Here is a 288,358-nt window from a genome sequence, read left to right as displayed (position 1 = left end):
ACTGGTAACTTTTAGGAAATTTCCATTTTGTGGCTGACACAAATGTCATTAACATCTTAGAAAATTTCCATTTTTCAGCTCATGATCAGAGGCACAGAGTGGTTAGGTAACCATGCCCATGTGACAGAGCTAATAAATGGAGTAACTGAATTGAAACCCAAGTGGTCTGGCTTATTATTATCCATAGTACTCCACTCATACATCTCCTTTTATCTGTAGTAGTCACTATTCACCCATTGACTAGCTGCTCTTGTCAAAATTTGGCCAAGTATTAGCAAATTCCACTGTGTTCTTTTCTCTCCCATGTGTTGTGGTTGGATGCTCGGGTGCTAAGGAGGGTGGGAGAAGGTTGGACAGGAGAGGTCCATGAGTAAAAGGTTCCTTCAGAGCCCTGTGCAGAAGCCTTGGTCTAGAGACCTGGTCTTCTGTTGGATGAGACACAGTAGTTTAAAAGGAGCATCATCATAAAGAATAAAAAGGGTACTGGAACTGGCTTATGCTAGTTGATTTCCCAAATTTATATTTAGTGATTTCAGGTTTGTTGTTGGACATTGACCGTGGTAGGGTGTTTATACCACAGTAGTTGGTACACTCTGCAGACTACTCAGCTTTCCTGTTCCTGGACACAGTACCTGACACACATGAATTAAAAGAAGAAAAGGCTTAATTGGCTCACATTTTCAGTCTATGATTGGCTGGCTCCAAAGCAGAAACATGAGGGAGGGAGAATGTGGAGAAGCAAAGTTACTTTGAGGTTGGCTGACAGCTTGAGCATTAACCAAGCCCCCTGTGACCATGGCTGCAGCAGCCTCTGAGTGCCTGGATGGCTGAGCACAATGAAATGAATCTTGGAAAACCAATTCCCTAGGAGACCCTTCTTGAACAGTCATCCCAGAATTCTCTTTTCAAATGAAAGCTTTATAGTTTTGCACTCTTGAGGATGTGATGGGTAGAGGGTTTCTGATTTCTGAGATTTCTTGAGACATCTTTCTTCTTGTCCCTGTACAAAGTACTTGGACTTTTTAAATGGCACTAATCTCTGCTGCAGCCACACCTCTTTTTCTCCAACTTTACATACTTCCTTCTGGGCCAAATTTTACATTTTTCAAATTTTTCTTCTCTGCCTTTTGCCCCCGAGTCTCACCATACATCTGGCTCAAAGCAATCAGCAGTGCCCATGCTGCAGCCTGAATGATTGGCTGCCTTAGAATTTGTTCCACCAAATTAATTAGTCCACCACCCTTAAAGTCTGCAAGGTTTCAGGATGTGGACAAAATGTAGACAAATTTTCTGTCAGAGTTGAATACAAATGCCCTTAGTCCAACTGCCAATGGAGTCCTTCTTCCCATCTGCGACCTCCTAATTCTGGTCTTTACAGTCTGCATTCCTATCAGTAGTTTGGCCCGTGTTCAACCAGACCCATCAAGCTCTGTTCACAGCATTTTAGGGCTTCTCAAGCCCACATCTCCAAATCTTTCCAAACTCATCCTGCAATCCTCAGTGCCCCCCCCCCCTAAAAAAGCTACCACATGGAACCATAACAATGGGGTACACATAAAAATAGGAGTGAGAAGAGCAGTTCTCCCAAAAGATGAAGTAGTAGTAAAGATGAAGGAGTATGTTTCCCACCCTTCCTCTCCATCATCATCACTGGCTACTCCCTCTGCCCACCTTGCATGTCAACCTCACTGAGCTCTGCTGCTGTGGGGGATCATGTTGAGTCCATATGGGTTGAACCACGGTCTCACATTAAGTTACATCCCCATCCCTTTTTAAATTTTTTTTAACAATTTGGGATAGGGTCTCACTGAGTTGATCAGGCTAGTCTTGAACTTGTAATTTTCCTGTCCCAGCCTCCTAAGTAGTTGAGATTACAGGCATATGCTACCAGACCCAGTATGGCAGCTGATATAGGATCTTGGATCAAGATGGACCAAAACGTATCTTCTTTGACAAATTGGAATTGCAAGAGATGGAAGGGAAATCAAGTTCCCTTTTTTATTGCCTGAAATGTAAGAATTAAGATGTAAGGCAGGCAAAAAATTCCTCTACCTAAGATATCCATATCCTAATCCCTGTTGTCTATGAACATGCTACAATTCATAGCAAAGGACAATTACGTCAGCAGATGGAATTAAGCTTGCTAATTAGTTGATTTTTTGTTGATTTTTTTTTGAGACAGGGTCTTACTATGTTCAAACTGACCTTGAACTCACTATGTAGCCCAGGCTGGCATTGAACTCACAGTGATCCTCCTACCTCAGCCTCCTAAATTCTGGGACTACAAGCATATGCCACCATGTCTGGTGCTAGTTGATTTTAAGACAGGAATATTACCCTGGAAAATCCAAGTATATCAGTGTAATCATAATCATCTCTCTTTTTTTTCTTCTTCCTTTTTTGGTACCGGGGATCAAACTCAGGATGTTGCATTTGCAAGGCAGGGGCAGTGCCACTCAGCCAAATCCCCTGCCCATAAACATCTCTTTTTAAAAATGGAAGAGGGAGGCAGCAAACAGGGTCAGAGTGATGTCACGTTGAGTAGGCCTTGACTCTTATAGGTGACTTGAGGATAAAGTAAAGATTACAAGGAATGCAGGCAGACTATGGAAGCTGGAAAAGGGAAGGAAACAGATTTTCCCCTGAAGCTTCCAGAAGGAACACAACTCTACTCCCTGACTTTAGTCCTGTAAGAACCATAGGTGATTTCTGATCTACAGAACTGTAAGAAAATAAATTTAAAAAATTAAAAATTAAAAAATTCCCTTCTCCAAACACATCTCTTCATTTCTGCTCTTTGGTCTTAACAAGTTGCTAAGTATTTATGTTCTTCAGTCTCTGCTTCCAAACACACATATTTCATTTCCTCCTCTTTATGAAACTCTTCTAGAAGAGATGCTGGTACATGAAAGGCATCCAATAGAATCAGAATAGCAGCAGTGGTTTTGATTATTGTTATCACACTGAAGGGATTTCTTACCTCCACAGAACTTAAAGTAATGCTTCTTTTAAAAATAATTTCTTATGAAACATTTGTGAAATTGAATTGAAAGCGAATTGACAAAAAGTGAGAAAGCAATGCCTTGTAATTAGGGAAACATTAAAATAGTAAGTAAAAGTAGTCAACTCCCTTTTTAAAACTGAAATTATATAACAGCATCAGCACTTAGGCCTTATATCACCTGTTTTTTTCTTCTGAGAACTCAAGGGTTTGATTTTTGTCCTTTTCTGAGTTTTTTGTCTTTCAATAGAAAAAATCTGATTTGAGATATACATTTTAATGCAAAGGGAGAAGCATCTATGTCTCTCATGAGATGAAATAAACCCATCAGTATATACAGATTAGTTAATCAAGAATTGCCCTTAATTGATATTCATTTGACCAAGTTGTATGTCTTAAGACCTTCATATTGATTCTAATTTTATTTTTCAACATTTTAAATTAGAAAGTGCTCTGTAACTGAAAATTTAATAACTATTTCATCTCTAGAGTTTTTATTACCTCCTGAAATTTATTTATAAGACCTTTGTCATTAATGTGAGAACTTCCATATTAAGAGATTTTTGAGAACACAGAATATAATTAAATATTGTGAATAGCAACTAAAGTTTCAAAGTAAAATGAGCATTTTGCTTAAATTTAGTTCAGAGGTCTCTTTGAACATACTGTGAGTGAGGTTAAGTTAATTTACCTGGAATTTAATCCACAGGCCCCTGACATAGGAGAATGTATGGTGAAATTTGTGGCCAGGCTTGGGAACTGGAGCTCAGATACAGTGGGATTTAACCTGTGATCTTGGGCAATTTACTTGACTCTTGTTTCCCTGTCTTTTTAAAAAATTGTGGATGCTTCAAATGTACAGAATAACAAATTTGCCATCGAGCTTTGACAGGTTTTAACATTTTGCTATATTTGCTATGTTTTTTTTTCTGCAGATCTTTGTAAATCCTACCTTTGCTGCCTCCTCACTTTTATCCTATTCCTTTCCTCTTTCTGAAATAACTTCTGTCATAAACTTGGTGTGTGTCATCCTTATACTCTAAATAATTAACTATATGTTTTTGAACTTTGTATAAATAGTATCCTACACTGCATATAATTTTGCACATTTTCGGTATTTGACCATGTTCCTGTAGTTCTTATTCATTTGAAATGCTTTGCCATTTTTCTGTTATACAAATATATGACAGTTAATTTTTTTCTATCAACAAATTTAAAAATTATATCCAATTGGAACAATACTATAGTGAATTTTTTGTGCATGGCTTTGAACTAGAGGTTTTCTAGTTTAGAAACATGAGGACTTGCTGGGATTTAGTCCATGTGTGTCTTTCTTTAACTTTACTGACTTAACTCTTACCACATTGCTCTCCAAAATGCTCAGCATAGCAGCCATGTGGGAAAGTGCTGTTTCTCAACATCCTTGCTGTTTGAGTGGTTCCCAAGACCTCTCCTCAGCCCAGCAATTTTCTGGAAGGACTCACAGGACTCAGAAACACCAGTGATTACTCACAAATACTGTTCATTATACTAAAAGAATTCAAAGCAGGCACAATAAAGGAAAAGGCACACCAGGCCATGTCTGGGGAAACTAGCTTCCAGAAATCTCTCCCAATGGACTATACAGGGCATGCTTACTCCTCTAACAACACACTGCAGCAACCACTACTTGCAGTTTTTTTGCTTAAACCCAAAATTATGGAGTTTTTAATGGAAGCTGGTATGCAAACACATGCTACCTCTGTGAGTAGCTGAAGGCACTGCAACCCTGGATTTTCAAAAGGAAAGCAGATGTTTACCAGAAATCACAAGGTTTGCACAAATTATCCAGACAAGCTGGTACAGCATAGGTAGAGGCCTCGGGTGCATAGGCCTTATCAGTTAGTAGCATAGGGAATATCCAATAGCTCAGTCTCCAGGACCAAGTCAGGGCTGCCACATGAACAGGCCCTCATGAGGATATACACAATCTGAGCAATCAGGTCTACTGAATTCATTTTTCTGCATTTTTATCAATTTGATATTTTCAACTTAAATTTAGCCGAGTTGATGAGTGTGAGATAATATCATTTGTTATTTGCATGTCCTTGATTTCAAATGAGACTGAGTGGATTTCCCCTTCTGTGAATTGCCTGTTCATACCTAAAGGCCATTTTTCCGTCAAAAATTTTGTCTTCTTGTTAGATTTGCAAATCTGTCCATATTGTGAATGTTAAATCCTTTGTTGGATCTATATATTACAAATATCTTCTTCCCATCTACAAATATCCTTTCCCTTCTATTCCTTGTTTATTAAAAATTATTTTCTATGAATAACTGCTCAATTTTTGAAGGCTTTTTCTTTTCTTTTCCTTTCTTTTTCGGTATGAGGGATTGAACTCACGATCTTGCACTAGTGAGGCAGGTATGGTGCCACTGAGCTAAGTCCCTGGCCCTGAAGTCTTTTTCTTTATGATGTGTTAATCTTTTGTAGCTTCTGTAATAAATTATCGCAAATTGGAAAGTGAAAAATAACAGAAATTTATTCTCTCTAGTTCAGAAAGCCAGAAGTCTGAAATCATGGTGTCAACCGGGTTGATTTCTTCTGGAGGCTCTGAGGAAAAGCAATTCCATGCTTTTCTCTCTCTTAGCTTCTGATGTTTTCTGGTATTCGTGGTATTCCTTGTCTTGTAGCTGCATCACTTCTGTCACTGAATCTACCTGTGCATTACATTCTCTTCTGCTTGGTCTTCTACCCATACCTTTTACAAGGTGTGTCATTAATTTTAGAATCCATTTGGATAATCCAGAGTGATTTCCTTATATTAAGAGCCTTAATTATAATATCTAAGAGCACTTTTTCCAAGTAAGGTAACATTCACAGATTGAGGGATCAGGATGAAGACATATCTTTTGGGGCCACCATGTAGCCCACTATAATTGCAATGATCTTACCATTTTCTCTTTAATTCTTTCAGTATTGTAGATTATATTTATAGATATTCTAATGTTGAACTATCCTTATACTCAGAATAAATCCCAGTTGTCCCTGATGTATATGTGATGGAGTCAAATGCAATTTCCTTATATTTAACATTTTTACATCTGAGTTCATAAATGAAATTAGATTATTGTTTATTTCTTGCCCACTTTTGATTTCAAAATCTCATAAAATGAGCAGCCTTCCCTATTTCCTGCTGCCTGGCAAGGTTTGTTTGTAGAAGGTATGGAAACTTACCTGTTAAATGCTTGACCTTGCTGGGGTCAGTTTACCTACAGTTTACCCACAGGTCCATGACAATAATGCTGGTGGTAGGTTTCTGAATGGTTGAGAAGGTAAAGGGCTTACCAGACAGTGCCAGACTGGTCCCTGTTACAGAAAATACCTGCTTTAAAATACTCCTGGTTTTGCAGTCCTTGTTGCCTCTTGAAATGTCTTTGAATAAGCCCAGAGCTCCTCAAAAAGAAGCATCTGAGGTGTTGAGGAGACGACATGGGCAAGGAGTCAGGAAATCTGGCATGGTTCTTTGTTGCTTGCATAATTTTGGTCAGAAAAGTTATCCTCACCTTTTTTCTTTTTGAAAAGTAAGACAGTCCCTTCTACTTCTTATGCAGGATCAGGATGAGTATTTTTTCAAAGTTTCAGATGATTATCCTTTGCATAAAAATGGTCCCAAGCCCCACAAAGCATTCTGGGAGGAGCTGCTGTTGCCTGTCTCACCCAGTCCCCTCCTTGCCTGCAGAATGAACAAGAAGCTCAGGAGTTGGTTTGTCCCATCCTCTCAGTTCCATCCACCCAAGCAAGAGGTATTACTTTATCCCAAGATGACAAAAAGATTTTGTTCATTAACAGGCTGAGCAGAATTCATTTATATTTCACAAGTGCTCGGGTTAAGAACAATATTTAATACAATAATAGGGGCCCAATTTGTTGATATCCTATTCCATTCCAAGCATCCTGCTGAAGGCTTTCCACACATCCCACCTGCCCTCTGAGTCTGGTACTTAGTTATCTCCATTTTATAGATCAAAGCACCCACATTTGGAGAGATAAAATAACTTGCCCAGGGCCACAGGAATGTAGATATCTATTTACTCCTTAAATGTATTCCCCACTGACTTGCCAGAGTGCAACCGATGGACACCCCAGAAAGTCTCATCCAGAGGAGAAGAGCCTGGGAGCTTGGGCATCTCTGAGCTGCCAGCATAGTGAGCTGGAATCTGACCAGGTGCTCACTGGAGCCTCATGGGGCCTGCTGGCTGAGTGACCACAATTTACTGATCACTATCTGCTCTGTGTGATTTGCCATACAAAGCCCTCTCCTACACGTTAACTTACTTGATCATCAGTGGTAACAAAATTTAGACAACTTAGCTTTTCCAGCAGGATCAAGTTCAGGCTATTTGTCCTCAGTTGTCATTGCCCTGCTCAAAAAAATGGGAAAAGAGACAATAAAACAGCATTAGAAAAAGGTAAGAGAAGACCCTAATCACAACATGCTTTGTTAGCGCTCTGAAATGCATCACATGACTCTGCTGCCCACTCCAAAGGTCAGCAAACCCTTCCCTGGCATTTCCCATGGTAGGAGGGCTGAGTGATAGGGCTCATTAGCCCACAGAATTGGGTGTCAAGACAGTTATGGCTTCTGCCTCAGGAGAATAACAGGATGCAAACTCAAATATGCTGCTCATCCCTGTTGTGAACGAGAGTCACAAGTTTTAAGGCACTTTTAAAAATTGCTACTTACTTCTTCTTTGGGCAGATTAAAGGAGAAATGAAACAAGTCCAGTTGTCAGTCTGGGTGACTTCTTATAACTGGTGTAAAGGATGCAAAAGGTATTTTCTCAGTCACAGGAGCCCTCTGCATTCAGTTTCTTAATGATGGTAATGAGGAAAATAAATGTGAAAGGGCTGCGTCAGTATGATACATCATCTTGAAGCCATTGTATCACAGAGTGCCAGGATGTCTGAGAGTCCGGCAGCATTGCTTTTGGAAGGTAATTCTTCAAGAAGCCAGTGACATTTTAATTGCCATTTGTTTAAAATAGCAACTTGCACTTAACTAACCTAATTTCTAGAGTCATCTCATTGGCCTTCTAAGTGATCCATACATAATTTCTTTGAGATCAATGGTATGATAGATATGCTCATCAGAATTGGCCTCATAAATGTTTGTTGAATGACTCAAAGCTTCTGGAAATTGTCGGCCATATCTGATTTGGTTCTGTACTAAAGTTCTGGAATGTGCAATGAATCTAGATTGCCTTCTGCTTCTGAGATGGAAGCTGGTACTTCATTTGATACAAAGATACAGAAGATGTGGTTCATGCTTTTTAAATAAGTGATCCTCCAGGAAAAGGACAAGAGGCAGGCTTCATGTTGCATGCCCCTGCTATTTCATTGACCAGTTGATTGTGGCTACCTGGAGTGTGATGTGGAGAAAATGTTAAAACTTCTTTGGGGATCAGTAGAACAAAACACTGTAATCAAATACAATATCTGTCATGGATGGATGGGGGAGAAAGGTGGTACAGTGCTACATATTTTCCATCTCTCTTCACAAAGCATAAATAAATATTATGCAATAGAGCAAGTGTCGAAGAAGACAGGAAAGATATAAATACTACCAGGTGGTTATTCACATACGGAAGAGAATACCTTCCTCTTTGTGCCAGTGGTTGTCTGGTCCATGATAAAGAGACTGGGTTTGTAACCTAGGGATGTAGGCTTGCATCCCTGCACAGTTTGCCATGTATGACAGTAGCTTGTCTAGCTAGACACTCCTAAGAAGCAGGCAGAGTTGCTTTTCAACTGACCACATACCTGCTTTCCAGAGCTGATGAGCCCTAAACACTCCTTGATCTTTGGAAACTTACAGAACTTCTGTGAAGGGAGCTCGCCCTTAGAATGACATGAAAAGGTTTTGTTTCTTGCATCCATCATACAGCTTTGAGCAGCCTCTTGGTTTGTAGTTGGGCCTAAATTAGAGACTTTTCATACACATAAACTTGCTATATCCTCTGGCATGTGGATTTCAGAATAAGGCCAATATGAAGCCATGCAATAGTTTATTTGTGAAAATGACACAAAAACTTATGGGCATGCTGAAATTAAAATGGCTTCCTGCTGGATTTTTAATATGAAAAATACAAAGAATAGCACTGACTAGTAGTACCCTGAATCTTAGAGCCATCTTTTACTCCTTGCTTTCTCTCATATTCATAATCTATCCTTTTGGTTTCTAAAGTTTTCTAAATCAGACTCCTCTGCTCAAAACTCTCTGTTGTCTCCCTATTTTGCCTATTGCAAAACTGTGACATCCTCAGAATGGCCAGTCAGGCTGCCCGCAGCAGGTCCCTGGGGTCTCTCTGCTCCTCCTATTCACTCTTTCTGCCCAAGTCAACCTGGCTCCTGCCTCCAGCCTTGTTACTATCTGTTTCTCAGTAAGAATATTCCTTTGCTACATGGGTAACTCTCTCTCCTCTTTTGATTTTGTGTTCCCATGGCACCTTCTCGGAGAGGTTTGCCTGACCCCTGTTTTAAATAAGAAGGCTCTTCCTCACCTTATGCTTCAGATCCACCTTTCCCTGCCCTGTTTTCTCTCACAGAATTGCTCACTGGTTAGAGGACTGTGTTCCATTTACATGTTAGCTTGCTGACTGATGTGCCCAGTTAAAATGTCACCTCTACATTGTGGAGGTTTTGTCTCTTGTCCACGGGTATGTCTCAGTGCCTAGAGTGGTGCCAGGCACATGGCAGTCCTCAGTGAACTTCTGAAGGATGAATGAAGAATGCAGGCATGAATGGATGCATGAAGGTACATGTTGCTGAGGGAGCAGGGAGTGGGCAGTAATTATCATAAGGGGCTCGAGTAGACTTGTGAAAGGTTTTGATTACGAGGACTTGACTTCTGGGTTAGGAGTTTTAGATGGAGGGTAAGGAGGGAAGGGAATTAGGCTGCTTTCTAGGTAGTGGTGAAAGTAATTATAAAGGCACAGGCCCCTGGAAGACAGCATGCTTGTTATGACAATTTTGTGGTATCTCAGTATGCCTGTTCTCGGACTTTATCGTAAATGTTTCATATTCTTATAAAGTCTGATGTTTGGTAAGCATTGGGAAATCTGAGTCAAAATTACTTTGGTTTCTTATGTTGCTCTGACAACCAAATTCCTATCAGAAGTTTGAAATTTGGGACCTAAAAATGTAAGGTATTCTCACCAATTCCCAACAGATTCCTAAGATAGTCAACAGCATAAATCTATAAAGCTAAAGCTATGAAGCTGGAAATCCAGAGACTCCGATATATCGCTACTAATTCTGTCTCACAGGGGAGGTGAATGAAAGTGTTTGTGCAGGTAGATGGGTGGCAGAGACTTCTGCAGCCTCAACTGTGATGTAGAGAATGGAGGCCAGGCCGAGCCTGGTGACTGCTGCTCTGCCTCTCAGTCGTGTGACAGGCTGCTGCATGAAATCATGCCTTGACCTTTCACTCCCTGGGGGCTCAAATATCATAGCTGAAGTAATACCATCCAAATTTCCTTGGGGTTATAAAAAAGGTTAAATAAAGACTCAAAAATTTCATGTCTGAAATTTAAACAATAGCAAAACTCTGCAGCACAGGCGTGATATGGCATAGTAGAGAAAGCACTGGCCTTTGACTTCTAAGTCCAAGGTTAAAATCCTAGCTTCATCTCTGTGACCTTTACCAATTTACTTCATTTTTCTGAGCCCAGGTTGTCTCCATGATAAACAATAGGTTTATTATGTGAACAAGGCCCAACAAAGGCACTAAAACTTTGTTAGTGAGAAAGAAATCTAGAAGTTATATTTCAGGCAGACGTACACATGCATCTTGTAAATAAAAAGGAAGCTAAATATGGAAAATACTAGTCAAAATGATGGAGCATAAAGATTAAGAATGAAATGATGTTGACTGGAGAACACCATTTTACATTTTCTAGTGCTTTGGATGAAGTTGGGATTCATTACACCTCCTATTCACTTGGGATTGCAAAGGGATGCCATATGCCTTGCTGCAGAATGGAATCATCATTCATTACCATGAAAATGAGATCATTAGGATGATATATTGCCAACATAAGGAGCACAGTCACAAAACTCGAGAAAAACAGTTAAGAGTGAGCCTCCACCGATAGGAATAGTAGAGTGATTATTATATTATGGCTCATTCTTTATCCCCAACTTATCAACAGACATTGGCTGGGTAAAATAAGAAAGGGAAAGGTTACATTTAGGGGAAAAAACAGAAGCACCGTACCCTTATCTGACCTGTTATTTATAATCTCTGTGCCGGATGCCTTGTCATTGTCTTTGGTAGACCAGCACTCAAGCTCCTTTCTATGTTTAGGAGTCCCCTACCTTTGGTGGCTGGGGTGGCTGTAGAGTCACCTAGGAAGGGATGACAGAGCGAACCCCTTCCTCTTAGCTCTCTAATGACAGAGCTAGAGAATGTTCTCTGGCTTCATACCTTTCCCTAGGATGTGGGATAAAGACCAGTTCATAAATAAACAAGATCAGGGAAATATTTTTCAGGGTGCTCAGAGTAGACAGAATACCTATACAGTGTTTACACACAAAGAAGCAATTGAATTTAGGAAAATGAACAATATTGGTTTTCAGCTGAGTGTGACTTGCAGGGAAATGAGTGACAGGATTTGAGCATCAAATGAGGTAGAGAATGCAAATGAAAGTGCTTTGCAAATTGTGAAATACTAGAAAAATGTTGGTTCTTTTTAATTTTCTACCTTCCAAGATTATTTACAGACCAATGCGACAGTACACTGTATACATAAATTTGTTTTGGGGATGATATCAAGTGCTGGCAAATGTGTGGCAGAATAAATGGGAAACTCGATCAGTTTCTAGGAGATAGTAAATTGGTGCATCTAGTTTGGAAAGCAATTTGTCTGTCTTCAGGAGAAACTGCATATACACATATTCAGACCCATCAATCCCATTTCAAAGGAAATTTCTCACATACTCAAAAAGACTGTACAAGGATTTTTACCATAGCATTGTTTGTAATAACAAAGGATTGGAAATAAGCTAAATGTCCAGAGCAGTATAAAGACTTGTTAAACAGAAGTGTATAAAACAGAATGCCATATAGCAGTTAAATATACTTATCTATTATTAATTAAGCAAAGGATAAAAAGCTCCAACAGACAAAAAGGACAAAGACTTGAATAGTTTCTTTGTCAAATGAAGAACAAACATACAGAAAGGTGACCAAGTTCATTGATTATCAAAGAAATCCAAATTAAAGCCATATTTTAGTTATAGTATGTTTATAGTAAGTTTAAGCCTGATAGAGAAGCTTGGGGAAAGTTGAGGCCACTGGAATACTTGTCCTCTGTTGATGGGACAACAAATTGCTATGGAAACTTTGGAAAACAATCTGGCATTATTTAGTGAAGTTGAACATGTATGAACTTCCAAATCCAGCAATTCCTCTTTGAGGCATAGAGACGCTCCTGTGTGCATGTTTAAGAATGTTAAACAACAACAGCAGCGTTGTGTGTGATAGAAAAAAACAAAACCAAACCCAGAAATAACCCAAATGTCTGAAGATGAGGAATGGATACACAATGAAATATAATTATGAAAATGAATACACAACAGCTACAAGCATCTATTGGAATGACTCGCATACATAATGTTGGATTTTTAAAAGTTGCATAAAAATACATATAACCTCATTCATGTAAAGTTTAAAAGTATGTAAAACTTAATGATATATTACTTGTGAACATATGAAATATATGATAAAATAAAGGAATAAGTAAAATGTGGAAAGGTAAGGATATAATGAGCAAAACATTGGGATGCTGGTTATCTACCCCCGGGGGAAGTAGGGAGGAAGGTTGGTGGGATCAAGTGAGGCTTCTGGGGATTCTGTGGTACTGAGAACCTGACAGCAGGTGGAGGGGCTACCATGTTATTGCTAACCTCAGAACTCTCTATATAAACCAACAAAGAGGAATCCTAAGCATGTAATATTGAACGAAAAAAATAAAAAGTCAAAGGAGACACCCAGAACAATCCGGTTTCTGGAAAAATCTTCACACTAATAAAGGATTGTTAAGGATGCCCCTATGTGTAAATAAAGCCATATAGGATACCAATATGTTAAACACAGGAGACTACATATATATAGTGGAATGGGAATGAGATTAAGGATTGAATGAGGGGACAATGAAGATAAAAATGGCCTGTTTGTGAACTCTTGACACTGGTATGCTGTGGACTGACTTGAGGTGCTTAGATTAACCATAGCACTCCAATTCTGAGATTTCAGAAGGAAAGAAAGTTTGCTCTGTGAGCTGGAATAATCAACATCCAGTGTTAATGATTAAAATGTGTTTTTCATATTGACATATGGAAGATCACATCATGGACGCACAGTAGAAACAAAGCTGTGCAGTAATTTGTTTTGATTTTGGCCAAAAGTCTGTCATGAACTAAGATGCATACTTAATTTCCTCCATCTCACCTCTCTTAAGATTTGTAAGTGGTGAAGGACTCAGAGATGACTCAAAATCTCTGGCCCTTAGTGCACCACAAACCACTGCATGGCATCTTTGCTGTTTACTCTGATTGTTGTTGCTGCATCCCCAAATCTATAATTTTCAGGCTTGTCAAAAATTCAATGTCAGTATCTTTATCCTACTAAACTTTAGGATAATTTAAAAATGGCCAAAGCAATAAGGCCTGAAACTGAGAACAAAAAGTAAAAATCATAACAACTGGAAAGGAAAAAATGAAAGTGACCTTATTTTCAGATTATGTATCTAGCAAGCCCCCATGAATTAACTTAAAGCTATTAGAAAGAACATATTTCATTTAATCAAGTGGTGAGGTGGCCAGATAGAAACCAAATATAAGCAATCCATTAATTAGAATGGATGATAGAGAAAATGTCATTGAGAGTTGCCATCCTGGCTGGGGATGACGGGTTTCCTCATCTGAATCATGAAAACAATCTGATTTGCTTTTGGCTGGGAGCTGCCCAGCCCTGTGCCAGAGCCTGAGGAAAGAACTCAGAATAACCAATGCTCTTAACATACTTTTTTCCTCCAACACTTAAGAGCCACAGCCCTGCTTCCAACGTGTAGACCATTAACATTCTCCCTCTCAGTGTGGCTTAAGCTCTCCTGAATCACATGGCCAGTTCACAAGGCTCTGTATCTCCATTGCCAAAATGCCTACTAGGCTACTTTTCCCAGAAAGATGGAACAGTCCCCTCAGATGGAATATTGAAATCTTTCCCTCTTGCCAAACAGAAATGATATTCTTTGAATTCTCAAATGACCGACTTACCTGTATAGCTTCGATGTTTCAAAAAGCAACAGTTCTGGGCAGAATTCTCTATAATGATAGAAACTCTAATAAAGTCATGACTTCTAAAGATGGAGGTTGATTAGAAAGAGGCAAAAAAGAATTTTCTAGGGTGATAGAAATATTGTACATCTTGGTTTGGGTGGTAGTTTCATAGGTGTATGCAATTGCCAAATACCATATATAAACCACAAAAGATCTGTACATTTTATTATATGGATATAATATCTCAATTTTAAAAATAACTATAGTTCTCAAAATAGGAGTGCATGAGAATTGTCCAGATGCTTCCTAATAATGCAGAGTTTTAACCCCAGAAATTCAGTTAGTGGGCTATAGATGGGTCGAGGAAGCTGTATTTTTGCCAGGTACTTCTAATTGGTTCTTTAATATTCCTACTGGAAACACTGACTCATGTTCTAAGTTCCAGCCTGAACATCCAGGTATGGTTCCTGCAGTTCACAGGCTTCAGAGAAATGTGTGAGCATGGAGGAGGAGGGGCAGATTAAATTTTCCCACTGGCTTTCTGGCCCCCATCTACCTGGAAGCTTCCATGAGCACATTCTAGACTCAGGTTGAGAGTCACCCGATGCCTCTACTGCAGGCAAAATGTAGAAGCACAGCCTTGGCTAAGTCAGGGGAATTGAGTAATCTGTAGGAAAGAAGGTGGCAATTTGCTTTAAGATTCCAGCAAATGCTGATGTCTCAGTAGGTATCCCCCTTTGACCTGGGATTTGAAGTTTACTAACAAGCTTGTGCCTTGTTAACAAGTCTACCTAAATTTTCCCTCACCCTTGAGGTGTGGCAGATATTTCTACAACTGGAGTCACTGCTGTAGGATGAGATGGAATGTCTTCTCTGTGGATCCCTATTAAAATGCAGAACAGCAAAGTAGCAGAGAACAAGTAGACCCACAGAAATCAGATGCTGGAAGACATGCTAGGATGTCTAAAAGAAAAGTAATCATTAAGGGAGGAAGTGGCTTATTGCACAATAGGCTGGAATCAGCAATGGACCTACATGTAGAAAGAAAATGGAAGGTAAGTTACATTCAGCACACCCCAGTTGGGGAATCATATATGTCTTAGGAATGAGAAAAGTTTATAAAGTAAAACTGAAATCTGTGTATCTCTGGGAGCCAAGTAATTCTACCTGGGGTCTCTATAGTTTTATTATAGAGAACCAATGCTATTTGATAATCACCTCCAAATTTATTGTCCTAATAATACAGCAAATATTGTTTCCGTATGTCAGGAATCCTTAAGCATGTTAGGTGGGTGGTTCTGGCTCAGGTTGTCTCTGAGTCAAAAGTTCAAGTCAAGCCTGGGCTGTATCATCTGAACCTTTGACTGAGGCTGGTGGATCTGCTTCCAAGATGGTGCACTGACATGGATGTAGGCAGGAAGCCTCAGTTCTGTCCAAATGCAATTCACCCAAAGGTTGCTTGAGTACTGACAACCAGGCAGCTGGCTTTCCCCAGAGAAAGGAGATGAGGGGGCGAGGGAGAGAGAGAGAGAGATGAGCAAACAGGAACTCACAGTGTGTTTAATGATGTAGTCCTAAAAGACACACACCGTCAATTTTGCTACATTCTGTTAGAAGCAAGTTACTAAGAACAGTCCATACTCAAGGACAGGGGAAGTGGCCTACATTCTTTGAGGGGAAGATGATTAAAGACTATGTGGACATATTTTAAAACCAGTAAATAACTTACATCTTCTTCAGCCCTTAGAAAGACAACACACACACACACACACACACACACACACACACACACACATTCAAAGAGAAAGGAAGAGAAACAGAGACATAAGAAATGTACTTAGAGTTTGAAGTGAGCGGTAAATACCAGAATTAATTAATCCTTGAACAATCTTCATACTTATAATGAGTCAATAAGTCTCTTTATTGTTAAAGACATTTTTGAATTAAGTTTCTGTTCCCATAGCTGAAAAAAGTTTAACTACTTGAGAATGCAGCCTGTTGGGGTGGACAGGTAGGCTGAGAGGCGTAGAGGCAAAAGCCTTATGCTCAGCGGAGGTGACCTCAGCTTAAGGGAAAGGATTGTGATTATTCTAAAGGTGACAATGGTATCCATTCCTCTTGTCAATTAGTTGGTTTAGGATAGTTAGTCTTGGATTTGAACACCAGAATAAGCCCCTGCCTCAGTGGTTTTGGATCAGCAGGTTCAGGGTGAGCCAGGAATTTGTTCTTCTAACATGCTAATATGTTCGCAGACTCTGCTATTGGTCCATGGAACAGATTTTGAAAACCATTGGTTTAGCCCAGTGAAATGGTAGAGGGGACCATTTTCATAGGGTCTTCTGGAAAAGACTTTCTTTTTTTTTTTTTTTTGAAAAGACTTTCTTTATCTTAAAGATATAAAAAAAAGAGCAAGGACTTATTTGTTTGTTTGCTTGCTTTTGGGGATTAATGTATGCAAATATGTTTCCAGGAGAAGAGTGAGCCAACAATCTAATGTTGGCAGAGCAGACTGAAGCCTTTGATAATGTCATTGAGTTTCAGAATTGACCAGCCTTGGAGTTTTTATAGCTGCATTTGTATTATGAGATAATAAGTTTCCTTATTGATCAAGTTATTAGGAAGTAGGTTTTCTGTTTTCTTAGCTGGAAACAAAGGCCAAGCTCTATTGTATAAAAAAATTTTATGGTTTATAATGTATGTTGACATATTGTTTTCCAAAATGCTGTACTAATGCATACACCTTCTGGCAGAGCATTAGGCTGCTGTTTTCCTACACCCTTGTCAACACCAGAGAATAGTATTTTAAAGATCTTTTCTGGTCGGATAGGTGGAAAACATCTCTTGGAGTGCATCTACATTTCCATGATCACAAGTGAGACTGAAGGTTTTTAAATACCCATTCTGGAAGCAGATGAAGTGTGGATGCCAAGTCTGGGCTATAAGCCTAATGCTTCCAGATAATCACTACTCATTGCTTTTGCTTGCTTGGGTGGGACTGAAATCATGTGGCTTAGGCTGTTTACTCCTATGGAAGCTTGGGGACACCGTGGCACATGGTGGAAGCTATTTTGGGGCCAAGGGCTTCAAATCTGTCTGATAACTGACACTTGTGGATTTTTAAAAATTTTTTGCTGGAGAAATGTGCTTCTGTGGCTGCCCAGGCTGTCTTTCCTAAGGTGGTCAAGAGTGCAAACTGTGCTGACTCAGGTTTCCTTTGTAGACATGCATTCCGAAAGCAATGGGGAATCATTAGACCTGTCATGGCTTCCTCAAGCCAAAGGCAGCATATGACTAAGGACCAGATGCATATCTAGGTTAAGAAAATTACTTGCATCAGTCTGTTTGCATTCAACTTTACCTAGCATCCTATATTGGAGTGATGGAGATTTAGGAAATATTTCAGATTAAGGTGAATTGGTCCTAGAGTCAGGTGCTATTTCTTCCAGCTCCCTAAATCTAAGAATTGTCAAGCTTCTTGCTCAAAGTTTGCTCATGTTGCTATTGTTATTGTTGATCTCCCCATTTATCTTTGTAACTGAGGCAGCTAAGTGAGTATACAATTGTCTACGGAGTATGGTTTTCCATTGGACAGGCCAACATGTCAGGCTGAAAAAGCTGCAATGTGGAATATAAATTTGGTGTCTTTATAAATCTGTCTCTCTCACACACTGCCTAGAACACATTCAGTGTTCAAAACTCTTCAGGGAAAAAAGTACATGCACTTTTATGTGGGTAATGCCATTCTCTTGCTGATTGTAGTATGATAAAGATCTGTTTGGGGCACAATTAAAGTAAAGCTCTTTGACCATTAAAGTAAGTAATAGAGAATTTTTTTCATGATGATAGTGGAGAATTGGGGCTCCATCTTGGTCAAAAGAATGCTCTTGGGTAGCTGGTTGCCCAAGGATGGAGGCTCATTGGCTGTCTGCTTCAAGGATGTTCACAGGATCTGCATCTACTGCTTTCACCATGGCAACCTTTGTGTGAACCAACTGCCCTAGTGGATTCATTTTCCTTCAGTGGCTCTGCCAGGGGACTCATGTTGACCAAGCACACAAAGGCTGATTCATAAGAGCACAGTTGATCTTAACTTACACTGAAGAATAGTACTGTCACGAAGGATCAGGCAATTACATGTGTTGACTAGAATGTTTTCTCCATAGGTGAAGGCCAATATGAGGCCAAATTGTCTTCAGAAGAACTTTTCCAGGTTAAGAAAGCTAAAGAAGAATATGTCAGGCTAGCAGAAAAGCATCTTTAAAGCACAAAAGTGACATAGTATCTCTGGTTTGAAAGCTTCAGTTATAGTAGGATTCTTGGTAGATTAAAGACCAGGGTGGGAGTAGCCGAAAATGGAATGAGGGAAGGTGGGCAGGTGGCAGATCATTAATGATGTTCATCATGTGCAAAAGGGTGGACTGCCTTCTCTATTCCACCTTCACTCTACAGAAATAAATCTGTTTCTTTTTTTTTTCATTAAATTTATTGATACATATTAGATATAAAATACAGTTACATTCGTCATTGGGATCTTTTACCTTTACATGAGTATCTTGGTTCTTATTTTTTCCCCTTCCCTTGCCCTCCCTTCACCCCCTCCACCCTTCTCTATTTGCAAAGACTTTGTTTCCATTTTTTCCCTTTTCTCACATTTTTTTCTTTTCCCTTCTTTCCTTTCCCCTACCCCTCCCACTTCCCCTACTCCTTTAGACCTTTTCTTCCTGTTACACAATATCAATTATACATTTTTTTGGTACTGGGGATCAAACTTGGGACCTTGAGCTTGCAAGGCAGGTACCAGAATCACTGAGCTAAATCCCCGACCCTTATTACCTAATTTTAAGACTTCCTCTAAAGCTACAGTGATGAAAGCAGTGTTGGCATAAGGAAAGGCTTATAAATCATTGGAATAAAACAGAAAATCTGGAAATAGAACCACACATATGTGGTCCACTGAGTTTTGAAAGATTATTTAACATTAACATTTTATAGACTATAAACTCAACTGAAGAGCAGGGGAAAGATAGTGTTTTGAGCAAATTGTTATCTGTATGTGAAAAATTAACCTCAACCCTTTATTTCCATACATAAAGATAACTTGAAAGGATCTATGAACCTAAATATGAAAGACTAAAAGTATAAAACTTTAAGAAGAAATTATAAGGAAAAATGTTCATGAATTTAGGGTAGGCAAGAATTTCCTAGGATACAAAACACATGATGTATAAAAGAAAAAAAATTGATAAATGAGATTCCATCAAAATTTAGAACTTTAAATGACATCATTAAGAAAATGAAAAGTAGTCCTTAAACAGACCGTATTTGTAATACATATAACCTATGGCCAGAATATGTAAGGAACTCTTACAGCTCATTAATAGACAACCCAATTAAAAAGTAGACACAAGAAGATGATAAATAACCAGGACAGCACAAGGAGAGGTGTGCAACACTAAATTGAGAAAAATACTAATCAGTACAATAACAAATTGTATTATACACTCATTGGGGAGATGAAGTTAAAAGTTTTAAAAGAACAGATGTCAGCTTAGGTGTGAACCAGTTAGAACTTTCAAATACTGCTAATGTGAATGTAAAATGATATTGGAAAACAATATAGAAATTACTTGTATTACTGTTATGAACTAACAGTTCTGTTCTTAAGTTTTTACTTAAGAGGAATGAAAACACATGCTCACAATAGATTTGTACATACAAGTTAACTATCCCTTATCTGAAATTCTTGGGACCAGAAGTATTTCAGATTTTGGTTTGAAATTCACTTGATCTGCAAAGAGGATAACTACTACTGCTTTTTTGGGGTTGGTGTCGCATGGAGTATTGTTTTCCACCCTTTAACTTTCAGTCTATGAGTTTCTTTTTGAATTAAGTGTGTTTCTTGTATGCAGCATATTGTTGGATCTTGCTTCTTGACCCATTCTGCCAGTCTATGTCTTTTGAATGGTGAATTGAGACCATTAACATTGATGGGTATAACTGATATTATTGACTTATCATTGTCGTGACTTTTTCTTTTTGTTGAATTCTCCCCCTTTGCTTTTAATTTCTTGTCACGCCCAATGGATTCATTCTGCTGGGTTTCCTGGGGTTGTGATCCTCGTTGTGTTTTCCTAGGATATTGCCTAAAATTTTTTGGAGTGCTGGTTTGGTATCCATGAAGTTCCTAAGGTGCTCTTTGTCATGAAAATATCTTATTTCTCCATCAATTTTGAAAGATAGTTTTGCAGGGTACATCAATCTGGGTTGGAGGCTGTTTTCTTTTAGGGCTTGAAATACATCACTCCAAACTCTTCTTGCCTTGAGGGTTTGCATGGAGAAGTCTGCTGTGACTGATGGGCTTTCTTTTGTATGTGATTTGTTCCTTTTTTCTAACTGCTTGCAGAATTTTGTCCTCCTGATGGGTTTCTGGAATCCTAACTATTATATGCCTATGTGTAGATTTTTTTTTTTTTTGATCAAGGCTAGTTGGAGTCCTATATGCCTCACTTACCTGCTTGGGAAGTTTTCTGCCATTACTTCTGTGAACCTTTTTTTTTAATGTCACCTGCACTCTCTCCTGTTTCTTCATTGACTTCAGTCAGTCTTATGTTATTCTTCTTTGCATCATCTAGCAGCTGCTGGCTTGATTTCTCATGGTTCCTTACAATTTTAAAGAAATTTTTCTTTTCCCTGTCACTATTTGCAATCTTATCTTCTATATCTGAAATTCTGTTCCTCACATTGGCTCATTCTACTGTGTAAACTTTCAATGAAGTTTTTAATCTCCTGGAAATCTGTTTGTATCTGTTTTATGGATTCCATTTGTTTTCTATGTTGGTATTCCATCATGTTCCTCAGCTCCTCTATTTTTCATCTGTGTCTTCTCTAGATATATTAATCATGTCTTGCACTATGGGCACAATCTCTGCTGTTATCTGAGAAATTATTTCTGATTTCATTTTTTCCAGATCCTCTTTTGTTGCCAGTTCAGGGAGTCCAGGTGGTTGAGTATCAGATTGATCCATCTCATTTCCCTTTGGAGTTGCTGTAGGTGATCTGGAAGTCTAGTTTTCAGGCTTGTTTATGTGTCTTTTCACTTCAGTGGGGGTCAGGGGGGACTGTTAGCACCCCCATGGCTCACCTCCTCTGCACTGGGAATGGTGCTCTGGTGGCCTGGGAGCCTCCTCCTGGCCACTGGGATTGGCTCACCTACTCTCTGCTGGGAGCAGTGCTCTCTTTGTTTCTATTATAAAAACCAAGCCTGTTCATTTTAGCAACCATCAACAAAAAAAATAACAAAAATTTCCAGCAATCCCTTCTATCCAACTGCAATCATTTTTTTTTTTTTTGGTAGTACTGGAGATTGAACCTAAGGCCATTGCCAGCTCTTTTCTTATTTTTTATTTTGAGACAAGGTATTGCAAAGTTGCTAAATTGTGCAAGCTGTGTTTGAACTTGTGATCCTTCTGCCTTTACCTCTTAAAGTGCAAGATTATAGTTGTGGGCTACCATTCCTGGCTGTACAATCAATCTTATACCTTTATCTTTGTTTTCAGAGTTTGAATAATACATTTTTTTCTGTCTATCTATCTATCTATCTATCTATCTATCTATCTATCTTGCTAAGGATTGAACAGAGGGCCTTTAGACTGAGCTACATCCCTAGCCCCACCTCCTCTTTAAAATTTTGAGACAGGGTCTCACTAAGTCCCTGTAAGTCTCAGCTAAAACTTGCAACCTTCCTATCTTAAGGTACTCCTTGCAATTAGCCTTTGCCCTTAAAATATCCCAAACATATTTCATGCCAATAATATATTTCTGGTCCACTTTATAAAATGACACAAAGTATTCATTATTTGTATGGTCCAAAATGGGCAATGGTCACTCAAATTATTACAACCTTTTCCCCATTATACATAGTGCTGTGATGAATCATCTTCTGCATATCTCTTTGTGACAAGATGGTTCATAATGGTTCATTTCTATAGGATAGATTTCTAAAAGCGAGTTAGTATCTTTCAGGGCAAAAACAAAGAATCCAGATGTTTTGTCATATCCAAACTTTCCCCCATATCCTCATAGTATAGAATAATTAATAGATTCTGAGACCTGAGTCCAAAGTTGCCATCCATGCACAACATTATTTTAAAGTCTTGGGTTTAAACTCAAAGATTTTTAATAACCTTTGAAAAAGACTTCATGTCACATTACACATCAAATAAAATATTTTCCCATGAAAATCTTTGAGTACAACTGTAGCTTCAGGAAAACATTCTATGTTTATTCTGCAGAAGGCAGGAAACTCAGTAAGTACAATAATGATGGAGAAAAATGGGTTGTGCTGGTACAAAGCTGAAGTGAGGGGATACCGGGGAGGTGTGCTGGACAGAGGGAGATGGAATTGACTGGCATCACTTAAGTAATTTGTCATGAACAAAGGACAAGGAATAATCTTGGATAATGATGATGAACCTTTTAGAGGTGAGTACCCACACTGCTACCCAAAACCCACTTATTTATCACAAAGTGCCAACATTGCAATTAAACCTCAATACCAAGGCTTTAGTTTAGAAAAAAAATGACTCATATAGTCACATCTTTTGTCTTAAAAGAAAAACAACACCCATGCCATAGGTTTGCCACCACTAATCTAGAATGATGTGTGAGCTTTCTTTTTGAATTTGATGAATGATCAGATGAAAATTGTGTCCTCATCCTATTTCCTGTTTTGCTTTGGTCAACAAAAAGTACACAGCTCAGCTAGTGATCAGCCATTCCTCATGGGGGAAGTTGACTTATGTGATTCTAATTTTCTATATCTGGAAGACATCCATAATGTGTGATTGGAACTAGGCAGTGCATAGTATGTCAGTAAAAATTTCAAAATCCAGCCTGATTCTTATTGTAGGAACTGTTTTCTTTTCTTTTTTTTTTTTCCTTTTTTTCTTTTTTTTTGGTACCAGGGATCAAACTTGGATCCTTGCGCTTGTGCAGCAGGCAGCGAAACCACTGAGCTAAATCCCCGGCCTGTAGGAGCTCTTTTCTGTTGGTAGCATGAATCTATGAACTCAAGAGAAGAGGCAAAACAAAGGATTTGCATTACAGCCAGATGTAACAAGGAAAATGGTTAGGGTAGTGAATGGAATGAATGGACTCCTAAACCCATTAAAAATTTCAAAATATAATTCAGCCAAGCAAATCTTTCCTTTTCTCTTCCTTTTGTTATTACTAAATACCCATTTTACTACTTTTTAATATGCTATCAAGTATATCAGATAAACTCAATGGAAATCAGCACTTAGTCCTAATCTTAGTTTATTTTAGGTAGAAACTTTAAACTGGCATCTTGAAACTTTCAGATTTTCTTTGATTTGATTTGATTCTTGTGGAGCAGACCTGTCATTTCCTGGATCCATTAAATTTTCATCTTCTTACTTTTGCCTCTATTTTCCTAACTTGGAGACAGCAGGGTTCTAGCTGAAAGCTTAAGATTAGAAGGAACAATTGTTTAAGCTGAGGTGGGCAAAGGATTTTTATTTTTATTTTCTTTTATTAAAAAGTGTTTTTACTTTCTTAACGTTATCTTTGATTTTGCTTTCAAAATTGTGAAATGTAAATTGGATTTTCTCCTGTGAGAATGCAAAATATAAGTCCGCTCTTCTCTTTCCCTGCTATCCTGTCTCCCTGGCTTCGTTTCTGAGGCTGTTTATTCAGCTTTCTCTCTGATCTTTTATTTTTCTGTCTGAGGAGGTGATGGACTGATTTTAAGGAATTCTATGTGTCCCTGTAAAGGGAAGACCTGTCGAAAATACTCAACATTGTATGAGTGCCTTCCTTCCTTCCCAGCCATGTTTTATGGCCAGTCCTTTAGGTAAATCATTGTGTTGATACTCAATATTCATGTTTAGTCATATTTTTTTAATCCAAAGGTTGAAATCCAGCAGTTTATGTCCAAATGGTGTTAAAAACAGAATCTCTATGCCTTATTCCCAAGTACTAAAGATAAGATGATTCTAGAAAGCGTAGATGTTATAGGTTATATCTGGATATTTCCCCGGTGCCTCAATTGCTCATAGGTGAGGTTTTTGGGAGGTGACTGGATCATGGATGTGTGATACTGGGTTATTCCACTGATGGGTTTATAGCTGGGTGTGATGTTGGGAGGTGAAGCCTGGTTGGCCACTGTGAGTATGACATGGGAGAGTGTATAAATATATCCTCCCTCCTCCCATGATAGTTTTGCTTCTTGCTTGTCACACCATGAACTGTTTCTCCTCTGCCATGCCGCCTGCCTTGGAGCCAGCTGACTATGGACTGAAACCTCTATAAGGTCCTCGTATTTTAGGAGGAGCTAAAATAACTCCTCCTTTAACTTGTGGGTGTCAGATATTTTGTCCCAGTAGTGAGAAGTCTAAGAGAGTCGGTCATTGCTCATATGAACTATATTCTGATGTACTGATACTTACATATGAAGAACTTACTTTGCCTTTTGATGGTTTCCAGGAGTGTGGATAATTCCTTAGCTACTAAAGTGACATAAAGAGCAGAGTTTGAGTGCAAGCTCTGACCAGCTTGAGAAAAATTTAAAGGTTTGTGAAACTATATGTAGAAATTATGTTATCTTTGAGTCTCTCATGAGACTTAGTTACTGAATATTTTATTTCTATTGATTGTTATATATCACTCGAGGATTATTTAAAAATAAGGGAAGCAGCTCTTCAGAGTTAAGATTGTATTATAAGCATCTCTGGAATTATTCTAAACTTATTTTCCAATCATTTAATTTCTTAAAACTGTAGACAAATCAATAAATCTTTCAAAATATTGTTTTGTTGTGCTCGCTTCGGCAGCACATATACAAAATATTGCTTTGTTATAGAAGCTTTCATTATTTGTTTTTTCAGATTAAGTAGAAATAATTAAGTAAAAATGACTTCAAATTATTTAAAACCAAACAACAATAACAAAACTCCAATTATCTGAAAATGTTCCTGACAAAGCAGAAAACATTCCAAGTTAATTGGAGCTGAGGTAAGCCAACTTAAGTTTCCTTCGGGGCAAATCACAGGCTGGCATAGATTTATATGGGTTCTGTACCAGCCAATTTTCTGTACTGATGAAAAGGGCCCACATAAATACCAATTCAAAAGAGAGAAACATGTTGGGGGAAAGGAGAAAAGTAGTTTGTTTCTGAAACAATGTCAGAATATTGAGTATCAGCTGGACCCAAATGGACTGTCATTCATCACCTGGTGGGAGGTTGAGGGAGATTAATCCATTGGAAATTGAAGACAGAGGAGAGTGCTGCTGTTACTTTGACTTTTATGAGAGTCCAGAAGTGAGAGTTATAACAGGCATTCCCTATTGTTGCCATTGCCAATTTATGCCCTCGTGTTGCAATGAATCTTCAGTGGGATGAAACAGGGTAAGTGTTATTATTAAAGCTAATTAAATCACTCTGAATTATAGCCTGTCCAGGCTGTTTTCTAACAAAATGATCATCACAAAGTCTGGAGAACACAAAAAGATGAGGATTGGTTAAGCAAAGAAATCCACTGGTTCTTTTTTTTTTTTAGTTTTACAAACAACTTTCAGAAAATACTAGAAGTTCTTGCATCCTCCTGTGCTTATCTCCTAGTAGTGCTGTATAATAGCAGTTTCACCCATGATCATTGTGAAAGAGCAGGAACTGATTTCCTTGTCTGCTTTTCAAAAATCACATTTGCAAGTAATTAAACAAGAGGTTATTGTTACATGCTAGTCCCAGCATAGAGGTGAAATAGCACATTTTCTCTCTCCTTTTGCATTTTAATATGGCAAAACCATGGATATCTGAGGGGTAGGCAGAGAGCAGATTACTTTCCAGGCTCTAAACAGTAACAACATAATGGGTTACAATGAAGATACAAGTTAAATATCATTATGACAAGACGAGGGAGATGTAACGAACCCATAATCCTCATCTATAGAAAGAGTAATTTAAAGTGTTCTCTTAGAGTATAGCCAGTTTGGTGGGAAATGAACAGGAACAATGTTTTGGAATATCTACTTGAGCTCATTTGGAAAACATTTGAAAGTAATGTTGTATCAGACTCTGTAGTATATGTTTATAATTGTGTGCCTATATCATATGCATATGCATATATGTATATATACATACTTATGTGTGTATACAGACACACACATATACATGTTAAATTCCAAGTATACTGGTAAAATAAATGAAATGGAAGATGTGGTTAATCCAATTTTTATGATCTATGAAGCTTGCCAAGTAATTCCTTTGGCTAGATTAAGGCATGAAGAAAAGTTTGAGATGGATCCTGGGTTCTGTGACATCTCCACGGCAACCTGTTCAGGCCATATTCCCAGTTATATGCCCAAACTGTAATCTGGGTGTTGCTGGGAAGCTACTTTGTAGATGTATGTAACATCCACACCTGAGGTCAGAAGGTCACCTTGAGAGTGTGCAATGGGGTGGCTTCATCCAATCAGTAGAAGGTGTGAAGAGCAAAATCAGATTTCCCAGAGGGAAAGGAATTCTGCTTCAAGACTGCAATGCCTACTCCTGCCTGGGTTTCCTGTCTACTGCTCTTCCTACTTACGCTCTTGCCAGGCACACACTCACCCGAGCCGATTCCTTAAAAGAAATCTCTTTGAATGATATACATATTTGTAACCATCCTGCTGAGTTTTACTTTTCTAGAAAATCCTGACTGTTAGGAAGTAAATATGAAATATCTCTCAAAGACTCATGCATCGAGGGCTTGATCCCAAGGGAGCAGTGTCCAGAGGTGGGGCCTGGAGAGGTGACTGGTAAAGAGGTCACTAAAGCATTTATAGCTGAATGGTCTGTTAGGGGGAGGAGGAAACAGGGCCCTGTGAGCATGCCTTTGAAGTCCTGTCCTGTCCCCAGCCCTTAGTTCTCTGACTCTTTCTCTTTCTGTCTGACTCCTAGATGCCACAGGTGAGCCGCTTTCCTCCATCATACCTTTCCACCATCATGTTTCTGCCTTGCAGCCAGTCAGTCATGGTCTGAAACTGTGAGTCCAAATAGATCTTTCTTCCCTTAAGTTGTTTTGCTCAGTATTTGGCCACAGCAGTGAGAAGCTAGCACATTGATACAGATTTATTGGGTACCTTCAATCTTCCTTGTACATTTTCTGATTTGAATATGATATTTCCATAACCTCATCTGATTAATATTTAAATTATTTCAAATGAATATTAATTAAAATGAACATGTGCCCAAAATTCTGATGAAAGGCTTTATCAGGGAGAAAGCAGCTGAGGTGACAAAGTGACATTCCATGTTGTGCTTTTTTCTTCAGAAGTCCAAAGCCAGGCCATCTTCCCTGGAGTTATGCTTTCTGACACGGAAATGCAGAGCAGCCCCCGTGGTTTTGAGGTCTGAGCAGTTCTTGGGCTCTCTGCACATGACATTCAAGAGAAATATGGGGCAATCATATTGCTTGAGCAAGTGGAGTGCCTCATGGCACCACATCTACTTCCAGAATTTGGTTCAGATTTGGACCTCAGCCAAGGACGGTGGGGCATGCCTGTTATCCCTGCACTCTGGGATGCTGAGGCAGGAAGTTCACAAGTTTGAGCCCAGCCAGGGGGACTTAGTAACTCAGGGAGACCCTATTTAAAAAAAATTTAAATAGGCTATAGCATTCAGCGCAAAGCTACTAGGTTTAACCCCTTATGCCACCAAAAAAAGTTTTTTCCTTTTTGGACCTCAAACACGTTCCAAGTTAGCACTTAACTCGGGCCTCTAGAGCTACTCCAAAAGTCAAAAAACCTTGACACAAAAGCTCAACATAGTGTGGTCTACCACACGCCTATGCTCTGAGCTGTGTGACCATGGGACTAGAAGTGAGCCTGTGGTTCAAGGAACGATGGGTCATTGCTACAGCAGGTGGTGGCAGTTCCTGGAGGGCTGGGCTTTGGGGAGCCATGTGTGACAGGTTGGCAGCTGGTCCAAGAGGACTGAGAAGCAACTGAGATACATAGAGTTGTCACCTAGGAATAGCCATTGGAGGCTAAATGTGGAGCTACCCCTTCCTCTGCCCAACTTCTGCTGCTTTTGAATGAAGGAATGGCACTGAATCCTGCATCTCTCTGGGCTGATCCCTTCAAGGGACTTATTTACATTTTTATTTTTTGCTTCCTGAATCTTGGAGATTTTTGTTACTATACCTTTGGTTTGGGAAAGAATAAAATGCCTATATCAATCAGTTCTCCAGGGAGCAGAGCAAATAGTGTGTGTGCGTGTGTGTGTGTGCGTGTGTGTGTGTGTGTGTGTGTGTGTATGCACGCGCAGGTTTATGCATGGTTTGAATGTGTTTGAAACTTAATCCCCAGTGCAACAGTAATGAGAGGTGAGACCTCTGAGAGATGGTTAAGTGACGAGGGCTTCTGTCCTCAAGAATGGATTAAGGCTGTGATCATGATCATGAGAGATAGCAGGAGCCATCCTACTGTGGGATGACACAGCACCAAAGCCTTTTTCATAGATGGGTCCTTTTGTCTTTGACATCCAGCTCATGAACTGTAAGAAATAAATCTCTGTTAAATTATCCAGTCTCAAGTATTCTCTTATAGCAGCACAAAACAGATTTACACACACACACACACACACACACACACACACACACACACTCTTCAAAGCATGCCTATGGATTTGGCAACCCACAGGGCAGGCTGGCACCTCTCAAGCAGGAGCTGGTGCTGCAGTTTTAAAGTAGATTTTCTCTTCATTGTAATCTCTGTGTTTCCTGCTTAAGGCCTTTCAACTGATTGAATGAACCCATTCTCATTATCCAGGATAATCTTTACTTAATTCAATGGAGATGGATGCTAAACACCCCTACAAAATACCTCACATGGAGCATTGTTTGAATAACTTGGGGGTATCTCCTAGTCACACTGACACATAAAATTTGTTGCAGTGTTGCCGGGCACAGTCCTGATTTGGCCTAGTATTCCACCCTCCTCACCTTTGTTGGAGGTGAATGGCATAGCAGGTACATTTCTGCCTGATCAGGTGTTCACAGGCTTCCTACGGAAGATGAGCGTCTTTTTTGCCTACTTTGGTGTGGTTCAGACCACAGTGCAGCAGTGACTGGTGGAGAGTTGTGCTATTGCTGACGGGAACCCTACAGAGATATGGTATTGACCTGCAGCTATGCTTCCAGCAACCTGCATCAGAACCACAGGGAGCCTATTACAATTCATGTCCCTGGGCCCTCATAGTCCAAATAAAAATAGCTGTATTCTGGGCAAACTCTGAGATGCTGCAGAGATCCAGGAGGGTGAGAATTACTTTCCCTCCTGAATCAGTAAAGGGCTTGAGGTTGTACCATCTAGCAGATCTCTCTCTGGCTGGCCTGAAATATATTATTTTAGGGTAATTTTCCTAGGATATCTATGCTTAATAATTTGCTTTAAGCTTTCCCCCTTCTAAATCCACTTTTGTAGAGCCAAGTGAATGATCTGAGTTCATGTAATTATCTAAAAGTCAGCCTCCTATTCTCTCTGCCGAGATGGATGTGAGTGAGAGCGAGAGACAGTGAGGGAAACTCCCTCCTCCCTCTGCACTCAGCTCTCTTTGCAGTCCTTAGATCTGCTGGAAACAGATGCCTTTGAGTGAGAGAGTGAATGCTTCCTTTCCTCGCCTTGTGGGCTGATATGAGGGCTTTTCTTTATGGAAGCTCCTTTTCCTACTTACACAGAGCTCCCTAGTTTGTGCCTGCTCAACATAAAAATGCCTGCAACCTGCAGATTGTGATTCCCAAGTTCATTTATTTCCATGATTTGAATGAAATGGGCACATAGGTGTCGTCCCTACTATGTGTAAGCACTGTGCTAGACTCTGGGAGAAGGAGGAGGAACAGATGTGATGGTAACATAAATGAGGACTCTGCTGTCTAGGAGCTGTCAGCTGATCAGGAGAGACAACATTGAACAGCTATTTATGGTGCAACCAAATACTGTGTGAAGTCAATGCAAATGGAGAAATGATTCACTCACAGAGGAGTAGGGAGCCTGCTTGGGGCCAGTGTCATTGCTGCAGACCCAGAGGGAACCAGTTGTTCATAAAGCAAATGGACAGAAAGAAGGATCTGTATGGAAAGCACTGTATGCAGGAAAGATGCCAGTCTGTCTTTTCTGTTATGGATTTTAGTTTTTATGTCTGAAGACAGCGGAGACTATGTCTTAGTGCCTAGAGCCTGTGGTTGGAAAGAGCACCATTAAGTGTGTTAAGAAACCCTGAGCCAGCTGGTCTCAGCCTTCTTTCTCATTGCCATCAGCAGCTAGTACACTGCCCACCAACTCTAAGTGCTGGGAAAGGGGGCAGGAAAAGCAATGCCCTAGACTCACTTTAATCACACTCCAGTTAGACCTTCTCAATGCCCCAAACCAGACTAATTATCTAAAATTCATGGGGTTCAAATACTCCATGAATTGTGCTGAAGCCAGCAGGGCAGAAAGTGCCCAGGTGCTGCAGAAGTAAAGTCCTTTTCTTCTATAGCTAGGGGCATAAAGAGTTTCATGTGCTCACAATGTATATCTCCATTTAGTTATAAATGGTGATGATACCCATAGCTTCTATAAGTAGTTGCTGGATTCTGGAAGGTCACCTGTTGGTCAGAGTACCTTTCTCTTTCTGGAAGCTATGTGCTTATTCTTTTGTGATCAAGTGTCCCTGCCCATACCCTACTTCCTTTGAGGGTATGAGGAGCATTAACACAAAGACATGCAAACCACACAACCCAGGGGTGGTCTCTGGTTGCAACAGAACCAAACAATAGCAAACTACATAAAAATCCATGTCTGCAACCCAGAAATCACAGTGGCATGCACTCACTGGGACTGGCTTGATGTCTTTGTGATTTTCTTGAACTGTGCCGTGTACATTTCAGGTGTTTGCCTTTGCCAGGACCAGGTGTGCTCAAACATGTCAACAATGTGGTCCTTGTAGTTAAAAATCTATGGGTTGCAAGAAACCCACTAGGAGCCCAATTAAAACTTATTTGACTTAGAAATGCATACATTGGCTTGTGTAACATATAGAGCTGGGCTCCCAGCTCTACCTTTTCTGTGTTTTTTTATTCTTTGGTGGGCTCTTTCTATGTGGCAGCTAAAGTGGGCAATGCCAATGCTGAACTTACATTGTCCTCACTGCTCTCAATTCCAAGCATCCAGTATAAAATATCACAGGAAGACTCTGACTGGTTCTGCTGGGGCCACATGACCATCCTGCAGATGGGTAGATATAGGTCCCACCCACTAACATCGGAAGAAAGTGAGGCAGTATAACCATGTGACAGGAGAGAAATGACATTCTCCCAGAAAAAAAGTATGTTAGGTAGATGACCCATGACTTCTGAACTATCTGGTTTCTATCTTTCCAAATAACAGATCCCTCAGATATCTGAGATAAGATGTGAGCACTTTGGCTAAACTGTAGGCATGGACATCCTTCTGATTCCACAACTGTCCTTTCCTAAGCAATTTCAGCTCTCACCAGGGGCTCCAATTCCACAGTATACCTGCCCCACACAGGAGGTGGTTTCCCACCTTGAGTCCTGGCACTGGCTCTGAAATTAGCTATGGCTTTAATATGGCAGGACAGGCAACACTCTCCTGGTTGTCCAGTTGATTTTCAGCTTCAATCCTGTTAACCTAATGCTGTCTCTTGGGATGTTGAGTAATGCCCAGTGGATTGTAACATCTACCTGCTTAATTTCCATTTGAAAGATTTATGTGTGAGGTTGGGCACATTATTACCTTTGTGTGGGCACTCAGCAGTGTTTGTGAATTAAGGTTGATTACGTGGGCAGCCACCTACACAAATTGCTTAAAAGTCATTAATGGATGGTTGACGTTAACTTGTTTGATGGATATCATGAAACACAAATCAGAAAGAGCTCTCCTTCCTTTCAGGGAGGATGGGGACATGTTGCTTGAGCATTTCCACATGATGGATCATCTAATGATGAGTTTCTCCAAACGTGGCATCCCATACCACCTGCTCCCCAGGTCCCTGAAGGATTGGCTTAAAGTGTAGATAGCCAGATTCCTGGGACTCACTCAGACAGGCTGAAGCACACTGTTTGAGGATGGGGTGGAGGAATCTACATTTTAAAACAAACTTCTTCATCCTTATGTCCACTGATGTTTGTCCTAAAGTTTCCATAATTCTGCTCCTGTGGCTCTTTCACAGTGTGGCACAAAGCAAGAAGGGGTTTTCTGGTCGCTGAGAGTTGTGTGCCTCATCAAGGAGTTGCTTTGCTGGATGAACAACCAGGCAATTGCAAAATCAAGAATGAGGATGATCAGAGAAGAGTTTGTATGAATTTGATGGCAAGTAGGAGTGGGTAAGTTCTGTTCAGTGTTGATTTTGTATTTGGTGAGAGCCCAAAGATTAGAACTTTGCTCTATCACAGGATTCACCCCATTGAATCAAGGGGAAGCAGTCAAAAAGCTGGCATTGATTAGAGTGGCACGTCTCAGATCTGTGGGTGGATCAGAACCCCCTGGGGAGCCTGTTTAACCACAGATAATAAACCTCGTCCCCAGAGTCTGATTCAGCAATTTTGGGAGGGGCCCAAGTTTTTGTAGTTCTGAAAAGCTCCCGAGTGCCACCCAGGCTACCTTCAGTAGGTCACCTTTGGAGTATCAAGGTAGCAGAGGCCCAGTCAAACTCTAGGGATGGCTCCACCTCTTTCCCTATTGCCCCAGCCCAGTGTGTGTTTACACATCTTTCTGGAGTTCTGCTGGAGGTCATCAAGAGGATGTATCATGTTCTCACATGTACAGCACTTTACTGTGTTTCATTTAAACCTAGGTTGCCTTGAATTCAGGGTAGTTTCAGCCCCATGTGCTCAGTTGCCTGAAGGATAAAAAGCTGGCTCCAGGTGTCAGGTGGATATGCAACTTTTGTTGAAGAGAACAGAGTACTTGTTCCTGGATAGGATAGCTCTTTATTGAGGGATTTAGAGAAGGAGAAAATGTTTTTTCTCCACCCCCTTAGGTTCTCTCATTTGGAACTCTGGAAATTAAACTGGCAAAAGACAAATTAACAAGAGAAAAACAAACAGAGCCTATTACCACATGCACTGTGCATGTACTCAGGAGAAATTCAGTGATTAAGTGACTCCAAGGGGTGGTTAGAACTTGAGGTTTATATGACATCCAACAACGAATAATAAGTTTACATCAAAGTAGCAAAGGAAAAGAGGTATAGGCTTCCAAGTGTGGCAAACTGGGAAGGTAAACATGAGGGACACTAATGGAAAGTGAAGGTTATTTAAATGAGATTTGTTATGTAGACTCCTCTTGGTGCCATCCCTGGGCTGATAAGAATCCAGAGTTTTGATGTCTTCTGTTTCTTCTATGTCTTCAGCTAAAAATAATCTGTACATCAAAATGATGTTTGGAGTGATATGTTTGTAGGTGATCTCCTACTGGAGCCTTTAATCTACCTCCCTTCCTTTTTGCAATTTCTGGATTTTCTCTCCCAGACCTTTCTATGACTAGTTATAACATCGTCTCTTCTCTGGGATGAGTATCCCCTACCCCATCTCCTTGCCCATGAGGAGTTGTACTTAGATTGGGTTTCTGAGGCAGCTGAAGTGAGGTGGCTAATCTTGACTCTCAACTTGATTGGCTTGAGAGATGCAGAGAAGATCAGTAAAGCACATTTCTGGGTGTCTTGGTGGGCCAAGAGGGCCTGACCTTGGGAGTCCCTGGCCTTTTCTAAGTTGTCTATGAGTATGTCATGTATTTTGTCCCCTCAATGGGAAGGTGACTAACAGCTTAGGTAAAGATGCTTAGTTCAGAGACACTGAGTACCTTCCAGAGCTCATATGGCACACAAACTTCAGACCTTGGGAAGATTTTAGCCATCATTGCCGGGAAAGTGCTTTTGCACATTTAAGCTTTGTCATTGATTTTACAGCTTGCTAATTGAACTTCACATTTTTTCCATCAAGCTTAAATGTAGCCTCAGAATCCTTTTCAATATAATGCCAAAGGTGCTGAATTTTGTTTCATTTAGAGTGAAGGCTCTTTATACTCTAGATCTAACTAACCGGATTTCACTTAGGGAGACATGGATGCTGAAGGAAGAGAGTCACTTTCTCAAGCATAGGGCTAAGATGTGGAAATCCAAGCACCTAGCTCTAAGCCTGTGAAGTTTGCTTAGGATAGTAAATGATCAGGTTTTAAGAATATGATCTAGAATGCTTGGGATTGGACCATAAATTTTAATAGCTAAAACATAAATTTTGTGGGCTAGTTTTTTTTTCTTCTATACCTGAGAATTTCTTAAGTGTTATAGAAACTGTGAAGAGCTGAGTATGTAAATAGTTATTGCTACAGTTTGAAAGTGGTTTGAATCAGGTTCTCACAGGTTCACATGTTGGAAGCTTGGTCCTCAGTGTGGTGAGGTTGGGGGATGGTTGGATCTTTAAGAGAAGGGGCCTAGTGGGAGGTTTTTAGGACACTGATGACATTGCTTTCAGAGGGGAGTCACACTGGTCTCTTGGAGTGAGTTAATTGTTTTTCAAAGAGCAGATTGCTAGAAAAGAGCAAGACTAGCCCCTCCCTACTCTCTAGCTTCCTGTCTTATTATGTAACCTCTTTTTCTCACTTGGTTTCTGCCTCAATCCCATTACCATGATGTGATGTAGTGAGGGGTCCAAATCAATGGGGATGCTCAATCTTGACTTTGAATCTCCAAAATGTGAGCTAAATAAACCTTTTACTTTCTCTATAAAATACTCAGCCTCGGATATTTTGTTATACCAATAGAAAACCAACTAGTACACCCATGGTTAAATAGTACAAAAGTTGATGACCTATTAATTAACTTCTAAGAATTATTAACAGCTGAGTAGAGTCTGCACTGTCCACAATTTGTGGTTGTGAATTTATGGGTATTTAACTGAAAAAAAGGAGAACAAGATAGTGTAATTTTCAAATATACAAGTATCTGGCATTTGCAAATAAAAATATATAAAGTATTACTTTGTTGAGCCCTCATCCTTTACGCCAGTTTGATGTTTTAACAGGCTCCAATGAGTACACTTATTCCCAGTGCACCTACAATTCTCACATTGGGAGTTGCATTTATTAACACCATTCACCAAAAAGGATGCTGTGCTATGTCCAAATGGCACAATGGACAAGTACAACATAGGAATCAAGAGATCCGTAGATGAACTTTTCATTCTTAATGCAGTCCCCTGGTCTTTCAGTTCTTACACTGAATGCTGCTTTGTTTACTCCTGATCATGAGCAGATATCAGGAGCAAGGATTAGAATAAATGCAGTAGAGTTATCTCTACTGGAGGTGGCAGGAAGCTGTAGCTGAGGCCATGCCAGATGCCTGATATGAGCACCTCTGCTAACAGCACAGTTCTTCTCATTTAATTTTCTAATCTCTCCTTCTTTCTCTGTAGTTGTTATTTCTTTGTCAACCCCTCAAGGTGGATTAATTTATAACTTTAATAATGTGGTAAAGAACCTGAAGTTATTTTGCCTGGAGAAGGTATATAATTTTCCTTCATGTTTACCCATAAGCAGCCCATCTCCTTACTCCTAGTTGCTTTTGGAATTTTAGCCTTTGCATTGGAAATGTGCTTGGATTAATTTTAACTTCAGGGATAATTAAGTCTATACAATGCATGTTTGTTGTTTTTTGTTCGAAACGACTAAGGAGAGGAAAAAACAGGAAAATGAAGTGCAAGTGTCCTAGAAAATTAACTCAAAGTAGATGTGTTAAAAATTCTGTAGGGATATTAAGGTAGAGTTCCCCCAAGCAACCTCTAAATAAGATAATGGAAAACACTGCATCAGTATGAAAAAAGAATCTTGTTGAAGAAAATGTAATTTCTGATTTTCTTCTCATTTATTGAATAAGATGCTATATTTAATGATATTATATATAGTCATATAACACATATTTTTATATATAATTTTACATATACACACTGAGGTACTAACTGGGAAAATTTATATGCTAAGACAGGAGCTTACAGATAATCTATTAAGATTTTAAATTTACATATGAAATGTATTTATAAATTAAAGTGGATCTTTATTTGGGATGAAATAAATTGGAACGAATTTAGAATTAAGATCGAGAAATCATGGTTTTTCTCTCTTTTAAATTGAGTTCAGACTTGCTCTGAACTGAGCATTGAATAGACCCATAATATATGAATAGTTTATGCCTTTCAGATTGCTTTTCCATCCATTGTGCCCTTGGATTGTTCTATAGTTATAACTCAGGATTGTTTTTCCTCTTCGTGTTACAGATGAGGAAACAATAGTTCAGAGAGGCTGATGAATTCTTCAGCACAAAGCAGCTGGTAGTGGCAAGGCTGGAAATTGAATTTAGGACATCATTCTATTCGTTAGTGTCAAGTACTGAATGCATGCACTGAGTTGAGTGCTAAGAACAAGGGCAGTAGAAGCTCTCAATAATAGGGGAAGTTCATATAGACCAGTGATGGTGAACTTATGGTGTGCTTGCTGCAGACAGTTGTTCCCATTGAAAACTCTAAAAGGTTTGCTATCATTGGTACAAACTATATGAGACTGTTGGGATTGGGGAGCAAAATGTCCTTGTATTTGGCCACCTTTCTATTGCTGGGACAAAATAAATGACATGCACAATTTAAGGAAGGAAGAGATTATTTTGGCTCACAGTTTCAGAGGTTTTAGTCCTTGGTGAGCTGGCTCCAAAGCACATCATGGTGCAAGGGCAGAGCAGAGGAAAACTGCTAGCCTTATGGCAGCCAAGAAGCAGAGCAAGGAAGCCAGCACCCAAGAGCAAAAGGCCAGGGGCCAGATATAGTCCCCAAAGTCCTGCCCCCATGACCCAGACACACCAGCAGTGTACTTTACTAAGCCTTTACATGTCTTTCAAGCCAATCAACTGGACAGGATTAACCATCACAGTCCTATACCGCTCCTCAGAGTGCTAATGTTCCCCAGAGCTGAGTGGTATTAATGAGGAGAGACTGGGAGAGATTGGAGAGTTGGAAGACAGAGGGCAAAGGATGGGAGGAGCAAATGACCAGTGTGTTGGATAATACCAACAGCATACTGTGACTGTTTTTATGCCTTTTTTTCACAGTTCAAAGCTTTATTATTAAAATTTTAACCTGATACATGAAAACATAAATATTATAACCCTTTCCCATCCTTCCCCTCTGGTAACCACAGTTCTGTTTCTAAATTCTGTGAGATCAACTTTTTTGTATCCTACATGTGAATGAGATAATGTGGCAGTTGTCTTTCTGTGCCTGTTTTTTTTTCACTTAACATAATAACCCTTGGATCCATCTATGCAAAGGACTGCATTTTATTATCTTTATGATAGAATAGTATTCTGTTGTACACATGTACCACATTCTCTGTATTCACTCATCAGTTGATAGACATTTAAATTGTTTCTTTTTTTCCATTAAGTTTATATTTAAATTGTTTCTTATTCTTGGCTATTGTGAGTAGGGCTGCAATAAACATGGAAGTACAGATGGCTCTTGAATATATTGATTTCATCTCCTTTGGATGTATACATAATAATGGGATTCTTTGATCATGTGGTATTTCTATTTTGTTGTTGTTATTCTTTTTTGGTACCGGGGATTGAACTCAGGACCACACACTTGTAAGGCAGGTGCCAGAATCATTGAGCTAAATCCCCAGCCCCTTATTTCTATTTTTAATTTTTAAGGAAACTTCATACTTTTCTCACAATGGCTATAAAAACATACATTTCCATCATTGTTCTTAATCCACAATTTTTGTGTCTTTTGAATATTTTAATTTTCCAAGAGATGAAGTTATTAGTGAAATCTATATTTATTGTTTTGTCATTCCAAACTATATAATGGAATTGGAAATTCCTAAAAACTGGAATTCCTGTTGACCTAAAAAATATTCTCATGGGACCAACCTGGGTAGTTAGACTCCTGGTTCTTATAGATGGTGCCAATGAGGAAAACTTTTCTGTTGTAAAGTTTCAGCTCAGTTTTGCATTATTTTCTTTGACATAAAAAGATAATACCACAGCAATATATGCACACCCATGTTTTTAGCAGCACAGTTTGTAATAGCTAAAACTTGGCAACAGCCCAATTGCCCATTAACTGATGACTGGATAAAGAAAATGTGGGGCTGGAAGTGGGTGTGGAGGGAAGCGCTGCCTTTCCTGCTGTCTCTGAGAGAGGGAGATCTTCAAGAATACATGCCTGAGCAGAGGACCAGATTCCCCCAGCACTGAGTAGCTAAGCCTTTTAGGCCGCTGTACTACCCCCGCCAGCTCAGAGGAGAAGAGCCCCCCACCCCCAGAGGCAAGGAGGTGAGCCTTTCAGGCCACCATACCACCACCCCAAGCTCCAAGGAGCAGAGCTGCCCCCTGTGCTGAGAAGGTGAGCCTTCCAGGCCATTGTACCACCACCTCCAGTGCAGAGGAGCAGAGACCGCCCCCCCCCCCCCAGTGCCAAAGAGGTGAGCCATGCGGGTGCCAACAGCATGGCCCCCCACCCCCATTGAAATGAGAAGACACGTAAACAAGTCTCAAAACTGGACTTACACATCACCTAAAGCAACACCAAAGGGAAATGAGATGGAAGAATCTGATACTCAACCACCTGGACTCTGTGAACTGGCAACAAAAGAGGATCTTGAAAAAGTGAAATCAGAAATAATTTCTCAGATAACAGCAGAGATTGTGCCCATAGTGAAAGATATGATTATAGTAAATCTAGAGAGGACACATAAAATAATAGAGGAGCTGAGGAACATGATGGAATCCCAACATAAGAAACAAATGGAATCCATAAAACAGATGTGAACAGATTTCCAGGAGATTAAAAACTCCATTGAAAGTTTACACAGCAGAGAAGGCACACGATATGGACTCTGGCGTGGCTTGGAGCCTACGCTCCGCACAGCATGACCAGCTTAGCCGTGTGGGGCCCTGCAGAGCCTGGTCCTCCCACGCCCCACCTCCTGCCTCTGGCCTCGTGGCTGTGACAGAAAGAGGGCCTCTCTCAGGCTCCTGGATGAAAACTGAAGCCCAGTGGAAAAGTGAAGAGAATCTCTGCAATAAAGGCACACAAGACCACCGTACATGATAAGTTGGAGGGATCATCACCTCCCATCAGAACCTGGACTATCTTCAGGGGAAGGGCAGCTGGAACCTGCATTAGAACTTTGCAGAGTTCATCCCTGCAGGAGGACAGGGAGCTCAACTTGGGACTAGCAGCCAGAAATCTGCCTGAATCTCATAGGTCTGCTACTGGCTTGCTGAGACTCATTGACTTATATCTGCACACTGCTGCCCACGTTGTCTATTGTGACAGCAAAGACACACCCTGAAGGAGGCCTTTCATTTTTATTTTTTGTTATTTGCAAAAAAATATTTTCTCTTAGTTTTAATTCTTAATTTTTATTTTTCTACTCTTTTCAAATTTTTATTTTTTTCTTTCTTTTCTCTCTCTCTCTCTCTCTCTCTCTCTCTCATTCTCTCACTGTGCCACATTGTTCATCTCCTTTTTTGTTCCTTTATTGACCTAATTCAGATTTCTTCTTTATTTTTCTTTTTCCTTCTCTCAGTTATCATTAGTTTTAAAGGAAAGTAAATACAGTATCTAGCCTCCCTATTGCTGTTAGGTGGTTCTGTTTTTGTCTTTGTTCTTTCATTCTGCCTTTTCCTCTTGTCTTCACCAGTTTGTTAGAAACGGTTTGCCTTATCTTCCTGTGTCTTCTGGCCTCACTGCTAACCTTTCCTGATCCTTCTACCTATCTGTCCCTCCCTTCCCACCTCCTTCTAACTCCCCATCCCAAAGGATAAAGTTGCTATATTGAAGAGTTTATCCACTGTAAACGTATGTTGGGCTAGTCCTCAATTTTGATATAATTCACACAGTTAAAGGTGATAGATTAGTAACTACCACAAATTGTCATTTTCTAAGCTGTGCTTGATGGTATGGTGTTGCTGATTGTATCCTTTGGGCTAAGATGTTGTGATTGCCTTCCTGGTATAATGAAAATGAGATAGCCTCAGAGTCATTAGAGACTCAAAACCTAAAGACCAGATATATCTGGAAGACACCTCTGAAAACAGTCATTCCACAAGGGTTCTAAACATAAGCAACAAAGACACTTACAATGAATAATTTCAAAGTATCAACCCAGGAATTAAACCGAGGACAGTAAGAAAAAAGTGAGAAGACATTTAAGCAAGGCACAAACTAAGGCTTCCACCCCACCAAAGGCAAATCAGGGGAACTGAGGTGGAAAAATATGATAATCAACCACCTGGACACCCTGAACTGATAGCACAGGATGTAACAAAACAGATGAATGAGGCTCTAGAAAAATCCAAAACAGAAATAATTTCCCAGATAACTACAGAGATGGTGAGGAGAGTGAAAGACATGATTAGAGGCTCTAGAACAGAAACAGATAAAAAAAATAGATGAGCTCAGAACCATGCTGGAAGCCATGAAAACCCAGCATAAGAAAGAAATGGAAATCATGTTCACCCAACATTAGAAAGAAATGGGATCTATGAAACAGATTCAAATAGATATCCAGGAGATTAAAAACTCCATTGAAAGCATTCAGAGTAGATTAAGGGAATGTGAAGATAGAGTATCAGATGTAGAAGACAGCATTGTGGTTAGTGACCATGAAATCAGAGATTTCTTAAAAATAGTAAGAGACCACAAGAAATCAATCCAGCAGCTGCTAGACAATGCAAAGTAGAATAACATAAGACTGATAGGAGTACACAAAAAAACAGGAGAAAGTACAATTGACATAAAAAATACTGTTCACAAAAATAATAGTAGAAAACTTCCCAGACAGAGGTAGAGAATTGTACATACAGATAAGTGAGGCATACAGGACTCCAACTATCCACAATCAAAAAAAATCTACACTTAGGAAAATAATAGTCAAGATCCCAGAAACCCAACAGAAGAACAAAATCCTACAAGCAATTAGAGAAAAGAAACAAATCACCTACAAAGGAAAGCCCATCAGAATCACATCAGACTTCTCAACACAAACCCTCAAGTCAAGGAGAGCTTGGAGTGAAGTATTTCAAGCCCTAACAGAAAATAACTTCCAACCTAGACTATTGTATCCTGCAAAATTATCTTTCATAATCCATGGGGAAATTAGATACTTCCACAAAAAAGAACACCTGAGAAATTTCATGAACACTAAACCAACACTCCAGACATTTCTAAACAATATCCTAGAAAAAGACAATGAAGGTCACAACTTCATGAGGCACAACGGAAGGAAGCCACCAAGCAAGTCTAGAAACTAAAGGGAAAGGGTTGGGGGGGAAAGCCAACAACAGTAAAGCATCATGACAAGGATGAGTCAATATCTATCAATTATAACTGTCAACGTTAATGGCCTCAATTCAATTAAAAGAAATGGACTTGCAGAGTGGATTAAGAAGCAAAATCGAACAATATGCTGTATACAAAAAACACACCTGGGCCAGGGATTTAGCTCAGTGGTTCTGGCACCTGCCTCACAAGCACAAGGTCCCAAGTTCAATCCCCGGTACAAACAAAAAACCAAACCAAAACAAAAAAAACACACACCTGACTCAGAAAGAAAAACTGAAAGTAAAAGGATGGAAAACAGCTCTCCATGCAACAGGAACCTGGAAAAAAGCAGGGGTAGCAATCTTATTGGCAGACGAAGTAGATTTCAAACCAAAACTAATTAAGAGAGACAAAGATGGTCACTACATCCTTGTGAAGGAAACATTCCAAGAGGAAGAGATGACAATCCTAAATATATATGCACCAAATACGAATGCCTCCAACTATACAAAACAAATATTAGTGGACATGAAAAACCAAATAAACAGTAATACAATTGTTGTAGGGGACCTCAATACCCCACTATCACAAATAGACAGATCATCTAGACAAAAAAATCAACGAATTTCTAGAACTGAACCAAGCTATTGAACAAATGGACCTAATAGATGTTTACAGAGTGTTCCACTCCACAAAATCAAAATGCACATTCTTTTCAGCTGCACATGGGTCATTCTCCAAAATAGAACACATGCTAGCTCATAGGACATGTCTAAGTCAATGTAAAAGAATTGAAGTTACCTCCAGTATATTATCAAACCATAGTACAATAATATTGGAGATCAATAGCATAAGAAACCACAAAACCCCCACAAACACATGGAAATTGAATAACACTCTCCTAAACAACAAATGGGTCACAGAAGAAATTAAAGAATAGATTAGACAGTTTCTACAAGTAAATAATGCCAGTACAACATAGACGGACATAATGAAAGCAGTTCTACATGGGAAATTCATAATAGTAAATGTCCATATTAAGAAAACAGAGAGAGCTCAAATAAACAACCTAATGCTGAACCTCAAGCTCCTAGAAAAAGAGGAGCATGATAAACCCAAAGCTCATACAAGAGAGGAAATTATAAAGATCAGAGCAGAAATCAAAGCAATGGAGACTAAGAGAATGATACAAAAAAATCAATGATCAAAGAGTTGGTTTTTCAAAAGAATAAGTAAAATTGATAAAGCTTTAGCCAACCTTACCAAGAAAAGGAAAGAAAAGGCTTAACTCCATGCAATTAAGAATGAAAAACGTGAAGTCACAACAGATCCAGCAGAAATCCAGAGGATCATCAACATCTACTTTAAGGACTTGTACTGTAATAAAATGGAAAACACAAAAGAAATGGACAATTCCTAGACACATATGAATTTCCTAAGTTAAATGAAGAAGATACAGAAATTTTAAACATCCCAATTACAATGAGTGAAATTGAAAACATAATTAAAAATTTACCAACAAAGAGAAGCCCAGGTCCTGATGGCTTCACTGCTGAATTCTATAAGACATTTAAAGAAGAACTATTGCCATTACTCTTTAAAACCATCAAGGAAATTGAACGGGAAGCAATACTTCCAAATTCATTCATGGAAGCAAGTGTTACTTTGATTCTGAAACCAGGGAAAGACTCGAACCAAAAAGAGAACTACAGGTCAATCTCCCTAATATATATAAATGCAAAAATCCTCAACAAGATACTGATAAACAGAATACAGAGGGTCATCAAGAAGATCATACACCCTGACCAAGTCAGATTTATCCCAGGGATGCAAGGTTGGTTCAACATAATTAAATGAATAAATGTAATACACTATATTAACAGAGCCAAGGACAGACAAAAACCATATGATCATCTCAATAGATGCAGAAAAAGCATTTGACAAAATCCAGCACGCATTCATGACAAAAACCCTACAGATAATTGGCATAGAAGGTCTTTATCTAAACCTGATTAAGGCTATTTATGGAAAACCAACAGCCAATATCATGCTAAGTGGTCAAAAATTGAAATCCTTCACACTAAAATCAGGAACAAGACAAGGATGCCCAAAATCACCACTCCTGTTCAATATAGTTTTGGAAACATTAGCCACAGCAATTAGACAAGAGAAAGAAATAAAAGGAATAAAGATAGGAAATGAAGTCAAATTGTCATTGTTTGCAGATGACATGTTACTCTATATAGAAGAACTCAAGAACTCCACCAAAAGTCTTCTAGACTTAATAACCAAATTCAGTAAAGTAGCTGGATACAAGGTCAACATGCAAAAATCAATAGCTTTTCTGTATATTAAAAACAGACTCACTGAGAGAGAAATGGGGCAATGAATTCCTTTCACAATAGCATCCAAAACATTGTAATACCTAGCAATCAACCTAACAAAAGAAATCAGACCTCTAGTCTGAAAACTATAGCACTCTGAAAAGAGAGATTGAAGATGATATCAGAAAATGGAAAGACATCCCTTTCTCCTGGGAAGGAAGAATCAACATAGTGAAAATGGCCATACTTCCAAAACTCCTATATAGATCCAATTCAATCCCAATTGAAATCCCAACAGCAGACTTTGCAGACCTGGAGAAAACAATTTAAAAATTCATTTGGAACAAGAAGAGACCTAGAATAGCAAAAGCAATTCTGGACAATAGAGACATGGCAGGGAGTATCACAATCCCCAACTTGAAACTATGCTACAAAGCTACTGTGATAAAAACAGCATGGTACTGGCAAAGAAACAGACCTGAGGACCACTGGAACAGATTAGATTTTGCTGAAACAACTCCACACACACTCAGCTGCCTCATCTTTGACAAAGGAGACAAATACCTTCATTGGAGGAAAGATAGCCTCTTTAACAAATGGTGCTGGAAAAATTGGGTTTCAACTTGCCAAAGATTAAAAGTAGACTTTTATCTCTCACCATACAGTAAACTAAAATCGATATAGATTAAAGATCTAAACATTAAAAGAGAAATGCTGAACCAGCTGGAAGAGTGGTTCAGTAGAACTCTTGAAGACATTCGTGTAGGAAATTATTTTATGAACAAAACCTGCAAAACCTCAGTTGCCTATGAACTAGCACAAACAATCAACAAATCAGATCTCTTCTTATTAAAAAGTTTCTGCACAGCAAGAGAAAGTACAATGTGGAAAAAAATTTTCATATGATGTTCCTCAGAGAAATGTCTACTATCTAGAATCTATAAAAACTTAAAAAAATCCGACTTCCCAAATTTAAAGACCCAATCCAAAAATGGGCATCTGAAATGAACAGACATTTTTCAGACAAAGAAGTAGAAATAGTAAATAAGCACATGAAAAAATGTTCAACATCACTGGTTGTTTGAGAGGTGCAATTGAAAACAACACTTAGATTCCTCCTCAGCCCAGAAAGAATAGCTGCTATCATGAAACCAACCAATAACAAATGCTGGCAGGGCTGTGGGGAAAGAGGAACCCTGCTCCACTGCTGGTGGGAGTGTAGACTGGTGCAACCACTGTAGAAATCGGTATGGAGATGCCTCAAAGAACTAGGACTGGAAGTCCCATTTGACCCAGCTATTCCCCTGGTGGGTATCTTCCCCAAAGAATTAAAAGAATCATACCACAGTGATATATGTGCACCCATGTTCATAGCAGCACAGTTTTGTAATAGCTAAAACTTGGAAGGAGCCCAATTGTCCATCAAATGCAGACTTGATAAAGAAAATGTGGTTTTTGTATACAATGGAGTACTACTACTCCGCTATAAAAAATGAGAAATTAGAGACATTTACAGCTAAATGGATGCACATTGAGGTGACACTCTTAAGTGAAATAAATAGGACACCCGTGTAAATACCAAATAGTTTCTCCAGTGTGAGAAACTGAAATTGTACATAAGCACTAAAAGGTATAATAGATAATGTGACACAGGAAGAAAAGGGGCAAAGGGGAAGGGGAAGTGGAAGGGGTAGGGAAAAGGAAAGAAGGGAATGGAATTAATATGAGAAAATGAAAAAATGGAAACAAAATCTTTGTAAATAGGGAGGCATGGAGAGGTTGAAGGGAGGGCAGGGGAATGGGGAAAAAATAAGAACCAAGAGAGATTATGTAAATTTGCAAATTTCCAATGATGAATATAACTGTATTGTATACCTAACATATAATAATAAAATTAATAAAAAGAAAGAAAGAAAATGTGTTTTTTATATAAAATGGAATACTACTCAGCCATAAAGAATGAGAAACTAGAGACATTTGTAGCTAAATGGATGCACATTGAGGCCATACTCTTAAGTGAAAGAAATAGGACATACATGTGTAAATACCGAATAGTTTCTCTGGTGTGAGAAACTGAAAGTAGAAATGAGGATCAAAGTGTATAATAGTCAGTGTAAAATAGGGATAAAAAGTCCAAAGGGGAAGGGAAGTTGCAAGGGTTGGGGAAAGGAAAGAAGGAAAAGGATTAAATATGAGAAATGGAAAAATAAAGGTAAAATCAATCCTAGAAGAATATTGACAAACTTGTCTGTCCTTTTTTTATTAGTACCACAGTTTGAGGAATGCATATTTATTGATCGTTTTCTGACAGGACCACAAAAAGTTATAAATGATATTTTAAAATTATAATAAAATCAGTCAAGTGTTTTGGTTTAGTATTTCCTGAGTAGCAGGTGATAACATTCAAAATATTGGTGTGTGCAATTTTTCTTGGTCCTGCTAGCATGATTAATGGTCTGGCTTTGATTTGAATTGGGAAAAAGTTATAAGGCGAGATCAATTACAGGTGAACTTGGACTTCATTACCTTACCGTGGAGCCATCACTAAATTCAGTGTTGTTCTCCAATTCATATTAAGGTACAGGAAGGGGGCAGAGTGGCAGGAAGGAGAGGTCTGAACAAGCCAGCTACCTGTGCACAAAAGATGCTTGTTGTGAGCATGTTTTCTAATTGAATCAATACCACAACATAAGCTCTCATCCTTATTAACAGCTTCATTTGCTTTTCTGCTTGCAAAAACATATATCCACACTCTTTAAAATTCACAAACTATAAAATGTCTGACTTGGAAAATGAGAATTCTTTAGAATCACCATCATTCTTTGACATTTCAGATAAATCCACCATGAAGATGTGAGTATTCTTGGACATGATTTTCTGGCCTCATACTACTACTATTTATTTATTAACAGAAAAAAGATCGAGCAATATCGTGTCAGTTTGACTGATGACTCAATTTCTCTATGCATTAAAACAAAACAAAACCAATCCACATGGGCTTGGCCTGCCTGCCTGTTCAGCTGTGTTTGTGGCCAGCAGCTGGCCTATATCTACTGTCCTTCAGTCAGGCCTTTCTCAGATGACACACAAATATCATTCAGGGTTAGTGTTATTCTCCGGTGGAGTAATTTAAAGATTCTGGTCATGAAACAAAGGAGCTCACTCCAGAGCCAGCTGGTTCTTGCTATCTGTGTTCTGGGCCAGGGTTTTGTCTTTCTGCTCAGGGAGACCTAATAGTGGAAAAGATCAATATTTGCATTCTAGAGTTGTTGATGTCAAACTTTCTTATCCTTGTTTCCTTATCTGTGTTTAAGAAAAACCTAAAATGTACCAGTTAATATATAAATTTAAAAAAAGAAGAAAAGAAAAGAAAAATCTGAGATTAGTTAAATTACCACAGTTTACTTGAGCAAAAAAAATGTTCCAGAACTGGTCTGTATTCTAGATCAGAGTTAGTTCAGAATGCCCTACCTCACTATTTGTACAGGTTATATTTATAACCAGAGAAAAGGAAATGACATGCAGAAGCCATCAGGTGAGCTATAGTCAACATTTGCCTTACGTGGGCACGGTGTGGTCATTTCCCAGCTAGTGATTGGCTGAAGCTCCACTGTTGTGATTGGCTGAGATCCAGGTATTTGCTACTGTAGCAGGATTCTCACAGAGAGAGGCTGGACACAGAGGATTTTTCCAGGAAGTAGCATGTATTTGTGCCTGCCGGGGGCTCAGTGGGTTAATACTCAAAAGGCTGAGCCATGGTGGGATTTTGCCTTTTCTACAATTTTTGTCTTTATCTCCCTCTGTAAAAGGTAACAACACACTAACATACTATAGCTTGATTAGGTACAGTCTATGTTACAGAGTTGTGCTAGAACTACACATGCATATCTAGGAAATAACTGTCTTTCTTGATTCTGAGAAGGCTCCACCCTCCACCTCATTCCTTTGGGAGGGGCCTGGCCACACTCCTTGATAAAGGATCCTGCCATACTACAGAAATATGCTCCTGAATTAGACTGAAGTTTGTTTACATACTAAGGTAGGTTGCAGTTTGCTGTATATACATATAAAGACAATTTGGGTTAAATTTTATCACTAAATATGAAAACATACTTAGGCCAAACTTACCAGTTTCACATCTGCAAATGGAGGTTATAATAGTACCAACATCACAAAATTGTGCTTCTGAGGATTAAATGAATTGTTTCTGTAAAGCACTCAATGCAGCAACCACTATGCTATGAGGTGCAGTAAATGACAATTTATATCTCTGTACTAGGTGTGCAGGCTCAGTGTGACAGGATACTGGTTGTCCTTTCTCTCTGCTATGTTCCAAAGTCAGAGCTTGCCTCCTGAAAATTCTCAGTAAATATTTGGTGAAGAGGGAAGGTTCCTGCTGCTTCCACTGTTCCCACTGACCAGGAATCCATCAAGATCACATAAGCTTTTCAAACTGGAAAGACAAGTTGGAGAATCAGAGAAAAGCCATTAAGTAGTCTCTGAATCACCAACCTAGGTGGAAAGGCAGACAATGCAGACAAATCTGGGAAGCCACTGCCTAATTCCTAGAGAGGGACCAGTCGGGGCTGGAGGACAGAGTCTGGAAAAGGCTGTTCCTCTCTCTCTCTCTTTCTAAGGTGGGTCTGGCTGTGCTGTTGGCCAGCAGGCTGGCATTTGGGAAGAAGAGCTAGACAGATGTTGAGGGAGAACCAGAGCAAATTGGAATCTGCCCATGCTTCAGCATCCATTTCTCCCCTGCTATCCATGGAGACTTCCTGAAAACAATAGCTGCCACTGTATTTCTGCCTTCCAGATCCAGGCATATTTCTCCTCTAGCCAACTCTATTATGGATCCATCCACAGAAAAGGCATTCTAGGAAATGTAGTCTTGCTCAGCCAAGTTGACTCAGTCAGTGAACCACTATCTGAAACCTATGCCTTAGGCCTGTTGAAATGAAATCGGGCATGTTAGCCATTGAGCTGCTAATGAATCCCATGGCATTTGGTAAGGGAATTCAGAATGGTTTTTAACAGCCAGCTATCCCAAGCTAGATCTCTTTACCCAGGTGAACAGGGGCCCACTCCCTGCATAGATGTGCACAGTCGTCCATTGTGTGGAGCCAACATCTCTGAGGATAATAATGATGAGGCTTATTACTGTTGTAGCAAGTAAAGTCTCCTGGGATTTCTCTAGTCTATAATTGGCTTTTACTGTTGTAGGTTCTGTGAGTGTCAGAAATAATGAGGTGACATTTGGATCTGACATGCCACCATTAGAGGACTGGTAATGCAGATTATGAACATGCATTCATGTGAGGGAGAATAATAAATCAAGTGGAAAAATGCTTGAGAAGTAATGAGGGTCATGTCCAAATATATGCTTTTTTGGTGTGAATTAATACCAGCAATTAATAATTCATGGCCCTGTCCTCCAGAGAATCATGGGTCCCCTGCAAAAATTACATTTCTCAGGCCTTTGGAAAAACCTATGGTGAGCCTCAGTGAAGAAGTCTAATTGTGCCACACATAGGGTTTCTCAGGCCTTTGGAAAAACCTATGGTGAGCCTCAGTGAAGAAGTCTAATTGTGCCACACATAGGGTTCACTGGGATGCTGATTAGTTCATCAGGAGTAGGAGGGAGGATGCATAATAACCTGGCTTTCCAAAATGGAATTCTCCTGAAAACAGTTTTATATGCCCCTACATGATTCCAGCAGTATTACGGTTTTTGGAAAAAACTGTATAGCAATTTATAATGGTCATTAAATTGCTATGACTTATGAGTGAGCAGCATTTTCCCTAAGAAACATTGCAAATTATATATTTTACCACTCAGGAACAAACCAATGCAAATGTGTATCTCTGGCTATGGAAATTCTTTTCTCATATTCTAGGTATTTATGAGAGTTTGTGCAGCTGTGCTCATTATAACGCTCAGAACTTCAGCACAGTTGTTCATAGTCAACAGGTGAGGGGAAAAGGAAGGCTGAGAGCAACATTTGTGGATTGGCTGCTAACTGTCAAACTTTTCCACCAAGTACTTTCAAACATCATCTTTTACTCCCATTGCTCAGCTCAAGCCATTGTATTTATTACCTCCAAGATAGCCATACTATCAAATGTTTTTAGAGACATGGGGGTGTCTGTTAAAATTGGGCCCTTGGGGTTTCAGGGTATAGCTTAGTGTTAGTTGCACTTGCTTAGCATGCACCAGACCCTGGGTTTAATTCTCAGTTTTGCCGACAAACCCTACCTGACCAACAAACAGAAACAAAAACAAAAGCAAAAATCCAACCAAACAAACAAAAAACCAAATTCAAAGCTAGGCCTTGTTTTTCCTGTCTGCCTCCATCTGTTCCCATATGTCTAGTTCACTATCTCTAAAACTCTGTCCTTACCTCTAAACTTTTTATATTGAAAGATAATATGCATATGGAAAAGTGCAAAATTAAAGGGTAATTCTCATGAATTCTGATCAGCATCCTCCATGCCTTTTTCATTTCCTTCTAATCACTGTCTCTCCCCACGACAGCCACTTTCCTAACTTCTGACAGCACAGATTCATTTGCCTATTTTTGCAGTTTATCTGCATGGGATCCTGTGGCTTTGTTTGCTCAACATGTTGTTTTGTGATTTATCCAAATTGTGGATAGTTGTCAATTTCTCATTCTCGATCTTGGACACTATGTCATTATATATCTGTGCCACAGTTTATTTATCCGTTCTATTGATAATGGGCATTGGGAAGTTTTCAGTCTTGAGCCAATATGAGGAGTGCTCCTAGGAACCTTCAGGAGCATACCTTCTATTGAACATATGCCCACATTTCTATCAATTGTACATTTAGAAGAAGAAATTCTGGCTTCTTATTACCTTATTTGTACATTTTACCCATTCTTCAGCCATTTCAGTTCTTATCAAAATGAAAAGGGAGAGTGAGTGAAGCACAGGGCATAAACTCAGGTATGTAAGAAATACCACTTTATTTCTTAATATGAACCTAAGTTTTAACTCTAGGTTGGGAAAAAAACCCTTTTAGTCCTTTTTGAGTTCTGCTGTGTGGAGGGTCATTACTGATCAGCAACGGGAGAGAAATCGCTACCTTCATCTGTTTCTGTCCCGGAGTCCAGGCCCAGAGGTTTTTTTGTGCTATGCTTGGGGAAGTAGGGGTCCTTGATGCCTCTAACTGTTCTGGTCCTTCCTGGGTCCAAGTGGATCTAGCTACAAGGGCCCAATTTTAACAGATATCCCATGTCTCTAAAAACATTTGATATTATGGCTATCTTTTGGGGGTAATAAATACAATGGTTTGCTCTGAGTAAAAGATGGGAGTAAAAGATGATGTTTGAAACTACTTGGTGGAAAAGCTTGACAGAGAGCAGCCAACCTGCAAATGATGCTCTTACCCTAATCCGGCACGATCCCATCTTATTACTAATCACACCTGCAAAGATCTTGTTTTCAAATGAGGTCACACTTTGAGCTTCTGGGGAGACATATATTTGGGGAGATTCAACCCAGTTGGATAGAACTGATGTGACTGGTGGTCAGTGGTCAGTTATCTTCTACCAAAATGCCCATAGTTTTTATTATTTCCTTTTATTGCCTTGATGGGGAAATTTTTGAGATTTTCAAATAACATTTTCTTACTGCTACTCTGTTCATCTATTTTCTGTTGCTATAACTGCATATCAGGGATTGGATAATTTATGAAAAATAGAGGTTGATGCAGTTCATGGCTCTGGGGGTGGGGAAGTCTAAAAGCCACATCTACTTGGCATCTCGTGATGGCCTTCTTGCTGTAGTTTAACACAGTAGAGGGTATCACATTGGGAGACAGAGCAGGCATGCCAGCTCAGGTCTCTCTCCTATAAATCCACTAATGCCATCATGGACTCACCTCTGATGACTGCCTCTAATCTTAATTGCCCCACTTGCAAATACCATTAACATATGGCTTTAGGATTAGGTTTCTAGCACATGAAATTTTGGAGGACATATTTAAGCCATAGCGGATATCAAGACTTATTTGTGTAATTCATAATTCACTCCAGAATTCATAGAATTTCCAAGGGTTAGTGCATTTCTTCCCCTTCACTGAGCTATTCTCTCACCCCCGATTGCCCTCCCCTCCCTAGACCCCTAGCTTGATTTCTGTCTTTATCACCTCAGGCCTTGATTACTGTTTGTTTAGGGCACCTGTGTATCTCCCAACATCTGCACTGCATTTCCCCTCCCCTTTGTCAAAAAGGAAACAATACTATCTGGAGAGATTTGGTGGTGGCCACATAGGTGTGTTTGCAAAGGAAATAGTTCATGGAATGCAATGGCTGGCAGCCAGCTGGAACTCAAAAAGTGCACTTAAAGAGAACAATTGAGGAGCATAACTAAATAAGCTATTTATAAAGGTATGGGCTTGGTTAAGAGAAAATACCAAGAATAGTACCAGACCCTAGGGTTGTTTCCACCAGCCCTTGTCTTGAGGGGTCAAGGGGAGGGAGTAGTTATTGGAACCACGAGGGAAGAGCTAAAGCTGGAGGAGAGGACTTCCCCTTGGAATGCGGCCTCGGTGAAAAGAGCCCAGCCAAACTGCAGAGACCAAGAATAAGCCAAGGGACCTAGTTACCCCAGCTTCACCTCCTCGTTCCCTCTGTTTCCCAGCTGATCTCTGGTGGATGTCCAGTGGTGCTGTTCATTTCAGATTCTCCTAGGAGCAGCACAGAGTAGAACAGGGCACAGTGCAGATCTGGAGGGTCCACAGAAAGTACTCAAACTAGAAGCTAAAGGTCTTCTGGTGTGAATGTGGAGTGAAGAGGGCTTGCCTTGCTATGGTCCTGGCTGTCTCTGGACCAGCCGGAGTGGACAGTTGAGTCCAGGCCACTGAAAAGTCTTCGTGTGCCACTAATAAATGGAAATTCATTACAGAACAATTTTTGGTTTCCAATCAGCATAATTAGGTTTGCTCTTTTTATAGGAAAAAAAGCAATCAGGATCTTTTTGGACAGAGTGTTAAGAGAACACCCAAATCTGTGGCCATAATCGGTTGTGCTGAGAGTTGCCTGAGTGCTTGAGCAGAGACTAACAAGACACTACAAAGACAACTGATGTAACTGTACTGTGTTACCTCAGCCTGGACCTAATAATCTCAAATGCATAAAGATTTAATTTACATTATCTTGATTTTTCTTGTCCTCAAAGCACTATCTCCTCTTTTTGTATAAAATAGCCCATTTTTGAGAAATGGAGTTAAATCAATCAACAGACTTTTCAGTAATATGACACATTATTTTTCCCTTTCTCCTTTTGACAAATGAATTCAAAGGTGACATACACAGATGTATTTTTTGGTTCCTTTTCCTTGGTTAGTCAAATGAATCACATATTAATTTGTGGAATCAGATTTGTTGGAGTTTCTCAAGCTATTAGGAGTTTTCCAATACGTACTTAAAACTTCTGGGTCATTTTTGTGATTTATTGTAAGGTAATATATAAATACAACTTTAGGTGCCCATCAAAAATAGATTTGAGTCTCATAATTTGAAAATTACTCAGTTCTTCAGCTTTATGATACATCGCTTTACCTGGCAGTATAGAGCCATTATGATATTAACAGAGATTTGAGCAATAATAAGAATGTAATTATAAGAAGATTAAAAGAACAAGATATCCTTCTAATAGCTCTCTGAGTCACTTGGAGTAGGGTAAAGCTTTATGGACATATTTTTAAAAATTTGAATAATGCCATCACATTTAAAAATACTGATTTCTGTGTGCTATTTTAAAATGCCACATCTCATCAAATATCATTTCAAAATGTAAAAATTCAAAGTAGCCAGATAAAACTTATTTTTCTCTCTTCCATTCTGAAGATGACAAGGAGTCTGTGAAGTATAAATGGTGAGGAATATCTGCTTGGGGTCCTGACAGATTATGTCAGGAAAACTGTCCTCTGCCCTTCTTGAGCTGGATGGATACTTTAAGTTGATTGGAAGCCATGTGCACAGAAGCTGTGTGGGTATGGCTGTGTGAATGTCCTGTGAAGATGGATGGGTCACTCGCTGGAATATGAATCATTTAGAGAGAAGATTTTGCCCTGTGGATACAATGTAGCTTCAATCTTCTGCTGGTTCTCAGTTTAATTCAGTCTTTATTGTGTGCCTGGTGTCAGTGCTATTCCCTGAGCTGAACTCGGTTGTGATGAATCTGCATTTTTGGTTTTTTCCTCCTGAATCTTTTTTGTTGTTGTTAAATTCTTTTATTGGTACATTGTAGGTATACAACACAATTACATTTCTCACTGGGAATTGTACCTTTACATAATGCATCTTGGTTCTTATTTTTTTCCCCATTCCTAGCCCTTCCTTCACCCCCTCCACCCTTCCCTATTTACAAAGACTTTATTTCCATTTTTTCCATTGCTCAGTATTTTTCCTTTCCCTTCTTTCCTTTCCTCTGCCCATCCCACTACCCCTACCCCTTTGGACCTTTTCTTCCTATTTTACATTATCGATTATTCATTCTAATCATTGGTACATTTTAGGTATACAACATAATGACATTCATCATTGGAAATTTGCACCTTTACATAGTCTCTCTTGGTTCTTATTTTGCACCCTTGCCCAGCCCTCCCTTCAACCCCTCCATTCTTCTCTATTTACAAAGATTTTGTTCCTATTTTTCCATTTTCTCATATTAATCCCATTCCCTTCTATCCTTTCCCCTAGCCCTCCCACTTCCTTCCCCTTTGCCCCTTTTCTTCCTATTTCACATGGCCTATTATACATTTAGTCCTTATTTACACTTTCAGTTTCTCACACCAGAGAAACTATTCGGTATTTACACATGTGTGTCCTATTTATTTCACTTAAGAGTATTGCCTCAATGTGCATCCACTTAGCTATAAATGTCTCTAATTTCTCATTTTTTATAGCTGAGTAGTACTCCATTGTATAAAAAAACCACATTTACTTTATCCAGTCTCCAGGTGATGGGCATTTGGGCTGTTTCTAAGTTTTAGCTATTACAAACTGTGCTGCTATGAACATGGACACACATATATCACTGTGGTATGATTCTTTTAATTCTTTGGGGAAGATCCACAGCAGTGGAATAGCGGGGTCAAATGGGATTTCCAGTCCTAGTTCTTTGATGTATCTTCATACTGATTTCCACAGTGGTTGTGCCAGTCTACACTCCCACCAGCAGTGGAGCAGGGTTCCTCTTTCCCCAGGGCCCTGCCAGCATTTATTATTGGTTGATTTCATGATAGGACCCATTCTTTCTGGAGTGAAGTGGAATCTCAGCATTGTTTTCATTTGCATCTCTCGAATGACCAGTGATGTTGAACATTTTTTCATGTATTTATTTGCTATTTCTACTTCTTTGTTTGAGAAATGTCTGTTCATTTCAGATGCCCATTTTTGGACTGGGTCTTTAAATTTGGGAGGTCTGATCTTTTTAAGTTCTTTATAGATTCGAGATAGTAGACCTTTATCTGAGGAAGAGCAGGTGAAGATTTTTTCCCAAATTGTGGATTGTCTCTTCACACTGCTGGTGGTTTTTCTTGCTGTGCAGAAGCCTTTTAATAAGAAGAGATCCCATTTGTTGACTGTTTGTGCTAGTTCACGGGCAACTGAGGCTTTGTTCATAAAATCTTTTCCTCCACCGATGTTTTCAAGGGTTCTACCTAACCTCTGTTCCAACTGGTTCAGAGTTTCTATTTTAATATTTCGATCTTTAATCCATTTTGATTTTAGTTTAGTGCATGGTGAGAGACACAGGTCAAGTTTTAATCTTTGGCAAGTTGAAGCCCAATTTTTCCAGCACCATTTATTAAAGAGGCTATCTTTCCTCCAGGGAGGGTGTTTGGCTCCTTTATCAAAGATGAGATGGCTGAGTGTGTCTGGCGTTGCTTTTGCATCTTCTAATCTGTTCCACTGGTCCTCAATCCTGTTTCTTTGCCAGTATCATGCTGTTTTTATCACAGTAGCTTTGTAGTAGGGTTGCAGGTTGGGGATTGAGAAACCCCCTGCCATGTCTCTGTTACCTAGAATTGCCTTTGGTATTCTGGGTCTCTTCTTCCAAATGAATTTTTGGATTGTTTTCTTGAGGTCTGTGAAGTATGCTGCTGGGATCTCAATTGGAATTGCATTAAATCTATATAGCAGTTTTGGAAGTATGGCCATTTTCACTATATTAATCCTTCCTACCCAGGAGCAGGGGATGTCTGTCCATTTTCTGATATCCTCTTCAATCTCTCTTTTCAGAGTGCCATAGTTTTCAGAGAAGAGGTCTTTGATTTCTTTTGTTAGGATGATTCCTAGGTATTTCAGTTTTTTGGATGCTATAGTGAAAGGAATTATTTGCCCTATTTCTCTCTCAGTGTGTCTGTCATTTGTGTAGAGGAAAGCTATTGATTTTTGTGTGTTGACCTTGTAACCAGCTATTTGACTGAATTTGGTTATTAAGTCTAGAAGACTTTTGGTGGAGTTCTTGGGTTCTTCTATATAGAGTATCATGTCATCTGCAAATAATGACAATTTGACTTCTTCATTTCCTATCTTTATTCCTTTTATTTCTTTCTCTTGTCTAATTGCCGTGGCTAATGTTTCCAGAACTATATTGAACAAGAGTGGTGATAGTGGACATCCTTGTCTTGTTCCTGAATTTATTGAGAAGGATTTCAGTTTTTGACCATTTAGTATGATATTGACTGTTGGTTTTTCATAGATGGCTTCTATCAGTTTGAGGTAGAGACCATCTATTCCAATTTTTTGTAGGGTTTTTATCATAAATGCATGTTGGATTTTGTCAAATGCTTTTTCTGCGTCTATGGAGATAATCATATGGTTTTTGTCCTTGGCTTTATTGATATAGTGTATTACATTAATTGATTTTTGTATATTGAACCATCCCTGCATCCCTGGGATGAATTCCACTTGATCAGGGTGTATGATCTTCTTGATGATCTTCTGCATTCTGTTTGCCAGTATCTTATTAAGGATTTTTGCATCTATGTTCATTAGTGAGATTGCCCTATAGTTCTCTTTTTCAGTTGGGTCTTTCTCTGCTTTGGGGATCAAGGTGATGCTTGCTTCCAGGAATGAATTTGGGAGTATTGCTTCCCTTTCCATTTCATTGAAGATTTTAAACAGTAGTGGCAGCCGTTCCTCTCTAAATGTCTTGTAGAATTCAGCAGTGAAGCCATCAGGGCCGAGGCTTTTCTTAGTTGGTAAGTTTTTAATTACATTTTCAATTTAATTGGTTGATATTGGGTTGTTCAGAATTTTTAGGTCTTCTTCGTTCAACTTTGGTAATTCATATGTATCTAGGAATCTGTTCATTTCTTCTGTGTTGTCCATCTTATTGGCATATAGGTTGTGGAAGTAGGTATTGATGATCCTCTGGATTTCTGCTGGGTCTGTTGTAACTTCACCCTTTTCATTCCTAATTGCATGGATTTGGGCCTTTCTTTCCTTTTTCTGATAAGGTTGGCTAAGGGTTTGTCAATTTTGTTAATTCTTTCAATGAACCAACTCTTGGCTTCATTGATTTTTTGTATCGTTCTCTTCGTCTCCATTGAATTGATTTCTCCTCTGATCTTTACAATTTCCTCCCTTGTATGAGCTCTGGGGTTGTCCTGCTCTGCTTTTTCTAGAAGCTTGAGGTTCAGCATCAGGTTGTTTAATTGGGCTTGTTCTGTTTTCCTAATATGTGTATTCACTGCTATGAATTTCCCTCGTAAGACAGCTTTCATTGTGTCCCATAGATTCCGATATGTCGTATTGTCATTGTCATTTAATTGAAGGAACTGTCTGATTTCTTCTTTAATTTCCTCTGTGACCCATTGGTTATTCAGAAGTGTGTTGTTCAATTTCCACATGTTTATGAAATTTTTCCGGTTTCTTTTGCTATAGATCTCCAATTTCATCACACTATGGTCTGATAATATACAGGGGATAACTTCAATTCCTTTGCACTTACTTAAACATGTTCTATGTGTGAGTATGTGGTCTATTTTGGAGAATGACCCATGTGCAGCTGAGAAGAATGTGTATTCTGATTTTGTGGGGTGGAACACTCTGTAAACATCTGTTGAGTTCATTTGTTCAAGAATTATATGCCTATGTGTAGATTTTTTTTGATCAAGGCTATTTGGAGTTCTATATGCCTCACTTATCTGTATGTCAAGCTCTTTTCCCCTGCTTGGGAAGTTTTCTGACATTATTTCTGTGAAGAGATTTTTTTTATGTCATCTGCACTCTCTCCTGTTTCTTCATTGACTCCAATCAGTCTTGTGTTATTCTTCTTTGCATCATCTAGCAGCTGCTGGATTGATTTCTCATGTTCCCTTATAATTTTGAAGCAATTTTTCTTTTCCTGGTCACTAATTGCAATCTTATCTTCTATATCTGAAATTCTGTCCTCACATTGGCTCATTCTGCTGTGTAGACTTTCAATGGAGTTTTTCATGTCCTGGAAATCTGTTTGCATCTGTTTTATGGATTCCATTTGTTTCCTATGTTGGGATTCCATCATGTTCCTCAGCTCCTCTCTAGATTTATTAATCATGTCTTGCACTAGGAGCACAATTTCTCCTGTTATCTGAGAAATTATTTCTGATTTCATTTTTTCCAGATCCCCTTTTGTTGCCAGTTCAGTGAGTCCAGGTGGTTGAGTATCAGAGTGTTCCATCTCATTTTCCTTTGGAGTTGCTGTAGGTGATCTGGAAGACAGGTTTTGAGACTTATTTATGTGTTTTCTCATTTCGACTGGGGGGGCAGCTGTTGGCACCTGCACGCATTATGTCCTCTGAGCTGGGAGAGGTGGGACAGGGGCCGGGAGCAGCGGTAGGGATGGTGGCCCAAGAGGCCTTTCCTCTGGGCTGGGAGTAGCGGGAGGGATGGTGGCCAGGAAGCCCCTTCCTCTGGACCAGGAGCAGTGGGACAGAAGCTCAGAAGCCCCTACCTCTGGGCCAGGAGTAGCGGGACTCAGTACCATGGTCTGGTGGTTGGGTGTCCTCTGCATCTTTGTAGTGTGGAACCAGGTGGCTGTACAGAGGAGCGGGGGTGGCGGGTGTCCAGTGGATTGTTGTCAGGGTGCGGGCTGATTGGGCATGTTCCATGTGACTCGTGACCTCGATAGGGAGTGCCTTTCTCCTGAATCTTATGTGGGTAAAGGCAATGCAGGTACCAAGGCCTGCACCCTGGGTTAATTGCAGATTCTTTAATTCCTCTGTTTGGTTCAGAAACATCTAAAGATTGGTGTTATCAGGACTCAAACTCTGCCAGGTCTTGAGCCTAAGCTTAATACTTTAACACAATGCCTGGTTATTTTTATTTTAAAGAAATCCTTAGTATTAGTGATATTTTCTCTTCTTCCAAGAGGACTTGAGATGGTTATACAGATTGACTTCCTCTTAGAAGTAGGGTGTGCCTAAATGGAGGTCCTTGGCCTCAGTTGCATCATCTAAAACCTTATTGATAGAAATCAGTGATTGGACACCTCCTCAAACTTATTAAAGGAGAATTTCTGGGGACCAAGTCATGATTGACCTGGACTGAGAAGGGGGAAGGGGTGTCTTGTACTCTTTTCTCTCAAATCTAGGGCCTCTCTGAATTGTTTCTCAGTAATTCACCTTCAAATGACCCACTTCCAGGAGGCCATATGCCTTAGTATTTAGCTGAGGGGTGGTGATATATGAAGAAAAAAGAATTGGGATGGGGTGAATTTCAGACATGGTGGTTGTGAGACAGGAGGTAGAGCAAAGACAAGTAAACAGTAAGAAGCACGAGGGCAGAATTGAGAAACCAGACAGAGCAAGGACAACTATGTCAAAACATCAAGAAACCAAGAGGTAAAGATCATTCTGTCCCTCCACGACCCCCAGCCATGTGCAAATCTAAAGTACATGACCCTAGCCTGCATCCATCCTCATCTGCATTGTGGTTTTGATTCCCTCTCTCCAAGGCTTTATACACCATGACACTTCCTCTGATAACAAAAACTCCCTCTCCCTGGGAGTTGGCCAAGTCAGGTAAACCCACTGTGCCATGATTCCTGTCATTTCCCAACTCTGGATCCTTCTAAAATCCTTCTATAACAGCAGGACCTTAAAAGACCCCTATCTGTGCCATGAGTTCTCACTGGCCTGTTCCTACCATGTGGAGTGTATTTTCACTCTTTAGTAAGTCTTACTTGTGTTACTCCTTCTGAATGTCCTGCTTGTTTTTTTTATTTGGGATGCAAAGAACCTGGAAACAACTCCCCCATGACTATTCATCTGACAGCAGTCCTAATTTGGAGAGAGGTTACTGAGCGAAGAGGGACAGTGATGGCCTGGTTTTGGTGAGAGCTGTAAAAATATGTCAGGAAGAAAGGATATCTGGTATCTGTATGAGAATGGCGCAGTTCGTAAGTGCAAAAACAGCCCTGCTGGTTGGCAAAGGATGGTAGCATTGGGAAATGGAGGGGCTGCCCCTTTGAACATTGACATCAACACTGTGGACAGTGGTCTGGAATTGCAGGACAGGAGAGTGAGCAAGTAATATTGCAAGCCAATGTAAGGGTTCTCTGGTGAGTCTTCAATAGGGATATGTGGAGGTGTGCCCATCTTGGTATACATACGCACACATTCTCTGAGGGCTGGAGGACACGTAGGTAAAGAACTAGGGACACCTGAGCTGATGTCCTTCCTGTGGTTGTCACTGTAGCCCATGGTGAGTCCATGGAGTTCTTGGTAACATGTTGATCTAGCCTTGATTCCCATATCACCTCTTGAGTGGACATGGCCCATAGTGACTAAGGAGAAAACCAAAGAAACTGTTAACATTTACACTGTCTTTTGGCTCCAATAAGCCCATGCTTTATAGAGTGCACATGGTTCTCAAATGTCATTGCCACAGTTTTTCTAAGATTTGATGCTTTTCTCCACCAGCAGCAATATGAAATATTCTTGTCTAACCACCACCAAACTGATCTCCAGTAGCTACTAATCTTCTGGTTCACCAAGACACAACATCCATACTTCAGTCATTGGGGTCTATCACTTTCTCATTTGAATAACTGCTAATTACATGCTTAGTTGGAGCAGACAATGGAAACTCTTCAGTTGTGTTCTTCACTTCCCACTAGATGGAAATCCTGGAGGACAGAACCTAACTCAGCAATCTTATTTCTACAGTGCAGTGTAGAAGCACCAGGGGAGGCACCATGTACATTTCCTGAACAAATGAACAACTAACCTCTGAATTCTTCCTGCTGAGCCACTGTGGACGTTTTGCTCAGAAAAATTGGCTTCACAAAGAGGTTTTTGTTACTGTTTTCCAAGCTGTTCCTGTTTAAAATTGGCTTGAGAGTCTATAGGAATCTTTTCTGATTATGTTTATTTTTTCTGTAACCCAGTAAGCATGGAACATGACTCTCCAGGCCTTTTCCAAACTGGTTCACTATGTCCAAATCTCTGTTTGCTGATTGATTTATGTAAGTTAGGTTTTGGAGTAAAGGTTCATTTCTGTGTACCTGCACATATACGCTTTGAGGGAATTGAAGAACACCTTACTTTAATGTCAAAAGAGCCAATAGAGCTTCACTCTGTGGTAGCTTCACTTTTGGTATCTGTTGAGAACAAATATAAATAACAAAACATCATAAGTAATAAGGAATACTTTTACAGTAGGTTTTTAGACAAAATATTAATCTTAACTCCTACAGGCATAAATTTAGGATCATTTTAATTTTTATGGGAACTAGATAAAGATAAAAACGGCAGTGCTTGTTGCGTTTGCTCATAGATGCTTTGAAATTACTCCTTTGTCCACTCAGGTCTCTGGTCCATAGATTGCCAGTCACTGGGCTACTACCCATCTAATTAGATGGCATGGTCAAGGTCAGCACTGTTGAGAAGCTCATCAGTAGTGGAATCCACCAATATCCTAGCTCTCTGCACTTGCTGTATTCTTCCCTTCATATATTTACTTTGTACATATGCATACAACTTAGAGCCAGCCTGTGTGCAAAAAGGAGAAAGGGGATAGTGGTTGTATTGTTTGAAGATAAATTTTACCTATTGTGTGATGCTGCTTGAAACCAAGCTGAAACAGGGCTTTGGTCCCCCCATATTACACTGGGAGACTCTGCTGTGCTGTGCTCCTCACTCCTTGACTTTTCCACCTGTCTAACCTCATGACCAATAAACCATTGAAGTTGTAAGAAGAGAAATATAATGTTGTTCCTCAAAATTACTATAATCGGGGAAATGCATACAGTCTTACATAAATATGTCTTTGAAAAAGAAGCTTCCCAAAGCCAATTTAATTTGCTTACTAAACCTGATAAGGTCAAAAAAGTCAAGATTAGACAAGCCAATGTGAATTCTGGGAGCTCCCTGGGGTAGTTTGTGGGCATCATTCTTTTCTTTCCAGTTGGACTTGACAATTTGGAGAAGGGAAAATGTGGAAACATAGGGAAGTTATGGAATCATAACTAGATTCTGAACCTTCAAATGCTTTTTGTCCAATTGTTTCTAAACAATTCCTCATCAACTCACTTTACAAATTGATCATGAATAGCAATTTTTATAGAATGAATGATTAACATGAGTCAAAAGCATTAAGGATTTTGTGTCCCCAGTATCAACAATTTGGTGGGATTTCTCCATTTTTGTAAATTAATTTGCTTCTGTATGTTCAGGTAGGACAATGCCATCTCATATATTCAGCTTTCTTTTTATTATGAAATCACATACAATTTATTTCACTATTTGAAACATACCCAATTTTTTTTTCCTTGCATACTCGGCTATTTTTAATTTAGAGTTCTCAGAGTGATGGATGTTTTCTTAATATAAATTTTCCTCAGCTATTTTATGAAGCTGAATATCTGAACTTCACATAGTCAATACATTCTTGGTATTGCTTTGGCAAGATTGAAGAAGGGTTCAATTACTTGAAAGGACGGTGTAATTTTAATGAAATATGTTGTCTCATACAAAGTTCCAACCTCCATAGGCTTCTTTATCACATTTCTGACACAGAATGCTTGTTTCAACTCTGACAGTATTACAAAGATATATTTAATTCTTCTATTAGCAATATGTAAGTTGCCCTTTTTTGAGGAAATAATTAGGGTTAGAACTCAGGTATTTGGGGTCCTAATCAGGGCCTTGTAGACATCTATGGGGAGGTGGGGAGTTTCCCTGCCTCTCCTTTACAAAATATTCCCTTTAATGGCTTACCCTAGGAATTCTAATTCTGTCCTTTACGCCTCTGGTTTATTAAACCAAGAGTGGATTCTGGATCCAAGCTAGAACAATTAAATTTGTTTTCTTGAGGAAACAAGTAGAGAGTGAGAAGTGGGACATGGCTTGTCCAGCAATAGGAATGTTTCTGTTATTCATAATGAGCTCCTGGAGTTCTCCTGAGTCTCTCCTAAGATGATTCAGAATGGGGACTAGATTTGGCAGCAAGGCCAGCCATGTGACTAGAGCAGGGCCAGCGTGGCTCACTGGGGCTTTGAACCAGGTGATATAAGCCTGACTTCTAGGGAAGGGATAGGGAATGGAGATTGAGTTCCATCACGTGGGCAATGGTTCAGTAATTTTAGCTATAAGATGGAAGTCCAATAAAAACTTGGGTTTGAGTGGCTTTTATGGTTAGGTGAGCACATTGATATGACGAAAGAGTGAGAAGTTTTGATTCCATGAGGACACAGAGCTCTGCATTTGAGACCTTCCAGGCCTTACCTTATAGAGTTCCTTATTTGACTGGGCCTAATTTGTCTGGTTTGTACTAGCACTTCAATTGTAAGTAGAGTGCTTTCCAAAGTTCTATGAATTATTCTAGTGGCTTACTGAACCTGAGGTCATCATGCACTACCAATTAGTAAATTGGTCAGAAGTACAGGTGGCCTGTAACACCTGATTTTGTGACTACCATTTGAAGTGAGGCAGTCTTGTCTAGGACTAAAGGACTTGTCTCATGGACCCTCTCCTGACTCTGAATGGTTAGCAACAGAATTGCACTGCAGTATTGCAGGAACCAAGTTATCTTTATGACAGACATTTAAAGGGCAGGTCTCCAGCTCCTCCAGCTCTACAACTGGCTGGATTCTTCTGTCCATGAGATACTCTAGGACCCTCTCAAGAATTTTCTTTCATCTTCTCTCATAGTGCTATTTCCTAGAATTTTTATATCCCTTGCAAATCAAAGAAATGTTAGCACTTTGGTGAGGAAAGAGGCCAACAAAAGCTTTCGGTTCCCCTTCCCAGCTGGGATTCTAAGTGTCCCTGGTTCCAAGAACCTCCTCCTAGGCAAGTGGCCATATGGGAAGATAGAGCCCATCTGCTTTTATATCCTTCGACTTGAGTCAGCAGCTCTCTGCTTTTCCTCCTGGCCAGCTCAACCTGTACTGCAGAAGATGCTTGTAGGGAGTGTGGACAGGAAGGGTTTTGGGGCAGCTCTCTACCTGTGACACCTAGAAGCCAGCCCAGGCTGTTTTTCCATTAGGTTCTTCTACCTGCTATCGCTAGCATTTTTTTCACTTGTCTGCCAATTGACCTGTTTGTTAATGTCTTTCATGTTCCAGTTTTATGTGAAGACAGAATAGAAGAATCTTACTGTCATTGTTATTTCTAAATATTAAAGACTGAATTATGAATTTCTAAGAAGCAGTTAATGATCTACCTCTCCAATATACACTAAGACTGTGAAATTAATATTTAATTGTAATATTTTCTGGAATCTTCTTTATAACATTTTAACTGAATTTTAGGCATACAAATATGACTTTTTTTCCCCATTGTGGCTTTCACTCATTTGCTGCTCTTTTTTGGTTCTTACGCTATTACCAGAACATGACTAATTAGTCTGTCAGTATTGTTCAGCTTTCCAGTTCAGTGAATTTAGGATATCTAGTGATCTCACTAATCTAAATCACGTGAAAAAAATGTAAATATACATGAAAAATTTTATCTAGGCATGTATCAACCATAGGAGTCTCTAGGGATGGGTTTTTCCAATGAGCATCAAAGTTGGAACCACTGCTTAATAGGTTTGTAAATCTTTCCAGTGCATAGATTTTATAATCACTTATTTGTCCCTTAAAATTGACAATAAACCTTTATTTAAATAAAAAAGGACACCTGTAGCACTTACGTTAAGGAGCTGAGAGGTAAGGAACTGCATGTTATTCAAGGGCCAAGCTTGGGATGGGAGGAAGTCTAAGAGACAGAATTGGAGCAGGGAATTGAAGAAAGTACACAGTAGGATCAGTCCTTGGGAACTGGGGGAAGGAAGAAAGCTTGTTAGGAGGTTTAGGAAATTAAAAAGAAGAGGAAGAGGGAGGTGTTAGATAGCCTGCAAAGCCACTAGTTACTGCCTCTGATGCCTTCATAGGTCCAGCCAGGGTCAGTTTGCTACCTCTGACCTCCCAAGTGAATAAACACTTAGATGTTTATTGGAATATTGGAACCCCCTACTCAGTGGGGATATATATATATCGTGGACTATTGGTGGTTTCCCCTACCCCAGGACTTTATCTCAAAGCTTGCCTAACAGGTAACCTATATTATGTTCTATTCTTTTAGGTAAATAACAGTAATACCTTGGTTCATGGATGCTTCTGTTTGAGAATAATTTGGTTGGCAAACAGAATTGTTAAGCAAAATTTTACTTCTGTTCTCAAACTCTGCATTAGGTGATGAACAAGGCTGTGGTCATCTTCCCCAGAATCATGGAAATATGATGTATCTATAGGCACACTCTTAACATCCTCAAGCCTCAGTTTTCCTACCTATAAACTTGGATGATAATTCTCTACTGCACAGGGCCATTGTAAGAGTATCTGAAATTCCTACCACGGATGGCATTCAGAAGTGGCTTGGGTTTTTATGTTTCACTGCAGCAAGACTAATGGGGCCACACAATAGGAAGCTGGGCAGTGAGAAGGAATTTACCTGGTTTATAACTACAAAGAAACACACTGCAGCAGTCACACAGACCCAGGTCTGAGGCTCTGGGATGCATAATTTCCTTGCTGTGGACTCTTGCTGGATCCTTTAACTTCTTTGAGGCACTTATTCTTTAGTCAGTCAAAATGAAATAGTAAGGTTACCCCATCTGGAAGGCATTTTGAGAGTTAACTGGGAGAATACCTGGGATGGAGGAAGTTTGCCCTGTGCCTGGCAATTAATGCCAGTTCAATAATTGGCAGGTGTTACCTGAGCATTGTTCATCTCACTACTGCCACATACCTCTTCCATTTACTTCTGTCTGAAGTACTTGATTGGGGTTAGTTGAATGGGTGCAGGCCCATTTGGCATAGTAAATGGGGGGAGAGGCCTCTTTTCTATTTTGTTGACATCATTTCTCTATTTTCAAACAGGTGCATAGAGAGGCAGCCAACCTAGTTGAGTAATTTTCTCAGAAGAGGAACTACCTGTACTGAAATGGAAATCATTATTCTTGCCAAATATCTCTCAGTGTTCCAGGACAAATCAACACAAACAACCTTACCAAACAGTTTTATGTTAATTATTTCAGAAGCATTTTCTTTTCTTTTTTTTACTGTATATCCTTTTATTGGTACATTTTAGGTATACAATATAATGACATTCATCACTGGAAATTTGCACCTTTATATAATCTCTCTTGATTCTTAATTTTCCCCCTTCCCCTGACCTCCCTTCAACCCCTCCATCCTTCCCTATTTACAGAAACTTTGTTTCCTTTTTTTAATTTTCTCATATTAATTCCATTCTCTTCTTTCCTTTCCCCTACCCCTCCCCCTCCCACTTCCCCTTCCCCTTTGACCCTTTTCTTCCTATTTCACATTATCTATTGTACCTTTTAGTCCTTATGTACAATTTCAGTTTCTCAAACTAGAGAAACTATTCGGTATTTACAGGTATGTCCTATTTATTTCACTTAAGAGTATTGCCTCAATGTGCATCCATTTAGTAATAAATGTCTCTAATTTCTCATTTTTTATGGCTGAGTAGTACTCCATTGTATAAAAACAACCACATTTTCTTTATCCAGTCTCCAGTTGATGGGCATTTGGGCTGTTACCAAGTTTTAGCTATTACAAACTGTGCTGCTATGAACATGGGTGTGCATATATCACTGTGGTATGATTCTTTTAAGTATTTGGGGAAGGTACCCAGCAGGAGAATAGCTGGGTCAAATGGGACTTCCAGTCCTAGTTCTTTGAGGTATTTCCATACTGATTTCCACTGGCTGTACCAGTCTACACTCCCACTAGTAGGAGAACAGTGTTCCTCTTTCTCCACAGCCCCGCCATCATTTGTTATTGGTTGATTTCTTGATAGCAGCCATTCTTTTTGGGGTGAGGTGGAATCTCAGCACTATTTTCATTTGCATCTCTCAAATGATCAGTGATGTTGAACATTTTTTCATATGTTTATTTGCCATTTCTACTTCTTTGTGTGAGAAATGTCTGTTCATTTCAGATGCCCATTTTTGGACTGGGTCTTTAAATTTGGGAGGTCTGATCTTTTTAAGTTCTTTATAAATTTGAGATAGTAGACCTTTGTCTGAGGGACAGGTGGTGAAAAATTTTTCCCACATTGCATGTTGTCTCTTCACACTGCTGGTGGTTTCTCTTGCTATGCTGAAGCTTTTTAGTATTAAGAGATCCCAGTTGTTGATTGTTTGTGCTAGTTCATGGACAACTGAGGTTTTGTTCATAAAATCTTTTCCTACACAAATGTCTTCAAGAGTTCTAACCTCTGTTCCAGCCAATTCAGTATTTCTGTTTTAATATTTAGGTCTTTAATCCATTTCAATTTTAGTTTAGTGCATGGTGAGAGATATAAGTCTAGTTTTAGTCTTTGGCAAGTTGAAACCTAATTTCTCCAGCACCATTTATTAAAGAGGCTATCTTTCCTCCAGTGCGAGTGTTTGGCTCCTTTGTCAAAGATGAGGTGGCTGAGTGTGTCTGGAGTTGTAGTATAGTTTCATGTTGGGGGTTGTAATACCCCCTGCCGTGTCTCTGATACGTAGAATTGCTTTTGCTATTTTGGGTCTCTTCTTGTTCCAAATGAATTTTTGGATTGTTTTCTCAAGGTCCATGAAGTATGTTGCTGGAATTTCAATTAAGATTGGATTGAATCTATGTAGCAGTTTTGGAAGTATGGCCATTTTCACTATGTTCATCCTTCCTACCTAGGAGCAAGTGATGTCTTTCCATTTTCTGATATTATCTACAATCTCTTTTATAAGAGTGCCATAGTTTTCAGAGAAGAGGTCTTTGATTTCTTTTGTTAGGTTGATTCCTAGGTATTTAGTTTTTTGCATCCTATCGTGAAAGGAATTGTTTGCCCTGTTTCTCTCTCAGTGAGTCCCTTGTTCATGTAGAGGAAAGCTATTGATTTTTGTGTGTTGACCTTGAATCCAGCTACTTTACTGAATTTGGTTATTAAGTCTAGAAGACTTTTTGTGGAGTTCTTGGGGTCTTCTATGTCATCGGCAAATAATGACATTTTGACTTCGTCATTTCCTATCTTTATTCCTTTTATTTCTTTCTCTTGTCTAATTGCCGTGGCTAGTGATTCCAAAACTGCATTGAAAAGGAGTGGTGATAGTGGACATCCTTGTCTTGTTCCTCCTTTTAGTGTGAAGGATTTCCATTTTTTACCATTTAGTATGATATTGGCTGTTGGTTTTTCATAGATAGCTTTTATCAGATTGAGGTAGAGACCATCTTTTCCAATTTTTGTAGGTTTTTTTTTTTATCATAAATACATGTTGGATTTTGTCAGATGCTTTTTCTGAATCTATTGAGATGATCATATGGTTTTTGTCCTTGGCTTTATTGATGTAGTGTATAACACTGATTGATTTGTGTATGTTAAACCATCCCTGCATCCCTGGGATGAATCCCACTTGGTCAGGGTGTATGATCTTCTTGATGATCTTCTGCATTCTATTTGCCAGTATCTTACTAAGGATTTTTGCATCTATGTTCATTAGTGAGATTGGCCTATAGTTCTCTTTTTCAGTTGGATCTTTCTCTGCTTTGGGGATCAAGGTGATGCTTGCTTCCAGGAATGAATTTGGGAGTATTGCTTCCCTTTCCATTTCATTGAAGAGTTTAAACAGTAGTGGCAGCTGTTCCTCTCTAAATGTCTTGTAGAATTCAGCAGTGAAGCCATCAGGACCTGGGCTTTTCTTAGTTGGTAAGTTTCTAATTATGTCTTCAATTTCATTGATTGATATTGGGTTGTTTAGAATTTTTAGGTCGTCTTCGTTCAACTTTGGTAATTCATACGTATTTAGGAATCTTTCCATTTCTTCAGTGTTTTCCATCTTACTGGAATATAGGTTTTTGAAGTAGGTATTGACGATCCTCTGGATTTCTGCTTGGTCCATTGTAATTTCATCCTTTTCATTTCTCATTGCATGGATTTAGGCCTTTTCTTTCCTTTTTCTGATAAGGTTGGCTAAGGGTTTGTCAATTTTGTTGATTCTTTCAAAGAATCAACTCTTGGCTACATTGATTTTTTTTGTATTATTCTCTTACTCTCAATTGGATTGATTTCTGCCTTGATCTTTATAATTTCCCCCTTTCTATGGGCTTTGGGTATGTCCTGCTCTTCTTTTTCTAGAAGCTTGAGGTTCAGCATCAGGTTGTTTAATTGGGCTCCCTCTGTTTTCCTAATATGTGTATTCACTGCTATGAATTTCCTTATAAGACTGCTTTCATTGTGTTCCATAGATTCCGATATGTTGTATTGTCATTGTTATTTAATTGAAGGAACTGTCTGATTTCTTCCTTAATTTCCTCTGTGACCCATTGGTTATTCAGAAGTGTGTTGTTCAATTTCCATGTGTTTATGAAATGTTTGCGATTTCTTTTACTAGTGATCTCCAATTTCATTGCACTATGGTCTGATAATATACAGGGGATAACTTCAATTCCTTTGCACTTTCCTAAATATGTTCTATGATTGAGTATGTGGTTTATTTTGGAAAACAACCCATGTGGAGCTGAAAAGAATGTGTATTCTGATTTTGTGGGGTGGAACACTCTGTAAACATCTGTTTAGCTCATTTGTTCAAGAGCTTGATTGAGTTCTAGTATTTCATTGCTTGTGTTTTGTCTAGTTGATCTATCTATTTGTGACAGTGCGGTATTGAGGTCCCCCATTACTATCGTATTAGTGCTTATTTGATTTTTCATGTCCGTTAGCATTTGTTTTATGTAGTTCGGTGCACTAATATTTGGTGCATATATGCTTATCATCATCATCTCTTCCTGTTGGATTGTTCCCTTTACAGAGATGTAGTGTCTTTCTTTGTCTCTCTTAATCAGTGTGGGTTTGAAATCCACTTGGTCTGCAAAGAGGATAGATACTCCTGCTTTTTTTTTTTTTGAGTTTCTGTCACATCGAGTATTGTTTTCCATTCTTTAACTTTCAGTCTATGAGTTTCTTTTAGAATTAAGTGTGTTTCTTGTATGCAGCATATTGTTGGCTCTTGCTTCTGGACCCATTCTGCCAGTCTATTTCTTTTGATTGGTGAGTTGAGACCATTAACATTGATGGTTATAACTGATATGTATTGAGTTATCATTGTCATGACTTTTTCTTTTTGTTGGATTCTCCCCCTTTGCTTTTAATTTCTTGTCATGCCTGGTGAATTCATTCTGCTGGGTTTCCTGGGATTGTGATCCTTGTTGTCTTTTCCTAGGATTTTGTCTAAAATTTTTTGGAGTGCTGGTTTGGTACTCATGAAGCTCTTAAGGTGCTCTTTGTCATGAAAGTATCTTATTTCACCATACATTTTGAAAGATAGTGTTGCAGGGTACATCAATCTGGGTTGGAAGTTGTTTTCCTTTAGGGCTTGAAATACATACCTCCAAGCTCTTCTTGCCTTGAGGGGTTGCATTGAGAAGTCTACTGTGATTCTGATGGGCTTTTCTTTGTATGTGACTTGTTTCTTTTCTCTAACAGCTTGTAGAACTTTGTTCTTCTGTTGGGTTTCTGGAATCTTAACAATTATATGCCTTTGTGTACATTTTTTTGATCAAGGCTATTTGGAGTCCTATATGCCTCACTTATCTGTACATCAAGTTCTTTTTCTCTGCTTGGGAAATTTTCTGGCATCACTTCTTTGAAAAGTTTTTTTTATGTCATCTGCACTCTCTCCTGTTTCTTCATTGACTCCAATCAGTCTTATGTTACTCTTCTTTGCATTGTCTAGCAACTGCTGGATTGATTTCTTGTGTTACCTTACAATTTTAAAGAACTTTTTCTTTTTCTGGTCACTAATTGCAATCTTATCTTCTATATCTGAAATTCTGTCCTCATATTGGTTCATTCTGCTGCATAGACTTTCAGTGGAGTTTTTAATCTCCTGGAAATCTGTTTGCATCTGTTTATGGATTCCATTTGTTTCCTATGTTGGGATTCCATCATGTTCCTCAGCTCCTCTATTTTTTTATCTGTGTCTTCTCTAGATTTATTAATCATGTCTTGCACTATGGGCACAATCTTTGCTGTTTTGTGAGAAATTATTTCTGATTTCATTTTTTCCAGATCCTCCTTCATTGCTAGTCCAGGGAGTCCAGGTGGTTTAAGTATAAGAGTGTTCCATCTCATTTCCCTTTGGGGTTGCTCTAGGTGATCTGGAAGTCTGGTTCTGAGATTTATTTACATGTCTTCTCATTTAGACGAGGGGATGGGGTGCTGCTGGCGCCCCTGCGGCTCACCTCCTCTGTCCTGGGAGTGGTGGAAGGTTGCCTGGAAGCCTCCTCCTCTGCACTGGGAGCTGTTGTATGCTGACCTGGAAGCCTCCTGTGGGCTGGGAGCTTTGGCACATTGGCCCAGAAGCCTCCTCTGTGCTCTGGAGAGCATTTTCAATTAGTGTCAACTTTGTGGCAGCCCGTGTGGTTTCACTCACCATCCTGGTAGCTGAAATGGTTGTGCTACTGAGATTATTTAGTCAAGTGATCAGTAACATTTTTGTAAGTACCCTAAAACAAATCATCTATGCCTGTTCTGTGGTGCAAGATCCTGGAATCTCAATCAATGGGCACAGGGGCAACTACAAAGGGATGCCTTTATGATCCAAGATTCATCATGTGTTCATTCAAGAAATATGCATCTGTTACCTGCCTGGCACTGATCTAGGGTAGGACAGAACAATAATGAGGAAGACTCAAAGAGCCTTCTCAATAGGGCCTATATGTGGTAAGTTAAAAACGTTCATCAAATAATCATACAGTGCAACACTAAATGGAAAAGAAGAGAGGCATGTAGAGCTGGACAGTGTATAAGAGGAGGAATAAGAAAGAAATAAAAGCTTTCCTGGGGTGGTGTTTGAAAAGAGATCTGAAAGATGATGATGGTTTACCTGGTTCAAAATAAAAGAAGGACATTCCAGAAAGATGTAGTGATTCTTACAAAGAGCCTGAGGTGAGAAGGACTGTGCATGACTCAGGAACCTAGAGAAGGCTAATGTGGCAGGAAGTGAGGGGTAAACAGTCAAGGTGGGTCTGAAGACATTGGTACCGAGGCTAAGCAAGGTCTGTTAGACTGGCCAGGAATTTCGGTGTTGGATGCCAATACCAATGGCAAACTGTTGGAGGAATTTAAGAAGTATTTGATGTGTGTGTCAAACAAAACTGGTTTCCATTTTTAAAGGACCTCTCTGGCAGTGGTGCAGGAGGCAGTAGGAATGGTAATAGGGAAGCAGTTAGGAAACTGGAGAGATGGCGAAAAATTGGATGGAGATGGTGGTGGAGATAATTGGATCTTTGAAAGCAATCCAAGGGATAAAATTCCAAGACATAGTTTTGGATTCAGACATGGAAGTAGTGGAAGCTAAGTGTGTGTGTGTGTGTGTGTGTGTGTGTGTGTGTGTGTGTGTGGTGACATTTCAGTTCCTGAAATGTCCTGCATGGACCGTGGAGCCATTTGCTGAGAGGGCAGCACTGGGGAAGAGCCAAGCAGTCAGGGGAGCCTGGAGCCTGGTGGAGGTGGGGCCTGGAGAGCCCTGAACTGTTTCTTGCTGCCCTCTCTGGGCCTGCCATCCATGCCCTGTGACCATGCAAAGCTAAAGGGGAAGCTGCTTCTGATTCTGTGCCACCAGCATCCTCAGGAACAAACTTACTTTTTTTTCTCAACACCACCAAATTGGGACATTTTGACAACTCCTCAAGGAATGTAATTCAACTTCTGAACGAAATGCAGTTCCATATAGATCAAGTCTGAGTCAAGTTCACTCTCCTTTTAGTAATAAATAGAAGTATCAATAGCCACCATCCCTGAGGACCACTCTGCTGAGTGCTTAACGTTTGCATCTCTGTCTAGGCTTGGTTTCCAGTCCAGTTACCAACCAGCAAGTAGAAGCCCAAGTTCTGGCTCAGTGGTTAAGGGTTAACTGGTGAATCAGATACTCTGACCAGGGGTCTGCTGTGCTGTGCTAGGTCCTTGGGAAATAAGGACAAATAGAGCATGGATCTATTCTCTCAATGGGACAAATGGGCCAGTGTGTCTTTGGTCATTGTGCTATGAGTAGGAGCAAGGGGCCTTTGTTTCCTCCACAGGAAGGGGAGTTGGCTTGAAGTGGATCCCTACTGTTTTTGATGGTCATCTGACAGAGGGATGTGCTAAGTATACTCTGCTGCAACCAATCAGAGACTCACACCACTGTCCTTAAATGATCATCTATGTGTCTCATGTAGGTCACAGAAGGAAGTCATACAAGAAGAGGGTTATGGATCACAGAGGGAGAGGGAGTGTCACACAGAGACAATTGGAGCAGGCTTCATGGAAGAGGTGGCACTTGTTTGGGGGATGAAGGTGGTTGGAAAGGCAATGAGAGAAGAGGCAGAAATGAGACAGGGTCAGATGTGCTAAGGAGTTTGGATTGTTTCTGTAGATGGCTAGAGCTGTGACAATTTCCGAAGAAGACAGCAGCTAGTCAGTTTCCATAATTTAGGAAAGTAACTCAGGTCATTTGGTGACAAGGTGAAAAATACGTGGGAAAGATGAGATCTTAGAGGCACATTTCCAGATTCTGGCAACTCTTGTGGGTTAGCTTATTTCTCTAAAAGGCTCAACATCTAATATCTGAGTGTGACCTTGTCTGGTGATAAGATCTTTAAAAAATTATATATAATCTCCAGGACCTCATGCATTCTAGGCAAGCTCCAACACTGAGCTTCCACACACTCTTGCCTGGTTCTAAAATCTTTATAGGTGCAATCAGGTTAAGAGGGGGTCATTGGGGTGGGCCCTAATCCAGTCTGCCTGGTGTCCTTATAGAAGAGGGAATTTTGACATAGATACAGACAGGGATAATGCCATGTGATGATTACAGATGCAGAAGTTGAGGAGACGCAGTTGCCAGCCAATGTTCAGGATTGCCAATGACACTGAAGGTGGGAGAGAGGCATGGAACAGATTCTCCCCGAGGCCTTTGAGAGAATATAGTCCCATTGACACCTTGATTTTGGACTTTTGGCCTCCAGAAATGTGAGAGAATACATTTCTGATTTTTAAAGCCGTTGATTTCATAGCAATTTGTTACAGCTCCTGTATAGAACTAATATTACAAACTTTGTGGTTTCCTAAAAACCAGGAAACTGCACTCAAGAGTCTTCACAGAGCTGTGCTCTCCAGCCATAGGCAGAAGCCCAAAACTTAAATTTAAACTTTCTCAGTCAGAGGAAATTGTGAGAACCTTCAATAGCCTGACAGAACCTCACAAGCAACACTCCTGGTGCTGGAGCTGTGATCACCTACAGAAGCAAGCTGCTTTTAGAACAAAAACCAGGAAACAAGTAGCAGCCAACTGTGAGACAGCCATACTACTCAATGAAAACCCACCTGCACCTGGACCACTGAGAAGAATTATAATGGAAATAGCAAAGTCATGGAATACTGTGGATGTTTCTGGGAGCTTTGTAGCCTGACAATTAAACTGGAGACCAATTTCCCATTTGCCTTGCATGGAGAGGTTGCTGGTAAGGTGAGAAGGAAGCTTCTCTTTGTCCCTTTGGGTTAAACTGCTGCCTCCTCCTGTTACTGAAGAGTGACAGGTTAAAAATGAAAGTGAGAACCCCACTCCATAATTAAAGAGTGCAAATCAGAGCAACAAAGCAATGCCATTGTTCACCTATCAAATAGGAAAAAATTAAATTCAGTGTTGTTGGGGATGGAGGAGGGAGGCAGTGTTTGACAGGCAAGCTCATAATGTTAGTGGGAGTAGAAATGTTGTTACTGCTAGGAAGATAATTTGGTAGTATCTATCAAAATATTTAGTGCACATGCACATGAACAAAAGTTACCTTGCTAGGAATTTACCCTGTAGTTATGCTTGTAAAGCTGCTAATAATGTGCAATAATTTTAATTGAAGGGTTTTATTTTAATTTAGATTTTCTAATTTAGGATTTACTAAATAATGTGCAATATAATAAGCTTTGCTAATAATGTACAAGGATACTTATTGCAGCACTGTTTAAAATAGCAAAATATAAAAGCTGCAAGCAACCTAAGTGTTTTTCAGTAGAAGACTGTAGAGTTTAATTACATACATCTATACAATGGATTGTTAAAATGAACTATAATATTTATTCAAGACAATTATATTACCAGTTGAAGTGTAAATCTGCAAAACTACTTTGGAAAACTATTGACGTCTGCTCAAAGTGAACAAATGTCTACCATCTAACCCAGCAGGCCCACTCTTGTGTGTAAATCCCACTGATATGCACACAAATTACCCACAAAAGACATGATAAGGTTGTTCTAACTGCTCTATTTATATTATCCCAGGCTGGAAACAGCTCACATATTCAAAAATCATATTGGATCAATTCATTGTGGAATAAGTGCATGATTTAGAATATCATGCAACACTGAAAGTGAACAAACTACTGCTTTGTGCAAAAATGGAGATAAATCCTGTGAACATAAGGTTGAATAAAAGAGGTTTAAAAAAGAAAACATAAATTACATAGGATACTGTATCATTCCACGTGTCAAAAACCCCAAAACAGGCAAAACTAAATAAGAGTGATAGTAGTGAGGGGAGGAACAATCTTTGTTGGAGGTAATGACTGTGATGGAGCCTTTGGGCATGCTAAATAAAATTCTGTTCGTTGATATAGGCAGTGATTATTTGAATGTGTTCATTGTGAAATTTCTTCAAGTTCTCTACTGGTGATTTTAACACTTCATGAACTATTTCAATGAAAAAGTTTACCTAATAATAAATTGTTACAACTGAACTACATAAAGAACAAACAACCCAATCCAAAAATAGGCAAAAGACTTGAAGAAATATTTCTCTGAAGAAAGTAAACAAATGAACTGATAAGCTAATAAACACATAAAAAGGTGCCCCACATCATCGATCGTTAGAGAAATGCAAGTCAAAAGCAGAGTGATATAATACATCATACTTATTAAAGTATGATGGTATAAGTAGAGATGGCAGAAAGGAAGGTGAACATGAAGTAACTTTTGTGCTAATTTATGTTTATATTCATAATCCAACTTGAGAGATCCATCTGGTCTTAACTGCCATCCATCACTAAGACCTCCAATAACTTGTGCTCTGCACAATCATATATCTGTCTGCCTGTTTTTCTTCAGGCTCATGATATCTTGGGGTCAGTTATACAGTAGGAACAGATTGTTCTGGAACAGTGATATGGATGAACCTTGAAAACATCATGCCATAAATATAGATACACAGACCAATGGAACAGAATACAAGGCCCAGAAATAAATCCACACATTTTCAGCCAACTGATTCTCAACAAAGGTGATAGAAACACACATTGAAAAAAGGATAGCCTCTTTAACAATGGTGCAGGGGAAATTGGATACCCTTATGCAGAAGATTGAAACTAGACCTCTGTCTCTCACCTTGTCCTAAAATTAACTGGAAATGTGTCAAAAACCTAAAATGTAAGGCCTGAAACTGAAACTACTAGAAAGAAGCAGAAGGAAAATACTTTAAGATATTGGCACAAGTAATGATCCTGGATAAGACTCCAGTGACTCGGGAAATAAAAACAAGAATTAACAAATGGGATTACATCAAATTAAAGAGCTTTTGCACAGCTAAGGAAGCAATCAATAGAGCAAAGAGACAACCAACAGAATGGGAGAACATCTTTGCCAGCTATTCATCTGATAGGATTAATATCCAGAGCATATAAAGAATTCAAAAAATAACAAGAAAACAAGTAATCCAATAAAACATGAGCAAATGATGCAAACATACACTTCTCAAGAAAAGTACACATGGCCAATATGTGTATGAAAAAATGCTAGCATCTTTAGCTATTGGGAAAATGTAAATCAAACTACATTGAGATTCCATCTTGTTCCAGTCAGAACGGCAAAAACAAGAAACGAAATTACAAATGTTGGCAGGGTTATGGAGAAAAAAGGAATCCTCCTATGTTTTTCCAGGAGTATGAACTAGTACAGCCACTAGGAAAATCAGTGTATTAAGATTCCTCAAAAAACTAAAAATAGAACTACCATGTGACCCAGCTGTATCACTCTGGTGATATAGCTGAAAGAAATGAAGTTAGCACACAAAAGAACTATCTACACGCTCATGTTTATTGAGGCAGTATTCAATATAATAGCCAATGTATGGAAGTAGCCTAGCTCAATGATGGCTAATCTTTTAGAGCTTTCAGTGACAACAAACAGCCTACTGCAGCATGTATGGCATAGGTTCAGCACCACTGCCCTAGATGCCTGTCAGTACATGAATGAATAAAGAAAATATTGTATCTATCTATCTGTCTATCTGTCTGTCTGTCTGTCTATCTATCTATCTATCTATCTATCTATCATCTATCTATCTACCTATCTATTCAGTGGAGTACTGTTCAGCCAGAAGGAGTGAAATTCTGACATTTTCAGGAAATGGATGAAACTGAAATCATCATGTTGAGCAAAAAAAGTCAGACACACAAAGATAAGTATGGTACATTTTGTCTCATAGGCAGAAACCAAAATCAATCAATCAGTCAATCAATCAATCAATCCTGTAAGTGAAAGAGACTACTAAGGCCTGGGAAGGGGACTATGAAAGATATATAGAGGAGGGTGAGAATGGTGAGAAGGGAGGAGGGACATGACTAGAGCATGATATATACATGTATGGAAATCTCACAACAAAATCTATGAACTTCTACAATTAATGCATGTTAATAACAAAAACAGAAACATTATGCCAAGTGAAATAAGCCAGACACAAATAGGATGTATATTATATGGTTTCACTCATATCAGGTATCTGAGATAGGAAAATTCATGGAGACAGATAGTAGAAGGAGGTTGTCAGGGTTGTCAGGGTTTGTAGGGAGGGGAAAGGGGGAATTACTGTTCTGTAGAGGTATAGAGTATATGCTTGGGGTGGTGATAAGGTTCTGGAAGTGGATACTGCTGATGGTTATACCACAGTGAGAATGCACTTAATACCACTGAGTTATGTGCTTAAAAGTTAGATGTTAAATTTTATGTTATGTGTATTTTATTACAATAAAAATTAAATAAAATATAAATAAGAGATGTATATCATATGAAATGATTGCCATATATGAAGAGAAAATCAATAATGTGGATGTGTTTATATTGACAGATAGAACCTAATTGACTATTTTTAAAGCTTGTGTAATATATGCTGTCACAGTCTTTAATATTTCACTGGAAGGATGTGTAGGAAGTGTGGATTGTAGTTGTCTTTGCAAAGGACTGGAAGTAGGGAGAGAGCAAATGGTTCTTTTTTATTTCAAACATTTCCCTGTCGAGTATAAGGTTCTCTTTTTCCTCCCTTTGCATGCATTGCCTTTATTAAAACATTAAGATAGTGTCTGGAAGGCAGCTGGTGGATGTTCCCTTGTGCACACTTTCTTGCCCTTGCAGCCTGGTCCTCCGAGGAGCAGTCTGGAGCCCATGTGGGAACCAGTCCAGCTGGAGGAGCCCTTCACAGTAGCACATGACCTGGGCCGGCTGAAGGAGACAGTTACAACCCAGAATGAGCAAATCGTGTTAGCCCCAGGCTCTAGTTTAGGGACGATTCGGTCCATTTCATTTTTATAGGCCAAATTATACATTTATTCACCTTCTTTTATGTAGTCATTTTCATAGCAGATAGAAAGGGCACCATGCATACCGAACTATTTGCCAGAGAGAGGGGCTAAGTAGAGAGAACAGCTGCATCTTGGAGTAATTTTTTCCTATATGTTTAATGGCTGCACATCACTGAGGTTGAAGGAAAATGATTTCACTTCTCCTTGTGCTTTGGAGTTTGCAGAGATTCTATGGACCTGTCTGCATTAGCATTGCTTTGAAGTACAGTCTTCATTTTATCTAACCTGTGACAATTCTGACAATAGAGCTGGGTCCTGATGTCCTCTAACTACCTGCCTGGTAGAAATCAAGGAATTCCTTGGTTCTCAGCTATTTGGTTCAGGGTGTTGTGGGCTAAATGTATACCAAAACCCCCACATTTTTCCTGGAAATCTAAGGAACATGGTTAGAGTGAAAGGACTGTCTCCAGGAGATTTTTAAGCATTTCACACTATCAAGTTACACTGGGGGACATACAACAGATGATATTTCAAAACTGCAGAACTGGGCATTAACTACTTAACAGTTTACCCCGAGCATCACTCAGAAAGCCTCATTCAGGCAGGCGTCATTTCAACCAGTCTATTCTTGTACTGAATAAATTTGATAAAATTGTCATTTTTATATTTCCCATTATATTATCTTATAAAAATTAATGAAAAAAGCAATTTTTGATTATCCTGTATTTAAATAATTGGACTGGTAAGTGGTTAAAGGCCTGATTACTAAGAAGTTTCTAGTTGATTCAAAAGTTTAGCTTCCCTTTGGAGAAGTACTGATCATTTTAAATATTAAAGTGTTATTTGTGTGGAGTGATACCCAGTTCTGCAGATTTTAAATCTGAGTTTGATAAGGGGAACAAAAAATTTTATTGCTGTGAACTGATTATGTCTTCCTCCCCAGTCGTGTGTGGGAGCCCTAATCCTTAATATGATAGTATATGGATGTGGGGGCCTTTGGGAGGCAGTTAGACATAGATGAAGTCAGGAGTGCAGCCTTCATTACTGCCATTACAAGGAGAGAAAAAGAGATCAGAGCATCCTCTCTCTCTGCTATGTGAGGAATGTGTCCATCTGAATCAGACACGGACTCTGACACCTTGATCTTGGACTCCCAGGCTCCAGAACTGTAGGAAATAATTGCTTGTGGTTTTTCAAGCTATATATTTTGGCATAGCAGCCTGAACTAAGACATAATAGCAATGGCACATTGCATTCAATCAGTGGGTATTTCAAAGCATAATTTTGCCCGTGTTTTATAACTCAGGAAATCAATGCCATAGCTTTCTATCATAAAGTTATTCTAGTAAGATCAAGCCTTGGTTCCATGAAATACTTCCTTTAAGAGTAGTCCTGAGATCCACTGAAAATCCAGGGAGTGGCTAATGCTTAGATTGAAGACTCTTTTTATCAGGAAGGCTGTGCTCACTTGTATTGTTTGGGGAAGCATAAACTCTTAGTAATTACCACCTCTCCAATTCCATTCAACAAGGAAGTTCTTGGTGTGTGCACTGTGACACTAGAGCCATGGCGCACATGTTTAGAATTAATCTGAATGTAATGTGTGCCATTTAGCATTTTACAATTTCCTCTCTCAAAGCTAGACCCCGCAAAGTACACTTTCTGTGCAACTGCATAACATGGAGGGGCAGACTTGGCATTGGCTTTTGAACAGGTACTGGAAGATTCCACAAACCAAATTTCTATGATGTCCTGCAACTCAGAGGAACCCCTGCGTGCAGCCTCAGAACTGCATGTTTGCATCCTCTGGAACAAAGACAGGAAGATAGGAAGAACTCGACACTCGGGGCATGTGTAGGCAGATAGCAGTGCCTGCTAACCAGCCTCACCTGGCTTTTCCTACTAGCGCTGTACTCTGTGGTTGATCTCAGCTGGTGCAGAGAATGACACAGTGGGCCAATTAGCAAGTGTAAACTAAACTAATATGATAATGACTGTCTATAAGTCCTTTTAGGAAATCATACAGAGATAAACATTGAATATACTCTTTAGTAGAACAATCTGGAAACCATTTTCTTGTGAAATTTCATCAACAATGAGGTTTTTTCCCCCTTATGCATCCAATAAACCATTATCTGCATCATTTTCCTTGTTTTGTTATCCTTGTTTTTTTTTAGACTGAGCAGTTTCACTTGTTCCATGACCTATTTCCCAGAGTAGAAAGGTAGAGGGGCAGACACTTTGAAGGTTAGGCCCTTAAGCACTGAGAGGGGAACAAGTCCTTCCTCCACAGGCAGCTTCTTGGGATCACCCTTCTCAGTGTTACCCCAGTACCTTTGCACATGCTGGTTTCCTAGACAGCCCAGTCCTCACAGCGCATACCTGGGGAATCCTGCTTTTTTTCTAGATGTCTCCTCAGTGCAGGCTTCCCTGCCCTCCCCAGTAATCTATTAATTCAGAAAGTGTTTGAAATTATATACTGGTAATAGGTACTTTCTAGGCCAGTTAATAAAAACACTATGGTGAATATAGCAGAATTAATGTCTGTCCTCCTGGAACTTAGAGTTTAATGAAGGTGTACAACAAAAAGTAAATAAAACATGAACAATTTTATATAGTGGTTGCAGTATAAAGATACCAATACTAAGTTGGACAGTGATAGAATATCTCATGGTTCAGAGGGGTCTCTCTGAGGTGGAACATGCAGTCTGACCCTTGGAGAATTAGGAGCTGTCTATCCCTGTAAAAGTAAGGTCACTTTAGACTCTGGGAAAGCAGAAGGAAGGAGCTCAATAGGTTCAAGAAACCAGAGGAGGCCTACAGGACAGGAGAGTGCATGGATTAAGGGCGGGAATCCTAGTCTGCATCCTCAAAATACTTTGTACACACTTCTAATACAGGAAAATGTCTTTTTTCCCTATGTTGGGTGTTTGGATTTCTCTCTTTCCATCCTCATCTCCTGGCATCTCTAGCACTTGGTTCCTTTCTGGGCATGTGGTAGAAATAGCACGTTTGCTGAGTGGAGGAATCAATGACTCAAACATTTTGTTTGTCTTGATTACTCATTAAAGCTTCCTCATTAGTTGTTACTTATATAGGATGCACTGGGCTTTACAGGTCCTCCTGATTAGGGTGTCAAGGGGCTCTTATGTCACAGTTTCTGACTGCTGGGATGTTATTTAGTATGTTTACCAGGCACAGAATTGCCTAGGCTCTCATTGCGATGTCTTGCTATCTCCACCTGCCACCTTTGCTCTGACTTACTCTGCTTGGATGACTTTGCAGTCACTTTGGGTTAATATCTTAAAGAACCCCAGAGACAGCAATGTAGTTAAATGGCTATTCCATGTAGGAGGTCACTCTGTCCAGCCTTCTCATTATATGAGGACCACAGGGGTAAGGTGACTTACCCATGGCCACACATCAGGCAACAGCAGAGTTTAGCCTAGCAACTAGGTCCTGCATCTTCCAGGGCTTGCTATTTCTATGTTACACCTGGGCCCTAGTAAGCTTCAGTGATCAGTGTCTCCCCCATATACAAAGTGGTGGACAGTGGAGGATAGAGCTTGGACCCTGGAATCAGGCTGCCTACATCCCAGCTTCACCACCTATGTTTGGCTGCAACGTTGAAAATGCCTCCATTTCCATACCTTCAAAATGGAATAAATGCTACAGTTATCTTTTAGTGCAGTGATAATTAAATACAATAATTCATGCAAGGAACCCAGCACTTAGCAAGACCTTCCTAAATGTTAGTTATTACTATCCTTCAAAACACAATTCTGAAGATAGTCTACACAGACTCAGCACGTTTTTTTTTGACAATCCTTTCCTCAATTTATGCATTTGTGATGGTTTTTTCCCTACTAGCAACTGAACTGGATTTTGTGTACCCATCCTTCCCTCAGTAAAAATCTATACTGTTGATAAAGTTATAAACCCTGTTACTGTTTCCTTCTTACATTTTAGGAAATGGCATCACAATTCTTATAATGCATTCTTGCCTAACACTGATAGTGCTGAAAAGAGGTTTATTGTGATTAGAGAAGTTAATTAGTCATGCACAAGTAATGCAAATAGTGTGGAGGAGGAGGCCTCTATAAGGAGAAAAATGGCTTGACTTGCTGTCTGGAAGATGAAATTATAAATGAGACAAGGGATTTATTTGCATAAAATTCATCCTTTTAGAGAGAAATTGAGAAAATGTGATTGGAAATGAAAACGTTTGAAACAATAAACAATAAACATGAAAATGAAACAATAACCATGTTTTGTACTCATCAGATGTATCCTAATGATTTCATGGATGAATAGATGGATGAGTGGTAGTTGGAAAGATGGACCAGCAGGTGGACGGATGGACAGTTAGATGCATAGATGGGTGGATGGATTTGTATGTGAGTAGATGGAGGGATGGAGGGATAGTTGGGGAGTGGATAAATAGAGGGGTATATAGGTAGATGAAAGGATTGCTTGGTAAATCATTTTGGAATGTGGAAGTGTTTCAGAAGAGATTAGCATTTGGTCAGCAGAGTGAGTAAAGAAAATCTATTCTCCCCAATGAGTAGGCATCATCTGTTCCATCATTCTATTTAAGAAGCTAAACAGAACAAAAAGATGGAGGAAGGGCAATCACATAGCCTCCTCTATGAATGTCTCTCTCAGGTACTCTCTCTAGCAGAAATTCAGCTGTGCCCTGAGTGTTTTGCTTCCTTTATACTCTCTTATTTAATTTTTATTTATATATGTTTGTGATATACAGAATTCCCCCCCAAAAGTATACACACTTCAGGAAAAGAAAAATAGTATGATGATTTTTCAACAGATGGTGTTACCTGCATCTGGGGGGACCATAGAGAATGCTGTATACCATAGAAAACCCACTACATTGCCGGCCCTAAGAGAAGAAATTGAAAATTCATGCGCAGCAACTTCAGTGACCAAGGTTACCCAAGCAGTAGTTCACTGTACTAATAAAAGTCTGGAAGATAATGGCCACTACTTTGAGGACCTCTTATAATTGTACAGGCCAAAGGTAACTTGTATTAATCTCATGACATGTCAGTAAATTAAGTGTTAAAGTATTTATACAAGTTTTTCTTTTCCTGAAGTGTGTATACATTTTTTGGTGAATAATAATTATATTCATTTTGTTTTATAGAGAACACTCCTTTCTGCTCTTCCATCACCACCCCTCAGTCACATGGCACTGTGCCTGTTGCTCTTTGAGGTAGCCTTTCCACTTGGACACCTTCATGAAGATGCATAGATCTGAGATTAATAGATGGTGTGAGTTCCCTGTCCATTCCCCTTAGCCCACCCTGGATGCCAGGGACTAAGTTCTCTCATACACCAACTGCTTCCTGGTGTGTTGCCCAAGGGTGCTCTTTGGCCATGGTGGTTGGGATCATCTGGAAGGGCCTTGAAATTTACAGCCTAGAGCAACTCTCAGTCAGCTGGGCATGGTATTTAGTGCACTACTGTGCCCTGCCTGCTGAAGCGTGGTTCTGGCTCTAAGACTGTCCAGCTGGCCTGAGCCCCATTGTCCACAGATGTTACTGCACCCTCTATTGACTCACCCTTCCCTGTCTCACTTCCCATGTCCTTCCTGGCGGCTTAGGACCTACCTCCCAAGTAAACTACTTCTGCCAAATCTTTGTTTGAGGTCTTCTCAACCTTCAAATTGCATCCCAAACCCAGCAGGTTCTAGCACTCTCCCCACAATTGCTGCAGAGTAAACACCTTCACCTCACGCCTCAATTCTGTGAGAGCCTCTCACTTCCTCTTTGCCTCTGCTTTTGTCCTCAAGCAATCCAATCTATCCAGAGCCACCAGAGATCTTAATCTTTGAAGTGCAAATGTCAAATCATGTCACTCTTCTTTAAAATCCTTCAGTAACCTCTATAAAATGTAGAGTAAAATTCAGTTTACCTAGGCTCTTTTCACTCTCGCGCCATATCTCATGCCTGCTTTCCCTCATCTAAGCTCCATTCACAGGATTATTTGTTCCTTAAATATGCTGAGCCTTCTCCTGTCTCACACCCTCTGCTTTGAATCCCCTTCTTCTATGCTTTCCTATAATTATCGCTAGCCCTCTGTGGTAGGAGGCATATTTGTGCAGTTCTAACATCTAGAACCTATATTTATGGTTTTAGTTACTTTTCTTTTTGCTGAGACAAAATACCCAACACCAAACGTTAAAGGAGGAAAAGGTTTTTGGTTCCCAGTTTGTAGAGATTTCAGTCCATAGTTGGCTGGCTCCAAGTCAGGTTGGCATGGCAGAGGGCATCATAGAGGAAAAACAGTTCATGGCGTGGCAGGCAGGAAGCAACAAGCAGCAAGCAACAAGAGAAGCAGCCTACCACTCCTTTTTATCCCTTTCAGGGTACCTGCCTTTTGCATGATGCTACTCACACCCAAGGTGTCCCTTCTCATTTTCCATACCCAGAACTATGTTAAACCAATCAATGGACTACAATTTAGTAATCACTCACCCTTAATCCAAGCATCATACACCCTAGATCCAGGCACCTCCAAAAAGCCCCACCTATGACTGCATGAGGCTTTGATGAGGCATCTAGATACAAGCCATACTATTTACCTTACCTGGCAAAAAGGGACTTTGTATTTGCTATGACTTATTTCTGAAATTTCCCACCACAGTCATGTGTTCAGAAAATAAAAGTCACCATGGGCTGGCATGACCTGAAAGGGTGAATTCTTGTTCCTGACTCCTCCTTTCTTTCTCTATTTTCTTTGTGCCATGGCTTAAGCAGCTTTCCACTGCCTTGACCTTTCACCATGTTATTTCTACCATGGAGTCTGCTGGTTCTGGACCAAACCCACTGAAACTGTGAGCCAAAATAAATCTCTTTAAGTTGCAGGTATTAGGTATTTTGTCCCAACAAGAAAGCTAATTAATACAATATGATTCAATTATAGGGACATTTGTGATTAAATTAATGATTTAAGATGGGGAGATTATTTTAGATTATTTTGATGGTCCAAGGTAGTCACAATGGTCCTTATGTGAGGGAGGTGAAAGGGCCAGAATGAACAAAGGCAATGTGTCACTACAAAGAAGGAAAAGGAGATATTGGAAGATGGTATACTGCTGGCTTTGAAAATGAGAAAGGGATCATGAGCCAAGGAATAGAGTTTGCCTGTAAAAGTTAGAAAAGAAAAAAAAAAATGGATTCTTTCTAAAGCTTCTGAAAGGATAACAGCCCTGCCTTTATCTATATTTTGAGACATCTACTTTCCAAAAATGTAAGAGAATAAATTTATTTTAATTAAACCACTAAACTTGTGGCAATTTGTTACAGCAGCAATAGGAAACTAGTATACTCTCCATGAGCATTAATTTAAGCTATCTTCTCTCAAGTGCTGGTCACAGTCTGATGAGTAACATTTATGATTTATTTGTTTGCTTGCCTGTTAGAATTTAGCTCCATGAGGATAGGGCCACTGTTGGGATCACTAGTACTTCTACTAGTAGTATGCATGGTGAAGAATGTTCTCTATCGTGACTTCCCACATTTGCTTCACCTATAGAGACTCATCACAGTCCCTCCTCACTGCCCGTGAGTTTTTTTCCCCAATATTGGCATCCTTGCACTGAGCTGGCCATACCCACCCTGGACAAATGATATTGGCTGGGGTTTGGTTGCCAGGACCCATTCAGCTTACTCCAATAATGGGATGATTCTTACTTCCCAAATCAGGAAGACAGAGATCAGTGGCAAAGTGGGGCTTTGAGGGGGACCAGGAAGCCATTTGGGTTCTACTTCCATTCTTGAGATCACATTATTTTGTCTTCCACTCTGGTAGCCATTCGTTCTCCCTGTTCTACCCTCAGCCATCCAGGAAACCATGTATTCTGCGTGTTTTTGCTGTGCACTCCCATGAATTTCTTTCCTTCCTATTATTTCTACTCCTTCTTAGCTTCTGTGCCTGTGGAATTGTTCCAAATTTGTGGTTTCCACTACGTTGTGGTCACTGCTCTCTAACTTTTGGGATGAGTGAGTGCTGGGCTTACATAGATTAGACTGAATCCTTATGTTGCCATTAGTGAAGGTAAAAGAAGTTTTGCAGGCTTGCAATACAAACTACTTTTGATCAAATTAACACATAAATTTTCAAAGCTGTGAACTAAACACTCACTTTGGGAGTCAGAAGTTTACCAAGTTATTTCCTCAGTGAAGGAGAAATCACCTTGAACAGCCACCATAGGCTTGGTGAATTTAGCATTTTAAAACAATTAAATGCATTCTTTCATCCTTTATGCAGTTATAGACTTTAATGGAATAAATATAGGGAAAAAAGTAAAATATGAAAAGGAGAAATTAGGCTGACTGCTAATCCTTTAGCAGACTTAAGCACAGATCCCTCAAAGGTATTTCTCAGCAGCTTTACAGAAAATAGCTAAATAATTAATTCACTTTGTGTATCCTCATGTGGCAGCAAATACCAAATCTCTTAAAAATGTTGCAACATTTGTTTGTGAGTTTCTTGGGAAAGTTACATGAAGAAGGGCTTCTGAATGGCAAAGATCTAAAACATTTAGCTTCATCATGTAGAAGTGCAAATTGTCTTGGACTGTGTGGACAATCCTTAGCTACGGAGGAGGCTAGGTTGAAGAAGAAGGAGCTGATTGCCCTCATCTCTTTTTCCTGGGAGACATCTACCCCTTCCCAGACTGGCGAAGCATTTTTGATTCTATGAAACTGTAAGCTTGGTCTTAGAAGCCTGGGAGCTTTGGTAGAAAAAGGAAGAATCATCAAGGAATCCTGGAGAGGGCATGCAGTTTCTGAGCTACCTTCATCATCAACAACTGTTTCTGAGCACCAACTGTGTATTGGATGCTGTGCTGAATGCTGGTGATGTAGTTAGAATGTCAGGCTTGTTCTCAGCCCTATGGGACCTTCTAAAGGGATAATGGCTGAGAGTTGTATTTACTGAAATGTTCTGAGGGAACAAACGGTGCTACCACAGAGATCAGGAGATGGGTCCTCCTTGTGGTTAAGCAATAACCTAGAGATAAGATGGGCAGAGATGGGAATGGGTGGATATGCCTGGTGGATTAAAGAACTTATGCAGGAACCTGGAAGTGCTCAGTGCTTTGCAGGAGGTGGGGAAGCAAGCTGGTATGGCTAGATTAGAGCAGTAAGGAGGACAGAGTGTCGGGGGAAAAGCTTCCCCCTACCCATTTAGGTTCAGAGGCAGGGGACTGTGAACCTAATGGAAAACAAGACAGATTAATAGCAGAAAAGAAATCCACATCCAGTTAATATTTTATGCAGATGGACATTTATAGAAAAGAAGCAGTTAGACTTGGGAGCTTACCTACTATCTTAACAAAGAAAAGAAGGTTTGAGTCTCAAGGGACCATAGAATGTGGTAAAGTGAGTAGAAATTATGAGGGGAAACTATCAGAAGATAAAGGTTATTTTAGTAAGGTTGGTTTATGTAGACTTATCTAGGTGCGGACTCTCCATCTTTGGTGGTAACATTCACTCTCCTTTTCTGTGTGTGTGTATAAGGGCATCATCTCCACAAAGGAAAATGTGGGTCTTGCTTTTAGGCAAAAAGGGAAGATGAAAGAAATCTGGGGACTCCTTTGTGCTTTCAGCTTAAAATAATCCTTCTATATGAGAAGGCACATTGTGACACTCAGCAAGAGGCTCAGGCGATGGGGAGGCAGGTGGCAGAGGTTAAACCTTGGAGGCATTGAGCCACAGTAAGTCCTTTGAATTTTAGTCAACATGTGATAGGAGGTGCCACTTGAGGGCTCTAAGTGAGAGAGTGACATAGCTGGTGTACATTTTAAACTATTTGCTCTTGCATCTTTGTGGAGAATACTCATGTCTCTCCTTTATATGCAGGAAATGAGGTGAAGCCACAGGAGTCCCTCATCCCATAGATGGAAGCAGGTGTGATCAGTTGGTCAGCAGCACCATGGGGCACATGGAGGGATATCTGCCACCAGCTGCTAGAAGCAGAAGCTGGGGGGTTCACCCACATTGAAATAAGCTGAGGAGACTCAAGAGATCTAAACTGTAACGAAGCTTTAAAATGTATAATATCATGACAGTAACAATATGACAGGAAAATCAGGGCTGTATATATATGGGGAGATGAGAGGAATGATGAACGAATGTTTTCATTCAGAAAGTGAATTCAAGAGACAAATCAAATTTTGTTAGAGAGTTTCAAGCATGTTGATGAATATATCAATGGAAACACTCAAAGAACTAAAAGCAGGTAAAGGAAGCTTTAAAGATGTCAGAAAGAAAAGCAGTGTTCTCTAAATAAAATTGAGAAAATATTACCTAGATAGCACTGAAAACTTTAAAAGTATACACACACCAAATGCAATGACTGTCTTAGTTGCTTTCCTCATCACTGAGACAAATAGCCAATACCCAAAGTTAATGGAAGAAAAGTTTATTTCAGTTCACAGTTTGTAGAGGTTTCAGTCCATAGTCAGCTGATTCCAAAGCAGGGTGGCATGGCAGAGGGGTATCACAGAAAAGAAACAGTCTACAGCTTGGTGGAGCAGGCAGAAGGCAGCAAGCAGCAGCAGCAGCAGCAGCAGCCTGCCTTCTTTCTGCCCCTTTATATTTCATCCAGACTACAGTGTGATTGATTAGGGCCACCCATATCCAAGATGGGGCTTCCATTATCCTCATCCTTAATTCCAGTATTACACCCTTAATCCACATTCACACACTCTAATCCAGGCACCTTTAAAACTATCCACCTTTGCGTGCATGAGGGTTTGGGGGAGCATCTACATATAAGGGATAATAATGACAGAATGAGGCAAAAGATAAAGCTAAGAACTATGAACTGGTCAACTCTTTCACTAGCACAGGAAAACTTTAGGCCCATTTTCTTAAGAATCCAAGTTTTGAATGAAACCCTTTTAAAAGGTTTGAGTCACAAAGGTTAGTATCAAAGGGCTAGACAAAGATGTATTAAGCAAATATTAATGAATAATACTATCATCATACCAAGCTGAATTCCAGGCCAAGAATTAAAATAAGAGAAGAACAGCCTTTTACAATGATAAAGGATGATATCCTCAATGAGACCATAGTAATAAAGAACAGTGGCCCTTCCGATGCTGTCTTTGTACAATTCATAGAACCTGTGAACATATTGACCTTATATGGCAAAAGGGAGTTTGTAGATGCATTTGCATTAAGAATCTTGAGAAGAGAAGCTTATACTGGATTATCAAGGTGGGCCCAATGTAATCACAGGGTCCTCATCAGTGAAAGGAGACAGGGGAGTCAGAGAAGAAGACATGATGTTGAAAGCTGAGATCACAATGGTGCAATTTCTGGCTGTGGGGATGGGAGAGAGCTACAGGCCAAGGACTGTGGGCAACCTCTAGGAGCAAGAAATGCAAGGAAATAAATTCTCTGTGGAAGTCTCCAGAAAGAATATGTTCCTGTGAACACCTTGATTTTAGTCTAATGAAACTTCTGGCTTCCAGAACCACAAGATAATACATATGAATTCTTCAAGCAACTAAGTTTTTGATAATTTTTATAGCAACAGGAGGAAACTAATATACATACCAAATAACAAAGCATGAAATTATATAAATAAAGGGTAAAGGGTGGAGTATACTGTGAGAAAAACACAGGAACATAAAACAGACATTAACTCACTGACATTAGCAAAAGTGGAATCACTAGCTACCCATCAAAATCTGTGTTCTCTTCTTCCCAATCACATAACTTGACTACATTTCCTAACTTCCTCTGTAGCTGGATGTGGCCATGTGACTTGGTTCCAAAGTGATGTTAGACATCTCTGGGTCACAGCTTTAAGAATCTCACTCTTCCTTTTTACCCTAGATGTCAAGGCAGCATATAATACTGAACTTCAATTTTGGGCCTTGTGGAATGGGTGATGCTCAGGTGGAAAATGCTGAGTCCTTGAGTAATTGGTACCTTCTGTCCAGGGTATTTTATGAGTGCACGAAAATAAATTTCTATTGCATTTGAACCATTGGATATTTTGGGGTCTTTTTGATATAGTTATTTAGTTTATCCTAATGACGAGGTGAAATTGAAAAAAATACATGTAAGGATTTAAAGAACCTTAAACTATAATTAATGCATTCAATCTAGTAGATACAGCTGATGGGGGCTGTCTCTTATTTTTAAGTAGGAAAAATGCATCCCTGCCAACACCTTGCATTATAAAAATTGACCATAAAATAAATTATAATATATGATCACAATAAAATCCACAAAAATCACAATAAACTCCATGAGGCCAAAAGTGTACAAGTACATTTTCTAACCACTATATTGTACAACAAAGACAAAAGAACAAGAAAAAGATCAGTTTTTATTTCTCCCCTCATATATTTCTGTAATATTTGAAATTTCTTACTTGATTCTTGTATTAATTTTTAAGAATTAAGGCCAGACTATCAGGATAGAAGTCAAATGAGTGATTGCCAGGACAAAGGGTAGAAGAAGGAAAGGAAGAAGGAAAAGGTAAAGGGGAACTTTCTGAGTTAATGAGATGTTTTATATCTTACTTATTGTATTGGCTACATAACCATATCAAAACTCAGTGAACTGAATATCCCAAAAGTGTGAATTTTTACTGTATCCAAATAAAATCTCAAAAATCTGAACTCTTACAAAGTAAAGTAGATTAAGTTGGTGGTTTTTTGGCAACATGATACTGGGATATTTATCATGTTCTTCTTCGTATTATAAAGTTCACGAGTGAATGTTATTTAAAATGCCTTTGTGAATTCAGTGGTATGGTGAATCATCTGGTTTTCAAATGTTGTAGGTGGTGTAGCATTTGAAATTAACGTAAGTTGGAAGATCATCCATTATATCAGTTTTCATTAGAATGTTTCAATGCCAAAACTCAGACTGTACTGAAAAATCTTAACTCCAAGGCACAGTTGGCTTTTCTCTCATTTGGAAAGAAAGATATTTCACCTCCACACAAACACATTTCAAGTGTTTCAAGGAAGACACATCAGGGCACATCTTGGGACTTATGCCATCTGCCAATCTCTGTCACTACTTCCCTGAAAAAGATCCATTCTGGTGTTCACCATCTAGAATTTTCTAAAAATGGACAACCACTTTCCTTTAGTAAAGAATATCAACGAGGGTTGAGATAAATATTTAACAACATGACCTATCTCCCCAGCCCACATAAATACTTTAGGAGTATAATATGAGAATGTTAACATTTCTGTACAGTAAAGGTCAATACTATGGAGTCAGTACTGAAATCCCAAGTGTGTGTTCTGATACAATGGAGATGGTGTAAGTTGGCTTTTGAGGCTCCTGTTGCCCAGCCCTCGCTGTCTTCCTGTATCATCTGCGCTGCCCACATTGGTAGTGCTTCATGCTTGAGCAAGGCCAGTCTGCTTATGTTACATCTCCACCATTCACTCACACCTTCACCTTTGCTTGGAATGACTTCATCATTTTTCTTTTCCTAAATACCCTAGCTGTCATCTCTCTCCTCCACGAAGCTCTCCCAGAGTCTTCCAGCTAAGTTAAGGAACTCTAAATTTTGTTTTCAACTCCTTGTGTATATTGCTATCTTTATCACCCAGCAGATGACATTGCCATTATATGTAAACTAGAAGCTTTAAAAAGGCAAGGTCTTTCTCTCACTGGCCTTCAACTTCCAAGGCCTTCAGGTAATGTTTGATTGTCCTTAGGGGCTCAAAATGCTTATTGCACTGAAATGAGATATGTTTTCCCTTATCAATCCCATGTTCTGGGCTCTCTTCCTCTCTCTTTGCTGACCATATGAGCTGGCACCAGAAATTCACGGTGCTGCTGGGACAGGTGAGGGAAGCAGGAACAGTTCAGGGAGGAGGCCACCCAGAGGGAGATGAATCTGAGGAGTAGTCAGGGCTGTGCCCAAGCACCTGAGTTAATAAAGACATTGTTGTATTGATGCAACAAAAATTCAGTTGGCAAAAATGACTTAGCCTTCCCATATTTGGAGCTCATCTATTTAAAAATCTTGGAAAGTAACCAATACCACCTGAATGATTCAGTATCCATAGGAGAGAAAGAAAAAATTCCAATAGGAAGTTTACTCTTAATCTTGTCATCAGGCAATACCATGAAATTTGTCCTTAACTCAACAATAGAGATGCTGAGTTTGTTTTTTCTTGAGCTGTAAGACTAAAGAATGAGGAGCACATGTTGTCCTACTCTTGGGGAAGAAGTAAGCAGTCTGTGACAAGGAGTAGAAAACTACCTGGCTCTCCATATCATCCACAGGAGACTTTATTCTGAATCTGAGCTTTGACTGTTGGGTTCAGACTGTCTTAGGTTTCCAGCATTACCAACAGGTCATCTGGGAATGGCCTTCTTCTCCCACTAACTCCCATCCACACTGCATGCTGTCACTTACATAGATGTCACTCGCATCAGTTTTCTGATGCTTGTAATTAGGTTTGAGCTCTCCATCAGATGAATAATTATCTGCTTAATGTTTGTTTTTACCTGAAACTTTTAAGCTCCACACATTATTTCATTTTTTTCTAATCATTCCTTCATTCATTCACTCATTCATTCAAAGACTGACCAATTGAGTACTGGGTTAGGAGGCCACACACTGGAAAGATCCTTGGTTCTAAGCCCAGTTTCATTCGGTATTAATCATGTGAGCTTCTCATAGGCCACTGCCTTCTCTGAGAACGCCTGTCTCATTGGCTTGTAGGGATGGCTAAATGGTAGAGTACACACAAAATACATTAAATGGCAACTGGCATATACTAAGTGCTAAATAAATTGTGCATATTATGTCTTGTTATGTACCAGGCAGTGTGTGAGTCTTGGGAGTCCAGTAAGGAAGAAGATAAACAAAGAGCTGAAAAATAAAAATAAAAAGAATGATTTCACATCAGCCATAAGGAAAGAAATGCAGGGTGTAGTGAGGGGAACCTGCTCTTTAGATAATGTGGTCAGGGAAGGCTTCCCTGCTGAGTAGTCCTGTGAGCAAAAGCAGGTAGGTGGGAAAGGTACAGGCTCCATGAAACGTTGGGGGAAGAGGCTTTAGACAAAGAAATAAGCAAGAACATTAATATTCCAATTATAAATCAAAATGTGTTAGGAAAACGGCCTTCAGATCTTCTTTAGTTTTCTTGGCAGTGTTATGGAACAATTAAATGTATTTTTCTCTATATATATCCAGAAGAGAAGTCAATTTTATAAAAATAAATTTTTTATTATTTGTTCAAAATAATACTTTTGAAGCAACTGTGTATCAGGGAAAATGGGAAAAAAATCATTTCTGATTTTCACAAAGCCGGAGTTAGATGCAAATTAAGTAACACTTTGGTTTTCCAGCTCATATTTACTAGCCTTCAGACTTTTTATCTCATGGCTGACTTTATGTGTGAAGGCTTCCAAAGAAATTGCACTCTCCCTCACCCTTGGGTCTGAGTCGGCCTTTTTCTCATGAAATCTCTAATATCAGGGTGATGTTGTTCATGAGACTTTCTCAATTTGAAGGGTAAGATTGCCATGGCAGCTTATGTAAACAGGCAATTTCCTTGAGGGGGCGAGCAGCTTCCTGGAATGGTCCTCTCACCGGAGGGATGCCTCTGCACTCCAGCAGCTATTGCCATAGTGGGATTTTATAAGATCTCAGGTATATGTTCCAACTCCAGTACAGGTCAGATTGGAAGCCTCCGTCATTTTGCAACCTTAGGTCAAAGTCTGATTATAGCTTATAATAGAACTCGCCAGCAGCCCCGCCCACCAGGCCACACTGCGTGGGTAGTCCCCCGCCTGACCATGCCACACAGTATCTGAATCCGCACAGCAGAGGCACCATGGAGAAGGGGCCATAAAGGCCATGGTTATAAGCCCCAGAAGATAGAGCAGAAGTGAACAGAGAGGGCCTCTCTGAGGCTCCTCAATGAAAATAGGAGCCCACTGGGAAACTGAAGAAAATATCTTCAATAAAGGCATACTGCACCATCATGATTGGTAAGTTGGTGGGATCAGCACCACTCATAGAAACCCAGGCTTGCTTAGTAGAGAAGACAGCTGGAACCTACAGTAGAACCTTGCAGAGTTTAACCCTGCAGGAGGTCAGGGACCTCAACTTGGGCCTTGCAGCCGGATATCAGCCTGAATCTCAGTAGACAGCGGGCTTGCTGAGACTAATCTATTTAGACCTGCACACTGCTGCCCACATTGTCTACCAGGACAACAGAGACATATCCTGAGGGAGACCTTTTTTTATAGATATATACATATATATATTTTTTTCTTTTTCTCTCTCCTGTCTCCCTTCTGGCTCTGTATTTCTCTCCCCCTTCCTATTCCTGTCCCATTTTGAATTGTTTCTCTCTCTCTCTGTATTTTTGACTGTCACTATTATAGGAAGGTGAATACAATTTCTAACTTCCCTATTGTTGTCAGTTTGTTCTGTACTTGTCTCTGTTCTTTTGCTCGGTCTTTTTCTCCTGTCTTCAACAGATTCCCACAATTTGTGTGATCTTCCTGTGTCCTCTAACCTCACAACTAACCTCTCCCTCCTCTTCTATCTCTCTATCCCTCCCTCCTGAACCCCTTCTAAATCCTTATCCCAAAGGGTAAATTTGTCATATTGAAGGGTTTATTTACTACAAAAATATTTTGGACTTACCCTAGATTTTGATCTAACTCTCATGGTTAAAGGTGACAGATTAACTGCTACCACAAATTGTCATTTTCTGAGCTGTGTTTGATGCTATTGTTGATGCTGATTGTGTCAATTGGGCTAAGGTGTCATGATTGATCTAATCAGTTGAACTCCTGGGTATACTGAAAACAAGACTGTCTAAGAGTCATTAAAGACTCGAAGCCTAAAAAGTCCAGCTATACCTGCAAGATATCTCTAAGAAACAATCACTCCATAAGGGCTCTAAACACAAGTCATAAAGATACTCACAATAAGCAATATTGAAGCATCAGCCCAGGAATTAAAGCAAAAAACAGCACCAACAACAAAATTAAAAATGAGAAGACACATTAGGAAGACACAAACCCAGACTTCCAGCTCACTAAAGGCAAATTCTGGGGGAAATGAGGTGGAAAAATATGATAATCAACAACCTGGACACCCTGAATGATAGCACAGGAAGTAACAAAACAGATGAATAAGGCTCTAGAAAAATTCAAAACAGAAATAATTTCCCAGATAACTACAGAGATGTTAAGCAGAATGAAAGACATGATTAGAGACTCTAGAACAGAAACAGATAAATTAAATAGATGAGCCCAGGACCATGCTGGAAGCTATGAATGTCCACATAGGAAAGAAATGGAAACCATGAACTCCCAGTATAGGAAAGAAATGGAATCCATGAAACAGATTCAAACAGATATTCAGGAGATAAAAACCTCCATTGAAAGTATTCACAGCAGACTGAGGGGATGTGAAGATAGACTATCAGATATAGAAGACAGGATTGTGGTTACTGACCATGAAAACAAAGATTTCTCCAAAATAGTAAGGGACCACAAGAAGTCAATCCAGCAGCTGCTACATGATGCAATGAAGAACAACATAAGACTGATAGGAGTCCATGAAAAAGCAGGAGAAAGTACAAAGGACATAAAAAACTGTTCACAAAAATAATAGTAGAAAACTTCTCAAACAGAGGTAAAGAATTTGACATACAAATAAGTGAGGCATATAGAACTCCAACTAGCCACACACACACAAAAAATCTACACCTAGTTATATAATAGTGAAGTTCTAAAGAAGTAGAAATGACAAATAAACATATAAAAAAATGTTTAATGTCACTGGTCATTCAAGAGATCCAAATGAAAACAATGCTGACATTCCACCTCACCCCAGAAAGAATGGCTGCTATCATGAAATCAACCAATAATAAATGCTGGTCGGGTTGTAGGAAAAAAGGAACCTTTCTCCACTATTGGTGGGAGTGCGGACTGGTACAACCACTACAGAAATCTGTATGGAGATACCTCAAAGAACTAGGACTAGAGGTCCCAATTTACCCAGTTATTTCCCTGCTGGGTATCTTCCCAAAAGAATTAAAAGAATCATACCACAGTGATATATGTGCACCCATGTTCATAGTGGCACAATTTGTAATAGCTAAAACATGGAAACAACCGAATTGCCCATCAACTGGAGACTGGATAAAGAAAATATGGGATTTTTAAATAAAATGGAGTGCTACTCAGCCATAAAGAATGAGAAATTAGAGGCATTTAGAGCTTAATGGTTGCACGTTGAGGCGATATCTTAAGTGAAATAAATAGGACATACATGTGTAAATACTGAACAGTATCTCTAGTGTGAAATACTGAAAATGTAAAGAAGGATGAAAATGTATAATAGATAATGTGAAATAAGAATAAAAGGTGCAAAGGGGAAGGGGAACTAGGAGGGCTAGGGAAAAGAAAAGAGGGGAATGGGACTAATATGAGAAAATGAAAAAATGGAAATAAAGTCTTTGTAAATAGGGAGGGGTGGAGGGGGTGAAGGGAGGCCAGGGGAAGGGGGAAAAAAATAAGAATCAAGATAGATTATGTAAGGTACAAATCTCCAATGATGAATGTCATTATATTTTATACCTAAAATGTTCCAATAAAATTAATTTAAAAAAGAAAAAAAAGGTCTTAGAAACTTAACAGAAGAACAAAATACTACAAACAGTTAGAGAAAATAAACAAATCAGATAAAAAGGAAAGCTCATCCGAATTTCAGTAGAATTCTTAACACAAATCCTCAAGAAGAGACTGGAGTGAAGTATTTCAAGCCCTAAAAGAAAATAACTTCCAACCTAGACTGTTGTATCCTGAAAAATTATCTTTCAAAATCAGTGGGGAAATTAGATACTTCCACTACAAAAGAATACCTGAGAAATTTCATGAACACCAAATCAGCACTCCAAATGATTCTAAACAATATTCTAGAAAAAGACAATAAAGGTCACAACTCCATGAGGCCCAACAGAGAGAAGCCACTAGGCAAGGCAAGAAACTAAAGGCAAAGGGGGAAAAATAAAAAATAAAAGAGCCAACGACATCATGACAAGGATGAGTCAATATCTATCAATTATAACCATGAATGTTAATGGTCTCAATTCACCAGTCAAAAGAAATAGACTGGCAGAATGGATTTAGAAGCAAAATCCAACAATATGCTGTATACAAGAAACAAACTTAATTAAAAAAGAAACTCATAGACTGAAAGTAAAAGGATGGAAAATAGTTCTCCATGTCAAAGAAACCTGGAAAAAAGCAAGGGTAGCAATCTTATTTGCAGACAAAGTAGATTTCAAATCAAAACTAATTAAGAGAGACAAAGATGGTCACTACATCCTTGTGAACAATCCAAGAGGAAGAGATGACAATCATAAATATATATGCACCAAATATGCGTGCCCCCAACTATACAAAACAAATATTAATGGACATGAAAAACCAGACAAGCACTAATGCAATTGTACTGGGGGACCTCAATACCCCATTGTTACAAATAGACAGATAATCTAGACAAAAAATCAACAACAAAATTCTAGAACTGAACCAAGCTTTTGAACAAATGGACTTAATAGATGTTTACAGAGTGTTCCACCCCACAAAATCAGAATATACATTCTTTTCAGTTGCACATGGGTCGTTTTCCAAAATAGACCACATGCTAGCTCATAGGACATGTTTAAGTAAATGCGAAGGATTCAAAGTTACCTCCAGGATATTAACAGACCATAGTGCAATAAAATTGGAGATCAGTAGGATAGGAAACCTCAAAATCCACAAAAACACATCAAAATTGAATAACTCTCTCCTGAACAACTAATGGATCACAGAGGAAATTAAAGAAAAAATTAGATAGTTTCTATAATTAAATGATAATCCCAATACAATATACAGGAATCTGTGGGACACAATGAAAGCAGTACTATGAGGGAAATTCATAGCTGTGAATGCCCATATTAGGAAAACAAAGAGAGCTCAAATAAACAACCTAATGCTGAACCTCAAGATCCTAAAGAAAGAAGAGCATGATAAACCCAAAGCTCGTACAAGAGAGAAAATTATAAAGATCGGAGTGGAAATCAATGCAATGGAGACTAAGAGAATGATACTAAAAATAAATGAATCAAAGAGTTGTTTTTCAAAAGAAAAAATAAAATTGATAAACCTTTAGCCAACCTTATCAAAAGAAGGAAAGAAAAGGGTCAAATACATGCAATTAAGAATGAAAAAGGTGAAGTCACAACAGATACAGCAGAAATCCAGAGGTTCATCAATACATACTTTGAGAACCTGTACTCTAATAAAATGGAAAACACAGAAGAAATGGACAGATTTCTAGATACACATGAATTACCAAAGTTGAACGAAGAAGACGTAAAAATTCTAAACATCCCAATTACAATGAGTGAAATTGAAAACGTGATTAAAAATCTACCAACAAAGAAAAGCCCAGGTCCTGATGGCTTCACTGCTGATTTCTACAAGACACTTAGAGAAGAACTATTGCCATTACTCTTTAAACTCTTCAATGAAATAGAAAGGGAAGCAATACTTCCGAATTCATTCTTGGAAGCAAATGTTACTTTGATTGCAAAACCAGAGAAAGATCCAACCAAAAAAAAAAAAAAAAAAAACTACAGGCCAATCTCCCTAATGAACATAGATGCAAAAATCCTTAACAAGATACTGGCAAACAAAATACACAGGATCATAAAGAAGATTGTACACTCTGACCAAGTCAGATTTATCCCAGGGATGCAAGGATGGTTCAACATATGTAAATCAATAAATGTAATACACTATATTAACAGAGGCAAGGACAGACAAAAACCACATGACCATCTCAACAGATGTAGAAAAGGCATTTGACAAAATCCAACACCCATTCATGATAAAAACCCTATGTAGAATTGGAATAGAAGGTCTTTATTTCAACCTGATTAAGGCTATCTATGAAAAACCAACAGCCAACATCATACTAAATGGTCAAAAACTGAAAACTTTCACGTTAAAATCAGGAACAAGACAAGGATGCCCACTATCACCACTCCTGTTCAGTATAGCTCTGGAAACATTACCTTCAGAAATTAGAAAAGAGAAAGAAATAAAAGGAATAATGATAGGAAAGGAAGAAGTTAAATTGTCATTATTTGCTGACAATATGATACTGTACATAGAAGACCCAAAAAACACTCCCAAAAGATTTCTAGATTTAATTCACAGATTCAGTAGAGTAGCTAGATTCAAGGTCAATACTCAAAAATCAATAGCTTTCTTGTACACAAAAAACACACTCACTGAGAGAGAAATTAGGGAAACAATCCCTTTCTCAATAGCATCCAAAAAAATGAAATACCTAAGAATCAATCTAACAAAGGAACCAAAAGACCTCTACACTGAAAACTACAGCACTCTGAAAAAAGAGATCAAAGAGGATATAAGAAAATGGAAAGACATCCCCTGTTCCTGGGTAGGAAGAACCAAAATAGTGAAAATGGCCATACTTCCAAAACTACTATATAGATTTAATGCAATGCCAATTGAAATTTCAACAATATATTTCACAGAACTAGAGAAAACAATCCAAAAATTCATTTGGAAACAGAAGAGACCTAGAATAGCAAAAGCAATTCTAGGCAACAGAGACATGGCAGGGAGTATCACAATCCCCAACTTGAAACTATACTACAAAGCTGCTGTGATAAAAATAGCATGGTACTGTCAAAGAAACAGACCTGAGGATCAGTGGAATAGATTAGAAGATGCAGAAACAACTCCAGACGTACTCAGCCACCTCATCTTTGACAAAGGAGCCAACCATCCTCACTGGAAGAAAGATAGCCTCTTTAATCAATGGTATTGGAAAAACTGGATTTCAACCTGCCAAAGATTAAAAATAGACCCCTATCTATCACAATGCACTAAACTAAGATTGAAGTGGATTAAAGATCTAAATATTAAAACAGAAACACCTAAACTTGCTGGAAGATAAGTTAGGTAGAACTCTTGAAGACATTGGCATAGGAAAAGACTTTATGAACAAATCCTGAGTAGCACGTGAACTAACACAAAGAATCAACCACTGGGATCTCATCTTACTAAAAAGCTTGTGCACTGCAAGAGAAACCACCAACAGAGCTAAGAGACAACCTGCAATGTGGGAAAAAATATTTTAGCAGTTGTACCTCAGACAAAGGACTACTATCTTGAATCTATAAAGAACTTAAAAAAATCAGACCTCCCAAATTTAAAGACCCAATTCACAAATGGGCATCTGAAATGAACAGACTTTTCTCAGACAAAGAATAAAAGTAGCAAATAAACATAAGAAAAAACATTCAGCATCACTGGTCATTCGAGAGATGCAGATGAAAACAACACTGAGATTTCACCTCACTCCAGAAAGATATTTATATCTAAATGGATGCACATTGAGGCAAGACTCTTAAGTGAAATAAATAGGACACACATGTGTAAATACTGAATAGTTTTCAGTGAATAGTTTCTGAATAGTTTCTCACTCTAGTGTGAGAAACTGAAAGTGTACATAAGGACTAAAAGGTATAATGTGAAATAGGAAGAAAAAGGGGCAAAGGGGAAGAAGTGGGAGGGGTAGGGAAAAGGAAAGAAGGGAATGGAATTATGAGAAAATGAAAAAATGGAAACAAAGTCTTTGTAAATAGGGAGGGATGGAGGGGTTGAAGGGAGGGCAGAGGAATGGGGAAAAAAGAAGAACCAAGATGGATTATGTAAAGGTGCAAATTTCCAATGATAAATGTCATTATATTGTATACCTAAAATGTACCAATGAAATTATTTTTTTTAAAAAAACCCTCGAAGTGAACCAGAACAAGGAATGGCCTGTAGTGTATTATCTTTTTCTTCCTTACTCTCACCTTTGAGGAAGAACACTTATCTGTAGCCTTGCTAGTGCCGTCTATCTTGTGGAAGGTAAAGCATAAGAAACTGTTAGTCTGGTATCCTTTTATGGCTCTTCAGGCCTCTATGGGTCTAGAAACAATTTTTTTGTTCTAGATGCAGGGAACTTAGGCTCTGGGTTTGGGTGTTCTGTGGTTAGTACCTTGATAACTGATGTGTGAGTAAGAGTGTTTTATAGCTTTCCCAGTGGTATTCCTGATGGAAGAAGAGAGAAGCCTGGATCTATATTGCACAGTATTCTGCACACAGTGGGTGCTGAAAAAATTGTAAATGCTAATAATGAAAGTGGGGAGCAGCAAGATGAGGTAGAAGGAGCAGTAAGTTTTAAAGCAAAAGACTCTGGCACCCCAGGCTAATCACTTTTCCCTCTTGCTTCACTTTGGGAATGAGATTCCTAATATCTGCCTTGAAGATTTGTGGGACTTTAAAGAGGTAACATTCATGAAAGGGGTTCAGAGTGGCTGGTATGAAGGAGCTCCCTGCAAGGCGTGTAGGCTGCATTAAATCATGGATATAGGGGTGGACAGAACAGTATAAGGGGTCAGGCAGGCATCAGGGTTAAGTTCGCTACTTAGGACTTTCCCCTAAAAGCAATAGGGAGCCCAACAGGGAAGGGTCTAAATGACAGAGGAACAGTGGGAATCTGCATTTTTGGGGCAGCACAGTCAGGCTGCAGCCTGGAAGTAGGAAAGACAGCCAGCAAGTTTTGGCCATGACAGAAATGAATCATGAACATGACCTGTGCATGGAAACCGTGGGTGGGATGAAGAGCAGATGGCACACTCATGTGCTCCTCAGGAGGTGGAATTAGCAGGACTCGGTGCTCATTAGCTACAGAAAGACAGAGTTCTTTGAATACAGAGGAGTCAAGATACACCACAATTTCTGGCTTGTGCAACTGACTGGAGAATGATACCTCCATTCCAAGACCCTGACTAACAGAAGGAGGAAGGAATTTATGGGGCAATATGCAGAGTCCAGCTTTGAACACAGAGTGAAGGGCTGGGGGCTCTCTAAAGTGGATGTATAGGAGCTTGCAACCAGCTGAGCCCCAAAAGACAATGTGCTTCTGCAGTGAGTCTGGAGTCAGCCAGCATGAGCCTGAGCTTCAGTGACAGACCTTGCTTATTTCATCATCCCTGGCTCCTCAGATATTAGCTAAGCACCTTAGTGCAGGAGCTGGAGTTTCCATTCAGCATAGGAGGCATATGACTAACATGGTCTGTATGGAGTAGGTCAAAAGAGGTGGGAGAATATTCAGCAGGGCTTTGTGAAGGTGGCCAGGTGGTTGTGTAACTTTACATAGCGTGGCCAGGAAAGGACTCTCTGAGAAATCAGATCAGAAGGCTGAAAGACCTTGGGTCAGTTGCAGTATCTTGGAGCCTCCAGTTTAGCATATGCAGAAGGCACTTTTCTTACAGACCAGATGCCACTGTCTGTCAGGGTAACTAAGGTGTTGCTATGAGTACCACCACTTCCCTGGAGGCTTGGAAGGGCTCAGCTCTATTCTGGTGTCCCCCAGGCTGCCAGATGGAGAGAAAGCTTCTCTTTTCTTTTCTTATCTTTTCCTTTCTTTCCTTCCTTTTCTCCCCCTTCTCCTTCTCTTTCTGCTTCTCTTTCTCCTTCTTCTTTTTAGTTTTTTGAGACAGGGTCTCCTTATATAGTTTAGGCTGGCCTTGAACTCACCATGTAGTCCAGGCTGACCTTGAACTTGTGACGATCCTCCTGCCTCAGCCTCCCAAGTGCTAGAATTACAGGTGTGTTCCACAGGAATTGTCTTAATATATGACAGTTCTCTTGGAGCCAAGGGTACCGGCCTGTAGATAAAGTCAGGCCTCACCCACCCACTCTTGAGGCCTCCTCTGGGACTCAAGGGTAGCAGTGAGTTCTGGCTGCACTATGGACTGCGGCCACTAGAGGGCTCACAGCTCACAGACTTCAGGTCCAATAAATCTTCGATGTTTGAGCTTGACACGGTTGCATTGAATGGAGTCCCATCCTGTAATGTTTGAAATTGCTATTTAATTATGCACTATCGTCGGACAATTATAAGCACTTCTATAATAGTTAAACATTAATTTCAGCATCTTAATTTTATAAATGTTTAAGTGTGTTGCTCATGCAGAGCAATTCAAATGCAAATGATTAAATAAAATTATTGAGTTCATAATTTTCTGAAGGATTTTTGCCTTCAAAATTAAATTTCCCCATTAAAAGTTTCCCTTTGTTGCCACCCTCAATCAGCCGTTGGGTTCATATTCATGGTAATATGAACCTGTCCTCGAAGTATACCCATTTCTGTCTTGGTTTCATCTGCCAGATTTGTTCATTACCTAGTATGTGCATAATGTCCTGCTTACTGATTTACTGTCTGACCCTTCAGGGTCAAACTGGAAATAAGCAAAAAGATGAAGCTATAATCACAGGGGAGTGTTGGGAACTTGGCAATGTGGATTGTTGGGTGTGGGAATTACTCCACAACCTTCAGGTCAGCAGGGGATAGGCAAGGAGATTTGGATGCATAAACATGCATAACGAGCCTTTGCTCCAATGGAAAACACATCCCATGGTCACAGTGACTCCTTCTGCTGGTAAGAGGACAGAAAACAGGCAGGCACGTCCCCTCATCTGGAGCACACTTTTTTGCTACTGTCTTTCAGTGATCTATCACTCAAAACAGCAGTGTGCTCATGGTGGTCACTGGGCAGAGGTGGTTCTAGCCATTGAGCTGGCAGCGTTTGGTCATCCTCATGGGCCACTGCTCACCCATCATGCAGGAAGAGTCTTGTCATCTGATGGCATCAGGACTCAAGGGTTCTCCGGAGTGAGAGGGCCCTTTCACAAGGCTGGAGACACTAACCCCCTCCCCATGGAAATAGACTTTGAAAGCAGACGTCATTAAAGCTAGAATATCTAATGAAATGAGAAGTCTGTTTGTTCCTCTCTATCTTGAATACCTGGCCAGCTCTTTCTATTCTTCCACATACAAGCTTGTCAGTCCTTAGGCCCAAGGGTGTCTTGGTTCAAGTCACTCCTGGAGAGTGCTATCGACTGATAGGATTGGGAGAAGGGGAAGAGTCCTGTACTGTGAATCTTGGTAGCAGAGAGGACACTGTCAGAGGTACTAGAAGCTAAATGGGGCCTTGTCCTTCCCCTAAACTCAGCTGATCTGATACCCCTTGGTAACTCATAGCCATGGTAGCAGAATCTAGGACGAGGGGCAATTCAGCATCCAATCAGATTGTTCTCTGGATGTAACCACAGTGTATCTTCTGCATTTTGCACCTTGCTTATTCTTGCCTGCTTTTGTTTTTTTCTTTTCTATCAATTTTTTTTTTTTTTTTTTTTTTTTTTTTTTGGTACCAGTGATGGAACTCAGGTCCTTGCCCTTGCAAGGCAGGCGGCAGAACTACTGAGCTAAATCCCTGGCCCGCTTTTCTATCAATGGTATAAAATCTACCCAAAGAATTTTTTGTCTCTTTAAAAGAGCTAGATGTAGTTTCTGTTCTTTGCTACCATGACTCTGGATGTAGTTACTGACAGAGCAACTGACTTATGTTCTTCACTGCTTAGTTCTTTCTTCCCATAGTGATTACACTTTCTTTTTCTGCACCTGCTTGGGGTCCCAGGGCTAGCTCTACTCTGTTAATCTCATGAAAATTGTCTTCTGGACCTGCAAGCACAACATTTTCCCAGTATTTCCCAAATCTTCTAGCAACACCCCTACCTGGCTCTCCCTGGGCACCTGCTCATCCTCAGGGCTCCATCTTTCTGCCTTCTCTTCCTAGAAGCACATAATTAGGAGGGTGGATGTCTCACTTTCTTCACTGAAACACAGTACCAAGATGTAAAACCTGAAGGAATGAGAGGTTCATTGTGGCTCATGTTTCAGTCCATAGTTGACTGGCTCCAAGGCAGGAGAGCATGGCAGAGGTGCATGGTGGAGGAGAGCTGAGAGCTGCCTAAATCAGTATGGTGACAGGGAAGCAGAGACTATGAAGGAAGGAGTGGGGAAGGGAGATATATTCTTCCAGGCCACGTTCCTGTGACCCACCTCCTCCAAGTAGGCTTTACCTCCCAAATCACATTTACCGATAAACTCGTCTGTGGACTAATCTACTGAAAGTATCACATCCCCATGATCCAATCATCTCCCAAAAGCCACACCTATGTCTGTACGAGGCTTTAGGAGGACACCTAGATATAAACCATAACAATGGATTTTCAAGTCAGAGTCTTTGAGTTCAACTTGAGGTTCTGCTATTGACTTCTGTTTGACTTTGGATCAAGTCTTCATTTCTTTGTGTCTCAAATTTCTTATCTGAAAAAAAGGGTATTATAATAGTAAGTGGTTCATAAAGTTATAATAGGATTAAATTCTTTGAGTCCTATAAAGTGCCTGCCTAGATTAGCACTTGGCACACAGTGAGTACTCAGTAACAATAGCCATTTTTATTAGGGTCTGGCCAGTTTGTTATGCATATTAGATGAGATGATGGGTGTCCTGGCACATAGAAGGTACTTGATGGTAGTTAATTATAATCATCTCTACCAGATAGACTCTTTCATCCTTCATACCTGCTCAAGTTGCCTGTGTGCAAAGCGTCTTGACATTTTTTGCTGCCAAGCTCTCTTGGTCCACAGCAATAAGTAGGCCAAAGAATGCAGAAGTGTGTAAGCCTAAGTTAGAAATTCAGAGGAGAAAGATAAAGGACCCTGCCCATTCTCTGGGCTCCCTGGGATGATGGCATTTCTCCTTGGGTGGCCCTCTGATTCCAGGTGAATGGAGAAAATCAATGTGCAGATCCAAGCTGAGTTGCTGCAGTGGGATAAAAACCCAAATCTTCAGTGAGCACCACTGGTGTTCTGGGTTTTCTATTTGTTTCTTTGATTCCTTTATTTTCTTTCTCCTTTGGTTTTAGCATAGTTTGTGTTGGAAAATTCCGAGCTGTATGTGACAATGTGAAGGAAGGATGTGTGTCCAAGGATAAGAGAGCAGATGATATGAAGGAGGCCACAGTGGCTGCAGAGGATGTGGGGCCCATGAAAGAGGATGGGGAGAGAGGAGAGCAGAGCGGGCCTAGGAAGGGGCCCACCCTCCTCCCTCACCCTGTGCCTGTCCAGCGTGTTCTCTTTGTTACCCCATGGCCCTGGTCCACTTATACTCTGACAATCTTTCCTTGGTTGGAGAAGAATCTGGCTGGAAGCATTATCTTTACATTCCAGGGATCTTTAGAGTGAGGAATATGGAGGTTCTAGGATTCAACAGCAAGCTACTTGGAGGAAGAGTTGGGCAGGCAGCCACATTTTTTTTTTTTTGACACAGAGTCTCATTATGTAGTTCATGGTGGCCTTGAACTCACTATGTAGCCCAGGCTGGTCTCAAACTTGCAGTGGTCCTTCTGCCTCAGCCTCCTGAGTGCTGGGATTACAGGTCTGCACTACTACACCTGGCATATGGATTCAGGCTGCAACCCTGGCCTGGATACCTTCTAAGTGCTGAATTGGAATCCCTGTTTCTGCCTTAGAATTCCCACCTGTGACTCGCAGACAATCTTTTCCTTTTAAAAATATTTCTCCTCAAATGCTATTGCACAATAATGAGGATAGTAGTAATACCGATGACAAACATTTCCTTATCATTCATTGTATCCCATGTACTGTTAGCATTCTGCATCCATGGTCTTATTTAATTGAGGTGATACCCTATAGCTCAGGTATTGTTGTCCTCCTATTGCAGATAAAGAAGCAGACTTAGAGGTTAGATGACTTGTGTAAGATCATGTAGGCAATAAATTGTAGAGCCAAGTTTTGATCCAGATGTGCCCTTAAAAAGCTTGCTCATGGTAAGGAATCGATATAAAACTTTTTTACTATGGTGTTTACACTAGACTTGATAATTTTTTTTAGACCTGTTTTCCTATACTTGGAGGGTTTATAAAAATGCAGATTTCTGGGCCTGAATCCACAGTTTCTGGTTCAGTAGGTCCAGGGTGGCTCACTGAATTTTTATTTCTAACAAGTTCTCAGGTGACAGGATCCTGCTGATTAAGGCCACATGCTGAGAACTACTATGCATTATTAACTGATGATTGTGTATTGATTGGAAATGTTCAACCATACAGGCTAGATTAATTTAGACCTAACTTGTAGGGATTTTCTGGTCATATGACAAGGGCTAAGATGTCAGTTAACAGAAAATAAGGTATCTTTTCAGTGACTTAGCAGTACATAGGTTCAAGAGAAAACCAAACTGTGAGCGAGCAGAGGGCCCTCTGACACTCACAGGTGCAAAAGCATTGTTTCCCTAAGAGGTACCATGAATTGTGCTTTGTTGTGGCAGTAAATAACTCTGATCCACAAAGCAAGAAAGCTACTCATTTTACACTTCTCTTTCAGTTTCAGTAGAGTCAATAAGAAAGTTCTGATTTTGTGCCATTTCCTTCAAATACCACTAAAAACAGTTCCTTAGTCTCTCCTTTCAACAAAGAGAAAGAGCCTCAGGACAGGCAATGGAAACCAGAATGTAAAATACTGTTGGTTTTCATTGATGTGCTTTATTTTGTTGTTCACTTATATATACCCTATATAGACGCCTTGGCACAAGTGATGAAGGCAGACTGCCTCAGCTTGTCTCCGCAGTGCCATTTCCAGGTGTGCAACTGTGGGCAAAGTTCTGAACCTCTCTGTGCTTCTGTTGTCTCATTTTAAATGAGGATAAAAATAGTGTCTCTATCAATATTGTTATAAATACAAAATAAATTAGTATTGACAAATACCTTAGAAGATTATCTGGGACATACAAAGTGCTACATAACTACTTGTAAATAAATACATGAGTAAATAATTCAACGATGTATGGACGATACTATCTTAAAGCAATTAAAGGGTAGAGATGGTATCCTGGTCTCTGGAGGCTGTTCTTTCCTGTCCCAGCCCACGTCAGACCCTTTAATCCATGCAGGCATGGTCCTGGCTCAGCTTTCCTCTGGCCCACGTCACGATGTCCACGAGCAGTGGTGGAGTCAGCACTCTAGTCCAAGACTGACTTGCTATACTTGATCTAGCCTCCCCAGTGGAGCTGGCACAGGGCCTGTGCTTGAGTGAAGGCTGGGCTGGCAGCAGCTCTGGGCAGGCAGGAAAGCCGAAGGGGACAGGTGAGGTTCCAGCACCGGATTGGCCATGACCTGTGGTCCTCATTCTCTGGTCCCCTGTCATCCTCAAAGCTGGTCAGTGGGGTGCAGAGGGTTTAAGGATGCATTGGGGCCTGGAGGCAAGATGAGGGGGCACCAGGTGAGATGGGCCTTAGGCCAACGTTTCTGGTTCAAAGAGGCAGCCCTTTGACACAGACCCTACTACCCAGAAATGAACTTCATCTTATCCACTTTTTGTTTAGTGGGGTTTTTTTTGCTGTACTTGGGAATTAAACACAAGGAACACTGAGGTCTATCTTTACCCTTTCTTTTTTTAAATTTTATTTTGAGACAGGGCCAGCCAAGTTTCCCAGGCTGGCCTTGAACTTGGATCCTCCTATTTCACCCTCCCGAGTAGTTGGGATTACAGGAGTGTGCTACCATACCCAACTCTGGGACCTTACTTAATGAAAAGCAGATCCAGAGCCTGCATTCCCAGAAACTCTGATTAAGTGGGACATCTGCATTTTTAATAAGGACAGTAGCGATTTTGTGGCAGAATTGATGAAACACCCTTTCATAAATCCTGCTTTTGTCTCTTTTTAAAAGGGGATGTGCCATTGTCTGTACTGTTTCAGCCTCATGTGCCTCATTCCTCGTTGTCCCAAAAGTCCCACTTGAAAGGAGGAGAGTACAAAGTACTGGGTATGTGTGGTGTATTCCAACCAAGAATGACTTTATGTGTGGAAAGCTTCGGAGACATGAGGTTACTTTCCCCATTTGGCATTTTATTCTTTGCATATCATAAAAATTATATAAATTGCTCTTAGCAGAAAGTTGTGTGTGCCTAAAATCTTCAACTGAAAAAAATAAACAAAACAGAACTTTTATTTTTCTGCATTAAAAGAATTAAACCCAATGTGAGCCACTTTGCCAGATCTTTGAAACGAGAAGCCTGAAGTGTTCTGCTATTGTAACTCAGTCTTTGTCTTCATTTTCCCCCCCTACTTCTTCCATCCATGCAAAGTCTATTGCATGGGGCTTTCAACCATGCCTGTGTTGTAATAAAAAATACGAAAAGGAAAGTTTTGTTACTTATGTACATTAACCATATTAAATACTTCATCTGCACCCCAAGACAATTCCTCTTCACTCACTGTGGCCAGGCAAGCCAGGCACGTGCAGGCTGCAGGGTGGACCTGACTGACTAGTTGCCAATGAATAACACCCTGTCAGCCACTGGGAACAAGGCAACAAAAGTTCAAGAAGGCTGGAAATCATTAAATGGTCAACAATATGAACTTTGAAAGATGTTTGGATCACCGCTGTGCTTGATTTTGGCTTATACAAAGACATCAGGATGGAAATTCTTCCAACAAAGGATTTTTTTAAATTGTGGTAAAATGTACAACACACAAAGCCTACCATGAGAAACATTTTTAAGTGTACAGTTCTGTGGTAGTAACTACATTCACAGTGCTGTATAACTATCATTCACCATTCATCCCAGAATTTCATGTTCCCACTTTGAATTCCATACCCATTTAACACTAACTCTCCATACGCCAACCTCCAACCCCTGGCAATCACTATTCTACTCTCTCTACAAATTTGATAATTGTAGGTACATCATAGAAATGGAATCATAAGCATTTGTGTTATGATTTGACAGGCTAAATTAACTTAGCATAATGCCCTCAAGGTTCATCCGTGTCATTGCATGTATCAGAATTTCCTTCTTTTTAAAGGCTGAATTCTATTCCATCATATATCTATGTATCATTTTGTTTACCCATTCATCCATCAAATACTGAGTTGTGTCTACCTTTCAGTTACTGTGAGTAAAGTTGCTGTGAACATGACTGTACGTGTCCCCAGGAGGGGGTTTTGCTAGTACAAATCAATGGCCCCTTTCCCACATTCTCTGACAGTCTGGTCCAATGTTCCAGAGTAAGATAAGTGATTTTTGTCTCACTCCACAGGAGAAGTACTAAGTAATGGCCACACTCCTAGAATTACTGGCCAAGTTCTTAACAATTTCCCTAGAAGCAGAATTTTCTTATAAAGCTCATCAATTTAGAAGTCCTCACATTCCCTACCCCCTTCCTCCACCAAGATAGCACTTAACATGTCCTGTAGATTTTTAAAATATTATAAAACCTAAAAATTCCACTGGATGATTTGAAACCACAGAAAATAATGTTGACAGTGATGTGACAGAGACAGAGAGGATATTATTGTCAGCTTCAGGCTCTTGCATTTAATGCAGATCCCCGTCTGAGCTGCAGACACTGCTTTGTTTACCATGTGTAGTTGTAGGGTTAGTTAAACCACAGTGGAGTGGGGGTGACCTCCTGGTGAATTTTGCTTGATATTCAGAGAGGAGCCATATACTGCTTGATAATTGTTTGGCAAGTTAATAAGTTGGAGATATGAAAGTTGCTAGGCAGTGATGACCAGCACCATAGGGGCAGGGCTTCTTCTGTGTAATTTGTAGGAATCCTTCCACCAGTCCCCACCACCAATTGCCAATTCATCTGTAGAAAAAGAAAAAAACAACAGATGAGAGTGGGATTATCGGATGCCTCCTATTTTCCAGGCAGTGTCTGAAGGGAATCATTGTTAACTGATTCTTTTGAAGGATGGGTTTTCAAAATTGTAGAAGTCTCTGGATTGGTGGCAGGTGGTCTGACCAGAGCACATGCTTCAGAAGAAATGCTTTCTTTCTGGTTCCGGCTCCTGCAGGTGCCTAGGCCTCACTTCCATCTTTAACGGTGGCCAGCAGAAGCCCTCCCATGCAGCGCTTCCCAGGAGGCTGGGCTGGTTCAGAATTTAGCTTTTGAAAAGAGCTTTGAGGATAAAAGGAGGTATCTTCTCTTCACACTGTTTCCCTCCTTAATTTAATCTTATCTTGCTGCCTCTTCCTAAAGCCAACTGGCCCTTTCCCTAGGTGGTTCTAGGAGGTGCAGGGCTGAGAAGCTGAGGAGCTACCACCTCTGCCCACCTTCTTGTTCAGTGGGATTTGCTGATCCACCATGAGGCTGCACATCTTTCCTCCCCAGTCTGTCTCCTCCACCCTTGGCCATTTCTTTCATCTGGTTCTGAAACAAATCTTCCTGGCTTAGAGCATTTGTAATGAGGAACACACATCTCATTTATTCAGCTCAGCCAGGGAACAGATGATCCAGATCATGGCACTATTCCCTTCTGAAGCACACAACCCTGAATGCCTGTGTGAATTTTGTTGAGAGTCTTTCAGGAGCCACATTGCACTCTAAAAGTACTCTTCAAAGAGGAGATGCTGTGTATAATTTAACCTCTGCACCATCACTTGTATTGAGTGCCTGTCATTAGGCTGTTCAGGGGCTCAGTTAAGTTGCTTCTGTCACCCCTGCCTGCTGAGATGCATGTCTCTCTATGGTTTTTTGTTTCTAATATGCTGTGGGGTAGAAAAGGGAAGTAATTGATTAGTTAACATTATACATGAGAACTAATGAGACTGAATTTTGGTGGAGTCATAAAGGGCTAATGCTTTGAAGTCAGAGAACTATAGATCTAAGTGATAAATTTAGAGTTTATTGCATGAAATAATGGCTTAGCTATTTAGCTTCCCTAAGCCTCAATTTCCTCTTCTGTAAAATGAGGACTGGAGTGGTATTGTCTTGCACAATTGGTGTGAGGATTATCTAAGGTGTTGTAGGAAGGTGCTGCCACATGAAGTGGTCAGCATTTGGAGAGAGGACAGTATAGGAAATACTGCTCATGCCCTGCTCTGCGCCCCACTCCCCTCTCTCAGCACCCACCATCTTTGTGTCTGTCTCTCAGCTGCCAGCTGCAAGTGCCTGTAACTCTTTGCTGAGGGGCTTTCTCTGCCTGTTGTCATCTGCTTGGCCAGAGCTCATGCAAGGCCAGGTGTTCCCGGGGATTATCTCCTTGGTTTTCCAGGAGTGACTTTCTATGAGTAACAGATGTCTGTGGATAAAAATCTCTGAGTGCAAGAGGAGCCCGGAGGGCAGTTTTCTCAGAGACTCTGTGTGCTGCATGTTTCCAGGGGCATCGAGTCTCACCTGCCCACAAGGGTCACCGGCTTGATGGTACACCTTAGGCTGACTTTCCTCCTGTATCTGTCTCATCTCCTCACACTCCTACTGGGCTGCCTAGGATCACTTCCCAAATAAGCTACACACACTTGTACAGGAGCCCTTCTGGAAGAATCCAAAGGAAGACATTGTTGTGACTGTTGGACACTGCCTTATTTCATTCTCAGCATCCCTTTTACCTTTATATGCTGTTTGGATTATGTGTGCATGGTTTGGTTGTGGGTTAAATGTCCCCCAAGGACACAGTGTGACTGAAGGCTTGGTCCCCTCAGTGGTGCAGGAAAGTGACTGAGCCTTTGCTACGTGGGGCCAAGTGGAGGTCCTTAGGCCATTTGGGGCCATGCCCTCCAGGACCTAGTCTCTCTCTCCTCCAGTTCCAGATGTGACTGTTTGCTACTACATGTGCTCCTCCCATGATTTGCTGACATCCACCACTCTTACCAGAGGCCAAACCAATGAAGCCACGTGATAATGGACTTGGAATCTCCAAAACTGTGGTCCACACAAACCTTTTCTCTTTATAAAATTACTTGCCTCAGATATTTTGTTTAAGTAATACAAAGCTGACCCATAAAGTATGGAAGAGAAAAAAATCTGTTTTCACACAGGTGTGTAGTCGCAAATACTAACAATGAATTTTTAATATCTTGTTTTGCAATTATAATGTATATTCTTTAAACTATTCCAGAAACATGAGAGACATAGTAATTATTTTCTGAATTGAATCGTTAATAAAGCCATTAACCACTGCCATTCCACAAATTTTAGTCAAGCATGAAGAAGCAGAACCTTTTGAGAAACCTGCCTCTCATGTACAGTATTACTACGATAAGATAGCTATATATTTTACATGGCACAAATGTCCATACATTCACCCGTCATTGTACAGCTGACAACCTCAAAGTGACAAGGGCATGCACTGGGCAGACAGTGCTGTCCTCAGGTATGCATTTGATGCAAGGAATTTAAAAATGGTCAGCATAGAGTATAGTACTCCTAATCTTTGTCACCTTTATGCAACGTCCATTCTATTCAGAGATGAAAGGTTTTTTCCCAACGTTTGCATAAAAATGAGCTTATGTGGCCACAGCAATTCATGCGCTGGGGATCTCTGGTGTGTTAAGATTTTGTATACTACCCAGGAAGGTACATGCCCTTTCTAAGTATGGTTTTTGAAGTGGCTACAGTACATTTTCCAGCATTTGCTTGAGTTGAGAATCTAAAACTGGGTTTGAAACCATGACATTCTAAAAGGCTGCTTGCAGAAAGTCTGCTTCTTCCTTCAGTCTACCTGCTCCAGGGGATGCAGATAGACACAGAGCCAAAGTCAAACTGCAGAATAGCATCACCAAGGTGACTTACTGGAATGAACCTTCCAATCAGCTTACCCTGCTCCCAGAAATACAATTATTGCCACGCTAATACCTGCTGCTCTGTTTCCTGAGCCCTGGCCAGGTGCCATGTATCCTGGCCCAGTACCTACATACTTCATCTCACTGGGTACCCTAAATACTCTGCAAGGCAGGTACCATTACTGTCACCATTTGGTAGAAACTGAAGCTCAAATAGGTTAGGTCACTTGTCCAAGGTCACATGATAGAAAAGGGGCAGAGATGGAGTTTGAACCCATGTTTGTTGACCTCAAAGGCCACATCAAGACCACATCCCTGGTGGGCCTAATGATGAGCAAAGCATGAGTCATTCTCCCTTCTTCACCCCACTAATTCATCAGCTGTTTCCAATGGCACAGCCAAGGAGAGGCTGAGAACGCAAGATTTTCCCCTGTGGGAACAGAGCGTCTTTTTTTGTCTATATGATGCTCATAGAACTCAATGAAAATGGTGAAGAGGTGTATACCAGCGTGCTCCTTATTTTTTTAACAAGCCATTTGACATGCCAAATATTCAGCATCTATCTCTCATAGAAGTCCAACTTCTTCCAAATTTTCTCTTTACCAATAATTCTTTGGAACTGTGTTTACAGTATAAACCACAAAAATAAGCTGGTGGTGAAGGAATGGTGTTTAATGAGATCTGCAAGCTAGTTAGTTGGTGATTCTTTTTTCTGTACTTGCCCAGACCAATCTCTCTCTCTCTCTCTCTCTCTCTCTCTCTCTCGTCTGTCTCTCTCTCCCATAGTTGGTTTCCTAGAATAGAAAGACACCTCAATTTATGAATTTGAAACCAAGACCAAAATAACTATGAGATGCTAAGTAGAAAAATTGAAGGTCAGAAAGTTTGAGCCAGCTACCTGAGGTCCCCATGGTGGGAGAATGGGGATTGAACTCGGGTCAGCAGAATCTTGAGCTACAGGACCCTGGGTGATGCATATGGCTGTCATAGAGAGGGGAGGGGAACAAGTCAGTGGTAAGTGGGTGGCTCATGGGCCAAGAGAATCTCTTGGGCAAGAATCCTGGGCAATGCCAATTCTGACCAGCCCATGGATGACAAGGAGTTGGTGTTAGGGTTTAAGTATGTTTGCAAGTGGTGGCTGGGGCCTCACCCAGGAGCAGAGCTGATTCTACTATTAAGCATGGTAAGCAATCTACTCCCCCAGCCTTTGACCATATTTTCTATGTCCTGGTGATTGTTCCTTGCCTCTACCCCCAGTCCCTAGGAAGAGTGAGTGACAGGGGTTGGGCTTTCAGGTGCTGCTCCAGTATGTCAAGTCAAGGGAAGGGCACAGGTGATAGCAGGGAAGGTGGGGTGCTGTCCTGAAGCTAGAAGAGTGGATCAAGCACACACGGTGAAAGTTGGGCTCAAGACTCCAGTTTGGGTTGTACACAGGGGCTTGGAGCTCACACCAGCTTCCACTCCATTAGGCTTATGTCTGTAAAATTAATTCTTCCTGTCTCAGTTACTTTCTCATTGCTGAGACAGTACTGGACACCCACAGCTCTAAGGAAGAAAGGTCTATTTTGGCTCACAGTTTGTAAACATTTCAGTTCAAAGTTGGCTGGCTCCAAGGCAGGGCAACATGGCAGAGGGGGATGGCAGAGGAGAATCAGCTCATGACATGGCAGCAAGAAGCAGAGACAGTCAAGGGAGGCAGGGAGGAGATAGACCCTTCCAGGCCTTGGCCCCAGGGACCCACTTTTTCTAACCCAGCTTCTCCTCCCAAATCACATCTAGCTATAAACCCATCAGTAGACTAATCCACTGTTAAGTATCATGCTTCTCATGATCCAGTCACCTCACATAAATCCCACTTATGAGCACATGAGGCTTTAGGTGGACATCTAGATAAACTGCAACACCTCCCTATCTCATTTTTCCTTCATCATGGAAGCTGGGATTAAAGCTTCTGTGTGACTGATTGGCTTTATTAATACTGATTCATGGACATGGCTGAGTTTGTAGGCTGAAGGTCTTTGGCAGCTGAAACTGAGGAGTACCCAGATGACAGGCTGACAGGAAAAACAATGCTATCTATTCACTAACTACAAAAGAAAATATTGGAGGGATCTGGTGGTCACCACTTTAACCATGTAATCAAATCTGGCATTTTCAATAAAGGGACCGATGGGACAGATAGGCATTATGGACTCCTAAGAAGAGATAGTATGAAGTGCTCAGATCCCTTTGTGATGATTTCTGTCCATAATGCTTAAGCAAACACAAGTCCTGGTTTGTTGGAATAACCCAGCAGATGGTGGTAGAGGAATAAGTTCAATGACACCAGGAGGAAACAATCAGACAAACCCAGAATGCTTATTTGATGGTATTGGGTATTGGCATTTTCTAAGATAAATGGTCTATGTCCTTCAAGATTTCAATGTCATGGAAAAAGGGAGAGGGGATTAAAAGGGGCTAAGAGTAACTAAATGCAATGTGCGTCATAATACCCTATATAAATTATAAAATATATTCTGGAACTGTTTGAATGTGGACTGGATATTGGATAATGCTATAGAAATATTGTTAATGTTTTTAGGTGCCACAATGATATTGTGGCTACATTTGAAAAGATCCATGCTGAAGTGAAGTTTTTAGGGGTAAAGTGTTATAATGTTATCAACATATTTCCAAATGAAAGAAATCTATATCGACATAGACGTAGACTTACGTGTATGCTCATGTACAATGACTTTTCACTCTCTACCTACCTAACATCTTGGGGGAGTAATAAAAATATCAATACTTGATAAACTAGGTGAGGCTATATGGATTTTTATTGTGGTGTTCTGTAAATTTAAAATACTTTAAAATAAAAAGCCAGGAAAAGTCAGATTTAGATGTTTGGAACTTCCACAGGTTCCATCCCCATGTGCAGACCCATCCCCTGTGGGATGTGCTCCTCACCTGTGTTTCTTTTAGTGACCAAGAGCCAATGCACTCACCTGCCCCCACCCTAGGGGCACTTGCTTTGGAGTTGGCTGTTAGTGATTATAAGGAAACCTACCTTCCCAGTGAGCTAACTGGGACCCTGGCTTATTTACTAACCTTCTGCTGTAACTCAACAGGCCGTAACCAAAGAAAATCTTGGCATAGACAGAGTTTACCATATCTCTGTTTTGCTTTTCCCTGCATAGATTAAAGATGTTTTTGGTGTTTAGAGCTAATGGTAATATGGAAGGCGGGGAGGACTGTTATTTTCCTTTGACAAAGGTTGGTATGAGGGGAGACACGTACCCATTCTCATTAGCACCTTTCGCATGGAAAGGGGGAAAACATCTTGTGAATATCACTTATTACCCAAGTGTCAGAGCATCTCGTGTCCTGGAAAGTTATAAAACAGACCTGTGAATTAGATAAAGAGATAAACTTTAGGTAAGGTGGGAGGCAACCAGCTTTGTCCCCATGACACTATTCTCCTCCACTGTCCTCCACTGAAAAATCTTAACCACATGCACAGGTCACCAGAGGATGAGAAGGGTGAGTCATGTTGGAATGGATGGACAGAATAGCCACTCGAACTCTCCTCTTCAGCATCTGTGACATTAAGTAGTATTTAGTCAGTAGCTTCTTGCTTCCTAGGTGTTGATCTTACTGTCCTAACAAACCCTTGTAGCTTCTATGCTTTCTGTCTCTCCCAAGTACCCTTCAGCATAGTACCATGCTTGCCACTTGGTAGATATTTGGCAAATGTCCTGTGATTGATACTGTGAATTTTAAAGATTCACGCATATCTCAGTGACAGAAAAAAATTCAAATGAAACTGTCTTAAAACCAGGAAGTAGTGTCTTTTATAATTGCCAAGTTCAAATATTAGTGGCTTTAGGCATAGGTTGCCTCAGGGTCTCAAAAGGTGTCAGTAGGGCCTGATCTCACCAAATATTTTCTCTCTTCATATAAATTTTCAGGATTTATCTGGTGACTAGACAGATGCCTGCTCCAATCCTACATCTTTTAAGTCTAAGTTCAAATGAGAAGAAAGTGGGCCTTTCTTGGCAAAAGTTGCATTGCATCTCATTGGCTCTCCCCAGGTCATGTGTCTATTCCTGGACCTACCACTGTGGCTGAAATAATGTGTACTCTATTGGCCAGGCCTAAGTCAAATAGAGTATACATCCCTGTGGCCAGAAGGAGGTCAGCTTCTCTGAAAACACAATGTCTGACGACCGGGGAGGGGTAATTTTCTTAATCACCTCCTATCATCCCACTGGTGAGGGAGACTGCTGTCCTAGGGTTGCTGGGATGGCAGATCCATGACTTCTGACACTGGGCAGATGAGATCAACACTATTAGCCACATACACTCATAGCCTGGGGGCGAGACACTGCATGGTTTTCAGGGCCACATGGAGGCTGAACTTGGAAACAGAATGAACAGCCAGTGGCTGTTGGAGACCTGCTTTGTAGTACAAAGAGGTGGGGTGAAGCCTGGTTTTTGGTGGGAGAATAAGGTTAGCCTCTTTGAATAATTCTGTGGGCTGGCAGTGACCCTGAACCCACTAGTCAGGAAAAGCAGGAACTGTGTCTGATCTTTCTCAGGAGGGCCCTTTCCCAAAAGACCTTAGCCACAGGAACAGAAGGAAGATGAAGACCAACAGCCAGATTTTTTGAGGCCCTCCTGGTTTTACCTGCTCTCAAGGTAGCACCTAAAGTTGCACTTTAGTTTTAGGCCTCACATGGCCCCCAGAAGAAAGTAAGAGACTATTAACATAAAAGAGCAATTGATGCTGGACTGAAAAAGCCCACTGTCCCTGCCTCAAGAGACTTCAAGAAAGTGGTGACTGGTAGTTGGCCATCAAATGCTAATTCTGTTTATCTGGACTGGTCATCTTGATGCTGACCTGTTTTGGTAATCTCAAATAAATGTGACTATGGTCATAATGAAGGAGAGAAACAAGTAAATATGGATGGCACAAAATGAAGTCCTGTGGACCCATGATTTGGAGTGGAGGGTCACTTCTTTGGGGAAGAGACCTCAAAGTATAGGCAGTATTTTGAAGTATCAGCCTCAGGGCACCCTGGACAGGCTTGCTGCCTTTCTGTAGGTCACTCATTCATTTTTCATCAGGTGCAAGGATCCTCATCAAGTTGAGACCTTTGGTGGACTAGGCTGGATGCCCTACTAGGCCTGATTCTAGATCTAATCACGGCAGGATGTACCAAATGACACTTTTTAAATAGTTACAATTGAATAACCTTGCATACATCAGTTGGAACCATTAAAAAAAAGTGCCATTAATACATCTAGGATTCAATGCTAGAATTGTTGCTGATCAAAGCTTATTGAGATCATAAGTAATTTGATCTGATAATTACTAAAGCTGAGATTCTTTACTTTTTCTCTATAAAGCTTCCAGGGAATTGAGCTAAGCACTATATACTTATCAACAAAATAAACACACATCCCAAACTACAAACCACTTCTGGGATTTTCACATAGTTCCTAAAATCTCAGCATTAAACATACACCATGATTCCAGAACTCCACACCTTTGAGAGTCATATTTGGAGAAGCTGGTTAGTACAAGTCAGATAAGGCACACTTTCTTTTTTCCCAGGAGGGAGGCAGTGCTGTTTCTGGTCTGTAAAGACTGCATGTCTACAGCATAATAGTTTTGGAAATTCAGGAAGCCTGTGCTATTGGTCATTAGCAGTGCTATTTGAGCTCCTGGGTCAAGGTGTACATGTAACCCTCCTTGGCTTCTCTGAATACATTGTCTTCTGCAATTGACTCAGCTTAGTATCTTTGAGGGATTTAAGCATGGAAAAGACCTTTTTAGAAATTGTGCTCCAAGATACAGAATACCAGAAGTGATACTGAGTGGCATCACTAAAGACACGAGGGCTTCATGACATTTTTAAGCCCTGGATAAATCTCAGCATGAACAGAGTATCTCTCTGGACATTAGTGCCCAGGACAATTTGAGTTGAAAAATCATAGTTGATTCACTTGCTGGCCTGGAAGACTTGGTGACATAGTTTCAGACACAGCATGTTGTGAATGCTTGGTGTGTACAGGGTTATACCTGAGGACAGGTATGCCTGGCCAAATTGTGGAGCAAGGTGAAAAGGGCCAGTCCTTTCTTCCTATCACAAGCCCTTTTCTTCACCCTCAATACCCTGTCCTGTGCATTCTTCTCTTCCAGGCACTGTTCCATTTCTACTCTCCCAGCACTCAATCAATCTTCACTTGAAGAGTGAGGGCCAGATCCTTTGGCATAGCAGGAAAGCACTGAGCCTCTTATAGAAGGAAGTTCTTCTAGCTTGGCATTTCCCATCTTGGTGGTCTGGGAAAGCCATAGAATATTGCTTGGTATTTATCTTCCAGAAAGAAAGATGGAAGCAGATAGCAACAAAACAAAACAACACAAGCAACAATAAATTCTCTTTCACACGAGCTCCTAGAGAGGATCAAAGAAACAGATAAAAAATATGCTGTAAACAGCAAGTTTATATGTGAAAAATGAGATGTTGTTAATAAAAAAATGAAGGTGTGACTTTTCTTGGAAAGTTCGACACTTTAAGGGGGATCTTGGAAGCAGGAAGCCCCTTCATTTTCTACATGAGTGAAGCTACAGTGGAGAAACAATGATCTTGAATTAGGCTGGTATTTTGAGTTAGGAATTTCTCCCCAACCCTCCAGTCCTCTGGTGTAGGCACTTCCCTGCCAGGTTCTGCAGCTATTGCATTCCCAGAAGAGTAGCTAGGACCTTGAGGTTCCTGGGTCATAAAACAGAACACTTTCTATTCATGGTAGATATTTTCAGCACTTACAAGGCAAGAAGTGGTGTGGAGGCTAAAGGATCAAATGAACAGCTTGTCTTTCCCAGCCAACAGAAGGACGTAAGTAAGAAGCTGTCCTTTACTTCTTCTGAAGGAAAGAAAGTGACCAACACATGAAATATACCAGAAAGAATACTGATGGCATGAAAGCTAAGAATTTGAAAACAAATGAAAACCTACCTCAAAAGAACGGGCAGGTCCAAAAGTACTGAGCTCATTGGTTGGATCAGATCAGTGGCCAGATTCGTATCTGGCTAGAATGCTGGGACTCTAGTGGGAAGGAGATTTGATGGATTGTATCAGAGTTATGTCTAACTCAGAGATGCTAACTATATGGAAATGCTCAGAGATTCCAGATATCTTCAGTGTGTAGGTTGTGTGCAGTGAGAAGAGTAACTCAGATTCTATTGTAACTTTGGACACCTTGAACCAGTTGTGGCATGAAATAGAATACAACATTTTGATTATTCTTTTGGAGAAAGCTTATCTATCAGAGTATGTACATTTCAGGGGAAATGACTTATACTGCTATCAGATTGTCTCCTTGTAAGGAGCATTTCAACAGCTTCCGAATATTTCTTGAAAACAACCTTTAATTTGGTCTTTGGAGACAACCAGAGCACTTTTTTGCTGAGTACATCTAACCCCTGCTGGTAGAATACATGGACAAATTAACGAACTGACTAGGGGGAATCATGTTTAAAATTTCCTCTAGTGACCTATGTTTTCTTTTATCGTCCTGTTTTTAAAAAATTGAGACAAAATGTGCACACAATAAAATCACAGATTTTAAGTATAGAGTTGGATAAATGTTAACAAATACCTGCATGAATGTAATGAACATCTCAATTAAGTACCGTAGAGTATTTTTAGTACTTCATTTTTCCCTCATTCAGCTTTGTTGTCTGTACCCAGGGGTAACAGTCATTTTGCTTGCTATCATACTCATAGAATGTCATCTAAATGGAGCAAATGGCATATTCTCTTTTGTGTGATTACTTTGTTTAACATAATGCTTTTGAGATTTACTTATGTTTTTGCATGTATCCATACATCTTCTCTTTATTATTGACCTGTGTACAATTGTTTGAATGTGCCACTATTTATTCATTGCTAATGAGCATTTCAGTTGTTTCCAGTTTTTGGTTATAAAGATGTTATAAAGATATTATGTGGATTTTGTACAAGTTCCATGGTGTTGGCTATCACAGAGCAGACCCTAAAAGAGTTGGGTAGAAAAACTAAAAGAATCAAGTGGACCCACATAAATCGTTAGTTTTCACCAAGATGTCAAGGAAATTCAATGTGAAAAGATAGTCTTAAACCAGAGATACTGGAATAACTGGATATCCATATGAAAAATAGAACCTCAGTCACTATTCCATGCCACAGGCAAAATTCAATCGAGATATAATATAGACTTAAATATGAAATGCTTCTAGAAGAAAATAGAAAAATCTTTACAAATGTAGAGAAGGCAATGATTGCTTAGGAGACAAAAGGAACAACCATAAAGCAGGAAAATTTTAAATCAGACTTCATCAGAACTAAAAATGTGCTCTTTGAAAGGTGATGTTAAGAAAATGAAAAGTTAAGTATCAGATGGAAAGAAAATATAAGTAATTTGTGTAACTAACAAAGGATTAGTATTCAGAATATATTATGACATTTTTCAATAATAAAAAAGCAATAATCCTATTTTAAAAGCAGGTGAAAGACATGAATACGTACTTCATGAAACAAAGATGGAAGAATGATGAAAATGCACATGAAAAAATGCTCAACATCATTAGCCACCAGGGAAGCACAAATCACAATCACAGTGAGACATCTCTCAAGACGCAGTGGCACCATGAAAGAGGCCATGGATGGGACTGAGGGGCCCAAGTGCTGGTCCTGCTCTGGCTCCTTGTGCACTAAATACAAAAATTTGTTTCTTATTTTTTTCTTGTACTACACAACAGGATTCTCATTTGTGTCATAGCATCTATTGCAATGAGAGTCTTTTTTTGTGGCTCCCATACAAACATTTATGAACTAAGGGAAGTAATACCATGACATTTCACCTGACTAATTTGAAAATAATAGAAAAACTCTTAGGAGGAAAGAAGGTCCATAATTTCAACTTTTCTAAGAAATAAAGTTTTCCTTGAATACTTTCTTAATTTATGGATTTTCTCCTTTGGTAGCATAACATCTACTGTAACTATATGAAAGGGTTAATTCAACTTCATTTTGTCTTACCTCATTCCCAGAAGGAGAAAAATTACTTTCTATCATGTGCAATTTGGTCTTATGCACTTCAGTGTCGACTCTAATAAGTTCTTCTAAATATTACATCTGGAAAGTAGGTGAAAGAACTGAAAATACTCAATGCCTCGGTTCACAATGCTTCTGATTGCAAACAATTCAGTTCCCAACAAAAGCACTGGGCAAAATTTTGCTTCTGTTCGCAAGCTCTGCATGGGGTGACAAACATGACCATCTTCCTCACACAAACGAGAACACACCATCTTCCCCAAAATTGTAAAATAAATTAAGTTCATAAACCGAAGCACCACTGTATTTAGTTTGGAAAAAAGAAATCTTTTTCTTTCTAGTTCTCTCTCTTTCTCCCTCACCCTGCCCCCACCCATATTTATCTATCTCTATCCATCTTTGTAACTGTAATCAAAGGGATATACTGTAGAAAAAGTAGATATTTGATATCAGGCATCTATAATAGAAAGGTGGGATGTAAGGGTTCCCATAGGTAAGGGTCACTGTGCTGGTTCTTACTTATGGCATGAGTAAGAAAGAAAACACGAGGGCATACTCTTAGAGCGGCTGGGTAGCTGCCACTTATATACAAACTGTAATGTTAGGAAATGAGATCATAAGAAGTTGTATGTTTGGCTTATCTGAAGGTGACTTTGGTTTTGGAAATAGTTCAAAGTGGTCCATCTGGAATCATCGTGCTGGACAATGCTGCTAGGCAAGTTAAAAAATAAACATAGTACAGGCATCACCATAGAGGACTGAAGCTGATTTTCTTGGCATGTCCATAAACTCAAAATGAAATAGGAAAGAGTTCTTCAAAGTGTCACTTTGAAAATGTGTCCAGTTATGAAGACATTGGAGGGAGCTGCACTCAATGAGTTTCTAATTCTGGAATGATTTTCAAAGATTAGTCTCATACAGCCATGTCTAGGTGAGAGATTGTTTATTTCTTTTGATAGAGCATTTCTAAGGCTGCTAGAAGATCCAGTCCAGGCTTCCCCCACTAGAGAACGGATCACATTCCATGGAAATCTTAAAAAGACCCAGTAAGGCTGTCAGGCCTGGCCTCTGTGTACTCCAGCTGCACTACCCTGCCTTTGGCTCTTCACTCTCTGGTGGATTTATTTATCTGCTGGCTCAGCAGCATGGTCTTTCTGGAGGTCACTACCTGCATAGCACATGCTCACAGCTGGACAGCTGCTGGAGCCAGCCACGTCCAAACACCTGGGGTGGCTGCCTGCTTTGTGTAATCTGGAGCACTGAGGGCCATCTGCAATCCTTTTTTAGAAGGGGCAGAGCCTGTCTCCTCTCAAGAGGGACCTGCTTAAATAATACATTCTGTCAGAGAAAGTGCACGTGAGAAATCGTGATTCAGGTTTATATAATGAATGAGACCAGAGGCTTCTCTGGACAGCAGACTTTGGTAAGTGGAAAAAGAGATCATTAGGGCAGATGACATGGTGCCAAAGGGACTGGGGAGGAGACTGAGCAGCTGAAGACAGGCGCTGGGAATGACATCACAGCTTTGTTTCAAGTCAGTCTTACAAGTCTATATTGATGAAGGAAGAAATGGGCAGCCATTATCACAGAGCATTCTCTTTTATTAGTTAAAGATCTCCAGATTCAATCTGCAGGGCTACACCACTGATGGTTATCTTCCCATCAAACATTTCCATACCCCAAAGTATCAGCCCTCTGTTTGTGGGTTCACCTTCTTCCACTCTTGGCCAGGGACTTTGGATGGGGATAAAGCATCTGACTTAAGCTTGGACAGTCAATCCATCATGATTTTCTATGCTCAGTGATTGGTTTAGGGTTAGCAGCAACAGTGACATTCAATGATATTTTTGCTAGGACTAAGGCAGAGGTCTTTGTTGTAAGATTGAACCTCAGAGGACATAAAGCTGGATTTCTCCCAGTCATATGGAAACTACCAGGAACCTGAGACTGAAGCCAATACAGGGCAGACAGAGCAGAGAGCTAGAAAGAACTGTCTCAATGACATTGCTTGTACTCTGAATTCAGCAGGTCCCGAAACCTGGTTTTCCATTGGACTTTTTAATTCTTCTTCTTCTTTCTCTTTTGGTTTTAGTTTAGTTTGAAGCATCTGTTTGTCATCACAGAAGCTATGACTATGTTATGATTCCAGTTTCATGTAGCTGGCAGACAAGGGCAGGGGCAGGTAGGGCAGGACTATTGACAGAAGTTGCAGGGTGATGAGCTGCAGTACTCCACAAGGAAGAGATTTCAAGAGTATGAGGAGAGTACTAGCTCCCTCAAGGGTGAATGTCTTTTCTTTGGCAGGATTTGCAATCTGCACAGAATGGTCTCTTGGAGAGGCCGCTATAGAATAAATACATTCAAGCATCAAGTGTGTGTGTGTTGGGGGGCGGTGAGTTGAGCACTCTTTAAATCTATGTGTTTTTAAAGTCATTTCTTAGAGACCACAGGAATAGAGTTACATGCCCTTTCAAATTCCCTCTCCAAGTATCTCTAACATAAACAAGAAATGAGAAAGAAAATGTGGCTCAGGCATTGTTATTCTGTGCTCCCAATGACAGCCCTGGGGGGGAAGAACTGCCTCTATCGCTAACCTAACCTGGGCTCAAATCACTGCATGATTCCTCAGCTCCCATTTTCTCCAGGGCAAAGATGGATTATGGGTGCTAGGACCCAGCACACAGCTTTGTTCAGGGTGCGCTCAGTTGGTGCTTACAGGCAAGTGATGTCTCAGCATATGGGGCTCTAGTTAGGATCCCCATCTGAAGCACAGCTACTTGGCAATGTCAGATGTGGTGATTAGGATTCCCTGGGTTGATGATAGGCTCTCCTATACCACTTTTCCAGCCCATGGGAATCCAACTGTGCTGAGAGCAGCTGCTGGGCCCAAGAGGAAGAGACAGAACCAGGCCATCTCTTTCAAGTCTTTGCTATTCTGCCTGCACCTGACACTGCACGTGCCTGATGAGATACAAAGTCATGCATACATTTGTTCATTCAGCAAACTCTCATCAAGAACCCATGGTGTGGCAGGCTCCGGTTGTACAGTGCTGAGCACAGTCCCTGTCTGTGGGCTTCCACTAAGGCCCCCTTCCACCCAGCCTGCACTGCCCTGCTACTCTCTCCTGAGATGCCTTGGCTCGTACCCAGGGCCTGCCCTGGGTTCCCTTTGGGGTCAGGTCTGTTTGTCCTTTGCTGATGCCACAGCCCTTGTCTTCAGGTCTTCTACCTGCTCCTCCTTTTACCCTAGAGGATACAGCTCCTAATCTTAATCTGTGCCTCGATCACAGAATCCTGGCTGTGGATCTAAAATCCTGGATCTAAAATCCAGGCCTGGGCTCCCCAGGAACAATTTAATGTGCACAATGATTGTGAGTTTTACATTTTAAATATGCATTTGGGTTTAATTAGTAAAGCCCAGTTCAAATTCTAAGAAAAGTATGCATGACCCTGACAGATGACTGCAAAGAAAAGCCAAGACTCTTGAGGTCACCACTCCCTGGGAAGGGTGAATTTTTGGCTCTGAAGTCTGAGGATGCGGCTCCTAGTTCTACCTGCTGCCCAGCTGCCTGAACGCTGTGCCAGCGAAGAGCGACCCTGCCTGCCTGCCGTGCACAAAGGGATGTGTCAGGCTCAGGCTCTTTTCTTTTTCACATTTCACAGCGCAGCAGCCCAAAGCTGCTGGGGTGGGGGAGGCAGGATCCGGTCCCCATGGACCACTTAGCACTGACTCGTAGCATGGTGGGAGCCAGGGTCACGTTTTGCGCTCAGTCTGGGCCAGGGCTCTGGCTCCTGACTGATACCTCCACAGAGCAAAGCGAAGCAGAGAGTGATCTTGGGAAACTTCGTGTGCGTGCGTGCGTGTGTGTGTGTGCGTGTGTGTGTGTGTGTGTGTGTGTGTGTGTGTGTGTGTTGTGTAGGCGTGTCGGTTGGAAAGGTGTAGAGAGGCAGAAAGCTGGAAGGAAGGAGCGCTCCTGGGCAGGGACAAAGGGTGCTAACGCTGCCCCAGTCCGAGAGAATCCTCAAAGCGCCTGTACACTACATGCCCACGTGCGTGCGTGTACCAGGGGAGCAGAGGCCAGAGAGTGGGAGTCGGAGGCAGAACCAAGAGACGCAGAGGGACCGCAGGCAGAGCCCCAGCGAGCGCGCTGCCCGGGAGCGCAGACCAGCGGCCGCCCACTGGCGGGGGAGCCTCGGAGCGGAGGCGGCGGCAGGGCTTTCCCGGGCTTCCTCTCTCCGCGTCGCAGGCGTCCGGCGCGGGTCCAAAGCGCAGAGGTGGCGCCCGAGCGCAAGGGGTCCGGGAGTCCCCGAGACGCCCCGGCTTCCTCGGCGGACGCGGGGCCCGAAGCGCCAGGAGCGGCGAGAGCAGCACCGCGGAGCCCTGGGGCCCAGGGCGCGAGGTGTGGGCTGAGCCCTCCCCGCCCAGCCCGCTCCCGCGGCGCCCGCCCCTCGCCCCCGCCCGCGGCCTGGAGCGCACCTCCCCCGCCGCCCAGGGTCTGGCAGCCGCGCTGGCGGAGCTTCGGAAGCCGCGGAGAGCACCAGCCGCCGCCGCGGGAGCCAGTCCGGCCGCACCATGCGAGAGCTGGCCATCGAGATCGCTGTGCGAGCCCTGCTCTTCGGGGTCTTCGTGTAAGTAGTGGCGCGCGGCGGGCGGGGCGCACCGCCCGAGCCTCTCTGCGCCCCAACTTTGTTTGCGCCGCCGCATCCCTCCGGGGCCTGGATGGGAGGTCCCCTCCTCGCCTGATGGCTAGAAGGTGTCCTAGGAGCCCCAGAGAGACCCCCATTCCTGGGACCCTCGACGCAGAGAGACCCTCACGCACCCCGCTGGACCTTCTCGGCCCCAGCCCAGCCGCGCTGTGCTGAAGGGCTGCAGTTCTGAGCTCCCCGCAGGCGCCTCTCTCCGGCCCCACACCCCCGTCCTGTTCGGGGGGTTTTAGGCTGCTCCCCTGCCTTAGGACGGCGCCCTGACCGGCACGCGCCCTCCGGAAGTTTCTCCCTCGGTGTGATCTTCCCGGGCCGACGCTGGAGGTCTTTGCTCTTGGTCCCATCCATTCTCCCCGCACACCCTCCGCCTCGTCCAGGGCCAGGCTGGGTCGCTGGCTCCTGTGCCCGCGGTTTGCTCAGTGTTTCCGCAGGAGGCGTTTGCAGTACTTCTCCCGCTGGAAAACTGTTGCCGCGGAGGCTCGGCCACTCAGGTGCCTCAGCCTGGGTGTGGGCTGAAAAGCTCCTTTGAGAGCGGATATCTGGTTCAGGTGTGCGGAGAAGCCCTCCCGGGAGGCAGCGAAGTGCCCTGGGGTCTCTGAGCTGCTGGCACCTGGGAACAGCAGTTTCGGAAAGGGAGGGGGCACTTGTGCTGCAGATTCTTGGGAGATGTTTTCCTTTCCTTGGGTACCCCCAGACTGCCACCCGCCCCCAGGGCCCAAGAGGCAAGGGGGTGTCACATCTCTGTTTAAGAACTGAGCCCAGGCTCCAGCTCACCCTGCACCCTCCTGTCACCTGAGCCCCCACATCTGCACTTGTCCCTCTATTAGCAGGCCAAATTCTCTCCATCCCTCTGCCCATGAATCTTTTCTGACACATTTTAAATATTACAGTTGCATGAACTTTCTGGTTGCCACTTTTTGGTAAAAACTCCACCAAGATAAACAGGAGGCCCCTCTCTGGATTTCTGCCCCAAACCGATTCATCCATGGCAGGTGTGCCATGTCAAAGATGACTTCTGTTCTTGCAGCCCAGGGTGTACACACGGGAAAAAATGCCCCTTTTTGGCATGTGTTTCTTTACTAGGGATTAGATTCATCCAGAGTGTTTGTTCACACCATCAGAAAAGGCCATGAGCTCCCCCAGATGCAGGCAAGCCCCCCTCTGCAGCCTTCTGACTGAACACTAGTGTTATTCACTAGAAAGGACTGAGAACTTCAGCTGGGTCCCCATGCCTTTGGAAAACAAAGCGCTCTCCCCTCCTCTTACTCTGTCTTTCTATCTTTGGAGTAAATATTAAAACTAGCGATTGCTGTGTGATCAGATGGGGAGAGTGTTCAGTTGGCAGATAAGCTAAAGTCCCATTAAATTATTATGTGATAGAAATGATAAAATCATCTTCAGTGCATGGTAGAATTAACATTTGCTGGGTGAATACTTGTGTGAAAAATGCTGAAATAAGGTGAGATTGGCTCTTAGTCTACCTGCTTTGATTGCTGCAGGGAATTCTTATTTTAAAAATGGTCCAGTGAAATGTAAAATATTTATATTGTTTTCAACTTTCCCTTCAAATATTCCCCCAAACATTTATGAGACATTTACAAATATACAGTGGCCTGTGCAGTGAATTTGAAAACTTGGTGATTATTGTTTTTGTGCTACTGGCTTCTACTAAGGATGTTATGTAAAATCATTTTACATTCTTTGTGTTCCAAAGTTCCTCTTTGTATTTCTTAATGTGGGATCTGCTAGCATCTCCCTCAGTGCTACACAAATGGGTATTGAAGGCATGTGGGTATGATGAAAGGTTTCATATCAAATTGGAAATGTTAACTTGTGGGTCTCTGTTTTGCAAAGATTGGCTTTGACACTGATGCAAGCCCCGATGGGGCAGGGCTTGGATGCTCTGATACTCTTATCAGGCAGATGTGACTTCCAGAAGACCCAAAGAACAGACACAGCTGACCCCTTGTTTTCCCAGATAGGCTTTTGGTGCCTTGACAGAGGCTGGCTTTGGGGAAATGTTTCATTCTTTCTTTTGTCAGGGCTGGAGGGATGGCAGAGTTTGGTGGGTACTGAGCAACTCTGCCCATGAGAATGATGGTCTTCCCAGCTAGGGAAGGATTGTGAAGAACTTTTGGGACAGGCAAATCTTATTTCCCTGCTGCAGGGTCCAGGTTAGCTGATATAATCGATCACCCATTTTGGCTTGGTAGGGTGACCATATTTCCCAGGATGAGAGACTAGTTTTCTGAGAGGGAAGTGTATTTCACTTCTGCAAATTCATGCTCTGAAGAAACTTCACCTGTAGACGTGCTTGGTTTCTGACTAAATTTGCCCTACTGGGGAGCAGGGATCCCACTGCACCAAGCCCACATGCTCCCTATAGATTCCAAATTAGATCTAATGAAATGTATTTTGGACCCATAGGTAGCAGGCACCTAAGTAATTTTGTTTTGTTTTGTTTTTTAAGGAAATGTTTTCTGTTAGCAGATCAGATGTGGAGCTGATGTTTTGTGCAATGAAGATCCCAAGAGGAAACTCTCTGGATAATTTTCACAGATGGTTCAGAGCCTTTTACACAGCCCAGACTAAGATCTTCAAAAAAGAAGAAAATTAGCAAACAATAATGCAAACCAGGCTTGGCATGCAAAGTTTACCCTGAGAAGTTTGCCCAGTGTTCAGGAAAAATAAAAGTACAATGTGTAGCTTGGGGGCTAATTTAGGGTTCTGAAGTTTGTGGGTTTGTGGCCCTGTTGCTCTGACTCAGGGACTGGGCAAAACAGGGAAGAGCAGTATCTAGGGGGCTCCTTCTGTTTGCTGCCACCTAAGACCCCAGCAGGGGTTTGGTGAGTGGTCTCACAGATGTCAAAGCTGGAGCTGGATCATGGTCTGCAGCATGTAGCTGCTAGTCCACAGCCTGGTGGGGTACTATTTTGAGTATACCATTTACCTTTATTGCTATCGCTTGTAAAGCACCTCTTGTTTGTTGAGGGCTTACTGCACATCAGGCAGTAATGAAAACTGTCACATATCCATTTACCTGATGAGGGAGTATATTGATATATCTTTGTCATAGGTTGAAGCAACTGAAGCACAATCAGATTAAGAAGCTGGCCAAATTACAGAGCTAAGAAGCAGTTCTGAGATTTAAATTCAGATACTGAAGGTAAATAGTCTGAATCTCATCACCTTGCTTCAGGAAAAGTGCAGCCAGCGTTGGTCAGTTGAGGGCTTACTGTGTGCACAGGGCGTGCCACATGATTTCTCTTTGAAGCCTCACCTCATTCTGAGGTGAATGCTGCTTTTCCCCCACTTTACAGGTAAAGAAGCTGAGTTTCAAAAAGGGTGAGTGACCTGCCTGCTTGGTCAGCTAGGTAGAGGTCTCATGTGGATGTAAACTGGCGGTAGATCCTCTGTCCCAAAGCCATGAGCCACTGAGATAGAAGGTGTCCACCATTGTGCTTTACAAAAGTGAACTCATTCTATGAGCAAGTCATTTTTGTCACCTGTTACTTTCAGGCGAGCACATGGATGTAGCCTATATACATGTGAACAAATATTCTAGCTCTAAAATTAAATCTCAGGATGACACTTCTAAAGTGGAGGGAGATCAGGGATGGTTCAAACTCCCTGGAAGATGGGACTTGGACATGCTACAGATTGGAAGGTAGGATGTAGTTCGTGAGTATATTGCTGGAAAGAAGTTAGATGGCCACAGGACATCAGTTAGTTCAGAAAGTCCTGTCTTCACAGCACTGCAGAAAGGACCTGGAAAGATAACAGCCATCTGGAATGTTGGGCTGGGGTGAACGTGTGTCTGCCTGCTACTTGTCAGCCTGAGTTTCTTGCGCTCCTCTATCCCTCTGTCTCTAGGGTCCTTCCTTTCTTTCCTCCCTATGGCTCCTGATGCTCCCTGTCTGCAGTATTCCACCGAGTGTGATTCTGCTTTGGATTCTGGGATGCTCAGGTAGTGGTACTGCCTCACCTCAGATTAGTCCTGCATCTTTTCTTGGCTATACAGGAAGTCTGTGACAGGTACTGGGGATGAGAGAAGAGAGGCCTCCAATGAGCTTATTGTCCAGTTGAACAAGTGCAGAGTGGGCCACTGTGTACTTTTCCCCCTAATGCAATCACTGAATTTGAAACTTTTACCTTCCAACATTTCTCTTTTATCATTCATCCATTTGCCAGATCTTTGTTTCACACCTTTCAAGGACCTGCATATGCAGTATTATTCTCTTTCCTCTTCATTAGAAAACTTTGATTGGTGTAATTCTATCAAGACACAGGGAAACTTGATTCCTTAACTGGTCCATATGCTTTGCTTGAGGGCACTAGAGGTTGGTTGATGTCTGAAATATTGACACCAACAGCCCTGTCATTGTTGCTCCAAATAGTTCAATCTAGTACTCCAGGCTGAGACAGTTGTGTTAGTTGGAATAAAGTACTCAGTATTACTGAAAAGGAAGGATAATTAACCCTGGAATGGATGAGAAAGATGAGGCAGGTGCTAGGGAAGGCTGCACAGAGCTAATGTCTCACCTGAGTCTTGACCATCAAGTGCCAGGTGTACATGGCCTGAGATCTAGGACTTTCCTACAGCCTAAAGACCCGGAGGCATGGAGGCACATTTTGAATAGGGATCAACCCCACTAGCTGTGGTTTCAGACTGGTTTTGGTGTGGGTATACTAGGAACAGTCTCAGATAAGAATGTGAGAGGCCCCAGTGCCCTGCTGGGTCATACCATATCTGGGAAGCCCTGGAGATTTTAAACAGAGCACTATGGTCTGATACATTTGCCCAGGGGTGGAAAGGAACCATTCCATTGGCCATGCGAGGCTTGTTCACTTTTGTGAGTGACATTGTGAAGCTCTGGTGCCATTACTCTGCTTCACCACTCTCTGAGAGCTTGTCTTTTATTCTGTTGTGCATTGTGGTCATTCGAATTCACTTCACTGGACTGTCAGCTGCACTCTGCGGACTAGGATGTAGCTTTACATTCTTTGCTTTCCCTTATTCCACACTGGGCCTTGCTACACTGACCTGATTTCTGATGATTGTTTCCCTCCTGTTTTTCTTTTTTTTTTCTGCTGCTACTGGGAATGGAACTCAGGGCCTTGCACTTGCCAGGCAGGCACAGCGCCACTTAGCTACATCCCGACCCCAAACTCTGAGACTTCTGCATCAATCCAGAACAAAGCTACTTAAAGGGTGGTCTGCTGACTGCTTGCATCAGAATTACCTGGGCCCTGATCTGGATGTTATGTTGATATTCAACTGAATCAAATTAAGAAAAGAGCCCTGGAATCTGCATTTTATTAGGCAATCCTTCCATCCATCAGGTTTGGAAATTACTAATACACAGGCTACAGTCATTTGAGGGTTTCCTCTGGTTCAGAAGAACCTTCCTGACCATGCAGCAGAACTTCCTGACCTCCCCAGTTCCTGCTGTGGAATTAAGTGAGGCTAGGCAATGAGCTCTGGTCAGTGGAACATGGCTGGAATGACTGGTAACATCACTGAGTCAAGGCAGCATAAATCTCCTTTATTACAGCATGGAGTGCCATGCTGGCACAGTGGAGCTCCAGAAGGGAGGGGTCAGGATGGTGTCCTTGCATGGTCATGCAGCTGGTGGGGCATGAAGAAGGGAACTCTGTTAACTGAGACGTAGGGTTAGTTGGTCACTATAGCATGAGTCTATTGTAACTAATATGCCTATAATAATTTTGCCTACTTTCTAGTAGCAATTATCAAATGAATTGTTTGAAGCAAAGTAGCATAATAAAAGGCCATGAGCTTTAAAGCTAGCCAGGTCCATGTTTGAATTTTGGCTTTGTCACTAATCAGCAAGTTGCTTAAAATCTCTCAAGCCCAGTTTCTTTATATGGGAAATTAAGATAATACTCACCTCACAGAATTTTATTAGATAAGGTGCTATTAGTGGCACAGTATACACAATTAGGTGTCTTCTTCCTGCTCTTGTTGGTCCTTGTCACACATCTGTGGTGTCCATGAATAGCACTGTAGCACAGTGGTTAGGATCAGGGCCTTTGGCTCCAGGTTGTCAGGATTTAATGATAACTTACATTTCTCCCCTTTTACAACAGTGATTGCAGGACAGTGAATCAAAAGCATTATCAGCACAGCTGGGTTAGGCAATATATAAAGAAAATGCTCTGTCCCTCTTGTAGACTTTAGAGTCAGTTTTCTTCCCACAGAATTTGGTTTGAAGGGAGATCTTTTCATCAGATCCAGGCATGGAGAGTCAAGTGTTGCTGAGCTCTTTTTCTCCCCTCCCTGGGAAAACATTTGCCTGTTTGTCTGATAAATAGAACATCCTTCTGTTTGAGATATTATTTGCCACTGTAAAATGAGTTGCTGTACCTAGAATTCTGAGAATTGATGATATTTTTCCACAGGGAGATAAATGCTTATAGCACAAGAAAAGGAGATCATTAGTTTCAGAACTTGTGGCTACAGTTATCTCAATTAGTTGTAAAGATTATGCATTTTATGAGTCACACAAGGCTTGTAAAAGCTCAGTACTTCTATTTTCCTGTGATAGTGTTTATAAATATGAAAATTATCGTAGTAATATTGCTTCTTTTAAAAATGTCATCTTGATGTTCTGTGTGGATGAATTAGAATCACTGGTTTGCAGTGAGGAAGCTAATTCAGACAAGACTGCTGCCTGTCAGCATGTCCTGCTGTGTTAACCAGGAGCTAGGCAGGTGTTAGGGAGCTCTGAGATGCCTGGGACGAGTGAGAGGCAGGAGAGAGGAGCTGGCACAAGGGGGTTCAGGGACAGGTTCATCACAAATTGTCCCACAGAAGCCAGGGCCTAGCTGCTGTTCTGTCTCTGCTAAAGACAGAGGAGCAAAGAAGAGGGTCAGAGACGCTGCAGGAGCATTTAGGTTGGTTTCCAGAAATCTAGCAATCTGCCAGTCAGTGGTGGATATTTCTTTCTGCCTTACCAAAGAGTTTTTTAAAGAAACATATTTTTGTTGCGTTATTAATTTGAATCATATGAAATTGCTGATGTTTGACTATTTTGGTCTACAGAACTGGAAATTTCATTTAGCTTCACCTAAAAATGACATACACAAAGTGCTCTGTTCATAATTGTGCTGCTGCCCAGGACAGCGCCCATCTGTCAAGCCTACCTCCACCACCTGAAGGTCACCGCTACCCCAACTTCACACACTATGTTGAACTCTATATAAAATGGAATCATAATATGTGTGTGCTTTTGTGTGACCTTTTTGTCTCAGTCCGTTTTGGGGGTTCATCCGTGTTGTCATGGCCAGTTATAGCTTGTTCATTCTCACTGTTACAGAGCATTCCTTCCATGGCATGACTGCATCCCTATTTATCTACCCACTTTGTGTCTGTGGATATCTGGATTATTTATTGTTTTTGGTGATTAAATGTAATGCTGCTACTGTTTTTTGGTGAACATATTTGTAATTTTTGTGGAAATGGAGTGGAAATACTGGATTATTTGCGAGAGACTTTTAAAGAAACATTTGGCTGAAAGGAATATCTAGTCTTCACATTGCATGAATCGCCATCTCTTGAGCAGCTATCTTGCATAAAGCATGTCAGGGGCCTGGCAGGTGACACAAAGAAGCCTAAAGTGGGTCACTGTCTTATAGAAGTGAAGGGTAGGAAATATGGCATTGTGGACAAGGAGTTGAATCCTGAACTCAGGGGATATACAGATGCACTCTAGCTTCTTTGTTTATAAAATGGGGACACAATCTCACCTCCTAACAGGGGATAAAGATGAAGTGCTGTAATGTGTGATGAATGTCTCATATAAAGATGGTAAATAGCATGTTCGAGCCAGTTTCTTTTCATTCTTCCACCTCCTTTTCTTTCTATGACTGAGGTGGGAACATCAGTTAATTAAAAGATATAGAGTATCCCAATGTAATTATAATAGGAAAAAGGCCCTTCTCAGGACCACAGGATAGAGCCGAATCATAGACTGGGATCTAGAAACTTTGGAAAGGGCATTCTGAACAGTTGTTCAAGAAATCATTGATAAATTGCATATATAGATGCAATTTGTGTGTGTGTGTGTGTGTGTGTGTGTGTGTGTGTGTGTATATATGTCTTTTAATTGATTTGTATCTCCACCTTGGTTATAGGAAGGGTAGAAGGTGAAAGTGGAAATCTTTCACACCTTCCATGTGCCGCCTTTGAACTAGGATGATTTAGGATGATTGAATCTCTACAGCTCCATCAGGAAGTGATATTGTTGTTCTCCTTTACACAGAGTTATGCCTCATATTTGAAGAGTTCTTACTAATAAGAAATGGCAAGAGAACTTCAGTAGAAAAATAGGCAATGGATATGAATAAGGAACTAATAAAAACACAAATAATGAATACAATTTTAAATATGTGTTTTCCGTGGAAATGCAAGATATGTCCCTGAAAAAAATAACATAGCACTGAATGTACATTAGCACAATTATTTTATGTGCTCTGATAAAAGTGTGTGCAGTCATTAAAATTAGTTATGTAGTTAACTATCAGTTGACTTGAGAAGACATTTATCAACTGTTGCTAGGTGATGCAATGGTTACATAAGTGCACATGTGATGTGCCGATGTAATGTATTCAATTTGTCCTTATATCTGTAAGAAAAAGTGTCTATAAAGAGCCACAACAAAATCTTAAGGTATTTTTTCCATGCTGATGGTATCATATAATATGTATTTGTTTTTTTCTTCTTCATGGTGGTTATTGTTTTATATCAAACTTTTCTTATTTTTACACATAATCAGGATAAATCATTATGGATAGTTACTGTTACAGAAAAAAAGAGACGTGAATGAAGTATCTTTGGATGGGGCAATGGATGATTCTTTTCTTCTTGCTTCAGGAATATTTAAGGCAGTAAAGTGTCAAAAATCAACATTTTTATATTTTACATCAACTAAAATATTTAAGAGAAATCACAAAGTAAAGATTACCACTCAGAATGTGCAAGTGGTAATCAGATACTGCTGATGGAATTGTGAATGGGCATAGCCCTTTGGAAGAGCAATATTGCAGTGCATAAGCAGCCATAAAATTGTTCCTTCTTTGACTTAGAGTTCTGGAAAAAATATGTTGAGGCACTAAAGTAAGAGATAAAACATCCTTATTTCTAAACATTTTCATTGCTGTATTTCCTTACAAATTGTATGTTTATGGAATAAAGATAAATTAATTAAAACTCATATGGTCAGTATTTCAAGGTGGTTTGGCGAATTATAGACACGAGTCATGTCATAACCATTGAAGGAATCATTCTGAAAATGAAGAAACATGGTGAAATTTTATGATAAAATATGAAAAAAAGCATTATACAAAAATGTATCTCAGAATTACAACTGCCTGAAGTATGTCTGATTTGAGTAAATATTAGAAAGAATTACATCAAGGTGAATGTGATGAGAATGAATATTTCTCTTTATATAAAGAAAAAATTTAAAAGATTGTAAAATATTTGTAAAAATTAAAGAAATACCAAAAGTGTAAAACTTCTTGAATCCCTTCACCTTTCTCTACCAAATCCATTCCTTTCACTTGTTGAACTTTTTAGTACACATTTTTATATAATTGAAAGAATGAAGAATAGATTTTATGTATAAACTTTCTTAGTATGTGTTGGAGTTATTTCCTATCTATATAGATCTAACTGATTCCTTTTTACTGGCTGTGTGGTTTTCCATTATGTTATACAATTCCAGAAATTTTAGGACATTTTCATTTTTGTTATGACAAACACCATTTCAATTGTACATAAACTGTTTAATTACTGCTTCCCAATAAACTTTTACAATGAGTTTTCCAGGTCAAAATTCACATATGTATTAGCTTTCTCATTGCTGAGACATAGTATCTGACACCCACAACCTAAAGGAGTTTTAGAAGATTCAGTATATGGTTGGCAGGCTCCAAGGCAAAAACACCACGATGGAAGGATGTGGCAGAGCAAAGCTGCTTAGTTCATGACTGCTGGAAAGCAGAGCAGAGCAGGGGAACAGTTCCAGAGAGGAATGAGTGGGGGACTCTATATGGTACCCAAGGCCATGCCTTCAGGATCCACCCAGAAACACTCACAAGTGCGCTTTACTAATCTGCTAGCTGTTTCTTAATCCAGTGAAGTTAACATATCAGGCACTGCTCACTTGTTTGTTCAGCGGGCCATACTGCTCATATTTACCTTTCACGTAACAATACATGAAGGTGTCTGTTTTGCAGTGCTGGGTGTCAACGCTTTATATTTTTGCCCTAGAAAGATGTAACATTTGCTTTCCTTTTCCTTTTTGCCTATTTAATGTTGAGTACCTTTTCACATGTGCCTTGGCCATTTTTATTTCTTCAGTAAAATACTTGTCTTTTCCTTTTGCTCGTGCTGCTGCTGGACCCCTGAGTTGATCTTACTGATATATAGAGGTGATTATAGATATTAATCATTTCTTTCACATAGTGAAAATATTTTCTCCACATTTATAGTTGGCTTTTAAATTTCTTTGTGATTTCTGTTACTGTGTACAAGTTTTAATTTTTAAGTATTTAAAATCTGTCATTCTTTTCTTTTATGGTTTCAGAGTTTCACTATAGTCCTACTTAGAAAGTCATTTCCATCAAAAACAGAAATCTTCTTTTGCATTTCTTAGTATTTTATACTTTTGTTCTTTAATTTTAATTCTCTAATATATTGGCTATTTTTTGTTATGTGGTGAGGTGGGGGGTTTATTTTTTTCTATCAAATGATTTATCAATTATGAAATAAACCATTGTTTTCTGATGATACTTTTATCCGATGCAAATGTCCGTGATATTGCAACTGACCCAATTGGTTTGACTCAATTAACATTTTAATTATTGAAGTTTCATTGTATACTTAGATATGTAGAGGGGAAATCTCCCCAGGCCTCCACCCCTGCCACGACTGGACGCAAAGCAAGAATGACTGGGTTCTGAACACTAGTCTGCTATTTACTAGCTGTATGAGCTTGGGTAGGTTGCTTTGTCTCTCTTTATTTCAGTTTCCCAGTCTTTAGTATGAAGATGATAGTCCTGAAATAGTTTTATTGTATTGAAATCAAAGCTATGGCTTGTGTGATTTCAGTGTTTTATAGTTGATTATAATTAAATAGGTGTGGCCACACACCCACTTATTTCTTTTGTAAATTTACATAGCTGGAGCATAATGAATATGTTCTCTTTGGTGATTACAAAATTCTAAATATATTAGGGAAAGTTAACTGTGCTACTCAGATCCACTATAATCACGGTCTTAAGTGTGTCCTTCTAAAGTTGGTCTTTTAAATATGAAGATATGCTGTTTACATCAAACTAAGATAATTAAAGTCTTCACGTTGTGTTGTCATCGTTGATGATGAGATAATTAATATTTTGTCTTATTGCTGCCAACTTATTGTGTTTTCTTTTTGTGATGCTTTATTTTTGTTTCTCCACTTGCTATGGTTTGAATATGTCTCCCTAAAAACATGTTGGAAACTTAATCTCCAGTGAAGTTGTACATGGAGACCTAAGGGGAGGTGTTTAGATCATGAGGGCTCTGCCTGGAGCATGGATTGATTGATGTAGATTATAAAAGAGCTTGACACTGTGCATATGGCCCCTGGCTCTCCCTTGCTTCCTCTTGCCCTTCTCCCTTCTTCTATGGGATGATGTAGCATGAAGGCCTCCACCACATGTAGGTCTTGGACTTCTCTGCCTCCAGAACTGTAAGAAATAAATCTCACTCTTTATAAATTACTCAAGGTCTTATATTACATTATAACAGTGCAAAATATATTAAGAACTTTTCTCCAATATTTCTTGTTAAATTTAAGCCAAATAGCTCATAATTTTTTCTATTTTTTTTTTCGCTACCCTCCTTTTTGTCCTTTAGTTACTTGGGTGTCATTAATTCTACATCTATTTATATATTTCTAGTTAATGCTCTTACCTTTTCATTACCTTCTGATGAATTGAACCTTATCTTCACAAAATTCTTTGTGCAATTCCTTCTGTTGGACTCTACCTAACATTAATATATTTCTGTTATCTTCCTTGAGATTAAAGTCTGCGTTGGGATATCTTTTTTCATTTTATTTTCAAACTGTGTTTTTATGTTTAAAGTATGTCTCTTGCAAGCAGCATTTAGTTATATCTTTTAATTTTATCAATCTGATCAGTTTTTGCCATTTAATTGATGCCATTTAATTGATGGTTAAACCACTTATAGTTAATGCAATTATTGATATGATTGGGTTTAAATTTATCACCCTTTTATTTGTTTTCCAGTTGTCTCATCTATTTTCTACTGTTTTTATCCCTTCTCTTAGATTAGTCAAATACTTGTCAATATTCCATTTTATTTCCTTTCCTGAATTTTTAATATAATTCTTTAAACATTTTAATAGTTTCTCTAAAGATTACAATATGCAATTTTACTCATCACTATCTCTCTTAAATCAATATTACTCTATTTCATGTACAGTGTAAATATCTTATTTATGATAGCATACATTGGTTTTTTTTCTACATGCCTTTGTTCCATTTTTAGATTTTGCTTGTAAGTATAAATCCAATAAAACATTTAAATTATTGTTTGGTCTAAACAATATACTTTTATAAAAAGGCTCTTAAATACACTTGTCTACATATTTAACATTTCTGATGCTCTTTATTACCTCTTTTAGATTTGTTTTTCCATTTGGAGTTTTATCTCTTAAGCCTGAAGAACTTCCTTTAGCATTTCTTGTGAAGTTTACTGCAAGTGAAATTTCTTGGCTTTTATTTTCTTGGAATTGTCTTTATTTTATATTTGTTCTTGTTCTTCGTTAAGTATAGAAATCTAGGTTAGCAGCTTTGTTTCAGCACCTGAAAGCTATCTTTATATTGTCTTGTGGATTCCATTGTTTCTGAAGAGAAGTCATCTGTTACTGGTATCACTGCTTTCCAAATGTAACGCGTTATTTCCATTAAGATAGCTCTTAAGACTTTCTCTTTATGTTTTGGGTTCAGCAGTTTAATTGTAATATGTCTGAGTCAGTCTCATTTGTATTTTTCTTTCTTGGCTTCATTGAGATTCTTGGACTATGGCTTGATGTCTTTATTAATAAAGTATTCTTAAGATTTTTTCAAATATTCTTTTTACCTCATTCTTTTATTTCTCTCTTTTCCACATATATTGTCCACATATATTGGACAGTTTGCTATTGTTCCATGGGTCTTAGATGTTCTGTTATGTTTTATTTATGTTTTAATTTTTTCCTCCCTATAGCTCAATTTAAGATAATTTCTATTAGCTTGTCGTCAGATTTGGTAATTTTTTATTCTTCTGTGCCTATTCTGTGAGTAAGTCTGTAAAATAAATGTTTTATTTCATGTATTCACATTTTTTTTTTATTTTTTGGTACCAGGGATTGAACTCAGGTCCTTGCACTTGTGCAGCAGGTGGCGAAACCACTGAGCTAAATCCCTGGCACATGTTTACATTTTTAAGTTCTAGAATTTCTATTTGGTTGTTTTTAGAATTTGGGTTTCTCTATTGAAGTTTTTCATATATTTGCCCATTGCGTTCATCTTTTAATGTATTTAAAATAGAAAATTCTGGGCCGCAGATTTAGCTCAGTGGCACCACACCTGCCTGGCAAGCACAAGGTCCTGAGTTTGAGCCCCGGTACCAGAAAAAACAAACAAACAAACAAAATAGAAATTTTTTTCTTCTAATTCCAACATCAAGGTCATCTATGTTCTGATTTTTTTCTGGTTATGGGTAACATTTTCCTATTTTCTTTCATGTTTAATAATTTATTTTATGGACATTGTGAGTTGTATATTGTAGAGATTCTGGATTGTTTTTTTTCCCTACAAGGATTGGATTTTGTTCTTATATGCATTGAATTTGTCGGAAGTCATTAATCCTTGGACCCTTCATTTGAGGCTGTGTTTGGGTGAGTGTGTTTTGGATTTGTCCTTGATCGTAGTTGTATCCCTTCATCCTGGGATATGGTTTTTAATCCTCTGATTTGACCCTATAGAGGTTTCAGTGGAAAATTTAAGTTGGGAAATTTCAGCTCCAAACTTGTTCTACTAGCACTAGCGAGCTGCAGACATCTCTGCTTGACTCTTCATACTGCAGCTGTTACTTCCATTGGGTTCCCTAGAGTCTTGCCCTGCTCCTTGCAATTTCTGGCCAATGATTTGAAGTATTTTTTTACACGGAATTTTATATTTTCTCTCTATGGCCAACCTTTATGGGGAAGTTTCTTTGTTATTTTGTACATTATTTTATTCCTATTGGCTTAATCTTTTTCATAATTCTCTTTCTTATTCTGCTTTACTGATTGGAACTGTTTGAGGCTCTTCTGTCTGGAGAGGGATTTATATTTACGTTTTATTCTTTTCAGTTTTGAAAGGGAGGAGAGACATTAGGTTCAATCAGCTATCTTGAACAGTATGTCTCTAAAAAGATTTCCAAAATTTTTTGATGTAGGGTTTTCATTTTTCATATAAATATTACATTTCAAAAATCAATCAATTTTTACTTTCACTATGAATACTTTTATGATTTTCTGAGTTATTTTTTTAAATGGCTTCACATTGCTGTTGAAATCCTACTTAGTTTCAGAAACTCAGCTCTGATTTTACTTTTCTATGATGTTTGGTCTGACCATATCAGCCCTGAAACCAGTGGGTATAACATGGATAACAGCTTTACAGAAGTATCATGTTTATCCTTCTTTTGATGATAGAAATACTTTTCTCCAGGCTTTATTATGCTTAATTCAGTCTGGTAAACAAATGAAAGGATTTTCAGTCATGTAATAAGAACATATTAAATTGAACTTTTCAATATTAGTATCTAATTTATGAAAACTCAGGAAACAGAGATGGTTTGTTTTGACTTTTTCTTGACAAAAAGATCCATTTACTGTTTGTTAAAAGTACCAATCTGGGGTACTTTTTCCTCTAGAAATGAGGATGATGAGGAGAGCGAGGAAGAGGAGATAATAGTAATAATTCAGACATACTGAGTACTTACTGTATGCTAGGCAGTGTGGCAAGGCAGTGCTCACATGCTTACACAGACCCACTCAAATCCTCAAACAGCTTCATGAAGTAGGAATTTTATAATTCTTTCATTTTTCTGAATGTGAAATCCAAGGCTTAGAGAGGTTAAAGAACTTGCCCAGGGTCATGCTGTTAATAAATGAGATGTCAGTGCTTTGCAGGAAAGTTTTAAAATGAGAGTTTTATGTGTTGGGACAATTTAAATCTGGTTTGGGTGCAAAAAGAAAGAGAAGGGACTGGTTGTGAGGCTTTATGATAATTAAACGACCCTGACAACCTTAGTAAAATGATGGCCATGTGAGGGATCAACACATATTGAGCAAACAGAACTGTGACATTCCCCAGATGGCACCAGAGAGTGAATTATATCATCCCTGGTGTCTGATTTGGAAGAGCCCTTAGGGACTCTTGTCTTGTGCATCTACTTCCTGTAAATTTGTTTTCTTTTTTTCTTAACTGAGAGCCTTATCAGAACCTCCTGTGGTTCAATGGCAGAGCTGAGCCTAATATCTCCGTCTCTTGGCTTTTTGGCCCTCAAAGGTCAGACTGTAGCATGTGGCTTTCTAAAAATGCATGGCTCTGCATGTTTGGGCTTGTCTTTTCCTGTCCTTTTGCGATTATTTGAATGCAGCCAAGTCTCTAGACAGCCTTTGTGAGAGTGGTGAGAGATGCTTCTTATTAAAACCAATACTTGTCCTAAAGGAAGTCCTGACAGTTCACTTCATTGTTTTCATTGTGCTTGTGTGGTCCACATAAAAGAGGCATTCACAGACCCTGAGAACTGGCAGGGATGACAAACCAGCCACACCTGAAGACAGTATCTCCTTCTCAGGGGCTCCCTTGCTTGAGGTTTCCTATGCATCTTGTTCTAAGTATCAGGAGGTGAAATCTAAGTTCAGGGTGGGTATTTCTGGAGGTGTTTTTTCTACAAAGATCAGCTTGAATATCCAGATGGCCCCTCTCATCACACTGGCAGTAGCTGTACTTTGGGCAAGGTATCTGTGGATGGTGAGACATCATTTTTTTGTTTTTTTTTTTAGCCTTGGGATAGCATAAGAGGCAGAATGACCACACTCCTTTCACTCCTGCAGCCTCAGACATACACACCAAACCCCTCTGTGCTGGGTACTGTGTCAGGCTCTGGGAACCCAGGTGAATAATGCTACCTGTCTGCCTGGATTGCGCCAGGTTGCACTAGAGGTGGACATCCAGGCCCTTGGAGACCAGGATGCAATTGAGCTTACTATCCTGACAAATTGCCAATGTGGGTAGACATGCCAGGAGCAGTTATGAGCTACAGTGGAGCTGGGGACTTGGGTAGGAAAAATACTAGTGCTCAGTGTTGGGAGTATGAAGGGAGTGGAAGGCACCAGAAACAAAGCTTGGTGCCCTCCCTTGTGTAGACTTAGCTACTAGTTCTCCAGCTTTGAGGCCTGAACTTCAGACTGTTGTTGTGGGAGTAATAGCAACTGCTGGAAAGGCAGCTCCTCTTCTTCCTCCTTCTCTTCCTTTTCTTCCCCCTCCTCCCTACTTCACTCACTGAATGAGATGAGGTTCTTATGCTTTATGTGCAGTTAAATCACCTAAACTTTACACTACCACCACAAAGTAGAAATGTAGAGGTTCTCTTTTTTCTCACATTACAGATGGGCAGGTGAAGCTCAGAGATAGGAGTCATTTGTGGTTATTTGCCAGTGAGTGGCAGAGGTGGAATTGGAATCTAGTCCTCCCTGACTTAGAAACTTCTGTTGCTATTGTTCTGTTGCTGCAGGTGGGTGAGGGTGCTGTGTCTTGAGTCTCATCTTGGTCCTACAAATCTGTATTTAAATGCAGACAAGTCTCATGGTGATGATCCCAGTATCTACAGCCAGAGTGTCAGAGATCAAATGCATTTCTCCTTGGGTTACTTTAGTCTCTCTTTCCTCAGTTTACTAATCTGAAGAGTAGGAATAAAAATACAATACCACGTACCAGATAAAGTTGTCAGACAATAAATTCTAGCAGGTGCCACACTATATGTGTCACCATTATTGCTCTATTTTTTGAGTACTCATCTCAAAACTCCCTTGCCCTTTTCTTGTCCCTATTTCAGACCAAGATTTTTTTCTGGGTCCTTCTCCCAATGGTCCTCTTGTCACTCTGACTGAATCTAATCTTCAAGAGCCATTTGTTCATAAGGATTTTCTTTTAGTTTATCACAATTGTGGTTTCTTTCTTTAACAAGTCAAATCTCCTTGGAAGTCAGCAGACATTGTTGGAAAACATCTGCCTTCAAATAGCTAATATAAAGATCATCAAGATGAGCCTTGATTAATTATCTGTGTACTTTGTACCTAAATAGTGAATCATAATTTCACTTTCCTCTCAAGAATGTGAGCTGCCCGGTTTGAATTAATCCAGGAGAAACAGTGGTTTTCTTCTTTTTAAAAATCTTACTGCTGCCTCAGCACTTGGAATTACTGCCTGAGGGTTTTCTCTTTCCTTCTGAGAATCTAAAGATGTCAAGTAGGTTTTGAATTAAATGGAATTATCTCTAATTTAAATATAAAAAGAACTGGTTGTGGAATGTGCTTTGGAAAGAAGGGCCCCCATCCCATCACTAATGTTTTTATTTTTGAGCAAGGCACTTTGGAACCAGCTGGAAATCCCAGGTGATCTTACCTCCAGTGGAAAGTCAGAGGCAAGTTTTGCTGTGATCCAGGTGGGTTCAGTTTCACGCTGGACAGAGTCAGGTCCTAGTGCAGACCAATGTTAGATGTGACAAGTCTGTATTTCATTCTCTGTGTGGCCTTGGGTTATGACAGCATTTGCCCTGCCAGATGTGAGCCCTCAGGAGAGGTCACCTATGCTCACCACTTCTGTTTCTCCATCTGGTGAATGCCTGATCTATCATAGATGCTCGGGAAATAGTAAATGGTAAAAGAAAAGGACCATAATGCCCATTTGAAATGCCCATTTCAGTATGAAAGAAAGGAGAGACTTGTAAAATTGGAACACAGGAGAGTATGGGTGCTGAAAAATTAGCATTAGAAAGAAGCTAAATACTTTGCATCAGTACAATAGGAAAGATGCCCTGAGATGTCTCAGGAATCAGCAAGACTCTACCCTTTGCAGGCTCAAAGGTGCAAAGTAAAAGGCTTTGCTTTGAGATGAGAGCCCGGGGCACTCTGCCTGAGAAGGTCCACGTAGGGAATTGGTTGCCCAGGATTTGTTTTGTAGTGCTTAGCCATTCAGTCGTAAGGCAGCTCTACAGCTATGATACAGGAGGGCCTTGGTGCTACTCAAACTGGCAGCAAATCTTTGTATCATCGACACGATGCTGGTTTTACAGGTGTGCAGAATGCAAGAGTTGTGGGGTCATGGAGGCTTCCACCCAGATTTCAGAGGAAGGTCTACAAGGCTAAGCAGTCCGTGTGCCCCTAAGAGGGCAATGTATGAACCTGTGAGAATGAAGCCATAAGTGCAGTGGAGACCCCAGAAAGTTGGAGATGCCAGGAACCTGGAATGTCTGAGGAAATCCACTGACAGTGAGCAGAGGCAACTCAAGAGAGACCGTGAGGTCTGCAGCTAGCAGTGCCACAGGGGTGGGGCCGCTCACTGTCTCTGGGAGCTCACATCTCACCATGTCTTGCTCCAGATGCCCAAAACAGAGCTATAGGAGTCAATGTTTACCCCGCTGGGTTTTGGTTTTGCTTTGGTCCCATTCCTTTCTATCCCCTAATTTCTCCCCTTTGGAATGGGAATGCTATTTATTTATTTACTTACTTACTGTTTTGGGGCAGAGCCTTGCTTTGTAATTCAGGCTGGTCTTGAGCTCACTTGTGTAGCCCAGGCTGGCCTCAAACTCATCGTGATCCTCCTGCCTCAGCCTCCCGAGTCCTGGGATCACAGGCGTGTGCCACCACCCCTGGCCCTGGAATGGGAATGTTTACCCTGTTTTGATGTATGTCAACAGTGTTTAACTTTCTTTATGATTTTTACAAGAGCTCATAGCTAAGAGTTGAGTCTCAGAGGAGACTTTGGACTTGGCCTTTTCAGCTGCACTGGAACTGTTAAAACTTCAGTGACTCTTACAGGTGGACCAAATGCATTTAGCTTCAAGAGATACACGTGAGCCTTTTAAGGTATTTGGAAGGTGATTGGATCATGGGGGTTCATCACTGGATTCGTCCACTGGTGACTTCAGCATCCAAGGGTACTGTTAGGAGGTGGGGCCTGGTGAGAAGTGGGTCACTGAGGGCATGACTTCTAAGGGCAACCTTCCTCCCGGACTCTCCCTTCTCTCTCTGTTTCCTGGCTGCCATGACATGAACATCTTTCCTTCATGACAAGCCCTTCTACCATGCTGTCTCTGCATTTGATCATGCCTACAGTGGACTGAGAAACTTGTGCCAGTGTGAGCAAAAATAAAACTCTCCTCCTTCAAGTTATGCTGTCAGCTATTATGTCTCAGCGATGAGAAAGTGACTAAGGTAAGGGGAGAGTCTTTTTCCTTAGGACGAAACACACTGAGAAAAAGTCCAGGGGTGGCATTGAGATGCCCTATGGTTTTGTCACTCTGTCAGTCCCCTGGGTGGGTGACCCTTAGTTTGTCCCAACTGTACTTTGACATGTACAGGCTGTGCAGGAGGACTAAGTAGGAAGATGGCAAAGGTGAGGGTGTGCCTGAGTGAGCATGTGTGCATTGAATGAAACGTCCAGACCTATACTATGGTGTTATTTAGCTCTTTATCACAGTGACCAAATACCTTAGACAAATGACTTACAAAAGGAAAAATTTATATTGGCCTATGGTTTCAGAGGTTTCAGTCCATGGCCAACTGGCTCCATGACTTTAGGTCTGTGTCAACGCAGAAGCATCATGAAGAAAAGCCATGGTAGAGGGAAGCTGCTTACCTCACAGCAGCTGCGAAGCAGAGAGAGACAGTGTGGGAGCAAAAGCCTGAGGTAAAAAATAACCTTCAAAGGCTTGCTACCAGTAACCAGATTCTTCCAGGCAGATCCACCTCCTAATAGCCCATGCAGCTATGAACTTAGCAGTAGGTTAATGTTGGTGAGGTTCCTGCCACCACAATCCAGTCACCTCTTCATGCTTCTATTAATCCAATCAAGTTAGCAATCAAGATTGCCTGTCATATCAGATCTGTTTCCTGTCAGGCCTCTGTCCACAGCTGACAGTCCCTTCTGCTGAAGGGTCCCTTTTGGAGTCTGGCCCATTTCCCCAGGTGTAGATCTTACACTCAGTTACCTGCCACTTATTCCCAATGAGAGGATCTTAGTGTGGCTGCCTTATCCTCGTAGTGGTAGTATCCTTCCTCCCTAACCACAGCTTTGAGACAAGTTGTCTTTCTAGTAGAATTCTTTTCTTTTATTTCAAATAAAAGCTTTTGTTATGAAACAGTTATTGGCTTGATGCAGGAAACTTATATAACATAGAGAGAAAAATGGAAAGAAAATGAAATTATTTATGATCTTATTACCTAGAGAAAACCAACTAATATTTTGGGTTGTGTTTTTTAGTCTCTCTTCCAACACACATTTCATAATACATACTACTTTTTCTGCACAAAAGATATGCCTCAGCTGAAATAGAATCTTGTGGCCTGCTTTTTCACTTGACATTGTGCCCTTGACATTCTCCTATGCTAATAAATATTCTTTCTGAACTTGTTTGTTGAAAAGCTCCAACAAAGTCCATTAGATGAAGGCAAATAATTAAACACAGTCATTCCTCCTGTGTGGGCCATGAGTAGCTATCCGCAGTGTTCTGTGGATGCAGACGACACTATGATGCACATCTTGGTACCTATGTCACCGTGCACATTCCTAATTATGTTCTCAGGCTTAATTATTAGATTAGGAATTTCTATGTCAAGGGATTTTCCTCTCCACTTTTACCATATTTCCCACTAGAAAGTTTGTGCCAATTCCTGTTGCTTCTAGCAGTGCCTGAGCTGGCTGGCTCTCTTTGTAAGTCCTGCTCATATGTCCCTCGCTGGAGATCCCTTCACAGAACATTCTGTTCAATACCCTGTACCCTACTCTGTCACATTAATTTTTATTTATTACAGCATATATTATAATTTAAATCAATGTTGTCTGTTATCTAGTGGTGTCCCTGTTTATCATCTCTCTCTCTGCTCAGCAAGTTGTACACTTTATGAGCATAGGGATCTTGCCTGTTGGGATCCCTGCTGTCCTGTGGCACCTTTCCATAATTCCCAATGGCCTTGCATATCTCAGGGCCCAGGACATGTTTGCTGAATGACTAAATGTTTACTCACACCATCCATGACACTCATTATGGATAAAAAGTCATTACTTTTTTAAAACAACAAAAAAAAGTCAATCATAATTTAACGTATGGCTGACCACAAAATGATGAATAACCCTCAGGTAGTCATGTGATTCTTCTGGTCTACTGAGGTGTGAGACCCCTTTCCTGTGCACTAGCTGTGGGTTGTAATCCTTGTATTTTCTTTCTTGTGTTTGAAATATCTTCTCTATTCTTGAAAGGTTAAAGATGTATGGTGCCTAAACCAGGGTATGTTTCCCCTTGTCAGCTGCTAATCTGCCTGGGCATTTGAACAGTTCTCCAGTGCTGAGTGCTTGAGCCTTCTGCCTGCCCAGAGGCTCGTCTGAGGCTGATTCTTACAGAGGGATGGTTTTGGTGGCTGAGGTGCATGTGAGAGAAATTCCATAGTCTTGTTCCTATGTGTGTTGGCCCATAGAGTCCAATAGCTGAGGTCTTCTGGCTAATCCAGTAGTTAAAGTACAGATGGAGTGTATTTGGGGAGCCCTGGCTGAGATTGTGTCTGAGCACAGCTGGAGGACACTGCCCAGGGCCCTCCCTTGGGACTCTAAATCTGACCTCCCTTATCCAAGAATTTTATCAGCCACTTGGATAAAGACACAGAAGGCGGGCTTATCAGATTTGCGAGTGACACAAAACCAAGATAGAAGGCTAATGTGTCAGTTAATAGAATCAAGATGTATAAAAATCTTGACAGGAATGATGGGTCTGCGACTAACGAGGTAGCCCTAACAGGATTACGCGTGGAGCCTGTGGTGCCCTTCAGTAGCGCCAGCAGCATTGGCTCACCACAGGAGAGGCCTGGCTTACAGCACTAGGGACCTGGGAAGGCCTGTGGGTTTCCCAGGTGCTAACCTTTAAATTAGTTATGCCTTACACCTTCTCTGTACAGCAGCGGGATGCTCAGCTCTAAAGGCTGCTGAACTGGCCCCCACACCACTCCTGTCCCCATGCCCACCACAAGTTTTTCTCTTATGGCCAGGACAGCGCACTTCCTACTTGTTTCTCTCTCCCACACCCTCCTCACCCAACCCATAAGGCTTTTAGGCACCAATTGGGGTCTTACTCTCTCTGGGAGCTTCCTTGAGCCCTCAAGGCACATTGATTTCTGCTGTCTCTCCAAAAGCTTGGGTAGTCCCCTCATCCCCATCCTAGTGGTCCCCAAACTAGGTGTCCAGGCTCTGTGGTTCATCTCTCCTCTGCACGCAGGGCTCCTTGCAGGTGGGACTGTGTCTGCCTTGTCACATGCTCCACCCCAAACAGTGACACCTTGATTGGCACAGAACAGATACTCGAGGGACACCCGGGCTTGTGGCATGTCCATTCCCAAAATGTACTAGGGCCCAAATCTCACACCAGTGCATCTTGTACCCACATGGACCACCCAAAGTGTCCAAAGTGACAGCTTTGCATTTTTTGTCCTGTGGGAAACAGGTGTTAGAGTTGTGGATGCTTAATCAGGATGTTATATGGTGTGGGCAAGGACTGTGGCATGTACAGGCTGCCAAGGGAGGTGGTGTGGACTCTTCTGAAGGGTTCTTGGGCAGCTCAGGGTACCCCAGGAGGAAGGGACGACTCATTCCTTGAATTTAAGAGCCTTCAAACCATTAGTCCAACCACACGTGGACTACTTGCTTAGTGGGAGTCACATGTGAAATGCCCATGCCAAATTATAGAGAAAATTTTGAAGTTAGAAGTGGAGTCAAAGGTAATGATATAACCACCCCCGGATGACCAGGTAACCTTCCTGGGCTCTCTCCAGCACCAAGTGCTTTATTTTCCTGAGTCCGCATAACTTTCTGTGAGGCTTGGTGCTCTTGTGACCTGCGTGGGACAGCTGTGGATGCCTATGAAGACCTAATAGGGACCTGACAGGTGAAGTTTGTGCCCATTGAGATCCTGCTATCTGGTGGCATACAGCACTTCTTCCAGTACTTGAGTACAAGTTTTTTTGTTTGTGGCACCGACTTTGCATCTGTTAGTGGAGTCCTTTCCTGTTTCTCTGTCCGTGCATCTGGGTCAGCAGCTGACTCGTCCCTGGCTCAGTGTGTGACCCATCCTGAACTACTCTGTCCTGCCACCACAGGGACAGCAAGCACCCGAGCTGGTCTGCATTGTCCACTCACGGGCATTCCTTTTCTGCACCCCTGAAGCACTGCAGTGATGGAAGGACCTCACAGACTACAAGTCAGACAGCTCTGGGTGTGAGTCCCTGCTGCCACTTACTGTCTTTGTGGCCACGGTCCAATCACTTAACCTTTCTGACCTCAGCTATAAAATGTAGAGTTAGTATCCAGTTTTATGAAGCACTTGGCAGAGGACCTGCTTTGACAAAAGATGGATTGTATTCCCATCTGCATTTAGGCTCTCAGCTGTGTTGCTTGTGGTCAGAGTTGTTCAGAATCGGATGTCCAGATAAACTGAGTAGTTCCACAAAAATCCTAACTGATTTGTTATTTCCGCATAGTGTGCATAATTTGCTATGTAGTGAGACATTAGAACAAAGAAGGGAGGGGTGAAATTGAACTCTCCTAGATGCATACTGTCCTGAGGGTTCTTGCACTCTGTCATTTGGCCCATGCTGAGTTTTCCAGCTGTTGTGGAAGCTGTAGTGTGTGTGTGTGTGTGTGTGTGTGTGTGTGTGTGTTTAGCCTTGCAGGGTATAATAAATTTTCTGCAGTTCTTTTCTGTAGCCATAAATATATGATTACAGACCATCTAGGAGGGATGAGGAGCTCAATAAGTGTATTTGAGTTTTTTTCTCTTTGAAATTGCAGGGAGGGATTATTCATTCACTCAGAAAATTCTTTTGATCACTTACTTGACGTCAGTTGGAATTCCAGACCCTGGCTGTGTAGTAGTGAACAAAATAATGAAGAGCCTTGCCTCAAGGAACTTATATTCTAATCTGGTGAGCAAAACTATAAATGAGTGCACAAGTAAAGAAAAACAGTGTGTTAAATGGTTATGAACAATAGGGAAAAATTAAATTTGAGGCAGGAAGGGAGGGCTAGTTTGGGTAAAGGTGTTGCTATTTTATACAGTAATATCACAGCAAACCTGCAGATAAGATGCTGTTTGATCAAAGATCTGAAGGAAGTGAAGAGCAAGCCATGTGGTCTGGGGAGGAGGATTCCAGGGATAGGGAAAAACAAGGACAAAATTCCTGACAAGGGAACTGCTGGGCAGATTTGAGGACCCCCAGGTAGGCTGGTGTGACTGGAGTGGAGTGAGAAGGTATAAGGATGACTTTTGCAACCTCAAGTAACTGGACAGGAGATTCCGGCCCTGGGCCCTGCTGTCTCACGCATCCTCTCTAATCCCTACTATTTGGTCCTGGGAGGTAGAGATCGTGGTCCCAATTGGGACTTGGGATGGGCAAGTAAATACCCAGGATCAAAGCTCCAGTGGCAGAGCCAGGATTCCAATCCAGACTCAGAAGGCTCTGAAGGCCTCGCACCTTCCCAGTGCTGGGCTGCTGGAGACCCCCACTGACCTCTCAAAGGAATCACTCTCCTAGTTCTGTACACTCCACCTAGCCTAGCACTAAACAAGGCAGGTAAGCATGCCAGGTGACCCTTCGGAGGGTCCTGAGGGTAGCTCTGAGAGAGAGGTGCTGGTGTAGTCTGTTCATGTGCAAACAGTGGTGCACAATAGTGCCACCCTCAGGAGGCTGAGTGAGTTAATGCGCATAAAAGCAGTTAGAAGGTGACAGGTACACTTAGAGTCTGGTTATTGTCCACTGTCACCACCACGGGCTTGGTAGCTTTCCAGGGTTGGAGCTCTGGGATAGAGAGGGAAAGACAGACGAGCTCTGTGGTTATGGAGTTACGGTCTGGTGGGGCCAACTAGCAATGAGTGATATCTGCATGGAACCAAGTGCCACCCGGGAGACTTAAATGTGATGTGATAGTGATGGAGCAGATATTACCCCTGGTACCATTTTAGGAATCTCTTTATTGGCTCTTTTTTTTCCTATTCATATTTTCATGACAGAGCATAGGATCTGCTATTTTTGCCTGTCACATCACTGTAGCATTGCAAATAATTGTTGTACATGGTCAGTGTGCGGCAGAATCACGTTCCTCCAGATACATTTATGCCCTCATCATTGAGCCTGTGAGTATTTTGCCTGACATGGCAAAGGGGATTAAGCTTGAAAATGTAGTTAAGGTTGCCTATCAGTTTACCTTGAGATAGAGAGATTATCCTGGGTGGCCTCTGGGCTCAATCTAATCATGTGTACCCTTAAAAGTAGATGAACAAGCGGCATAAGAGAAGGTCGGAGAGATGCAACATGGATGGGTTGACTGACAGTGTCAGGGCCACAAGCTAAGGAATGAAGGTGTCTTGTAGAAGCTGCAAAGACCAGACAGTGGATTTTCCCCTAAAGCTTCCGGAGAGGAGCACAGCCCATTAGCACTTTGATTTTAGCCTGATGAGTCCTACGTTAAAACTTTTGACGTCCAGAATTCATGTTATTCAAAGCTAATAAGTTTGTAGTGATTTGTTACAGCAGCAGTACTAACCTCATGCTGTCAGTTTTTAAACTTGTGCCTTCTTCCAAGACGGGGAGCTCCCTGTGGACAGGGCCTGTGCCTCATTCACTCTGGATCCCAACACCTGCTGTGGCCTTGCTGCTCACCAAACACTTGCTAAACTCCTTGAACCTGCCCAGGAGTTGAGCCTCTGAGTTTGGACTGGACAAGGGCCCCTTGGTCCTTCCTCCTGAAGACCAAACCTTAGTCCTGATGAGGCCCACAGGGAGTGGCCTCCAAGGGCTGGGGTCCTACTTCCAGCTCAGGCTGGTCTACAGCAAGGACACATGGCACAGACCGAGAGAACACTGCCTGCCGGCTTAGCTCAAACTGACAAGGCCTCAGGAGGGGGAGTCCCCACTACATAGATTCACAGGTGGCACTCAAAGCATGCAAATGGTTTTTGATGCCAGATACTGTGGATTTCTTATACATTTTTGAAAGGTCTATTATTGATTTACTCAGAAAGGAAATAAATGAAGCAATGACAAAAATCTAAGAGGAAATTCCAATAAAAGGAAAGAAGACCAGTGCACAGAATAAAGAGATGTGTCCTGGCGACCTGCCGAGTTGCAGTCTCCCTGTCTTTTTGTAAGGCAGCACCAGAGCAGGGTGCCCCATCCCAGCTGCCCTGAAATTCTGATTTAATTGGTCTGGGGTGAGGCAAGGCCAGCGATATTTTTAAAAGTATGACGACAAATTCTAATAAGCGCCCAGGCTGGAGAAGCAGCACTCCAGGTGTCCCCGCTCGGCTTGCTTCTCTCATTAGAAGCTCTCGTGTCTAGAGACTCATTAAATGGTGTTGTTCAGAGACCACCCAGGCAGCCCTCATTCATAAATGGAGGAGCTGAGGTTTGGAGATGCAGGTGCCATCCTCAAGGTCACGCTTCAATTGGTGGCTGGATTGAGACCAGGGGCTCTTCCTATGGATTTATACACCTACTGTGGGTCTCACTGGTGCTGCCAGCAGCTTTAAATCAGGCCAGCCCCACTAACTTCCATGGGGTGTGGCTTCTTTTTATGTATTTTAAGCTGTTTTCCTGATGCTCCTTTAAAAGGTCAACTTTGCTGTGTAGTATGGATCTGCTCGGTCTCCCCTTTCCCTTCAAGGTGGCAGTATCAATGAGTCAGTATAATCTCTGGATCCCAGTGTGGCTGTGGGATCTGCCTGCATGCATCCTGTATGGCCTCTGAGAGCCTCAGTTTGACTCTCTGTAAAATGGGTTTCATGCAGCTATATAGTTCATGTGGTTGTGGGGTAAAAAAGACATATAAAATACTCAGAACAGTGTGTGGCATATAAATGCCAGCTGATATAAGTAATGTTGCTTTAAATTATTTTTGATACCAGTAAATGGCATTTTAAGTGTCAGAGCCAGTAGCAAGCATTGAGGGGTGCAACTTTTACTATTGCTTTTCAGCTTCCTTTGGAACACACCTGCTGGTAGTCCTGGTGTCCCGCCCTTGGCCAGATGGGGTAAGTCCTCTCTCAGGACAAGCAATAGTGGTTTTCCAAGTAAGTGCAGTGCAAAGAGCTTTTAACTCCAGAGCAGGGGCTCACTGGGTACTGCCTACCTGCCTGGAGGATAGCCTGTCCCATTGTCCCCTGCAAGGCACCCAGGCATAGGCGCAGAGCTGAGCCTTTGATCATTGTAGGATTCAGAAGGGATCTGTGGCCTTCTCCTTCACTGTTTCCATTACATAAAACTTTTCCACACAAGTAATTGCAGGATGGGGTAACAAGGAGGATAATAGGGGGAGATAATTGTGGATAAATCAGCTTAATTACACTCTTTCCCAAACTTGATTATCCAGATTTGCAATGCTGTGCAAAATCTCAAAAGCCAATTAAGACCTTCCAGTAAAGACTGCAGATTCTGGGGAAGTCTCTTCCATAAGTCTTGCAGGTTGGGCAACAGGTTGGGAATGGGGAGAAAACTCTTCTGATTTTTCAGATTTCAGAGAGAGCCAGGATGTTTTACTGTTATATTTTCAAACAAAGCAGTTGTATGTCCAGGTGAGAAGGTGACTTTTCCATGGATTTAGTCTATAGTGGTTTGGATGCACCAATGGTGTTTTACAGCAAGGTCATTCTGATTGGTAGTCCCAGTTTCATGGAATCCTGATTGATTTCAGGATGCTGTGATGCTTCTTATAAAATAACAAGTTAAAGGACTTTGAGAACTCATTTAAAAAGGAGAAGCAACAGTTGGTTTATTTCACAGCTTACTACTCACTCCCTATACCAGAATTACTTGACCTTTAAACACAGTTTTTTAGTAGGAAAAATAATATACACCCTAAAGGCTTGTGCTAAAATCCAAATAAAACAATAAGTTAAGTACATAATTCAGCACCTGGAATATAGAAAGCTTCCAGGACTGTTGGATTCTCCAGTATTGGGAGGTGAGGGTCACAGAATTCACACTGAAAGAAAAATAAAATTATCCAGCTCAGCTGCTTAATGAGAAAAATGCAGAAGAGAAGATTGAATGAACTGTTCAAGTTGCTTTAGCAGCTGAGCCAGGTACAAAGCACAGATGTCCTGGCTCTCAGTGTTGGTGAGGATCAGGTTCTCACTTGGGACTTGATTTGTTTTTTGTGTTAAGAGGAGACCTGTTGCTGCCTGCCCAAGGGCAGGTGGAAAGCCAAGACAGGAGGGGAGTGGAAATCGGGATGAAGACATGGCTGCAGTCAGGCCCCAGAAATCAAGAGTGCCCAGGGGCAGATGTGGTCACCTCTGGGAAGGACCAAGTCCCAAGGTAGGCTTGTGGGGCAACATTATTCATGAAGGGCAAGGGGAAGTGAACAGGGAGAGCGATCAAAGAAGAGAAAGGCAGTGCTCAAGGGCCCCAGCATCAGTGCCAGCCCTCTTTGAGTAGGGCCACAGGTTATAAAACACTTCCAAGTTTATTATCATATTTGAGTCTCAAAACAGTTCTGCCACATGGGTGGGATGTCACTCTACGCTGAATACATGAGTGAATAAATGAATAACGAGTAAAAGCTGATGTTTATCGGGTCTGTTCATTATGTGCCAGACATCTTATTTAGAATTCTTGTGCAGGTGAAGAAGCTGAGGCACACAGAAGTTGAGTGATTTGGCCAAGCTCAAACCCAAGAAAGTAGATTTCAGAACCTGTGCTTTTCATGTAACTACCTTGCCTAACTGCCAATGAATGAACAAGTAAGAATGTCCATTTCACCAGGAGAGAGCTTGAATCATTGAAGGGTGGGTGATTTTCCTACGGTTACAAAGTAGCCACTGCTTGAGTCATGGCAAGTTAGCTCTTTTGGTCCTTAGTTGAGCATTGCTAAGCAGCACTGGCCTACAGCCCCATACTGCCTGGGCAGGCCCTGGCTCCTCCCACTGTGCTCACTTTGCATCAAGCACTTGTCTTCAGCCTTTCCATTGCCCCTCCTCCATCTCCTGTTTCAAAGAATGGGCACAGCGGAAAGACCCAGGAATATGGTTAGAAGTTTGAATCCTACCTTTGCTCATGTTACCTGAATGGCCTTTGGCAAGTCGGGAAATCACTCTGAACCTCAGTTTCCCTCTCTGGAAAATAGAGAAAATAGTGCCTACCTTTCACTTGTGAGGAGTTATTGAGACATAATATAAGAGGCATCTGGCAGGTTGGTGGCAGGTGGAAAACACTCAGCAGATGATCAGCTGATCCTGCCTCCATCCTTCCTTCCCCCCCTCCCTTTCTCCTAGATGCCTCTTTAGATGCATTGCACTGAATGCCTGAAAAAGGGATCACGCAGCAGTCTCTGCTGTATCCGGGCTGGTTCTCAGCGAGTGCTGTCGGGCCAGTGTTCCAACGCTTGGGACAGATGAGAAGAGATCAAGTCTGCAAGCTGAGCCCTCATTGGAGAATTGGTAGTGATGGTGGTGGGGATGTAGTTAGACACACAACTGCCGTGAGTCACTTAGTCTTAATAAAACCCTCAGGGAACAGCAGGTGCCATTGTCCACAGGGGAACCAACTTCATAAAGTGGGTCCATAAGGTCCTGGAGACAGTTAAAAGCCCTGCCTGCACCAAACTAGCAACCAGTCTCAGTAGCCATGAGAAGGGAGCATAGGTACCACACTGCACTGTCAAGATGGGAGCGAATTACAGATACAATTGTGGGAAGGGCATTTGCCTTTTCCAAAGTGGGCAGCTGCTTTCTAGCACCTCTAACCAACTGTTGCAACAGAGAGAAGCAGACCCAAGGTGACAAGACTGAATTCTTCAACTGAAGCCTGAAATTTCAATTTTGACATAAAAACTCCTGGTTTTTAAATATTGGCCATGAGTTATATTTTTTACAACACTGAGCAGCCCAAACCAAACACAGCAGCAGGCTGCATTCAGTCCAAGGGGTGCCAGCCGCCAGCCTCTTAACTAAAGGTTCCATGTGGCAGAGGACTGCGTATTTATGGAGGCAGCTGTCACGGATTTATTTCTTTGGCATTGATTCAGTGCATATTTATTGAGCATCTACTACACGCTAGACACTGTGCTAAGTGCTCACAATGCAGCTTTAATCAGAAGCAGATAAAAATCCCTGTTGCCCTTTTGGAGCTGACATTCTGCCATGACCCTCATGTTCTGTCTGGAGCCACTGAATCTTCACAGCAGTGATGAGGAACCAATTTTTCCTCATCTTCTTCTTGGGGAGATTTCAAGTGAGCAGCTCAACTCAGCCATCAACCCTAGCTGTACCAACAGGCAGCTATCGCTTGTCCTCCATGAGGATGCTGGCTGCTGATGGAACCACGGACACTTAAGGGGTTGTCTCCAGGTCCAAGGTCAAGCCCAGGTCCATAGACCTATGTTTTCATTTGACCTTGCATTAGGAAGCTAAGAGTTTACAGTGAAGGTGGCCATGCAAACACCTAGTGATGCTCACCAGCAGAACAACTTCTGGGGCAAAAATGAGGGTCCTTTAGCTGCTTAAAAACTCTAAGCCTCGGCATTCCGTGAGGCACAGGGGAGCTCCCAGCTTGCCCAGAGCTCAGCTGCTGAGCAGGCTGATTATTCCAGGGAGATGGCTCCTCTTACACACATGCATTCTCACCCTTGACTTGGGCCCCTGTCCTCAGTCTCACATCTGATCATGGGCTGTCACCTGTCAGTCCCCCTCTGACTGCGGCTGTTCCTCTTACTTGCCAGCTAGGAGGAACATAGCCTTACCCTTCCATGGGGGGGGAATAGGTCATAGAGCGATGGTCAGGGCTCAGGTCAGGACAGGGCCCATTTCTGGGTCCCAAAGGTGAGACCTTGAGGGAACAGCAAAAGGCCTGGGGTTACCAGTGCTGCTGCCCGGTGTCCCTAGGGGAATTCAGAGGAGGTTTAATGGGAGGGAAATCTCAGGACACTGCCAGGCCCCTGGAGAGGAGCCAGTGCTCTCTGGCTGGTGTGTTTCCGTTAAAACAATGTTTTGAAACCCCTTCCAATTAAGTTCCCCTTCACTGTATTGATTGGTGTTCTCTTCTGCCCAGAGTCTCCAATCTCTGCTCAGGGCTATGTCCTGGGATCTGGCTGTCCTGGCCTGGACCAGGAGTGTATGAAGAATATTCTACACTGTTTTAAGTTCTGGCTAAATTCCTCACGTCTCCTATTTAATCCAGGAATGAACATTTTACTGGACACTGTCCAGTAAAATAGCAATTGGAGGCTGAGTTCTCCTAGCATCATTTTCATGGATAAATACTTTAGTGTGTAACTTTAATGAGTGAGAACTTAGAAAGCAAGGCCAGGCGACCAGATAAAAACAGAAACCCAAAACAACTCCCTCTTTCTGACACCTGATGGTATTAACAATCATTTCTTTGAATTAGAATCCAAATAAAGTCCATACCTTATTTGGTGTACACATATTTCTTTAATTTACAACTTCTCAGTGACCAGTGGTGTTAATGCTAGTTGCTAAGTGCCTCTTCGGGGCCCTGAGAATGATGTTAAGTCCTCACCACATGTGTTGTTCCACCCGCTTTGCAGATGAGGAGGGGTATTTCACAGCATGTTCCCAGCCAGGAAGGCCCTTCAGGGTCAGGCTGTGCTGCCTAGGCTTGCATAGACCAGGACTTTCTTTTTGCATTCAGGCCATGCACCCATTTCCAGTCCTCAGTTGTTCCCTTCCAAGGGGAAGCTACCTTCTGTGGAAAAGTTTCAAACAGTTGGAAAAAGCAGCTCTGCTCACTTGTACTCCGGGTGACGCATACTTTCTGTGTGTTGTGTTTGTGCAAAGTCTGCTGACAGTCATAACTGGGCTCCACTGTGGGCACATTTGAATGTGCTCTGCTTTTTTGCAAAGCAGAAATGGCTGTGAATATGCCGTCCCTGCTAGAGACAAAATCCTGTGGGATGGAATCATATACACAGCCCAGAGCAGCCTGGCTCTCGATGACTAAGTTCATTCTGCACTTCCTCACTTCATTCCTCATCCCCATTCCCAGAGGTAGGTGATGCTCCCCCTTGCATTTACAGAGGTGGCAGTCAGCGCTCACACAGGGTCATACCTCTCCCAAGCTCATGCAGCCAGTAAGTGGCAAGAGCGGAATGTGAACTTTTTAGCCCCAGGACTTTGGCTGCCAACTGTTCATCTTTCATGGTGAAGCCACCTCTGTGCTCTGTACTGCTGTCCCTTTGAGGTCCCCTTTCTGGACCTGTCTGCAGTAACATTTACCCTGGGAAATGTCAACTATGCAGAACAGTTAAAACGGTAGAATAAGCCTCCATGGACTCTACCAAGATTTCACAGTTGTTAACATTTTATCCTATTTGTTTAACATGCCCATTTGTTTATGTTCACACATCCATCTTTCTGCATTACCTGAAAGTAAGTGCTGACACATCCTGATCCTAACCTCATAAATGCTTCTACCTTTAAAAAGAAGGCATTCTTCTGCATATCCATGCCCTTGCTGCACAAAGGGAACGAGTTCTTCCCAATACCCAATTCATTCTTCTGCTCCACAGTTTTCCCCAGTCATCCTCAAAGTTCTTGTAGTTTGTTTAAAATAGCTTTTGTTTATTTATTTTTCGACCTACAATCCAGCCAAAGCACATATGTTCCATTTGGTGGTTTTGTTTCTTTGGGTTCCTGTAATATGCAACAGTCCTTCTAACTTTCTTTCTGGGTTGCTCCTGGAAGTGTTTGATTTGTTCCCATGTTCCTGCAGGGTCCAAAGTCCTGATAGACTTTGGACTTACATACTGGGGAAGAATGCTTCATAAGGATGCATGTATTGGACTTCATGGCTTATTAGGGTGCCAGGTGCAGAAGAAAGGGCCAGGGGCCCAGATTTAGGGACCACAGGTAGGGAATGAGAGCTTGTGTCCTCTTTCTAAGATCTGAAGAGAAGGTTGGGATGAGCTGATGTATCTTGAGTTGGTAGTTTGGCCACATCTAGGAAGCTGGTTCCTGATCGCTCTGTGGGTCCTTCTACCTTCCAGCTGGGCAGATGAACGTCTCCAGGCTTGGTCCACACATCCCACCTCTCTCTGGCACTCATTCTGTCCCACCCCAGCAGTCTCAGGGAGTATAGCAGGGAGGTACATGTCTTAACTTTTCACACTGGTGTCAAAAGAGGAGCTCCTGTCCTCTGGTTTTGGAGATGGCCATGAACAACACCCAACACTGGACAGATGAGATCAACAATATTTTATTCATCATATATGCTCACAGCCTGGAGGAGGACATTGCATGCCAGGCAGTGCAACACTGGAACAGAGTGGACAAGCAGAGCTCTGGGAAACGGGCTTCGTAGGATCAACAGGGTTGGATGTCCCCTGGTTCCCACTGGAGAGTGTGACTGGCTTGTTTGAATGATTCTGTGGGCTGGCAGGGAACTTAGTTCACTCTTCAGGGATATGCAGGAAGTGTACCTGGTCCCTACTATAAGAAGGGTTGTTTAACCAGGGGATGTTCTGTCCAGAAGCAGAGTGGGAAGGGGAACTTGTGGTTAGGACATTGGAATCCCTTCTCATTTCATATATAGAGACATAATATAACATCAGGACTTAGTTTTAGGCTTTACACTGCCCAAATTTGACATCCTTTTATAAGACACTGGCACCCTCTGGGCACTGCTCATGGGTTAACTCACTTAAGTCGCTGGGAAGTTAACTCACTTCTGGTCTGGGTGCTGTTATCAGCAGCACTTCACAGATGAGAAAACTAAGGCCTGAGAGGTGAAGTACTTGTTCAGAGTCACATGGCTGGTAAGGGATGAATGGAAACTCAGTCTGTGGGCCCAGAGCTGAAAGAGGGATGGATTTAGAGTAAGGGGTGGGATGTGCATTGTGGTTTTGCCTCAGGTGGGCACTTGGACTTGCAAAGCTTCAGCCTTTGCTTTTGTTGGGGGCTCATCTCAGAGTAAGACTCCTAGAATTGTTCCTTGTCTGCCCCAGGGCTGGTCTACTGGATGCAGTTCTCCCCTATCCTGGTAGGGAGTGGGTTGTCTGATTGAATCAGACTCACCAAGGGAAGCTCCCTCTTGAGTGACAGGTGGGAGGGAGTTGGTGGGAGCCACTTCTTGGGGTCTTCCTTTTCTTTTTTCCATCTTCTTCCCTATCTCTATCCCTGCACATTTTTCTCTTCCTCCTTCCTTGCCAACCTGCATTAAACTTCCTTCTCCAGGAATATGATCTCAGTTGGGCTGGGGATTTATCTCAGTGGTTTCGCCGCCTGCTGCACAGGCGCAAGGACCCGAGTTCAATCCCCAGTACCAAAAAAAAAAAAAAAAAAAAATGATCTCAGTCATTCACACTGAGACTAGAGATCAAAGTGTGTGTTTCCCAAGGGGGAGGCCACATCACTGTGTCTCTTATTAAAATAGTTGGAGATGCAGTTGAGCTGGGGAGAGAAAGAGATCCTTAAAATTCTAGTGTGCATTTTGAAGAGTGGACACTATGGCACACAGAGCTATGTGAACTTGGACAAGGTCCCCTAAGTCTCATAGCCTCAGTGCCCTTCATTTCTTAAAATGGGAAGAATAGTAATTCCTGCCACATGAGTTTTTTTTGGAAAGCATGAAGTGAAAGGCTTGGCACAGGATGATCCAAACACCAACTAGTTATGCTTATTATTCGAATTGTTACTTCTGTGTTTAGGGATAGCAAATTACTCCAACTCAGAGCAAGACCTGTCTGGATGCAGTTTTCTGGTTCACCGGTTCACCAAAATAATCCATCAACATCTTCTCTTGATAACCACATCCCACCCCTGTTTCCAGGACTAATGAAAAACCCGATACCTCTTCCCCCTGCCAAGCATGGAGCAGCTGCTCTGTTCTGCTCACTGCATTCATTGCCCATTTCTGAGACTTGCCTCTTTCAAAGGAGAAGCCAGATAAAGAGGGAAAGTCAATAACGCAATTAGAAAACATGCTTTACTGCCTCTCACCTAGAAAGCTTTTTTTTTTTAATAGCACAAGCCATGTGTTTTTCTCCTTAGATAACAAGAGTTGAAAGTGATTTTCTGGGCTATTGTTTGCCCATAGATTAGCCAGGCGATGGGTGGTGGTTGTGGCAGCCCTGGTGGGTAAGAAGGGATATAAAGTCTTAAAGAGGTTAAGTGACTTCTTTCAGGCTACCCAACTGGCAAATGCTGAAGCAGGGATTTGAACCAAGTCTAGTTATCTGGTTAAGCTCATATTTCTGTTTAACCTGTGTGTTTGGATGCTGTCTAACATGCAATTTTCAAGCCCCCTATCCAATTTAGAAAGAAGTTTATTGTCAAGGCGTACATTACAAAATCCATTGAATTTTTTAGAGAATAATGAGGAGACTGGGGCTTTGGTTTAGAGGAAGCTCAAGGTGACAGTGGTATCACTGTCCCTTGGCCAGGAATTTGCTACCCTGCTAGTGTGATGTCGAGCTTGGCCAATCTTCTGGTTGGTTCTACTTTAAGCAAAATGTGTTGCCATATTCAGAATGGGGACAGTGATCGATACACACTCTGTAACATCCCTAGAGGACCAGGGTCCTCCTAGTAGCTTTGAATGTCATTTCATAAGTCCAACTACAAAAGTCCTCCAAACTAGATGTCTCCTCAAAGCAGAGTAGGATGGCAAGCTCATGTGTAGACGTTGTTTTGAAGCCTCTAACAAAAGACCTTAATATCTCAGACTCAAATTGATTGTGACTCCGGATTCTTGGACTGTAGTCTTCACAGAGTGGGGACTATAGTTTTATTCACCAGTGTTATAAGATGGTACCTGGCACATCATCAGTAAATATTTGTTGAATGAATAAACAGTTGTCAAAGATGATAGTCTACTGTCTGTCCCCTACTGTGCCCCGAAGTCAGGTTGAGCCACACAAACAGAACTAGCCATAAGGAGCATAGAGTGTATGTGTCATCTGACTCTAGTCTGATGCTGTCCCAGTTGGTCATAGCCTGCGATCTTCCAGGGGAGGAGCTGTGTTATTTGTGGCCAGGTAGTAAAAAGGCTAGAGCATTCCCAGTGGTGCTATGCACCTGCTGTTTGTAGGTGAAGATACAGGTGACCAAAGGAAGGGAAGAAGGTGGTGATCTTGTGGATGTAGCATGAGAGTGACCTGCCTGCAAGGGAAAACACCTTTGATTGTCTCTTGTTTTGCTTTTACTTCATTCCTACTTTAGTGTTCTGCCTGCTTCTTTTTCTTTTTCGGCATCAGAGCCTCTTTTCCATTTCAGTTAATTTTAATGGATTCTCCCTGCAACTTAAAAAATTGGATGCCTTTGGTTGCCTTCTACTCATTTAAATTTGATTTGATGTGTGTGTGTGTGTGTGTGTGTGTGTGTATGTTTGTGCATGTTGTGTGCATGTATCAGATATGTAGCTAAGGAGAATTGAAGCATTCACACTCTGCGTGAACTATGCCTGAGTTGCTCGGAGAGAATTGCTTGGCAGAAAGTTAGCATTACATCTGGATATTTATCATGTATGATTTCCAAATTCTTGCAACCTTATCATGAAAGAACTAAGGAGAAAATGGTACGACAGTCTACTTTGTCAGTGAAAAGTTAAGATATGCATAGATTAAGGTGATTGTCTGACTAAGACAGCAAAGAAACAGAAGCGTGCATTCTATTAAAATCCAACAAGGTACTTGACTTTGGAAAGTCATAATTTTCATAAAAGACAATGATATGTTTTGGTTTACTAGTAACCTCATGGCTTTGGCATAGAAATATTTGACCTCCACAGTTTAGAAATTTTATTGTTAGTTGAATTTCTAGAAAGAGAAATGATGTTGACAGTTGTTGACATTTATGAATGCTTATGTTGAAGGAAGAAGTCAGTTGTTTGGGGATTGGACTGGTGCTTTGTGGTGAAGCTGAGTTTATTGATAATTAAGAATATATTGGTTTCGTACCTGAGCAGTCTCATTAAATAGTCCTTTTTTTTTGAAATGATTAATAAATGGCACTGTGTGATACGTTAGATATCCAGGCCTCCTTCTGGCATAGGACTCCTCCTGTTTATTGTTGGCTGTCAAATCTGATGAAATATTAGAGTCTTATCCCACTCTTAAAGATGCTGTGACATACAGTAGCTAACAGGGGCAGTGATCCCTGCATTTTAAGTATAGCAGGTCCTGCATTTTGTACATAGTTGCCCTAGTTCTTCTCTGCAGAGATGGGAAGTACCACTCTTCGAGGAGAACAGATCCCATTGCAGCCCCAGGGACTCTCCATGTCAGTAGATCTTCCAGAGCCTTTTGGCCATTACCATGTTGTAATTTGCACTGTATTTACTAGAATTGCTGTACTTTCTTCAGCCTTTCCTTAGAAATTCAAGGACACTGGTCACCACCATGGCCAAGAAGATGCTGACGCACGCACACAGCAGTCGCTAATGCTGGCAGGGCCATTTTCTTCTACACTGAGTGGACTTGATGGATGGCCATGCTTTTACATTTTTGCTTTTGCTGTTTATATATTTTCTCCTCCCCTGACACAAGTAGGGCTTGAATGACCTTAGAGGCTTTGTGAGGTGAGTTGGATTGGGCTTGGATGTAGCCTACCAACTGTTGATGGAGAGGCTGCTGATTTTATAACTAAGGAGTGGCGTGAAATTTCTTCTAAAATAAACCAATTTAGTTTACAGAGGGAGTTCATCTAAAGAAGAATAACAGTACACATAGAGGAAGGATAAGGTAAAACTGGGCAACCTGATTCTCAAATGGCCCAGTGTGGGGAAAAAACCCTGATTTTTCCTGGGAGTGAGGAGTTTCACAGAACACACATGAAGCCCCAGAGGGTCATGCCTGGAGTAGGCTCTGATTCCATAGGTCTGGTGTGGGGCCAGGGTGTGCTGATAGCCTTCACATCTCAAGTTTTGACCCACACATCAGCAGCACTGTTTCATTGCATCACAGGAAGCCTGCTGGAAATGCCAGCTCCCAGCCTTCCCTGTATCTGGATCTGTAGTCACAAGAACCCCAGATGTTTCCAGGCAACATTAAAATGTGGGACACACTAACCTAGCATACTATTGGGGGTCTTCATTGCATAGGGAGCCCTTGCAAAGAGGCAACTGAACACCACACATCCAGTCCTCACCTAGAAGCAAGGCTTTTATTTCTTGGTTTCCTACCCACTTCCAAAGAGCATGCCAAAGGATGCTTCCAGATCTGAGCAGCCCTCTATGGAAATACTTTCACTATCTGTAGGTCTGTCCATTCCTCTGCATGCCCTCCTCTACCCCTATTTACATTTTTAAGCCCTAGGTCTTCTGAGTAGCTGTCTCGCTGTCTGAATTCTGTGAGGCAGATGCTGGTGGCTGGAGCATGGCTGGAGAAGGGACATCTATCTTTTTGGTACTGCTGCTTCCAGAGGGTATAATTTGTCTGATAGATGTGTTCTGGCTGCAGCTACTTGGGACAGGGTGAGGGATTGTGCAAAAGGCTGAGTGCACCAGGTTTAGAAAAATTACCACAAGGCAGGTAAAATCTGAGACAAAATGAGGAAAGGAACTGCTCAGTGGGTTATCTGGTTCCTGGACCTGTGGCTTACTATGTGGGGAATCAAGGCTTGGGGGCTCTGAGAGTGTATGATTGTTATGGATAGTAACATTCTATGGGTGGCAGATCGTGTTCTAGAGGTAGCCGCAGCCATATCCTGCATCTACCTATTTTTTGTAGTGGGATCTTGCTACACCCCAGTCAAGAGATGAGGTTACTTCTCCATTGAATATGGCTGACTTTAAGACTCACTCCTAATGAAGAATGTGCTAGAAATGATACTCTGCTTCTCTGGAGGTGAGGTTAGAGAAAGCCACTCAGCTTTTTCCTGCTTCTCTTAGAATGCCTGTTCTAGGTAGAGCCAGTGGCCCTGCAGAATTCTGATGGCCTTGAGACAGCTGGAGAGGTATGTGTAGTTGTCCTGGGTGGCAGCTCCAGCTGGGCTTCCAGCTGACAACCAGCGTCCATGGCTGGCTACATGGGCAGCCATCTTGATAGGCAGCACAGCCCATCCCCCAGGGACTGTGGCCTAGATCAGTGTCATTTTCTGTGAACATAACTGGAGTATTCTGGAAGCCTGAGTTATCACAAGTAGGTAACATGCTCTTAAAATGATATTTCAAATAAAATTCATTCTGTTTCATTTCATTTTAAATGTTTCAAAACAACGCTTAGGATCCAGGAACAGGCTGCCACAAACTCAAACAAACAAAACCTTGAAAACTGTCTAGTTAACAATATGCAGCTTTTAGACTACAGTAAAATGATTATAGCAATAAGATACTAGCTTCTGTTCATGTTCTGTTAGGCATTCCATGTATATTCTTTCATTTAACTTTCATTCCAGCTCTTTAAAGTGTGTTCATTTTATAGAAGGGGAAATTGAGGTGCAGAGATATTAAGGGAAGGACTAGCCAGGATCTACACAGCCAGAGCTGCAGTTTGAAAGCTGATGGTTTGACTCCAGAGCCTTCTTGCAGCAGATGCAAGAGTTGTCAAGGAGGAGAATTAAGTCACCAAAGTCGATTACCCTTAGAGACAGGGTGTGGGGCCCTAAGGCATCATTTAGTTTAGTGATGGAGACTTAGGGCCCATCAAGGAACCTAGGGGAGTCTTTTAAATATTCATTACCAAGCCATGTCCATACTCTCTGTAGGCCTGGGTTGGGGTAGTCTCCCTAAGGTTCTTACATTCTGCAGTGGACACCCTAATTTAGTCCACCCTTCCCTGATGCAAGTGATCACCATGAGGCCCCAGGAGAAGTGGCTTGTTCCCACAGCCCAGAGCAGCTGCGAGCATGTTTGCCAGAGTCTGAATCAGGTTCTCCTCCATGACTCACTGGGAGGAAGTGGAAGTTCTTGTGTACAGATAAAGTGATCTCAGTGCACATATGATCAGATTCTGCAGTAAAGATGTTCCTGGTTCAGGTAGCTGAATTGTTGGCTGGGACATGTGATGATGCTCTGCATGGGCCCATTCTGTCATCTGGCAAGTATTTAAAAAGTGACTTCCATGTGCCAGGGCACAATGCTGAGTAGAACTGTCATAGCACTCCTTTATTTTTGAAATTCCATCAATACAGATTTTTAGGACTTAAAGCCTCACAGCTAATGGAGGGAGTCAAGAGAGAGGGAGGGAAGGAGGGAGTATGCAACATGTAGAGAGAAAGATAACATGAAATTTTAGGCTTCTTTTGCATACACAAGAGAATTTCATATGGGGCTGATCAAATTAAGAATATTACTGCAAAGGTATTCAGAGTCTCATGCAGACATTAAGTGCTGTGGTGTCTGAGTCCTCCAGGGGCCAGCTCATCCTAGTGGGCTCTGAGCTTATAGGCCTGAAGTAGTCCCTGCCTTGCATATCTTCACAGTGTGGCAGAAGATACAGAGGAATCATAATCACACCACATATGGAGTCTGGGATAGAAACCATGGCTGTGAGGTCCTGAATTCTGGTTAGCCATCGAGACAGCTTTAAGGATGACTCTTTGTTCAGGTTTGCTCCAGATTGAGGGGTTTCCTGGGATCTAGGATTTTCATTTCTGGGTAAACCAGGACCATTGACCACCCTACATGATTCCCAGAGGAAAAGGAGCTGACTACCTCCTCTCTTGGTCCATGTTATCCTTTTCCTGGAAGCCCAAAGCAGAAACCTTAGAATAGGCTTTGCTCACTCTCATCTGTCCACCTGTATGTCCTTCCCTGCTGCCCTTGTCCACTCTGCCACCATCCCTTGCCAGGACAGCTATTACAACTTCCCAACCATCCTGTTTTCCTTTCTCTGCTCTGCTCTGAGTCCCATCCTCTCCTCTGCCAGGGCCATGACTTGTATTGGATTTCCATCTAATCTGCTGAATCTCTCATTGGCTCAAAATCAGAATTCCTTGGCCTAGCACTCAAAGCCTAGGAACTCCTTACCCTTTCACCATGTTGGAAGCTGTGCTGAACAAAATCACCATATAGAATTGGGCCAGAGTCCTGGGACAAGACTGATGGCTGGAAATACAAACTCGGGCATTCCTTCCTCACTGTTACTCGCAGTTCTTCCCTTGGTGATATTTGCTGCCAATCAGTTAAGACTCAACATGGACAGGAGTGTTGCGGTTTCTTGGGGTGAATGGTGTGTGGGGGGGAGAAGAGATCAGGAAGTAGAATGCCTACAGCTGTTACATCAGCTGACCCAGAATATGCTTCGTTTCCCTTTACCTCCCTTCTTTCCTCTTCACTAATTTCCTCTCTGGTCCCAATCTTCCATCTTCTCTTGGAAGCTTTTCATTCTCACTCTACCCCTAGTGGAGGTAGTAGTGTCAGCATTGTACCATCTGAGTGACATGGGGGACAAAACTGGACAGTTCCACTACTGGTGGGGCCAGTTGCTCCCTCACTTTTTTTCTACCTCACACCTTTCCTGTTCCCAGAGACTGTGCTGGTGGCCTGGTCTTGCTCCTGTCTGAGCCACTGTGCTGCAGTTCAGTTTCCAGCTCACTTTGGAGCCCCAAGTTCTTAGAGTCTTTGTGAGGCAATCTCACAGTCATTTTCTTCTGCACCTCATTGGTTCTTCTTGCAGGTGGTGACAGTGACTTTTTGTGTTTCCCTACTTGGAACTGGCTGAGAACCATCAGCAGAGGCTGCTCATTTCTGCCCTTTTTGGAAGGCAGAGAGCAGTGGTGGCCCCCTTGGGACTTCTGGCAGCGGAAGAATGCTCATCGTTCACACACTTTTCTTTGTTTTGTTTCAGTTTTACAGAGTTTTTGGATCCATTCCAGAGAGTCATCCAGCCGGAAGAGATCTGGCTCTATAAAAATCCTTTGGTGCAATCAGACAACATACCTACCCGCCTCATGTTTGTAAGTACCGTCATTTCATGGCTGATTTGACCACTCTTCCAAGTATGAACCAAATGGGCTTTCATCTTAGCTATTCTAGCCCCTGCTGAAGACAGTGGGCAGCTCAGGATAAAGAGGAGGAGAGGAGAGCAACCTATCAAATTAAAATTTAGTTCCAGATTATGACAGGCACTGCTTGGTCATATGAGAAGTCATAATTGCCCAATGTTTTGAAAAGAGAAGGGACTCAATTACATGGGCTATGCTGAGCTGTTTCAAAATATGTATTAAAGGAAGACAAATGACAAGAACAACCTGTCCCCTCTCCTTCCAGGGGAAGCTTTGATTTTGCCAAACTCGGGCACCATGGATCTCTGGTAAACACTTTTTCTGGTTTTAGCTGGTCACTTGTTAACTAGTCATAAAACTTCCTTGTGCCTTAAACCCTGCATACTGTCCTGTGTCTCTCCCTTCTACAGTAAATGGACAAGGATCCAGATATCCAGTGGGTACACTGGGATTATTTTTACCTCTTGCCCCTGCTGCATGGCAATTGCAGCCTTGTCCACTCCACTTTCTTCATGGCAGGCGCTTTTCTGGGAGCTTCAGAAAGATTCATTGCATTTGGTTTTGCCCTATCCTGGAGAGAGAGGTATCATCTTGTCCGCCACATGTTATAAATGGAGAACTACATCCCAGAGAGCGAAGGAACTTGCCTGAAGTCACAAAGTTAGTGAGTGACAAGGCCAGGTCCAAGAAGCCAGCTCTGGAGCTCAGCCCTCTGCCTCAAAGCTGTCTGGTAAGCTTGGAACAGAGTACCCAGGACTCCCTGCTGATGCTAATTAACCCCTGGAGAACTGCCTTCGATCTTCCTATAGAAGAAGGAATAGTGAATCTCTCCCTTGTTATGGGAAGACAGCAGTAACCTTTAGATGGTCAGACTGGTTCCTTGAAGGTTCTTCCTGTGGACCTACCACTGTGTCTGCATCTCAGAGAACTGAGGGGGCTGTTCCAGAACCCTCACGGAACACATGGGGGCCACTTCTCATTTTGAAAGAAATCACTCTGGTTTTATGGAGGAAGTCTTGTTAACTAACGATGAGTGGAAAGATTTTTGTAAGTGCTCCAAAATACCTGTAACACCACAAGCACATGAAAGTATTGTTACAACTGTGTTTTCATAATTACTTTTCTGCTGGAAAATCAATAGACTTTTGTAAATCTCAGGGAAATTGAAAAATTAGGGTGGTTGGGAGTAGGGCATAACTGAGTATTACAGACTTTTTTCATTTCTGCTCTAACTCAACTCTTCTATAAATCCTAGAAATGAAGGGATCAGTTTGTGTCTAATGAGCTTATGGCTTTAATAGGGGGAAGCTTCCATTTATCACTCTTCTTAAGATTTTTACATTTCATATGCTGTAAAACACAGTTTGGAGATGATATTGTGAGAATTTTGTGGCTGTGTCCTAGATTTATTAACAATGGATTGTTTTGAAGACTAGACACAAATACCACATATATTCTGGCTACAGACACAAATAGCATGGAGCAATTTGCATGTTGGCAGCAGAAGGATTGAGGCAGAAGAGAAGTTATTCAGTGCTGTGAATCTCAGAGAATAGAAGAGTATTCAGCCACATGTACTGATTCCCACTCTTTAATCTCCTAATGAAATAAGCTCAACCTTTTATTTTGTTAATAGAGATTGATGAATTTCATGCATTTGGTCTTAAGATTTAGTGTAATTCCATAATAAAACAAAGAAGTCAGTAGATACATTTATAATACCTGCAACACAAAGATGAAAAATTCTGTCATCTCATAAATTAGATTTGTTCTCTGGAATTTTATTAAGAGTTTAATATAAGATATCATTTGTCAGCTTTTGATCTTTTAAAAACTTTGGATGTTTGTAGAACAATGTTTAATGGAGCATATATTTTCACTGATATTTAAAATACCTTGATTTCTTTTGAAAGCTCAAATTTCATTATTTAATACATAAACAAAATCTCAGGTCTCTTCACTTTTGTGAGAATGTTTTCATCTAAAGGTGAGCTGTCTAACCAAGATGTTTTAAAGGCTGCTGGTATTGACCCAGATGTTTCTCTATAGGATAATTGCCTCCACAGTCATGATTATGTGTGGGTGTATGTATGTGTATGTGTTTTAAAGAAGCCAGTTGGTCAGATGTAACAAGAAAATTAACAGAATAATGGTTAGGAGATTGAGTTAAGTGCAGAGCAAATGGTAATAGCATCACCAGGAAGTTCCTTAACTTTCCTTTTCTCTGTATGTGGTGTCTTCAGCTCAGGCAACACATCTGTGAACATGAATGTGGTTGGAACTGTTTCCTTCCAAGAGCTCGTTGCCCTTGATGACTCAGTGATGACCAGAGGGACAGGCTGAGAATTCTTTTCAGATGCACTGCAGCTGGACTTACCATTTCCTGGGTATTTCCAAGCAGCCAGCCACAGATATTTCCAAAAAGTATTTACATAAGGTGGCTCTCTTATTCACAAGAGGTCATGATTCCTTGTTGAGTGTGTGGGGTTTATCAGAGCATGCTAAACACCTGCCTTTCAGTGTGGGACAGTCTAAGTGGTATTAGTTGTTGATTTTAGTACACCCTTTGTTATTGTCTGTAGTAGCCATCTCTGTATATTCAGGCTTTCATGGAGCCTGCAGTGGGTAAGGAAACCAGAGGGGCCATAGTGGGTGGGAAGTCAAATCAAATATGTGATATATCCTCAGGAACCCCGCAGGACCTTTGGAGAGATGGCACTCTAATGGAGAAGAGAATCTGGAGAGGCCAGAGGGGAGGCTTAGGAGTTGTTCTAGTATTGTTGCAAGGTGGGGGAAGTGCACACCACTCCTCTCTGGAACACCCAACTGGCAGGATCATAAACTCTCAGCTTCAGTAATGCATTAAAGAGCCAGAGTTTAAAATAAAAGAAGATGGTTTATTTGGAAAAAGATGGAAAAGAAGATAGACAGCTACCCTGAGGAGTAGGGGGCATTAGAAGTGAATACCCCGGAGCTCTTGTCCCTGGCTCTTTTTATTTAGAACTAGTGATTTTCCCATGCCCCACATGGGCACCTGGAAGTTATCACCATCTGATTGGCTATCTGGCTATTTTTGGTCCTAACCTGGTCATGTCTGCCTACATTCTTTCTGGCTGTATGATTTCTTCCTGTCCCTTTGTGATGGTTAAATGTGTGTGTGTGTGGAGGTGGGGGAGAGATTTATAGGAAGGTAGTTAGACTTAATGAGTAAGTAAAGGGGTTATGTGTGTATCTGATGCAATAATATAATGATGTTAAAGTGAGAATATACATACATACACGTGGATATGTCCGTGTGTGTGTGTGTGTGTGTGTGTGCACGCGTGTATGCATGGGTTTTACATACTAAATAAGAGTCCTTAGGTGGCTGCCCCTTATCTCCTTTATCAGGTAGATGAGGGGGGTTGCTTCCCTGGTCTTTTATGCTTCTGGCTCCCTCGGGTTTTGTTAACTCTTCTTGATAAATTCTTATGGTAATTATGTTACCTGGTGCCTCTCTCAGTCTAGTTTCTCTCCTTTGTCCTTCTAATTGCTCTAACTATAGGGTATACCTGTAGAAGCAGAAGCTACTTTTAAAGTTTCCCTATTAATTTTTAATAAAGCCTATCTTTTCTCTGCCTAGAAGTCACCTTTTGCTACACTAGGGAGTTCCGTCGTCGTCGTCATTGTCGTCGTCGTCGTCGTCATCATCATCATCATCATCATCATCATCATCATCATCATCATCTTCATCATGAACTTCCATAGCAGCCAGCATTCCTTGAAGACAGGAACTGTGCTCATCACTCTACAAGCAGCACCTCAGTTGATTTGTCTCAGAATCCACTGAGGTCAGCACTTTCGTTGACCCCATAATTTCAGGATGAAAATAAACAGCTTTTCCAAGGTATTATCCATAATGGTCAGTAACTTGGCCACCAGAGCACAGGCCCTCACCTGGAGCCATTCTGTGATTTCTGCTTGGGGACTGGGATGAAGTAGAAAGGTGGCAAGTGACACATCACACACAGAAGAGCAGGTGTGTAAGGGCACATACATGGGAGAATGGGGGGCACCAGGAATAGTTTATTGGGAGTATTTGTAGGGTGAAGCTGCAAAGGAGGCAGGGGTAGCATCGGATTGGATAGCTTCTGGTTGGTTATTACTTAATGGTTAGGAAGCATCTGCCAGGCAGTAGGAGTACAAAGCTGAATAAGATATGGCTTCTAGTTTAGTGGGACCAGGCATGAATGCAAGTTGGATGGTTTGACATCACTGGAAAACCTTTGAAGAACAGATGAGTTTCAGGTAGGAGATTTAAACAGTGATAGGTGTTCATAAGTGTCTTTCCTTGGCTTTAGAAAAAAAACCCTACCGAACACCTGCACTTTACCCTTGTCTCTTTTGGGCCAGCCAAAACATGCCAGCTTTACTCTCTTAGAATCTTACTGACACTGTGTTGATTTGATTGCAAGGTTTCCCCCATTTTGGAGTAGGATGGCTTTAAGGGAGACAAAAATAAAATCTTTTTTGGGGGGAGGAGGTTGGAAGGAAGAGACAAAGCTGTCTCATGATAGACAGTTTAATTGGTAGGCTCCTTTAAAAAGTCTTTGACAGCTCTTTTCTTTGTGTCAAGATGTAATTGTTTTCCCACAGTAGGTGTCGGTGTGTCACTTTGCAGCACACCTTTCTACCAGGTGCCAGAAGTGAAGGTACTTCAGGCCCATTGTTCTGTCTGATGTGAATGCACCTCAGTGACAGGCTCTTCTGTGGCCCACACCCTGGCACTGGGGCTCCACTGGCTTTGACCCTTTCTTACCATCCTCATGTTCTTTCCCAGTCACAAGGTCTGTCCTTTCTCAGAGCATCCTGGACAGCGTGGTGCCTTTCATCAGCACCAGAGCTGACCCAGTTTCTGGGAGGAGCAGAAGCTGGGAGGTGAAAGCACTTCCTGTGTTGTTTTTGTTGGTAGACACACATGATTGGAGACTGATAATTTAAGGTTGAGCAGAGTTCCTGGTGAATTCAACTATTTCCTGTCTCTGCCTCCTTCCTGAACTTGAAGGCATTCATTACTCAGACCTATGGGTACAGGTGGGCTGAAGCCGAAATGCTTTAATACCACACACCTGGGAACACAATCCTGGTTCCCTTTTTTGGTGTGGTTTGGGTCATTTGTTAACACTGTTTTGGGGAAAGGAGTGAAATAGTAGCCAACAACTAGCTTTTGCAGGATGCCTGCTCTCTGTTAGGCCAGGCTGGGCTCCAGAGTGGCTGCCTCCCAGTTTTCCACTTACTGATTTTGTAAGTTTGGAACCTCCCTTTGGGAGAGGGCCTCACTTTCCTTATCTGTGCAAGGTGGGCTTTAGCACCACGTGGCTCCTGGGTATGGAGAGAATCACGTGGGATGACAGACCTTTGACCCTGCACTTAGTGTGGGGCACATATAATAAGCAGTCAGTAACTGTTAATGAATTGAATCCTAGTGATAATATTTTTCTATAGATGTTATTATTACACTCATTTTATAGATAAGGAAATGGAGAATGAAAAGTTAGAAGGGTAAGTGATTTGCTCAAGGACATGTGTCAGAGCTAGGGCTTAAACCTAGCTCTCTTTCAATCTGTCCAACATATTTTCTTCTACAGAACTTGGTTTCCAGCCTATGGAATAAGCACCATACAGAACCATCCAGGTGCTGGATACTACTTAGTGATTTATATGTAGCATCTCTTTTAGTGGATGTTGCATAGGACAGTCACTTACAAACCATTATTTAGTGCACCTTCAGTTTCCCCATCTGTAAAATGAAACCATTGATCACCGAGATTGAGGACACCAACCCAGGAACATGGCAGCCCAGTCTCAGGGGTCCTGGTATCACTAGTTGTGTGCATTTGCTTACCTCTGTGAGCTTTGGACTTGTTACCTGCACAGCGAAGACAATGTCTCCTCAACAGAGAATTAGAAGATTAGACACATATGAGGAAGGCCCCTATGGTATAGTGGGTGCTCAATCCATGACAGCTGTCACTAACATTTCTATTTCATATTCATGTCCTGGAAACAAACCTTCTTATCTTTCTTCTTCAGTCAGGACAAAAGGCATTCTCTGAGTTCTACTTAATGCTTCTTACTTTCTAAGCTGAGAACTGTTGTAACATTGCAGTTAAAAGTGTAGAGCTTGATTTAAAAAGCCTGAGTGCATATTCACATGTTAGCACTTACCAACTATGTGACTTTCAGCAAGTTGCTTCACCTCCCTGTTCTGTAGATTCCTATCTGTGGAAACTTCCACAGACTCCCTGGAACCACTGACTCACAAGTGAGCACTACCTTCATAGGGTTGCTGTAAGGATTGTATGAGTCAATTTGCATGAAGTGCCTAGAACAGACCTTGGTCCTTAGTAAGTCCTTGGCCCGTGTTGGCCTCTGTTATTCTAAACTAGTAGTGGCCCTTCAGCAGCCAGTGACAAGTGAGCAAACTGAAACCTGGGAGGGTTCAGGATGTGCCCTTCATTCTGAAGCAATGTTTGGCTGAGTTCATTGTTCTCTCTGGGGTCCATTTCATAAGCACCAACCACTCCCTGTCTTCCTAACCTGGGCTCAGCCTAGGAATTTCACTTTTTTATAGCTACAAAAACACTAACAGAAGGGAAAACAATCCTGCCCAGAAATTTCGCCTGGCCATTTTTGTCACTATGCCTACCCTGTGGGATGGTAGACATGACCTTTCCCCACCCTGTGTTCACATTATCCCCTAGGCTTGGGCAGCAGGACAGTAGCTTCATGAGGCCTACTCACGGTTAGAGAAGTGGAAGGAATTCAGACCCGGGATTCTCCCTAGGGTGCTTGATGCTCTGGCAGGAGCTGGTGTTCTCTGTTCCACTTTCACTCAGTTCCAAGCTACCTGTTCCCAAGAAGAGAGCTGTTTGCCTAACATGCTGGCTTCTGGGGGTTAATCTTAGTTCCAACTCCTAGTTAAAAAATACTTGACCAAAAAAGAAAAAAGTACTTGTCAAAAACAGAGCAAGTGATCAATGTAAATATATCTGTCTGTCCTGATTTGGGCTCTTTGCTACCCAGGAATATGGCAGATTTGTATTCAGGAAGAAGAAGTGAGATGGGGCCCAAGTGCTGCTAGGATGAGATAGTGGAGAGATGCATCATATAACCACACACAGAAGTTCCTGTTGCAGCACCCTGGGGTGGAGCTCAGCACTCTGTCTGAAGGCTGTATCTCCTTGTCCTGGGAAGTCTTGAGTGGGCACCGTTCAGTGATCCTGGGTGCTTAGGACTGGCTCAGGAAGCGGTCAGTCAGTAGTTCTAGAAGAGATACTAAAAGGCATCTACCTGGGAAAGTTGTACAGTGGGTTAAGTCCAGTCCCACTAGGGGAGTGGGGGGAGTGTCCTAATCAGAGCAGGCGGGCGGAGGCAGGGAGCAGTGTCAGATTCCCCAGCCATGACCCCCTTCCCCAGCTGGGAGTTTGCTGGGAGGCTCTAATGACTTCCGAAGCTCCTTCAGCTGGCTGCACACTCACAGGTCTCCCACATGGTGCTATCTCCTGTTGGGTGGGGTTTTCCTGCTCTGGGATTTCTTTTGACAGCTTTTGGGAGCAGAGGTTTCATTTCTGTCTAGAAGTAAATCTGAGTCTATCAGCTAGAATTCTCGTAATTTCTTTTTCCACTCTATGTTGTTCTCCTGTATGAGGCTTGACTTGGTGGGATCATTATGGGGTCATTCACTATTTGGTGAGTTACTTTCACCTATTTGGGAGCATGTGGCCTGATCTATATGTGGGATTTAAAGGAGTGGGAAACAGGAAGCTAGCCTGGTAGGTTTAATGTTTGTGTTTGGTATCACAACACTTCTCCAACTTGGGTTGTAACCCTGAATATGAGTAGGTAATCCGCCAGTCATCACTCTTCGGTCCCTAAAATAAGAGCTCAAGCCCACTGCCTCTCAGGAAATGCATGAGGACCATTTGAGGTGTTTATTAAAAAATACAATCCTGCACAAAGCCCTAGGTTTGATCCCAGCACCTACATGCATGCACACACACACACATGCACACACATGGAATCCCCACACTGGTCATATAAGGGCATTTGAGGAAATCAGCATGTTACCAAGCCCTGAAGTTATTTAGTATAAACTACCCAGGAACTTGTGGCAACTTCTGTAGACTCATGGAACCACTAACTCACACATGAGCACTTCCTTCCATGCAGCCCTAGGGAAATTCTCTGCTATCTCCGCTTCAGATCCGAATCTCCTGTCATGCATCTGCCCTCAACACATGTGGCACACGCCTCTGCATGCCTTCATATTGACAAGGCTTATTGGACTGTTAAACAGCCTGTGTCATTTAGAGTCATAACTGATAAGGAGGATCTTCAAACTAGTTACTACCATTTATGGTCACAAGGACAGGGGAGCAAGTAAGACAAAGAGTTTTCTGGTGTTTCATAAAATGTCTCTGAAGATGGGTATTGAAGAAGAATCTCTGTGATGATCTGAGCTCTTGCAGTCTTGTTGTGGTTAAGTCTGCAGAGCATCTCTAATTGTTTTGAAAGATCATGTTCATTTGGATGAATTCTGTTTGGATAAAAGAAATCATGTTCCAGCCCTGACTGTCCCATCAGGAACCACCTCTCCAAAAAGTGATATCTCATGAGAATGCAGATGACGATTTCCAAAGAGTGAACAGCATTGGTCAGTAGTTACTGCTCCCTCCCCCTGCTGACTGCTAGATATCTGTGGATATTTTTGAAATGTTTATCCCTCCTGATATTGTTATCTTGAGAGCTATCATATGAGAAACACAAATACCTTTTTCTTGGTTGTCAGAATGTTTAAAAACAACTTAGTAATTATGGAAAGCTGGATTAAAGACTCCATATGGGAGGCAGAAAACCTGGTCTCCAAGTCTGGCCTTGTCACTCACCAGCTGCTTGTCCCCAGGCACATCAGTCCTTGAACCCAGAGCAGACAGCACAGTGCCATCATGAGTACTTAAGAGACTTCTGGACTTCACAGCACCTTGAACGGATGCTTTGTAGTTGCATCTGGACCCCAGCAGTTTAATTCATTAAGTAAATACTAAATATCTTTGTGGAGGAAGGAAAGAGGAGGGACTGTATGCAAAAGACTTAACTCCAATCTGCAGAAGACATGAATATTCAACAAAAGAACACCCCAAGGGAATGAATTGAGTAACTGTAAGCAAGCCCCACACTCTCATGTTGCCAGAGAGAAGGGAATGAGAGTCCAGTAGTTCTCACACCCTTCCACAGAGGAGGACATGGGGGAGTTCCTGGCAGCCATGAGTCATCGTAATTATAGACTATTCTTTTCTGTTTAAAAAGCCACCACTTGAAACATAGCTCCTCGCCATTACAAATCAATTATAACCTGCAAACAGACCTTTGGTGTTTTTAAGTCTGTGTATTCTCTAAATGAAGACATAAATCATCCTTCTTTGAGGCCAGGAGGTCAGCGAGGTCATTCAGCTAGCAGGTTGAAATGAACCTAAGTGGGAGTAATTATCCATCAGTCCTTCTGAAAGCAAACTGATATTCTCATAAGGAATTATTTGTTATGTCTTCCAGGCAATTTCTTTCCTCACACCCTTGGCTGTTATTTGTGTGGTGAAAATTATCCGGCGAACAGACAAGACTGAAATTAAGGAAGCCTTCTTAGGTAGAGTATTCACAGTTCCTACTTCAAGGGATGGAACTGAACTTAATTAGATCATCACATTTTAAAAAATTTCAGTTGCATCCAAATGACTTTTCCTTTGCTCAAATTAAGATCAGGAAAAACGAAACAAGATAAACTCCAAGGCCAAAGAAAGTCAATGGACAGTTTATAAGAAAGGGGTTTCAGAGGGTGCCTGTTGCAGCTGTCCGTGGTGCTGACCGTTGTGCATTATCCTTATCAGAAATGCGCCTGTTCAGGCATCGTGGCAGGGTAGCAATTGGCTTAGACAGAGCAGATCTGAAACAGTCACCACTGATTGTCCAATCTCCCAGTGGCACCATATTATGGGCATTTCAGAAAGCACTATGTGCTGGAGGCAAAAATGGGTAAAAACGGTTGTAAATTAAATTAGAAACAAATTTCCTAAGTCATCTTCAGTTTGGGAACATTTTGGAAGCTAAACAATTGTCATGAGGTGAAGAGTGTGTCAGTCTTTGTCACTGATCATAGCACTACTGTTATAGATTGTTCCCAAGCTGAACCTTGTCTGCATATGACAACAGTGACATATTTTAGGTTTTTTCTGGTCTGCATATCAATCAAATGCTGACAAAATGTAAGTTTAAGAGATAGTCAACAGAAGTTAGCCTGTTTAACAACCAAAATAAACAATCTGTGGCTAGACCTTTAGCTTTTTGATGCTGAAGAAAATTGAATTAGGTTGATTTTTTTGATACCTCACATAAAAGCTATCTAAATACCCCCCAAATTTGTGTTTTGTGTATTGTATGGACTTAACAACCAGCTAGGTAGTAAATCTAGAAAAATGAGATTCCTCACCAAAGGGTGTGTTTTTAATCGTGCTGAAATACGGTCATTCCACTTCTGGATAAGGCCATGAGGATTAGGCTTTGGTCTAGGGTATATAGAACAGTCAGGGACTCTGCCCTCAACAACACAGACATTTTTTACACAACCAGGATTTAGATCCTATGTAGTTGAAAAGAACAGGATAACAGTATCCCTCCCAAATTAGCTCAAACAAATAAAGAGTTAAATATAGGGTTAAAATAAGCAACCTCAGAAATAGAAGAAGGGGAGAAGAAAATATGGAGGAGCCTTATGGTGACTGAGGTGGAGCTGGGCCATCAAGACAAGAGACTGCTCTAGCTCATGATCACCTCTGCCTGGAATATCCCTGCACCTTCCCCTCCCAGTCCCAGCCTCACTCTCCTGCCTGCACTTGCTTCATCTCTGCTGCCCCATACCTTTGGTTTATGCGAGGCTTGGGCTTGCAGTGATGGTCGCTTCTGCCTCATCTGTCTGTTTGTGCAGCTCCAGTGTCTACCACTGATGTCCACTGTATTTCTTGGTCCAGATCCCTAGTCAGACTTTGGCTTACTTTATTTTGCAGTCAGAACACAAAGTCATGAGTCTTTGGCCAGCCTGGGGTTGCCCTCTCTCAGGACGGGTAGGTTGGGGCTTGATCATACGGTCTTGACCTCTTCAACTGAGGTAGCAGAAAGGCCATTTTTCTTCATAAAGGGCACAGGTGCACTCCTACACATGGCTGAAGTGGCCTGGTATATATGGATGGATATCACTGTGATACCCAGGCATCCTTTTGGAGCCCTCCCAGTTGGCCTGGAAATCCCACGCTGTACTTTTGATTCTAGTTTCTCCCAGGCACAAAGTCTGAAGATAAATAAAGAACTATCTTTTGTAGTTGTTTTTATCATTTACTGCTGGCTTTTGGAGTTGGGCTGTTGTGATGTCAGGAAGTAGCTCACAGTTACCTTTTCTGGACATTTTCATTCTCAGCTAAATCTCCCTTAGGGTGATATTTCAAAATTGAACATCATCCTCTGCCTCCTACATGGTAACCAAGAAGGTGGAATTATTGAATGTTCTGTTTGCCTAAATAAATGAGAGGCTCCCCTGTAAAAATGATGAAGAGCCCATTGTGCGGAGAGTTTTAAAACAATCACTGCTTTTGGGAAGGCTTGGAAGTAGGGGATGAGGGATTGACCTTTAAATGCTAGGACAGAAAACTAGGTGTTTGGTGATGTTTGGAATTCAGGACTTTCTCAGTATGACTTGGGTCCCCTCTTTACCTAGGTAAATACACTTTAACTCAGGCTTCCAAACATGGGTGCATGTTGCTCCCCTTGTCTGTACAGGCACAGAGGCCACATGCATGGATTTAGAACTGGGTGTGGAGAGTGAGGTTTGCCCCATTTAGCATGGGGTTTTTAGGAATTCGTGCCGAAGAACACCCAGGTCTGTATAAAGAGAACCCTGTTACTGGAGCGCTGTGACACTGAATTTCCCATAATAAAACCAGCAAGAAAAGCCCTCTGATCTTGTGGAATGCTTCTAACCAGTAGTGCCCTCAGTGTGAGCCCCTTGCAAGCCAACTCAAAGGAGTTGTTGCTTTGAATCTCTTTATCAGACATAGTCTAGTTTGTCTTCCTGGCTCTTCTTTCAAACAATGCTGTGGGATTCAGTAAAACAGCCTACGAGCCAGGTCTGTTGGGTCACCTCTGATTGGAGCCATTTATTTCACTTCTTGTCCAGCCCAACAGTAGTCTGAACTGAGCATAGCCTGCTCTCTGATATGATGAGGGGCCCCTGTGTTGTTCCCCTGGGGGTTGTACTACTCAGATGAAAATATCAATCAGCTCATTGTACTTGCAGAATGCTAAGATAACCTCCACACTAAATATCATCACTCCAGTTTCCCATCTTTCTCTGTCTCCTTATGGTATTTGCATCAAAGGTTTGTTTAAATCACATCCACAAATATTTTAGCTCATGTACTTCAGACTTTCTGAAAAACTGCTCTGTGTTGAGACAGCCCACCAGATTCAGAGGTTGGAGGAGAATATAGCATTCTGGGTTGATGGAGCTATGTATAAAGTTCACCAAGATTTATTGAGACATAGGAGATCTGCTACTGATGCTTGTTCTCAAGTTTATCTGTCCAAAGGTCATACTCTAATCAGGATAAGAATGAGCCCAACCCCACTGGGAAAACACAGTAGGGAGCCTGCCATGAGAGCCCTAGCAGGTAAAAGACCACGATCATTTCCTTGTGGCCTCACAGCTCTCAAATGTGCTCTGAGTTTGAGAGAGAGGAGGAAGCTTGTGTTTTAGGAAGGAAGGTTTTGTGTGTGAAGAACACAAGTAGCGGATCTTCCTTAGTCCCCAACACTTGCTTCCAGCTTATGGACCCTAATTGCATGCTCTGTGATTCCATGGCAGTGTACGGGTGCTGACTCATGATCTGCTTGCCAATTGTCACCTGTCCTTCCTTTGCCACCCTACTTGGATATGGCTAGTGGCTCCCTGTCCCCACTTAGATGATTAATGTCCTTTTGACAAAGATGTTGTTTCAATTTGTCCCTCACATTTTGTCATCTTGTTGACAGCAGGTAGTTTTGTCCCAGTTTCAGTAGTCTGAGTCCTTGGTGACTGTGTTGGCCATTCCATAGTACTTTTCTCTTGATAGAATAACACATTTGTCTCCCCTGATGGCCATGAATTGCTCCAGGCAGCTCCTTCCCAAAATGCCCCGCCATTGCTGTCTTCTTACATAAATCGGAGCTAGTATTAAACAGTTAATATTTGCCAAGGGGAAATGGTAGCTCACATGCTTTATTATTCACCAAAGCAATGGAACAGGGCATCAAAAAGTTTTTATTGCTTATGTAAGGCATTTGACCTCCATCACACTGATGGTGATGGCTGTGCCTTGGCACACTCTTGATAAACCACTGGAGAGGGGCAAACAGCTTTTCCAGGGAAAGCTCTGGGATTCATATCACCTGCCCCATTTGATGAACTGGACTTCATCTGGTCAAATCTGTCCAAGTGGCTTGGAGAAGATCTCTGTGCTGTGGATTTTTAAATAATGTGTTCCAGAAGTACTTGCTGCTTTAAATGACAAAAAGCACCACCGTGGCAAACCTCCTCAAAACCCCAGGAGGCATATGGACTTTTCCCCTTTTCAAAAACAGTGATTTATTTGATAACAAATGGACAGCTGTCAGCAGGTGATGGGTCAACAATGAGATAGTGGCCTGGTGGGGATGTCCTGTTTCGCCATAGGACTCCAGCAGCTGCTCTGATTAAAGTTATATCTGAGGAAGTTGTCAGGAGGAAATAAAAATAGTTGTTTTTGCTACCAGTAAAAGAAATTCTATATGCTGCAGTATTAAATCTGTTCACATCTGGCCAGAAAGTGACAGATGGGCTACTCTGTGATGTAAGGGAGAAAAATTCCATGTCACAGGGGCCTGGGATTTTATGAATCACTCTCTAAAGTTCTGCCCTGATTATATTTGGCTCTAACAACTAAGTTTCATCTGTTTTTATGGTAGTGGTTCATATCTCTATGGTAATAAATTTAAAAGTATTACAGTGAAACGATGATGATGATGATGATGATGATGATGATGATGATGATGGTGATGACGATGGGTATCATGGGGATGACGATGGGTATCATGGGGATGATGATGGTAACAGTGCTGGTGGTGATGGTAATGATGGTGGTGATGGTGATGATGGTAATAGTGATGACGATGATTTTGATTTGAGAGCCTGCTGGTTATTTTTCTGTTGGTTTTGTCTTGTAGCTGTATCCTTGGCTCTTGCCTTGAATGGAGTCTGCACAAACACTATTAAGTTAATAGTGGGAAGGTAAGTTCCAAAAAGAAATAAATGGTGACTTAGATTATCAAAGTCATCTATATAGGAACCATAGTTTGAGGACATTGCATAGGACAAACTGGAGCTCTTTTAGTTTGTCTTTAAATTGTTTCCTTCTAGGGTTTTTGTCTTCATCACAGATCTTTTTTCTCCTTTGAATTATGAACTGTTTTAGAGAGCAAGAGATCAATAGTAAGAAAATGTCCTTTAATTGTACATTTTTATGGGCCAGTGCCTGCCATGGGCATTTCCAGGGCTACTCACTGCTACATGAGGGGTACACCAAATACCCACTCACTTTCCAGCTTTGCTTCCAATAAATAAATAAAGTTATTTATTTATTGTTCTGTTTGGGTTGAGATGTATAGATTGGCATTTGAGATTTGACTTACAGCACATTTTCCTCACCACTCCTAAGAAATAATTTCTGTTGTCAATTTATCTTTCTTTTTGCTATAACTACTAGTAGAGAGTTTGTACCTGTAGAGATTAGAAGTCCTAAAGCCTGAATTCAAGACCTGACTTGGACACTGACTAGTTACTGATGCACATGACAAGTGAAGTTTCCCTCTTACAACCTCAATGTTAAGTGATTATTGGCTTGGGGGAGGGTACTGACCCAGCACCGAGGGGGTGGAAGATGTGTAAGTCAGGACCCAACCTAGTGTTTTGTCAACTCTGTGTGCTTAGAGTTACATTGCGGTGTTGACAAAATGCTGGTTTCAAGGCCTTGCCCCTGTGAGGTTCTGGGTCAGTAGGTGGATAGCCACACTGGAGAAACACTGGCTGAGTTGGGGAAAGACAGTACACCAGGAGCTCTGATCAGCTACTGAGATCCCAGAGCTGTGGGGTGGGGCAGCAAGTCAGTGTATGTGACCCATAACCTGGTGTGCACAGAGAAGGAATGCTATATTTGTGGCATTAGCAAAGCCTCCCCCATGATAGGTGCTTAGGAAATCTTAGTTGGATAACTGTAAAGCACTGGGCCATCACATATCCTCATATGAGAATGAGGTGAAGTGTTTAGGCATAGCAGCCAATTGCTGGGGCTCAGAGCTTTGCCACTTAATGGTTGTGTGTGACAGTGGCCAGGAGTTTCATCTTCCTAAGCCTTAAGTTTTTGCGCCTGTAAAATGAAGAAATTTCTGGGATCAGACTCAGGATTCTCATAAGAGTCACATGGTATGATGAACTCACGGTGCCTCTCGCTGTGTGTAGAGCCTCACAAGTACTTAGAGGTGTTAGCTGTGGTTGCTGCAAAGTCTCAGCTTCTCAGTCAGGGATACCTTTCTGGAGGTCTCTCTCCAATGCCCTAGAGCAGAGTGGCCAACCTTAGTCACTGAGTTCTCTGTGTCATGCAGCTGAGATTCCAAGTCCTCTCAGTGAGGTTAACTGAGACCTGCTGTTGATCACTGAAATGAAGGACACAGAGTCACGAACACCTGGCATCTTGGATCCTAGAAGCAATCTCTGGATTGGTGGGGTAGTTAGTAGCTTGAGACAGGAAGTACCTTTTATTCCCTTGACATTGGGTTCAGGTCCTTCCTGTGTCATGTCACTTAATACTCAGCCCTTTACCTGTGGATAGATATTGACCAATTTCTGCCTTTTCCAGAGGTGGAAACTGAGGTTGAGAGAGGCTAAGTGACTTTCCTCAGGTCACAAAATGAGAAAGTGGTGAGCAAGAATGCCAATTCAGTTTTTTCTGACTCCAAAGCCTGAGCTTTACCCCAGCCACCATGTCCTGAGTGCTCTGCGGAGAGCTCAGTGTCAATAGCAGAGTGGGCTTGAGGAGGGGTTGGGCCCATGGGAGGTGGGGTCAGCTTGGGGCTCTTTTGTGATGGAAGCATGTTATATTGAAAATGTCCATGGTGTCTTTTGTAGACCTCGCCCCGATTTCTTTTACCGCTGCTTTCCAGATGGAGTGATGAACTCAGAAATGCACTGCACAGGTGACCCTGACCTGGTGTCCGAGGGCCGCAAAAGCTTCCCCAGCATACATTCCTCCTGTAAGTTCATGGCTGGGGCACTCTTTAGTGTCTCTGCTCACGTTTCCAGATCGCTGTCTGCAGGGGTTGAGAGGGAGAGAAAAACATTGGTACATGAATGCTAAGCACAGTTCAGTTTTCTTCACTGTAGGGGGGTTTGGCTTAGAAACAAGATGTTCAACAGGAAGTTAATAAGTTGCAGATGATGCTCAAGAGTTTACAGAATACCGCGAGTGTTGCTTTTATGAGCTGGACAAGGTATAACATGTGACACTTTACCCCTGGATAGTGAGACTCAGGAACTTGACAGTGCCAGGGATTTTGCCATGTTCTCTGACAGTGTTCAATTCAGTGTTGTCTAGTTTATTTCTTCAGTTCTGTGCATTTTATGTATACAAATACATAGCATATATATGTATACATATATTCATAATGCCTAAACAGATACTGGCACACAGATGCGCGCACGCGCGCGCGCGCACACACACACACACACACTAATATATAGTTAGACTATAGATGTGTGAGCTGGGACTGGCCTTAGAGCACGACTGAATAATTTGAACGAGGGGCAGTGCAGTGTACTAGAAAGAGCACAGGTCTTTGATTTGTGGCAAATCCCAACTCTATCTGATCTTACTTAGCTCTGTGATCTAACCTCTCAGAGCCTCAGTTCCTGCTGTGTGAATTGGGAATAAGATTATCTCCATTGCTGATTGGAGTGAGGATTGCAATAAGTGGTGATGATCACTAACACCTCTGGGCCTCCTGCCATGGTCAAATGCTACTGGAGAATGGTAATGGTACAGGTGAATACTCTTATTTAACCCACACAATAAGCCACACATAAAGCCCTTTAGCCCACATAAAGCTCTTAGAATCATAATTTCAGATAAAGAGTAGCTATCCCTATTATTATTAACTGCCAGAGCTGACATTTCCAGAATATCCTGACTTATGTCTGCATTCATTTTATCAATATTTATTAAATTATTTAGGTGTCAGACACTGTGCCAGGCATTAGGGTCACAAAAATAAATCAGATGCAGCTCACACTTTGAGGATCTCACAAGTTGGTGAATCTTGGGACATTTAGAGACTGTGGCTGACTGCTTGGGATGGGAAGGCTTTCTCAGGATATGGAGTCCTTGATTCCCCACAACTGTGATCACTACTTACCTGGGACAGGTCTTCTATCTTAATCTTTCCTTTTATCCCCCCCTCAACACCACACCCAAGATGCATTATGCTAGTGATTGGTCTGGGAAATGACAGAATGCTTTTTCCTATGGAGTTGCTATGGACATTTTTCCCAGAGCCACTGGAAACTGATGCTCAGGTGTCAGGTGCTCTAAAGCAATCACCATCAACCTGCACAATGACCTCTCATTGCTCTTCAACCCACAAAGACCCTGGAGCTCAGACAGCCTTCATAACTTGTCCAGCCTCTGACACGATAGTGACTCGTGCCTTTCGATGAAGTATTCACTGTTTATGTTAGTTTAAATAAATAACTCATTTTCTCTTCTGGGTTTTAGATCCTATAGTAGGTTACATCCTGGCTCCCCCCAAAAGATATGTCTAAGTCCTAGCCTCTGGAACTGTGAATGACTTTATTATGGAAAAAAAAGAATCTTAGTTAAGATAATGTGTTATGTACTGGGAATTTGATGAGAGTACTTTGAGGCTCTCACACTATGCCACACCCACCCACACACAAAGTACATGACGATCGAGGTAGGTATGTCAGCTTGTTTGACTGTAATAATCATTTCACTATGTGTATTTTTATTTTTTTATAAAACACTTTTATCTGGGAGGCTGAAGGAAGAGAATCACAAGTTAGAGCCACTTAGTATTTCATGAGATCCTATCTCAAAAAAAAAGAAAAAACTTAAAAAAGGACTGGCGATGTGTCTCTGTCCAAAGGCCCTGTGTTCAATCCTTGGTACCACAAAAAACCACCATTTTACATTTCCATTGCAGAAAAGAAAAGAAAGAAAGGAAAAACCAGGGTCTCTGCAAATGTAACTAAGGATCTTGAGGTCATTTTGGATTTAGGTTGGGCCCTAAACCCGATGCCAGCTGTGGATGTTAGAGAAGGGTTGGGGGAGATGTGAGACAGGAACACCTGGAGAAGGCCAAGTGAAGACACAGGCAGGTTAGAGTGGTGTGGCCGTGAGCCAAGTGACTCCCGTGGCCACAGAACCGGAAGAGGCAGGAACCAATGTTGCCCAGAGCACTGAGAGGGAACATGGCCTGGCTGAAGCCCTGGTTTTGGACCCTGGTCTCTAGAGCTGTGAACGAATGATGCTGTTGCTTTAAACCACCTACTTTGTAGAACTTTTTTTCAGCAGCAGCCCTAGGAAACAAATACAGAGATTCAGATTGAATACTTAATAAGCTGTGGGAAGGATTTGACTTTAGATTCATGAAATAGATTGAGGGAAAACATGTCCGTGTGTATATGCTGCTTTGAAGTAGCCACTGAGCTCTGTGGCAGGGGACATGACAGTGTATGAAGATGTGGGGCACAGGTTTCTTCTAGTGTCCTTCCTGTCACTTGGGGCCACACATCCATCTGGAATGGCTTCCTTTCAAACTCACTATTTTTCCCTATGAAATCACAGTTCTCCCTGCTTTGGAGGGATAGTAGGTGCTGTACCAGCTGGGGTGTTGTTTTGATTTACTGTTTCTTTATTCAGGGATTCCCAGACTGCCACTGTTTCCAGGAGCCTGGAATAATCTTCACCTTAGTTCAGCTCCAATCTGGTCCCCATGTCTATCCTTTAGATTTACTCAAGTCCTTTGTTTTTGTTATTGCTCTGAGTTGTTTGTTAGGGTATATTCTGTCCTCCTAAAGATTTAAGACAGTTTCAAGGGGCTTCAAAAATTAAAAGCACTGAGAAACTGAAGTCAATTTTCCTATGACAAGAAAAGCCAAATCCTGGCTTTTGAAATGGTTAACGGAGGACTGTCTCTTTAGAGTCTGCTGTTGAATTTGATCTTGGGAAGAAATAGCTCTCCTGTGAATATCTCATGCGGAAAGACGGCTGGATCTCAGGGATTAGTGGCCAGCCATCACAAAAATGTTTGTTTTAGATGCACATTCTCCCTTCCAATCATCAAAAACCTTTTTCTCTCAGAGCTACCCATTGACTGCCCTGTTGAATGTGTAGCTGATGTTGATCTGGGCTGGCAGCCTTTTTGGGAGAGGCAATGACTATATTTCTTTTCAGATGCTACTTAAAACAGTATGGATTTTTACTAGTTGGCAAATACTGAATCCTACCCAGCTTCTAGGCATTTACAGTGGTATTTTCATCTACGCTCTTTCTTCTGTTTATGATAGGGCAGCGATTGGCTTGAAGTGAGCTGCCATATCCAGTTAGAAAAACCATCAGTTCTGTTTTGTGGATTTCTTATTGTAGATTACAGGAAGCCTTGTGGTTCCTATAACTTGTTGTTCCTCAGAGGAAGTGACCTTGGTGAATGCTCATTTTGTTACAAATATTTCATCTTCCTTTAAAAAATCAATTTTCTAGGCCGCACTTGAGTGAGTGTCAGAGGTTTCTGTACAAAGGGATTTATTTCCCAGGCTATGGAGACATGGGTTTTGTTTCTCTCTGCTCACAGATAATTGGATCCAGGAAGATAGTCCATGTCTTCACACTATCTGGAGAACAGTTTTTTTGGGGGGACTTTAAGAACAAATATTGATTTATTTAGGAAACAAAGGATCTTGTTCTTATTCTATGATAAGCAGCCAAACAACTCTAGCTGGAGTACTTATAAGGCCAGTTCTCTGCAAATAGGGTGAACACAGCAGCATTTTCAGAACTTACTGTATGAGGCAGTGGAAGACCTCTTTGACTAGAAGGCCAGAGGCCAGTTTCTAAGAGCAAGGGGTTTCCTTCCAAATTGGGAGAAGCCTGGGATTTAAAGAGGAGATAGGAAGTGTGTCTTCCCCCAGGGCCTGAATGCAGGGATTTTTCTGCAAAGGGCGTTGTCTGTTATAGTATAATATCAACTTCTGACTGGGTATTGATTCAGCTTCCAGGAAGAAGATAGATTTAAGAAAGAAAAGTAGAAGAAAACAAATTACTGTCAAGTCAAGCTATAGGGAAAGGCCTGTGCTGTAAAAATGTTGGAAGTGAAGAAAGCAATGGGCTGTCTAGGTGTCATCACGTGACAGCACGAGGCCCACATCCAGGGGCTGTGTGTTTCTGTAAATTAAGTTTTCCTGGAATGCAGAGATTCCTTTTCATTTACATGTTGTCTGTGGTTGTTTTCACTTTACAGTGACAGAACTGAGTCCTTGCAAGGGTGACATATGGCCTACAAAACTGAAAATAATTTTTTTTATCTGAGTCTTTACAGAGAAACGCTGCCACCTGCCATACTGCAAACCAGTAGAATTAAAAGGCATGATCAAAACCAAACCAGTGTACAACACTGGGCATGTGGTTGCTTCATTTTTAAACAACTCCATTATAGCATAAAAGGGGCAGCTGTTGCTTGTGGTAGTCACTATGTAAATGGCAGAGAAGGTCTGAAAGGTATGCCTGATTGATGGAGATTCAGTAGATTCTCCTGGAGCCCTTACTGTTTAGTAGGTCCTTGTCTAGCCATGTGGGAAGAGAACAAAGGAGTGTCATGGTTCATATCTTTTGTGAGGCTGAGGGCAAACACTAAGCACTAGAGCACCAGGTTCTGGGATGAAGATGCTGGGAATGCCCATTAGGACACAGGGACAGCTGCCAGGGATGAAAAAGGACTTTCTCCCACAGATGCCCACCAAAGACGCCATAGAAGTGATGTGTTTTGAGATTTTTATGTTTGAAGTGCCTTAGTTCTATTCTTCTGGCACATGTAGAATTCCAGGTTGAAAATCGTTTTCTTGCACAACTCCAGTTTACAGTGCACCTGAGAGAGGTGTGCGAGTGTTGCTTTTCTTTGCTTTTTCTCTTTCGTCCTTTGAGACCTCTAGGCCACCTGAAGTTTTACAAAGGAGTAGCTTTCTGGGCTTCTTTGTTTGTATTTCTTGTTCTGGTTATTTGGTAGGTCATTTTTAACCTGGGGCTTTGTTACCTCGCCTCTGTATTCCCTGTTTCATCTGTAGAAACTTGAGTCTCCTGGACTGATCTAATCTTTTATTTTCTTCTCTTTCCCATTATCTCTTTGTCCTGTTTGTTCATCTTTTGGAGATTTTAAAATAAATGTCCACTAACCCTTCTACAGAAGTGTCATTATGGCCTTCATATTTTTAATCTCCAAGATCACTTTCTTTCACTCCGATTTAAAATATTAATATCTTGCTCTTTTTGTTTGCAGGTTTCACCTGGTTCTCTTTGTGTGTTTTTGTACCTAGCTTTCATGAAATATCTGGTGTCTTGGGCTCAGCGTCCTTACTGAAGGTTGACTCTCTACGGCTAACTGGGTAGGGTTTATTGATTGGGCGTTGGTGAGAGGTGGCTCGGAATGCGCTTGGATCATTGGTTGACCTTGAGAGTTAGGTCTGGTCTTCACCTGGAGGCTCTGTGAACCCCAGAAGAGTCTCCTGGCCTCCTGTATGTGTGCACAAGCCTGGCATGTTAGGCCCTGTGAAGGAGTCCTGTGTATTCTTGGGTCACTTTCCAGACTGTCGCTTAATCTTCCTGCTTGCAGTCTGGTTATACAGTCACACCTTCTCCTTGCTTCTTTTTCCCAAGCCCAAAGCCACAGATTTTTTAACTTCTGAACTGGGGATGGGTAGCTTCCAGGCTTTGCTGGAGAGAGGGGGCACCTGGAGTGTCCAGCTTCTATTTTTAGGGATTTTCTCCTTCCCATTTCTAACCTCATACCTCATCCCTGCCTTCCATGTACCCATGCCTCTGGCTCCAAAGCTTTGTAGGGCCCTGCTGAGTGAAGGCTGCTCCTCATCACTGGCCTCTACAGGCATAAAGGTCAATCTGTCTTCTGCTCTCCAAGCCAGTAGCTGCCCTGACACCTGCTTTCCATCTTCACCTAGTGGTGTCGAGTTCAGGTGCTGCCAGATGGAATCTTGGTTCCTATTTATGTAAATTTGAGGTTCTCCAGAACCAACAGAGTGTGTATTTCTGTATCTATACCCCCATCAATCAAGAGATTTATTTTAAAGAATTGGCTCATGAGGTTGTGAGGGCTGGCAAGCCTGAAATCTGTAGGGTGGGTGCAAGGTTGGTAATTCATGCGAGACCTGATGTTTTGACCCTGAAATCTGCAGGGCAGGCTTATAGGCTGGGTCTCAGGTACAGTTTCTATTCAGCAGTCTTGAGGCAGTATTCCTTCATATTTGGGACAACTCAATCTTTAAGGTCTTTGACTGATTGGGTGGGGCCCACTCACATTATGGAGAGTCATTTGCTTGCTCAAAGTCAACTGACTGTAAATGTTCGTCACTTCTAAAAATAACTTCACAGCATCTAGACTGGTCTTTGACAAAACAACTGGCCACCATGATGTAGCCAAGTTGACATATAAAGTTGGCCATCACACTGTTGCTCCTTCCTTCCTCTGGCATTTTAAGGTCAAGTAAACCATCATGAGGTTCAGGTGCCTTTCTGTTCCTGAGGAACCAATTGCTCTTATGTTCTTGTTCAGCCTCTTGCTTTTGATGGCAGAGTCCTTGAGAGTGGGGCACACATGCTACAGCCTTTGCGGGGTGAGTATTTGTGAATTTGCTTCCGGTGAAGGAATCTAAATAGGTTTTAAGTAGGAATTGGGAAATTATGACAAGATATCATCTGTGCCAGGTTTAACTCCATGGAGCATGAATATTCAATATTATAAACCATCTGCTTCTTAGAGTGGCTGGATAGGCTTTTGCATAAAGAAACAGGAAACAGGAGAGTAGAGAAAATTGCCAGACTCATTCATTTGGTGTCATTTTATAAAGTGAAATTGCTGTCCAGGGGTTTTGCTGCTAGGTGGGATGCTTGGGAACTGTTCCTTTCTTCTTCTTTCCTCTTTTAAGCATTGTATAAAATGGCACAGGCTGCACAAATCATGGGTTCAACCAGGATATATTGGTAGGCATTTGCCTGAGGTGAGCCCACCTGTGTGGATTCCTTTGTAACTTAAAAGGAAAGCTTCCAGGTTCATTGTCCTGTTGAGGAGCATCAGCAAACTTGGCAAGAGCCTTTCATAGGTTTTTTTTTTTTCCTTAAAATTTTTATTATTCTGTATCTCTAGCTTCCAAGACAATCGCAGAGATTTTAGGAAGCAACTGTCCTTATTTTGCTGCACCTTTCTACTGAAGTGAAGATTCCCTTCATGCTGGAGGGCTTGCTTTGGGGATGCCAGACTCCTGGAGGGGCTGAGTCCTTAAAGCAGGGTTGCATCTATTTGTGGGGCAGTGTTGTTTCTCAGCCCAGTTTTCATTATCAGCCCTCCTCCTCATGGAGCCTTTTAGACTTTTCTCCCTAATTCCCATGATGAAATTTTAATACCACAAATTTGTTGTATAAACTGTTACTGCACTTAAAAGTAAAAGCTCCCATGTTCACATTTGTGTAAAGGGGTGTCAGCAAATTTGGCAAGAACCCCTTGTAGTTCTTTTCCTAATGACAGTTTTTTTTCCCCCAAGTCATTGTAAAAGCTACAATTTATTTATCTCCCTAAGAGCCATTTTCATTCTCCCAGGGGTGACATCAAGATGGTTGAACATGCATATTCTAAAACAGTGACTTTCAACTGGGCTGTTTTGTCCCTAGGGGACATTTGGTAGTGTCTGGAGACAGTTTAGGTTCTCACAAATGTGTTTGCATGTGTGCATGTGTGTGAGGGGCAATCTACTGGTGGCTAGTACATAGAAGCCAAGAATGCTGCTGAGCATCCTGCAGTGCATAGGACAGCAACAAAGAGTCGTGCAGTTCAAAATTTCAGTAGAGTCCAGGCTGAGAAACCTTGCTCTAGGGAGCAAGTAACCAGTATATGGAAAAAACTGATCATTCATATGTTAAATTCATCTAATCTTCAAGTTCCTGGTCTGAATAAAGAGAATACTTTTGGAAATAAGTGGTGTTTAATTAATTCAAAATATTGTTCCTCGAAGGATTGGTTCACTGTTTGATTTCTACGAAAAAAAATTGAAGTCAGTTTAAAGGTTATAATTAAAGCCTAGTGCTCACCTGGCTGCCTCTTTTCCTCCTTCCTTCCTTCCTTCCTTCCTTCCTTCCTTCCTCCTATCTCCATTCCCATCTTTCCTTCATTCCTTTCCTCTCTCCAACTTTTCATTATAAAAATTTCAAACATATAAATCAAAATAGAATACTTAATGAATCTACATCCCCAGGTACACCATTCTGCCCTTCTTTTTTCCTACTTTTTTCTATACATTTTCTATCACCACTCATATATATATATACACACATATATACATACATATATGTGTGTATATATACATATATATATGTATGTATATATATATTTAGAATTTTAGCATGTTACAGTAAAATTACTCTGAAGTGCATAAATCACAGCCAGTCAATCTGAGAGATGAATACACTGTGAGGCCCACTTTCTCTTCACAATGTGTACAGCATTTCCATAACCCAGAAAGTTCCTTTTGTTTACTTGCACTCTAACTTCATGCCCTTGAGGGAGGCAGCCACGTTGCAGGGTTTCTTGTTTGTTTTGTTTTGCTTTGCTTTTTGAGGCAGGGTCTCCTTTTGTAGTTCAGGCAGGCTGGCCTCAAACTTGCAATGATCCTCCTGCCTCAGCCTCTCCAGTGCCGGGATTACAGGAGTGCGCCACCATGCCTGGCTCCTTTCCTTTTTAATTTTACATTAGCTTTGCCTATTTAAAACCTCATATAAATATAATCCTACAGTGTATGCTCTTTTGGGTCTCGGAGCTTTTGCTTAATGTAATGTCTTCAAATTCACCCATGTTGTTACAGATATCAACAATCTATTCCTTTTTATTGCTAAGAAGTAGGTCATTGGAATGAATATCACACAAGTTGTTTATTCATTCTCTCTTTGATAAACATCTGGTTTTAAAATTTTTTTTCAGTTGTGCACTTGTCTGTATTTATTTCAGAGGATGTGTGTTACCATTTTATGTTGCTTAAAAATCTGTGAGTGGTATTGCTGGGTTAAAAGTTATCTTCATGTCTAAAATTAGAAGAAACTGCCAGACCTTACAAAATGCTTGTTCGATTTACATTACCACTGGCAAAGTATTCCAGGTTCTTGGTATTTTCACTATATTTGGTGCTATCAGCTTTTTAAATTTTAGTCATCTTGGAAGGTGGATAGTGGTATCTCATTGTGGTTTTAGTTTATGTTACCCCGATGACTAATGATATATTCTCTGTCTTTTCTATATTGGATGTTCACACATCTTTCTATTTGCATACTATCCATTCAAGTCCTTTCTTTCTTAAATTCTTTTGTGTTCACTTGTGGCTGATTGGTGGAGTTTCCCCACTCATGAAATGAGGTTTTTATCTGATAGATGTTTTATGAACATTTCCTTTTGTCATGGTAAGGAGAGACTTATCTATTCACTCTCTTAATTGTGTCTTCCAGTGAGTAGTCATTTTTAGTTGTGATTAAATCTAATTTACCACTTTTTTCTTTTGCAGTTTTTTGAAAAAACTTTATGATTTGAGGTTTTGCATTTAGGCTTTTCTCAAAATAATTTTTATTTGTAATGTGAGGTTTTAAGTTCATATTTTTCTGTATCAATACACAGTTTTTCAGCAATCTTTGTTGAAAAAATTTTCATCATAGAGTTGTTTAATGGCTTTTCAAAAGTTAATAGAATATGCAATTGTAGATCTCTTTCTGGACTTCGTATACTGTCCATTAATCTGTGTTCCTCTCCCTATGCCAGACCATACTATACCGATTATTGTAGCCATATAGTACACCAGGCAAGTTTAGTCCTTCATCTCTGTTCTTTTCTGTCAATTGTTTTTGACAATTTTAGATCCCTTGTTTTTCCATTCAGATTTGGAATTAGTTTACTCATTCTGTAAGAAAGCCTGTTGGGATGAAGATGGATGTTACACAGAATCAATAGCTTTCTCTGAGGGAGAATTGATATCATTATCCAGTGTTCAAATCCATGAACATAGTATATTCCTCCATTTATTTAGTTCTTTAATTTTTCTTAGCAACATTTTTGTAATTTTTGGTGCAAAAAACTTGAACATTAAAAGACATCTCTTTTAACAGGTTTATTGAAATAAAATTCACATGACACCATCCATTTAAAGTAATTTATGGTATATATTTATAGCCTGTGGTTTAGAGTATATTCACAGGAGTTTCACAATCTGATTTTAGAACAGAAAGAAACTCTCCCAAAAAAGAAAAGTGCAAATCTCAAAAAAGAAAGCCTAGGAACAAAAGCCTAAATCCATTAGCTCTCACTCCCCACCCCTAAGCAACCACTGATGAACTTTTTAATCTATAGATCTGCCTATTCTGAACACTTTATATTAAAGAATCATACAGTATGTAGCACAAAACTATCTTACTTCATTTAGCATAAAGTCTTCAATGTTCACTTATATCGTAGCATGCACCAGTAACTCATTTATTTTTACTGATCAGTAACATTCTATTGTATGGATATGTGCCACATTTTATTTATCTATTAATAAATGGACGTTTTGGGTGGCCAGGGATTTAGCTCAGTGGTGCTGCTGCCTGCCTCAAAAGCACAAGGTCCTGAGTTCAATCCCTGGTACCATAAATAAATAAATAAATAAATAAATGGATATTTGTGTTGTTTCCAGTTTTGACTGTGAGGAATAATGTTTCTATAAGTATCTGTGTACAAATTTTTGTGTGAAGGTATATTTTCATTTCTTCTGGGTACACATCTAGGGATAAAGTGGTGGATCATACTGCAACTTTGTGTTTAACTTTGAGAAACTGCCCAACTATTTCCAATACAAACTGCCTTATTTTATATTCCCATCAGCAGAGTATGAAGAGTACAATATTTCTACATTCTTACTGGCCCTTGTTATATTACGTCCTTTTGCTTATAGTTTTACCAGTGAGTATAAAATGTTTTCTGAGTATGGTTTTGATTTGCACTTTCCTAATGACTAATGTTGAAAATCTTTTCAAGGTACTTATTGGAAATTTGTATGTCTGCTTTGGAGAAGTTTTTATGCAAATCCTTTGCTCATTTTAAAGCTGGGCTTTTTATTATTGAGCTTTAAGAGTGTGTTCATATTATAGATACAAGTCCTTTATCACAGACCCAAGATTTGCAAATATTTTATCCTACTCCATGGTTTGTATTTGTACCGTCTTGGTGGTATTGTTTACAGCAGTGGAGATTTAAATTTTAACATAGGCAAATTTATCTTCTTTTCCATGTTTCTTATGCTTCACACATTATATCTAAGAAACAGTTTCCTAAGTCACGTTGTTTCTATATAGCTTTCTTCCTCTTTCTGTTTGATGCTATTATTATTAATATATCATATCTTTGTACATAACAAACCCAATAATATATTGTTACAATACTAACAATAGGTAATAATATATTATTATATTATATATACTATATTATAAATAATATATAATATATAATTTTATGATATAATATATAATATATTATATTATTTAACAATATCATATATCATATATTATGATTATTACATTATTGATTATATTATTTGATTATATTACACATATTATATTATTAATATATTCTATTATATTTAATTATGTTATATTATATTTAATTGTTATATATTATTATGTATTTAATTATATAATAATATATTATATATTATATAATTACTATATGATGATAATTATTATATAACAACAATAATATATTGTTATTTATATAATTTTATGTCTTTTAAAGAAGCTGAGAGAAAAGGAAAGTAGATATATAGTCATAGAGTTTGTTATGATTACTTTCTTATTTACCATATCTGGTTCCTTTGTTCCTGTACATTTGCGTTATCTGGTGTCATTTCCTTAGTCCAATACAGCTTTGCTTCTACTTACTTCCTTTGTGCTATTAGCAAGTATATTATATTTTTATATATTATAGGTCCAGCAATGCAATTAGATACATATAGTGATTAACAATTTCTTTTTAAGTAAGTTAAGAAAGGAAAAATATGCATGCATACCCTTTTGTAATTACACAATTGCATTTCTTGGTGAGCCCTGTAGGTTCCATGCTCCTCTATCACATGTGAGCTGGGTGTGTGGGTCTAATATTTATGGTTCTCAACTCAGTCAGAGGTTGCTTTTTATCCTCTTGTAATCTGAGAACAAACTGGTGAACAGTTTGGGAGGGAGCAGCTTCCTGGTCACTGGGCCCTGTGTGTGCCAGCAAAATATGGCACCAGGCTGCAACATCCTCTGTTTGGAGGAGACCAAAAGAAACAAGGAGCCGTTTACCCCAAATCTATCCTGTGTGGCTTTATTGTGCTATGATATTGCGGTTCAATCAGCTTTTGGGAATTTCCCAGGATGGTGGTTCCTATTCTGCTAGCAGGCAGAGGTCCTGCAGGGAGCCCCATGGACTACTTAGTCTTTCTATAAGCTCCTGTGCCTATGTTTTGTTTGATCTACAAGTTTCTAATTTCAGATTGATTTTGGCATCAGGATGTATGTCCCTCCCTTTCTTCCAATTACCTGTGTTTTTGTTGATTTTCTCTGAGTATCTCCAATGTGACTCCTCCTCTATTCAGCCATGTTGACTCTCTGCTTTACCAATAATTTTATAATCTTTCTTTTTAATGTAAGTCTTGTGTTAGCTGTGCCCCTCAAAAGCTGATACATTGCATTTTTATTACTATTATATCAAAGTATTTTCTTTGTTCCTTGTGGTACTGTCTTTGATCTATGGGTTATTTAGCAGTGTATTATTTTCAAGTACTTAAGTGTCTTATAGTTATCTCAGTGTTATAAATTCTTAATATAATTTTACTGTGAATATAAAACAGTGTACAAAATTTTCATCTTCTGACATTTACTGAGATTTTCTTTATTGCTTAGGATGTAGCTTATTTTGGTGGATGTTTCATGTACACCTGAAAATGCATTCTGTGCTAGTTGGTTCTAGAATTCCATGTGCCAATTAATTTAAGATAGTATTGTTCAAAGATGCTTTACCTTTTTTTCTTTTTCTCTTTCTTTTTTTTTTCTTTTCTTTTCTTTTGTTTTTGGTCTCGTTATTCCATCTGTTACAGAGAATAGAGTTTTTGATAATCTTCAACTATGATTGTAGATTTATCAATTTGTCCTTTTACTTCTGCCAGATTTTGCTTCCTATATTTTGGACCTTTTTTTATAGACACATCCACATTTATGATTGTTTTTTCTTCTTGATCTTCTGATTCTTGTATCACTATTAAATGTCATTTGTCTCATTTTATGTCTTCCTGTTTCATATGAATTCATATAGATGCAAAGCCCCTGGGTCCATAAATTGTAACGCTTTTTCAGAACATAAATCTTGTTCTTGACCCTGGCAGGTGGAGTAGACTTGAATTGTAAAGAAGTGGTTACTATGTGTGCAATTACTATTATATGTGGTTTCCTTTTTATCAATGTTTCGAGCCATTAGCTTTTAGCACAGCCATCCAAATTTGGGCCTAAAGATCATTCACAATGTTAGGATATGTTAAAAAAATAGAAGCTTAAAATTACCATGTCCTTTGTATTGGATGTTTTGGGGAGATAGGTGGATGAATAGATAGATGATAGATAGATAGATAGATAGATATAAGAAGCTGTAAGATCTGTACATTGAAAACCATAAAACATCAATTAAAGAAATTAAAGAGATAAATAAAAGGAAAGATATTCATACTCATGGAATTGAAGAATCAATATTGTCAGAATGTCCATAGTACCCAAAACACTTTAGAGATTCAGTGCAATTTCTATCAAAATTTCAGTGCCATTTTTCATAGAAATAGTAAAACAATCCTAATCTTTGTATGGGAATACAAAAGACCTCAGATAGCTAAAGCAATTTTGAGCAAGAAGAAAAAAAAGTGGCATCACATTTTTTGTGACTATATTACAAAGCTGTAATAGAACAGTATGGTACTGATATAAAAATAGACATATAGACCAGTGGAACAGAATAGAAAGCCTAGAAATAAATTTGTGCATATTCAGTCAACTAATGTTTTACAATGGATCTAATGGTGTTGGGAAAACTGGATATCTACATATAAAAAATGAATTTAGATTCTAATGCCATACACAAAAATTGACTCAAAATAAATTGAAGACTAAAATGTAAGACCCAAAACCATAAAATTCTTAAAAGAAAATATAGAAGAAAAGCTCCTTGACATGTGTCTTGGCAATATTTTGGATATAACACCAAAGGACAGGTTTCAAAAGGAAAATAAACAAGTGGAACTACAAAAAAATGAAAAGCTTCTGCACAGCAAAGGAAGAAATCAACAAAATGAGAAAGCAATATATAGAATAGGATAAAATATTTGTAAACTATATATTTGATAAGAGGCTAATATCCCAGATATTTAAGGAATTCATTTAACTCAAAAAGAATTGTTAGTGGATGAATGGATAAATAAGATATATTATTCAACTTCCAAAAAGAAGGCAGTTCTGCCATTTGAGACAGCATGGATGAACATGGGGGACATTATGCTAAAGGAAATAAGTCAGGCACAGAAAGACAAATATTGCATGAACTCACTTAATGCATGACATCTAAAAATAGTCCTGCTCATAGAAGTGGAGAGTAGAACAGTGATTGCCTGGGGATGGGGAAAATGGGAAATGTTGGTCAAAGAGTACAAACTTGCAATTATAAGATAAAAATGTTTTGGAGACAATGTACAGCAGGGAGACTGTAGTTATCAATAATGTATTGTATACTTGAAACTTACTAAGAGTACCTTTAACTTTATTGTAGTGAGTTGAGGTCTTACTGTGTTGACTGGTTTCAAACTCCTGGGGTCAAGCAATCCTCCTGCTTCAGTCCCTCAAATGGTGGGACTGCCAGCCTGTGCTACAGCACCAGGATGAGAGTAGATTTTAAGTATTATCCCCCGTCAAGAGTAACTATGAAGTGGTAGATATGCTAATGTAATTGTGACAGTCACTTCATAATACATGCACATATCAAAATATTATATTGTACTCTACACCCTGAATATATACAATGTTTTTCTATATCTCAATAAAGCTGAAAAAATGGTGGATATGGCAAACTGACACTGTTCTACAATGCCCTTCTCTGAACACTGTCCTCATTCTGAGACAAGTGCTCATCTTCAGCCAGGACTTTGATATGGACACATTTAGGGATGTGTCTTTGATAGGACACATTTTAGGATAAGAACAACCAGGCCTTTTTCTGGTGTGTTTTCCCCCAGATTCATATCTAGTGGGCATCTCTTCAGAACAGTGTATTTTTTTCCCCTCTGGGGAAGGACTCATAAGCACACATGGTGTCCCATGGGAGACATCCACAGCAAGCATTTCACTCCAGGCCTACTTCCTTATGCCTCCCAGTGGGCCTGGGCCCATTTCTCACGCATCTAGTTGGAAAATGTAAGCTCATTTGGGTGTCAGCTGAACCAGTGTGGTTAAGGAATTATGTCTGCAGAAGGAAAGGGAACAGATCTTTGCAGCCAAGGCTGTGACTGCTTTGGATGATTCAAACCAATGCTTCTTTCATTTCTTCAGCTTTTGGAGTCAGACTAATTGGTGCCAAACGGCACCCTCCTCCAGTCCTGGTCACTGTCCTAACACTGGGATATGGAAGCAGAAAAGGTGTTTTGTGCTTTTGGAAACCTTGACATTCTGGAATGATCGTGTCAGGCTGCTCCTGACCTCTCATTCTTCAGTGGCTCCCAGTGCACCAAAAAGAAGATTCAGACTTTTAACACAATGGTCAAACCCCTACAGGATATGGCTCTGCCACCCTGTCAACTTCATGTCCTATTTTTGTCCCTTTGTTTCCTGCATTCCTGCCACATTATCTTCTTGATGAAGATGCAAATGGCTATCACTCATTCAACACATCAAATTGTCTGGCATTGTGTTGAGGACCTTAAAGGTCTTCTCTCATTTAATTCTCACAAAAAGTCTTTGAGGTCAGCACATTTATTAGTCTTGTTGTGCAGACGAGAAAACCGGCTGTACTAACTCCTCACGTCACCCAGCCAGTGTGTTGCAGAGCTGGCATTTGTACCCTGACTGCAGAACACAAAGTCCACTGCAGAGCCCAGCTCCACTGCAGAGCCTCAACAAGAAGTAGTCATACTCCTTCCTTCCTTGGCCTCGCCATCCTCCCCTACTTCTGCTGTGCTGCCAGAGCCCGCCTGTGTTTATTCCTTCAGCCCTTCTTTGTCCCTGCACACCATCTGATTTCCAGCTATGAACACCTGTATCCTTCTCACAGACAGCTTCTACTGCCTGCAGACCCACTGGCTGTCCTCATGGCAGACTGGGTATGTGGGGAACAGATGCCCAGCCTGTCCCCAGAGCCACCCTCAACCAGTGATTCATGGAGGTCTATGAATAAATGCTCCAGCCCCTTCCGGTGAGATAGGGCAGTCTGAGCTGTGTATTTTATCCAGTCTCCAGCGAGACTGAGCTGTAGCTACCCATGGTAGTAATTAGCTCCACAGCATGCTCTTATTGCTTCTTTCTCATTCCATCTGACTTTATCCCTGGGGCTCCTCAGAACATCTTCCTAATGAAATGCTGGCACTTGAATCCAGCTCAGGGTCTCCTCTTTAGGGAGCCCGAACTGACATAACCCTATGGCTGACTCATGCTTGTTCTTGAGTTTTAGCCTCAACCCCGAGTGCCCTGACTGTACCTTCCATTCTTTGTTGTAACAGTTAAGTCTGACATTTTCTTCATTATTTATTAATTTTTTTTGTCTGCTTCTACCATTAGCCTTCAGCTGCACAAGGGCAGGGACCTCGACTGTCTCCAGTGCTGAAGTGTTGCAGTGTTTGGCACAAGGAATGGTCCATAAATAGATCCCCTCTTATTTTTTAATTTTTGCAGTACTGGCAACTGAACCCAAGGGGTTCTGAGTGTCACTTCTGGACGTTTTTAATTTTTATTTTATTTTATTTTGCTTTTGAGAGAAAGCGTCTTGCTAAGTTGCCCAAGTAGGATGTGAACTTGTAATCCTGCCTTAGCTGCCCAAGTAGCTGAGATTACAGGCATGTCCCACCATAGGGCTCCCAAATATTTATTGAATAGCTTGATTTGTTGGCTCACTTGAACAAAGGCTTAACTAAATCTGCATGTATTCTATAATTCGCCACTGATGTCAGGTTCTCAGAACACTCCTGCCTGTCTTTGTGTAGAGTAGGAGAGAGACCTGAGCTGTGAGGCTAACTCAGCCATCGCTCCTGCTGGTTCTCAGTGTAAACAAATGTGGCCCTTTTCCCTGCATTCCTTCCTCTCCTCTCAGAAGGTGGACAGATTGGGGTATGGTGAGATTCTGTGGTCTTCCTTGGCCTCAGTTGCATCAGCTGTAAGGAAAGCTCCTGGATGCCCGCCCAACACAGTCGTGAGTCTTGACAGGGTGAAGAGTGGGCACTACAAGAGGGACCCTGTGCTTGCTTGGCCACTCAGTGTCCCCTTGTGGAGAGGGCAAGATGAGCACCTGTGAGTTAGGGGACTTTCTGCCTAGGAACTCGGGGTGAGAGCATGGGGACTGGGGAGAGTAGGGACAAACCAGTTTTTCGCTTCACAGCCTGGACCTTCCTCAAATAAGCAGATTTAATAAGCAGACATGTTCGGAAGTTAAATGTTCTTTGAGAGCCTCTTTGTGCTTCTTTCCACCAATAAATGGATTCAATTTCAGGCCCTGAGTCATCTTCTCCTGAGGGATTATCTACCTCAGGTTTCTAGGTCATGAGGAACTCTATAGTTTTTCCATTAAAGAAAAAAGGAAGAGAATGAAAGAAAGAGTGAGAAAGGGCCTGGCTCTTCCAGTTGATTTACCCCAGTGGGAGCACTTGGCAGCCATGAGTGTCCCCAGCAGAGGCTCCTCCCTGTTCCTGGGTGATCAGGGGCCTTGTAAAAAATAATGCTTATAGTCTTTCCCTTTCCTATGATGGTCTTTGGGTCCAATATTCAAATATTTTGGCCTGGATATTATTTACCATACCTCAGAAATGAGCAAGATTCCAATTATTTTCTTTCACAATTATTCCTTTCCAAAAAAAAGAAGATGATGACAAAGAAGAAACATGACTGGCATTTGTGGACTGTGACTAGAGCAAAGAGCCTGGTGAGCATAGGTCCTCTCTCCCTGGCTGTGACCAACAGGCTGAGGGCTTGGGTCCTCCTAGTATGAAGGCTTCAGCTTCTAGGACAAGTGAGACAGTGTTACCACCAGGTATTTCAAAATTTGGCCTTTGTCATAGTACCTTCGGCAAAACTCCCAGTACTTTGCGAACTCTTTGGTTTTAAAGCATCCATCCACTTGTATATTTAGTCCTGTAGTCATTTATTCTACATGTTTATTAGCTACGTACTTATGGTAGGCCTGTATTTTGTATGGAAGGAGATAGTGATGAATAACAAAAGCAAAATCCCTGTCTTCCCAGAGTTGACAAGGCAGAACCACTGAGAGTCCATATGAGGTCTTGTGTCAGTTAGGAAAAGTCATCCTGGTCCCTGCAGATACACCCAAGGCACAGGACAAAATGAACAGAGAGCAGCCTTCCGTACTCTACTGGGCACCTTTGGGCCTCCTGAGCAATCATTCCTGACAATCCAGATGGACATCAGTGGACTTTAAACAAATAATTGCACAAATAGCCATTTCATTATAATTCTGATATATATTAATAGAAAAATATATAATGCTTACTAATTAAAGGATGTCTCTGACATAGAGGAATCTGGGACAGTTGGTTCTGAAAACAAATTGAGGTGAGACCAGGTGAAGAGGAGGAAGAAATGTATCTGAGTTCAAGAACCTCAGTGCACCGCTCATGGTGGTGCACGTGGAGGGGAGGGACGTGGGTTAATCTGGTGATGGAGAATGAGGGCAGGGCACGGAGATCACTTTAAGACTTTACCATTTCCGGCCTAAATTTTAAGAGCATTCATTTTTCTTCTTTCTCTCTGTGTTCATAGACATATATTGTTGAATGTCAAAAATCATGCTTTGAAAGACGTAGTCTGGGGCCAATACTAATGTACAATATTTGCTTTTATAATCATTACTATGTAGTGATTATAAAAGGATAATTATAATGATTATAATTTTATGATCATTGCATTGCTCTACGTAGGTAAATCATCTTGTATTCAAACATGTTTCTGAATTGATTATGATGAAGAGAAAGGAATTCTTTTCAGACTCAGATCGAGTTTGACCCAGTTCTGACTTGGTAATGATGCAGTCTTGAGCAAGTCACTTCAGTGACTCTGTGCCTCACTTTACCTGTTATAAAAGAGGAGTTCCCATCTCTGCCTTTCGACAGATGATGGAAGAGTAAATGGAATAATTCAGTATCATTCCCATTCTAATATGGAGGAATATCAGAAACTTTGACTCTGGGGAAACGAGAAAGTTCTAGTCTTGTCCCCAGTGCCGTCAGTGAGAGGTCAAGACAGTCCCAACAGATAGGTCCTGAGATGTCCTCATTTCTAATTCAGGGCTCAAACAGGCGGGGACTCCTGAGCCCAGGCTATTTCTTTTTTCTCTTTGAACAAGGGATGCATTTAGTCAGCACATTCTTTTGGAGTGGGCCTTATGTCCCATACCTGTGGTATTAATTTCATTCTAAGTAAGACTCCATATGCTCCTAAAACTCAGTATCTTGCAACTTTTCAAAGCAAAAATAATATACTGAGAAACATCTCTCTGATCGTGGTGTGCTGTGTATTTATGAAGCAGAGCGACATCTAGATCAAAACCAGTGGGAACTTCAGAGAACCCTCCTTTGAGCTGTGCTTGTAGAAGCACCAAGACTAATGAGTGCAGTATGGCAGGCTCGCTGGCCAGCCTCAGGCAGAAGTGGGAAGCCTGGCGGAGATTCGGTGTGCAGGAACACAGGGCAGTGGTCACTCTCATCCCTGCAAAAGTCATAGAGGTGAGGATAGGAGTGAATCAACCAGCACGGACCAGACACAAACGACCAGTCACAGCCTGACCTGTCTCCATGGGGGATGAAAGTCAGCCTGCTGTTTCCTGTATGTATTGTTCATTGAATGGTTATGAACACTGAAGATCAGAACCTACAGTCCATTCCCTAAGGAACATAATCTATGGAGGCAAGCACTGGAGATGTATGGAAGTCTCTGGATACTTCTCCTACAAAGTTAGAGACACAAATCACTGCTCACTGGGCCTCCTACTCCAATCCATCAGGAGAGATGGGACATGAAATGGCAGAGGCTCTATCCTGTGAGCTCAGCATGGAGGGACTGGCTGCCTCCCCTGGAAAGGTGCTAGGGGAGGACAAGGCAACTACACAAGCCTCAGCAAAAGTCACTTTACAGCAGTAACTTGGTCTTTTTCTTGTACCCAGACCCTTCTCTCAATTCTGCAAAAGCTGTTGAGTAATTAGTCTAAGAGGTTTTCATGTGGTAGCAACAGCACAAAGCATGCTTCAGAATGACTGTCCTTATCACCTTATTCTGGGCATTGGGAACAGTTAGAACCCTGCCTGTTGATAAAAGATGACTTTATCTTTCAAAATGTCACAAATTCTTCCATGGATTTGCAACACTTTCTTGGATGGGCTCTTTGTTTTTCTAGAGGTGTTATGCCCACTTTATTCTTAAGAGATATGGCTATAAGGAATGTCTGTCCCAGGGATCACATGCGCAGTAGGAGATTAGGAAGAATGTGGGGCCTCTATACCCATGGCCAGGATGCTAGGCAGGTATGAGTGGCAGGAATGGCCACCTTGTGGGGATGAGCTGTGAGGAGGAGCACCTGAGATCCTAACAGCATCTGACATCTACCTGTACCAGCTGAGGGAGAAATATCGGGCCTAAAACCAGGAAGTCTCTAGAACACCCGGAGAACTAGAGTCAGTATCTTTAGCACCAACACCTTTCTGGTCCTTTTTGTTGTCCGTGTTGTCCAGAGAGGACCATGTCTAGCTGTGACCCAGGACACCTCATGGTTGCCTCGCTGACTTCCATGGTGGAAAGAACTGGAGCCGAAGAGGCCCATGAGACCTACATGAGAATAGGGGATCCTCAACCTCTAGACATCCATTAGCTGATCCTGGATGTGACAAGACTACACTAGCTTGTCACTTGGTCCCAACCAGTCTCTGTGGCCTTTGTCATGGTAGAAAAGGGGAGGGAAATTTCCCAACATATATTTCGCCTAGATTGCCATCCACGTTACTTTTAAGTGGACAGTTCAGAGGCATTAAGTACATCCGCATTGTGCAGCCCTCACCATCTTCCATCTCCAGCACCCTTCATCTCCCCCAGCTGACACCCCACATCCATGGCACAGTCACTCCCATCCCTCTCCACACCGCGCCAGCAGTCACCATTTTGCTGTCTGTCACTGTGACTTCCTCTGCTCAGGTGCTGCATACAAATGGAGCCATGCAGTATTTGTCTTTTCTGTGGCAGTCTTACTTCACTCAGTATAAATGCCCTCAGGGTTCTGCTCTGTTGTTGCATGTGTGAGATTTTTCAGGCCCAGTCAGATCCCATTCTACATGTATATCACTTCTGCTTCTCGGTTCACCCATCAGTGCACACTTGGGTGGCTCCCACGTTGTAGCTTCGGTGCTCTGTCGGCTGTGAACACGGGGAGCAGGTGTCTCTTCAAAGCCTTGCTTTCCCTTCTCTTGGGTATGTATATTCCCATTTGTGGAATAGCTGGATCATATGGTAATTCTACTTTTAACTTTTTTGAAGAAGCACCATACTGTGTTCTACAGCAGGTATACTATTTTACATTCCCACCATAGTGCACATCTAACATCCTCATCAAAATGTGTTATTTTCTGGGTTTTATTGTCTGTTTCTGTTTTTCTTTAAATAGTGCGTTTCCTGAGATTTTGATAGAGCCCTCAGGGGATGTATCATTTTCTCTCCTCAGGAGTCTTGAGTTGGAGGAAAATAAAGATTTTGTAGTCCTGTTTCTGCATCCTTCCCATCCTCTGTGAGCAAACTGCCCTTCATGCTCCTAATCTCCCCACCCTTTGGGGCCCAGGCAAGGCTCTCACTCAAGCCCCTGCCTGCACCTTTCCTCCCTGGGCACAGGCAGGACGCCTCTCGCCTCACTCTGCCAACCACTCCAGCATAGTCAAGGTGGGAGTGTGGGCCTGTCTCCCTCCCCTCTAGGGTACAGCTCCTGGAGACCAGGCATGTCTGTGCATTCTCCCAATGCCTCCAGGCCTGGCCCAGCAATCTGTACACATAGGGGGCCAGTGAACACCAGACAAGCTGGATTATTGGACTTGTGCTTAGAACCCAGCCAAGTTGGGAAATGTCCAGATGAGGACTAACAGAAGACCCATTGGTTTGGGCCTTGAGTTGCCCACTGAGCACAGTCAGGAGGCCAGAGTGTTCACCAGGGAATAGGATTGTACCAAAACCATGTCTGCTCAGATAGTTGCTAGAAAAGTCCACTCCCCAGTAGGAAGGTCATTGCCAGGGACAAGAATTCTCCCTGTGCATCTGTTCTTGGGCTGAGAAGTGGCAGATGCTGGGTTGCTGACTACATTCCTCTGTTAAAAAGGCATTGCTTATTAGATTTCTGGGGACCTTCCACAGCTCACTGGAGGTAAGGACACCTTGAGGGCTGCCAGCTTGCCTTCACAATACTCTGGCAGAAACAGAAGGACAAGCTGTAGAACTTGCCACTTAGCCAACACCTGTCACATGCCCAGTTCCAAACCCATGTGCTTCTATGCTTTCCAAATTCTCCAAAAAGCCTTGAATGGTGGCCCAAGCTTCCTCTTCAATAGGAAAACAATTTAATCCTGTAAGAATAATGTCTGCTCATTACTAATCTGTATCTTTCCTCGGCCTTATACCTTTGTGAGCTCGGGATGGCCACTCAAACTCAATGCCTTGGGGGGAAGATGCCCTGCCTTTCCTCCTGGGCATTGTCTCCTCTCAGATTGCCCTATATCCTTCTGGCCTGTGTTCATTTTTACCTCTGATCCCAGGCCTGGAAGCAGACCTCACCCCTGCTCCTTTCTTATGTTCCCTTCTAGCATCTGGGAAGCCCAGGATGGTAAAACTGCTGACCTTACCTGTCTCCTCCTGCTCTCTGTACTGAACAGAAGTGAGTTTGGGACATTTTTTTTGTTCCTCATTCTGCCCTAGAAGTGGCAATGCAGTTTAAAGGAGGTTTGAAGGAAGGCTTGGCTGTCCTTCAAGTTTTCATTTAAATTTTTCTTACATGAAACATTGACCAGGATTAGGCACTTCCTCTCTCTGCTACACCCACTATGCAGTCTTCCCTCTTCAGTTCTCACCTGTGATGGCACCAGAAGCCCTAAGCTCTCCTCTTAGGCTTCAGCCTCAAGTATTTAGGTATCTGTCTCATTCACAATTACTCACTGATTTCTTTAATATGGGAATTTTTCCAAATCCTGCTTGAACCAATTTGAGTTTCCTTTTCTGCAGTCTCTGAAGAGAGTATGGCCTCTGCTGTCCAGGATATCACCCTCAAACTACCCAGCCCTGGGTCTTCACATTCCCTGCCCCAGGATGGCTCAAGTTTGTTCCCCTGAGCAGCGCCCTCCTGGCTCTTCTCAGCAGTCCAGCTTTCCTGGAACAGAAACTTGACAAAATGAATCCTTGTTTTACATTCCCATCTGTCTACTCACATTCCCAGGTTTTCCAGAACCTTCTGTGAGTGTTGAGGTCCACATTTGCTTTTCTGTATCATCTCTTTTGCTTCCCTTGTGGAGTGACTGTAAGGATAAGACTGGAGAACACAAGAGGAACTGTCACTCACTGTAAATTTGAATATAAAGAATAAAAAGCACAAGTTTATGATTGTTTTTAGCACAGAATAAATTATTATATGCATTAATTACCAGGTGGCACGAACAAGAAAGTGCACAAAAGAATGGTTTAACGTGTTTGCCCAGTATCCCACTACAAGTCAGGGACACTGAACAGCATGTTATTTTTCCTCCAATAGATGTTTCTGGAATAGTTGCCTCTTATTAAATATCTTTAAAAATGATAAGCACAGATAATAGATAGAAAAATTATTTGTATTCATTTTCTGAAAGAAGGTACTCAGTAAGAACAGGTGATGGAACAAATATTTAGTATTTAATGTTTAGTATTTAATATTTCTTACAAAGGCAAAATAAGTACCTTTCAGAGAAATGTATTGAAAATAGAGGTCAAAGCGTAACTCTATAGGAACCCAATATTAATAGAAATACCACAATCTTGATCAAATATAGCTTATCACAAGTTTTCAGTGACCTTTCTCATCCTCATCAATCACATTTTTAAAGTGAAAGTTGGCAAGTGTACTTTTTATATAAACAACTGGTAATTTGAAAGAGAATTCCAGTAGATAGTGATGGATTACCAGTCACTAAACAAAAAGCCACATTCATCTAAACATGCACAGAGTTGCTTTCTGAAGTTTCCATCAACAGTAGCATTTTGCTTAGCACAAGGTGACCCTCCTTGACACATGTAAACAGATGAAGGACATAATTTCTTATCATATGTTCCTTCTTCTACTTGCATTTAGCCCAGTTTCATGAGGTACAGTACATTTCCAAAGGCAGGCTGCTCAGGTGCTGGTGATAGGTCCTTAATTGTATACTTATTTTCATGGTTGAGGGGAAAGTTGATAGGCATTGGAATATGAAAGACATGAATGTGGATCCAAGATAATTTTTAAACTTTGACGATCCCTTGCTTTCTCCAAGCTTTGATTTTCTCATCCTTTTAAAATTTTTCCTTTAAATTTTAATTTTTTATTAGTACATGTTTACATTAAATAATGATTACTTTCTTTGTGAGGAGTTGGTACATGTACATAACATGTCTTAATTGCTTTTTTCATCTCCTCTCCCTCTCCTCTACTTCCATCTCTTGATCCTCTTCCCATTTGAAAAAGATCTACCTCCATACTTCCTATTACCTGTATTTTACTTTCCTCTTTATATTTTGAGTTTCTCACATAAGACCACTATGGAAATCAGTATGGAGAGCCTTCAAAATACTAAAGCTAAAAATTCCATTTTATCTAGCTATGCCTCTTCTAGGTATCTTCCTGAAAGAGTTAAAGATGCCATATTACACTAATACATGCATACCCATGTTTATAGTGGCACAATTCATAGAAGCTAAGTCCTGGAAATGATCTATATGTTCATCAAAAGATGAATGGGTTGAAAATGTATTTATATACAATGGAGTATTACTCTGCCATGAAGAAGGATGGGCTTAAGTAATTTGTAGGAAAATGGATACACCTTTAGACCATAGTGTAAAGTTAAATAAACTAGATTTTTTCATCTTTGAAATTGGTATAGTAGTATTTCATATTATTGTAAGGATATCACTGAGCTTTTAAATATGCTCATTTATTTGTTTTGGTCATGTACTACCAAATTTCTTTTTTCTCAGTTTATTTTTTGATGTTTGTAACTATTTTTAATCATTAGTGTACATTTGCATTATATAATAGTTAGATTCATTTGGGGGGATTGGTTCATGTATATAATATATCTTGATCATTTTTGACCCCTTTACTCCTCCCTTCCTACTCTCCTTTTCCTCCTGATTTCCCTTCTGTTTCCAAAAAGTGTGCTTTTTTTTTTCTATCATCTATCCTTTATTTTATTCTTTTTTTATGATTTAGATTTTTCATGTAAGAGAAACCATCTAATGTCTAACTTTCTATATCTGATTTATTTCCCTTAACATTACGGTCTCAAGCTCCATGTGTTTTCCTGCAAATGACATGATTTCTTTTTTCTTTATGGCTGAGTAGTATTCCATTGTATACATATACTATATTTTCTTTATCCATTAATATGTTGATGGGCATCTAGACTTTTTGCAGAGCTTGGCCATAGTGAACTGCACTATTATAAACATGTATGTGTTTATCACTGTAATATATGTTCATTAAGACAGATATAAGAGGGCCAGGGATTTAGCCCAATGGCACTGCACCTGCCTCCCAAGTGCAAGGTCCTGAGTTTGATCCCTGGTACAAAAAAAAAAGATAGATAAAAGATAATGTAGAAATTTAACTTGAAATTAAAAATCTTTGCAGAAAGTAAGCTCCAGGCTCAAATGGCTTCATTGGTAACATGTGTCAATCTTTTCAGGAAGAAGTAATATCAATCTTACACAAAATTTTTAAAAACTGAAAAAGAGGAGGAAAGAATACTTCTTAATTGGTTCTATGAGACTATACAAATAAGGTTATAAAATAATCCTGATAATAAGTGCTGGCAAAAACACTGCATGGAACAAAATTATAGGCCAATATTTCTCAAACATGGGGATAAAATTCTTAATTAAATTAGCAAATTGAGTGCATCAATACACAAAACAAGAACTAGAATGTATCCCAGAATTACAAAGTGGTTTTAAAAACTGAAAATCATGGCAACTAGCCATATAAACAAAAGAAAGCAGAAAATTCACATGGGCATCTCAATGATCCAGTTGCTTATTACACTAGAATACAGTAGCACATCCTCTCTCTGATAAAGAGCATCTGTGAAGTACTTACCGCTGACTTCATACTTAATGGCTAAGGACTGACTGCCTTTCCTTTTAGATTAGGAACATTATGAGTCAATGTCTGTTTTCAGTCTTTCTATTCAATACTTTTATGGTGTTCTGTTATGGTTTAGATCTAGAATGTCCTACAAGTCTCCTGTGTTCAGAGGTGGGACTTTGGGGAGGTAGTCGGATCGTGAAGGTGCTTCGTTCATCAGTCAATTAATCTACTGATGAGTTCATGGCTGAGGTTCTGTGAGGAGGTTGGCCTGGTTAGAGTAGGTGGGTCACTGGAAGGGTATATGATATGGAAGTGATAGCTCCCTCCCAGCTCTTCCCTTCCCTCCCTGCTTCCTGGCTGCCATGGGATGGACAGCTTTCCTCCCCCAGACTTTTCCATGGTGCTGTTTCTGCCTTGGAAAGAGCTGGCCATGGACTGAAACCATGAGCCAAAATGAACCTCTCCTCTTCTAAGTTGTGGGTGTCAAGTATTTTGTCCCAGCAATGGGAAAGTGACTAAGATATGGTCCCAGTGCAGTTCGATACAAATAAATAAATAAAGGACAAAGGAGAGGTAAACTTATTTTTTATATGTAGATAACATTATTTATTTAGAAAAATCTGAAGAAATTTGCATACTAGGACTAGTAAATTAATTTTGTAAGATCGCAAGATACAATGTCGATAGGAGAAATCAGTTGTATATTTATAGTACAAAGAGGCAATTGGTATCATATATGATAGCATCAATTTAGGAATTTTATTGGGATAAAGTTAAGAAAATCAAAATGTGTCGTATTGAATGTATAAAACACTGCTGAAAGAACATGTAAATGAGTAAACATATATACCATGTTCATGGACTGGGTATTTCAATATTGCTAAGGTAGCAATTCTCCCTATATTGAACTATAGATTTAGCATAATTCTATTTTGAAATCTTTTTGTAGAAATTTAAAAGCTGATTATAGAATTTTATGCAAGTTCAAACGACCCAGAATAGTCAAACAATTTTTAGAAAGAGAACTAAATTTAAGTACCTAATTTTAAAATGCTTATAAAGCTGCAGTAATTGATTCAGTGTGCCTTAAGGCTAGATAAATAGGTAATGGAACAGAATAGTATCAAGAAACAGACCTAGATATATGATTAGCTTATTCTTATCAAAGCTTCCAAGATAATTTAGTGGTAAAAGGAAAAACTAAATAGTTGGCATTAGAAAACCTGAATAAAAGTATGAAAAAAAATTAACCTTGATGTCTACCTCATGCCATACATAAAATTTGATTCAAAATTGATCATACACTAAAAATCAAATCTGTAGATGATTCTAGAAGATAATTTAAGTGATTGGCAATAGTACTTTAGGATGGGCAAAGGTTTCTTAGAACACACAGTACCAACAATAAAAATAAAATAATAAATTGAATTTTATCAAAGTTAAAATGTCCTATGCATTAAAAGACATATGAAACCAGATGGAGTGGTGCACTTCTATAATTCCAGCGCTCTGGAATGCTGAGGCAGGAAGATCACAAGTTCAAGCCCAGTCTAGACAACTTAGTAACTTAGACCCTGTCTCAAAATTTAAAAAGGGTCTGGAGATGTAGCTCAGTGCAGGGGCCTGACTTCAATCCTTCGTACCACAAAAAAGTAGATAAAAGTCTTGAACAGAGACTGTATAAAAGAATACATATGTATGATCAGTAAATACATGAAAAGCTGCTTCATTATGACCCATTCTGGAAATACAAATTAAAACTATAAAAACTACATAGCTAAATTTAAAAAGGTGAACAACATGGATGGAGAGTCAACCTGAACTCTCATGTATTGCTGGCAGAAGTATAAATTGGTATAACCACTTTATAAATCGTCAGTTTCTTATAAAAACCAAACATATGTTTATCCTTCTACCCAGTGAGTCTATTCCTAGGTATTTACCTCAGAGAAATAAAAAAGCCAGACATAAAAGAGTAGTGTTCTGTTTATGTGAAGCCTGAGAACTGTCACAAATGTCTACTTTTTCCTGAACTTGTGATCTTATGCATCTCACTGCATATAAATTTTTTCTAAATTAAAAAATAACTATCTAAAGCAAAAATCTTTGGCCACTCCAGATATACTATCTTCATGTTTAGAAATCTGAAGGATGTATAAGAATAGTTTGGTAATAGATGAAGCCTTTCACATAATGTTTATTTTAACTGGAAAGTAAGCAGGTGGTGAACTGTGATTACATTTAATTGGCATTTGCAATGACGTTGTGAAATATCAGGGTGACTCAAGGTTGGTTGTTGACCATTGGCACTGAGGCAGATGGGTGGGCTCTTATCCAGGCATCCGGCTTCTACATTGCTCACCTCTAAGTCATTCACACAGCAACCAATTGATTTCTTGCTACTCTTTAAAATTTAGGATGAAAATCAGACTTGGAATAAAATTCCAGTGACTTAGTGTGTTCCAAAAGGCGCTGTAAAAGTCCAACTCTTCACTTCATCTCAGGCTGTGCTCCTTCTGTTTTGCCCTTTCTGTTTTTTGTGTTTTTCGGCCCTGGGGCTTGAACCTGGGGCCTCACTTTTGCTAAGCACACCCATCCTCCACTGCTGACTTACCCTGCAGATCGCCCCAGCACTGGCTTTGTTGTATCCAGCTCACCTTCTTCACAGCTCCACTGCTGAACCCTCCCTTGGTAACTCCTTCTAATGTCCTTTGCCTGTCTGGCTTCTCATCTCTCAGATGTACAAAAAACAGGGTCTCCTGTGCTCCCACCAACTGCCCTCTCCTCCCAGAACACGTTTTTTCCTTTCCTAACGTTATAGTTTATAGTGATTTCTGTTTCTAAATTCTATAAGGCTAGAAAGCAAGTCTCAAGTTGGACCCCCAGAATTTATAATATCTGACCAGGCACACAGCAGAACTGAATAAATGTTTCTTGAGTAAATGGCTTCTTAATAAAACACTCAACCTCATAGCTCCAGGTGATGATGTTGTGATTGTGCTGAGTAAGAGAGAGGGAGAGAGAGAGAGAGAGAGAGAGGCTAAGTCCACAGATTTTTCCAAAATCTAATGGGCCATGTTTTTATTCAGTGACAAAATCTTGCATTATTGTAGGGACTAAAGCATCTCTCTCTAAACTCAGGTGTTTGGCTGTGAATAGTTAGATGACCTTTCCCTGAATTATGGCTTCTTTATCTAATGGATGAAACAGTGAGGCTGAAATTGGGGCAATAAATCGTCAGTCTTTCTCTGGGTAGGGATGTGGAATCTGACTTTCTTTCAAGACTTTCACACTATCCATCCTCATTGTTGGCCACCAAAAAGTGTCTTGGGGAGTCTCGGGAACTTCATCATTGAAATGCAGTGCGTGTGTTCTCTGTGCCCCACACGCACATAAGTCTGTGCTCATTCCCAGGAAAGCAGTCTGGCTGGTGGACCAGATAGACCATTTTGACTGACTTGACAAATAGCTTAACTGCTTTTTTTAAACTGAACTTTGCCGAATCTGTGACCTACTTTGGCACTGCAGAACGCAGACCCACTTTCAGCCCTTAGCTTTGTTTCTGCAAAACTAGCCTTGCATCAGTGACTGGAAAGCTGTGTCGGTTCTGCTCATTTCCACATCTCTGAAAGGGCTGAGTGGCGAGACAGCAGCTGATGAAACTGATGTAGGGAGAGGTCTTGGAAGGAAGCATGCGATGCAGGGAGCTATCCCTCAGCTAGAGTCTCTTCTCCTGCTGACTGATCCAATGCAGACAGAGCCTAACCTGCATTTGAGAAAGGCACGAACAATAGGATTCTTAACCTCCAAGTTATTATTATCTAATGGTTATTCTGATTCCTTGCAGTTAGAAGATTACAGGGGAAGCCAAAGTCAGCTTGCCATGAAAGAAAATATGCAGCAATAAGCTGACCATCTGTAATTCAACCTGCTCTCTAACATCTATTCCTTCCAAATCCTGATGAGAGCCTCTCATTTTTGCTCAGTACTCCATTATTGGATATTTTAATATGACTATAGTTGCTATACTCTGAATATGACCCCCCTAAGTTTATGTGCTAAAACCTAATCTCCAGAATCATGGTTTTAGGGAGGTGATAAGGTCACTTGGAGGAGCACTCATGAATGGGATTAGTGCCCTTTTAAAAGAAACCCCAGAGAGCCGCCGTTCTCCTGGTGAGGACATAGCAAGCAGGATCCATCTATGAACCAGGAAACCAGTCTCCAGACATTGAATCTGCATTGATCTTGGACTTGTCACCCCCAGAGCTGTGAGAAATAAATTTGTATTGTTTTGAAGTCACTTGGACCATGTTACAGCATATTTTGTTACAGCAGGCTCAGCAGATTAAGAGAGCAGACAGTCTTTGCAAGCGCATTACAAGTTAGTGACAAAGGAAAACAGTATCTTGAGAAAGTTGCAGAATTTCATGAAGTAGAGGAAAACAATAGTGTAGAACTGCTGGTTTACAGTGGGTGCAAATGAGTGACAAGTGAGGATCTGGCAGTTAAACCAGTTATCAACTGCAGAGGGGCAGAGCCTCTTGGATGAAGTCAGCAGTGTTGCTTCAGGTGGGATGGATTTAAATAGCAAAGGATTATGAGATATGACAGAGAACCACATAAATTGTAGAGGACATATTTAGATCATAGCACCAGGTTTTCTTCTGACTCCCAAGGCCTCCTCTTTTCCTTCCATGCTCTACGGGGAGCTGGTCATAGTTCCTGAAAGTATTCCAGATTCTGATGAAGGACAACTGGTCTGTTTGCTTGCTTTGGGAAGCTCCTTGTGTCTACATCTTGCCAGCTCCAGACTTACTTTTGAAAAGTTTTGTAAAAACTGATAATTTGCCAGAGGCTGCTGCTCAAAATGGCAAATTTGGGGAGTGAGGTTGGGAGTAGTGAAAATACCAGGAAAGAAGAAATAAACTGAAAACACCAAGACCAAGCAGATTATAAATAGCAAAGCCTCTGAAGAAAAAAAATAATCTGGCTTCCCCAAACTTTTACTTCCATGAGGTAGAATAAACAATATTTTTACCTTATACTACCTATGGTTGACCTGCATAATATAGGAGCTTTCAAATGAAGGGCTGGAGCCAGCAGGGTTTTTTTTTTCTGTACATTGGAATCACATTTTATATTTTCTCTGAGTTGTACTCAGGGCATGTGAAGCAGCTTGAATAAGAAATACTGTGATTTCTTGTCCATATCACAGAGACTTTATTGGCACCTTGCTCTTCAATCCCTTTCTAGTCATTTAGAGATACTTTAAGGAGAAATAAGAACAGGGACTCTGTGAAAGTTGCCATCAGGACTTTCTTAGCTTAGTTGTTCATTCAGCTACCAAATCTCCAAAAGAACCCTGTGCTGCTCAGCCCCTTAAGCTTCTCAGGAGGAGTTTTGGCAAATACCTAGTAAATCAGGACTCAGTGGGTACAGAGAGAGTCCAGCATTTGGAGTCTGCCTACCTTAGTGCCTGTGTGTTTGAATGAATGGATGAGTGAAGGTAATTTTGAGTCTTGTGACTTACATGACCTGAAACAGATTGCATGACATCCCATTCATTCACCCAGCAGAAATTCATTGATTTCATTGATTGCCTCTTGGGTACCAGGCACTTAGCTAAGTGCTGAAGATACAGAGGTGAATAAGTTGACCTGTATTCTGCAGGAACTTCAATCTGGGAAGGACAGAAGGACAATGAAAGAAGGACTCTTCACAGAGACCAACTGATTCTGCCTTCCAGGGGACTAGACACAGGCATGACACCCTGATCTATTGTTTTCTCTGCCTGGTGGCTTGTGGCTTGCAAGACTTCCATCCCCTCTCTCTGCCTTAGGGAAGAGTAAGGGCTGTCAAATCACACACCACTCTGTGAGTATTGCCAGAGGCTCATATCAGCAGTTCACTTCTAGAGTTTCCAATTCTTTTCTTTAAATTATTTTTTAAAACAAGTCCCATCACGAAGCATCTTTCTTGTTGCCTGTTTTGCAAAGATTCCTGGAAGCAACTTTGGTCACATGATGACAGTCTCTTTAGTGTCCTGGGAAGTAATCCCTCTAGCCCTGCTGATGGCTTACAGCTAATAGTTGGCTGACATCATTCTTGATTTTTCTGATGCTTGTTCTTCTCTTTCTTATATTAGAAATCACACTGGGAATGGAATAATTATATTTACTTAAACTTTTCCTGGCCCAAGTGTCTGTTTGTGGATGCAGAGTTTGTTCACATTTCATGGGCAAGATGTCAAATGGTGAACCTGAGCATCAAATTTAAGCTTGCCGTAAAAGGGATGCAAAAAAAGTAGTCTCCTGAGTATATTAAACTAAGCATACAGGCTTTTTACAGATTATATATCAGCCCTCTATGATAACATTTATTTAGCATTTATTGTATACTAGACACACAGTAGATGTCCTATATACATTGTCTTATTTAATCCTCAGGAAAATCCTATGAGATAGATACCTCTTCGCTCAGATTGGAGGCTGAATCCAGGGCTCTTTTCATGCTAGGCAAGGTCTAGGCCTTTTTCTTTTATTTTGAAACAGGTTCTCACTAAACTGCCCAGGCTGGACTCAAACTTTTGATCGATCCTCCTGCATCAGCCTTCAAAGTAGCTGGGATTAGAGGCATGCACCACGTCCTCTGGCTAGAAGTTCTTATTAATCTCATTCTGCAGATGAGGAGCAGGGGTGAAATATCTTTCTCAAAGTCACACAGCTAGGAAGTAGTGATGCTAGGGTCCCCATGCTCAGACGCTATTTTGTATAAATATTTACCATGCAGTTGTTCCAGTACCTCCTGCGGATATTAAAAATCTTTGGGTGTTCAAGTACCTAATATAAAATGGCATAATATTTATGCATATCCACCTGTATACTTTAAATCATCTCAGATTACTTACAATAACTTGTACAATATAAATGCTATGTAAGTAGTTGTTTGCTGTATTTTTTAGAAAATAAGAACAAGAAAAATGTTTGTACATGTTCACTATAAACACAATTTTTTCTCAGATGTGTTTTATCGACAGTAGGTTGAATCCATGGATACAATACCTGTGTTTACTACGGTCAACTGAATTTAAGTCCACATAGTATAGTCAGTGAAGCCATCTCCTACTGATAAATTCATACAGCTGTTTTCTTTCTCAAACACTTTGCAATAAATTTGTTGTATTTTATCTCATGTCCGTAGGGCATGTCTCTTTGCTAATCATTTTCAAAGAAAAAAATAATCTAAGTCCTGGTGTAGTGTTTTTCTGAGCCTATGCAAATCCTATAAAACATTGAAACAAATGGTAGAGTCGCAGGTGTGTGTTGTAATGAAGAAGAGTAAAAGGAATAAAGTCTATCTTTTCAGCCTTAAGAAATAACTACATTAGAAAAATAAAATAGCAGTGAAGCTTGAAATATGTTCTGGTATAAGATCTGAACCAGGCAGCTTGGCCAGTTTCATTTTTTCAGTATTTGTTCCCATTACAAGCTTTGAGTGCTCTCTGGGTTCTCTCTTGCTTAATGAATGTTTTCAGAATTCTCAGTGGCTTGAGTTTTGTAATCTGAGAAATCAATCAAGTGCCTCAGGAGAATGCCCTGTCTTGCTCTCCTCTGATCCTCCAACTGCCTGTTGTAATTAAGCATCAGTTTGAGCTCATTGCACTTGAATAACGGGGTGATGTTTGGTTAGGCTTCCTTGGTTGTTTTTTCTTGAGGTACACTGCTTCTGTTTTCCAGTTATCCAAATCAGCACCATTGTAGAAATACAATGTAAAGGCTCCATAATTATAATACTTATTTGTCTTTGAAAACCAAAGCCAGTGTTTGATGGTCATTGGTGAGTCACGCTGCCCGGCACACAGAGTCCTGGTGTGCAGGGCCTGGGAGGGTCCAGGAGCTTCTACAGAGAGGCTTTCACAAAGAAAGGAGATCGGGCTGGGAGCTTGAAATTGTGGTTCATTTTTAAAGTGGTCTGGCCTGCCTGGTGACCAAATGAGTGGCTGCAAGTCCAAGTTATTTAACAAACTGTTTGATGACTGTCTCTAATTATGCATTTGCTCCTGAACTATGTAGTTTTCTTGGCATTCTGTGGTTTAACAGACATAGTCAATGGTGAAATGTATTACAAAATAATATATAAAATATCCAAGTATGGTTTAAATAACACCATATTACTGTTAAATGATAATGTTAACACATATCAAATAATGATAGAAAGCAGGCCCTCATGTATCCACCAGGTGGATTAAGAAGTAGAATTAAACTATAGCCTTAAAACTCTGGGGGCTGATCCTTCCCCCTCCCATGGTAGCCATTACTTTATTTCAAAATTAATTTATTTGCTTTTGTAGACAGTGTTACAAACACGCGCACAGACATACACACACACACAAATATCGCATCACACATAAGCATATGCATTCCCAAAGCAATATATAGCTTTGTTTTTCTTGTTTTCATCTTTACATGAAAGTAGTCATATGGTATGTATATTTTAATTTGTTATTTTTGCACACCATTTTTTGGAGATTGATCTATTTAGTGTTGTATATAGCAGAAGTTAATTTATTTTCATTGCTGGGTGATATTCTAAGGCATTACTGTACATTTTAAAAATCATTCTTATATTAATGGAAATTTGGGTCATCTCCAGTTGAGGCCTGTTGTGAACAGTGTTGCTATGAATCCCTGACACATTCACTGCAAAGGTAGTTCTTATCTGTATTGCTTGTAGTAAGATTTTTTTCAGCTGTTTACTTCTCTTCAACTTTAATAAATAATGCAAATGATTTTTACTCTTTCATCAAGTTATGAGAATTACCATTGCTGTACCATGTCTGAACTTGACACTGTCAAAATTTAGTCTTTTCCAGTCTACAGGATGTAATGGTAACTCCAAGTGGTTGTGATAGGTACTTTCCTGATAGCTAATGAGTTGCACTATTTTTCATAAGTTTAACAGAATTTATATTTCCTCTTTATATGGGACACTTGTTCATGTCTTCTGCCTATTTTTAAGTTAAATTTTCTGCTTTTTTTCTCATTAATTATTAGAGATTTCAAAATTATTCTGAACATATTTCTTTTTTGGTTATATTTATGGCAAACATCCTCTTCTGTCTTTTTCATTTTCATAGTTTTATTTCCTTCCACAATTTGCATAGTTTTTTTCATTTATTTATTCATTTAGGTTAATGAGCCTTTTATTATTTAAAAAAGTACATTCACCCTGTAGAAAATTAGGATACACAGACAAGCAAATTTTCCTTTTTTAAAATAAGAAATTTCCTTTGCTACATTTCAGAAGTCACTAGAATTTGCACCTTGTATATATTCTAGGTTGTGTGTGTGTGTAATAAAAATTAATTTCAGACAACTTACAACTTTGTATTTGAGTAAATTTTCATCTCATGACACGCTGAAACCATCTTCACATTTCTGCAAGTGACCATCAATCCTTCACAGCTGTGGGAAAAGCAGCATCAAATCCAAGTCTTCCTATGTATTTGGATGAACCAAGTTTCTAATAAAGTTTCTAATATTAAATGCTATCATTTTTATCAATCCTTTCCTTATGGTGAATACTTTTGGTCTTTCTAATAATATGTTTCCCATGTGCAAGATTGTTTTATCTTCTACAAACTCTTAGTCTTGCTTTCTTCTTTCAGCTCATAATTCAGCTGCAATTGATTTCTGGGTTTGGGGTACAGTAGTAGTCCAGTTTTATGTTTTCCATGTGGAAACCGATCTTTCCCTGCACTACTTATTGTTCTACAGCATGACTTCTGTCCTCTCTCCTGTCCTTGTAAAGCTAGGTCTCTTTCTGGGCTGTCTCCATTCTGATCCACAAACCTGTTTGCTTGTTCCTGTACTAAGGCTACAATGTCCTAGTCATTATATCTTTATGATAAGTTTGGAGATAAATTTTATGATAAGTTTTGTTTTGGTACCGGGGATCTGACTCAGGACCTTGTGCTTTCGAGGCAGGCGGTGGAAACACTGAGCTAAATCCCTGGCCCCTATGATAAGTTTTGAGCAGAACAAATCCTCACATTACTCAAGACGGGTTGGGCTGCGTTAGAGTGTAAATCTCATTAGTTTAAAACTAAAAGTGTTTATTTTTATTGATGCCACATGTACAATTGTGGACACCCAGGGGTTCAGGCAAACAGAGGCTTTTTGTCATCACAAGTGCTTGGGATGTGCTGGTCTATGTCTAGAGGGCATGGAGAATCACATATTAGCTCGTTACACCTTCTCCAATGTGACACCTGTCAGTGATGCTCATATTTCATTGTCAGAAGTTGTCACACGAGCCCACCTAATTACAAGGCTATATGGGAAGTATATCCTTGTATAAATGAAAGTAGGGGATTATCTATCACATATCTTGCCTTCTTGCTATTCAGTACTGTCTTAGCTATTCTCAATCTTTTAGATTCAGCTAGTCAAGTTCCATGAAAACTCTCATTAAGATTTTTTATTGAAATTTTATTTTGAATCTATGGTTCAATTTAGAAAGAAATGACATCTTTCTATCAATGTATATGATGGATTTCTCTATGTATTTAGGTCCCAATACCTTGTAGTAGTTTTATACTTTTCTCTCTAAAGTACTTGCACACTTAATTACTTTAATATTCTTATTACTATTGTAAATTTTATTTTTAAGTTACATTTTGTAGGTCATAGTTTTCTAGTGTCTAAATATGCAGCTGATGTTGGTCTATTGATTTTATGCAGACATTTTTCTAAGCTCTCTGATAATTGTAATTATCCATTTCAAATTTCCTACACAATCTGGCACACCTCTTGAAAATAATGGCAGTTTTATTTTTTATTTCCAATTTTCAAATCTTTTATTCGGTTCTCTTGCTTTACTTCTACAGCTAGGACCTCCTGTACAGTGTTCTAGAGATGAGGACAGCATGTCTCCATGTCTTGTTCCTGATCTTTAAGGAATCCTTTACATTTTATATTAAGCATGACCTTTATTTTTTTTTACATCAGCTACGGCTTTTTTGATCACATTTGTGATTGGTCGGTAATTCTTATTTTTTGTACCATACTTGCAAGGTTTTTGGAATGACTGTTACTAAAACGAGACAAAAGTATGAAAATGAAGTAAAGACCTAAAAAAATCCACAAAAATTGTTGAACACCTAAATAAATATTTTAGTGACTAGAGATCAGTCATACAGGGGAAAATGTGTAAGACATGCCCAGCACAATTAACAAGCTTCATAAAATGAATGTCCTTTCATTTGAAAATCATTGTAAAAAGTCCATAGCAGATTATTGGGGGATGGAGGTCTCAGGCCAATATTCCATAAAACATTTGGCCTTAGATTTAAAATACTAAGTCAGTTTATCTAAGGTTATATAGCTCATAATACCACTTGTTTACAATTAATATCTGCTATTCATTTCTATATGGCATTGACATAAAGTATTTGTTTCTAATTTAATATTATTGTTACCCATTTCTATATTGCTTTGTGTACACTATCTCTCTCAGAGAGTTCTTTGTTTAGTCTTTCCAGATACAAATCTATTTTTTTAGCCTTTTGAAAGAGCTAACTTTTGCCCTTTTTACTGTATATTAGTCTTACTTTCATTATTTTGCTGTTATATTTTTTCTTGTCTTAATTTTTTAATTAATTCTGCTGTTCTTTTTTAATTTATTAAATTAACTTACATTCAGCTGAATAAGGCTAGACTTTATTCCTTTTCTAACTTAAGCAATTTGGGCTATGAATTTTCCTCTCAGTGTTGCTGTAGTTACATTTCATAAGGCAAGAAAAGTATTTAGTGAGTTGTCGATCCCATAATAGTCCTATAATTATTTCTTTGAGGGCAAGAATCTGTGCTACATGTTGATATTTCCCAAATTGTTGAATCAACAATCAATGAAATAATAAATGGCATCTGACATTGGAAAAAAAATTTCATATGGCTTTTAAAAAATGTGAATGTTAAAATCATTGGACTCAATGTGTTAGATATCCATTAGAGTTAGATTATTAATTATTCTGCTCAAATTTATATGTATCCTACCTAAATTTTGTTTATTCATAATTTACCAATTATAAAGATATGCATTAAATTTTCCCACTATTATGATAAGTGTTATAATTCCATAGTACTTTCATTTTGTCTATTTTTGACTCATGGATTTTGGAATGACATGTGAACAATGCTTCAAATTGTTGTGCTTTCTATTATACTTTTTACTATCTTTCCAATTAAGTCATCATTAATACTGATTTAGCTTTCTACTGCTTAATGTTTGCCTCACAAAATTTTCTATCCTATGAGTGTAGTGTATGTTTTATGTATGCAGTTTAAAAAGTTATTTGGGTTGCTAATTGCAATTACATTTCTCATCATTACTCAAATATTTGAACTTATTTATATCATTTTATATGCTTTTTTCTACTTGTATTATTTTTATGTATGATTTCATGTTTTTCCTCTTTGAAAGTTTGGTAAACATGATTTAATGCACATAGTTAATAAAGCCTGAAGTTATTAACTTTCTTCCTTCTGAGCAATGTAAGGGCATTAAATGCTTTACGTCTGATCAGTGCATTCTAACTTATTATATAATTTTGTCTGGTGTTTTAATTCTAGCCTGATTCTTTCTCTTTTTTTCCCAACAAACCACCACAAATAGGTATTTGCGAACAGTTTAATTTACATATATGCCAGCATCTTTGCTTCTCATTTCTTTTCTATCTCAGCCTTTTAGCTTCTACTTAAAATATAACTCCAACATTTTATTTTAAAAGTTTGTATGATAAATGCTCTATATTTTTAATTTCCTAAAATTTCTTTGTTTGATTTCATTCTTGGATGATAAAACTTTATACAATCCATAACTCTAGTTTATGTTTTCTCTCTTTGGACTTTGAAGATACTTTATTTTATTTTATTGTAGACTAGCTTCCATTTGGGCATCTTTTGAAGTCAGCTATCAATCTTACTCCTGCTCTTTTGTAAATATTGCTTCCTTTCTGAATGTTTTTAATATCTTGATTTTTTTCTTGTGTGTCATAAAGTTGTTTCTGGGTGTGGATTTTCTTTTACACATCTTGCTGGAGATTCATAGGGCTTTATAAGTCTCTGGTTTATGTCTTTTAACATTCTGAGATATCTTCATCTGTTATCTGTTTGAATATTACTTCTTCATTCTCTATATTCAGTTAGACATTTTTTAGACCTTCTCATTCTGTTATCCCTATCTCTTAACTTTGCCTTCATAGGTTTTTTTTTTTTGTAGAAAGAGATTTATTCTCATGTACAAAGCAGTGAGCCTACAGGACCACATACAACAGGTGCACAGAACATCCTAGTAAAATGTGTCTCTCTAAAGGCACTCACAGTAGGTAAGGCAGGCGGCCTCTCCCTGCCCACAACACACACACAACAAAACAGAAGAGAGAAGCTGGTGGCCAGGCTGACCCAAGAGGCCAGGTGGATATGGCCCTGAAGAGGAGAGAACCCTGCCAGGGCCAGGCCAGGGCCCTTTCTGGCTGCAGGAATGGGAGAGGAGCTCAGGCCAGGGTTCCACTCAGGGGATACTGAGGGACTCAGGGTTGAGCTCTCTGTGTTCTAGGGTGACAGAGACAATCCACAGCTTCTGCTGTCCTTCCTTGTCTTTATCTCTCCCTCTCCTTTTCCTTTCCTGTTTTCCTTTTCTTTTAATTTAATTTGGACAAAATTTGAATCTACATTATCTTCTAATTTACTTATTCTCTATTCAGCTTTGTCTCTCATGTTGTTTAATCTATCTATTGAGTTTTTAAATTTACTGTATTTTTCATTTATAGAAATTCTATTTGGTCTTCTAAAATTGACTTTATTTTATTTATAATGTCTGCCCTTATTTTTTATGTTTATAATTTCTTGAATCATATTAAAATAGCTATTTTACTAAATGGATGCACGTTGAGGCCATACTCTTAAGTGAAATAAATAGGACAGACATGCATAAATACCAAATAGTTTCTCTGGTGTGAGAAACAAAGTGTAAATAAGGATCAAAATGTATAATAAATAATGTGAAACAGGAAGAAAAGTTCTAAAGGGGAAGAGTACATGGGAAGGGTAGGGGAAAGGAAGGAAGGGAATTAAATTAATATGAGAAAATGAAAAAATGGAGACAAAGTCTTTGTAAATAGGGAGGGGTGGAGGGGTTGAAGGGAGGGTGGGGGAATGGGGAAAAAATAAGAACCAAGATATATTATGTACAGGTACAAATTTCCAATGATAAATGTCATCATATTGTATACCTAAATTGTACCAATAAGTTTAATGAATAAAAATAAATAAAATAGCTATGTTACATTCTATACCTTCTAATTATGACATCAAAATATGTTATGAGTTGGTTTGTCCTATATGTTCTCATGAGCTCTTAAGATATTTTGTGTTTAGATTTTTTACTTTGTGCTTTTTATTTTCCTTATAACTCTCTTTTTGGAGAACATTTTGATATCTGATGAGAAGTTGAATTCTCTGGAGAGAAATTCTGTTTATTGCCTGGGAGCATTCCTTAATGCAGGGCCACTCAGAATTAATTCTCTACTTAAAGATTTTTGGAGACCACATGAGAATAAACAAATTGGAAAGCAAAAACCTGTGACAAACAGATCATAGTTAGAAAATCTCTCCACACAGGCCAAAGATGGAGGTTGGCGAGTTTCTGTGTTACGTCCTTCTGGAAGGTGTGCCTCTTATTTTATTTCCCCTTGACCAAGCTGGTGTCATAGTCTACAGGGCCTGAGATATATCCAGAGTATTTTGTTATGTTCTACCTAGAATGGGCCCTGGACTTTATCTATTTACCCTGTGCTCCATAAAGACACCAAAGCAGGAACACAAGGTCTAAGGTCTCCACAGATGCATTCAGCCCCCAACCTGGTCCTGTTTTTTTTTCTTCTGCCTAAATGTAGTAGTCACTTTCCCATCACTGAGACGTGATGCCCAACACTCATGACATGAAGGAGGAGAAGTTAATTTGTTCATGGTTTCAGAGGTTTTAGTTCATGGTCAGCAAGCTCCAAAGCAGCAACAGCATGGCAGAAAGGCAAAATGGAGGAAAGCTCTTCAGCTCATGGCACCCAGGAAGGAGGGAAAGGCTCAGTGGCACATCTTCCAAGCAGGGCCCTCTTAATACCACATTTAAATAGGAACTCATCAGTGGATCACTCCTCTGACGAGTAGAGTGTCCCCACGACCCAATCACCTTCCAAAATCCCTACCTCTGAACACATGAGAATTTGGGGGGACATTCTAGTTCTAAACTGCAACATTCCATTCCTGGCCCCAAAAAGTTTATATCCATCTCATTATGTAAAATATATTTAGTACATCTCTAAGAGTCACCAAAATCTTAACAGCTTCAGCATTCCAACTTTAAAGTCTCCTCTAAAACTCATGGGAGTAAGCCCCTATAAAAATTTTAAAAAGTTAAATATTTCCAATATAATTAGCATAGGGTAAACACTTCCATTTTAAAAGGAAGAAAGGGAAGATGGGAAGGAATCAGACTAAAGCAAGACCAAAAACCAGCAGGACAATCAGTGCATTCTGTAGCTCCATGTCCAGCGTCAAGGGTAGGTTGTGGCCTGATGTATGTTCCAAAGGGTTTGGGCAACTCCAGGCCTGGTTACATCACAAATGGACTCTCTCTTGGGCTTGCTCTGCTTATTACCTGCAGCTTTTCCTAGCAGACAACTCATACCCTCATCTTCCTGGAGTCTCCACTGCACCTTTGGTTTCATTTCCACAGCTTTGTTCACTGCCCTTTCAGGGATACCTTGCCTGGCCTCCCAATCTTCCTTTGAAATCTGGGTGAAAGCCTTTCTGACCCCACAACTGCATTTTGCATGCACTAAGACCAGCACCACATGGACAACACTAATATCAGCTGCCAGCTTGAGTAGTAGTAGCAGGGTTCCTTGATCCCTGGCTACAATAGCCTCTGAGGATTGAAATGGTTGTGCACAGTGAAATGAATCTTGGGGAACCAATTTCCTAGGAGGCCCTTCTCAAGCAGGCATCTCAGGAACTCTCCTCAAATGAAAGGTTTACTATTTTATACCCTTGAGCTTGTGACATGTGGAGTCTTTCTGATTTCTGAGGTGCCCTCAAGGTATCTTTCTTGTTTCTGTGCAAAGTATTTGTTCCTTTTTAATGTCACTAATCTCTTTAGTGACCACACCTCTTTTAGCTCTAACTTCATATGAGCTTCTTTCTGGGGCAAAATTTAAGTATTTCTTTTTTTTTTTTTTTCTGCTCTGGCTTTTGTCCTTGATTCTCATAAATCCAGCTAAAAGTAGTTGGCAGTACTCATGCCACGACCTGAGTGTTGGGCTCTCTTGAAATGTCCTCTGTCAGATTAATTAGTCTACTGCCTTTAATCTCTACCCCTGCAAAATCTCAGAATGTGGGCAAAATGTGAACAAATTTTCTGCCAGAGGTAACACAATGGCCTTTAACCCAAATGCCAATGGAATGCTTATTCCCAGCTGAAACCTTTTGAGCTTGGTTTTCACTGTCAGCATCCCGATCAGCATTCTGGCCTTAGCTCCAGCTAGAATCAGCCATCTCTGAATGCTCTGCTTACAGCATTCTAAGCCTTCTCCAATCCTTTCCAAACTCCTCTCACAAACCAGCACCAAAGGCTTCTGAAACACATGGCCAAGTATAATCACAGCAATGGCCCCACATGTCTGGTACCAGTTTTCCGTGTTAGTCACTTTCCTGTCACACAAGACTTTTGAGGGACATTCTAAATCTAAACCACAACACTCAAATTTTTGCTGTGCTTGTTTTTGAGGAATTTCACTTATATTAATTCATGTCTGTGCCATGATGCACTTAAAATTTTCTGTTTTGTATTTCATCCTACATATAATTATTTCAAGAAAGATGTACAGTCTGCCCCATGCAAATTGTTAGACATTTCTGTGTTTGGAGGAGGGGACTAAATTGAGCTTAGAGGTAAATAGGTCTGAGTTTGCACCCGATTCTACATTCAGTGTTTATAGATGCCCATTTGATCAGCTTTATTAATATCAACAGCTACACTTATACATTGAATTTCTATTTACAAAGTGGTTTCACAGATATCAGGTCTTTTGAAAGTGGCTGAGGCAGATGTTGTTATTCCCATTTGGTGAATAGATGAAACCATTGAGAGAAACATCGCTCTGATTTAGACTCAACTCCTCAGGAGTTGTGCTTTTGTGACAGTCTTGCTTGGATTAAATGATTTAAGAAAAGCCAGGAAGTGAATTTTAGTTTACTGCCTGGGGCAGGTCATCGATCAGACACTATCTTGAGAGAAATTGTGAGCCTGAACCTGGCTTTCTGGAGAAAAGCCCTTGACCAGTTAGTAGCATCTGTTATTACAGAAGTGAAAATGCAACACATTTGGTTTCCCAAATTTAAAGTAGCCCTACAAACTTAAAAAACAAAATCTACAATTCTCATATAAAAGCTAAAATGAATTTATTTGAATTTAGATGGCATAAGTAACAAGAGGAGACAGTGTTTGTATCTGTAAGATAAATGAGGCACCTTGGCCTATTTATACTCAGTTTCCCTTAAAGTGTACAAGATGAACATAGGTAATCTTTGATCATAGGAATGTTATTTTCAGAAAGTACGGAACATAAGAGAAGTTTTGGATTCCACTTCATCAGATACACAGTCACTTGGGGTTTTTGAGATTAGAATTTGCTACAGTTTTCTTCAGGAATTAAATCAATGGCCTAGTATAGCTTAAGACAGCCCCTCCTTTTGACTGTGCCATACTCTGATTGGGCTGTGTGCTTAGCACCCTCCATGAACTGGTTGGTTACACACCCCAGGGGAAGCAGATCTTAATGCAAAGCCCATTTGGGTCTCCTTCCTGTGTAGGCTTAGATCTCTAATCAAGACTGCTATGAGTGAGTTTGAAAAGTTGTTTTTCTCTAGCAAACATACAGCAGGTGCTACAACATTTGATAAAAGACAGGAGTGTAAGCTACCTCTTAAGAAGATAGCAGGCATGAGCAGTCATGATTCCATGAGCCAAAGAGCTTCTCCAGAAAACCATGCCCTCCCTCCCGAGTAGAAGAAAATTGGATGAGCTCATTGGCAAGTCTGTGACTACTGGTTTTTTGGTTGTTCTTCAAATATTCACATTCCTATTCAAATCTTACCATCAAATTTATGTTATGCTAAGGTCTTTGGAGGTAAAATAAAATCATTTTTCATTAAAATATTATCTTTATTGGACTCCTGCCCAGGCTTTTACCATCTCCCTTTAGGGCCTTATGGAAAAAGGTAATTTCTCCCTTTTAAAGGCTTGTTTTTATATTTATGTTTCAGTTCATTGTGGCATATCATCAAGCCTGGAAAAAAGGGGAAGTTGTCCTGAGGATTAGACCTTCTGTAGATTAGGATGCTCTGAGATGCAAAACCACTTCCCATCTTTGTAATTGTTCCTAGCTCTCTCTAGGAGGAGAAACATTTATCATTCCTGATAAGTGTTTTTGATCAAGCAATGTGGGGTGGATCGGAGAAGCCACGGTGGCTGCTGTCATTTAAAAATCCTTAATTCTCCTCTGCTGACACTGCCCCTCCTTGTCCCTGCCTGTAACCCAAGATCTGAGCCTCCAGAGTTGACAAAAGTATGGCCACTTTCTTACCCCAGTCAGCTTCCTCCCTCTTGTTTTTCTTTTGATTCTTTATGCTTTGCAGTTGAGTTGGGTTTTTTTTTCCAGAACAAAACCCTCTTTGAAGATGCAAACTGAGGTTCCACAAGGAGTCTACAGTCTGCTTTTCTCTGTATTTCCTGCCTCTGACATTTGCTTTCAGACTAATTATGAGCTGTTTGGTTCCTTTTCCTTTTCCCCATTGCTCATTCTTAAATAAGGCTGTGCAACCAATTGCATGAGATGCAAATTTTAGCTGGCTCAGCCTGTTCAGATATTACCCTGCTCAAAAAGGGAGGGCAAAAGATATGACCTTTCAGGATTATATATGTCCTTCTGTCCCCAAGGACCTTAGCTTGTTGCTAGAGTACTTAATAGGGCTCAACTATGTATGTAGAATGAATAGTCTCTGCCACCTATATATTCATTTGGGTACCATGTTTGGATGCCTTCTTTTGCCAGGGTCTTGGGTCCTAGGACTTCATTGGTGACCCTGATAGGCACACATTTCCTGGACATCAAAGCAAATAGGTGTTTAGGAGTGCTGCAAGTGCAATGATATAAGAACACATGATTTTTACTTTTAATAATGATTCATGGTTTCTGAAGAGCAGCATTAAAATTAGATAAATAATTAGTGCTTTCCGAGCTTCTGTTTCTCATTAATGACCTGTGACTGTGTCATAGTGTTGTTCTGAGGATGCAGAGACAAGATCAAGAGAGCTGCAAGTGCAGCACTGACAGATGGAAGGCACCTAGCATCGGATGGCCTGGCTGTCCTCCTGCTGATAGAGTGTCCCTGGTGCCTGCTGAACTGGGCACAGTTTCCTCTTTCTTTCCTTTCTCATTCATTGAAGCACTGCTCCATCTCCATCCCTTAGTCTCTTAGAGTTTCGTGTTACTTCTCTTCTTAAAACTTTAATTTATCTAAGAACTCAGAGCAACTTGTCTTGTTGCTTGTGTCTAGGTCTAGTTTGTAGTCTGAGAGGTAGCTTTCGGTCCCTAATGAACAGCAGGGGTCCTGTTTATTCAGAAACTGAGGAAGATTCTGAGATCATTCCTGTAGGAAGAACTCAGGAAGAGACAGACAGAGAGAGAGAGAGAGAGAGAGAGAGAGAGAGAGAGAGAGAGAGAATGAATATCAGGGCTAATTCATTTGGTGGCTGAGAAAAGTGAACCAGTGATTGCTTCTCAGTGTCACCAGAGTGAGTAGTCCTATTCACAGACACACTGGACATCAGCTCCTGGGCCAGCTCCGTGGACCGTGGTCCTCTGCTTATCTGCTCTCACTGAAAAGAGCAAGTGAGCATTTCAACTGCCAGATCAGGGTGGGAAACTATTACCTTTAATGTTCTTCCTAATTGAGAGAATCTTTGCTTTGCATTGTGAGATCCACATATAAATATTTACAATCAGCTGCTTCCAGCCAAGAAAACTCACAACAGTCTCTGAAAGCAACTGCATGTGTTTTTCCCACAGATCACTGTGGCTGCGTCCCTCCCATTACTAGCAAAAGGGCTCGTCTTCCTTCTTGCAATGAGTGTGGGGATGTGTGCACATGTGTATTGCAAACTCTGGAACACCAGTGAACAAGTTTGCTTCCTAGAACAAGCAGATTCTTGGTATCTCTCACTCCTCTGGCTTGGGAGTTTTCTGCTCTTATTTCTTTTGTTGGTAATGTTATCAAGATATGAATACATTTTCCCTATCTTGTAATCGCTGTTTTCCAAAATGTGCAGTGACCTATCTGAATTCTCAGTTTTGCTTCTTTGTCTTTCCAGAAGATAGGCCTGCATATAAAGGGAGGGATAGACACTCACTTGGAATGGATATCTAATTTGTTCCATGCTAGGATAAAAGACTTCATAGCTCCACTTCTCACCTCAGTTTCTCAAATCCACATGTTCTTTGAGAAGAGAATGAGATGTTGGGTAGTTCAAATTGGAAAAGTTGGGTTTGATTACCTTCCTTTTTCTTGTTCTCCTAGTTGAATTTGAATCTAAGCCTTCATGGTTGAGAGTCCCAGCATCTCAGAGTGGGGTGTGTGGTGGACCTGGTTACAAACCCTTATCTACAGAAAGAATCATGTTAAATCAGTTTGGCTTGGTAGACTCTAGTTGTGACTCTGGTGGTTACTGCAAAAACAGGAATGCAAAGGAGCAGAGCTCCTTGTAGCTCAGGCGTGCCTCCCAGGCCAGAAGGAATTGCCTCAGAAGTCCTTTGTCAAAGGACATTAATACAGTTCAATAACTGTATAAGTGTCAGAGAAAAAGTGACAAGCATAAGGGTTAGCATGAAATTGGAAGTTCATCCTGTCACCTAGAAAAGTAAGGGCATGCAGTGATGCTTAGAAATATTGTCCGAAGACCCAGTAGCAGGTGTCAGACTGGCTGTGGTGTGGATGCCTGCAGGCTCTAGGCTGTTGCCCTCAGCCTTTAAAAATGCCTGCAAATCCTTCCTTTGCGAAATCAAGGCTAAGTCAACACTCTGGAGGGGCTGTGGTGCAGTACTGGCTCCCACAGTGGGAAAGATCTTTTACTCATACTCCAAAGAATGAGGCAAAGCCTGTGGTCCAGGAGCTGTCCAGATGGAGTTGCTGGGGCATCCAGGGTCAGGCGGAGGCTGGGGTGTTCACCTGAGCCAGGCATCCCTTGCTCGTCCCCATTTTTCCTGAAGGTCCCAGAGGTACAGGTGGTATAGTTAGCTTGAGTTGATGGCTTGTCTGTCTTAAAGTCCCTAGGTTCTTTTTCTATGGGAGCACATACAAATTCTTACTCAACAACCACTTAATTTATTGCCTTTTTAAAAAAAGTCTGTTTGTTTTTCTGAGAGATGCCAAATTGGCAACACCCAGGGCTGGCTGCCTCTCTTCTGATTCCAATCTTGGAGACTTTTATCCATAACCCATCAAAGCCCCAGGGCAGTTCTTTTCTGCTCCCACACTTAGTGGAATTAGGCAAGTAGACTTGCTAAGCCATATGATTTGAATAAAGCCTATTACTCCTCCTGTAAGAGCTTAGGATGAGGTCAGCAGAAATCAAAGCCAACTGTCCAGCCTGCCTCTCCCACTCTAATATCTCACTGGAGAATATAAATGAACTGAAGGAACAAAGAAAAGTGGATGTGGATGAGTATTATGAAACCATTGCACTTGCTAGGATGGTGGCCAAATGGGGTCACTTTGGAAAACCATGTAAATCACTTAATACCCTCTGTTTTAGAACAGAGTTGAGCAACGCAAGGATTCACATGCTCTTACTTTAAGCACAATACATACTCAATAAATATATGTCTGCACTGGTTTGTTATTAAAGTGCTAATCAAACACTCCTATTTGCACTTCCTTATTTTTGCTTCTTTTTTATACCTGGGAAGCCCTGGTTTAATATTTTATTTAAAAAGGGAGGACTCCAGTGTAATCTTGTTTACTTCGGTTGCTAAAAATGTTCTACTTTGGTATGCTTATGTTCATAACCAAGATCTCATTAAGAAAATATATTATTTTCAGACATAATTTGAAAAATCTGCAGGTTATTCATTATTATGTGTCATAACCGTGAATATTTTGAACCTATGGTTTATACAAGTGATAGCAAAACTTGTAGAGCTTTCACTGATAACCATTAGCCCACCACAGCATGCATGCCATAGATTGCCTACAAGTGGTCTATACTATAGAGGCCTGCTTCTTTCATTGAACATCGTTTCTTAAATATTGGGGATATTTTTGTGTAATCTGAATTTTTATGGTTGCATCACAGCCCATTGAAAGGGAATGTTACAGTTAGCTTATTTATGCCTCTGTACTGATCACTTTCAGTTTTCCATATTTATAAAGAACTTTAAGCAGAAGAATTTCCAAATTTCCACCATAGTTTATATTATTTCCTTAAGATGGACTTTTAGAGATCTCTTATAAAGATAACGAATGCTTTTAGGACAGGGCTTATAAGACTGCAGTGTGCACACTGATTCCTTGTGGGATATTGTGAAGTATCTAATTAGTAGGTCTGCAGTGGCCCTGAGAGTCTGCCTTTGTACCGAGCTCCTGCAGGATGCTCAGGCTGGGGCTCAGGATTTAGGCAGTCTGTTAACAGTGGTTGGTGTTCTGACAGAGTATATGGAAGACCTATTTTACCAAGTCACTGTTGGGGTGGGTTACCTAGGAGCACTGCTCCCACAGTAGTATTTTCTGGTCAAGAGGAAAGTTTTGATCAGCATGGCATCCAGAGAAAGTAAGGACTTATAGCACTTCACTTCAAAAGACTCTCTAAGCTTACTCATGGCAGCCTTAGAATTACTTGGGGACTTGCAGTACCCATGCACCAACCACATGGATCTATGGGCATGTGTATGATGCCAGGGATTACTCCCAACCATGACAGACACAATGTCTGGCAATGGGATGTGGCTACCAGTGACTTTTAAAGCTTGCCAAGTACTGAAGGTGGCTCTATGTCTAACCAGGATGGAGGACCATTGTTCTAAGCCTTCAGAGACCCACCTTTCATCTCACTGAGCTACAACTGTGGGGTTTTTTTTGTGTTAATTCATTTTTAGTTGTCATGTATGTTTTATATATTTATTGGGTACAGTATGGCAACTTAATAGCTGTATACAATATGTAATGGTCAAATCAGGGTAATTTACATTTCTATCTCTTCAAACATTTATCATTTCTTTATCTTGGGAAACTGGGTACCTCAGGTTCATTTGAAATATATAATAAATTGTTTCAGACTATGTAATTATAGTCTACTGTAGTGCTATAGAACATTAGAATTAGTTCCTCCTAGCTAACTGTAATTTAGTGCTGTCATCAGAGCTTTCTCTGTCCCCTCTCCCCACTCTTCCTAGCTTCTGCTGATCACTATTCTACTCTCTTCTTTGAGATCACCTTTTAGCTTCTACATATGAGTGAGAATACACAGCATTTGTCTTTCTGTGTCATGCTTATTTCACATAATATGGTGTCCTCAAGTTTCATTTATGTTGCCACAAATGACTGGATCGAAAGCTTATTGTGGCTTACTTGTCTATATAATATGATACATAGTATCCCAAAGAATTGAGCAGGACACACATACAAGAAGTAAGAAAGGTAGAGATTTATTAAAGGAAGGTGTACTCCTCAGAGTGGGAGTGGGAGTGGGAGTGAATTTGACTCAGAGTACCCCATCTGTTTTAGATGGGAGATTAAAGCACACTTGGGAGTTTTATACAGGCAGAGCTGAGGCGTGACAACTGTCAGTAAGAAAAGATCTCCCTCCAGAGAAAAGGGTGGACAGATCCAGAGATGGCAACTCCAGTGAGCTTTAGTGTTGGCTTGTCTTTTGTTTTTCTAGAATTTGGGAAGTGGTCAGGGGTGGACACTAATATGTTTGGTCCAATTAACTGAAAGTCTATACTTTCACATTGGGAGGGAGAGATTTTGACTTTATCTGGACCTAGACAGAATCAGTAGGGTTGCCAAAGCCCACCAGAGAAATCAGAACTGCAATACGATAGTATTATAATGGCTGTGGGGTTACCCCCTTTTACTCTAAAGCAGTTAGAGCACATGCCCTTTGGGCTCATGTCAGCTGTCAAAGAAATGTGATAAGGGCAGGAGCATATTTTTAAGGCTCATGTCAGGGTATTGAAGAAATCCAGTGAGACCAGGATGTTCTTGTAGTCTAGAAGAGCCAGAGGCATCCTGTCTGTTGTAAGCCTAAAACCAGGATATCTCCCACACTACCTCCTGCCTCGCCTGCCACTTACCAACAGCTAGAGTAATGCCTGCTGTTTCTCTTCGGCAGTTGCCTTTTCGGGACTCGGTTTTACGACATTCTACTTGGCGGGGAAGCTGCACTGCTTCACGGAGAGTGGGCGTGGGAAGAGCTGGCGGCTCTGTGCTGCCATCTTGCCCCTGTACTGCGCCATGATGATCGCCCTGTCCCGCATGTGTGACTACAAGCACCACTGGCAAGGTGAGTCCCTGCCCAGGGCCTGCCCAGTCCTTACTATGGTCAGCCCTCCTCTCCAGGGTTAGATGTAGACATGCACCAAGATGGGGAGGACTGAGTTCCCATTGGCAGAACATTGAACAGATAAGGTTTGAAGCACACATTCCTGCCCCAGTGAGTTCTAGCTTGCCTGCTGCCCTTCCTGGGAAAGAGTTGGAGCTCTTCCTTCTCTTCTTGTGTGCTCAAGGAGATTTTGCTTGAGTCCTGCCAGGATGTAAGGCCTTCTGTGTAAAATTACCCAGGGCCTCAGACCCAAATGTAATTTTCCTCCTGGATCACTTACTTCAATCTTTAGACTTGGTGCTAAGTGTTTTGGGGGGTTTTTTGGGCTATTTTTTCATATCAAATCGAATGTACAAGGTCAAGCATGTGCCCAGCCAGGGACTGATTCCAGCAATGTTTTAAGTGGTAGCTACAAGGTTGGAACGAGGCTTACCTCTAGCTATCAGTCCAGTGATGTTTGTTAGAAATCTAAATCACACAAAACAAACGAGGGACTTGTTCCTGGAATGTTAACTAAAGCCTGCCGTGTCCCTCTGCAGATAAACTGCAGCTTACAGTCTGCCTGGAAGACAACCACCACCTACCACAGAAAACAGGGAACAGACAGAGGTGCCGCCCACAGGAAATGTGCCCTCCAGGGAAGCAGGATCTAGGACAGTATTTCCAAAGGGCAATCTTCAGATCATCTTGATCAGGTCATCCTGAGTTAGGAATTGGACTCTCAGATGGGGGAATGTGGCAACTTTACTTTTTAAATTATTTATTTATTTATTTATTTATTTATTGGCACCAGGGATGGAATGCCGGACCTTGCATGTTCGAGGAGGCAGGCGGTGGAACCACTGAGCTAAATCTCTGGCCCACTTTACTCTTTTTTTTGGTCCCCATTAAGTTTATTGGTACATTTTAGGTATAAAATACAGTTATATTCATCATTGGGATCTTGTACCATTACATGAGTATCTTGGTTCTTATTATTTTCCCCATTCCCCTGCCCTCCCTTCACCCCCTCCACCCTTCCCTATTTGCAAAGACTTTGTTTCCATTTTTTTCCTTTTCTCATATTTTTTCTTTTCCCTTTTTTCCTTTCCCCTGCCCCTCCCACTTCCCCTGCTCCTTTAGACCTTTCTTCCTATTACACAATATCAGTTATACATTTTTTAAATTACAATATCAATATCCAGGAGACAGTACCACAGATTTTACAGAATTTAAAAGGATATAGAAAGCATATTACAAAAATCTTTTTTGAAATAAATTTGACACCTTCTAAGAAGTACCTTGGAAGACAAATTAATGAAACTAACTCTGAAGGAAATATAAAATTTGAATAGCACCTATTAAAGAAAGTACATTCCTAGCTTGAAAAACGACATATGTGACAACAGCAGGCTCATATACATTTTAACTGATAAATTATATCAAACAAAGCAGAAAAAAGAAGGAACACTTCTCCCTTCATTTTAGGAACTCAACATTGTGCTAATCCTAAAACTGGATAAAGATAATAGAAGAAAAAAGTATGAACATAGATAGAAATTTGTTTAACAAAACAAACTATTAGAAGTCAGATCTGGCAGGGCCGGGGATTTAGCTCAGTGGTTTCGCCGCCTGCTGTGCAAGCACAAGGACCCAAGTTCCATTCCCAGTACCGAAAAAAACAAAAACAAAGAAGTCAGATCTGGCAGTATGTAGAAAGTGGTTTTGTTATAGGGATGGCAGTGTTGGTTCAGCATTGGAAGATCCACCCCCAAAAGACATCATTTTAACAGAGGAAAGGAAAAAGCCATATGATCCTGTCACTAGTTGGAGAAAAAGTATTGGACTAAATTCCACAGTTATTCATGGTAAAAGCTATTAGGAGACTAGATGTAGAACAGAACCTTCTCAACAGATTAAAGACATGTACTACATACTTCCAGTGAGAACACCTTATATGAACAGAGAGGATACAGTGCTTTCTCCTTAAGGTGGGGAACAAGGGCAGATATGCTTACTCTTTATCTGTCCATTAAACTTTGAAACCTAGGCCTAACCAAAATAGTCTGGCAATAAAATGACACAATTAGGATAGGATTGGCAAGGTAGAAGCAACATCTTTATATGTAGATGAAATGATCATCTACAGAGAAAATACTAAGAAATCTCTAGGAGCCCCTAGAACTTGTATTTGAATTTAGCAGGATTAGAAAACACAAGGTATATATAAACATTCAGGTCTATGTATACTTGCTATAAATGAAGAATTGGATATTGAAACTTAAAAGTTATGTAGGAGTACAAAGGACCTAGAAGTTAAACAAAAAACAACAAACAAAAAACAAACAAATAAAAAAACAGTGTTGGAAGACGTTTAGTACCTAATTTTAAGACTTCTTCTAAAGCTACAGTAATCAAGGCAGTGTTAGTGTAAGGGAAGACATATAGATCATTTGACTAAAAGACAATCTCGAAATAGAACCACACATATATGGTCCACTGAGTTTTGAAAGATTATTTAACATTAGCATTTTATAGAATATAAACTTAATTCAAGAGCCGAGGAAGAGATAGTGTTTTCAGCAAACGGCACTAGAACACCTGGTATCCATATATAAAAAATTAACCTCAACCCTTTATTTCCATACATGAAAATAACTTGAAGGGATCTATGAACCTAAATATGAAAGCCTAAAAGTATAAAATTTTAAGAAGAAATTATAAGGGAAAATGTTTATGAATTCAGGGTAGGCAAGAACTACCTAGGATACAAAAAACATGATGTATAAAAGAAAAAAAATTGATAAATGGGATTCCATCAAAATTTAGAACGTTAAATGACATCATTAAAATGAAAAGTAGTCCTTAAACAGACCATATTTACAATGCATATAACCTATGACCAGAATATATAAAGAACTCTTACAGCTCATTAATAGACAACCCAATTAAAAAGTAGACATAAGAAGATGATAAATAGCCAGTATAGCACAAGGAAAGGTTTGCAACTATAGAATCAGAAAAATACTAATCAGTACAGTAACGAGATTGAATTATACACTCATTAGGGAGATGAAGTTAAAAGTTTTAAAAGGCTTGTCATGACTTTTCCTTTTTGTTGGATTCTCCCCCTTTGTGTTTAATTTGTCACACCCAGTGGATTCATTCTGCTGAGTTTCCTGGGGTTGGGATCCTCATTGTCTTTTCCTAGGGTATTGTCTAAAATTTTTTGGAGTGCCAGTTTGATATTCATGAAGTTCCTGAGGTGCTCTTTATCATGAAAGTATCTTATTTCTCCATCAATTTTGAAAGATAGTTTTGCAGGGTACATCCATCTGGGTTGGAGGCTGTTTTCCTTTAGGGCTTGAAATACATCACTCCAAGCTCTTCTTGCCTTGAGGGTTTGCATTGAGAAGTCTGCTGTGATTCTGATGGGCTTTCCTTTGTATGTGATTTGTTTCTTTTCTCTCACTGCTTGTAGAGTTTTGTTCTTCTGTTGGATTTCTGGAATCCTAACTATTATATGCCTATGTGTAGATTTTTTTTGATCAAGGCTCTTTGGAGCTCTATATGCCTCAGTTATCTCTATGTCAAGTTCTTTTCCCCTGCTTGGGAAGTTTTCTGCCATCACTTCTGTGAAGAGATTTTTTATGTCATCTGCACTCTCTCCTCTTTCTTCATTGACTCCAATCAGCCTTATGTTATTCTTCTTTGCATCGTCTAGCAGCTGCTGGATTGATTTCCCTTACAATTTTAAAGCAATTTTTCTTTTCCTGGTCACTAACTGCAATCTTATCTTCTGTATCTGAAATTCTATCCTCACATTGGTTCATTCTGCTGTGCAGACTTTTGATGGAGTTTTTAATCTCTTGGAAATCTGTTTGTATCTGTTTTATGGATTCCATTTGTTTCCTATGTTGGGATTCCATCATGCTTCTCAGATCCTCTTTTTTTTATCTGTGTCCTCTCTAGATTTATTAATCATGTCTTGCACCATGAGCACAATCTTTGCTGTTATCTGAGTAATTATTTCTGATTTCATTTTTCCCAGATCCTCTTTTGTTGCCAGTTCAGAGAGTCCAGGTGGTTGAGTATCAGATTGTTCCATCTGGTTTCCCTTTGGGGTTGCTGTAGGTGATCCAGAAGTCTGTTTTTGAGGCTTATTTACATGTCTTCTCATTTCCATGGGTGGGGGGGTGTGTGCTTCTGGTGCCCACGTGGCTCAGCTTCCCTGCCCTAGGAACTTGGGATGGCGGTGGGGGAGCTTCCTTCTGGGTGCTGGGACTGGCTCAGCTTCTCTGCCCTAGGACTATGGGATGGTTGCAGGAGAGCTTCCCACTTTACTTTTTAACAAGCAAGCATAACCTTTCCGTTGCAGTCTGAGAAGCATAGGTAAAGAGCTCCTCTGTGAGTGTTTACTTTGAACAAATGAATGAGCATTTGTTTGCTTGGATAAATGGCCTTCCACAATCAGTGTGTGGCCCAAGCCTCTTCCTCCTTTACCTTTTGTCCTGCTTCCTCCAGGTGTTGTTTCCCTCCTGGCTTTTCCTGTCTCTGCAGTGAGCTGCCTTGGACTGCCCCCTTCTCACCTGCTCTGGGGGCTCATTCAGTGGTAGGGAGGCAGGAAACTAAGATTAAGGGTGAAGGGAACACCAAGTGGGGGCCACCTTCCCCCCTGTCTTCTCTGGGGGATTCATGTTTCTCCCACCACGGCTCCAGGTTCTCTTAATCCTTCTCAGCATTGGGTGTGCTCTCCACCCTCCTGGGGCTCCTGCCCTAGATATCAGGTGTCTCCAGCGCAGCTTTGCTGCAGGGTGTGGGGAAGAGATGCTGAAACGGTTTGGGTGAGTGGATGCAACAGCCATCAAGTGCTGATCAAGAACTGAGGCCTGCTGGATGGTCAGGAGTGGACCACAGGGATGTGGCCTGAGCCCTTCGTTGTTCTTTAGTTTTCCCAATGACTCAGATGAAGTTTTAGATGCTATGGAGCCACATTGTAGGGGTGAGGGAAGAGAGAGGGAGGGAGTCACTGAGCCAACAGCAACAAGGGCCTATACCCACTGCACCTTTGAAACCGGGAATATTTTCCCACAGGCTCATTGTTGCCCATATGTTCAGGACATTTCCCCATGAAGAATAGTAGGGGCCAAACGGTCTTGTATGAATTTTTTCCCATGTATTCCTGTGAACAACATTTTCTTCTTTGAGCACAGGAACCATAATCCCTGAATATTTCATGGAACAGTTTCATAGGCTGATTGAAATAATGGACCCAAATGTATTTTGTAATTAAACATGCCTGTATAAATGCAAATTGGCATCACTGTTGCTTAGCACATTGTCTCTAAGGAAGGACAAGTTGTATTTCTCAAATAACGGAGTTGGTAGCAGATATATTTTTGCAACATGATCTGTTTGTAAGCTGTGAATAGTGGGTTTTCAGTTTTATTCAACCACTTTGGATTTGGGGAGCGATTAAAAGTTTCAGAATTGAATAGATTTTTTTCCCTTTATCTCACAGGTAGGTAAAAGCTTTTGCATAGTGACTTTGCACTAAAAATCTAAGACATAAGGTTGGCCTCTTCTGAACTTCCTCTACCCCTGGACTATTTGTCATTCATTGCCTCTGTGGCGGAGGAATGTGGCCATGGTGAAAGAATGCAGAATTCCAGCTCTTGGCTTTAGGAACTGGTAGATTCATAATGCAGCTGGTGAACCCAAGGCCCATGACAATAAGACCTCACAACCTTTCTATCTGGCAGGCACAGAAATAGACTGAGCAGCAGAGAGAGACTATAAATATTCGGTGGGAAAAGCAAAGTGAGAGAAGGATGTCCAGTGATGCTAAGGGCCATGTTTGGAGGAGAAGCCCAAACTGTGTCATGGGAGACTTCTGTAGCCCAAACTAAACATGGATCAGACAGTACAGGTCATTGCTAGGGCTCAGACATCAGCTCAATTCTGCCATATCTTTTTGACTTGTATCCCTGAAATCAGCCAGGTGAGGAACATGCCTTTCCTTGGATTTTTTAATGGGCTCTGCATCAGGTTCATTCTTTCTAAGTTCCCCTTCATCACTATTGCTGCCTTCTCCAGTTGTCCTCAACTGAGGAGTGAAGAGTTTCACTGTACTCCGAGGGACATTTAGCAATGTCTAGAGACATCTTTTGGGGGATGGTGCTACTGGCATTTAATGGGTAGAGGGCTGGAGGCTAAGGGACCAGATACCCTACAATACACAAGTCAATCTCTCCTCTGACAGAGTTATCCAGCCCCAATGTCAGTACTCCCAAGATTGAGAGACCCTGATCTACATCATACTTCAGTTCCATCTTTCTATCCTTTGTTACTTTTTAAGAAGCAACAATGTTTTGAAGATAGGAAATTTTATTAATTCAACCTGGTGTTATTATGGGAGAGATCAAAGAGGTCTTCAGTGTTTCCAGCTCAGCAATGGAATGGACAGCAAGATTTTCAACAACTGTGTAGGTGGAGGTCTGAGGCAGGGCACCTGATTGAGATTATGGTTTTTCATCAGTGGACTGAGCTGCCTACTGACGGTGGGCAGGGATCATCAATCCTGATGAAAATCCACATGGAGCACCACAGATGTCAACAAAACCTTAGTCTCTCTTGTTATAGACTTTGTTAACAGCGTTAGTATTATGAGATTTTATAACTCCATTTCAATTTTAATTTAAGCAACTGCCTAATGTGGAAATGCCTCTGATTACTCTATTACATATTCATATCTAATAAATAGTCCGTAATCTCAAATGGCTTGCTGTGTCAGTCTTTGGTTATTTCTGTTGTTTCTATCTTTCCAGTCCACTCCAAATATACAAGTCTGCTGTTTTATGGGAGAAAAATAGAGGGGCACAAGTGTAGGGAGGGAAGCATTTTAGCAACATTTCCTCAGAAACAGAATGGGTAGATCAAGACTAAATCTCTGTGTGGCTGATGTTCTCCAAGTCTGTAACACCTTGACTTTTTGGTCAACTGGAAACTGGAGAGCTTCATAGGGGATGCTAGCTCAAAGCCTTGTGCCTTGCAAAGGGGCTCATCTTCGTGATTAACGGGATGTCTTGAGAGCTAAGACTTGTGGAATTCCTGTGTTAAAGAATGTAAATGTAGAGAGAGTGCAGACAATATCGTTAAACCAGTGTGTTTTCACGTGTGTGTGTGTGTGTGTGTGTGTGTATGTGTGTCTGTGTCTGTGTGTGTGTTTATGGTTTATGGCCAGGGGAGGATCACAGCTTGGAGAGGCAGGAACATTTTTGCTTCACTGCTGGTCATATATTGAGACCTCACCCCAGGTCTTTGCTCCTAGATCCTTGCTCCTCTTGTGGGAATTCAGGTTTAGATGGAACCATTTAAGCAACACAAATTTCGGTAATCATAGGTCATTTTGAGCAGCCTAGGTGCCTGTGGGGTGTTTCATTATGAGAAAGAGCATGTTCCTCTGAACGTAATCCAGAAAAACAAGTCAGAGGGAAGAAACATTCATTCATTCCCACTCAGACTGAACTTGGAAACCTTTCAAGTCAGCCTCAGACGGTGCTGTTTGTCTGAGTGATTTTCAAAATGCCCACCTTTGGGTTTACCTGGCTTCTCTGACTGGGCTGTGAGGCATGACTTGAAATAAAAATAAACTTACATGTAGTTACCAGACTTCAGTTGATTTTCAACCCTGCAGATGTGTTTGGAGAGGCAGACACTGTGTTGGACTGTCGGTATGTGCCGCAAGACTCCCAGCTTCAAAACAGCCAGGCAGAGGCTCTTTCCCTATGGAAAGACCCTTTCATCAAAGCCTGATGGCATTCTGCAGTGCCCACCTCTCCCTCCCACCCCCACCCCTGCCCCGAGCTGAGGGGCACTCTCTTAATCAGGCCTTCCCCGAGTTGTCAGTTGTTGGAAGCAATCTCGAGGTTTACTCTGATTTGACTTGAAAAGGAGCTCTTGGAACTGTATTATGGTTTCCATCAAAAACCCACCAGCCTTGGGTAGAGCAAAACCACCATGCATCTCCCTCCCTTCCTCTCCTTGGTTCCAAGTTTATGGTGAGGACCTGCAATCATTTTTGTCGTCGGCTGCCTGACTCCTCTCTGGAAACCTCTAAGCCTTGTCTGCCCATGGAGTCCACCCACTTCTGCATCAGTATCCACGGCTCTCCTCAGGGTGATGTGAGTAGCCTGGAGCCCCTGGTCACCTCTGCCTGATCAGAGCACCCTAGAGGGGAACTTGGGCCTCAGGAGGGCCTTTCTCAGTCAGGACTTCTGCCTCCTCCTACCAGATTAGCTTGCTGCTTATTTTCCTGGGAAGAAAGACCTTGGTTGGGCTTGTCTCACGGACAACCAGGCTTCACTTTACTTGAGGAATCTCTTCTTTGCTGCCTGTAGTTTTCTTTTTCTTTTCCTATTTGAAATATTTCCAGAATCCAACTTCACATCCCTCCCTCGTATGATGATCCTGTTCCATTGACAGGAGTAGTGCAGCTGCCTTCCAGCCGGTCTCCCTCCTTCCTCGCTGTCCCTTACACTGCACCCAGAGTGAGCCTTTAGGATTGAGTTTGCATGTGTGACCCTTGCCAGAATCTTCTGGTGTGGCTCTGTTCATTTACCACCACAGCCCATGTCCTGCAGTGGCCTGCGAGAGCTTGCCCCTCTGCCCTCCCTGCTTGTGTGTCCCCAACCTCTAGGTTTCTTGCTACTTCTTGAACAGTCCAGGCCCTTTACACTGTCTCATTCTTGTGCCTGGGATGCCCTTTTGCCAGATGTGAGTGTGGCTTCTTCCCTTTCCCTCTCCTAATCTTGGCTTACAGTTCACCTGGGTCTTTTGATGATCACTTGATTTAAATTGCAGCTCATCCTTCACATCTGAACTCTCTCCCCTTGCTCATACCACCTTCTGACAAACTAAGCAATGAGTATGCATGGATTACTGTCCTTTCCTAAAGTCCAGGACAGGGATGTGGGTAGGCAGACTTTGCAAAGGATCAGATAGTAAATATCTTAGGTGCTCAATTACTTCATTTGTCTCCAGTAGTACATGGAAGCAGCTAAATAAGTAAACAAATAGTTTTGCATCATTTTCTGTCCCCTAAGAATATGCTCTCCACTTAGGCAGAGATTTGGGTGTCTTTTGCTGGCATGGCACATGGTATATCAAAAACCTTCAGGGCCATCCTCTCTATGAAACCTGTAGGGGAAGAAGCCTTCCTGAGTTCTTGCAGCTCTTGGTAGCCCCGGATATTGTTGGCTTTCGCAGCATAGACCGAGTCTCTGCCTCTGCCCTGCATGGTCTTCTCCATGTCTCTTCACATCATCTTCTCTCTTGTGTGTGTCTGCTCTGGGTCCAGATTTGCCTTTTTTTAAAGATACAGTCATATTGGATCAGGGCCCAAACTAATGAGCTTATTTTAAATAGATTACTTCTGAAATGACCTTATTTCCTACTGAGGCCACATTCTGAATTACAAGGGATTAGAATTGCAGTATTCCTTTTGAAAGGAAACAATTCAACTCATCACAGTGCTCAATAAATATGTGCTGAATGAATGAGTGAATGGATGGATGATTTTGACTAAATTATGTTTCTTTTTTACTAGTTTTATTTTTATTTACAATGGTTTCAATATAATAAGCATTATTCTTTGAAAGTTCTTTCCATTTAAAGTAAATTTTTAAAATACACTTTAAATATTCATTTACTCATTTGTTCCTTCATGCCTCTTTGTGTGTGCAAAGCTGTCTTACTGAGTAATACAGTCATGGCTCCTGCCCTTCCGCCTACAGTATACCAGGTAGGTCATGCATTTTCCAGGCTACATGAGTTCTTCTGTAGAAACTCAGTCACAAAAACAGGAAAACCTCACTAGTAGTAGAATCACTAGAAAGAATAAAAATAGCAACAGCAACAAAAATCATTGGAATCATTGAGTTTTCCAGAGCTGAATTTTGCCCTTGTATCTTGGGTTATGGAGCCCAAAGCATACAAGATCTCCTGTCAAGGCAGCTTAGTGATGTCGGATGTTGCCATGGTGACAGTAAGGGATGTACTCCTCTCGGGAAAATGACAGCATATCTTCAGAAGCCTTTCTCCTTGTTTGGGCTCAAGCTGGTGAACATAGCCTGGCATCTTGGTATGCTCAGCCTTGTGAGGTCTTTTCTGGTACTTAGACCTCATGAGAAGGGGAAAAGTTTGTGACCACTTTATACATGACGATTCAATTACCAGGTTTCCTGATTCAAAGTTACTTTTCCCACTATCATTGGAGTCCGTCTGTTGTTGGTTTCTCTTTTTTTTTCAAATAAAGAACAGCTTCGTTGAAGTATAGTTTGCCTTTTTTGTGTGCATGTGCTTTATTTCCTTTTGAAGCAAAACATTTATTGGTACATTTTAGATATACATAATGATAACACTCATCATAGGGAATTTGTGCCTGTGCATGATATATCTTGCTTCTTTTTTTCCCATCCCTCCTTGACCTTGAAATATAATTTGTAAACATAAAACTCTCCCTTTTTATTTTTTAATTTTTAGAACATTTTAAAAGCTTTTCTTAGTAGATATTTGCAGTGTTAGTAGTATATCAGTAGCTATTTACACACTAATTATATTCATTGTGGTCCCTTTTAAATTATACAGTTAATTTATTATATATTTAGAGTTGTGCAGGCATCAGCACTCTCTAATTCCAGAACATTTTTATCAATTCCCCAGAATCCCAAACCTATTAGCATCACTCCACATTCCCCCATCCCCCAGCTCCTGGTTACTAGTCTACTTTATGTCTGTGTGTGTGTGTGTGTGTGCACATGTGCACACACATGCTCAGGACGTTCCATGTAATTGGAACCATGCCATATGTGGCCTTTTGTGCCCGGTGACACTGACTCTGTAGTGCATCTTGTAAATGTTGTTCAAACACTGAGATTCCACCTCACCCCAGAAAGAATGGCTGCTATCAAGAAATCAACCAATAGCAAATGCTGGTGGGGGTGTGGGGAGAAAGGAACCCTTCTCCATTGTTGGTGGGAGTGCAGGCTGGTGCAACCACTGTGGAAGTCAGTATGGAGATACCTCAAAGATCTAGGGCTAGAGGTCCCATCTGACCCAGCTATTCCCCTGCTGGGGATCTTCCCAAAAGAATTAAAAGAATCATACCACAGCGATATATGTGCACCCATGTTTACAGTGGCACAGTTTGTAATAGCTAAAGCTTGGAAATAGCCCAAGTGCCCATCAACTGGAAACTGGATAAAGAAGATACAGGGTTTTTTTTTTTTAATAAAATGGAGTACTATTCGGCCACAAAGAATGAGAAATTAGAGACATTTATAGCTAAATGGATGGACATTGAGGCGATACTCAAGTGAAATAAATAGGACACACGTGTAAATACTGAATAGTTCCTCTAATATGAGAAACTGAAAGTGTAAATAAGGATTAAAATGATTAAAATGAATAATTAATAATTTGAAATAGGAAGAAAAGTTCCAAAGGGGTAGGGGAAGTGGGAGGGGAAGGGGAAAGGAAAAAAGGGAAAGGAAAAATTATGAGAAAAGAAAAAAATGGAAACAAAGTCTTTGTAAATAGGGAAGGGTGGAGGGGGTGGAGGGTTCACAGGGAATGGGGAAAAAATAACCAAGATACATCATGCACAGGTACAAGCACCCAATGATAAATGTCAACGTATTGTATACCTAAAATGTACCAATAAAAGAATTGAAGCAAAAAAAAAAAAATGTCGTTCAGTTCATCTCAGTTCACCAAACACTTACTGAATAAAAGCTCTTTGGAGATTTGGATAAACAAATATGAATTAGGCAGTCTGGGGACCTAGACAACACCATGTGTGGGGAGACAGGCTTGGAAATGGGGTGCAACATTGAGGGGGTAGAAGTGAGACTGTCAGGTGTATGTCTGGGCCATGCTGAGGGTCAACAGAGCTACAGAGGGATGTGAGAAATGTTCTTCCCCATCCCACATCAGACAACTGGTCACCTTATGTCCCTCAGTCCAATGGAGACATCACCCCTCTATTAAAGGATGGGCACCTTCAGTTTCTCAAATGGGCCAAGCCCTTTCCTCCCACTGCCTAGAAAACTGCATATTCCTCCATGGCTCCACCTCCCTACTTTCCCTGGTTAATGGTTCCTCATCCTTCAGGTCTTGGCCTGTGGGTTGCATCCGTAGCAGAAGTGCCTGCTCCAGATTAGCCCAGGCCACTCTGCTGGGCCAGCTCCCAGCTCTCCATACACCCTGGTGCTATCCCAGCTGCAGCTGTCTGTGAAGCTGTTATGATTTGGATCCATCTTGCCCCCCCCCCCACCCTGGTCAGTAAACTCTGGGAAGGAAAGGACTTGTATGCTTCATTCATTTTTGTGCCCTAGACCTGGCCATCATGCCTGCCACATGCAATACACATGTCTATTGGAACAATGACCCCAGTGCTAAGTAAGGAGACAGCACCATCTGGATTCCATGGACACTGAGATCCATTCATTGCCCTTTGAACCCTCTAGTCACCTGCTACCGTATTTGAGGTGATCCTCACCCCCAAACCACGATCTTCCCTGCTGGGGTGTTCTCAGGCTAAGGTGCTTCAGCCCCTGTCAGGGGAATCACTTCACCTCTCTGACTTTCAGTTTCCTTAGCTTTCAAGTGGAGTCCTCAATATCCACCTCATTGAGTTGGCATAGCAGTTTAACAATATATTACTTCTAAAGGTTATGCCATAGAGCATGTCGAAATAAAACTTAAAAAGCAGTATCCATCACTGTTATACTGTTCCCCTCTCATCCTGTTCCAGAACTCCAGGGGCATTTTGATCCTTCCTCATCCTATTTCTCAACTCATCCATCTAAATTTCTAACCTCTTCAGCATGGCCATATTTTCATAGTGTTTTAAATAAACTTCTGATGAACTTTAAAAAAAAACATTTCTCACCCAAGAAAATATAAAGCACTATGTTCTATGAGTTCTTAAGCAGAGACTCAAACCATAGCTAACATGATTAAATGATGTGGCTGCTCAAATAAAGAATGAATTCATGTAACCTGTGGTGTGAGGTATACGCTTTGCTCTTTGGTCTGTTTGATAGCCAATAGCTTAAATGCAGATATTGTAGATCATTTTAGATGCTAATAAAAATAATGCCCTGGGAGGCTGTTCCCTGGGGTTGGAGAAGAAAACAAAACAATACAATAATGCCACTCTAAGGCCTTGATCTATAAAAAGCTCTAGCATATTTTATGGGCTGGTCCCTGAGCACTGGCGATTAGGGAAAACCATTGCCTCTCACCTGAGCCCAGGTGGACACACTCATCAGCCATGGGCCTGCTGCTTTGCCAAAGCTGGGACCTCTGAGAGTCACCTGTCATCAAACCTGGAATGAACCTGTCATGGCCTAGCATAGTACCCTGGACCAGCACAGTCTACAGAATCAGGACATGGATTAAAGCCCAATACTGGGGAAAGTAGGGCAGATGCTACTTGTCCGTATGAAATCTGTGTGATTCAACAAGATAATAAATGTGTTAGTAGAAATCCCCCAAAGAATGTCAATTTAGCCTAGCAGCAACCTTAATGAGAGATTTTTGGTTAAGGGTGTTTCTCTACTGTGTTAGGATATTTTGGCAAGAATGATCCATAGAGGCAGTGCCCACACAGCGAGAGCTATTGTGGTGGGCTACTTGTGTGGGGTCTCTTCACAAGAGCCGAACACCCTCTTTGGTGAGGGGCTGACCCATGTCGGAGGGCCTGTCTTGCCTGCACACATGCTTTCCTGCCTCATCTGCCTATTGTGGCTTCTTCAACTTTGTGATATTTGGATCTTAGTGGAGAGATCAGACATCTCCCTGCAGAAGTTTGCTGAATGTGCCAACCCTGTCAGATATTTTATTCACTTTGTCTGAAGGAATCTGCTTACCCCAGGCAGAGACCAGTGTACCCGCTGGGTTTTTGTGGCCCACCAACAAGATCTGAAGACTCTAGTGGGGAACTGCTTAGGGAAGACAAAAATCACACCCCCTGAGAATATTTGCATGCTAGAGAGGTGGCTGGAATTCTTTAAGAGTTTAGAATTGACTTTAAAAATCAGGAAAATTAGGGAGGAATGAGAGGTTGAAGGGAGGGCAGAGGAATGGGGAAACAAGAACCAAGAGAGATTATGTAAAGGTGCAAATTTCCAATGATGGTACATGTATACCTAAAATGTACCAATAAAATTAATTTAAAAATCAGGAAAATAATAGTTTATGCTATGTTCAGATGTGAGTTAAAGAAATGAAGGGAAGAACCAAGTGCTCTTTTTTTTTTAAGTGCTAGAAAGGAGGATGCTTGCAGAACATACTGATATTTACACTTCCAGTGTGGTTTCTTTCCTTTAGTTTTCCAGGGTGTCCTGTAAGCAAGCCAATTCCTGGAGCAGGTGGGAAAAGTGCTTTCCGGAAAACTTAACCGGCCGCATGTGAATGAAGAGTAACACATTTCTCCCATTTTGCTCCTTGCTCCCTAGATTCTTTTGTTGGTGGAGTGATCGGCCTCATTTTTGCGTACATCTGCTACAGACAGCACTACCCTCCGCTGGCCAACACAGCTTGTCATAAACCATATGTCAGTCTTCGAATGCTGACCTCAATGAAGAAGGAGGAGATGCCCACAGCTGACAATGCGCCCACCTTGCCTCTGGAGGGGATCACTGAAGGCCCTGTATGATGAGAATCCTGGGCGCATGGACCCTGAGCCCCCGGCCCATTCTTCCACCCTGACTTCACAACACAGTGGAAAATGGTTTTCTGTAGTGTGTTTCTCATCAGTTGTCTCTCAGAGTTTCCCTTCTTCTCGTTCCATTTTGCCAATGGCGTTCTTGCCACTCTCAGTGTTCCCTATCAGCGTTTTTGAAGTTATAAGGTTAGGACAGCAGGAACAATCTGAGAGATGTGGGGGAAGAAGGCTGCAGAGATGGGGTGGGTGTAGCTCGGCTGATTCCTCCACCTGAAATGTTTGCTGTAACCACTTTCCTCTGTTCTCATGGTTGTCAAACATAATAAACCTCATACCTGGAAGACGTGGTGTTGGCTGTACACTGTGACAAAAAATCATCCAGTACTGCCTGAGGTTTCGCAGCAGACGCTCAAAGCCAGCTCTGCCCATAGGTCATTCCAGGAGCTGAGGTTGGAACAAAAAGCTCACATCTGAGCTGTCATCTTCTCATAGCACATGTCTCTCAAATGGGTTTTAAAATTAGAGGTGTAGCTGTGACATTTCCAGGGCTTTTTGAAGCACTGATTCAGAAGGGTATGAGATAAATAACTCCATACATAGACCTCTACAAAGTACAAAGGAAATAAAGACGCAGAGGACTCATGTTGGGGAGAAGTTCACTGTAAAGGTCACTGCAGGTGTCTCTGGGTTTCCAGGTCCAATATTCTTCCAGCCTTCCGGTCTAGGTGTGGGAGTCAGTGTGTCTGTAGCTCAACCTCTTACAGAAAATTCTGTAGCACACTAGGAAGTGGTGTGACTAATGTCACAAATCGGACAACCACTGCTATGGGCTTACGTCAAGGGAGTGGCTGAGTGACCATTGGAGATAAGTAGTTTTGGATTGAGAGTTGTTCCCATTAGAATCTGTGTTTGGTAGAGCTCTGCACTAATGTGTTTGGGGGTGATGGCACTGTCCTGCTCCACTCTGGCAGGAAACATCATTGTGATAGGTCTCTGGCAGAAGGCACAAGAACAAAATGGGGAGGACACTGTTTCTGGCTCAGCTCTTTGCATTGTTGAATGCAGCCAGTCAACATTAATCTTTTCAGCCTGCATACAGAGCACTCTGCTCTTTGGCCAGCCTGTTCTTTTCAAAGCTGAGAGCATTCCTTGTTCACCTCTGCTCAGATGCATCCCCATGGCTCACCAGGTTCCTGGGCCTGGATACTCCAAGCTGATGCATCTTTAGTTTCCAGAGAGAGTCGATTCCCAGGAGTTAGTGTAGAAGTCTGCATTTTGAAACACTTGAGTGCTGTATAAATGTATGGTTCTGGGTTGGGTGTGCCTTTGATTAGTCAACTCTGCTAGAGGCTTAACCCTGGCATACAGGTACCACCACATAAAAAGCTGGTTGGTGAGCCCCAGTGCAGTCTCCAAAGCTGAGGTTCTTCCAAACTGGTTTTTGTACAGAGCCCTGTGATTGTCCCCTGGGTGGGGCGAGGGAGGAGAAGCCCTGAATTGACTTTCGTCCAAAGTCAAACCACTGATTTTATAAAATCACAGAGCTACACTTGCAAACAACTTTGAAAATGAATGAGAGATACTTTAAAAGTTAAATTATACTACTTTATAAAACATAATTTTAAATCCAAAGCTAAATTCATAGCAAATTAAAAGATTAATTTTCAGATTCAATAAAAATTCCACAATTGTCAAAAATAAAGCAAAAAACAAACATTTGGGGAAAGGAAGAACTGTTAGAAAGCCTGATAGGGTCCACATAGTTACTTAATTCTATTTTTGCCCAAATTCTGCTTTAGCAGGTAGAAGGAAAGGGAAAGAATTACACTTCAGTTAACGATCACTTAAAATTCTGGACCATGTGGTGTACATTTAAGATAAATGCCTAACATGGCCAGGACTCTACAAAGTAACAAAGAACAGAATATTGTTAATGCTGATAATTAGACTGAAAGCCCTAGAACAGGCTGTGTAAAAGCCTTGATTAAAATGTAATTAAAATTACAAAGGACACAATAACATGAAGCAAATGGCAGGATCCTTAGGAGTCATAATTAATAGCGAAAGGCAGTGCACAAAAGACAGGTGTTTTTGTGGGTCCATATGTTTTAATTTCATGCTCCATTAATGTGAGGGAAATGTAACATCATTATGAACAAATAAAATGACTACGATGAGGCCACTTGTCCCTTGGCCCCTGATCTTTCCTGGATATGAAGGGCTACCAATTCCATCTCTTTGGCAAGACAGGTTGCACACAAGCTGTGGGCTGCAAGACTTTTCCTCCCTTACTGAGTAAACCTGCTCAGAGTCCTAACTGGCGATTGGCAGTCACAGGGTCAAAAACACCTGTACTTCTAGGGACTGGGAGGGGATGCAGTGAAAGATGCAGGCCAGGGACATCAGGGAAGAGTAGAGACTTTGGAAAACCAAGGCCACACACCTCAGGGAAATGGTGCTGGGTCTCTTTAGCTCGTGTTGATTCTGTTTGCCTGGTAGGAAGGCAAACCTAGGGTTTTTGAGATATTCTTGTTTTTTTTTTTAAGAAATGAGAAGTCTTCATTTTTATGTAAAATTGTTTGATTTTTACTTTGGGCAACTATTTCCATTGCGGTGCTTTAGGATGCAGCTAACAAAGCACCCAACTGAAAGCAACTAACTGATCAGCAGAGTTTATTAATATTATAAATAATAAAAAGTAGAGAGTAAATGATCTCAAAGACCCCCAGCCCTTTCCATCCTCTTGCTCTACCGTCTTTAGTAGACCAATGAGACTCTCCTCATGGTCTCAAAATGACTGCAGCATCCTCATGAATCATGTCCTTGTCCAATCATGCTCATAGGGTGAGAGATGTCAGGCAGGGTGTCAGGCACCCATAGTCCCAGCTACTCCAATGGCTGACATGGGAGAATTGTTTAAGTTCATGAGTTCAAGACCAACCCCCATAAAAGAGTAAGACTATCTCTGAGAGAGAGAGAGAAAGAGAAAGAGAGAGAAAGAGAGTCACATGACAAGATAGCTCTACTGTGGGTCTCTCTTTATCAGGTTCAGGGACCCTTGACAGGCTGGAATCACAACTGGAATGCTCCCCAGGTCTTGCATTCAGTGATAACCCCCACTCCAGCATACTCACAAATCAAAACACTCACTTGACAGCTAAAAGGAGGCTGGCCTGATGTGTAGATTTGATCTTGTTCTCTGTCACTAGTTTTGAAACAAAAACTGAAGCAAAAAATACTTTCCAAAGATTTTAAAAGTGTGAGATGTACCATGACTTTTAATGAGAGAGTGCCTCTCTGGGGAGTGTTTCTGCCCTGGACTCAGGTGTGCAGGGGCATCTCTGCTCATGGTGCCTCTTACTTGGGGATACCGACTACCTGCTTTTGTTAAGCAGAACTATTAACATATTAAAAATGGCCTTGATGGCTCATAGCTATAATCATCCTCATACAAAAAGTCCACTCAGGTTCAACAGTTCATTGTAGTTTGCACCAATGCTGCCATCTGGGAAGGAGAGGAAATTAGAACTGGCACTTCAGAGGCAGATTTGTGGAGGGGAAAGGAAAAGAAAATGGCTTTAAACCAGTGTTTCTCATGAGAGCTTCAGAGAACTGGTCTGCCTTTGCAAAAATATATTACAAGTATGATTAACATATTCTAAATCTCCTCTTAGAGATTCAAAACACTTAACAACATAGCAAAGGCTCTGAAAAGCCTTGTAGTAAAGAAGCTGGCAACCCTGCAAATAGCTCTGCCACTTCATCTTGAGCTCTATACCAATATGCCTCAGTGTCTACATCTGCAAAATGGGAACATCAATCTTATGAGACTTTGTTGGACAGTTTATTGATCAAGAATATAAAATATCAGGCCACGACAGCTGTAACTATTGCAAAAATCCTGGGGCATCTAAGATAGAGCTATAGCAACTTCCTTGTCTTCATCCACATGGGCTGCCATAACAGAATCCCACAGATTGGGTGGTTTGCAAACAACAAACATTTATTTCTCAGAATTCTGGAGCCTGGAAGTCCCAGATGAAAGCATCTTCAAATTTAGTGTCTTCTGAGAACCTATTTCATGGTCTACTTCATAGACCATGGTCTTTTCACTTCATAGACCTATGTCATCATATTAGCTCTCCAGGGTTCCTTTGATAAAGGCACTGATCCCATTCATGAGGGCTCCATCCTAATGACCTAATCACCTTCTAAAAGCCCTGCCTCCTAATAATATCATGTCAGGGGCTAGAGTTTCAACTATGAATGGGGAGGCATTGATTATAGAGCAGTTGTGGTGAACCTATGGCGCATGTGGTGAAAGCTCTAAAAGGTTCACTATCACTGGTCTAGAGCAGCCCTGAAGAGAACCACTAATTCAAGCAAGGCAATACTGTGGTGGTCACCAAGTACTAGAGCCCTGGCTGCACTGTAATGCCTCCTCTGATTGTCACTGTCACCAGTGGGCAATGGTGTGATTTATCCTCTCAGTGAATCCAGGTTCCCAATATGAGAAGATTAACGTAATTGCACCATAAAATAACTGTGTTGGTTTAATACAACTTAAGATCTCTGAGAGGCTTAGCATAAGCCAGAGGTCGCTGTAACTATGTGGGAGAGAAGGAACACCACAGTGAGGGCATAGCAGGCCCAGGGGACTGGGGTTCCATGGAGCAAGAGGCTCACACAGAAGGGTCACTCCGTGTGGGGCCTCTCAGGAGGAGAATGAGCAGGAACATGGAAGGAGGAAGCTTGGCAACCTTAGGAAGAAAGTGAACCGATGCTTGCATTACTTGGGAAGAGCAGAAAATTAGAAAACCCTGTGAAAAGACTCAAAGGCTTGTGAGTCTTTTAAGGATCACAGAACATTCTGGTTCATGCTGAACCAATGCGGGAGAATGAGGGCTTGTAGCAGAGCACTGTCAGAGCCAGAGAGGTGATGCTCATACAGACAGGCAGGGCAGGTTTCAGTGGAGGGGTTTCAGGAAGTGGTGGCCCAGCTTCACTTGGAAAGGGGAGTCAGGTGCCGCATGTGGGTGAAAATGCCTGGGACTGGCGAACCTGGGCCTCTCTGCCTGAAGCAGCCTTTTCAGAGCACTGTGACATTCCACAGGCAGTCTTAGCCCACTGGAAGCCTTTTAGCTTCACCTTCAACCTCAGGAAAGATCCTGGAGGTCACTCGTAGCAAACAGCTGCTGGCTCAGGGGAAACCGCAGCCCAAGCAGGGGGTGCCTCTGGGGCTTGAACTGAGGAAGAGCCCAGTCCTAGAAGTATGCATGTGCACAAACCTCCTTGAACAAGTTACAAAGCTTTTAAAGACTCAGTGTCCTCTGCATAAGCTAGGGCTTTTGTAAAGATGAAATAAAGAAGGTGTGTACAGAAAGTGCTTTGCCCAGAGCTTCACATGTGTGAAGTTCTCAATACCTGTTGGCTGTTGCTGTAGTTTGGGTGGACCTATCACAGTATTGTGGATCATGAGCTGTTCTATGTGAGTGCATCTGATACTTTCTTGCATGTTGGCCCTTTTGCTTAAAATTTTTTCATATATGAATTCTGCACACCCTGGTCCCTCCCTGCCTAGAGGCTTCTTCCTAAGAACTCTGTGTCGGGATTTCCAGCAGCACTTGATTTCCTGGGGAAAGGTAGTAACAGGGTTTTCCATATCATTTCCACCACTTTATAGCTGAACAGATGTGGGATCAGAGAAGTGAAGTCACCCTCCCAAAGTCACACAGCTTGTGAGAGCAAGACAGCAGCACTCAGTCCTTCAGGACAGCAGAGCCTATGCTGCTTGTGGCTCTTCTGAAGCTGGCATGGTGCCACAAATGTCATTGTGTGGTGATGGCATTAGGACCAATCTAGTCCTCCAGTCCAGGGACAAGGTGTGGAGTTGGCTGCTCTTGAAGCCCTGTGAGCCCAGGGAGAAGAGAATAACAAAGCTAGCAGGTGCCACACACTGGGAGGCTATCCCAGGGCCTCGCAGAGTGACCTCAGTCAGACTCAGTGCAGCCTGGTGAGAAAGGCACTGCTGTTGCCTTCCAAGTCCAGGTGAGCAGAAAACTGTGCAGAGGTTCAAACTTGACTTGTAACAGAGCATGGAGGCCAAGGTCAGGGATTTGAACCCAGAAGTCTTCACCCCAAACCTCTATAGTTAACCACTGCACACAGTTCTGGCCCGCAGCTAATCTGCTTGTCCTTTGCTCTGCCCAGGTCTCCATTTCCAAGCAATTCTGCAGTCTAAGTCCAGGTCTCAGGCCCCTGCATCCTTCTTGTCACTTCTCCCCATGCAGGTACTTGCAAGAGAAGAAAATGAAAGCTGAAGTTTTTCCCCAAACAGGACTGAACTCAGCCTCTCTTCTGTGGTTGTGGCCTCTCCAATTTTCTTAGTCCTCATGGGCAGTGGAGGGCTTTACTCTGTTGGAGCAGAGATCCAGGGAAGGTGGGAGGTAAATTGGAGCTTCAGCCTGTGGTGAGTCCCTGTGTCACATCACAGCCTTGTCCCCAAGCTCTGTTCCTCATATATCACTGGATTAGTAAATAGACACAGTTCTCACCATTACTGTCTTAAGTTTGGCTCATCAAGTTGGGGTTCCTACCCAAGGTGGTATTTAAAAGAGAAGAGCTCCTGATTTCTGGTGCCCTGTCATTCTAATTATGCCAGACTTCCCTGAGGGGCTTCTTGAATAAAATAGAATCTGGAAATAAAATGTACTGCCTTTTTTTTCTCATGGAATATGGGATACTTGTTCTCTTGAAAGTGTTTGAGGAAATTCAAAAATCTCACTTGGGTTGTAGGAAGAGAAGAAAAAGGAACAACAACAAATCAACCAAAACCAGAAACCATGAAGGTTATTCATTTACATTAAGCAAAGCAAGCTAGTCAACCAGACAAAACCTTCTTTTCTTAATCTATGTATTTGTCATCATTCATTTATAAGGCAGACACCCCAATCCATTCTTCCATGACATAGTTTATGACAATTTGTTTTAGAAAAATCTCCCAAGAAGCTGCCAATTGCACATTTAGGACCACAGGCCTGTCAGTTACAACACACTTGCAAACTAAGGGATGTTGAGGGAATGACCAGAAAAAGAGAGGCCAGGGAGCTCTGAGACCTACACTGGAAAGGCTATGAGATAGCAAATTCAAAACACCACGTGCCCGTGGAGAAAAGTCTGGGGATTCAGGATGACAATAGATAGAAAATATATTACTTTGAGTGGCCAGAGGCCTTGAAGCAGGTTTACAATATTACAGCCCACTCAGTGAAATTGCCTTTTCTCCAAGGGGCCTACACAGTGCAGCTTGTACTTTAATTTAAAATTAGTTAAGTTTGGGGCATGAAAGGCAGAACATTTAATTTATGTTTGGCATGGTGCATTCTACTTCTGTCTTTGTGTTTTGGGGTTTTCTTTCTTAGACATTGTTGTGTGTTCATTGCTCTCCTGCCAGAGTGTCCCTGTCTCTCAGCGTTCCTGTCTGTGTGTGTGTGTGTCTCTCTGCCTCCCTGATGTGGCACCTGTGCTGAAGGGTGCTACTTTGTGGGCTGCCCTGGAGCGTCATGGGCCTCCCTCACACTGAAAGCTGAACTCTTTGGAACAAAGAGCACTAGGGAGAGAAAAAATCCCCTTGAAGTGTGTGAACGCCATCCCATTATCCTGGGGCTGGTGGGAAGAACCTCTCAAATTTTGTCATTTCAGTGAGAAAGACCTTTGAAATGTTTATAATTATCTTTACACTTACGTTTTTTTCCCTACTGACAGCTAAAAGACAGGTAAAGAGTGCTGAGCAGTCATTAGCTGATGCATGAGGTCAGAAGGGTTTATTAAGATATTAGCTGGGCTCTGACTTTGCTGCTGAAGGAGGATGGAAAGCATGAGAGATTCTGCTGTCCTGCTCCCTGGGTCCCTCCTTCTCCAGGCCCTGAGTCTCTTGGCCCTGCCTGGGAGAGGAAGTGACTGGCAGAGCTGCTTCTCTTGATGGCCTGAGGTCACTGGGGGGATTGATGCTGAGTGTTCCAGAGGCCCGGGAGGGCCTTTGTGAGGGGAGGGGCAGCGGCAGCTGGTCTGCGTCAGGCTGTGGCTCAGCACAGGAGACACCAGTGAAGGGAGGTGGCCTCACAATGAGAGGGACACAGAGAACTTAATGGTTTCCTTGAGGGGAAGAGGGTTTCCAGGGCATTGTGAGAGGGGTGAAGCTTTGACTGTGTGGTCTGCCCAGAGAGGAGGGGGTCCCATGCTCAGCAAAGACTGATGGGTGCAAAGTGGCAAGAAAGCAGCAAAATCTCAGCCCCAGGTTTGGGTGGTGAGTTACTTGGTGAAGACTGGAAGTTATGGAAAATCCCCAGATGTTTTCTTCTTAAGACCTTAGAGCCTTTCTCTTGTGAGAGGTAAGGCTAGCTCCCCAGTTCACTGCGTTTAAATTCTTCCCAGGTGCATGGTGTTGCAGTGGGGACTAAAAGTAACAGTTAATCAAATTTAAAGAAAAGAAAGTAACATGACACGTTTTACACAATTAAATTTGTAATTGTAGCATCACCCAGACTAGGAAGGAAGATGTGCTCAGTGGCATTTTATAGGTGACTTTCTTTTGATCTTTGCAATACTGCTCCTTCCTTCTCCTCCTCCTACCAGTACTACTACTATTACATCACTATATATACATACATATATGTGTGTGTGCACGCACGTGTGTGTGTGTGTGTGCACATATGTATTAGCTCAGTCCTATGTTTTGACTGAAAAAGTACAGCTCATTACGTAAGAGTGACAGATCTGGAATCACTCAGACCTTAGCTCAGACACAGCCTCCCATGGCACCACACACTCCCAACAGCGCCATCCTGCCCACCAAGCCTTCAATCACAAGGGGGGACACGGTCCACACACGAACCGCAGCGCCCACCATGAGTCTTTGAACTAGAGGCTTCTAAATTTCTCTTCTTTAAATTTATGGACATAGTTATCTGAGAGGGCCTTAATCTCTCCAATGCATTACTTTTAAATAACAATGGGGAAAGCCATGATTAGACATTGGATCAACAATATAGTGGCTTAACACTTTAAAGATCTGGGATTCACAAGATCTATCAATAATCTGAGTCCTATGTCAGTGAAAAGATAGGGCAAGCTTTGGGTTCTGTACATCCCAGCATTCTTGTCACAGTGGGCAAACACACTCTCATGTTTTGAATCACTAGGGCTCCAGGAAGGAATGTAACTCACCCCAAACAGCAAGTTACTAATTTGATAAACAAAAGAAGTAGGAGCATGGAGAGGATATTGAAATAAAGAAATTGGCTCACGTGACTCACAGAAAAGAATTTTCTAGAGAATGGCTGGTGTCTTAACTTTCCACTTGCATGAACTTTGGATTCCTGTTGGGTTGAGTATTTTCAAGGGCCCTCTGGCTACCTTACCTTTTGACTACTTGAGAGAGAGGAGGGGAGTAGCTCCAAAGAGGCCTAGAGTTTGAGATTAAGGTATGTGAAGTGGCAGCAGGGTAGGAGGGGTAGTGTTCTTATGGCGCAGTCTTGACTGACTGAGATCTGCGGGGCAGTGAGTCCAAATGGCTGTGTGACCCTGCACAAGACTCACTGGTCATCTGTAAAATAACAATCATGCCTGTCCTGCCCAACTCACAGGGTGGCTTCAGGATCATAGGCATCTGCGCATGTAAAAGCCTGGAATGTGACCAGCTGTATGTGGACTAATGGGATGGACATTGTGTCCTCTCTCATCACTTACGCCCTGTGTCTGTGCATGAACACAAGAACAGCTGGGTTAGAAGTGCAGTGGGTGGTCCTGAAGCAGGTCTAGAGGTTGAAACAGTACCTTTAGGAATGCCAGCAGGGCTCGTCTCTTCCACTTGATACTGGCCTGCTGCCTGGGTGTCATAAGACCTGTTTCCTTTGTAAACATCATCCAAGTTCTCCCACCAGTTGAAATTGCCATGTGGTGGGATCTCGCCTGAAAGGAACTTCTGCTCAGAGAGGGAATCGCTGTGAGTCAGTAGGAATGACTAACAGAATCCAGAGAGAACGCTGCCATTTTATGATGTCTGAAATGAATTCACCAGCTAAAAGGCTCTTGTCTGCCCTCTATGATTTTTAAAATAATTCCTCCCAAATTTCTGACATTAAGAGTAATAGAACACTTGGGTTAGGCATCAACGTAATTAAGAAACTTGGAAATGATGACCCCTTGACACTTATATAAAATCAAAAATAACAGAGAAATGTCTACAATTTTACATGTTCACACTGCGAACTTGCCTCATAAATAATGAGTCTTAACAGTAGTTTCACCATTACAAGTCTGTAAAGAAAATGTGAAAACTTAAAAACTGCCCCAAATAAAGAAAAGTCATCTCTATTTGTTGTAACTTAAGTATGTATTACTAGTGTACAGAACATCTGTCTGATACAGATAAGGACAAATTCATTTCTAATTGTTCTTGACAATGGCCATGGTCAAATGTTACAGAATCCTTAGACGGCAGATTCATGTGGGATGGTGACAAATGAAGCCACCATTTACTGTTGCATATAGAAGTCCCTTGCCATTCATAAACTCCGCCCTCTCCTTTCAATCAATTCACCTGAGGTGGTTACCTATTTTTGTTGTCCTGTATTCTTTTCCCATTGGAAGGATTCAATTTTTTTCTTTTTAGAAACTACTCATTCTCTCTCTACCCAAAAGTTAAATTTGGGGCTGAACCTATCTTGGCTTCAGAAGTGAGCATATGACCTAGCCTGGCCAATCAGAATATCACATTCTCCCAGACCTTAGTAATTGATTAGGAGATGAACATATGGTTTATAGCAAACCGATTAGAGCTACCGAGACTCATTCTAGAACTTTTGTTGGAACCACTTAATGAAGGGAAGCCTTTTTTTTTTTTTTTTTTTTGCCTTTTGGCTGTGGTTATTGTGAGAGTGGGACTGAAACTCAGAAAAGCTGCCACCATCTTACTAGCAGAACTGTGCCTCTGCTTCTGGATGGATCTTAGAAAGAGGAAATGAGGGTCAAAATATGGAAGGATGAACTGATGATACCGTTTAGGTTCTGGACGCAGCTGTGCCCAAAACCAGCACTGTCCTCAGTTTTTCAGTGTATTCCCTTTAGCCAATGTATTCCCTTCCTTCTTCAGTAAGATTTAATTAGATCTTGCAGCCTACGTGAGTGAATAAATGGTTACTCCTTTCAGTAAGGCCCAGTAACAGGATGTTGCACTCCTAGAATAGAAGTGAAGACCACCTCTGCTCTTCTCACTGGTCTCCTTCTGGTGGAGCCGCACCTAGCTGTGCCTGCCTTTCTTCATGACTGTTCCAATTGCCTCTGGTCTCTTCCCTTGCTTGCCTTCCAGCCTCCAGCCAGCTGTGGCCCTTCATCTGCTCGTGTTTGTAACCTGTAAAGTAGAACTTTATGGTATTCACTAGCACATTGTCTTTCTCTCTTGGGTGACACAGGCTGCATGCAAAGTGCCATAGCATGCTGGTTTGCATTCCACAGCTGGCCTTCAGTGGCCTGAGTGCCTGTATACACACAGCTGGGCTGCAACTGCGATTTCTGCCTTGTGGAGCAGAGCCGTGATTTGCCATCACTGATGCCCATTATGTCATTTTGGAAAATGTAGGGTATAGCTGTCCAATTTCTCCAAATATCTGTCATATAAATAAATAAATGTACACTTACATCTGCTCTTACTTTGATGTGAACTTTGTGCGGTCCTTGTGGCTTGCTTCCTATAGAAACAAAAAGAGAGGAGATTAGTACAGCATCAGTAACACAAGCAGTATGAAATGCTTTCAATGCCGTTTGTAAATTATTTTTATATAATTACAATGTCAGTTTTTCATGGGGTAATTATTACCTCCTCTCTCTTTTTTTTGGTACCGGGGATCGAACTCAGGACCTTGTGCTTGTGCAGCAGGCGGCGGAACCACTGAGCTAAATCCCTGGCTCTACCTCCTCTCTTAAATGACATATCCACTTACAGGCAACTGGGAAGATTTTAGGATCCCAATTTCTGTTTATGAAAAGAGAAGCACCACAAGTAGGTGGGCAGAGAGCCCACTTATTATGGTGTCCACTCAAAGGCCAGGTCTGCCTGGCATGTAACAATCCTATGGCCCTGGACACTTTTCAGAGCACTTTGAGATGATGAAATACTGTTTCTTCTATCAGCTTCTGACGAACAGTTTGTCATCTGAATTGAACCAAAGAGTTGTTTTGAGTTTCAGTTCAATTTTGTGCCCAGAAGAAAGCAGATGTGCCCTGAAATGGAAAGTTGAGGTCTGGTTTCAGTAAATATCAACATTCTGGAAATAAATAAGACTCCAAAGCGCTCTTTTCTTTAAATGATAATTCTTTATGTAAACAGGACCTAATATTCCATATTTACGGAGCAAAACTCAACTGTTTTCTAGGAGCAGATTTGAATCAAAGAACTTCCCAAGAAATCATAAAGAATTATGGAGGCATGTTTTGGTGTTTTTGAACGTTTCCAAATTGTATGCATTTTGGATAAAAAGGAAGAAAAGAAGGAAAGGAGGAAGGAAAGGGGGAGGAAGGAATGAAGAAAGGAAGGAAAGAAAAGGAAGGAAGGAAGGAAAACAAAAAGTAGAAAACGATTGGTAGACTTGTTTCTTACAGGACAAAAAGAAGACTTTGAATCAGTAAGTTGGAAAGAGACTTCCACTTTAAGAACCTTCTTAATAGACAAATGGACTTCCCAGTGGGCGAGTGAGCTCTCTGTCCAGAGACCTGCTAGCAGAGACAAGCATGTAGAGGGCATATTGATGAAGGATGGCAAACACTGGGGACTATTATATACTGAGATGCTATTGTCTCTTGGAGACTGAGCAGTGAGCTTAATAAAGTACCTAAAAGAAGCTGAAGCCATTTAGGGAAAAATAACTCTTAGAATTATGGATAGTTCAGAGAAGGGGAAAATGCAGCAATAACAAAATGTGCACCAAGTTAATGCTTTGCTGTAATGAGGTGATTACTTCTCTCCAACCCCCCTCTCCCCAGGAACAATAGGAAGTAAAAGTTAAATCACTAGCATGTCCCCTCATTATCTAAGAAAAACTTGAGCTGCCCTTCTAATTAGCATTTGTGAGCAGCCCTGTACTATCAGGTCTGGTTAACTCTCTACCTAGTGAGATGTTAGAGAAGTTGCCTGGTCCCAGAAATTGTGCATGGCTATTGTGGGTCAGAACATAGCCAAACACACAGTGATGTAAGAATGCTCCAGAAACTGTTCAACCCCAGAACATGCAGCATAATAACACTAGGAGCTACTGCGTGGTCCTGCAGTCGGTGATCCTCAATATCTTCCTTATGGGTAGAAACTTGCTTTGGTACCCAGCTTCACATGTAAAAAGCAGTGCATATGTATGCACGAGGATGCCCATGCATGTGCATGTATGTGCATGGGTAGGAAGTGAAGACATCTAAAAGCAAAAAGCTTACACTTGAATTGACTTTTTAATAAAAGTAGGCAAAGTATAAATTCCTAAACTACCACTTAGAAATTCTCACTTAAAAAAAACAACTCCTTTTCCTACATGTTCTTGTCATGCTCTATTTCATGGTGGTGACTGCTACATTCTTCAGGCTGTACTAGGTAAAGTGTTTGTAAAATCATGGTTATTAAATAAATGTTAGGATACTTTCTAATGTGCTCATTAAAGAAAAGGAAATAATTTGTCAGAATTCCTCATGTATAAGAGAGAAAACAAAAGCACTATCCAAATAGAGTTCATTTCTGCATTTCCCCATTTTCATTGTCTGGGACCTTGTCAATATTTGCTATGTATTTTTCTCATTCTTCTGCTCTGAAATCATTATAGGGGTAGGCTAAGATGGGGAAGTAGGGCTTGGAGACACTTTTACAAAGCTTAGAGGATCAGAAAAGCAAATGGGCACATGAACTCCCCGGAAGGAATTCATCTAGTATTTATCATTCTTCTGTGCCATAGTGAGCAGCTTTTCTTCATTTCCTCCAAGCCCAAACTCTTAGCTCTTCCAAGGTAGAGGCTGTCGGCAGACATCTAAGGAGTTTAGTAAATCTTTAGTTAATTAGATGTCAAGAACATCAGGTGGAAAATAAACATAAGTGACTTTATATTCAGAGAGTCTGACAAAGGTAAAACCAATAGGTAATTATGAAAAGAGACATTTGGATAAGAGACAAAGACATACATAGGGATTTAGGTTCTTTGTCTCTGTTTCTATGGACTAATTTTTCTCCTGGTTGTAGGCCACTGTTTCTTGTATCTTGCTACTATAGTAATTTTTAATTGGGTACTGGACACTGTCACTTTTACTTTGTTGAGCATCTGGATTTTGTTACCTTCCTTTAAAGAGAATTGTACTTTGCTCTGGTTGGTGGTTGAATTATTTGAGGATCCAGCTGAGTGTGTTGAGGCTTTTTTTCAAGCAATCCTAAAGTAGTCCTTAAATTGCCTTTATTCAGGGACTCATTTAATCCTGCTATAAGGTATAACCAAAATATCTGCTGAATGATTAAATTTTAAAAGTATTAAAATGAAAGACACATGGCCATTAATCCTCCTCAAGATATCCCCTCACTTCAAAAACACTTATCCCCTTATTCCTGCCACTTTCTGGGGCAGTTTTAGAACTCCTCTTCCATGAGAATGTCCTTAGTTGCAGTCTTCTGGCTGCCTCAATGTTCTTAATCAATTAAAAACATAGACCTTTTGTGCTTCTATGCATGCGCGGGGTGTGTGTGTGTGTGTGTGTGTGTGTGTGTGTGTGTGTGTGTGAGCACGCACGTGCGCGCGTGCGCGGGCTGGCAGCCATCTTAATCCCGCGCTCCCTCTGGTGTATGAGGTAAACTTTTCTGTCTCCACGTTTGTCGCTGCCCAAGAGCGGCCTGGCAGGAGAGTGAGGATGGAAAGGGGAGGGGCCGGGTGCTGAGACCTTGAGTGGGCGCTCGGGAGCTGCAGTGCCTACTCCAAAAGCCGCGGACAAATCTGCCCGCCCAGATAGAGCTACTGCCATGGGCTCAGATCCGTGAGGAGGCGTGGCAGCACCCCCGTTGCAACTTTGGCGCCCTTTTAACCGAAGGAAAAGCGTCCGTGTCGCCCGTGTCGCGTTGACTGTAGCCCTCACGTCCTCCTGCCCTCACCCACCTGGTGTCCGGGTCCCGACTGCAGCTTCCGGTGCAGATACTTCCATCTCCTGATAGGAGCTTGCATGGGCGGTCTCCAGTGTGCAGATGGACACCCTGCACTCTTCCTCATCCGTCTGCAGGTGGCCACTCATTTCCTAGGGAAGGGTAGGGAAGATGGCTCCTTGGGAATGACAAGTCTTTGACCTCCTATCAAGCAGCCAGAGAATTTCCTCATGAACAGCTCCAAAACAGAAAAGGGCTACGCATGCCAGTACAGTCACACTGGCTGGGTTCTACCATCTGCTCTACCAGTCCTAAGCAGGTGACTTTAGCAAACAAAAGGGGCAGAGAAGGTGAGCTGGTCCCAGCACCCGGAAGGAAGCTCCCCTGCTGCCATTCCAAGCTCCTAGGGCAGAGAAGGTGAGCCGCGTGGGCGCCAGAAGCACCCCCCCCCCCACACCGTAGAAATGAGAAGACACGTAAACAAGTCTCTAAAACAGATTTCTGGATCACTTACAGCAACCCCAAAGGGAAACGAGATGGAATAATCTGATACTCAACTAGCTGGACTCTCTGAACTGCCAACAAAAGAGGATCTGGGAAAAATGAAATCAGAAATAATTGCTTGCAAGACATGATTAATAAATCTAGAGAGGACACAAATAATAGAGGATTTGAGGAACATGATGGAATCCCAACACAGGAAACAAATGGAATCCATAAAACAGATGCAAATAGATTTCCAGGACATTAAAAACTTCATCGAAAGTCTGCGCAGCAGAATGAACCAATGTGAGGATAGAATTTCAGATACAGAAGATAAGATTGCAGTTAGTGACCAGGAAAAGAAAAATTGCTTTAAAATTGTAAGGGAAATCAATCCAGCAGCTGCTAGACGATGCAAAGAAGAATAACATAAGGCTGATTGGAGTCAATGAAGAAAGAGGAGAGAGTGCAGATGACATAAAAAATCTCTTCACAGAAGTGATGGCAGAAAACTTCCCAAGCAGGGGAAAAGAACTTGACATAGAGATAACTGAGGCATATAGAGCTCCAAAGAGCCTTGATCAAAAAAAATCTACACATAGGCATATAATAGTTAGGATTCCAGAAATCCAACAGAAGAACAAAACTCTACAAGCAGTGAGAGAAAAGAAACAAATCACATACAAAGGAAAGCCCATCAGAATCACAGCAGACTTCTCAATGCAAACCCTCAAGGCAAGAAGAGCTTGGAGTGATGTATTTCAAGCCCTAAAGGAAAACAGCCTCCAACCCAGATGGATGTACCCTGTAAAACTATCTTTCAAAATTGATGGAGAAATAAGATACTTTCATGATAAAGAGCACCTCAGGAACTTCATGAATATCAAACAGGCACTCCAAAAAATTTTAGACAATACCCTAGGAAAAGACAATGAAGATCCCAACCCCAGGAAACTCAGCAGAATGAATCCACTGGGTGTGACAAATTAAACACAAAGGGGGAGAATCCAACAAAAAGGAAAAGTCATGACAAGCCTTTTAAAACTTTTAACTTCATCTCCCTAATGAGTGTATAATTCAATCTCGTTACTGTACTGATTAGTATTTTTCTGATTCTATAGTTGCAAACCTTTCCTTGTGCTATACTGGCTATTTATCATCTTCTTATGTCTACTTTTTAATTGGGTTGTCTATTAATGAGCTGTAAGAGTTCTTTATATATTCTGGTCATAGGTTATATGCATTGTAAATATGGTCTGTTTAAGGACTACTTTTCATTTTAATGATGTCATTTAACGTTCTAAATTTTGATGGAATCCCATTTATCAATTTTTTTTCTTTTATACATCATGTTTTTTGTATCCTAGGTAGTTCTTGCCTACCCTGAATTCATAAACATTTTCCCTTATAATTTCTTCTTAAAATTTTATACTTTTAGGCTTTCATATTTAGGTTCATAGATCCCTTCAAGTTATTTTCATGTATGGAAATAAAGGGTTGAGGTTAATTTTTTATATATGGATACCAGGTGTTCTAGTGCCGTTTGCTGAAAACACTATCTCTTCCTCAGCTCTTGAATTAAGTTTATATTCTATAAAATGCTAATGTTAAATAATCTTTCAAAACTCAGTGGACCATATATGTGTGGTTCTATTTCGAGATTGTCTTTTAGTCAAATGATCTATATGTCTTTCCTTACACTAACACTGCCTTGATTACTGTAGCTTTAGAAGAAGTCTTAAAATTAGGTACTAAACGTCTTCCAACACTGTTTTTTGTTGATTTGTTTGTTTTTTGTTTGTTGTTTTTTGTTTAACTTCTAGGTCCTTTGTACTCCTACATAACTTTTAAGTTTCAATATCCAATTCTTCATTTATAGCAAGTATACACAGACCTGAATTTTTATATATACCTTGTGTTTTCTAATCCTGCTAAATTCAAATACAAGTTCTAGGGGCTCCTAAAGATGTCTTAGTATTTTCTCTGTAGATGATCATTTCATCTACATACAAAGATGTTGCTTCTGCCTTGCCAATCCTATCCTAATTGTGTCATTTTATTGCCAGATTATTTTGGTTGGGCCTAGGTTTCAAAGTTTAATGGACAGATAAAGAGTAAGCAAATCTGCCCTTGTTCCCCACCTTAAGGAAAAAGCATTGTATCCTCTCCATTCGTATAAGGCATTCTCACTGAAAATATGGAGTACATGTCTTTATAATCTGTTGAGAAGGTTCAGTTCTACTTCTGGTCTCCTGATAGCTTTTACCATGAACAACTGTAGAATTTAGTCCAGTACTTTTTCTCCAACTAGTGACAGGATCATATGGCTTTTTCCCTTCCTCTGTTAAAATGATGACTTTTGGGGGTGGATCTTCCAATGCTGAACCAACACTGCCATCCCTATAACAAAACCACTTTCTACATACTGCCAGATCTGACTTCTAATAGTTTGTTCTGTTAAACAAATTTCTATCTATGTTCATACTTTTTTCTTCTATTATCTTTATCTAGTTTTAGGGTTAGCACAATGTTGATTTCCTAAAATGAGGGGAGAAGTGTTTCTTCTTTTTCCTGCTTTAAATGTTTGATATAATTTATCAGTTAAAATGTATATGAGCCTGCTGTTGTCACATAGGTAGGTTTTCAAGCTAGGAATATACTTTCTTTAATAGGTGCTATTCAAATTTTATATTTCTTCCAGAGTTAGTTTCATTAATTTGTCTTGCAAGGTACTTCTTAGAATTTGTCAAATTTATTTCAAAAAAGATTTTTGAAATATGCTTTCGATATCCTTTTAAATTTGTAAAATCTGTGATAATGTCTCCTGGATATTGATATTGTAATTTAAAAAATGTATAATTGATATTGTGTAACAGGAAGTAAAGGTCTAAAGGAGCAGGGGAAGTGGGAGGGGTAGGGGAAAGGAAAAAAGGGAAAGAAAAAATATGAGAAAAGGAAAAAAATGGAAACAAAGTCTTTGCAAATAGGGAAGGGTGGAGGGGGTGAAGGGGAGGCAGGAGAAGGGGAAAAAAAATAAGAACCAAGATACTCATGTAATGGTACCAGATCCCAATGATGAATGTAACTGTATTTAAACCTAAAATGAACCAATAAACTTGATGGGGGGTGGAAAAAAGCAAAAAAAAAAAAAAATACAACCATGTAAAAGAATTATGCAAAATAGTGCATTATTAAACTCAACTCCAGTGTTTGTCAATATTAAAAAAAAATAGACCTTTCACGATCATTTTGACTTTGGTGAAGACCTAGAGGTCACATTCGACCAAATCTGATGAATAAGGTAGATGAGGACACACTGTGATATTTTTACGATCCTGGCTTTCTGTTGGATGGCACTCAACAGCAGCATTCACTGTATTTTTGATCACACCTTGTAAAAAGTCTCAAGAAAAAGAACTTCAGGAACTGCTTCAGAAAGTGGCAAAACAATGAGATAAGTGTGTTCAAAGATAGGAAAGTATTTTGAAGGACATTAAAGGCGAAGTGTCTTTTGCAATAATGACTTTTAAAAATTTAAATATTATATATGAATTTCCACTACCTGTTGTACAATAGTATGGTGCCCATGACGTCTTTACTGAATGCCCTTTAGTAAATGCCCATTTAACGTGGTATGGCTGGTTAAAGGTAAAACGTCTCCCAGTCCTGTGTGAGCTCCAAGAATTGTGCAGCTTACAGCTCACAAGTAGCTGCTCTTTCTCCAGTCCCTCACAGTTTGTTCCTGGAGCTTCTTTCAAATCAAATGGTTAAGGCACTGAGGTGTCACCCCGTAGTCCTATGGAGTTTTGATCTACAAATGCATAGCTGAATCCTTATCCAGAGACTCAAAGCAATACCTATGCAGATATCTGGAGCTCTCTGTTTCAGTAGCTCCTTCCTCTCCAGTACTCTACCCTACAGAACTACCTCAGTTTCTCTAAACCACAATCTCTGCCTCAGTTCACCAGGACTGCATTGTTCTGCAAGGAATCCCTTTCCTGACACTGAGATCTGAAAAGTGTTTTGAGGCAGAAAGTTGGGGTGATTGAACAGCTGACCTTGTTATTTCTTTTCTGTCATGAATCATGGTCATATGATGCCTCTTTCAATGTCTGAAAACACTTGTTTCATATATTCTGTTTGGTTTTCTTGTAGCTTAGGTGGGTAAATAATGGTACTGGTTACTTTGTCATAGCCAGAAATGGAAATTCTGTTTCTTAGTTTCTGGATGTATTTGTGGTACTGCTTCTGCTAACAGTGGTTTCATCAGAGAATACACAGTCAAGTAGAAAACAGGACCTGGAGGTTGGGGTTGGGAGAAGAGCACAACACCACAGGAAGGTGGTTAGAGAAATAAGTCTCTCGTGAGGGACAGCAGTGGATACACATAGGCTGTGTATATCCTGATCATCCCCATCCAGGACCCCCAATATGAGACCTCTTCAGTCTGGTTTAAAAACTTCTTCCCCTAGTCATTATCAGTACAGACCCATCTGTCTCGGTCATGTTCTACTGAAAGGTGAAAACAGATTCTAATGTTGATCTAATAAACCAACATGGACTATGTATTTTCCCCTCCAAGGTCCTGAGCCCCTTGCCCACAGAAGATACTCATGAATAATGGTGACTTTGTGTGGCTGGAAAGGCCAATGAGATGACTGATATTAAAGGGGACTTCTCAAATGAGGCAAGCAAGAAGTCATTGTCTCTGAGAGTGGACAACCTCAGCTCCAGCTCTATTGCTTTTCATAGCTACACTGTTTCTTCAATTTTCTACCAGAAAAAAACCCCACCTGTCCTTTCTGCCTATCTGCCTTGCCTTCGAGCTCAGTTCCATCTTATGCCCTGTGGGCTTGTTGTATTGTGTAGGTCAGGATTCTTTCTTGGGTTTATGGTTTCTGGTCAGCATTGATTTTGTTTCTGGAGCTTCTTCCAAATTAAACGATGGACCCACTGGAGTGTCACTGTCTTTCACAGCATGGGCAGAAACTTCAAAGTTTTTTGATGGAGAATAGAAAGAAGTTTCCTCAAGGCTGAGAAAATGCCACAAGGCAGTAAAAACAATAAATCCATATTAATTATAGTCAAATGGAATCATTGCCAATCAATGTAGGGTTCTTTTGCTCCATCCAGATGGAAATCATGAATCAGTACTAGCAGTCCCGATGTCCTCAGATGACACCACGTAGTGCTGGATGTAAACAGTTCACACAGCCAACTTCTGCCCACTGTTGCTGCTGGCAATCACTGTCCAATTCTGGCTTGTGCCAGACACCATAGGTTGACTCTACTGGGTGCTGGTCTCTGCTGCTGTTGGCTGCTGTCTTCCCATGCCAGCTTGTGCTGGACACTGTAGGTCAACTACCAGGTACTGGTATTAGTTGGCTGCTGATCTCAGGAGCTCTTTAGTGCTAACAGCTCTCAGTATTCATTGTTCTTCACTTTTTAGTGTTTGTTGCTCATTCTTCTTTTTTAAAAATTTTTAAATTAATTTTATTGGTACATTTTTAGTTATACAATATAATGACATTCATCATTGGAAATTTGCACCTTTACGTAATCCATCTTGGTTCTTATTTTTTCCCCTTCTCTTGACCTCCCTTCAACCACTCCATGCTTCCCTATTTACAAAGACTTTGTTTCCATTTTTTCATTTTCTCATATTAATTCCATCCCCTTCTTTCCTTTCCCCTACCTCTCCCACTTTCGCTTCCCCTTTGCCCCTTTTCTTCCTATTTCACATTATCTATTATACCTTTTAGTCCTTCTTTATACTTTCAGTTTCTCACACCAGAGAAACTATTCGGTATTTACACATGTGTGTCTTATTTATTTCACTTGAGAGTATCGCCTCAATGTGTATCCATTTAACTATAAATGTCTCTAATTTCTCATTTTTTATGGCTGGGTAGTACTCCATTTTATAAAAGCGACCACATTTTCTTTACCCAGTCTCCAGTTGATGGGTAATTGGGCTGCTTCCAAGTTGTAGCTATTGCAAATTGTGCTGCTATGAACATGGGTGCACATATATCACTGTGGTATAATTCTTTTAATTCTTTGGCGAAAATACCCAGCAGGGGAATAGCTCGGTCAAATGGGACTTCCAGTCCTAGTTCTTTGAGGTATTTCCATACTGATTTCCACAGTGGTTGCACCAGTCTACACTCCCACCAGCAGTGGACCACGGTTCCTCTTTGCCCACAGCCCCTCCAGCATTTGTTATTGGTTGATTTCATGATAGCAGCCATTCTTTCTGGGTGAGATGGAATCTCAGTGTTGTTATCATTTGCATCTCTCAAATGACCAGAGATGTTGAACATTTTTTCATATGCTTATTTGCTATTTCTACTTCTTTGTCTGAGAAATGTCTGTCATTTCAGATGCCCATTTTTGGACTGGTCTTTAAATTTGGGAGGTCTGATTTTTTTAAAGTTCTTTATATATTCTAGATAGTAGACCTTTGTCTGAGGCACAGCAGGTGAAAATTTTTTCCAGATTGTATGTTGTCTATTCACACTATTCATGGTTTCTCTTGCTGTGCAGAAGCTTTTTAATAAGAAGAGATCCTATTTTTGGTTGTTTGTGCTAGTTCATGGTAAACTGAGGTTTTGTTCATAAATTCTTTTCCTACAACCTGACCAAGTGATAATCATCCCAGGGATGCAGGGATGGTTCAACATATGCAAATCAATCAATGTAATACACTATATCAATAGAGCCAAGGACAGAAACCATATGATCATCTCAATAGATGCAGAAAAAGCATTCAACAAAATCTAACACCCATTCTTGATAAAAACCCTACAGCACACTGGAATAGAAGGTCTTTATCTCAAACTGATTAAGGCTATCTATGAAAAACCAACAGCCAATATCATACTAAATGGTCAAAAACTGAAATCCTTCACAGTAAAATCAGGAACAAGACAAGGATGTCCACTATCACCACTCCTGTTCAACATAGTGCTGGAAACATTTTCCACAGCAAGTAGACAAGAGAAAGAAATAAAAGGAATAAAGATAGGAAATGAAGAAGTCAAATTGTCATTATTTGCAGATGACATGATACCCTATATAGAAGACCCCAAGAACTCCACCAAAAGTCTTCTAGACTTAATAACCAAATTCAGTAAAGTAGCTGGATACAAGGTCAACACACAAAAATCAATAGGTTTTCTGTACATGAAAAACAGACTCAGTGAGAGATAAATAGGGCAAACAATTCCTTTCACAATAGCATCCAAAAAACTGAAATACCTAGGAATCAACCTAACAAAAGAAATCAAAGACCTCTTCTCTGAAAACTATAGCACTCTGAAAAGAGAGATTGAAGAGGATATAAGAAAATGGAAAGACTTCCCTTGCTACTGGGTAGAAAGGATCAACATAGTAAAAATGGCCATACTTCCAAAACTGCTATATAGATTGAATGCAATCCCAATTGAAATCCCAGCAGCATACTTCACGGACCTTGAGAAAACAGTCCAAAAATTCTTTTGGAATAAGAAGAGACCTAGAATAGCAAAAGCACTGCTGGGCAATAAAGACAAGGTAGGGGGTATCACAATCCCCAACTTGAAACTATACTACAAAGCTACTGTGATAAAAAAACCCCAGCATTGTACTGGCAAAGAAACAGACCTGAGGACCAGTGGAATAGATTAGAAGATTCAGAAACAACTCCAGACACACTCAGTCACCTCATCTTTGACAAAGGAGCCAAACACCCTCACTGGAGGAAAGATAGCCTTTTTAATAAATGGTGCTGGAAAAATTGGATTTCAAAGATTCAAACTAGACTTACATCTCTCACCATGCACTAAACTAAAATCAAAATGGATTAAAGATCTAAATATTAAAACAGAAATGGTGAACCGGCTGGAACAGAGGTTAAGTAGAACTCTTGAAGATATTGATGTAGGAAAAGATTTTATGAACAAAACCTCAGTTCCCCGTGAACTATTGCTCTTTCTCATGAAATGACTGCTGTGTCCATATTACTCAGAGGAAAAAAATCCCATATAGATTTTGGAGCCCACACTACCAGAGAAATAAATCACAAGCAGATTTACAGGAACACCAAAACAAGCATCTAGGAAGACCTGAGCTACAGCAGAGAAGGCATCAGTACACAGGAAGGAGCTCTCCTAGACTGAAACCCAAGAAGTGGTTGGAGAATACAGCTTATCTAGCAGCTGCAGGCCTGTTTCCATGAGAAGCAGGGCTGAAAGCTTGCTGTGAATGTTGAGTATGCAAATAAGGGGCCCAGAGTCCTCCTTTCCTGATCTTAGTCACTCCAGGGTACCCCACCTTTCTTCAAAAAGGCAATAATATTGTCAGAAGTGGCAGGAGTCGGGGAGGGACACCAGCTTCATTGTCTGGCTGCACTCATGTTGGAGTGCAGAAGGGTGGGTTGATACCCAGGAAAGACACTGCTAGACAGCCAGGGAGGACACTAAAGCAGATTGTCCCTATCCATTGGGAGTGGATGAAGTAGAGCAAAGGAAGGCAAGGAAGAGGGGGACACTGGCCATCAGCCAAGCCATGTCCTCTTTCCAGCTGGCACAGGAGAAAATGGGAGTCAGGTGCTTTGCATCTGTCTCAGAATTATATGATGATTATTAGTTGTTTGCAGTTTCAGCTGTGAGTGCTGAAACTTGATCTCTTTAAGGAAAGTAAAATCTGATTCCATCTTCTGGCTGCATTTGCAATTCTTAAAACTGGTTGAAGCATGTTTTATCATCCTCAGATGAAGAGAGCTGGCCAAACCTTTCCCTGGGAATGGGGTTGATGACTGTATTGACTACAGGTGTGAGACCTCACTAACATGGACTATATCTACCCTGAGTTTGAAACCACACAGCAAACAGAAAAGATCCTAGAATTTTGCTTTATGTTTTGAATCCCATCCAGGAGGAAGATTTGTTAAGATAGAATTCACAGTAATTAATTTGGCTTTAGAAACAGACTTTCAGAATCTTGGTTTAATAAGCCTCCTGGGTACTGGTTCTACCTACTCGACTCTTTACTGAAGACACCAGGAGACTGTCTGGACGTGTTCCCTTGAAGGAGGAAGAGATTCAGGTTAACTGAGTATGAAGGCTTATGTGCACTGACTCCTGACTCCATGAGAAGCTATGCCTCCATGAGAAGCCCGTTAAAATGCACATGTGCACCCCCCACACCACCACCAACAATAACCACAACAGATTCTCAGCTTTTGGACCTAAAGAAGAAGTTTGGTCTGGTTGTGCTCTCGTTTTCCCTGGAACAGTGGAGACCTTTGTGTACTCTAGACCATCATGACCTCTCCAAATGTGGAAAATATCCTCCTCCTCACCAGGTCCTTGTGACTGAGGGCTGGGATGTCACCTGCGTAGTTGCTTTATTGGTCAAAGTACATCCTCTAATGGCATGCATTTGTCAGTCACTTCATGTCTTTGAAAATGTTATCCTGTTCCAGTATGCCCTGCAGGATGCTAGCTGCTTGTTGCAAGGGCTGGTGGAGGTGGCTGCTGCTGACAGCTTTTCCAGCATGCTCATTTGCATCTTCTTTTCTTTGGCAGCTATATTCTTGCTGTAGGCTCTTCCAGTGGGAAAGTTTATTAAATCAATTTTATCGAAATATAATTTACAGCAATAAAATTCACAGTTTTTAAGTGCACAGTTTGATGAATTTTGACAAATATATACATCTGTCTAACTGCCGCCCCAATATAGAACATGTTAATCTCCCCAGAAAGTCATGGACACCCCTTCAGAGTTCATCCCTATTCTTCAGGCTACAGTGATCCAATTTCTATTGCTGTTCTCAGGTTTTTCTGGTTCTAAAATTTCATATCAGTTCAGTTACTAAAATGCATTTCTATCTCAGACTTCTTTTGCCTTGGACAGTGCTTATGTATATCATCAGTTCTTGTATTGTTGTCATTCTTTTATGGCTGAGTGCATTCCCTTGCATGAATACATTATGATTTTTAATTCACCTGTTTAAGAACATTGAGAAGTTTTTAGTTTGGGGCTACTATAACGAAGTTGCTATGGACATTTGTTTGTAAGATTTTTGTTGACACAGTACAAATGACCAATAAAAACATGAAAAAATGTTCAACATTTCTGGCCATTAGAAAATGCAAATTAAAACAACCCTGAGATCCTACCTCACTCCAGAAAGAATTGCTATCATCAAGAAATCAAATAGTAACAAATGTTGGTGAGGCTGTGGGGAAAAAGGAACACTTATACATTGTTGGTGGAAATGTAAACTAATACAACCATTATGGAAATCAGTATGGTGATTTCTCAAAAAACTAAAACTAGAAATTCCATTTTACCCAAATAGTCCCCTTCTAATATGAGTTAAAGACATCATATTACAGTGATACTTGCATATCCATGTTTATTGCAGCACAACTCATAATATCTTAATCTTGAATGTGACCTATATATCTGTGAACCGAGGTATGGATAAAGAAAATGTGGTATTAACACACAATAGAGTACTACACAGCCATAAAGAAGGATAATGGGTGCACCTAGAGACCATATTGTTAAGAAAAAAATCAGACACATAGCTTCCATATCACATGATTTCTCCTATATGAGAAATCCAAAATATAAATAAAGAGTGCAATAAAAGATAGATAATTGGAAAAAAGGGAGATAGAGATTTTCCAGAAGAGAAGAAGATCAAGCGACAGAGGGAGGGGAGAAGAGATGGGAAGGGGTTAAAAACAAGAATTAAGATGTGTTGTGTACATGTACAGCTCCCCATGAGGCATGTAATCATAATGCACTTCTAATATGTACTAAAAAAAACCTGAAAAAAATGAAAAAATATGTTTTGTTTCTCTTGGGTAGAGGAGAATTGTTGGATCATAAAATATGTATAAGTTTGACTTCTGAATAGTTTGCAAACCAATTGTATTGTTATACACTCGTACTAGCAGTGTATAAGAATTCCAGTTGTTCCACTTCTGGGCACCATTGGCGTTGATAATCTCTAAGTTTTAGCACTACTACTGGGTATTGGTACTTCATGGTGGTGTTGTCTCCTCTGATGACTAAGGATATTGAACACCTTCTCATAAACATAGTGGCCATTCATGTGTGTGTGTTTTCAATATTTTGCCCATTTAAAATTATGTTCTTTTTTCCTTATTATTGAACTATAGAAATTCTCTTTGTTTTCTCCAAGTTGACAGAGATTTTTCTCTTATTTTTCCTTATAGGTTTTAGTTTTAGCTTTTGTATTTAAATGTATGACCAATTAAGTTACTTTTTATTTAAATAATAATTATATACATTAGAGAGAAGGTTGTATAACACATACCAGAGAAACAACAATACACACACACACACACAATAAAGCCACTAAGCATTTTCACACCTTCTGATTTTTGAAGAGATGCCAGTAATCTGGCTTTTAAGTAAATTCTCTCAGTTCTTAAGCAATGACGTTCATTTAAACCTGTAAAGAAAACAGTCTGAGGACTGCATAAAACCTAATGTGGACTGGCTTGTATTTATGAAAGGCAGTCTATAATCTTGAGTTCATAGCCAGTATATCCTCTGAGGATATTTCAATAACCAGACAAAAGTGCTTTTCTTATCTTCCAAGTCTCTGTGAGTGATGACACTGAAGCACTGTGAGGGCAGCAACAGGCTGGGAGTATATTTACCTTGGAGAGATCTTCGGATGGAAGCATCGTTGCCAGGTGAGCAAGGCAAGGTAACAGCAGTTACCCCCACCCCCACCCCCTTCCAGCGGGGGTGAGCAGAGAACTCCGCAGATGATGACCAGCTATTCCCTGTCCACAGGGAAATACTGTCATGGAATATGATGGTGAATTGCCAACTGCATTTGAAATAGAGAAGATAGCTATTTTCTTTCCCTTAAAAAAAAAGGCTCAAAAGCAGGAAAAGAACAGACTAGATCAGTGCTTCTCCAGATTTCACATACACACAGCTCCTAGGGGATCTCATTAAAATGCAAGTTTCAAATCAATGGGTCTGGGAAGGAATCTGAGAGTCTGATTTCTAATATATTCCCAGCTGAGGTTGCTGGGTGCAGTGCAGGGCCACATTCTATGTGACAAGAGGCTGACTGACAATAATTGTAGGTTGTAGCTATAGAAGGACCTTTAGAGGTCACCAGAGACCTCCAAACTGAACCTCAAAGAACTTCTCACCACCCCTCCCCAGTGTCTTGTTTTGTGGTGGCTCATACCCCAAGCCTTTCTGGTTGAGAACTGGGAACTACTTAGGCTTTGCTTATCTCTTACTCCCAGTGCCAGCCCCTTAACTCAGCAGCCCAGGTTTAATTTGTCACCATGTTTGCCCATTCTGTTCCACAGGGTCATTGTCCACATCTACCTTCTGCCCTGCCTTCCCTCAGCCCTCCTTTGCAGCTAGGTTTCGTGCTTCTCCATGGTCTCTTTGCCTCCCCTCTCCTCCCTGCCTTGCTCATTCCATGCAGAGTTGCCTAGCTGCCCTCTCTGAGCACTGCTCAGATATGTCTTACTTCCCTGACTCTCTCACCTGTTTCCATATACACGTCTGTACCCTTCCCTCCTCCCTTCATTTGGGATGTACCCACCATCTCTGCCCAAGATGCTTTTTCTCCAGAACACCCTTCATCCTCTCAGCTGTCAGAATCACAGCTCAAGGACTAGCTCAATCCTATGAGGCCTAATGGACACTTTTGGTATACATTTTTGTGTGTTTTAAGTTTTCTGCTAGACTTATCTCTTAGGCCATGCTCTTTCCTTCATGCTGACCCATTGCCCAGGAATTTCTCTGTGAACTGCTGTTACTTCCAGTCCTGGAGATGGGCAGATGGTCATTCTCTTAGAGGCATGCTCATTAGGAAATTAACCATTTCCTGGGCCTCAGCTTTCACTCCCTCCCCAAAACATGTTCATTTGAGCACCCAGCAGGAGGGATACATCTACTTCCTTCATATTTAAAGCCTCTCTCCTTCTATCCTCCAAAATACTGGTTTCCCATTTCTATCCTCTTCCCAAATCCAGAGCAGCACTTTCCATTCATTTTCCAAAATAGAAATACTTGTTAGTTTAAAAAAGAAGTCTCCCCCCCATGTTTCCCTGCCTACCCCTTCTGAATTTTTGTCTTCCTATCTCTTCTTCTTCTTCTTCTTCTTTTTTTTGTTTTTTGCTTAAATTCTTTTATTGATACATTTTAGGTATACAGTACGTTTACATTTATCATTGGGAACTTGTACCTGTGCATGATGTATCTTGGTTCTTATTTTTTCCCCATTCCCTGTGCTCCTTCCCTATTTACAAAGACTTTGTTCCTATCTTTTCTTTTTAACTAGAGCCAATACAGTTTTTTCAGTTTTTCTTCCAAATGGCCTCTGTCCCTACTTTTCAGAAGAGGAATCATTGTCTCTTTTTGGAATATCAAGTTCAAAAGTGATCCATGTCCTTTGCTATCTTCCCCTAACTCATCCTCGACTTAGGCGCCAGGCAACTCTGGAATCTAGTACCTACTATGTGGTATGTAGTAGGTAATACCTACTACAGGCACTCTGAAGGCATGTCTCATTTCATTTCCACAACCTCATGGAATAAATATTATTTACTGTCCCTACTGTGCAGAAGAGGACATTGAGAAACAACCTGTCTAAATTGTACAAGTAGGAAATGGCAGAAACATGATTTCAATCTTTGATCCCCAAGAGAGCATTTTATACCACCCCTGTACTGTGTCATTGATTACCATGTGTCTAAGTTTCCTAGGATTTTCATAACAAATTCCCACAAACCGAATGGCTTGAAATGACAGAAATTTATGCTCCTTCAGTTCTGAAGTCCAGAAGTCTGAAATCAAAATGTCAGTAGAACTGGTTCTGAGAAAGAATTCATTCCATGCCTCTCTCTTGACTTATTGTGGCCGTTGCCCATCCTTGGGGACCCTTGGCTTGTCTACTCCATCTAACCTCCTCTGCCTCTCTGGTTTTTCTCCTCCTTTCTCTCTAAGGATACAGTGATTTAAGGCCCATCCTAATGCAGGATGATCTCATCTCGAAATCTGAAATCCCACCTGAAAGGCACTTTTCCCAAATAAGGCCACATTCCTTGGATCTAGGGAGAGATGTCCCTTGGGGGAAGGGGATGGAGCCAGTACACCACATAAAAGGAATCAGCACAAGATGTGTGGTCAGTGACTGTTTCAGCCCAGGCCAGTGTTTGTGCTAGATGCAAATCCATTTTCTCACCTCCTCTTAATGAGATCCAAGGAGATTCCTTTTAATTTTAAAATTTTATGAGGACAACTGTCATTGAAAATGAAATTCACATTACAGAACAGCCTACACACATGCACATGTGCGCTTGCGCACACACACACACACACACATTTTAAATGTCCCTTAGGTTTAATTAGTCTAGGTGACAATCTATCAATCTTTCCTCACAAGGGCAGATGGGCCCCTTGTCTGAAGTGTTAAGTGTAAGACTCCTCCTTAGCCCTCCTTAGACTTCCCTCCCTCTCTCCCATCACCCTCCAGGCTCCTGGCTCCTCTCCTCTCTGCACAATGGCACACCCAACTCCGTTTGACCCCTCCCTCCCACCAAATCTGACACTCTCACCACTGACCTCTTGGAATTCCAGCCTGAGATGTCTGTTTCTAACCACTTTTAACTTTGGTACTACTTTTCCTGCCATTAACACTGCTGCTCCAATGACTAATTCTCACATCCTTGTCATAGGAGTAACAGCAAGAGGTACATTCTGGTGTCCATGCTGTGACAGAATGCCTCTGCCACATGCCATGGCAGCCAGAGGAGGCTTATGGTCCACTGGGGATGTTGTAGGAAATAAATCTCCTGCCAGCTGCGTGCTGCTGCCAGATTGATTCTCAAAGTGTGATAATGGCTGGAGCCAGTGCTTCACAGATTGTTACAAAGTCCAACCTCCAGAAATGTCTGTTATATAGAGCAGCAGAACAGAAAGGTCCATGGCTTGGCTGTGTCATGAGGCTTTTCCCAAAAAGGTATTGTGGTTTGCACTCTGTGGGATGGAAAACTGTCAGAGAATATTGTTGTGGGGTTATTTTTAACCTCTCCATCACCATGGAGGGTGGCTCTGTGTAGCTTGTAGGGTACCTGGTGAAGGCCATAGGAATCCCTGGGTGTTCAGGGGCCATGCAAAGCCAATTCCACTCCCAAGAAGGAGGGAGTTGGCATTGATCCCCACCAGTCACCCTCCCAGTGTTAAAACATTGAATATTCCTGTACCAGTGCTAAGCAGTCCCAGGGACACCACCTGCAGGTCGTCCAACCACCAGTAAGTTAACACCTGCTCTTACAGGGGGCTCCAGGACCCTGCTTAGCTGCTCTGGTGGCAACTATTATAATTACTTGGTGCACTGAAGTTGCATCTTAATAATTTCATATTACCCCTGTGGAAGGGGAAAAATAGGAGCCAATGATACTCTGTGTTTTCTGGGCAGGAAGGGAGAAGCAGAACTAGCTGGGTCTTGCAGGTGGAAGCCACCACCAGTGGAAGAAAAATGTCAGGAGTTCTGTTTGAGCTTGTGTGCCATTAAATCTAGGCTGCTGAGTCAGGATCCTTGGGGTGGAGTGTCTGACAGGTTGAGCTATTGGCCAACGCAAAGTCAGCCTATAGGGGAAGGAAGGTAACAACATTTGCTTGGGACGATGCCCAAGTGCTGAGGTGCCTGGATGTCAGTGGGCTCAGAGACCTGCAGCACTGGTTTCCTGGGGAGGGATGTGTTCCAGCTATTCAGGGGGAACTGTGGCAAAGCACATCTTGTGCTTACCAGCTGTCTTAGTTACTTTTTCATTGCTGGAACAAAATACTCGACACCCACAAGTTAAAGGTGGCTCACTGTTTGCAGAGGTTTCAGTCTATAGTCAGCTTGCTCCAAGGCAGGGCAGCATGGCAGATGGGCATGGCATAGGAGAAACAGCTCATGACATGGCATGCAGAAAGCATAAAGGGATGAAGGGAGATGGAAGGATATATATACCCTTTCAGGCCATGTCCACAGTGATCCACCTTTTCCCACCAGTCTTCACCTCCCAACATCACACCCAGCTACGAACCCATCAGTAGACTGATCCAACTGTGAATATCACACACCCATGATCCAGTCCCCTTCCAAAAGCTCCACCTATGAGTGAATAAGATTTTGGGGGGATATCTAGATATAAACCATGACACCACCCTCAATGTGGTGTGTGGGCCATCCAGAAGAGGGCAGATGTCGTTTTTCAGGCATGCTTTTCTATGGACAGGAGAATTTCTGAGCGGGTAGTGTGGCTAAAATAGCAGCTTGTGGGAATGTTCTTTCCTTAGGCAGCCTACTTATTCTATCAAAGGGGCTTCTTCTTTCTGCTCATTTGGTCTCTAGTCTCCACAATCAACACCATTTTGCCCAGAGTTGAGCTTTGATTTGCTTCTATTTAGCAAATGCTTACGGGCTGAAAAGATGAATGGACACTGCCTTTAATTTTGAACCAATCCCAGAACCATTGAGGCATCTGCATGTTTTTCTCCAGGGTGATCCCCTGTGTAGTCTGGGGCACCCGTTCCTCTTGCCCAGATACTATTTCCTTCGATGGTTTATCTTTTCTCCGTCTTGAAATTGCTTGCATGCTGGGCCATACCTCCTTCGACTGCTCATGGAAGAGCCCCTCTCTCAAGTATGCCCTCAAATTTAGTTCCTGTTGAATGGTCAACTTCTCCCTGAAGTGTAATAAATTTTCCTTTCCAATCTCATGTTTTCTGTGTAAATTATATGTCGAACCCTTCATAGTTACCTTTCTAGTGTTCCCTAGACATTGGTTTCAAATCTATAAAACCAAAGGAATTAGTTTAGATAAAACTTGGATCTGACCTTCTAGGATTATTATTACCTTTTTAACCTTGCTAGCAGACGCTAGTCCACAAAGTATCTTTTATAAGGTTCTAATTATGCGTCTTCTTCTAGGAGAGTCCCTTCCAAGGCACATGCCTTGATAAGCAGAGTAAGGGCTGGACTTCAGCCCATCCTTACTCTTTGGGCCACACACCTTGTGAAGCATAACTTGTCCAACTGTGTATGAGAGCTTTGTTTCTCAAATACCATCAGGATATGAAGTTGCAAAGAACAAGTAGACAGTGGTCATAGTGTTTGTTCAGGACAAATGTTCTCTACCAGAAGTGATTTTGATCCCTTCTTCCAAGAGATATTGGACAACATCTGAAGATATTTTGGTTATCAAAAGAGTGGAATGGAAGGGTATTGGAATGCTAGTGGCATCCATTGGGTAGAAGATCCACAGAATAGCTCCTCACAACAAAGAATTGCCTAATCTCAAATATCACTAGTGCTGAGATTAAGAAACTTTAGGTAAAACACAGGAATAATTACAATGCATAAATAAAAATAGGTTCTAGTAAAGGATAGAGTTATAACCAACCTAGTTTTACAGATTTTAATTGTCTTTATTTGCAGTGCTAGAATTGAGCATCAATCCAGATCAAAAATAGTTCAGAATTCTCCTACTCCACCACATGAGTAGATCATATTTATAGCCAGAGAAAAAGGAATGACACAGAAAATGGAAGCGAGGTAAAGAGACAACCCATTTGCTTGTAGCTCTGGCTTATTTGGACACTGTGAATCGCAAGCTGGCCACTTGTGATCAAGATTTAGCTACTTGTTAGAAGAGAAGGTCACAATCTGTTTATTTATCAAGTTAGGTTACAACTCTGAATTGAAGTTCTCTGAAGAAACTGTATCTACACTAAATTTCCCAAAGGCTGCTTGAGTGAGGTATGCCATTAAAATAGACTTAATAATTGTCCCTCTGCAATGTTAGAGTTTATTGAATAATAATAGACTAATGAGCTGTTTTGTCATCTTTAACTTGCTGAGTACTCTAAACTTCTCTTGATATTGGGACTGAGCCAATCACCTGTTCCTTTGTTCCATCCCAATCTTAGTTACTAAAATTTATGAGTCAATTCATGTACTACACTTCACACAACAACACTTAGCTTATAGAGGGCTAAAAAAGGGTTAAAATGGCCACTGGGTTTAAAGAGGCCTACAGAAAGAGTAAAGGTGGAGAGCTGATACCCAAACACAGACGAGGAGGTATTTACAGCCCAGAACCTAGCAGCTGAGCTGTGGTGGTAGGGACAGTAAACTGGGAAGTTCGGTCTTGGTCCAAATTTGAAGGGAAGGCAATTTTCAGAGCATCAGCCTGAAGTTCTCTATGCATACGCTGTGAGCAGGAGAAACTGCTCAGTTGGAGACTCAGGGACAGACAGAAGTTCTTTGCCTGGCATTTTTCCTGGACAAGGCTCTTGGCAAATAGATGGCCAGGATGACAGGGTCATCTTAGTGATTCTACTATGATAGTTTTGGGGTTCTCCTCTTTTTATAAGTTGCAGGTGCAGGGTTGACCTGATGTGGTTGATAAATTCATTTGTCTGTTTTTTTTCAGATATGGCTTGATATGCCCATATCCATGTGCTTCTGGTTTAATTTGGTAAGTTAATTTTTTAGTAACTTACCAATAAGTTATTTATCAGTTTGTGCCCTATGGTGATGCTGGACAGATGGTGGTTGTTTACTCGTACAAACAAGGTATAGTCATTCTGCCTTGGCACTTGTACTCAAAATGGAGTAACTCAGGTCAAACTACTGCTTTATAAAATGAAGTAACTTAGGACAGGCATGGTTTGAAAGCTGCTGATCTGTTCCACACAGAATGACTCAGAGTGGAACACTGTCTGGTCTTCACACCTTGACTGAGTCCAACATCATGATTGTGACTGTGGAGAAAAAGCCAAAAACTATCTGTGGCTAAGATTCTGATGACTCCTTTGCAAACTTCTCAGGAGGGTATTACTAAGCTTAGCACACCTCTAGCCCCCACCAAACTTAAAGCTAAGAATGCTACAAGGGAGAATCTGTAGCCTATAGAAGAGATTTCCATACCTTGCTGTGGTCCACTTACATGATGTCTCCACCAATGTGCTGGGTAACTGTAAGAATTTATGCCTTTCTTTTGTTCTGTGACTATCCAGGTTCATGGAACTTTGTACACAGGGAAGCATGTTATTCAGCATAACCCAGGCCATGGTCACTCATGTTTAGCACGGATTAAGCAATATTCTTATTTCCTTTATGTACAGAGAACCTTTTAGGCCAAACTTTAAATTCATACGTAGGTAGTTTAGGACCAAATATGACAGAACTTAGTCAAAGGCTGAGTGTGATACTGGATACCCGAAATCCCAGCACTCTGGGAGGCCAAGTTAGAAGGATCCAGCCCAACCTGGGCAGCTTAGTAACTTAGCAAGACTGTCTCAAAACAAAAATACAAAAGGGCTGGAGATGTTGCTCAGTGTAAAGGCCTTAGGTTCAATTCCTAATCTCTCTCTCTCTCTCTCGATTTATATTAGGAGTAATTGTAATA

General features: G+C 41.0%; 1 protein-coding gene across 14 annotated transcripts; it reads left to right on the top strand.

Annotated features, from left to right (window-relative positions):
• Positions 1-127,451: 127,451 nt before the first annotated feature.
• Plpp4 (phospholipid phosphatase 4) lies at positions 127,452-253,599 on the top strand. 14 transcript variants are annotated; one of them, XM_021253332.2, is made up of 9 exons: positions 127,613-128,387; positions 130,933-131,628; positions 170,595-170,703; positions 174,374-174,637; positions 180,343-180,433; positions 185,074-185,137; positions 187,031-187,155; positions 238,339-238,509; positions 253,050-253,599. In XM_021253332.2, exons 4-9 carry the CDS (start codon positions 174,614-174,616, stop codon positions 253,247-253,249), a joined length of 675 nt encoding a protein of 224 aa, XP_021108991.1. In that variant the 5' UTR covers positions 127,613-128,387; positions 130,933-131,628; positions 170,595-170,703; positions 174,374-174,613; the 3' UTR covers positions 253,250-253,599. The 14 variants fall into 14 exon arrangements, 9 of the variants coding, with proteins under 9 accessions (XP_087041338.1, XP_087041340.1, XP_021108991.1 ...); XM_087185215.1 differs by having other exon boundaries at positions 127,618-128,387; positions 174,374-174,581; positions 187,066-187,155; XM_021253334.2 differs by lacking the exon at positions 174,374-174,637 and having other exon boundaries at positions 127,625-128,387.
• Positions 253,600-288,358: the final 34,759 nt, after the last annotated feature.

Source organism: Heterocephalus glaber, unplaced genomic scaffold, assembly GCF_053883595.1.
Source record: "Heterocephalus glaber isolate CG9 unplaced genomic scaffold, H.glaber_assembly_v1.0 deba00001497, whole genome shotgun sequence".
Taxonomy (NCBI): domain Eukaryota; kingdom Metazoa; phylum Chordata; class Mammalia; order Rodentia; family Bathyergidae; genus Heterocephalus; species Heterocephalus glaber.
Note: the sequence above shows the minus strand (reverse complement) of the source record. Positions and strands in the feature narration are given on the sequence as shown.

Coding starts and splice junctions, on each gene's coding strand:
- Plpp4 (XM_004838814.3), top strand. CDS start 128,332: ATGCGAGAGCTGGCCATCGAGATCGCTGTGCGAGCCCTGCTCTTCGGG. Junction 185,138..187,030: donor ATTAAGTTAATAGTGGGAAG/GTAAGTTCCAAA, acceptor TGTCTTTTGTAG/ACCTCGCCCCGATTTCTTTT. Junction 187,156..238,338: donor CCCCAGCATACATTCCTCCT/GTAAGTTCATGG, acceptor TCTCTTCGGCAG/TTGCCTTTTCGGGACTCGGT.